This window comes from Notechis scutatus, chromosome 9 (assembly GCF_049901735.1).
Source record: "Notechis scutatus isolate UNSWTSFEM ecotype Mainland chromosome 9, rNotScu1.2, whole genome shotgun sequence".
NCBI classification, from domain to species: Eukaryota; Metazoa; Chordata; class Lepidosauria; order Squamata; family Elapidae; genus Notechis; species Notechis scutatus.
The window spans coordinates 20,849,412-21,137,769 of record NC_142017.1 but is presented as its reverse complement, the minus strand read 5'-3'; the positions used below and the strand labels follow the sequence as shown (position 1 = coordinate 21,137,769).

Here is a 288,358-nt window from a genome sequence, read left to right as displayed (position 1 = left end):
AGGCACGCATCTCCACTTCTGGCTTCTTATGATTGTGGGGATGCTCCAACTGTCATAAGTATGAAAAATGGTCATAAGTCACTTTTTTCAGTGCCATTGTAACTTTGAATGGTCTCTCCACACAAGCAAAGTACCAGCAAAGGAGGGGGGAAAAACTCCAGAAAAGTTCCAGAGAAAGGAAGTCCAGTCCTGCCAAGAATGTAATAAGGGTTTATGGAGAGGCAGTTTCTGTAAGCAACACCAGAATGTTTCCTTCCTGCCTTCCTTACAGGATTAGGCCAGTAATTTCTTCTAACAACCGGTTCTCCAAACTGCTTAGAATGTTAACAACCAGTTCTAACAAATAGGTGCGAACTGGTAGAATCCCACCCCTGCCTCCTGTGTTTCGTAAATGATGGTTTATGGCTTAGCATATAGCTTAATCCAGCCAACTGTGGCTAAGTCAATAAACACAGGAAAAACAACAGCAGCATCCTTTCTAATCCCACAGAGATGTGATAAATAAGTCAAAAGGTGAATAATTATTCTGCTCGTTTTGTTGCTTCCAAAAACTTTTTTTTAAAGGTGACTCAGTGATGAAAGAGATGAATCCCTTCATTCTTAGGCAGACCAGATAGATGAGGAACTGTGGTTTGCAGAATGGATTCTTGCTATTTAAATGCCAAACACAACCATGACCTCTAAAATACTTCAGTAAATTGACTTTACAATGGATACAGAGGGGAAACCATCATAAATTCAGTCAGAAGGTAAAGAGGAAGAGCTGAGGCATCCACCCACTCCCCCACTCTGGGGTGGCACATCAGCTTATTAAAGAGTTCAGAAGTTCATTGGAGGAATGATTCTCGTGGGCTGCATCAGAAGACCAAAAATAAATAAATAGTTCAGCAGAAAAAAGGCAGAATCCATTTGTTGGCATCTATGTGTTCGGCTAATTTGCGTCTTGGTGTTTTATTTTTATCCTCTTGTGGAAGTCAAGTTACTGTCCAATCTTGTAGCCACACGGAGTTCACAGCTTGTTTCAGAATAGCACTCCATCAATAAAGAGGATATGAAACTCAGACAAGGATGCTGTCGGGCATGGTTGACAAATGTACTGTTGTCTAGTATAGTGAAATAAACATTTTAGGAGCCCCCATGCCTAAAGCCATGTGATCCGGATGCTGTATCTCAGGATCTTTGCAGCTCCCTGGGAAGATATCAGACTTGGAGACAATGCAGTGAACACATAATCAATCCATCCATCAGAAGAAAGCTGGAAGGGGACCTTGGAGATCTTCTAGTCCAGCCACCTGCTCAAGCAGGAGAACCTATACTATTTCAGATAAGTGACTGTCCAGTCTCTTCTTTAAAAAGCTTCAGTGATGGAGCACCCACAACTTCTGAAGACAAGCTGTCCCACTGGTTAATTGTCCTCACTGCCAGAAAATTCCTCCTTAATTGCAGGTTGCTTCTCTCCTTGGTTAGTTTCCATCCATTCTTTCTTGTTCTTGCCCTCTTATTTTGGAAAACAAGTTGACTGCCTCTTCTTTGGGGCAGCCCCTCAAATACTGGAATTCTGCTATCATGTGCCCACTATTTTCTCTAGATTAGCCATGGCCAGATCCTGCAGCCTTTCTTCAATATGTTTTCATCTCCAGGGTTGTGATTGGTTTCGTTGTCCCTTGCTTTAACCTGTAGAAGACAAATTCCCCAAGGAAGAGGGATGGAGTTGTTTGCTTTCCACCTCTTGAAATAAGCCTGGAACCACTGGTTTCAGATTTGGGTCATTCCACAATGGAAGAAAGCAATTGCAGTAATTCACTTAACCATTGTGGCAAGAAAAGTCATAAAGTGAGACCAACCTCACTTAACACATTTCTCATTTGGCAACTGAAATTTTGGGCTCAACTGTGGTTGTAAGTTGAGAACTCCCTGTAATACAAAAATCAGTTCTGGTGCATTGGAATCAGGCGAGTTTTAATTTTCTCAAACCGGGCATTTCCAGATGGGTGGAAATTACCATTCTAATTACAAACCAGACCTTTTCTTTCTGAGAATAAGTGGCACATAACTAGAAAAGGTTTAGGGAAGACAGGTTTTGTACATGGTAACTGTATTGAGATTATTACAGGCCCCAAAATGGGAAGACTTACAGTGGAAAAATGATTGGTGAAGATGACAGAATTTGTAGAGACTGCAAAATTTACTTCCTTCATTAGAGAAAAAATAAGTTATATTTGATAGCGGTTGGAAACCATTTATGGAGTTTTTGCTGAAAATGGAAAAAATGAACTCGTGGTTTGTGGGTTTAGGGTAGAATATGAGCGGCAAATATTGAAGTTTCAATTTGAAAAGATATCTTGGCAACAGTCAAGTGGTAGAGGCACTGGGCAAAAGCCTTCTGATTTGAAATGTTCTGTTCTGTGCATGTAGTCCTTGACGTTCAATCAATCATTCATTTAGTGATCATTCGAAGTTAGAATGGCACTGAAAAAAAGTGACTTATGACCATTTTTCACATTTAGGACAGTTGAGGCATCCTGTGGTCACGTGATCAAAAAATTTGGATGCTTCGCAACTGTGACTCGTATTTATGATGGTTGCAGTCTCCTGGGGTCATGGATCACTTGTGCGACCTTTTCACAAGCAAAGTCAATGGGTTTTACAACTGCAGTTATTCATTTAAGAACGGTGGCACAAAAGGTCATAAAGTGGGGCAAATTTCACTTAACACATGTGATGGGCCATCTGCTAAAATAAAGCCAGGTCATGGCACACACTTCAAAGTAAATCACTAAGCCTGTAATTGTGGAGTCTGCCTGGCAAGAACAAAGAATGCTTATCCACAGGAGGATATGCGTGTGTAAATCTCGTAACAATCCTGGCTAATTGGAAAGCTGATAAAAGTAACACAAGTTAGCCAACTTGCAGACCTCAGCTAACTGTTAGGCCTGCAGCAAATCAAATGTGTATTAGATAATTCCTAGGGCATTTGTTAGCCAAGACTTGGGAATAGGGACAGCTAGAGACCAATAGAATAAATTGTAGAATTATTACTAAAATGTTTATTAGATTATATTTCTTATTATCTCACTTTGTCCCACCTTCTCCTTTTGTGAAAATGTATTAAATTTACTCAGTCTGGGCTTTTGGCATTTTGACCAGGAGCCCCTTTTCCTTGGAGTACTCCAATAAAAAGCAGTCAGAAAACCTGCACCTCGTGTCTGGTGTCCATCGTTGGCTTTGGCACCAGGCTCAGACCTGAATTGGGGACAACACGTGTCCCACTTAGCAACAGAAAAGTTGGGCTCAATTGAAGAACGAGAGCTACCTGTAGTAAAGTCGTGGCCAGAGAGATCTAATCTCAACTATGCCAAGTTTTTTTATTGTCCAAAAGGGAATCACAACTTCAAGCATGCAATAGAAACCACAATGATGTGCAAATGATGAAATATGTGTTGTGACATCACATTGCAAGCCTTTGGCCCCTTGTGTTTCTCTTCTAATATTAGGGCAGCTGCATACGTGACAGGGTTTGTATCATGACATCCCAATCTACATAGCCTTTCGCCCTTCCTCATTTCCTCTGCAGGTACCCTGATCCCCCCAAAATAAGACCCTGTTTTATATGTATGTATATGTATATTTATATGTATATGTATATGTATATGTATATGTATATGTATATGTATATGTATATATATATATATATATATATATATATATATATATATATATATATATATATGTTTTCTTAAGTTTTCGCGGGTACTTACATGTATGGTGTTCGGCTTGGTTCGGGTATTTTCCCACGTCATTGTAGTTCTTTTAAAGTTGTAGCAACGTTTCAGCAGAATCTCATCTGCCATCATCAGGCTTCTGTATTGTGTCCATCTGTGGGTCAGACTTTTACAGTGGTTTCAGATTTAAATTTGGGGCAGCCTATTGCTGTGCCAGAATGGTTTTTTCTTCATCCTGATTGGTTGGGAGTCTTGGTCTGTGTTTATTGGTCTCGGAGTTTGCTGTGTTCTGCTTGATGGGTGTCTCTGATATCTTCTGTCTGTTTTTTGGCTCTTTTTGTATCTTGATTGGCTGGCAGCATTGTGTTACTTTAATGGAGGCCTTTAGTGCAGCTTGGCTTCGGGTAAATGAACGGCTATCATTAGTTAGGAAGCTGGGTTTCATCTGGGTGCCTGGTTGGGGTATGTTTGAGCTGGAGGTATCAGGGGGGATCTGTTTGTGCCCAGGTGTTTGCCTGGCTTGTGGTGTGGAGATTTTTTTGTTTGTGAGTGCAGGCTTCCAAATGATTGACAGCCTGGTGGAATCATCTCTTCTATTCATGCTTTCTGGTCTTTTTTCAATCTCTATGGCTTCTCTGATGACTCTGTGGCTAGGGTTTTCCATAGTGGCCAGGGTTTTGGTGCCATTGAAGTTGATGCTATGACCTGTGGCTTCCATGTGTTGGACTAGTGAGGAAGTGTGTTCCAGCTTTTTGACTGCATTTTTGTGTTCATCCAGGCGGGTACTTATTCTTCTATTGGTCTGTCCAATGTATGTGGCCGGGCATGATGCACAGGGGATTTCGTATATGCCTTGGTTTTCCAGGTCAATTTTATCTTTGGCATCCTTAGCAACCCCAAAGATAAAATTGACCTGGAAAACCAAGGCATATACGAAGTCCCCTTCTTTTGGGGGGATGTCATCCGCTGACTAACCTCACTTGCGCATGTTGTCCTGGCCTCCTTTTCGCTGTCAGAGGCCTTCAGGAACTTCTTCTTCTGCAGCTGGCAAGGCTTTCCTGAAGGCCTCTGCAATGGGTAACAGAGCTCCGGATCGATCCAGAGCTTTCTTATCAGCTACAGAGGCCTTCAGGAAAGCTTTGCCAGCCTTGCTGGCTGCAGAAGAAATGGGCTGGCAAGGCAGGTGTTGGGGTATGTGAAGCCTGGCTACACAACTGTCCAAAGGTAAGTAGTAGTGCAGCTCCTCACCCCCTCACCCCACCCTAGCTTCATTTTTACCCATGCACTCTGGAGTGGGAAGGATCTTAATTAGGGGTTATTTTGGGGGTAGGGCTTATTTTTCTGTAAAAATCAAGCTAGGACTTACTTTCAGGGTAGGTCGTATTTTTCAGGAAAACAGGGTATCTATGACCCCAATATGACCCTTCCACCAATTAATTGTTGATGGCAATGTCAAACTAGGGAAGAAATTCAATCCATCAGAATAGAGCTGGAAGGGACCTTGGAGGTCTTCTAGTCCCACCCCTTGTTCAAGTAGGAGAGTCTATACCAGGGGTCTCCAACCTTGGCAAGTTTAAGCCTGGAGGACTTCAACTCCCAGAATTCCCCAGCCAGCAAAGCTGGCTGGGGAATTCTGGGAGTTGAAGTCCTCCAGGCTTAAACTTACCAAGGTTGGAGACCCCTGGTCTATACAATTAGCGACAAATGGCTGTCCAGTCTCTTGTTTAAATCCTCCAGCGATGAAGGACCCACAATTTGTGAAGGCAAGCTGTTCCACCGAGTCATTGTTCTAATTGTTGGGAAGTTTCTCCTTAATTCCAGGTTGCTTCCCTCTTGTATTATTTTCCCTCCACTGCTTCTTCTTGCCTTGGAGAATAAGTTGGCCCCTCTCTTCTTTTGTGGCAGGAAAGTTAATTAGTAAGTTAAGTTGGATAAAATGTTTTTCCAATTGTTTTGACAATTGATGACTGATGAGTATCTTAGGGTTTAAATGTAACATGACTGCATTGCTTTCTGTTTTTGTATTTTGGGTCGTTTGACTGACGTGAGTTCCTACTAATAGACCAAGCAATGAATTTGGGACTCTTGGCTGCTTTCAATATGACGCAATATTTATTTCAGGGCCTGTTAACAAAATAAGATTGTGCTATTACTTCACATTTCTTTGAAGGGACATATGAGATGATCTTTAGGACTGAGTGGCAACTGATATTATATTATTTTGCTAAAATATTGCATTATTCATTGTTCCTGTACAACTGAATTATTGCATGCCACCAGAAGATTTAAAAAAAACACATTTTCAGCATTAATTCTGCTTTTTGTGATCTATTGAAGAGCATATAAGGTCATCTAATATCTCTTTTAAGTTTGCACTATGATTCCTTTTCATGCTGAAATATAATCTATGTATGTGCATGTGTTTGGAAATCAAATATAGACTTTTCCCAGGAAAGATAAGCGAAGTGAAGGTAACGCAAAGAAAGCCCCCTTTATGAAAAAATACTGAAATAGGAGAGTTCTTGTACTCACATCCTAATGGCAATCTCTCTGAACACCAGGATAATTGAATGTTCTTCCAATAAGCCCACATTCAGATAAGCAGGGACAAGCACTAGACAAACAATTAAGCAGAAAATTTTTTTTATCAAGAAACTGCCAAGGAGGAAATCACTTCAAAACTGACAGGGCAGACTACTTACCGTGTATCAACAGGCAGCAAACCCTATCCTCATTCACACGGATGATGTTACCTAGTTGGGTAATAAAAAGTCTGCAAGCAAGCTCAGAAAGCACCAAGGATGCCACAGTTCATTCCTGAGCCACAGATATTTCCTTCTATTGGAATAAGCAGGCTCTGTGATGGGAAGCTCCAGTAACCTTCAGCATTCCCCATGCAACTGGAGGCTGCTTGCTGTCATTCTGCAGGTTCCTTTCCTCCCTGATACAGATTAACAGAGTGGGAAGGGAACTTGTAGGTCATCTAGTCCAACCCCCACCCACCCAAGCAGGAGACCCTACACCACTTCTGACAGATGGCCGTCCAGTCTCTTCTTGAAAGCCTCCAGGGATGAAGCTCCCACAACTTTTGAAGGCAACTTCTGTTTCATGGGTTGATTGTTCTCCCTGTCAGAAAATTTCTCCTTATTTCCAGGTTGAATCTCTCCTTGATCAGTTTCCATCCATTATTTCTTGTCTGGCCTTCGGGGGCTTTGGAGAATAGCTTGACCCCCTCCTCCTCTCTGTGGCAGCCCCTCAAATATTGGAAGACTGTTATCCTGTTTCCCCTGGTCCTTCTCTTTACTAGACTAGCCAGGCCCAGTTCCTGCAACCATTCTTCGTATGTCCCCTAATCATCTTGGTTGCTCTTCTCTGCACTCTTTCTGGAGTCTCAACATCTTTTTTTACATCGTGGTGACCAAAACTGGATGCAGTACTCTAAGTGTGGTCTTACTGAGGCTTTATAGAGTGGTATTATCACTTCGCTTGATCTTGACTGTATCCCTCTGTTAATGCAATTTAGGATTGCATTGGCTTTTTTGGCTGCCACCACACACTGGTGGCTCATATTTAACTGGTTGTCCATTTAAGACTCCAAGATCCCTCTCACAGTTACTGCTGTTTAGTCTGGTTTCTCCCAATCTATATATGTATTTTTGGTTTTTCTTGACTAAGTGAAAGACTTTACTGGCTTCACATCCCTCTGTAATTTATTATAAAATGAAAAAGCATAGGTCTTTCACTCTTTGCGACTTTTCAAGTACTATTTAAAAATAATGGCAGAGAGAGATAAATCAGCAGAGGAACACAATGGCTGCAAGGATGACAGAGTACTTGATTATTGAAAACCAACTACAGCAAATGCATTCCAGTAAAACGGAAGGCAAGTGATTACTCTAAGACCACCATGGGATCTGCCGTCTGGATTTAGAAAAATTTGCTCGCTCTCTGATGTCCCCAGGCAGACTTGGGCAAAAGGAACTGAAAAAGGCTGACTCTGAAAATCAGATGCTAATGGTTCCTCCTTTGTACTTCAATAAAAGCAGTCAGCCAGTTGCTTGCAAACTGTGTGGCCTTACTGACATCAGTTTCTGGGACTAAGCCTCACTTGGCCCAATGAGCTCCTCTGTGGGCAGCAGAAAGGAGGTTGAGTTACATTGGAAGAGGACACTGTTGAATAACATTTTTCTGTATTGTTATCAGAGCAGGAGTGTCAAACTCAATTTCATTGAGGGCCACATCAGGGTGGTTTTTGACTTCAGGGGGCCAGGATGGGCATGGCCAGCTCGATGTCACTCATGTCGGGAGCGCCAGCGGTGGCCCAAGTGCTCTGCCAGCCAAAACAGTCTCCCAAGCTCCGTTTTTCAGCTGTGACAGCCTCCTGCAATTCTCTGTCAGCAAAAACAGAGCTCCAGAGGGCTGCATGTGGACCTCCTGAGCTCCATTTTCATTGGCAGAGGCACTGCAGGCCGGTCCTTTACTGTCTCCAGGGTGGCCCTTCGGACGCAGGCCACAGGCCTCGAGTTTGATACTCCTGTGTTAGAGGGTCGCATCCTTCCTCCAGGTGTTGGGAATGACTACACCCAGACACATACCATTAAACAACATTTCCATAGAATTTAAATTGGAGGAGGAACAAATTAAAGAAATGATGATTGCTTGGGGGAAAAATTTTGGATATGGAATTGATTTAGAAAAATGGCAAAAATTGTGGTTTTAAAATTATAAAATGACAATGTCGACTGCATATAAAGAAAATCTGTATAAGATGTTTTACAGGTGGCATCTACCCCCAGCAAGAATTGCAAGAATGTTTAAGAACAAATCGGATAAACGTTGGAAATGTCATCAGATACCTGGTTCATATTCCCATATGTGGTGGACATGCTTGGATGCAAAGAAATATTGAACTAAAATTCACACATGGTTGGAAAAAAATGATACAACAACATATAGACTTTAAACCAGAGATCTTTTTATTGGGGATAATACTGGAAATATACAACGAAGAGTTGAAATATTTGATTGTAAATGTATTAACAGTGGCTAGGATTGTATTTGCTAAGAATTGGAAAAATGATAAAATACCTATGCTGGAGGAAGTTATTAAGAAAATTATGGATTATGCTGAAATGAGTAAATTGACATTTGAAATTAGAGAACAAGAAGATAAACAATTTTATGTGATATGGGATTTGTTTTATCAATGGTTGGATAAAAAGGTATGGTAATGTAATAGACTAGATAATATTGTGATAGAAATTTAATAGACTGATATAAAACATAATATAGACATATATAACCACTGGTTGAAAGTATAACATAAATTTTAAGATAAAACTTGGAACATCTTGTATAAAATGATGGAATAAATAGTTTAGTCATGGATGATCAATAACTGATAAATATATAAGCATATGTTAGTTCGACAATGTGAAAACTGATATAAATTGTGAGTAAATTCTGTAAAGTCAAAGATTAACTGTAAAGTCAAAGGTTACCTGTAATCAGACCAGTGTTTTATCAATACTTGGCTGTCAGGATTCCGGCAGTTCCCCCCATTTAAATCATGAATCTCGAGCCAAACTTCCAAAACCTAAAAAGGATTTATTGGGAGTTAACATGTCAGCACTGCCTGGGTGTAGCTGACTCTGAGGCACATAATTTTTTTTTTGTAAAAAGTTTTTTTATGTTTTAAAAACATCTCTTTTAGTAAACTCTTTAGTGAGGTTCCAGGTTTTCACATTTCCATACAAACATGACCTTGGTTCCATATTCATCTTTCACATTTGATTTCATATCATATCATTACATTTCATATTTTCTGTAAATGTTCTCAAATATTCTTATATTATTCAAACTTATTATATATATTTTCTAATCATATCTTAACTTATTTCTTTTTACTTTAAATAATTCTCATATCTTCATATTCAGTGTACTTTATATTTTTGTCTGTCACATTTGCAATTTCATTGCATGCTCTTATTTTATTATTCCATAAATTCTATCTTAATTCTAATAGTTCAAAAAAGTTTCCCCTTTAATTACTAATTTAAGTGTACCACCCCTTTGTCTTATACAAATATATTTTTGAAAACGTTTATGGAATGCAGTTTCGGTTTGCAAGCGGCTGCACTGCTCCCCCCTCCCTTTCTGTTGGCAGCTTTAAAAAGACCATAGAAATATTTTATGAGTTGACAGCCATTGTAATTTTGAACAGTTCCTAAGTGAACTGTTGTAAGTTGAGGACTGCCTGTATACTAAAATGGTGATGCATAAAAGCCTGCTTCTGACTCTATGGTTATATGGAAATGAGAGTTCCGTGTGTCAGGAGAAATATGAGAGTAATTGAACGCGGAGGGAATGGAGGACTTATTGTAAAAAGTACACAGTGAAGCAAGAAAATATGAATGTGGATGAGTGTAGACTGAATGCAAAAGTGAAAGGGTGATATTAAGAGAGTTTGGCAACCTAAAGGTAATGAATGAAGATCAAATTGCAAAACAAAGACATGTAGAAAGAAGGAAGAGGTGAAAGTGATGGAAAACCAAAAAAACTGTGGCTGGATGGAATTCACAGGATTTTGAAAAAGAGGGAAGTGACGACTTTAAAGCATAAAAGGGATCAGAGGAGACAGAATGTGGGAGGGGTGGAAGGGTGGACTATTTGCAAAAATAAAAAAAAAGTGCGGAGAGGTGTGAATGTCAGTGTAAATGAGATTACAAAAGATTTCTTATGGAAAAAGTTCAAACAGCAACTAAGATGATTAAAGGCAAAGTGAAATACTAATACCACTCTATAAAGCCTCAGTAGGATCACACCTAGAATACTGCATCCGGTTTTGGTAACCACACCATAAAAAGATGTTGAGACTCTAGAAAAAGTGTACTTGAAAAGTCTCAAAGAGTGAAAGACCTATGCTTTTCATTTCATAATGAATTACAGAGGGATGTGAAGCAGGGACAGTCAATGTAGAGAAAAGTAAAGTCCAACACTTAGGCAAGAAAAACCAAAAATACACATATAGATTGGGAGAAACCAGGCTTAATAGCAGTAACTGTGAGAGGGATCTTGGAGTCTTAGTGGACAACCAGCTAAATATGAGCCAGCAATATGCGGTGGCAGCCAAAAAAAACACCTATGTAATCCTAAGATGCATTAACAGAGGGATACAGTCAAGATCAAGGGAAGTACTGATACCACTCTATAAAGCCTTAGTAAGACCATACCTAGATTAATGCACCCAGTTTTGGTTACCATGATGTAAAAAAAGATGTTGAGACTCTAGAAAGAGAAGAGCAACCAAGATAATTGGGGGACTGGAGGCTAAAACATACGAAGAACAGTTGCAGGAACTGGGCATGGCTGGTCTTGTGAAGAGAAGGACCAGGGGAGACAGGAGAGCAGTCTTCCAGTATTTGAGGGGCTGCCCCAGAGAGGAAGAAGAGGCCAAGCTATTTTCCAAGGCACCTGAAGGACAGACAAGGAATAATGGATGGAAACTAACAAGGAGAGATTCAATCTGGAAAAAAGGAGGGATTTTCTGACAGTGAGAGCAATCAACCCACGGAACAGAAGTTGCCTTCAGAAGTTGTGGGAGCTTCATCACTGTAGGTTTTCAAGAAGAGACTGGGCTGCCACCTGTCAGAAATGGTGTTTCCTGCTTGCGGGGGGAGTTGGATTGGATGACCTACAAGGTGCCTTCCAACTCTGTCAATCTGTTAAATCTGGTGATGATTCAAAGGGAAGAGAGGAGCTTCCAGTCTGTTTCCTTCTCATCTCCTTTGGATAAAAGCATAATCAATTCCTCATCTCATCTCAGTAAAACCTCCTTCAGCTTCCTCTGCTCCTTCTTCTCCCTTCCTTGGGGTTGGGGCCTTGCTTCACTGACAGGATGTTGGACCAAAGAGGACAGTATGAGTCAGGCTTGACCAGCAACGTATCCACTTGCATTCCAGTAATTTGAGGCACATTTGCTCAGCCTGGGAAAGAGATGAGTTAGGACAAGGTACAGTGTGTAACGAAGAAGAAATAGGGAAGTTCTCTTCCTAGAAATGACTAAAAAGGCTATTTCTGCTCACCCTTCACCCCCACCCCCATCCCACTACTTGAACGCATCTCAATGGAAACTAGTCAAGGAGAATCCAGTTATCAAACTAGGTAAGGCCTGTAGATTAAGAGAAGATCCCATCATGTTTTGTTTTCCTGTTGAGGAGGTCAGGACTCCATTTTTTCCCTCTCCCCCTCTTCTCCCCTCATCATAACATCTCCCCAAACCATGGAAAGGACAGTGACCCTTTCTGGGTCAGGAGGTCGCTTGAGTTGCATCCCCAGTTCACAGCAGGAGCAGCTTAATATCATGTATAAGTTTTCAGTTTTCAACTTTTCAGTTTTCAGAAAGCCAATGCAATCCTAAGCTGCATTAAGAGAGCGAAACAGTCAAAATTGTGAGGTACTAATACCACTCTATAAAGCCTTAGTAAGACCACAGCTAGAGTACATCATCCAGTTTTGGTCACCGCACTATAAAAAAGAAGTTGAGACTCTAGAAAGAGTGCAGAGAAGAGCAACCAGGATGATTTTGGACTGGAGGCTAAAACATATGAAGAACGGCTGCAGGAATTGGGTATGTCTAATCTGCTGAAGAGAAGGACCAGGGGAGACATGATAGCAGAGTTCCAATACTTGAGGGGCTGCCACAGAGAGGAGGAAGGGGTCAAGCTGTTTTCCAAAGCACCCGAAGGCCAGACAAGGAATAATGGATGGAAACTGATCAAGGAGAGATTCAACCTGGAAATAAAGAGGAATTTTCTGACAGCGAGAGCAATTAATCAGTGGAACAGAACTTGCCTTCAGAAGTTGTGGGAGCTTCATCCCTGGAGGCTTTCAAGAAGAGACTGGACTGCCCTCTGTCAGAAATGGTGTAGTAGGGTCTCCTGCTTGGGCTGGGGGGTGAGGTTGGACTGGATGACCTAAAGGTCCCTTCCAACTCTGTTACTATGTAAGATGTTTTCTCCTTTCTTCCAACAGATTTTTTTTTTTTTTTTGGCATGAGATGATCTAACGGGGTTTTTCAGTGAGGTTGTTGAAGATGGAGTCCAGGGCGGGATCTACCCAACACTTGCTGCAGCCATGCAGACACGCTTCAGTCGCTGGATGTGGCCTCTTATGGCCATTTTGCCAGGCAGCTTGTGGCTGCTCTTAGGCCAGTGGGCATAAGAGCAGACCAGCACATGGGATCAAGTCTTACACAAGAATATCAGCGATGAGCAGACAACAGCTGGACTCTGCCAACTCTGTGCTGCTGGAAGTGCCCTCAAGAGGCCACATCCCACTGCTGCATTTGGAATTGGGGTCTTCGTGTGATCATTCTTGTTGTCATTTTTATTACTTTCATGGGAGGGGGGGGTTGTGATATTTTGCAATCTTAAACCTACGTCCAGAAATAACTGGCTGCCAATCCCAGCCAAGGACAAAGGCCGTAAGATGAATCAGGAAAACTCCCCCAATGCTACACACACACACACACATACACACCCTTCCCCCATGCTCCTCTGTGCCACAGACTTGTCAGGCAAGCTGTTGGGCAAGGCAAATTAGTGCACGGCACATTATAAAAAAAGCTGGGCATTGATTCCATGCTCCTGGCTGCCTTCTTGACTTTTTTTGACCTTGCCACTGCCACCAATCCAAGCACCTGCCTACACTTCCCACAGCATTCATGTGAAGAAAAGGAGTTGGGCATGTCCTGCCAACTGGTGACTATCAGTGGGAAGGTAAATGGAGCTCAGAATCTATTCCCTGTTTCTCTTGGCTTCTCCTCTTTGCTCAGAGCAGTAATTGTTTTTATGCTGGCATGTTTTTCTGCCAACTGGAGGCATGCTTCTCTTATAAACAGGCATCTTATAAACAAGGGTTACTGTGCTTTTGAAAGAATGCTTGATCTGTTTGTTAAACACATGCGTTTTGCGCTCGTTTGAGACAGCACTAATCCTGCGGTGCCTAGAAGCTTGACTTAAACTCAAAAATAGTTCATCCTCCATCTGGTCGAGTCCCTACGATGTACTTGAGAGAAAGTTTGTCATTTATCAAGTCTGAATTTCAGGATGGAAAATGCCGAAAGACATTGGCTGAGATGTCCATAGAACACACCATGTAGACCTACAAGGACTTCTGAGAAATAGCAATAGCACTTAGACTTATATACCGCTTTACAGTGCTTCACAGCCCTCTCTAAGTGGTTTACAGAGTCAGCCTCTTGCCCCCAACAATTTGGGTCCTCATTTGACCCACCTCGGAAGGGTGGAAGGCTGAGTCCACCTTGCTCCAGTGTCCAGATGATTCAAATATCAGAAAAGTGCTTAAATGTAATATTTTGCTTAAAGGGAATTGTTTTATCAATCCTTTTCCATAATAAATGGAACATCAGCAGAATTACAGACTTCAGTTCTTGGAAGCAATTGTTCCCATTTATTCTACAGAAGCCAACCAAGTTTATTAATTTTTATTTATTTATTTGTATCCTGCCTTTATTATTTCTACAAACAACCCAAGGCAGTGAATATATCCAACATGCCTTCCTCTTCTATTTTCTCCATATCCAGTTCTCAATACCAGTGTTTAAAATGGCATCTGGGGGATTGGGAGTATTTCACAGAAGGCCAACGAGGATGATCAGGGAAAACTGAGTTTCCACAAAGACAGAATGAAGGATCTGGAACTGTTTAGCCTTGTCAAGAGATGACTGAGTAGGCCAGCGTGTCTCAACTTTGTGAATTTTAAGATGTGTGGACTTCAACTCCCAGAATTCTCCCACCAGCATGGTGTCAAGGTTCTGACTGACAAACCCAAGCAAGCAAGCACTGTTGAGACGATCCAATCTCTTAACACAAAACTTTGTGGAGTACATTTTGGCACAGAATGAAAGCAAAATCTGACTAGTTCCCAGGCAATTCAATATAATTAAAGTATAGAATCCTCCCTCCCCTCATTAGTGCACATCACATTGTCCAATTAGGTGCCCAGGTGTTCTGGGAAAACCTCCACGACTCTGGCAGACACCTGCTGGAATATCCTTGGTTCCCATGAGACAGTTTCTTGTTATCGTCTGGAATGAACATTCCAATCTCTCCTTCCCTTTCTCCACCCCATCTGTTGCAAGCTGTGAAACAGTAAAAGTGAAAGCAATCTGAATACACTTAGAAGCTTGATACATGCTGGTGGGAGAATTCTGGGAGTTGAAATCCACATGTCTTGGAAGTCCACAAGGTTGAGTAACACTGGAATCAAGAGAAGATAGGACTCTTCATGATCTCCAAAAAGATATCACCTAAATGAAGATGAAGACCTGTTCTCTCACACTCCGAAGTACAAGACACAGAATATTGGAGCTAGTTTCCAAAAAAAGCAGATTCCAATTGAACATTTAGAAGAGGAACCCTTCAGCCAGTAAATCAATGACCCAGAGTGAAGAAGGGGGCCTCCTTTCAATCAAAGGCTGGACAACCATCTGTTGGAGACACTTTAACTTGGATTCCTCCACTGTGTGAATCTCAATGGTCTCTTCCCACTCTATGAATCTATTATAAGAAAGAGTTAGCATTGATTTGTAGATTACAAGAGCAATGAGTATGACCAACAGATGGCAACCATTCCAACATTCTTACCTACCCTAGATGCCATGGAGAATTTCATTAGTAGAGAATGAGTACAAGAATGTATTCATGCTCCAAGCAAAACCATCCTGGTTCTGATATTCCTGGAAGGTTATGTTCACAGACTGCCACTAAGTCATCATGTGGTGTATTTGGATTGTGACTAGGGCAAGAGATTCCCATCGGAGATCTGAGTTGCCCTCACCCTGGGATGTTCTGGGATGCTTTAACAACCAGAATGTTCTCCAAGGCCTTGGCATGCCCTATAGGTGATGTTTTGTTAGAAGTGGGTTTTTGTGCTCTCTGAGCACAAATTATTTGCTTGAGGATGTCATCTAGTCTGAAAATGAAATGGGATGCAAGCAAACAACCAAGTTCAGAGAACACCAAGAACTTCATAATTCAACCCTGAGCTAAAACTACTCTTCTGTTGGAGTGGGTTGGCCCAGAAGTAAGGAATTTGTTCCTTATTTTAACAGATTAACAGAGTTGGAAGGGACCTTGTAGGTCTTCTAATCCAACCCCTGACCTTTTTGATTGATTTCTTTATTGTTTGATATGTTGTAAGTATCTCAGAGTCATTTTGAAACTCTGTCAAGGATCTTGGAGTACTCATCTCAAATGACCTAAGTGCTAGAGCCCACTGTAACTACATAGCCAAAAAGGCATTAAGAGTTGTTAACCAAATCTTACGTAGCTTTTTCTCTGGTAATATTACACTAATAACTAGAGCATACAAAACATTTGCTAGACCAATACTCAAATACAGCTCATCAGTCTGGAACCCACATTACGTATCTGATATTAACACAGTTGAGAAAGTCCAGAAATATTTCCCAAGAAGGGTTCTCCACTCCTCTACTCATTGCAGAATACCTTATGCCACCAGATTCGAAATTCTAGACCTAGAAAACCTAGAACTACGCCGCCTTCGGTCCGATCTAAGTATGGTATATAAAATTATATATTGCAATGTCCTACCTGTCAATGAATACTTCAGCTTCAACCATAACAACACAAAAGCAAAAAATAGATACAAACTCAAGGTTAACTGCACTAAACTTGATTTCAGGAAATACTACTTCAGCAACAGAGTGGTCAATGTCTGGAATACTCTACTTGACTCTGTGGTTTTTTTCCCCCAAACCCCAAAAACTTTAACCTCAGACTACTATTGACCTCACCCCTTTCCTAAGAGGTCTGTAGGGGGCGTGCAAAAGCACACCAATCGTGCCTATCGTCCCTGTCCTATTGTTTCTTTTATTTTTCTTATAAGTATCTATCTCATGTATTCAAAACTATATTTATTCTTATACCTGTATCTTGTAAGCGATTGACAAATCAAATAAATACCAAATACTAAATACTAATTTATCTTCCTCCTCATGTAGATCCTTCTCTGTCATTAGAGGTGGTGGAGTGTGGAATTTCACCCACTACTGTGTGATACAACATATAGAATAGAATGGAGTGGAGTGGAGTGCAGTGGAGTGCAGTGGAGTGGAGTGGAAAAAAATAGAGTGGAGTAGAGTGGAACAAAACAGAACAGAACAGAACAGAATAAGGAATAGAGTAGAGTAGAGTAGAGTAGAGTAGAGTAGAGTAGAACACAGAGTAAAACACAGAATAATAGAAGAGAAGAGAAGAGAAGAGAAGAGAAGAGAAGAGAAGAGAAGAGAAGAGAAGAGAAGAGAAGAGAAGAGAAGAGAAGAGAGAAGAGAAGAGAAGAGAAGAGAAGAGAAGAGAAGAGAAGAGAAGAGAAGAGAAGAGAAGAGAAGAGAAGAGAAGAGAAGAGAAAAGAAAAGTTTTATTGTCACTTTGAATGTACATTAACCGGCATACATTAAAATGAAATTACATTGCATACAATTCTCAAAGGGTCTCCACCTCTAATATAAACATAATTATAACAAGATAAATAAATAAATACAAAATTATGCATACATTGTCTTATTGTTGCTGTGAAGGACTGAGCTGTGATTGTATGACTTCCATCATTATTATTGCTATTATTACTCTACAAAGTAATTGCTATTATTACCACTACAAAGAACCCTCAAATTCATTTAGTGACCATTCGAAATTACAACAGCACTGAAAAAAATGACTTGTGACTAAACCTTGCATTTATGATTGTTGCAGCATCCCTAATGGTCAAAATTCAGCCACTTGGCAACTGGTTCACATTTATGACGGTTGCAAGAGTCCCGGATTTATGTGGTCATCATTTCTGACCTTCTAAGATAGTGTTACTATCTTAACTGCAGTGATTCACTTAACAACTGTGGCAAGGATGGTCAAAAAATGGGACAAAGCTCACCTAAAACTCACCTAAAACAACAACTGTCTTGCTTAGCAGTTGGGCTCAGTTGTAATCATAAGTCAAGGACTGTCTATATTTTGCCTTTTTTAAATGTATGTTTCCCCCCCACGCAATGTTAGTATTTTGTAAGGATGGGCAAAGGATCCTCCACTGTGAGAAGAATGATCCCAGGAACTCAGGAACACTCTGTGGTTCTCTGGGACCAAGGAGATCCAGCCATTCCAGCAATGCCTCCCTCCATAATTTCCAGAAATAAATCTTCCAGAACAAGAAAGCACCTATAATGTTATGGATGTAGTATGAAGATGTGACCCAAAGGTACTTTTTCAGAAGGCAATTGGACTTTTCTTGTTTTTAGTTTTGAAGACCGTTCACTTCTCATCCTAGAAGCTTCCTCGGCTCTGACTGGATGGTGGGGAATGGAAAGATTTATGCTCCTTGCAGGCAGCTGGTCATTTGCATCCTTTTAGAGGGCCATTGAGGCCACTTGGAGGTTTATCTGTGTCCTCAGGGTCACCTGAGTGGTGTAAATGGTTCCTGCAGTCTGCAATTTTTTTCTCTGGAAATCCTTCCATTCCCCACCATCCTATCAGAGTTGAAGAAGCTTCTTGGATGGGAAGTGAAACGTCTTCAAAGAAAAAAAAATTCCTGAATTTGTCTCCTGAAAAAGCACCTTTGGGACAACCATGACCTGGAGGACTGAGAATCTCTACAGACCTTTGAAGATGTGATGTACAACAGAAATCCGAAGATAAGATGCTGCAACACCCACCTACACACACACACACACACACACACACACAGACCAGAATTATTTTGCCATCATCCTTTTAAAACTGGGGTTCTTTTCCTTTCCCATAACCCCACCCGCCTTTCCAGACAGAAAAAGGTGAGGTCACTTTCTGTTTGTGGACTGGACAAGGACATTTTTACAGGACAAATAATGCATCCCCTTCCTTCTGGTTTTAATTTGGAAGCTTTGAAGAAAAGCCCGGACTGCCATCTGTCAGAAATGATGTAAGGGTCTCCTGTTTGGGCGGGGGAGGGGTTGGACTAGATGACCTACAAGGTCCCTTCCCACTCTGATAGTCTGTTAATCCTTCCTTTCATGCACTTCGGTAGGAGTGCAAAGGAAAAATGCAGCTTGCAGTTCCTGCTGGGCTTCAGGGTGATTGTCAGAAGTCAACATGATAAAAGGAAAGATTTTTTTTCTTTCTTTTTTCTTTTGCTCTGCTTCTCGTTTTAGAAAGGAAAAGGGGAAGGGCCATTTATGGATTTACTGACTGCTGTGTGAATGCCGTGACAGGAAACCCTCATTGGCTTAGCTCTTGGTCAATGGCTCAGCCACAGGTTCCCCTAAGAAGAAATCGGGGTGCTCTGCATGGTAAAAATGAAGACAGACAGAAGAGATTTAAGAAGGCTTCAGCATTACTTGTTAAAGGAACTGAGAGTGGCAGGACAAAGTTCACAGCCTTTTTTATTATTATTAATTATTTGTTCTCATTTTTTATTTATTTTTGTATTCCTTTTTGAATGCAAAAGAATAGAATGGAATATTTTTATTTGGCCACGTGTGATTTGACACATAAGGAATTTGTCTCTGGTACAGAAGCACTCAGTGTTCATGCAAGGCAGATGAAAGAGGAAGAGGAAGAAGAAGAAGAGGAGGAGGAGGGGGGAGGAGGGAGGGGGGAAGAGAGGAGGAGGAGGAGGAGGAGGAGGAGGAGGAGGAGGAGGAGGAGGAGGAGGAGGAGGAGGAGAAGAAAAAGAAAAAGATGATCTTGTGGGACTTTTGAATACAGATGGATCATGATTTGGAACACAACATGCCAGATATTACGGTTGTCAAGGGCTGAAGCATACAATTTATTGATATTGTGGTACCAGGAGATGCCACAGTCGAAGAAGAAGAACTGGAAAAAAATCATAAAATATCGCAACCTGGCCATTGAAACTACATGGTTATGGATGAAACATGTAACAGTGATACCCATTGTCATCGGGGCACTTGGCACCATGTCCAAGAATTTTGCAAAACATATCAATCAATTGCAGCTTCCTGCAATAACACCATCGGAACTGCAAAAAAACACTGCGCTACACAGAACATCGTATATTTTAAGAAGATACTTGGTTGATACCTAGGATGCTGGAAGCAACCCATATGAACCATCAGAGCCAGTCACTGGTATTTGTGATACATTTTTAAATGTTCAGTTGATTGAGTTTCATGTTTAATGAATAAAGTAAACAATAACAATAACAAAATGGGGAATGAAAAAGTCAAGATCTTGTGGGACTTCAGAATTCAGACGGACAGGCATTTGGCCCACAACACACCTGACATAACAATAGTTGAGAAGAAAAGGGTTTGGTTCGTTGACATTGCAATACCTGGTGATGCTTGAATTGTAGACATGCAGCAAGAAAAAAATCACAAAGTATCAGGACTTACAAATTGAAGTTGAGCGACTTTGGGGGGGGGGAAATTGTGTGTTATCCCAATTGTAATTGGAGCCCTTGGAGAAATACCTAAAGGGCTACCTTGCTATTTGGAAATCCTGAATTTATCAGACTTGAATACCCTGATTCTACAAAAAATCACCCTACTTGGAACAGCTTATATCCTCCGACATTGCCTGAACAGTTCCTAGGTCCTTGCTTAGGACTCGAGCTGTTGAGCTACCAACCAGCCCCAAAGGCTGTGAATCTCACTAAATAATAATAATAATAATAATAATAATAATAATAATAATAATAATAATAATAATAGGAGGAGTAAAGAAGATAATAAGAAGGATAAATAATAATACTATAGCCACACTACATGAGCTAATATACATAGACGTTATGCAGCACTGAGACAATTAGGTGCTTTTATTAGCTGCCCAGTGTCATTGAGAGTTAATATTTGTCTATTTATTGCAAAAAAAGATCAGAGATCAAAGAGTCCGATAGCCCCTGTTCCAATTGCAGTAACTTTTTTTAAAGCATAGGCTTTTTTAAGCTGTAGGTTGGAAAATGGGCTACCACACTCTCCCTGAGTTGTAGCCATGGTAGACTAACGCTATTCTCCTCCTACAATTTGAGTTGCAAATGTCTTTCTTGCAACATTTAATCTGCGTCTTTTTTTTTTTTTTTTTTTGGAAGTTAAATTTCAGCCTCATCTCTCAACCATTCAAACTTTCAGACTGGACCACACTGGCAAATAAAGGAACCCACATTTGAGCCTGTCTAAAGGGGGCCAATGATCTCCTCTGAAATGACTCAGACAGAAATTTAAAGGCAGCAATTTAGCAAAGGTGTCACACAACCTGAAACTACAGTAGCTAAAGTTCTGCAGCGGGTATGTGTTTCGTCCTGCCCTGCTTGGTTGCTACGTTTGGCATCCTCGCCTTAAATGCTCAGTAAATCTCAGCAAACCGTAACCAGAACGAAACAAGATCCAGTGATGAACATTTGGAGGCACACAGCTCGGTCTCTGGGGATTTTGAGGGGTTCAGAACAGAAGGCTGGGAAACCCCCCCCCCCCTTGTGAGCTCCACATTCGCCCCACCTCATCCTCTAGGCCTTTGCAGAAGTTTTTGAAATAAAAATTAACTCCACGGGCCCACTGGAGAAGTTTGTGTGGGCTGGCCCTGCCACTCCTAAACTGGTTTTGCATTCTCAAAATGGACAGTGACTCATGTTCATACCGTTTGCTCTCCCAGGAACAAGGACACCACAAGCGAAACCACAATGATGCTGAGAGTTTTACTTTTTTAATTTTCTTTTTTTTTTTCTTTCCCTTGCCCGTCCTGCCCCGTGGTTGCATTTTGTAAACACTGCAGGAATGGAAGCCCCGGGCAGCAACATAGTTACTTCAAGCAACACGCCAAACAAAATCACCATAGCTCTAAACAAGACCGTTCTTGATAGCCCTAATTAAAATAAATAAATAAATAAAGTTTGCTTCCAGTTGCTTGAGATTAAAATGATCATCATTAGAATATGATACGTTGCCACTTTGCAGCCATCTTAAAGAAGTTCAAAATGTTGATACTTGACTCAGGACAGAATAGGCAAAATACTAAGAATATATATCCAGACATCAGGCTGTTTATAGGATATGGTCAAAGAAGTGCAGATTGGGACCGCAATGATGCAGTTTAAATTCCATTCATTGTTTATGTGTGTAGCACATGTGTGGGCTTCAACCTCACCATACTGGCCACTATCTTGACCTTTTTGACCGTATCTCACAGACACCTCACCAGGTATAAGGCTATTTTAAAAAAACAATCAATACTACAGGCATTTAACAGTGGCTAACTTTAAGACCAAATTTACTAATAATGATGGTTATATCATCAGAACCCTGGTGGCACAGTGGTTAGAATGCAGTATTGCAGGCTAATGCTGCCCACTGCCAGCAGTTTGATTCTCACCAGCTCAAGGTTGACCTCAGTCTTCCGTCCTTCCAAGGTCGGTAAAATGAGGAGCCAGATTGTTGGGGGCAAGAGGCTGACTCTACAAACCGCTTAGAGAGGGCAGTAAAGCACTATGAAGCTGTATATGTCTGTGCTATTGCCTTTCCATCCATCCATCCCTGATGCACAGTGATTAGAATACAGTATTGCAGGCAAAGTCTGCCCCCTGCCAGCAATTCGATCCTGACCGGCTTAAGGTTGACTCAGCCTTCCATCCTTCCGAGGTGGGTAAAATGAGGACCTGGATTGTTGAGGGCAACATGCTGACTCTGTAAACTGCTTAGAGAGAGCTGGAAAAGCATTGTATTAACAGCACACTATCTGTTCACAACAGTGTGAAGTCACAGCTGCCATTTCTTTCACTGGTGCTGGCCTCCATACTCAGCAAGCTCCTTCCAAGAACCAAGGATGTCACAGTGTATCAGTGCAGGATGTGTGCAGGTCCAAGCAGTGTGGCCTTTTGCCCTTGACAGATGGAAATTTGGTCAGCACACAGGTTTTTTAAATGCTGTCCAAGATTTTTTGATATGGCACCCGCCATGCCAATAACCACTGGGACCACCATGGCCAGTTTATGCAATAATCTTTCAGCTGTAATTTCCAGACCTTGATATTTGTGATCATCCCCGATTATTTTTCTCCTATTCTACTATCTTCTGGTATTGTCACATCCATTATCCACGCTTTCTTTCTTTTCATCCACAGTGAAATGTGGTGTGTTACGAACCAAGACTTTATCAGTCTGAATTTGGAAATCCCACAATATTTTAACTTGCACATTTCTGAAGTTTTTTCAACGTTATGTTCCCTGCCAATTTTTCATTATTGGCACATGATCCTTTTTACAGATGTTCCAGTGAATCATTTTGGCAACTGAGTTATGTTGTTGTTTATAATCAGCTTCTGAAACTTTTCTTGCGTGAGCTTAGTATACTGTATGATCTACTGTTTTTTCTGCTTCTTTGCACAATCTGTACTCAGTCACTTGATGCTTTCCCCCCCCAATTCTGGTCTTGATTATTCTCATTAAATTTGCATGCTGCCCTACTCTGCTGCTTCACAGGTTTCATGAAGGTAAGAGCAAAAGGGTTTTAAAAAATCAAAAAGCACATGAAGTATTAGTATTGCCTTAGTAAGGCCACACCTGGAATACTGCATCCAGTTTTGGTCACCACATTACAAAAATGATGCTGAGACTTTGGAAAAAGTGCAGAGATGAGCAATTAGGATGATTGAAGGCCCGGAGAATAAAACATACGAAGAACATTTATGGGTATAGCCAATATAGAGAAAAGAAGGACTAGGAGGGACATGATAGCCGTGTTCCAATATTTGAGTGGCTGCCACAAAGAAGAAGGGGTCAAGCTAGTCTCCAAAGCACCACAGGGCAGGACAAGAAACAATGGGTAGAAACTAATCAAGGAGAGAAGCAACCTGGAATTGGGGAGATATTTCCTGACAGTGATGAAAATTAACCAGTGGAACTGATTTGCCTCCAGAAGGTGCTCCGTCACTGGAGGTTTTTAAGAAGAGACTGGACAGCCACTTGCCTCAAATTCTGGTAATACTGATTTGCAAATTAGGGCATTCAAAACCTTTGCTAGACCAATACTTGAATTCAGCTCTGCTGTCTGGAATCCACACTGTATATCAGACATAAATACAATTGAGCGAGTCCAGAAATATTTTACCCAAAGAATACTACATTCCTCTGTTCACAACAGAATACCCTCCACCACTAGACTTGAGATTCTAGTCTTAGACAACCTTGAACTACGCCGGCTAAGATTGGACTTAAGCATAGTATATAAAACCATATGTTACAATGTCTTACCAGGTTTTAACCACAACAACACAAGAGCGCACAACAGATATAAACTGAATGTAAACCACCCCAAACTCGATTGCAGGAAGTACGATATCAGCAACAGAGTGATCAATGTCTGGAACTCACTACCTGATTCTGCTGTCACCTGCTCAAACCCCCCACTCCTTTACCCTCAAACTAACCTCTATCCTAAGAGGTCTGTAAGGGGCGTGCATAATAAGCGCACAATCGTGCCTACTGTCCCTGTCCTATTGCCCCCAATTATTAGTTCCTATTTCTTGTATTTAAACTTATGTTTATTCTTATTTCTATTGTATTGTAAGCTTTTGACAAAATAAATAAATAAATAAATAAAATTGTATATGGTTTTCTTCTTGAGCAGTGGGTTGGACTAGAAGACCTCTAAGGTCCCTTCCAGCTCTATTCTGATTGAAATGTCAGCAGACAAATCATTTTCCATTGGAACCCATTTCTCTCCTAAGACACACAAACAGAGCCTTCCTTAATTTCTTTCTGGCAAATATTCTGCAAATTGGTGAGGAGGTGCCCACTGCTGATGCCAGTCTTACGTATCTATTTGCAAAACCATCACCCAAAGCCTTATCAGCCTCACAGTGCCAGAGGTGTTATCCACGCATCACACTACTAATCCAAAGCCTGTTTAACTGGAGTTTATCGAATAAACCTACTTTTTGGGCTGGGCACCAGCAGCGGTTCATGGACCACAGTGGTTGGCTTTATGCCAGCAGCTTCTATCGAAAGAGGCAGGGGGGGGGGGGTCCGGTGTAAACCCCTTTTGTGTGTACCTTGTTAATGCCATCTTCACCAATTTGCCACTTTCTTTTACATTCACACCCACCCACATAAGGTGATGCTGGTTTATGAAAGACACAGGACAAGCTAACCCCACACAATGTGGCTTAACAAGTTTTGTGAATGAGTCTGAGTCCAGGTTTCTTTCCGTGGGTTTGTTCTGCTGGGGCAGAAAGAGTTAAGCAGGCAAAGTTCCCAGACAAAAGATGCTTTCAACATTTCAGGCTTTTTCCTGTCCCCCACCAGCGTCTGCCAGCTTCGGCTTAGAGAACCATGTTCCGTTTTTCAGTGGCAGCTGGCAAAGGTGTGGCAGATGTCTTGTACGTTTGCCTCCGTAGGGCATGCATTTAGGGTTGTAAATATTATTCGTGATGGATCCTCTCTTCCAGGTTGTTGTTTTTTACAGTGGAATGAGTTGTTTTGAGCTTCCCAAAGTGAAATTCCTGACTGGAAAACAATGCAACTATTCTTTTGGCGCCTTTCAACACTTTCCAATATCTCTCTCTCCCCCCCCCCCCTTGTTTTGAAACTCTTGGGTTTCTGGGAAAACCAAGCTTTTATCTCAGAAAAGAAAAAAAAAATGGTCATAGAATCGTAGGGCTGGAAGGGGCCTTGGAGGTCTTCTAGTCCAACCCCCTGCCTAAGTCAGGAGACTTTTATTCCATCCTGGACAAATGGCCATCCAATCCCTTTAACTTACAAGGTGTAGATGCTAATGTGAAAACTGCTATGGGGAGCACATAGGTGGAGTGCTGAAAAGAACCTGTAAGTTGAGGATAATAAATATAACAGAGCTGGAAGGGACCTTGGAGGTCTTCTAGTCCAGCCCCCTGCTAAAGCAGGAGATCCTATACCATTCCAGACAAGTGGCTGTCCAGTCCCTTCTTAAAAACCTCCAGTGATGAAACACCCACAACTTCTGGAGGTTAATTCTGGAGGTTAATTGTCCTCCCTGTTCGGAAGTTTCTCCTTAATTCCAAGTTGCTTCTCTCCTTGGATTAGTTTCCATCCATTGTTTCTTTTCTTGCCTTCTGGTGCTTTGGAAAATAATTAGACCCCCTCTTCTTTGTGGCAGCTCCTCAAATACTGGAATACTACTATCATGTCATCCCTAGTTGTTCTTTTCTCTAAATTAGCCATACCCAGTTCCTGCAACCGTCCTTCATATGTTTTTATCTCCAGGCCTTTGATCATCTTAGCTGCTCTTTGAGCATTTTCCAAAGTCTCAATATCTTTTTTGTAGTATGGTGACCAAAATTGGTTGCAGTATTCTAAGCGTGGTCTTAGTAGGGTTTTGTAAAGCGGCACTAGTACTTCACATGATCTTGATTCTGTGCCTCTGTTTATACAACCCAGGATTGAATTAGCTTTTTTGGCAGCGGCTGCACACCTGCTTCACTCTCTCCATCACTTCTCCAGGTATGGGTGGCAACCTGGAACAGATGCCTCTGGTCAGACGGATCAGTGCTCAGATACTGAGATACCCAGCATTTAGATTCCCTTCAGGTCACTACAGTGTATAGGTTTAGAAATAGAGGAAATCAAGAAATCCTTTTGCACTTTAAATCAGGGCCCCTAACTTTGGGGAACTATTTGGCACTTCTGGAACTTGGGGAGCATATTATGGGTCCTATCATAAAGTAGTTGTCATAGTCAGCATGGCAGATGTGTAATATTTATTTTCTAGAAGGCAGATTGGTGAGGCTGCAGCTCACCCTTAGCTCTAATTTCTTAAAAAAAAGTCTTCAGATCAGATCTGCAAAAATATAGGTCACCACTAGATGGCAACAGAGATGGAGATTTTTTTCTCTCTCTCTCTTTGCTCCCCTCTACTGGTGGTCTGTACAACACCCTACACAAGAGGCTTTCTGCCGCTTCCGTTTACCTGTTTTACTTAGGCTACCTGGCACTCTTGGGCTTGGCTGCACCTACGTACCTTTTTTATACGTATATTTTTTATGAAAGATTTTTTTAAGAAAAAGAAAATACAAACTAATACAAACTACTATAAATTGAGAAAAAGGAAAGGAAAGGGATGAAATTAAAGAGACAGTACAAGAAAGGAAAACAAGTAAAAGTAAAAGTAAAAGTAAAAAGCAAAAATATACAGAGAAATAACTTTCAATCTGCCATACAGAAATTGCAAGTACAATTATAAATTTACCTATTATTCTATGGTTACAACCCTCTTCTTTCTATAATCTATTCTAATGATCAAAACCATAAATCATAACCCTTTTTTTCTGTTTCACACAAAAAGTCTATAAGGGGTTTCCAATCAGCAATTAACGTCTTTTCTCTGATCAAAGAAGTCTGTCCATTTTGGTGAATTCCATCATCTTCACTAACCATTCTGCTGAATCTTTTCAGCTTTGTTCATAGAATAATAGCCATAGCACTTAGACTTATATCCTGCTTCACGGTGCTTTTACAGCCCCCTCTAAGCAGTTTACAAAGTCAGCCTCTTGCCCCCAACAGTCTGGGTCCTCGTTTTACCCACCTTGGAAGAATGGAAGGCTGAGTCAACCTGGAACCTGGTGGGATTTGAACTGCCAAATTGCAGGCAGCTGGCAGGCAGCAGAAGTTGCTTGCAATACTGCACTCTAACCACTGCGCCACCTCAGCTCTTGCAAATCACCCTGATGGTTTTCTTGCAAGGGTGGCCAACCTTTTGGACCTCAGGGACCACCAAACTCATAATTTTAGATCCCAGGGACTGCTAACCGGTTCTGTGGGCATGGCCTAATTTGTGGGTGTGGCTTGGTGATCATGTGACTGGCTGGGCATGGCTTGTATGTAAATATTATAATTATTTATATAAATATTGAATTTTTTATAAAAAAGAGCAACTTTTACCCAAAAATCAGGCAAAGCAGTCAGGCAGATTGAGTTGCTCACAGAATCACAGATTCATTCAGAGATTTATCTATCTGCCATTGACTAGCTCAGTCTGTCACATAAAATTTGCTAGCAAGCAAACTCACAAAATTAACTCACAACACACCATGCATGTAAATATTGAATTTTTTTAATAAAAAAGAGCAATTTTTACCCCAAATCAGGCAAAGCAGGCAGATTGAGTTGCTCACAGAATCATTCAGTGATCTATCTGCCATCGGCTAGCTCAGTCTCTCAAATTTGCTTGCCGTGAGTCTGCACTGAATTTGCTTGCAAGCAAACCTTCAGTCCTAAGGGGGAGTTCGGCTGTGCAAAGCCGAAGATCTAAAGACTAGCTAGAAAGCAAGAAATCCAACCATTTCCTGCTTCCTAGCTAATCTAAATCTCCCGGCACAGCAGAACAGATGATGGTCGGAAAAAGGAAAAATAGCAATTTAGCAGGCAAGTTTACCAGGTAAGGAGTGAGTGGCGGGGAGGGTTCCCGCAGGCCATGTGGGAGGCACATCCTTGTGTTTCTGGGCAGCCTGGATTAATTGCTTTGGGGGGGGTGCTCTGGGGGTGAGATTTGTCTGCAGCTCACCAAAATTTTCTCATGGTCCATGAGTAAAGTTTGGCAACTGCTGCTTTCTTCGACCCATGTGTTGTTGTTTTGTTTTTAAATTCTTAGCTCATTACCCTACAGGCTGTTTGCTTATTTGTGACATAAAATCAGTTACAAACCATGACAGTGTCACATAGATGTTGACTGATATCTCCCCACCACTTCCAAGAGGCTGAAAGTTGAGTCCATCCCAGTTCAGTGGTGGTACAGCCCCATTGGCCACACTAGTAACTGTAGTAGGCCAAAGAACCAAGTGAGCCTTTTAGTTGCAGAAAAGTTCTTAAATTAAGGCTTAACTAACTTCTTCTCAGTAATAGCAATAGCTCTTAGACTTATATACTGCTTCACAGTGCTTTTACAGCCCTCTCTAAGTGCTTTACAGAGCCAGCCTCTTGCCCCCAACAATCTGGGTCCTCATTTTACCCACCTCAGAAGGATGGAAGGCTGAGTCAACCTTGAGCCGGTCAGGATCAAACTCCTGGCAATCAGCAGAGTCAGCCTGCAATACTGCATTCTTAACCACTGCATCACTTGTGGAAAAACAAAGTCCCCAAATTGTCCAAGAAAAACCTCTTTATGTTAATATTTAAAATCCTCTGAATCAGTGTATGCATTTGAATCCGGAATTTTCTGTGTTTTTTTTACGCATCCCTTCTTATTTGTTCATATTTCCAGCATAAATATGAAATGCCTGCATACATTCTGGAAAATTTCTCTGGTGATACAGTATATACCAATGATACATCATTTTGTTTAAAAATAATAATAAGATTATAACCTAATGTAAATCCTCTCAACCAAGTATTTTCCCATTGTTCCATCTGCATATGTACACTGAGACCATTTGCAGCAAGACAAACTCCTTGTATGTCCAATCACACTTGGCCAATAAAGAATTCTATTCTATTCTGCATATTATAACCCAATATTTTAGCCCAGCTTATCATGCATTCTTTCACAACAGTATCCACTTTCTAATCTTATAAGAATGCCGTCAAGATAGATGTGAATTGCAGATGTCTACTTAGAAAGACAGATGATGTTTGAGGCTGCCACTTTGCTTAATTCAAGTAGGAAAATACTTTGCATGTAAAAATAATAATAATAGATATGGTTATACATGTTTTATATCTGATTCTCTGAAAAATCTTTGGTGAAAATAATAATGAAAGTGATAATAATGGAAATTATTGTTATTGTTATTATTTAAACATGAAACTCAGTCAACTGAACATATAAAAATGTAACACAAATATTATTAACTAGCTCTGACGATTGATACAGGTTGCTGCCAACATCCTAGGTATCAAGCAAGTATTTTCCTAAAATGTATGATGTTCCGAGTAGCACAGTTTTTTGCAGTTCCGCTGGTGTTATTGCAGGAAGCTGCAATTTCTTAATGTATTTTATAAAATTCTTGGACATGGTGTCAAGTGCCCCGATGACACTGTCACATGTTTCATCCATAATCAGGTAGTTTCGATGGCCAGGTCACAATATTTTGTGATTTTCTCCAGTTCTTTTTCTTCAAATCTGGAGTCTCCGGGTACAGCAATATCAATAAATTATATTATTATTATTATTATTATTATTATTGTTGTTGTTGTTGTTGTTGTTATTAAATTTTAAATTTAAATTTACATATATCCTGACTTCCAGCAATTTTTTGTGCCTTATCTTTAGGAAAAAAACCAGTAATTATGTAGAGCATAATGCATGTGTGTAAAATCATGCAGCAGCATGGAAAAGACCAATTCCTTGGGTGTCTAATCACACTTGCCCAATAAAGAATTCATTCAAAAAGTGGTCAGGGAGGCGTTTTTTCCCTCTCTCCGAACACTCCAATCAAGATGGTGAGAAAGAGATTTAAACAGATAAAAGGAAGAATTTCTTCCGACAGCATAGAATTAACTATGCAATTTATTCCTTAAAGTCCTAGCAATGGCTACTGCTTTGGTGGCTTTAAAGGGGGACTGGATTCATGGATGGAGGGCTACCATTCATTGAGGGCTACCAGTCTCAAACACTCAGAGGAACTCCAGATCAGAATGGGACAACTCACCATGGCCAACTTGCCACTGAACAACTTGCTACAGGACAATTCAATTGTTCAATTTAATTATTTAAAATAATTTGAAAAACTATTTTAATTTTTGTCATTCACATTTCATTTTGTCCCTCCTTTGGCACCCTTTCTTTAGTGATTTTATTCCACTATTTCTTCGATATTGGTGTAATTCTTGTCCTGCGGTGAGTTGTCCCATGGCAGGTTGGCCGTGGTGAGTTGGCCATGTGGAATTGGCCATGGCAAGTTGACTGTGACAAGTTGGCCATGGCAGTTGTAGTTGAGCCCCTTCAGGTTGGGGTTGACAAACTCCAGTTGCAAGAGAACAATGGTGGGAAAGAGAGGTCTCCACTGCTAGCATGCCAGAGATGCCTGATTGGCCACCCTGAGAAGCAAAAATGGACCTTGGCCAGATCCAATAAGTCCCTTCTTACTTATTAGCAATATTGCCATGCTGTGGCATGGCAGATGACTCCTGCTACACAACAAACAGTAGGAGCTTCAGCAATATATCAGTTTTAAAATGCATGTGATGCTCAGTTCTATTGATATCTATTACAGAGGGAAGGACCCAGGTGTGGGATTCAATTTTTTTAACAACCGGTTCTGTGGGCGTGGCTTAGTTGGTGGGCATGGCTTTGTGGTCATGTGACTGGCTGGGCTTGGCCAACTCAACATCACTCACATCGAGGCATGCATCTCCTCGCCTGGCCTCTCATGACTGTGGGGATGCTGCAACAGTCATAAGTGTAAAAAATGGTCATAAGTCACCTTTTTCAGTGCCATTGTAACTTTGAATGGTCGCTCCACACAAGCAAAGTACCAGCAAAGGAGGGGAAAAAACTCCAGAGACGTTCCTGAGACAGGAAGTCCAGTCCTGCCAAGAATGGAATAAGGGTTAACGGAGAGGCAGTTTCTGTAAGCAACACCAGAATGTTTCCTTCCTGCCTTCCTTACAGGATTAGCCCAGTAATTTCTTCTAACAACTGGTTCTCCGAACTGCTTAGAATGTTAACAACCGGTTCTAGAGAATAGGTGCGAACTGGTAGAATCCCTGGAAGGACCTGTGAAACAATCCTGTTCCTTCAGTATGGATGCCAACTGCATCTCTGAATGGAGGCTATCTTCTATTGTTTTTCAAGGAGTAAAGGTGGTTTATCTTCATCATCATCATCATGATGTGTGTTCTGATCCAGCTCCCAAACATGACAAACCCTCTGAAGTTCAATAATTCATTCCTTTATTAGAAGTGCCAGCAGCCCCAGCAAAAAGTTTTTCTCTCACCATAGGCTAACAAGTCCATCCGGCCAGAAGATTAATAGTTTTCTGCCACATCTATTCATCTCTGCCCCCTGCCTTTTATCCCCAGAGCTAGGGTGGGGCTTCACTAGCAGCGGTGGCTCTTCTTTCCCAAGGACCAGCCCATAGATTTCCACTGCTCTCCTCTCCTCTGCCTTCTGCGCCTCTGCACATCAGGCACTGGACCCAGCTGTGATTCCTGTTCCTCATCAGCAACCTCCAGACCTGGGGACTGCTGACTCTCCATCTGAGGGCTGACAGATGGGCCAGGCTCCACCTCTCTCTCTCTCTCTCTGCCCACTCCATTCCCTCTTCCCTCTCAGAACTCCCAGGTTGCCTTGATGTTGACCTTGACTCCCACGCCTCCTCCTCTGATTCTGCTGTTGGAGGCTGTTGGAGGCTGATAGACCACAACAATGTCTACTTGGTGTTTCAGGAGATCACTCAAGAAATACGTTGACGCTCTCTGTTCACACCACCAGAATTGGCGTCTCTGTGTGAAGGCCTTTCTCCAGTCTCAAAGCCCTTTCTGCCTGCAGAGATAGAACAACACTCCAACCAAAGTGGTTGACTCTCTGCCAGACCAACAGGCATCTAGAGGCTTGCAATTTCACATCAACTTTTGTGTTCCAAGAAAAAGAGAACTAAGGCTAGGTCAAAGTGTTATTGCAATAACTATTTGCTGGTGGAAAGCCACTTATTTTCTCCCTGGGCACAAACCATATATTATTCTCACCTCCTAGGACCTAGGCCAATCTTTCTCTCTCTCTGGCAGAGCAGAATATTTATAGCATTAGAGACAGATGACATGAAGTTAGGAGAAACAGCAGTGTTTTCCTCAAATTAATTGTTAGGAATTCACACTATGTTCTTGTAGTCCAAAGTCCACATAGTCTAGGATGAGAGAGAGAGAAAGTATTCTGTCGCATTGAGAAGTACTTCATGATCAGAAATAATTAGGTCTTTGCAGGTGTTTTTGGTCTAGAACTACCATCATCTCCTGTCAGTATGTTGCATGATGGGATTACAGTCCAAAACAGTTTGCACACTCTGCCTGACGTGTCCCATTGACTGAAACCTGTATTAAAGAAGGAAGGAAGGAAGGAAGGAAGGAAGGAAGGAAGGAAGGAAGGAAGGAAGGAAGGAAGGAAGGAAGGAAGGAAGGAAGTCAAGGAAGAAGCTTATCTCCTGAAGACAATAGGTGAGATTCACATATACCAATATAGGTTCTAAGGAATGTTCAGAGGGGGTCAAGATGGCAGTCCAAAGTGCATAGGTCAGGAGTGTCCAATTTGCGGTGTCACATTGTCGCACATGATGTAACATGACTTTTTCCCCCTTTCCTAAAATGGGTGTGGGTGTGGCCAGCACGTGATGCATCTGGGCCCGCGGCCGACAGGTTTGACACCCTTGGCATAGGTGCATGCATCCTCTTCACTTTTTTTGACACACACCTGTGGATGTTCCTCTGAGCTTCTTGGAAAGCAGAGTCCCAAAACCCCAAAAGCAACTGGCAATATTATATTTCCTAAACCTCTAATTCCCACCAGAATAATGGCGGCTCAAGATTCATCTACTCAGGTATAATAGCCACAATTGCATAAATCAGGCAGGCCTTGACACATAAGCTTTCTCTCCTTCACTTGATAGTACCAGTAAGGTCTAGTAACCACACCTTCAATTATAAAACACAGATGGCCTTGAAAACTGTTGTTTTTTGGGGGGGGCTTGCTGTCAGTCCCAAGATGTGGACCAGACCAAGAAATCACAAAAAGTCTAACTACTTAAAAAGAAGCAAGGCTTGGATTGTGCGGTTGTGGTTTGCCACTTTGACTTTTTTGACACACCCTGCAAACACCTTTCCAAAATTTTTGGATTTGATGTACTTCCGATGTTAATCAGATTCTCTAAATGTTTTTAGGTATTTACCAACTGTTTAGCTTTGTTATATGCTACTCAGAGTCGTTTGTTGGGTGAAAGGGGCAGCTATATAAACTGAATAAAAAGGAAAATGAAACAGAGAGATTTTATTTTATTTATTAATTGTGTGGAAGAGGAGGAGGAGAAAGTTAGAAGTTAGAATAACAGTTGGAAGGGATCTTGGCAGTGCTAGGATTCAATTTTTTTTACTACTGGTTCTGTGGGCATGGCTCAGTGGGCGTGGCTTGGCTTAGTGGGCGTGGCAGGGGAAGGATACTGTAAAATCCCCATTCCCTCCCCATCCCACTAACCTGCTTTCCAGCTCCGTTCTCCTGGGCAGGGCAACCAAAGAAGACCAAACTCCACCAGAAATGAGTCTTTGGGACCCTGCAAGTCTTCCTGCTCCAAGAGGCTGCACCGGCAAAGACTCATTTCTGGTGAAGTTTGGGGAAGAGAAAGAAAGACTTCTGCTGCTTCTGCTGCTTTCCTTTCATGAAGCCAAAAGTCTCTCTCTGTCTCTCCCCCTGAGAACGGAGCTGGAGACGGTATCCTGTGATCCCAAATAAAGAATGATTGATCGGTAGGAAAATAGGGTGGGGAATTTTCCTGCAGACTTTTTTGGGGGGATTTTCCCAGGGTCTCTGGTCTGCGGGATTTAAAATTATGCCTTTGGTGGTCCCTGAAGTCCTAAAAGTTGGCGACCCCTGCTCTAAACAAACTGAGGAAGACCACCTTCGTGTCTCCATGACAGCTCTTTTCTAAGACCTCAGACTGGCCGCTGATATTGTCCCAGAGCATCCTTTGAGGAGGAAGGTCCATTGGCATCTGTGGCTACGCCATCAAAATCCTTTTTACTTAAAGGCTCACTTGATTCCTTTATTAGAAGTGCCAGCAGCCCCAGCAAAAAGTTTTTCTCTCACCATAGGCTAACTAGTCCGTCTGGCCAGAAATAAATAGTTTTCTGCCACATCTATTCATCTCCGCCCCCTGCCTTTTATCCCCAGAGCTAGGGTGAGGCCTCGCTAGCAGCGGTGGCTCTTCCTTCCCAAGGACCGGCCCATAGATTTCCACTGCTCTCCTCTCCTCTGCCATCTGCGCATCCGCACGTCAGGCACTGGACCCAGCTGTTCTTCCTCTTCCTCATCAGTCACCTCCTGACCTGGGGGCTGCTGACTCTCCATCTGAGGGCTGACGGACGGAGCAGGCCTCTCTCTCCCTCCCTCCCTCTCTCTCTCTCCCAGCTCCATTCCCTCTTCCTCCTTTGAGCACTCAGGTTGCTCTGATACGGATCCTGACTCCCACACCTCCTCCACCTCTGATTCAGCTGCTTGGAGGGGTAGGCAGCCAACAGGCCACAACACAAGTGCGCCTGAGATATCTGGGGACAACACGAAGGAGATTTGAACTCATTTTAGTATTATCCTATTTTAAGCATTCTGCTATGAATGGCTTTCACTTTTACAATAACGGAGACTCTATTAAATCAGCTCTGTTATCCAAGCCAGTTAAATATTGGTGTAGCTTACAGCCAGTAACAACATATGCAGCAACAGTTCAAGAAGAAGAGGAGGGGGCGGGGGGAAGATCCATCATCCACTTCCATCGATTTCTGGAAGCGAAACCTGGTCCCTTCTTGCTATGTCATTTTTAGCAAATGTTTTAAACGGGCATTACTGTCTGGTGTCTTTGGGCTACTCTCTGACAATAACATTACCCTGTGAAGTGAACGAACACTTTCATAAATTGGAAAGGGAAGATGGCAAGCACGATATGCAGGTTGCTCAATTTGCATTTTGCTTTGGCACGTTTTCGATGAAGGAGACAAACTGGGACTTTACTTATTAATTGATTGGTTGTTAGAGTTTTTAGAATGGAAGATATAGATGAGGAGCAGGCAACTATGGCCCCGCTACAATTTGTGGGCTTCGATTCCCAGAATTCCTGAGCCATTTCATGATTTAATTTCTGATCAGGGAGGCCAGTATTCTGACACGCATTAGTGTGGCAGGGGCATTAAAATTTACCCTCTGAGAAAAAGAAAGGCCAAGAACTCCCCTCTTTGTTGATCAAGAGAAAAGGCTTTGTCCCAGAAATTCCTAATTGTTCAAAAGTCTTTCAGGTTTTTTTTTAAAAAAATTTATTGTTCTTTTTCATAATTTTACACATCTCAATCTTAATATTAACAGTACTGTGACATCATTACTACATATACCAATCACATATAAATATATCCATTTATATCCATTCATATATGTTTATCTATAATTTTCTTATCTCCTTTATCCTTATTTCTATTGTTCAACCATTTATACCAATTGTCCCAAATTTTGTAATACTCCGATTTATCCTTTAATTTTAACATAAGTGTATCAGTGGTGGGATTCACATTTTTTTACTACTAGTCCTGTGGGTGTGGCTTGGTGGGCGTGGCAGGGGAAGGTTAATGCAAAATCCCCATTCCCTCCCTACCCCACTAACCTGCTTTCCAGCTCCGTTCTCCTGTGCAGGGCAACCAAAGGAGACCCAGCCGATCAGCTGGGACTCAGTGGGAGATAGAGAATAGAAGGGGGTGGGGACAGTCAGAGGTCGGATTGGCCGGTTCTCCAAACTACTCAAAATTTCCACTACCGATGCTCCAGAACTGGCCAGAACATGCTGAATACTACCTCTGAAGTTTATCCATTTCATTGCAATCTAAAAAAAATCGAATTACTAATTCCTCTGAACGTGTGTTATTTTGTTTCCAACATTGAGCGAATGCTATCCTTGTTGCTGTCAATATATGTAGTAAAATATATTTAATCTTTTTCCTATATTTCCCTTTAATCATTCCCAACAAGAATAATTCCTGTTTAAACTTTATCTGCTCTTCCACTATTTCTTGTATCCAACCCCATATTTTAGTCCAGTATTTTTGGACTTCCGGGCACGACCACCACATATGATAGAAGGTACCTTGATTCTGTTTCCAGCATTTCAGCTTCATGTTAGGGTGCATTTTAGCCCATATCATTGGTGTTAAGTGCAAACAATAAAACGATAAAACATCTTGTACATATATGAGGTTTTTTAATGGCTTCATTAAAAATAATGCAAGTTGTAGATCTGGCCTTTATTTTTTTTAACAACCCCCCTTATCTGGATTGCTGAATTAGTATGGGGAGGGACTTAGCCACCACCTCTCAAGATAGTACAAAAGGGCCATAGTGGAAGGAACAATTGATCAGAATAGAGCTAGAAAGGACCTTGGAGGTCTTCTAGTCCAGCCCCCTGCTCAAGCAGGAGACCCTACACCATTTATTTATTTATTTATTTATTTTTATTTTTCTTATACTGCTCCAGTGATGCCAAACTCATTGCAAAATTTTGATGTTACCTATGTACTTACGCTCACATATTGGGGAAACTTGGGTTCTCTTAAAATATTTCTTTAGGTCAGAGGTCTCCAAACTTGGCAACTTTAAGACGTGTGGACTTCAACTCCCACAATTCCTCAGCCAGCTTTGCTGGTTGAGGAATTCTGGGAGTTGAAGTCCACACGTCTTAAAGTTGGCCAAGTTTGGAGACCCCTGATTTAGTTCAATACCAAATTGAAGCACCCACAACTTCCGAAAGCAAGAGAAAGAGTACAGCCAATTGCAAATTTGGGTTATTCTGGAGTGGGAGTATTCCCCCTTGCAATTTTGCAATACTAGCATGCTGTGTCAGTGCAGATTGACGGACGCCCCTTCCTGTCACTCTGCCCTTTGAAATCTCAGCTATCTACCCAGCCACCTGGAGCTCCCAGCCAGGCTGCACAGGGGGCTGAAGCTGCCTGCTCCAAGTTTGGTGCTCCACGGATGGGAGGATACTGCCCTCTGCTGGGCGAAGAGGAAGGCAGGATGGATTTGGCAGAACAAATCGGTCTGGGGGAATCCACTTCTGTCAGGATTAACACAGGGGGTGAATCCGGTCTCTGATGCATGCATCTTTTGAATCAGTTGGAAAATTAGGTGGGGCGGAGGACAGATGTGTGAGTCAGATGTGGGATTCAGCCGGTTCTGACCAGTTCTGGAGAATCAGGAGCGGACATTTTGAGTAGGTGGGAGAACCAGCCAATCCCACCTCTGACTGGCCCCGCCAACCCCATCTCTTCTCTGCCTCCCATTGAGTCCCAGCTGATCGGCTGGGTCTTCTTTGGTTGCACCTGCCCAGGAGAACGGAGCTGGAAAGCAGGTTAGTGAGGTGGGGAGGGAACGGGGATTTTGCAGTAACCTTCCCCTGCCACGCCCACCAAGCCATGCCACACCCACCAAGCCATGCCCAGGGAACCGGTAGTAAAAAAAATTGAATCCCACCACTGGTGTGAATGGTAAGAATGATTGAGGAGTGAGACTTAATACTGAGACTTAAGCCAGGATGATTAGTGGACTGGAGACTAAAACATGTGAAGAACGGTTGCAGGAACTGGGCATAGCTAGTCTAGTAAAGAGAAGGACCAGGGGAGACAGGAGAGCAGTCTTCCAATATTTGAGGGGCTGCCCCAGAGAGGAGGAAGGGGTCAAGCTATTTTCCAAGGCACCTGAAGGCCAGGTAAGGAATAATGGATGGAAACCGAACAAGGAGAGATTCAACCTGGAAATAAGGAGAAACTTTCTGACAGTGAGAACAATCAACCCATGGAACAGCTTGCCCTCAGAAGTTGTGGGAGCACCATCACTTGAGACTTTCAAGAAGAGATTGGACTGCCATCTATCAGAAATGGTATAGGGTCTCCCGCTTGGGTGGGGGGGTGGACTAGATGACCTACAAGGTCCCTTCCAACTCTTTTTTTATCTGTTATTATTTTCTGATCTGATCCAAACCCATTTGTGTTTGATCCACCCAAACTTATAAACCGGGCCAGATGAAATGGTCAGATCCTGAGACGGTGGCAAGAGGGAGTATCACTGTGGATTACAAAAGCGAGGATTAAGAGTATCACTTTCCTTTCATTCAGCAGCTCTCAGGGCTTCCTCCTCCTGTTTTCTCCCTCGCCCCAACAGCCCTGTGAGGCTGGCCAGGTGGAGGGAGAGTGAGTGAGTGGTACAGACTCACCTCAGAGCTTCTGGGACTGAGGACGGAATTGAATGAGCCTCCCCGCTGACCAGGCTGGAGTTCCAAAGAATTTACCTTTCTCCTTAGGACCCTATGAGGTAAAAAGAGAATCACTGCATTTGCTACATAAAACTGACAAATACAAGAAAGAAGTTGCAGGGGAAATTATGCTATTTTCTACTCCCGTCTAGCATTGAAAATGTTACCTGATTGGGCAACGAAACATCTGCAAGAAACCAACCAAGCTCCGAGAGCACCACGGATTCCACAGTTCCACCCAGAGCTCCAAATATTTTCCTCTGTTTGTGTGTTGTTTGTCCATTGTCTTGCCTGCCATAATCACAGAGTTGATTTTTAGATATGATATGATGTTATGATATGATAATGTATGATATGATATGAATTTCCTGCCTTTATTATTTTTACAAATAATTCAAGGTGGCCAACACATCCAACATGCCTCCCTCCTCCTATTTTCCCCACAACAACCACCCTGTGAGGTGGGTTGGGCTGAGAGAGGACAGGCCCAAAATCAGCCAGCCAGCTTTGATGGCTAATGCAGAACTTGAACTCAAAGTCTCCTTCTGGGGAATCCAGACTACATTCCACCACAGTGGGGGGGAAAAATAAGAATAAATTCTTCCCAGCGATTCCTCAAACTCCAAGCGCAACAGATCAGTCCACCAAAGAGCTGCAGAGTTCTGGTGAAACTGCCCACTCCCACCCTCAACTAAAAATGACCACTTCCTCCCAGCAAGGCTGGCCAGAAGGCTTGGGACAGTGAAGAAACCCCAGAAGTGGGGAGGGGTGCTTCCCCCTTGGGTTTTTTTTCTGTCCTTCTGGAAACTCCCAACCCCAGAAATAACCCCAGGTATGTGCTACATCACCTTTGATTCTACATCTCTAGATTGTCTCTTTCTTCTGTTACTTTCCTCTGCTCCCCGACCCCTGAAAAGAAATGAGGCTAAATTGCTTGCCTTTCCTTCTCTCCAAGAGATTTCATCCCTCCATGGGAACAACAAAATTCAGGAATTTTTAAAAAATCATCTTTTCTGCTCTTATCAATGGCACCATTTCAGATTAGAGCCTCGAGGGTGAGCTTTTCAGGCAAACAGTTCAATCTGGAGCAGGATTATAATAGGTCCGATTATTATTTTTTAAGAAATGGCATCTGCACATGAGGCTACATTGATTCAGAAGGTTGCGTGTACTAATTTCACTGAGGAACGTTACTCATTAATTTTTATTATCATGGCATACAGTTAATTAATGATAATTAACAGATTATTCTTTATTAATTTATTAACAATTGTCTTTGCAAAGTTAACAGTTAAAATTCTTAAGGTTGAGGAGCAGTAATTTAATTCAATTTTTATTATTTTTACTACTATCCCATATAATTATTTAATAATAATTTATTAACTTTTAATTACTCATTAATTCTGTTAATGTTGAGGGGTCTTAATTTACACGTTCTCTCCAGACCATTTTCCTCAATTTAAATCCTCCCCCTTCACAAAATAACTATTTGTCCCACAACCGGAACATATAGACTCTGTCTATATTTGGCTCTGCAACCAAACAAGACAGACATAGACTTCAATAGATAATTAGAACTTCAGAAGAAACAATGGCTACCAACCTGCCTTCCATGAAGGACCTGTATGCTGCACGAGTCAAAAAGAGGGCTGTGAAAATATCTACAGACGCCTCACATCCCAGACATAAACTGTTTCAACTCCTTCCCTCAAAATGACGCTATCAGAGCACTGCACACCAGAAAAACTAGACACACAGTTTTTTCCTGAATGCCATCACTCTGCTAAACAACTATCTCCCACAACAAATTACTAAGATTGTATTACTATTATTATTCTCATCCTTCCTATTACTTATCTCTTCCTACTTATGACTATAACTGTGTTGCTTGAATCTTTACAATTTAAATTGTTTTTATTGTTTCCTAGTATGGTTTGATTGCTTATTAGTATCCTATGACTATCACTAAGTATTGTATCTTATGTTTCTTGACGAATATATTTTATTTTTTCTTTATGAACACTGAGACCTTCTGCACCAAAGACAAATTCCTTTTGTGTCCAATCACACTTGGACAATAAAGAATCCTATTCTATTCTTATTCTATTCTATTCTTATTCTATTCTATTCTATTCTATTCTATTCTATTCTATTCTATTCTATTCTATTCTATTCTATTCTATTCTATTCTATTCTATTCTTATTCTTATTCTATTCTATTCTATTCTATTCTATTCTATTCTATTCTATTCTATTCTTATTCTATTCTTATTCTATTCTATTCTATTCTGTTCTGTTCTATTCTATTCTATTCTATTCTATTCTATTCTATTCTATTCTATTCTATTCTCTATTCTATTCTATTCTATTCTTATTCATGATTCTATGTTCTGTGTTATATCTTGGGCCACCAATCCTTTCAGAGCGTAGGACTTTATAACGTGCCTGTCCTATAACTCAGCCTCTTTGGCTTCTAGTGGAGATATTGGATCTGGGGTGCAGAAATCAAAATTGTTCTGTATTTGCATTCTTGTAAACCTGCGTTTGGATTGGCTGAGACGCACAGCAACCTGATTGGTCGAGTGTGCGGCACTGATTGGCCGTTACGAAGCAACCGCGATTGGCCGAGCCTATCGCGGGAGATTCGAACGGCTGCCATTGGCTGCAGCACCCGGTGCGAGGCCAATATAAGCCGCTGCCGATCCGAGCCAAGCAAGCAGATCTACCTAGCAAATAAAGAGCTTTTAAAAGTCACTCGCCTCACATCTCTTCTTGGGACCGATCTACCAACATAACAAAAATGACCATCAATAAAGCAGTAAAGAGATATCAAAGACACTAACTTGTTGCTACCTCCAGTGGCCATCTGTATTTTTGCAGTCTAGAATAGAATAGAAATAGAAACTGGATGGACTGTATATTCCTGTGGACAAGACTTCTGGCATTTACAGCAGCTGCCTTTAAATAGGCTGGACGTCAATAATTTCTGACTGTGCTGTCTTTGGGGGGAAAAAACAGAAGCATTTATCAAATGCACCAAGTGAGCTTTCATGATGAAGTCAGCTGTAGTCCATAAAAGCTTATGCCTTTGAATAAAATGTGTTTCTTGGAACATATGCGAACTTCTGGTTTGCTTGTTTTTTGCTACCATAAAGTAGCACAGCTCTTCTCCTGCAATGCTGACTTGACCCTTGACCACTGATTCATATTTATGACGGTTTGTTATGGTTCGCCGGCAGCAGGTGCAGATGGTTGAGGTCTCGGAGAGCGAGGACTCGGATGAGGGGTCACACACACAGGGATGGGGCCAGGACCATCAGGGAGTGGAGCGCTGCCTTCGGGGATTGTGGAGGCTGGCAGCAGTGAGGAAGAGTTCCCCGAGGAGCCTGTGCCTAGTGTGCGTGTGCACAGGGCTGCTCGAAGGAAAGAGCAGCTGCAGCAGCATGGATGACTTGGGAGTAAGGCTGCAAGGTAATGCCCCCTTCCTTAAGAGATAAAAGCCAGCTGAGAAACCACAGTTCTTTGCAGGAAGCAAAGAAGTTTTTGCACTCAAGCCTTGTGGACGTTCAGACTATCCTGGTTTGTGTTTGGAGACTTTTTGTTTGAAATATTTCTTGGCAACTTTATCTAGTATTCTTGGCAGCCTTGCACAACCTTGGCAAGGCTCGTCCTTATCAGAGACAATTAGTTTTAATAGGAATTTGCAGAGAAGCATTAAAAGGTTTTGCTTTTATCTCTGTTTGGTGTTTGTTTACTTGGAACAAGGTTTGGGTCAGAACATGGTTGAAGTGTCCTGGGATCATGTGATCCCCTCGTGCAACTTCCTGACAAGCAAAGTCAAGCCAGCTTCACTTAACAACCATGTTACTAATTGAAACAACTACAATGATTCGCTTAACAGCTGCAGAAAGAAAGTTTGTTAAATGGGGCAAACCTCACTCAACAAATAGAAATGTTGAGCTCAATTGTGGTCGTAAGTCAAGGACTACCTATAATGAGTTGAACAGCTTTTCCTCCAGAAGTTGGGGGTGCTCCATCACAGGAGGTTTTTAAGAAGAGATTGGACAGCCATTTGTCCAGAATGGTACAGGGTCTCCCGTTTGAGGGGCTGGACGAGAAGACCACCAAGGCCGCTTCCAACCCTGTTATTCTAGGTTTTATGCCCTGAGTTCATAAATTCTGTATTTTGAGATGCGAAGCTGTTGCATCCAGTTCTGTGAAAGTCTAAAGAGGAAATAAATTACGGACATAAATCAGATAATTACTACATATAAAGTGCCCATAAATTCAGCTAACATGGCTTCCCATCCCATGAACGTGAACAGTCGATGTGATGCGTGAATGGAAACAACAGTGAAAAATTTCTCTGGGAATGAAAGTTGCTCAAAGATAATTACAGATTGGGTGGAAGCTTCTTTGAAATTTCAAAGTATTCTGGGGTTTGGCACAATTCTAGCTTGTTTATGTTTAGGAAGAGTTTATTAATTTTTTTCCACAGTATACAAGGAAAATCTATATAAAATGTTTTATAGATGGCATTTTCCTCCTGCTAGAGTAGCAAAAATGTTCAACTTAAGTCCAAGCTGTTGGAAATGTAAAAAGGAAAAAGGTACATATTTTCATATGTGGTGGACCTGCCCATAGGTCAAGAAATATTGGAATATAATTCGATTGTGGCTAGAAGAAATAACAAAACAGAAAATTGAACCCAAACCAGAACTATTTCTATCAGGCATAATAACAGAAAAATATAATAAAACGATAAATACATTATGCTACATATCTTAACATCTGCTAGGATTTCCTATGCACAATTTTGGAAGCAGGAAAATGTACCATCAGAGGGTATTGTTATTAAAAAAAATTGTGCAGAGATGGACAGACTAACAGTGAAATTAAGAGATAAAGAAGAGTCAATATATTATAATGTCTGGGATGCCTGGTATGAATGGTTTAAGAATAAAAAGAAATCAAAATGAGAATTAGGTAAAAAATAAGAAACTATGTAAATACATATCTATATTCATATCTATCTATCTATATTTATATATTGAAATTGTATAATGAAAGAAATGTGTATATAGAAAGATGACAAGAAATGTAAAAGATGTCTTGACATTGATATAATGATGTATAAAGTTTTATTGTTATGTTTTTAAATTTTGAAAACTAAATAAAGTTTAATTAAAGGCAAAAAGAGACTATTTGAAATTTCAAAGTATTCTGGGGTTTGGCACAATTCTGGCATGTTTATGTTTAGGAAGTTTATTAATTTTTTTTCTGGGCAGCGATGAATCAGCACTAATGGTTTGTTTTGTATGGGAAGTGGTAGAGGACTTCCCTTTTCATGTCTTGTCACTTTAAAAAGCTTTGTCTTGTGATTCCACTCTGGATAAATATTCTTGCAGCATCCCTGGACACAAAAAAGGAGGTTCCAAGCAGTGGCCAGAAGAACATAACACAGCAAGAACATAGTGGAGCAATTATTGTCAGCTTTAGAATGCTGTGAAATTCTCTTTTAGCTATGATGATATTCTGCAAAAGACGACAACATCCTATAAAACTCAGTTCACAATCTCTTCGGTCTGAGGGTGAGACTTCTGGGTGGTTGATAAACCACTTTTCTGGTGGATGAATGATGCCAATGATGGCTTATTTAATGAATGTGGATTCATAGAATCCTAGGGCTAGAAGGGATCTCAAAGGTTACAGATTAACAGAGTTGGAAGGGACCTTGTAGGTCATCTAGTCCAGGGGTCCCCAACCACCGGGCCCTGGACCGGGACCGGTCCGTGGATCATTTTCTACCGGGCCACCGGTTTGCTGGGCGCCGCCATCTTGTTTCGACGAGAAAGTGCTTCCGGGTGAGCTTTTCCAGTTGGAAAGCAGCGTTTGGGTCCTGAAGGAATCCTCTCGCCTTAGTTTCATCGAAGTGGGTGGTGGCTTCGAACGAAGAGCCGTCCCGATGGCGGAGGAGATTAAGAAAGCACAAAAAAGCACAAAAAAGGTACAAAGGAGGAGTTGAAGGTGGCGGGGGACGGTTGGCTGGCTGGTCGCTCGGCTCGCCTTGCCTTGTCATGCGTGCTGATGCCGGTACCGGGCCGCAGATCATTTTGTGATGCCGGTACCGGGCCGTGGCACAAAAAAGGTTGGGGGCCACTGATCTAGTCCAACCCCCTGCTCAAGCAGGAGACCCTACACCATTTCTGACAGAAGGCAGTCCAATCTCTTCTTGAAAGCCTCCAGGGATGAAGCTCCCACAACTTCTGAAGGCAACTTCTGTTCCACTGGTCAATTGCTCTCACTGTCAGAAAATTCCTCCTTATTTTCAGGTTGAATCTCTCCTTGTTCAGTTTCCATCCATTATTATTTCTTGTCTGGCCTTCAGGTGCCTTGAAAAACAGCTTGACCCCTTCCTCCTCTCTGTGACAGCCTCTCAAATATTGGAAGACTATTCTCATGTCTCCCCTGGTCCTTCTCTTCACTAGACTAGACAGGCCCAGTTCCTGCAACCATTATAAGAACCCACCACTCCAGCCATTCTGAATCAGGGCCTGGTGTGTAAATGTCTCCTAAACCTTGTAGAAATCTAATCCTGGCCATAACTGATCTCAGCCCTCCAATGTAATGACCGAGAAGAAAATGATCTTCAGAAGGAGACAGCTGAGCACTTTCTATGAATCCAACTCATGATGTAGGGCAGGGGCGTCCATCCAACCTTGGCAACTAAATATGTCTACATATGAAATATCTTTTATTTGCTACTAAACTGTCTGAAGAAACTCCCCAACTTTTCTGACTGGGTGAAGGAAAATCCATCCATGGTGAGCTAAGACAAACAGGGACTTTTCTGGAAGCCTTGAAATGCGCTTCTGTGCTGCTTTTCCCATTTGCAAAGCCTTCGGAGGTCTTTGGAGATCCTACCTCAGTAGCAACACACTGCAAGCTGGACGTGCAGTTACCTCCACATGTCTAACGCATGGCCAGAACTCTCTTTTGTGGAAGCTGTTCTTTTAGCCCCAATCTCCCCTTTGAAAAATGAGAGCCGTGGCGGGAGGGCTGAGGTTGAAGCCAAAGCCCCTGGTGACCTCTCTGAGGCTGGAGTGGTTACAACCGGCTGGAAGTGGGAAGAGTCCAGAACTACGTCTGCCAACTCCTCCCCTGCTTTCGTGGGAGCATCTCGCAGCACTGCATGGCATGACCCACGCATGGGCGTGCGAGCGAATGTCCAAATTGGAATAGCAATTGTGCAGAAGCTTCAAGATGAATATGCAGATTTCCCAATCTGGATGTTCTTGTTAACATTTGGCTCCAAAAGTAAACACGACGATGTCGAAATTACAACTTACTATTGAGATGGACAGTTCTGATTGGTTGGGTAATATTTACTTTAAATATTCTGTTGGGGTTTTTTTTGTTTGTTTTTTTTGGCATTCTCTTTCGGCCACTCTCAAATATTGACTCCTGTTTGACAGATATGGCTAATGCCAAGTGTTCTGGGAGTTGAATTCTAGGAGTTGAAGTCCACAAGTCTTTAAGTTGCCAAGTGTGGAGACCTCTGGTGTAGGCTATTTCACTCCAAGTTCGTGTTCTTTGAAGATTTGATGGAGGGCTGTCACAGAGGAGAGGAGATTGGCTTACTCTCCAAAGCACCCAAGGGCAGGACAAGGTGTAATAGGTGGAAGCTCATCAGAAAGAGATACAACATGGATCAAAGGAGAAACTTCCTGAGTGAGAGTAATTAAATTCCCTCCCAAAGTTGTGGGTGCTCCATCACTGGGGGTTTTCAAGAAAGGTTGGACTAGAAGACCTCCAGGGTTCCTTCCAACTCTATTATTCTAAGATTCCTTCTTTCTTTCTCTTGACGTGCTGTGTGACTCTGCGTGCTTTTCAATGAACACTTTGAATTGTGAGAAGGTTTAATCTGCTTGATCAATTGCATAAGATGGTACATCTGATAACAGCTTCTTAATCCATGTAAACGCTTCATTATATCTGCCCATTATGCAAGAACATGCAAATCGCCGCCAATTGAGAGTCAGATTGCAGAATATGAGAGAGATTTTATCCTGCCTTGAGTGTGTGGGGGGTGAACATGTTTTCTCAAGTGAATCAGCAGCCAGAAATTTAGAAACAGCATTTCTCATTCGTTTGTATGCCTTGAACATGTGTCCAAACCAAAGCAAATTAGCTGCCTTTAAACTACCTTTAAATCAATACAAATTACTTGTGCAACACGATCAAGCCCCAGCCTAGCTAATCAGGGAACATGTAACAAACAGGAAAACTTGTATTTGGTAGCCAATTAATTTCTGCTTCAGGATTGTGCAATTGAAGGTAAGTGGGGGTGACTGGGAAGCAAGTGGCCTCTTGTTGGAGGATATTAAAGTAATCATTGCAGGATGGAAGCTGTTCAGAATACAGCTGCCATTTGCAATTGACTGGTGGGGATTTTGTCAATGCCAGTGGTGGTTAAGGGCTGCTCTATGTCAGGATACCGGCAGTTACCCCCATTTAAATCATGAGTCTCGAGCCAAACTCCCAAAACTTCAAAAGGATTTATTGGGAGTTAAACTATCCGGCACTGCCTGGGTGTAGCCGACTCTGAGACACATCATTCATTGTCACCCTTGACCCTGGTTTTCCCCCACCCCTCTGGGTGTATCGTAATTCATATTCTCCAATGGGACACTTCCATAGCCCAGAGTCATCAATCAGGCTCTCCAGTTAGAATTTTGCACAGCAGAAACTTCAGTCACCTAGTTACTATCTTTGAAAACTATTTATGGAGTGCAGTTTCAGTTTTGCAAGCTGCCACACTGCTCCCCCTTCCCTTTCTGTTGGCAACTCTAAAAAGACCAGAGAAATATTGTATGAGTTGACACTCTACATGTTTTGGGATTGCATCCCAAGTGACTACAGTTAGTCCTTGGCCATGAGCCATGGTGGCACAGTGGTTAGACTGCAGTACCGCAGGCTACTTCCACTGACCGCTGACTGCCTGCACTTTGGCAGCTCAAATCTCACCAGGATGAAGGTGAATTCAGCCTTCTGTCCTTCCAAGGTCGGTAAAATGAGGACCCAGATTGTTGGGGCCAAGAGGCTGACTCTGTCGCTTAGAGAGGGCTGGAAAGCACTGTAAAGCAGTATATAAGTCTAAGTGCCATTGCTCTTACTTCCTCCCTCCCTCCCTCCTTTTTTCCTTTCCTCCCTCTATTCCTTCTTTCCTCCCTCCTTTCCTTCCCTCTCTCCCTCCCTCAGCCTTCTGTCCTTTCAAGGTTGATAAAATGAGGACCCAGACTGTTGGGGGCAACAGGCTGACTCTGTAAACTGCTTAGAGAGGGCTGGAAAGCACTATAAAGTGGTGCATAAGTCCAAGTGCTGTTGCTATTGACTTACAACAGTTCATCTAATGACCATTTGAAGTTACAACAAGCACTAAAAATGGCTTATGACCATTTTTCACACTTATGACCATTGCAGTCTCCCCACGGTCACGTGATCGAAATTCAGATCCTTGGCAACTGTTTCATATTCATGACGGTTGCAGTGTCCCTGGGATCCTGTAATCCAGGGGTCTCCAACCTTGGCAACTTTAAGACTTGGGGACTTCAACTCCCAGAATTCCTCAGCCAGCTTTGCTGGCTGAGGGATTCTGGGAGTTGAAGTCCCCAAGTCTTAAAGTTGCCAAGGTTGGAGACCTCTGTCTTAGAGGTTTGCTGGCTGAGGGATTCTGGGAGTTGAAGTCCCCAAGTCTTAAAGTTGCCAAGGTTGGAGACCTCTGTCTTAGAGGTTTGCTGGCTGAGGGATTCTGGGAGTTGAAGTCCCCAAGTCTTAAAGTTGCCAAGGTTGGAGACCTCTGTCTTAGAGGTTTGCTGGCTGAGGGATTCTGGGAGTTGAAGTCCCCAAGTCTTAAAGTTGCCAAGGTTGGAGACCTCTGCTGTAATCCCCTTTTGCGACCTTCTAACCAGCAAAGTCCATTTGGGAAATCAGACTCGTTTCACAACCATGTTACTAATTTAACAACTGCAGGGATTCACTTAGCAAATTTGCCCAGAAAAAGTTGTAAAGTGGGACAAAACTCACTTTAGCAAATTCCTTTTAAATTCTGGGCTCCATTGTGGGTGTACCTCCAGGATTGTGCTTTCATACTATCTTGGTTTTATTTTGCCACAATGGTTCCGTTCCTAGGTCTTTGTGATTTTCTCCCTCTTTGTTCTTCTATTTGGTGTTTCCAGGCATCACCACTTCCATTATCCAGACCAGTGGTGGGATTCAATTTTTTTTACTACTGGTTCTGTGGGCATGGCTTGGTGGGCGTGGGGGCTAGGTGGCTAGGTGGGCGTGGTTTGGTGGGCGTGGCAGGGGAAGGCTACTGCAAAATCCCCCTTCCCTCCCCACCCCACTAACCTGCTTTCCAGCTCTGTTCTCCTGTGCAGGACAACCAAAGAAGAGCCAGCCGATCAGCTGGGTCTCAATGGGAGGCAGAGAAGAGATGGGGTTGGCGGGGCCAGTCAGAGGTGGGATTGGGCGGTTTTCCGAATTACTCAAAATTTCCGCTTTCGGTTCTCCAGAACTGGTCAGAAGCGGCTGAATCCCACCTCTGCTTCCTTCCCTTTGTTCCTTCCTTCCTTCCAGTGGTGGGTTTCAATTTTTTTTACTACCAGTTCTGTGGGCGTGGCTTGGTGGGCGTGGCAGGGGAAGGATACTGCAAAATCCCGCTTCCCTCCCCAACCCACTAGCCTGCTTTCCAGCTCTGTTCTCCTGTGCAGGGCAACCAAAGAAGACCCAGCCGATCAGCTGGGACTCAATGAGAGGAAGAGATGGGAGCAGAGCCAGTCAGAGGTGGGATTGGCCGGTTCTCCAAACTACTCAACATTCCCACTACCGGTTCTCCAGAACCAGTCAGAACCGGCTGAATCCCACCTCTGATCCAGACCCTTTTTTTCTGGTGTTTCTTATCAATAATCGTTAGGTTTGGGTGTTATTATTGCCCCTCGAGTATCGGAGAGACTCGCAACCAGTGTTGGGCTGCTGGGAGTTTGCAGGGGTTCAGGAGAGCCTCTAGCTAAGATTCTGTACAATTCAGAGGACCCCCAAATCCTGGCTGGTCCCGCCCACCCCAGGAAGGACAAAAACCCTTGCCATGATGCAGGAGACCAACTAGGCCATGCCCAGCATGGCCACACCCACCCAGCACCCTGGCAGAGAACCGTTTGCTAACATTTTGGAAGCCCACCCCTGTTCGTGACACCTTAAGCGAGCATTCCTTGTAAAGAAACCAATAGTTGTATTCACAAAATTACATAAGATCAATTGCTTATTTATGCCAGCTGGTTTCAATTTTAAAAATTCACAGCGCTGGCAGGAAATGTCATTTTCTTCACGACTTTAGAAGGTTTCTTAATTTTGACTCCACCACAGCAATTCCTTCTCCTCGTCTCTTCCCTCTAAATGCCCCCACACGATCTTTGATCTCAGAGGTGCAACTGAGGTCGGTGCAGAATTGTTGGCGGAAGAAGATGCAGGGTGGGGAAGCTCAGGACACACACACACGTCCACACAACCTTTAGCAGCACACCTTTAAAATCTTGGCAGCTGCTTTGATTTGCCTCGAGCCAGCTTCTCCTACAACCGTAAGGTTCATTCCGGGTCGTGGGCCGTAATCCTCAGCCTCAAAGCCTTCAGCAAAGGCGTGCTTGGGCTTGTAGGCAGTTTGCTTGAGGAAGGGGTAAGGATGGGCCGGGCACAGATAAAGCTGGCAATTAAAACAGCTATTTGTGGTCTGTTGACAGCAGCACCGACACGGAGGCTGGCAGTGAGCCACAACGGAGAGTTGCGGGTTTGCAGCCTGACTGCAAATGTGCGCTCGCCCATCAAACCTCGTTTTGTAGTGCACAACTTCTGCATATGGCCTGATATCTTTTCAGTGCAGGGAGAGGAAACAGAACTGAGGGGGGTGGGGGGTGGGCAGTATTTTTATTGCAAAACTTTAGACTGCAATCTTGGGAGCTACTGCAAGTCTTTTTTTGGTGTTTACTTGAATGAAAAGAAGGACTAGGGGTGACACGATGGTTGAAACAATGGTTGGAAACTAATCAAAAGGAGAGAAGCAACCTGAAATTAAGGAGAACCTTCCCAACAGTCAGGACAATTAATCCGTGGAAAGTTCTGGATGCTCCATCACTGGAAGGTTTTTAACTTATCTGAAATAGTGCAGGATCTCCTGCTGCAGCAGAGGGCTGGACTAGGAGACCTCTAAGGTCCCTTCCAGGTCATTCATTCAATTCTATTTAATGATAGCAAAGAAGAGGGAATCAACCAATTCTCCAAAGCATTCCAGCTCATTCTATTCTATTCTATTCTATTCTATTCTATTCTATTCTATTCTATTCTATTCTATTCTATTCTATTCTTTCCCTTCCCTTCCCTACCCTTCCCTCCCCTTCCCCTATTCTATTCTATTCTATTCTATTCTATTCTATTCTATTCTATTCTATTCTACTCTACTCTACTCTATTCTATTCTATTCTATTCTATTCTATTCTATTCTATTCTATTCTATTCTATTCTTTCCCTTCCCTTCCCTATTCTATTCTATTCTATTCTATTCTATTCTATTCTATTCTATTCTATTTTATTCTATTCTATTCTATTCTATTCTATCCCTTCCCTACCCTTCCCTTCCCTTCCCTTATTCTATTCTATTCTATTCTATTCTATTCTATTCTATTCTATTCTATTCTATTCTATTCTTTCCTTCCCTTCCCTTCCCCTATTCTATTCTATTCTATTCTATTCTATTCTATTCTATTCTATTCTATTCATTCTGTTCTGTTCTGTTCTGTTCTGTTCTGTTGTACTCTATTCCTTATTGCTATTTCTTCTACTCTATTCTATTGTATTCCTCCTCCTCCTCCTCCTCCTCCTCTTGCTTTCATCGGCACTCCATCACTGGAGGTTTTTAAGAAGAAACTGGACAGCCACTTGTCTGAAATGGTATAGGGCAGTGACAGCAAACCTTTTTGTTGTGGTGTGCCGAAAACATGTGCGCACCGGCATTCACAATGCAATGTGGCCCCCCCGCTCATGTTCATGCAACCCCTTACCTGCACTGCGCATGCATGCACCTCCCAGCTGATTTTCGGCCCATTTGAGCCCATTTTCACCCTCCCAGGGGCTCGAGGGAAACCTCTGGAGCCTCGGGAGGCTGAAAATGGGCTCATTTTGGCATTTCCGGTATTTCCGCAAGGCCCGTTTTTTGGCCTCCCGAGGCTGCAGAGGCTTCCCTCGAGCCTCCGGGAGGGCGAAAATGGCCTCAAATGAGTCGAAAATCAGCCGGGAGGTGCACGCATGCGCAGTGCAGGTAAGTTTGGCTGGGCCTCGCATGCCCACACAAATGGCTCTGCGTGCCCCCTGCCATAGGTTTGCCATCACGGGTATAGGGTCTCCTGCTTGAGCAGGGGTTGGACTAGAAGACCTCCAAGGTCCCTTCTAGCTCATTCATTCAATTCTATTTAATGATAGCAAAAAAAGAGGGAGTTGACCTATTCTGCAAAGCACCTGAAGACAGGACAAGAAGCAACGGATAGAAATTAATAAACCGTCCGACTCGCAAACCTGAGGGAAATAGGCCCTCTCGGGCATTTTGAAACAGCAATAGCCCTTAGATACCGCTTCACAGTACTTTTACCGCCCTCTCTAAGCGGTTTACAGAGTCAGCCTGTTGCCCCCAACAATCTGGGTCCTCCTTTTACCCACCTTGGAAGGACGGAAGGCGGAGTCGACCTGGAGCCTGTTGAGATTCGAACTGGCAAATTGCAGTCCGCGGACAGTCAACAGAAGTAGCCTGCAGTACTGCACTCTCACCACTGCGCCACCACGGCTCATTAGTAAAGCTTTGTTGGATACACCATTTCGGCACTGAAGAATTAAAACCAGCCCTGAGGTTTTCCTGCGCAATGCTACATAGTTAAACATTAGTTTTCCCTTCTTCCCATCCATAGTGATCATGCTGCCCAATTACAAACCGTCTTTTCTTTTGAGACCAGTTTGTTTCTCTGTCGGACACCTGCAGTTGTGACCTTGGGGAGTTCTTGGCTCACACAGTCTGTTCTTGGATTGTCTGCGTTCTTTTCTCAACTTTTCCTTTCCCCAATTCGTTGGCAAGTTGAATAGCGATAAATGTTCAAATGTTTCAGAACCATTTCAAACTTGACAGGAGAGAAGCAACCTGGAACTAAGGAGAAATTTCCTGAGTGTTAGAACAATTAATCAGTGGAACAACCTGCCTCCAGGAGTTGTGAATGCTCCATCAGTGGAAATTTAGAAGAGATTAGACAATTGGACAAAAGCAGCAGCCAAAAAAGCCAACGCAATCCTAAATTGCATTAACAGAGGGATGCAATCAAGATCAAGGGAAGTATTAATACCACTCTGTAAAGCCTTAGTAAGGCCACACCTAGAGTACTGCATCCAGTTTTGGTCACCACACTGTAAAAAAAAAGTTGAAGACTCTAGAAAGTGTGCAGAGAAGAGCAACCAGGATGATTAGGGGACTGGAGGCTAAAACATATGAAAAATGGTTGCAGAAACTGGGCCTGGCTAGTCTAGGGAGGAGAAGGACCAGGGGGAACATGCAGTCTTCCAATATTTGAGGGGCTGCCCCAGAGAGGAAGAAGGGGTTTTCCAAGGCACCTGAAGGCCAGAGAAGGAATAATGGATGGAAACTGATCAAGGAGAGATTTAACCTGGAAACAAGGAGACATTTTCTGACAGTGAGAACAATCAACCCATGGAACAGAAGTTGCCTTCAGAAGTTGTGGGAGCTTCATCCCTGGAGGCTTTCAAGAAGAGACTGGACTGCCATCTGTCAGAAATGGTGTAGGGTCTCCCGCTTGGATGGGGGATTGGGCTAGATGACCTACAAGGTCCCTTCCAACTCTGTGAATCTATGAAACCATTTGTTTCACATATTGAAATGGTACAGGGCTTCCTGCCTGTGTATGGAGGTGGACTAGAAGACCTCAAATGTCCCTCCCAACTCTGTTATTCTGTCAATGTGTGTGTTGTTTTTTAATGCATTAATGCATGTATTTATGGCTGCCTTTCAGGTTGGCAACAGAGACTTTAAAATGCATGAACATTTTAAATTTGCCAATTTCTGTAAAGCTCAGCTCAGCCACCTAAGGAAAGCTTTGACTGTGCATATTTTGTAGACCTGAACTTTAATCAAAGTAGGTACAAAACTGAGCCATGAACCAAAATCACAGAACCAGGTTTTGGAGGAACGAATCGTCGAGCTTTTAAATGAACAAGAAAAACCATTAATTTTTTTCATATATTTCTTCTTACATTAATGCAGTCTAGTGCCATCATCAGGAGAAAAGTGTGGCTAAAACTCAAGGTTTAAATTAAGTATTACTAGTCCAGTCTTTCCAGCTAAGAAAAGATCAAGAACAAAAAGCGATTAAAGAATGTCCCTCCTTCATAACTTGCAAGCTAAGAAATTGAATAGTTATGAATATTACTCTGCAGGTGGGCATGCATGATGCAGATCAGCCAGAATGTTTATGAATGGAGGCAAACATACGTGTCCCAGGATAATGTTGCAAGATTCAATCTGGTTCTGCCACTGGGATCAGAAGTTTAGTCTTCTGAGTTTTCAGACTTATTCTAGAGCCCATCCTCAGGGAATTTCTCTCTCACCAGAATGATCACCAGAATGATTTAGATTAACAGAGTTGGAAGGGACCTTCTAGGACATCTAGTCCAACCCCCTGCCCAAGCAGGAGATCCTAACACCATTTCTGACAGGTGACAGTCCATTCTCTTCTTGAGAGCTTCCAGGGATGAAGCTCCCACAACTTCCGAAGGCAACTTCTCTTCCATTGGTTGATTGTTCGTACTGTCAGAAAATTCCTCCTTATTTCCAGGTTGAATCTCTCCTTTTCCATCCATTATTTCTTGTCTGGCCTTCAGGTGCTTTAGAAAATAGCTTGACCCCTTCCTCCTCTCTGGGGCAGCCCCTCAAATATTGGAAGATGCTCTCCTGTCTCCCCTGGTCCTTCTCTTCACTAGACTAGCCAGACCCAGTTCCTGCAACCATTTTTCATATGTTTTAACCTCCAGCCCCCTAATCATCCTGGTTGCTCTTCTCTGCACTCTTTCTAGAGTCTCAACATCTTTTTTACAGTGTGGTGACCAAAACTGTTAATGCAATTTAGGATTGCGTCAACACTTCCTCTCTGTGGCAGCCCCTCAAATATTGGAAGATGCTATGTCACTCCTTGTCCTTCTCTTCAGTAGACTAGCCAAATCCTATTTCTGCAACCGATCTTCATAGGAACAGAACAGAAAAACAGAGTTGGAAGGGACCTTGTAGGTCATCTAGCCCAACTCTCCGCCCAAGCAGGAGACCCTACACCATTTCTGACAAACAGCAGTCCAGTCTCCTCTCAAAAGCGTCCAGTGATGAAGCTCCCAGAACTTCTGAAGGCAACTTCTGTTCCTTTGGTTGATTGTTCTCACTGTCAGGAACTTCCTCCTTGTTTCCAGGTTGAATCTCTTCTCCTTGTTCAATTTCCATCCATTATTTCTTGTCTGGCCTTCGGGTGTAAGAGAGAAGTTCCTGAGAATGGGCTCCAAGCATGAGTCTGAAAGTTCGGAAGACTAAACCTCTGGTTCCGCTGAGCAGCCCAGTTTAGATTCTGCAGAATGTCCGTGCCTGCTGAACCAATCATGTGTGAATCTGTGCGTGGTTCAGTTATGGTCCAGGGGCACCTGAAAAATGACTTGGCTGAGTTTTTCCCCTATTTTATGGCTTTTCTTGCCACATTTGTGAAGTGAATCCCTGCAGTTGTTAAATTAGTAATACAATTGTGAAGAGAGAATCTGGTTTCCTCATAGACTTTGGTTGGCAGAAGTTCTCAAAAGGAGATCACATGACCCCAGGACATTGCAATCGTCATAAATAGGAACCAGTTGCCAAGCAACTGAATGTAAATCATGCAATCATGGGTTTCTTGTCCCAAGCAATACCTGTGATGACCGGGAGTGTAACACAAAAGTAACAAAATCCAGAATGTAAATAAATGTCCTTTAATGCCTCCAACTCGGCCCCACTGTTGAATAATTCTCAGTTGGAGATTAAACTTATTCAAAAATAGTCTTCAAAAGAAAGCAATGCAGTCCGAACTCAATGAGCAGATAAAGGTGAAATAAAAAACCAAAACAAACTACAATGAAGGAATTTCCAAAGCAGACCAGGATAAGTAATTACCAAATTCATGGAGATAACAAGGCACAGTCTGTTGGAAGGACGCCAGCCAAGATAACTTCAGCCCCAAAATAAAACACGCTTTGCTTCTGGCAATGCTGTGTTTTAACCGTCTCCCTTATATACTAGTCTCCCCAGCTGCAACCAATGAGGAGGATCATGGCCGCTTCCTCTCTCATAAGTCAAGTTGTTTCCTTCTCCATTCCTCCCTGCGTGTCCTAGGATGGAGGGGGGATGGGCCTGGTTCTTCCTCTGACTGCCCAGCTGGCCTCTGCCCTTCCCCAGCCTCCACCACAACCTCCAGAGCCACACCTCCACTCCCTGTCACCTGTTCCTCCTCTCCCTCGGAGGCTGACTCTAACAAGGGCATGACAATACCTTTATCTTCCCAAAGTTCCTGGGACAAGCAGTTCAACACTACAAAGGCTTCCATGCAAAGTTAATTTCATTGGATTATATCAGGTATCCTCAAAGTATAACTCACAGTTATGCAGAGATCCATCTAAGGTCCAATCTTTGCCCCAATAATCACCTCCATGGTTGGAAAAGATGGTTATTTTCATCCCATAACGATATACCAAAGGAGGACTCCAGCACGATGCTGGGGTCCAGGTGGTAATGCCCAAGAAACTCCCTCAGACCACCAGAGATCAATTTAGTGACCAATCAGGATTACAGATGTGACCACGTGACATGAACTACATCTCCCAAGAGGCATTAACTACAATTCCCATAAAGCATTCCCTTTAGGGGACAGCTCTCATTCCCAAATTAACTATATATTGTCTAACCAGCACAATGGGAATGCTGCAATGGTCATAACTGTGAAAAATGTTCATAATAACAATAACATTAGCACTTAGACTTATATACCGCTTCACAATGCTTTCCAGCCCTCTCTAAGCAGTTTACAGAGTCAGCCTCTTGCCCCCAGCAACCTGGGTCCTCATTTTACTGACCTCGGAAGGACGGAAGGCTGAACCAACCATGAGCTACTCAGAATTGAACTCCTGGAGTGAGCAGTGAGTTAGCCTACAATACTGCATTCTAACAGGAAGGAAGGAAGGAAGGAAGGAAGGAAGGAAGGAAGGAAGGAAGGAAGGAAGGAAGGAAGGAAGGAAGGAAGGAAGGAAGGAAGGAAGGAAGGAAGGAAGGAAGGAAGGAAGATAGCAATAGCACTTAGACTTATATACCATTTCACAGTGCTTTCCAGCCCTCTCTAAGCGGTTTACAGAGTCAGCCTCTTGCCCCCAATAATCTGGCTCCTCCTTTTACCCACCTTGGAAGGATGGACGGCTGAGTCAACTTTGAGCCTCGTGGGATTCAAACTCCAAATTGCAGGCAGCTGGCAGTCAGCAGAAGTAGCCTGCAATACTGCACTCTAACCACTGCCCCACTGTGACTCATAAGTCCCTTTTTTCAGTCCCACTGTAACTTTAAATGCAAACTGTTATAAATCAAGGATGGCCTGCCAGAGAGTTTCCCACTGTGGGAGCAACCAAGGATAACCTCATCCACAGCACCAACTGATCTCCTGCAGCTCATCTCAAATCTGCTGGTGGGCCTGGCAACCTGGTGCCGAGATGCTCGTTGGGTTCTCATTCAAGTGGCCTCAGCTGCTCCCACACGCTGCTCACCCCATGGCAGGCAGCTTCCCCCTGAGTTGCTCCCGAGTGTAACGTCATATTACACAGCGAGGGTGGAGATGGAAGCGCGGGTTTACTTTTTTGAAGCAAATTGGATTGCAGGCATTTAGGGTGAACATCTGGTCTGCTTTTTCGCTAAATGCTTGTTTATTCGGAATTGGGGAAGATATGAGTTTCTAGAGATTTTTGCATTTCCTCCTGGCAAAATATGGTGCCTCCAAGCAAGCTCTGCTCTTTGGAATTTCATCCGTATGTCCAAGTTATTTTCTTGGTATAAATAAAGGATATGAAAATGGCTGCCATTGTCTGCCTTCTTTAGAGAAGTATTTTGGAATATTGCGGTGCTGCCCAAACTCTGAATATTTGCTGATTTCCCATCTTACCAAATGCAGATTAACAGAATTGGAAGGGAACTTGAAGATTTTCTAATCCAACCTCCTGCTTGAGTAGGCGACCCTGTGCCATTCTGGAGAAACAGCTGTCCAATCTTTTCTTTGAAACCTCCAGTGATGGAGCATCCACAAGGTCTGGAGGCAAGCTGTTCCACTGGTTAATTGTCCTCACTGTTAGTGAGTTTCTCCTTAGTTCTAGGACGGTTCTATCTCTCTTTGATAATCCTCCATCCATTACTTCTTGTCCTGCCCTCAAGTGCTGTTGTGGTTCGCCGGCAGCAGGTGCGGAGGGCTGAGGTCTCGGAGAGTGAGGACTCCGATGAGGGGCCTGCGTGTGACGCAGGGATGGGGCCAGGACCATCAGGGAGTAGAGTGCTGCCTTTGGGGATTGTGGAGGCTGGCAGCAGTGAGGAAGAGGTCCCTGAGGAGCCTGTGCCCAGTGCTCACGCGCGCAGGGCTGCTCGAAGGAAAGGGCAGCTGCAGCAGCACGGGCGACTCGGGAGTAAGACTGCAAGGTAATGGCCCCTCCCTTAAGAGATAAAAGTTAGCTGAGAAATTGCAGTTCTTTGCAGAAGGCAAAGAAGTTTGATACTTGAGCCTGGTGGATGTTAGGAATATCCGAGTTGGTATTTGGAGACTCTTTGATTTATTGTTTAGGAACTTTATCTGTTGTTCTTGGCAGACTTGCAAAAACTTGGCAAGGCTCTTTCTTGTCAGAGCTAATTAGTTGGAAGCAGCCTTTTATCTGTGAAGAAACAGAATTCGTAAATGAAACAGTAAAAGGTTGTGCTGCTACCTTCGTCTTGTGTTTACTCTCATGGAACCAGGTTTGGGTCAGAACAAGTGCTCTGGAGAATAGTAAGACCCTATTTAGCTTTCTGAGATCATCCAAGGTCAGCCAGGTGCTGATACCAACCTCTTTGTTTAAGACTGGACGTTAACATTTGAACCAGAGGTGGTATTCAACGGGTTCTGACTGGTTCTGGAGAACCGGTAGTGGAAATTGTGAGTAGTTCGGAGAACCAGCAAATACCACCTCTCACTGGCCCCGCCCCATCTCTTCTCCACCTCCTGAGTGCCAGCTGATTGGCTGGGTCTCCTTTGGTTGCCCTGCACAGGAGAACAGAGCTGGAAAGCAGGTTAGTGGGGTGGGGAGGGAAGGGAAGGGGGATTTTGCAGTATATCCTTCCCCTGCCACACCCACCAAGCCATGCCCACCAAGCCACACCATGCCCACAGAACCGGTAGTAAAAAAAAATTAATCCCACCACTGATTTGAACCACTATAAGTCCATGTATTTGCCATACACTAAATAAATAAAGCCAAGCTGCAAGTGAATAGAAACCCTCTGAAATATTGCTGGTGCCTGCTGAATATACCACCACTCTCTTCTCTTGGTTGTGTACCCCACACTGAGTTAGTACAGTGCACTGGTGAAGCCACACTGCATCTAATACTGGCCACCACGATACAAACAAGATGCTGAGGCCTTAGAAAGAATGCAGAGAAGAACAACAAAAATGATCAGGAGGCTGGAGACTAAGACCTACGAAGAGCAGCTCAAAGAACTAGGCATGTCTATCCTGTTCAAGAGAAGGGACAGGAGGCACGTGCTAACTAAGGGACGTGATAGCTGTCTTCGATTACTTGATGGACTGTCACAGAAAAGAGGGGGTCAAGCCAGTGGTGGAATTCAAATAATTTAACAACCGCTTCTCTGCCTTAATGATTTCTTCCAACAACCGGTTCACCAAATTGTTCAGAAAGTTAACAACTGGTTCTTCTGAACTGGTGAGAACTGGCTGAATCCCACCACTGGGTCAAGCTATTCTCCAAAGCCACTGAAGGCAGAACAAGAAGCAATGGGTGGAAACTAATCAAGGAAAGAAACAACTTAGAACTAACTAATCAAGGAGAGAAACAACTTAGAACTAAGGAGAAATTTCCTGCCAGTGAGAACAATTAATCAGTGGAACAACTTGCCTCCAGAAATTGTGAGTGTTCCAATACTGGAGATTTTTAAGAAGAGATTAGGCAGCCTTTTGTCCATGATGGTATAAGGTCTCCCCCATACCAGGTAAGACTGTGTCACTTCTGCAGTCTCTTAAACCTTTTTAAAGCATGCTTATTTTAAAACCACACCTAGAGTACTGCATCCAGTTTTGGTCACTACACTATAAAAAAAGATGTCGAAACTCTAGAAAAAGTGCAGAGAAGAGCAACCAGGATGATTAGGGGACTGGAGGCTAAAACATGTGATGAACGGTTGCAGGAACCGGGCCTGGCTAATCTAGTGAAGAGAGGGACCAGGGGAGGCAGGAGAGCATCCTTCCAATATTTGAGGGGCTGCCACAGAGAGGGGGGAGGGTCAAGCTATTTTCCAAAGAACTTTAAGGCCAGACAAGGAATAATGGATGGAAACTGAACAAGGAGAGATTCAATCTGGAAATAAGGAGGAATTTTCTGACAGTGAGATTAATCAACCCATGGAACAGAAGTTGCCTTCAGAAGTTGTGGGAGCGCCATCACTGGAGGCTTTCAAGAAGAGAGTGGACTGCCATTTGTCAGAAATGGTGTAGGGTGTCCTGCTTAGGTGTGGGGGAGGGTTGGACTAGATGACCTACAAGGTCCCTTCCAACTCTGTTAATCTAATCTAATCTAATCTTTTTTAAAAACCTGTTAGATTCTGAGTAATTGTGTTTTGCCAGCAGAGAGAGGTGAATGAACAGACAGCTTGTAACTGTTGTTACAGATAATTGTCTTACTGTACTCTAACCTTGCTCTGGTGGCATGGCTGTTGCTCCAACAGATCTTTCTTGGAGACTTTCTAGTTTAAAGCAGTTAATAAACATCCTAGGTAAATAAATATTTCTCTCAACTGAGCAACGCCAAATATAAGAAGAATGGAGAACACGCACTTCTGAGAGGGACGAATAATCTAGAAACCAAACTTGATTTAGTGATCTGGGCCAGCTGGGGAAAAGCCAGATTTCTCTCCCAAATTTAGACTCAATTCCTCCCCCTGTGATAACATGACCAGATTTCGGTTGATTGGCAACCAGCCAGCATTTATGGTTGTTTGCAGTGTCTTGCGATCACATGATGACATTTTACAATGGTTTTGCTAAAAAAAAACAACCACCAGCATTGACTTCCAGTTTTCAACAGAGCTAATAGCAAACAAATTGGTTCACTTCACAACTGTGGCATTCACTGCAAAAAAAGGTCTTAAAATATATCACGAGTTACAATCATTACGGGCAGGTTCCATCACCACTGTCACTCAAGGACTACCTGTAACCCAGAGAGGGTGGAGATAAAGAATAGAATAGAATAGAATAGAATAGAATAGAATAGAATAGAATAGAATAGAATAGAATAGAATAGAACCGTGATGGCAAACCTATGGCACGCGTGCCACAGGTGGCACGCAAAGCCATTTCTGCTGGCACACAAGCTGCAGGCAAATTTACCTCACTGTGCATGTGTGCGCCTCATAGCTGTTTTTACAGCAGTTTGAGGCCTTATTCGGCCTCCCAGAGGCTTGAGGAAGGCTTCTGCAGGCTTTGCAGGCCGAAAACTAGGCCTGTTTCATCACTTCCTGTTTTTCCGGAAATACCAGAAGTGATGAAATGGGCCTAGTTTTCAAGTCTTCCTCAAGCCTTTGGGAGGCCGAAAGAGGCCTAAAACCAGCCGAAAATCATCTGTGAGGTGCAGTGCAAGTAAGTGGGCAGCGGGGGTGGGTGGGTAGAGATTATGCGTGCATGCGTAGGGGGCGTGCATTGCCTTCTGGGTTCTGGCACAGGAGCCCAAAAAGGTTAGCCACCACTGGAATAGAAGGAGGAGGAGGAAGAGGAAGAGGAGGAGGAGAGAAGAAGGAAAGTAGAATAGAATAGAATCAGTGGTGGTATTCAGCCAGTTCGCACTGGATCGGGCGAACCGGTAGCAAGAATTTGGTGTGGGTCGCCGAACTGGTATTAAGTTCTGGCTGGCCATGCCCCCCACCTGGTCGCCCTCCCGCCCGATGCTCGCTCACCCCGCCCGCCTGCCTGACATTCGCCTAAAGTATTTCTTTCTTTTTTTCCCTCCTGACAATCAGCTGTAGATTCGATCAGCTGTGCCGGGATTCCCCTTGCTGAGGCCCAGGAAGGCAAAAAATGGAGGGAGGAGCTCAGGCCCCCTCCTCCATTTTTTGCCTTCCAAAGTCCCAGAGGAGCCTTAGGGGAGCAAAAACACCCCCCAGAGGCTCTTCTGAGACTAGGAAGCTCCTAAAAACAGGTGGGGGCTGCAAAAAAAAGCCACGCCCACCCAGTCCCATGACCACACCCACCAAGAAAAGAAAAAAAGCCAAGAAAGTCCAGGTGCCTTTTGAAAAGCATCTTTGGGACAACCTGGATGATGGAGAATCACCATCATAGACCTTTGGAAACAAGCTACCACTTAGCTGTGGGATCAACAGTGATCTAGCAGATACTGATTGCCATCTAGTGGTTAGAAAAAGGATTACAGATTATGGATTAACAAAGTTGGAAGGGACTTCGTAGGTCAGGGGTCGCCAACCTTTTGGACCTCAGGGACCACCAAACTCATAATTTTGAATCCCGCGGACCAGAGACCCTGGGAAAATCCCAAAAAAAGTTTGCAGGAAATTTCCCCACCCTGTTTTCCTACCGATCAATTATTCTTTATTTGAGATTGCAGGATACCGTCTTCAGCTCTGTTCTCAGGTGGGGGGGGAGAGAGAGAGAGAGAGACTTTTGGTTTCATGCAAGGAAAGCAGCAGAAGCAGCAAAAGTCTTTCTTTCTCTCCCCCAAACTCCGCCAGAAATGAGTCTTTGTGAGACTTGTCATGCCGGCGCAGCCTCTTGGAGCAGGAGGCATTGCAGGATCCCAAAGACTCATTTCTGGCAGAGTTTGGGGGAGAGAAAGAAAGACTTTTGCTGCTTTCCTTGCGTGCAGCCAAAAGCAGAAGAAGAAAAGAGTGGAAAGCAGCAGCCCGGTGACCAGGTGAGGCATGTGGGGTGAGTGGAGCAAGTTCCTCCCCTCCGCCCTTTCCCCCCACCCCTCACTACCTCTGGTTGTTCGCAATGTAAGCGACGCAAGCCTTGTGTTCCCATGCAGCCTGGATTAATTGCTTTGGGGGTGACATTTCTCTGCGGACCACCAAAATTTTCTCGCGGACCATCAGTGGTCCCTGGCTCACTGGTTGGTGACCACTGTTGTAGGTCATCTAGTCCAACCCCCCACCTACCCACTACACCATTTCTGACAGAGGGCAGTCCATTCTCTTCTTGAAAGGTTCCAAGGGATGAAGCTCCCACAACTTCTGAAGGATTTTCTTGAAACTGGAAGCATGTTGCCATCCTAAGCATATAAGTGATGAATCACAGAATTCTAGAATTGGAAGGGTCCTTGGAGGTCTTCTATCCCAACCTTCTGCTCTCTGCAGGGATCTTCATTTAATTCTGAACAAAGATTGGCTGTCCTATTATTTTGGGAAAGGCTCCGGGGATGGAGCAGTCAAAGACTTCAGGGGACTGCTTAAGAGTTTTCACTGAGAGATGGATAGGAACACGCACAGGTTGGCACCAGGGGTGGCCTTCAAAAATGTTAGCAACGGGTTCTCTGCCAGGTTGCTGGGTGGGTGTTGAGGTATTCCCCGTTAAGAGAATGAGTGCACTCAGGGAAACATGGTGAGAGTGGTGATGAATAACACACAACCAGCACACAAATACACTGAATAGTAAAATGTAAGTTTTACTTCCTGTAAACGGGTAAACAAAGTCCAACAAACATTCCAAATCATACGCGGTTAAAGCAGTTAGTATTCAAAATAATCAGTCCAGGGATAATCCAAAAATGAAATCCTTTTCTTTACCAGTATCATAAACAAAGTTCAGTAAACGGAGTTTGCAAATAGTTGCAAGATTCACAGTAATTCAAGCAGAATGACGATCAGGCAAAAGGCAAAAGAAAAGCAAAGGAAATGCAAAAAAACAACAACAGGTTTCTGGTTCCATTTTATGGCCGTTGGAGGAACCCCAGCCAATCACAATTACAACATTCTCTTAAAGATACAACAGTATTAAATGACTATCCTGGTTTATATATTGCCAACCCAACTGTTAGGTGGCTATCATTCCTAACAGTGGGTGTGGCCAGGGTGGGTGTGGCCTAGTCAGCCTCTGGCATCACGGTGGGGAGGGGTGTTTTTGCCCTCCCCGGGCTCCGGAGGCTTTCCTTGAGCCTCTGGGAGAGTGAAAACAGCCTCCCCAGGCTCTGGAGCAAACTTCCAGGAGGCCTGTTTTTCACCCTCCGTGAGCCCTCCGTGCACACCCTGCACTTACCTGCATCCAAAAGGGGCCACTTGGGGGCTCCTGGGGGAGGCAGGGAGGGGTTGGTGGAGCCAGCCAGGAGTGGGATTCGGGGGTTCTCCAAACTGTGCAGAATCTTAGCTAGGGGCTCTCCTGAACTCCTGTGAACCCCCAGAAGTCCACCGCTGGTTGACAGGGTTAGGGTCCCCAATATCCTTCTAGTCCCCTAAAATTTCTTAAAGGTGGAACAGCATCTATTGTACCTGAGCAGAAATATAGAAAGGTAGGGGTCAGGTCTGCCATTGTAAACGCATCCTGCCATAAAACACAAGGAGTGGGGGATAATGGGAATGCAAGCGGGAAGGATAACAGGATGACAGGAGCCAGAGGTGCCAATGCTGAACAGACCGGCGCATCCAAGGACATGAGTGTGAGAACAGAATGCAAAATTTCACCAACCTCAAAAGTGTTACCAAAACACCAAATTTGAATATTATTGGACATTTGTGGACTGGCCAAGAGGGGAGGGCCTGGAAGAAGGGGAAAAGGCAGGTTTTGGGGCAGGAACCCTCAGATTCAGCTTTGCTTATGTTGAAACCTCCTGGCTTTAGTAAAAGTATATCTTTCACTGCACATGGCATCGAGGGTCTTTCTTTCAAGCCTGAAAGTATATATGAAGTAAAGGCAAGATCAGTTCCTTGGTCAATTGTGCTTTGCAGCTGGTTTTGTCGCAGATGGTGGATGAGAAACCGAGGTGTCAAACCAGAATATACCAGCCGCCAAGGACACCTGGCCTGGGAACCAAAAGCGAAACTGAAGTGAGAGACGCCAAACATCTGAGGCATTCCCAAAATATCCAAAAGGCATCCTATTGGACACTGATGGACTGGTCAAGGGGGAGGGCCAGGGAAAGGGGGGGAAGTCCATGGGAATATTCAGATCCAGCTTTTCCTTTGCTGCAACCACTTAACTTTAATAAAAGAACCTATCACGTCAACCAAATGGAATCGAGGGTCTTTCTTTCCTAAATGCTCAAGATGAGACAAGCCTGACAGTGGGTATGGAGTAAAGGCAAGATCAGTTCCCTGATTGACTGCTGCCTTGTAGCTGGTTTTGTCTCAGACAGCAGGCATTTGGTCAATGAGCAAGCCAACTCCAGCAGCCATTTCCCGATAAAGGTTTTCCTCAAAATCCAAAATACACTCATTGGAACCTCACCTCTCTTCCTCCAAAATTCCAGGAACTGAAAAGTCTCTGAGAAGAAGCCCAGCACAAGATTTTGCATTTGAACAAATATTCAGATCTTTCCTTGTGTTCTATGTGCTGCAAATCACCCAGGAGTCTAGAAGTTGTTTCCGATCTAGTAATATTCTCCCCCTTTGAGAGACAAAACGTCTGTTGTTCAAAAGAGCATTGTTCTTTTTTTCATGTCAGCCTTTAATTCTTAAATTCCAAGAAAAGGCTTAGTTAATTATTCCAGGTGGTGTCCGTTTTGGTGGATTTGAAATTTAACACCTTTTTCCTCCTACAAAAACTCCTGTTCTTCTAAGCTCCTGAAATAAAGGGATTAAAGATACAACAGCAGATATCAGAGCTGTCAGGATAGAGAAAATAAATCTCTCCAAGTATTTCTTTCTTACCTGTTCACACACTGAGATTGATGAAGGAGCCTTTACATTTCCCATTTTATTTTTTCAAGGAAACTTTTCTGAATTATGCAATGATTCTAAGATAGAAAAAAGGTGTGAAAATATCCTGATTTTTTTATTTAGAAAACTAGAAAGTCCGTTGCCTGCCTTATTTGTTGTTGTTTTTCCCAGTGGGAGGACAAGGCCAACCAGGAACTTCAGAAGGATGCAAAGTTGTAGAGCAGAAAGCCTTCTGCCCCCATCTCCCAGAAAATTCAGCTCCAAAATACCACCAAGAGCAGCCCCAAAAGAAAACTGCATGCACCCTGGGGACAATTAGAAAACCAGAAATGTTTTTTCCCCAAAGGAAGGAATCTGTTGTTGGAAGAATTATCCTTCTGGGTTCAGTCCCAAGTGGGGGAAAAGACACTGGAAACATGGAGGCTTGTTTGGAAAGATGGTTTAATGATGGACAGGACCACATGGTTTGGAGCTCCAAAGAAGGAAGGACGATCCCATGCTTCAAGGTCAGAAGGGAACAAGGATCAAGATGCTGAGAGACCCTTATATACCCTCTTTTGGGCCCCACCTTAGTGTTTCCTGTTCCTGTGCAAGAAATGTATCCCATTGGCTGTCAGACTCCCAGGGGGCGGGGTCTTAGCTAACTTTGTAGGGTTTGTCTGGACCACATGGCTTCACCTGAGTCCCAGGCTTGGTTGAGCCTTGCTGGATGATGATGTAATGAAAGGGCTTTAGGCAATTCCTATAGCTCTACCTGGAGATCTTTGTTATGTAAAATATTCTGGCCCAGGCCTTAACCCATTAACAAAGGTGGGGGTGAACTTCTGAGGTGATTTTCTGCTTCTCAGTTTCTACTCTTTTTAGGGGAAATATTCTGCCTTTTTAATATTTCCTAGGATATTTCATTTTTCTAGGACAGGGGTGGGTGCTAACTTCCTACACTGTTATGAGATTCAGCCTTCGCAGAAGCTGGCGGGATGAGGGGGGGGTCTTAAACCAAAAGGCAAAGTTCCCTAGAAAATTACCTGATTTTATACAAAGGCGACTGTGATGTTTACCTGTCTACTCAGCGAGACCAACCTCCTACCCCATTTCCATTCTGCCAGTTACAGGCCACTTTCTGAGCCAAAGGCTCATTTTAGGTTCAGTTGTTCACCTCCCTCCACCCCAGTGCTTCAGAACACCTGTGGGTGAGCCTTTTTTGAAATGTCTTGTACTTTGGAGAAGAAAAGCTAGTGTGATATGATTGCAAAGTTGCCCTGGGAAGAAGGAGGTAGCCTTGGGACCCTGTGGGGTCCTTAGAGTGAAGGACAGCTGGCTTGGCTGCAGGCTGGCAAAAGAGACAACTGAGGGGTGCCTGGAATGATCACAATCCTCTTGAAAAATGGAGAAGAGTTTTCCTATTCCAGAAAATTCATCTAACATCACCATCATTCTCTCTTCCTCCTCCTCTTCTTCCTCTTCCTCCTCCTTATCTTCCTCTTCTTTATCTTCCTCCTCTTTATCTTCCTCCTCCTCCTTATCTTCCTCCTCCTCCGCTTTATCTTCCCCCTCTGTGCTGTCCAGCCAGTGTATGGGAATTGGATAGTTAGTTAGGATTTGTGAGCTGTTCCCTTAAGGGAATGCATCATGGTAAATGTAGTTAAGGTATCCTGGGAAATGTAGTCCATGTCATGTGACCACATCTGTAATCCTGATTGGTCACTAAATTGACCCTTGATGGGTTGGGGGAGGTTTCTTGACTCTTGCCTGAACTCACTGACTCTTTCTACCACTACGAGATGGGAGGAAAGGGATAAGGAGATAACCATCCTTTTATCTACAAAGAAAGATATGCAAAGGATTGGACATTAAGAAGAACCTCATCATAAATGTGAGTTATGAGGATGCCTAATGAACCAATAATAAAGACTTTGTATAAATGCTTTGTTGGGTTTATCTATCTGCATCTGTACAGAAGACAAGACCTACCTCTGTACAGAAGACAGAATACCCTCCTCTTCCTCCTTTTCCTCCTCTTCCATCTCCTCTTCCTCCTCCTCCCCCTCCTCTTCCTCCTTCTTCTCCTCTTCCATCTCCTCTTCCTCCTCCTCTTTTCCTCCTCCTCTTCCTCTTCCTCCTCTTTTTCTCCCCCCACTTCCTCCTCTATTATCTTCCACTACCCTACTGACAAATTTTAAAATGAATCAGGAGAGACCCTCTGAGTAAACATAAGCTCATGCTTGGGGCTGTGGTGCAACAACACTTTTTTAAAATTTTGGGGATCAAGACATGAGCCCAAACTGATTTTAGGGCTGTTTTCTTCTGCTTCAAAAGGCAATCTTCCCTCTTTGCTTTTAAATAGCTCTCTGGCCCCCTTTCTCTGCTAGCTTCATGAACTTTAGAACAGCAAATATAGTACAAATCTGATGGCTTCTTTGTTCAATCAGCCTCCTGATCAGCTGGAGCGGCTAATGCAAAACATTTTTTGAAAGCATCAAAGAGTAACAAGCCCTGGGGACGCTGATGCTATCGAGAAAAGAATCAGACTCTTCCTTTTATAAAATATCCCTGCAAGAGACCTTCACTCTTCCCCCAATCCCACTTTTGCAGACACCCCCAAAGGGACAACCAATCCAGCTGGATGGCTTTCCATGCCACTGAACTGAGTACAGGTGATGCAATCACACCTGACAGTCGCTTCAAACTGGGACATCAAGACATTTCTGCCCATTGGCCATTCTTCTCTGCAATAGACCGAAGAAGGATTGCGTGATCCGGTCCTCTTATGGCTGGAATCCTTCGTGGGAACGGGTGGAAGGAAAGAGACGCTTCCTGGCAAAGGCAGGGGATAAACGTTATCCTCTGGAGGTGTGTGAAAAGAACAGGAACCTGGGAGTAGGTGGCAGAGATAAAGGGAGCGCTTAAGACAGGGGTGTCCAACTCGATTTCACTGAGGGCAGCATCAGGGTTGTGTGAATGTGGCCAGCTCGATGTCACTCGTGTTGGGGCCACCTGTAGTGGCCAAGTGGTAAGGCAGGACTTCCTTCAGATCTTCCCTCCCTCTCATTATAATCTCCTTCCTTCCTTTTCTTCTTCATTCTCCTTTCTTCTTCCTTCCCCTCTTTCCTTCTTTTTCCTTCCTCACTCTCTTCCCATCTTCCATGCTCAAATGCAAAAGAGGAAACATTTCTCCTTTTGTTTTGTTTTTAGTTGTCAAGTATATGCACAGTTGCCATCACAACTGCCTGTTATCTAAAATGCTGCAGGACAACATTTGCTATTCTCCCGTGTCTCTTTTCACATGCTAAAACCAGGGGATGGATTCAGTTAGCACTCACACCCAAAGAATAAAGTTCTGTTTTTCCTCATACTCCCCCCAACCATAACAATAACAATAACAATAACAATAACAATAACAATAATAATAATAATAATAATAATAATAATAATAATAATAATAATATTGTTGTTATTATTTTTATTATTAACATTATCATCATTATCATTATCATTATAATCAGTTAATCTTTCACAGCCTTTGGGGCTGGTTGGTAGCTCAACAGCTCGAGTCCTAACCAAGGACCTAGGAACTGTTCAGGTAGCATCGGAGGATATAATCTGTTCCAAGTCAGGGTGGTTTTTTGTAGAATCAGGGTATTCAAGTCTGATAAATTCAGGATTTCCAAATAGTGAGGCAGCCCTTTAGGTATTGCTCCAAGGGCTCCAATCACAATTGGGATAACACACAATTTCTTTTTCCAAAGTCATTCAACTTCAATTTGTAAGTCCCAGTACTTTGTGATTTTTTTCTGCATGTATTATTATTATTATTATTATTATTATTATTATTATTATTAGTGTTGTTGTTGTTGTTGTTGTTTAATGTTTAGTGAGATTCACAGCCTTTGGGGCTGTTGGTAGCTCAACAGTTCAAGTCCTAACCAAGGACCTAGGAACTGTTACATTATTATTATTATTATTATTATTTCTTCTTCTTTCTTCTTCTTCTCCTTCTTCTTTTTCTTTCTTCTTTCTTCTTTCTTCTACTTTCTTCTTGTTGTTGTTTTCCTCCTCCTCCTTTTTTTCTTTTCTTTTTTCTTTTAATACATTTAATTATTCAATGTTTTAACATTTAAAAACAAATTTCCGCACTTTACAATGTTACTATAACAGTGTTTTCATTATAAATATCTTCTATTAACATGTTATACATCTCTGTATTTGATTCTTTGTCATTCTAGGCATTTTATACATATATACCTTTTTATTTACATTTATTTACACAAAAACCTTATTGTTTTGTAGTTTTGTAGTATTACATAGATCATTTGATGCCTTTGCATCTTATTCTTATCCATTCGTACCAAACATCCCATATTTTATAATATTCTCCATCTTTTTTATCCTTCAATATTTTTGTTAATCTATCCATTTTATTAATAATCGTGGCTTCTGGGGGGGGGGTCCTCCTCCTCCTTCTTCTTTCTTCTACTTTCTTCTTCTCATTCTCCTCCTCCTCCTCCTCCTCCTTTGTCTTCAAAAGCTTTTGCTTTGAAAACAGATGCCGTGTGGTACCCTGTGCCTGAGATCCAGGCTAAAAGGGGAGGTGCCAAGGTCTCAACTTTGGGGGCATCCACACGACCCCCAGATGCCCCTCTGCTTCAGGCTGTCCACAAAGTCACCGCTTTGGAAAGCTCTTCTCAAGGGACATCTCTGCAAAACATCCTCAGCGCCACTGCCCAGAATCTGAGCCTCGTTTCCACAGCCTGCCTTTGATATAGAGGAGTGGGTTCCTTTTCATCCCTCTCTGCCCCTCCGGTGGGCTTCCATGGAGAGCCAATAATGAAATCCGAAGCCCCACTGAGAGACGTGGGGAACCAAATGGAGCTTTCAAAGAAGCGATCGTTTCGGAAAGATTTTAATAACGGAGCAACTACTATGCACAACCTGGCCAATTGACTGTCAGGCAGCCCCCCAAAAATGATATCGGCTGAGCTTAACCAGGGTAGCCCAAATTATTTGAAGACCCAGTAACTCCTTTCACCTAAGATGCAAGATTTGATTAGGGTAAACTTAAAGGTTTTTTTTTTTTTAATAAATAGTGGCTGATGCAATTGTGATGGTTGGGTGTAATGTACAGACCCAGGAAATAATTCAGTTTAGTAACCAAGTGGCACAAATACGGCTGTTTACTTCATTTCTGACACACAGAAATCATCTCTGAATTTATTGCACCAATTAGTTGTTTAACTTGAGTTCACAAGAAGTTACTTAAAGGAGATGGGTGGGACAAACTTTGGAGCAACCCTCTTTTAGCTACCTTTCAAGTGTCACAGAGTGAAAAAGGAAACTCAAAATATGCAGTTTTGGGGGGATTTAATTGGGTCTTAGTTGTCAGGGGCCTGTAAAACACCTCAAGGCTACCAGGACAATTGTACATTACAAACTCGATATCTGTGCTTCACTACAAAACTATGTGATCAGGCTTAGTTTTTGGGGAGGAAAATAAGGGGGGCGGGAATTCTGCCTCTGCCTACCAGCATCCATCGGTATTCATCTGGCTAGCGTCCTGTCAGTGTGTGGGAGAGTTGAGGGCTGTTTGGAAACTGAAACAGTATTTGCTGTGTGAGCAAGGAGACAGCAAGGAGCCTGGGCGTGGCTTAGCTCAGCTGTTCTGTACTAAAGCTACTTGGTGCTGTGAAACTAAAACTGAAACTCCTCTCCTCTGCTTGTGTTTTGCATTTGGAACAGATTTCTTTTCAGGTGGGGAGGGGGAGTAGAAGCCCTTAGCATCAGAGCGTGTTAATAATAATAATAATGTAGGAAATTCTAATGCTCTGATGGTCATTTCAAAAAATCCTTTGTTAGTGAGCACCTAGAAGCCAAGAGGAACACATGTAACAAATTTCAAGTTTCTAGGCTTTATGGTTCTGGAGATTTTGTGACGATGCATGAGTATTGATCTGGCTAGCGTCCTGTCAGTGTATATATAGATTCAAGATAGTGTAAAGTCCTTTCTTCAGCTTGAGAAAGTTTGTTTGCCATCCAGGACAGTAGTCCTGGATCGCCATCTGTTGGCTGAGCACAACTGACTTCCTTTTGCAAGGCCTGTTAAACAAAACCATATTGTCCTGGAAACTTAATTCAGCCTGAACGTGAATTTAAATAGAATAGAGCAAGAAAGGATCTTGGAGGTCTTCTAGTCCAGCCCCCTGCTCAAGCATGAGAATCTATACCATCTCAGACAAGTGACTATTTAGTCTGTTCTGAAAGACCTCCAGTAATGGAGCGGCCACAATTTCTGGAGGCCAGCTGTTCCTCGCTGTTAAAAAGTTTATCCTTAATTCCAGGTTGCTTCTCTCTTTGATTAGTTTCCAACCATTATTTCTTGTCCTGCCTTCTGGTGCTTTGGAGAATAATTTGACCCCATCCTCTTTTTGGCAACTTCTCAAATATTGGAATACTGCTATCATGTCACCTCTAGTCCTTCTTTGCTTTAGAGTAGCCAAACCCAAAACTTCCAGCCGTTCTTCGTACGGTTTAGTCTCCAGGCCTTTGAACATCTTAGTTGCTCTTCTCTGAACTTCTTCCAAGGTCTCAGCATCTTTTTGGCCGTATGGTGACCAAAATTGGTTGCAGTAGTAGAGCTGTAGTCTTACTAGGGTTTTATAAAGCGATACTAATACTTCACGTGATCTTGATTCTCTGCCTCTGTTTACTACAGGTATTTTCCAAACTTGGTAACTTTTAAGATAATGTGGATTTCATCTCCCAGAGTTCCCCTACCCTGGCTGCAGAATTCTGGGAATTAAAGTCCACGCATCTTAAAGTTGCCAATGTTGAAAAATACTGAATTAGAACTTCCAGTTCAGTATGTTGGCTGCTGGATCCCTCCCCAGGGGCTGCAAACTGGTCGGCAAATAATGTAAGATGCTTTTAAGGACAAACGTGTCCTTCCTTTTACTTCCTCCACCGACCAGCAGAAGGCACCACCTACCCACTTTTATTGTTGTAAAACCATCCAGAGACATTTACATGAGGTGAGAGATGCAGAAATTTAATAAATAAATGAATAAATTCAACCTTATCCTATATAGGTAGTCTCAACTTACAGCCATTCATTTAGCATCTATTTGAAGTTACAATGGCACTGAAAAACGTGAGTTACAACTGGTCCTCATCCTGTAGAAAGTCTGCACCCACCCACCCTCCTAGAGAATGAAATATTTTGGGGAATATTAAAAAGGCAGGATAGAATATTTCCCTTAAAGGAGAAATGGGAAAAGAATCTTAAGGGAGGCAGAAACCAGCCCCAGCCTCCCTGCTCCAAGCAGAAACTGAGGGGGGCAGCTTTTAGAAATGCAGATTTGGTAATCCATTCAGAAATCCTGGGTCAAACAGAGACTCCAGATAAGGAACACAATTAGGCAAGCGAAATGTTGACAAGATTAGCTCAGACAAACACCTGGGATTTGCATTTGCCATTTTGCCTATACAGCCAAATATGACCCCTACATGACCCCATGGGAATCTGACAACAGCCAATAGAATATTAAAGGACATGTTCTTGCACAGGAACAGGAAGCTCAAATACAAAACCCAAAGAAGGTATAAAAAGCCCAGCCACTCTCAACTCCATTTTGTCAGCTGTCCCAGAACTGCACACTGTCCAATAAACGGACCTTTCTTTCTTAAAGCAGCCTCCATTTTATTCCTGGCTTGGAACTGGAACTGGATTTTTCTTTCAACAATTCTTACAACCATCTGTGATGACCCGGGGCATGGCACAAAAATAATGAAGTCACAAAAGTAGATAAATTCCCTTTAATACCCCCAACTTGGCGCCCAACGTCCAGTTATCATCGGCTGGAGAAAAAAACTCTCCCAAGAACAGTTTTTAAAGGGAAGAAATTCAGTTCAAAATCAAAGTACATCTAAATTATAAAAAAAAAAACTACACAAACCACGCTGCAGCAATTAATGAGACAGGGCAGGATAAGGGATTGCAGACTTCAAAAGATAACGAAACACACACAGTTGGGAGGACGCCAGAACACAGATAAGACTTGACAAACACAGATAATTCATGCTTTGCTTCCAGCAAGGTGCTGTGAGCAAACGACCTTTTTAAATCCTGTTTTCCCAGCTGCAGCTAATGAAGGGAATCAGGGCCCTTTTCTCCCCTGTAACCCACGTTGCTCCCTTCTCCGTTCCTCCCTGCGTGCCCTAGGATGAAGAGGGGGTGGGCCTGGGTCTTCCTCTGAATGCCCAGCCAGACTTGAGCCCTTCCCCAGTTTCCTCCACAGCCACCAGAGCCACATTCTCACTCCCTGTCAGCTGCTCAACCTCCCCCTCGGAATCAGATTCCAACAGGGGCATGACACCATCATAGTGTCCCGTCCCCCATCCACCCCCGTTGTAAGATCAAAATTCAGGTGCTTAGAAACCTGCATGGATTCACAACTGTGGCAGCACCCCTGAGTTCACCTGATCACCCTTTGCAATCTTCCCAGCTGGCTTCTGAGAAGCAAAGGGAAGGCAGGGGGAAGCCAGGTTTGCTTAGTGACCACATACGTCACTTAACAACTGCAGCGATTGGCTTAACAACCATAAGGTCATAAAAGCAAATGTGACTCACTTAACAACAGCCTTGCTTAGCCACAGAAAGTCTGGTCCCAATTGTGATTGCAAATCGAAGACTGCCTGTACTTCAGACTCAGCAGACAGACATAGCTTAGAGTCGCCTCCAGGTAAGGTGGGCAGCATATGTTTAATAATAAACAAACAAACAAACAGATATTATTTATTTGATAGGAGCGCTGGTGGCGCAATGGTTAGAATGCAGCATTGCAGGCTGACTCTGCCCACTGCCAGCAGTTCAATTCTCACTGGTTCAAGGTTGACTTAGCCTTCCATCCTTCCAAGGCAGGTAAAATGAGGACCTGGATTGTTCGGGGCAAGAGGCTGACTCTGTAAACTGCTTAGAGAGGGCTGGAAAGACCTGGGAAGCGGTATATAAGTCTAAGTGCTATTCCTTCCTTCCTTCCTTCCTTCCTTCCTTCCTTCCTTCCTTCCTTCCTTCCTTCCTTCCTTCCTTCCTTCCTTCCTTCCTTCCTTCCTTCCATCCACCCACCCACCCAACCATCCATCCCTGCTGTGCAGTGGTTAGAATGCAGTATTGCAAACTGACTCTGCCCACTGCCAGGAGTTGGATCCTGACCTGCTCAAAGTTGACTCAGCCTTTCATCCTTCTGTGGGGGATAAAATGAGGACCCAGATTATTGGGGGCAAGAGAGGGCTGTGAAGCACTGTAAAGCGGTATATAAGTCCTATTATTAGTCAATGGGGTTCAAGCCCTCAGCTGAGAATTGGAGTCTTGGACAATTGCACATGAGGTGACCCCATTCAGTGCCATAGCTTAGCAATGCCAAGGCATGATTGTGTGCAGGAAGAGTAATATACAGGACACAAGGCAGCTTCCCACCTCAGAGTACAGAAAGATTAAATTCAAAAGCATTCAAGCAAGAAGAGTTGCAAAGTTGCAAGGAGATTGTAACAAAGGACATGGCTGGGGAGGAAGTTACCATCCATAGACACATATGCTAAAGTGGCCGAGTTCACAGAACACCTTTAACGTGAAGCATAAAAACCTGGCCCAAGCAAGCATTTGCACAACCAAGTGTGGATCTGGGTTGGTCTTACCTGTACCCAGCCCATATTATATGCTTTATGGCATCGGAGGTAGGGAGCTGTGGGCAAAAATGGCAAGAGTAATAAATGGTCACCGTACTACAAAAAAGATGTTGAGACTTTGGAAAAGGTTCAGAGAAGAACAACTAAGATGATCAAAGGCCTGGAGACTAAAACATATGAAGAACAGCTGCAGGATTTGGGTTTGGCTAGTCCAAAGAAAAGAACAATTAGGGGCAACAGTATTCCAGTATTTGAGAGGCTGCCACAAAGAGGAGGGGGTCAAATTATCCTTCAAAGCACCAAAGAAGGCAAGACAAGAAACAATGGATGGAAACTAATCAAAAGGAGAGAAGCAACTTGGAATTAAGGGGAAACTTCTTAACAGGGAGGACAATTAATCAGTAGAACAGAAGTTGCCTTCAGAAATTGTGGGTGCTTCTTCCCTGGAGGTTTTTAAGAAGAGTCTGGACAGTCACTTGTCTGAAATAGTGTAGGGTCTCCTACTTGAGCAGAGGGCTGGACTAGAAGACCTCCAAGGTCCCTTCCAGCTCTATTCTATCCTAAATAAAGGGTGTGAATAAATGTTGTGGAAAGGAGGGGGTGGAAATCCTTTGTTTTCAGAAGGTAGTTTCAAGCTTCCTCCAAGATCTTAAACTATTTGTAATATCTTAATATTATTTAATATTTAATATATGTTAAGAGGATCTCCTGCTTGAGCAGGGGTTGGGCTAGAAGACCTCCAAGGTCTCTTCCAACCTTATTATTCTATGTTCTATGGATACTTTCAGAGCCAGAAAATGCATCTGGGGTGCTTCTCTGCTCTCCCATTCTTACACCTCCTCCCCAGAACCCTTTTCTGAAATTCTGCTTGTACAGATAAAGGTTTGTCGCTCTTCTAGAAAGCTGGCGCTCTGCTGGCATTGAGGAAGCAGCCAAGAATGCAAAGCCTCTTCTGTGAATGGCCCCCTTCTTTCGCCAATGAATGCCATGTGCAGTCTCCACATCGCCCTTGGCAAGGACCTCAAGGGTGGGGCCTCCACTCATCCACGGCCAAAGACATTTGAGAAGGGGCCAAGGAGAAGCAGATGTTTGCTCATCCCAGGCACCCTTCGGGCTGGGCCTGGGAAGGCTTTGCCACCTCCGGAGCCCAAAATGAAGGGATTGTAGGAGGAAGGACACTTTTATCTACAGTGCCAAGAAGTCAGGGGAAGTCTGGTAGCTTCTCCTCTGGCTAAAACCAGAGTCTTTAGAAATGCCTTGTCCTCACAATACGAAAAAGATGCTAAGACCCTGGAAAGAATGCATAGAAGAGCAACAAAGGTGATCAGAAGGTTGGAGGCTAAAAATGATGAAAAGCAGTTGCAGGAATTGAATGTCAACTCGTAAAGCATTCCTATGCCTGTTTTCGAGTTGCCATAAACAAAGGAGGGGGGGGAATCTGAAGGAGCAGGGCAGCAGTTTAAAAGCAGAAGTACACTCCAACACTTATCTTACAAAGGTTGTAGCTAAGCTACCGGATCTTCTGCCCGTGAAAATCCTTAATTGGAGAATCTGATTGATGACACATCCAGGGGGGAGGGGGGAAACAGGGTCATAGGTGACTGTAAATTATGTGTGCCAGAGATGGCTTTATACAGGTTAATGCTGGACATGTTGCTCCTAATAAATCTTTTGGTTTTGTTCGAAGCTTGGCTTAAGGCTCATGATTTAATTAGGGCAATCACCAGAATCCTGACATTGGGTATGTTTAGTCTAACAAAGAGAAAGTTTAGGGGTGACGTGACAGCAACATTTGAGGAGCTGTCACGGAAAAGAAGGGGTCGACCTATTCTGCAAAATACCTGATGGCAGGACAAGAAGTAACAGACTCCAAGGAGAGCTTTGGAGTTTTTAAAGAAGGTAAGAGTCGTTAACCTAATCCTACGTAGCTTCTTCTCTGGTAATATCACACTACTAACTAGAGCATACAAAACTTTTGCTAGACCTATACTTGAATACAGCTCATCAGTCTGGAACCCATATCATGTATCTGATATTAACACAATTGAAAAAGTCCAGAAAGAAGAGTTCTCCGCTCCTCTACTCATTGCAGAATATCTTATGCCACCAGACTTGAAACTCCAGACCTAGAAAACCTAGAACCACGCCGCCTTCGGTCCAATCTAAGTATGGTATATAAAATCATACATTGCAATGTCCTACCTGCAAATGAATACTTCAGCTTCAGTCATAACAACACAAGAGCACACAAGAGATACAAACTCAAAGTTAACCGCACCAAACTTGACTGCAGAAAATACGACTTCAGCAACAGAGTGGTCAATGTCTGGAATACTCTCCCTGACTCTGTGATTTCTTCCCCAAACCCCAAAAATTTTAACCTTAGACTGTCTACTATTGACCTCACCCCCTCCCTAAGAGGTCTGTAGGGGGCGTGCATAAGCGCACCAATGTGCCTACCGTCCCTGTCCTATTGTTTCTTTTTATTTTTCTTATAAGTATCTATCTCATATATTCAAAACTATGTTTATTCTTATACCTGTATCTTGTAAGCGATTGACAAATCAAATAAATACTAAAAAAAATACATTTGTCCGGAATGGTATAGGGTCTTCTGCTTGGGCAAGGGGTTGGACTAGAAGACCTCCAAGGTGTCCTAATATCATGAAGCAGATCCTTTATTGTAAATATCTTTCCACTATTAAAGAGATCCAGGGTCCAGAAGGCTGATGAGAAGGATCGTGGTACTTGTAGTTCCTTTCTGCCTCCATAGTTTTCCTCCATAACTCAAGCAAAGGAAAGAATCCATTTGTGCTGTAGCCTCAACTATCAAGTGAGGTTTTCAACTACTTTGCTTTCAGCAGAAGAGAATTGCCTTAGCAGATAAAATGTACACAGAGAAGTAATCTTGTTTGGTGTCATGCCCCTGGTGGAGACTGACTCGGAGGAAGAGGAGGAACAGCCAACAGGGAGTGGGAGTGTGGCTCGGAGGTGGTGGAGGAGGCTGGGGAAGGGCAGAGGCCGGCTGAGCAGTCAGAGGAGGATCCAGGCCCATCCCCTATCCATCCTAGGTCACGCAGGGAGGAGAGGATCAGGGAAAAGCGAGGTCTACTCAAGAGGAGATTACCATGATCCTCCTCGTGGCTTGCAGGTGGGAACTATGTATATAAGTTTGCAACTGCGTAGTTAGAATTTGCAGGAGTCAATTTAGTGTTCACCTGAAAAGAGGTTTATCTTTGCTAGAGTTCTTCCCATGGACTTTTCTCGGTTATTTTCCCGGAGTTTATGATTAGTGGCTTGCTTCGGAACTCTCATCAATGCGGTTTGTTTTGGTTTTCTGTTTGCCTCATTATTTACTTTTGTGACTTTAAACTGTGCCTAACAAAACAGGGAAGTTAAGTTGAAGGCCTTACCGGACTTTAATAGATGTTTTGGGTTTGGGGTTATTTTGAGAGTCTACGGGTCATCACATTTGGAAAGATCATCCTTGCTCTGAAACCTGAGGCCTCTTGGGACTCTATAGTAGGGTGGCTTTCTTAGTGGAGCCAGTGCCATTCGACAAGATGGTCAACCTTTCCCAGCACCCACTTGGAGATGTGTCAGTAATGGGATTCAAATGTTTTTACTACTGGTTCTGTGGGCATGGCTTGGTAGGCATTGGTTGGTGGGCGTGGCAGGGGAAGAATACTGCAAAATCCCCATTCCCTCCCCACCCCGCTAACCTGCTTTCCAGCTCCATTCTCCTATGCAGGGCAACAAAAGAAGACCCAGCCTATCAGCTGGGACTTGGGAGGCAGAGAATAGATGGGGTTGGTGGGGCCAGTCAGAGGTGGGATTCTGAATTACTCAAAATTTCTGCTACTGGTTCTCCAAAACTAGTGAGAACCTGCTTGAATACCACCTCTGGTGTGAGTCCAGCTCAGTGGTGTGGAAGGAACGTCCATTAGATGCTGAGGTTCAGTGCAGGCCTTCATCTTGGCTGTTCCTGAATCTCCACAGGCAAGCAAACCCTCCTTCCATCCATCCACACAACCATCCATCCTATGGTCATGGAGTCAAAACTAATCTGCCGTTGGTCAATCCTTGCGATGCAGCCAAATGAAGCAAGCTGCTGTTGGAGACTGTCCGTAAAACCAGTTTTGGCCGTTAAAAGAGCTCCCAAGCTCCTTGAATAAGCCCTCCTCAACCCTAGGTGAAAGTCTTGGAAATGCTAAGAAGGACACCCCAGGCTCAATAGCCTTCTGTCTCTCTTTTTAAAAATAGATTCATTAAGGTGGGGCCTCCCTGAGTAATCTGAACGGGCGTCTCAGGAGGTTTCTTGGCGCCTGGGTTGAGTTGCCTTTTGTCTCTGGGCTTGTTTAAGTCTCTGCTCGCTTCCATGCAGCCTGCCAACCTCCCCACATCCCTCATACCAGGGGTGGGGTGGGGGGGCCTGCATCAGCACCGACCTGGCTCTCTGCCTCTGCCTGGGGGCCACTCTCCTCCTGCACCCCCCCCTCCTCCAGGCCAGGCTTCTTGCCCAGGCTGGCAGCTTCCCCCACCCCACTCCCCCATTTTCAGGGGGCGCTGAAGGGCAGCCACAGCCCCCCCCCCCGCCCTTCCTCTTCGCCCATCCCTGGCACCTTTCCAGGGACATGGGGAGGGGAGGGTCTCCAGCTGTGGTTTCTGTTCAACAGGGCCAGCAAAATGGAGGGGGGGGCAGGGGGTCCCCTTCTTTACTAGGAGGGATCCAGCCCCCCACCTGGCTATGGAGGCTTTTCCAAAGTGGTTGCTTGAATTCCCCCCCTCTGAATATTTTCAGAGAAGAGCTCGCCTTCATCTTCGCTTCAGGAAGAGCTACGGGTTTGTTTGTTTTTCTCCTCAGCTCCATGTTGGAGGCCAGGTTTTATTTTCAATAAATATTTTATTTTATTTTATTTTATTTTGGCAGCCCAGTCTCTTTTTGAAAGCCTCCAGGGATGAAGCTCCCACAACTTCTGAAGGCAACTTACTTACTTACTTACTTACTTACTTACTTACTTACTTACTTACTTACTTACTTACTTACTTACTTTATTTATTTATTTATTATTTATTTATTTCAATTGCTTACAAGATAATAGGTATAAGTAAAAAAAACATAGTTATGAATACATGAATACATATAAGTAAAATAAAAAAATAAAAGAAACAATAGGACAGGGACGGTAGGCCCGTGGGTGTGCTCATGCAGACCTCTTAGGAAAGGGGTGAGGTCAAGAGTAGACAGTCTCTGTTCCATCGGTTGATAGTTCTCTCTGTCAGAAAACTTCTCCTTATTTTTTGGTTGAATCAATCAGCATAGAGCTGGAAAGGGACCTTGGAGGTCATCCAGTCCAGCCCGCCCCCCCGCCCAAGCAGGGGACCCTACGCCATTTCTGACAGAGGGCAGCCCGATCTCTTCTTGAAAGCTTCCAGAAGCTTCTGCTCCGTTGGAACGTTCCAAAAATTTCAAAATAGGGCGGCTCGAAGACACCCCCCCCCCACCGCGCCCCCCACCCCGCACCCGTCGGCCGCCCGCTTAAGGAAGGGCTGCTGCCTCGACCGCCCCCGCGGCTCCTTCGACGGCCAAAGCCCAGCAGCCGGACTGGGTGGGTGGCTGGGGGACCGGGAAGCCCAGCTGCTGCGGGACAGGTGACCACCCACCTCCCCCGCCCCGTCCAGGGAGCGGCTGCCCAGCAGAGGCGCCTCCGCCTCCCACGCGGGGCGAGGCCTGGCCGGCCGGGGTGGGGGGGCCTATAAAAGGCAGCCGGGCGAGCGCTTGACGGGCAGGAGGAGAGGAGCCTTGCCGGGGAGACCCTCAGCCAGGTGGGTCCCCTCGCCGCCCCCTTCCTGCCATCCCGGCTCTTTTCCACCCTCCTTTGGAGAAGGGAGGGGCCCGCAGCCACATCGGAGGCTTTTGAGGGGCATCGTCCCGGTTAGCTCCCCCTTCCCTCCCCGCCACCTCAGCCCCCGTCTGGCTTCGCCTGCTGCCCCCCCGCCCCCCCCGCCTTCCTCTCACCGACCCTCCCTTTGCCCCTCTGACCAGGGTGGGCAGCGGCTCCCCTGGCAAGTGGCGGGGGGGCGGCTGGTTAGGAGACCGCTGGTGGTGATGGGGGGGGGCACCCAGAGGTTTCTCCTGCACAGGGGAAGTGGGGGGGGACCGTTTCCAGACACCCCCACCCATCCCCTCAGCTCGCTTGCAGGATCTGGGCCTGGCTACTCGAGAGAAGAGAAGGACCAGCGGGGACATGAGCTCAGTGCTCCAATATTTGAGGGGTTGCCCCAGAGAGGAGGAAGGGGTCAAGCTGTTTTCCAAGGCACCTGAGAACCAGACAAGGAATAATGGATGGAAGCTGAACCAGGAGAGATTCAACCTGGAAATAAGGAGGGATTTTCTGACTGAGAACAATCAACCGATGGAACAGAATTTGCCTTCAGAAGTTTCATCACTGGAGACTTTCAAGAAGAGACTGGACTGCCCTCTGTCAGAAGTGGTGTAGGGCGGGGGGTCTTCAAACTTGACAGCTTTAAGTTTAACTTGACATCTGTCAGAAATGGTGTTGGGTCTGCTTGGGCAGAGGGTTGGACTAGATGACCTACAAGGTCCCTTCCAACTCTGTTTTTCTGTTCTGTTCCTATGAAGATCGGTTGCAGAAATAGGGTTTGGCTAGTCTACTGAAGAGAAGGACAAGGAGTGACACAGCATCTTCCAATATTTGAGGGGCTGCCACAGAGAGGAAGGGGTCAAACTATTTTCTAAAGCAGGGGTCTCCAACTTTGGCAACTTTAAGATTTGTGGACTTCAACTCCCAGAATTGAATTTCTCAGCAAAGCTGGCTGAGGAATTCTGGGAGTTGAAGTCCACAAGTCTTAAAGTTGCCAAGGTTGGAGACCCCTGTTCTAAAGCACCCGAAGACCAGAACAAGGAATAATGGATGGAAACTGAACTAGGAGAGATTCAACCTGGAAATTAGAATTTTTCTGAGTGTGAGAACAATCAACCCCTGGGACAGAACTTGCCTTCAGAAGTTGTGGGAGCTTCATCCCTGGAGGCTTTCAAGAAGAGACTGGACTGCCATCTGTCAGAAATGGTGTCTCCTGTATGGTGGGGGGTTGGACTAGATGACCCACAAGGTCCCTTCCAACTCTGTTAAGACAAGCTGGGGAGCCCAATGTGTTTCCCCAGTTGACAACACCTTGCCCCCACCCCCAGGTGCTGGGGAGGGGGGCTGACCCAGGCACCCTCCAATAGACTCCCAAGAGAAGAACAATCCTTATTCCATCCCAGACCAACAGCTGTCCAATCTTTTCTTGACACCCCAACTCCAGGAGTCAAGCTGTTCCCTTGCTTAATCCTTCTCATTGTCAGGAAACCCCTTCTTATTTCCAGGTTGGATCTTCCTCTGGCTAGCTGGCATCCGTTGCTTCTCGTCCTATCGTCAACAGCTTCGAAGAATAAGTCGATTCGTGTTGGTTTGCAATCTCTTCCCAAAATGTGGGATGGGTCGGGAAGGAAAATGGTGGAGAAGGTCTGCTCTCCTATGCCGGAGAAGGACAAAAAAAATGTTGAGACCTTGGAAAAAGTTCAGAGAAGAGCAACTAAGTTGATTAATGGCCTGAAGACTAAACCATATGGAGAACAATTGTAGGAACTGGGCATGGCTGGCTGGGAAGAGAAGGACCAGCGGGTGACGTAATAGCAGTATTCCAATATTTGAAGGGCTGCCACAAAGAGGAGGGGGGTCAAATTATGCTCCAAAGCACCAGAAGGCCAGAAAAGAAACAATGAATGGAAACTAATCAAGGAGAGAAGCAACCTGGAATTGAGGAGACATTTCCTCACAGGGAGGACAATTAACCAGTGGAACAGCTTGCCTCCAGAAACCGTGGGCGCTCCATCCCTGGAGGTTTTTAAGAAGATTCTCTAGACCAGTGATGTTTAAGCTTTTTGGTGCAGAGTGCCCAAAGCATGTGCATGAATGCACATGCGCAGGCCCCCAACCCCCAAAATGCAATGCACCCCGCCCCGTGCATTCCTTACGCATGTGGGCCCCCTGCGCATGCACCCTGGCCTCCGTCCCCCGTTTTGGCTTCCAAGTTGGTACAGGAGGCTTTTCAGGCCCAAAAAGGGGCGCGGGGGGGGGGCTCGCAATCTCCACAGGTTTTCTCCCCCTCCTGTCCTCAGCACGCCCAGGTGTTCTCCTCCATGCCTGCCACGGAGAGGCACCTGCGGAGGGTGGAGCATGCGGAGATCTGGGAAGGCACGGGTGGCAGGAGTGCAGGAGAAACTGCGGGGAAACTGCGAAGATCATCGAAGGCCCCACCCCCGTGCATGCATGGCAGAGACCCAAACAGCAGCTGGCTGCCAGGAGGCATGTGCATGTGCAGTGGAGCTGGGCTGGGTGATGGCTGGCGTGCCCGCAGAGAGGGCTTTGCATGCCACCTGTGTTGTGGTTAGCCAGCAGCAGGTGCGGACGACTGAGGAGAGCGAGGACTCGGATGAGGGGCCAGGACCATCAGGGAGTGGACTGCTGCCTTCAGAGATTGTGGGGGCTGGCAGCAGCGATGAGGAGGTTCACGAGGAGCCTGTGCCCAGTGCACATGCACACAGGATTGCTCACAGGAAAGAGCAGTTACAACAGCACGGGCGACTCGGGAGTAAGGCTGCAAGGTAATGGCCCCTCCTTTAAGAAGATAAAAGCCAGCTGTGAAACGAACATACTTTGCAGAAGGCAAAGACGTTTTGAAACTCCAGCCTCGTGGACATTCTAGTATCCTGAGTTTGTATTTGAAGATTCTTATTTTGCAAATTATTTCTTGTCTGTTATCTTTTGGCAAGTCTTGCACAGTTTGGAAAGACTTGTGCTTATCACAGCTAATTACTTTGCAAAAGCATTACAAGGTTTCTGTTCCTTTTGGATTGTTTGTTGGAAAAGAGTATGGGTCAGAACTATCTGTGGCACACATGCCATAGGTTCATCCATCACTGCTCTAGACAGTCACTTATCTGAAATAGTATAGGTTCTCCTGCTTGAGCAGGGGGCTGGACTAGAAGACCTCCCAGGTCCCTTCCAGCTCCTTCATTCTAAACTGGGAATAGAATGTTGACTTCTTTGCCAATGACCAGAACTGAATGTCCAGCTTCATTTAACTTTTCTTCTCTCTTCTCCTCCTTAGTTTAAGGAGAGGGGAGGATGGTGCAGGAAGCCATTCCCCTTCTCCCATCTCTTGGACAGCAGAAGATGTTACCCAGATTAGCCACCCTCGTGATGGTCCTTGGGATCCTCCCTCTGCCCCTTAGCAGTACCCAGGTAAGAGGACGTGGAAAGGGCTGAGAAAAGGTGATGCCCAGCAGAGCTGTTGTGGTTAGCTGACAGCAGGTGCAGATGGCTGAGGAGAGCGATGACTTTGATGAGGGGCCAGGACCACCAGGGAGTGGACTGCTGCCTTCAGAGATTGTGGGGGCTGGTAGCAGTGATGAGGAGGTTCCTGAGGAGCCTGTGCCAAGTGCACGTGCACAAAGGATTGCTCGGAGGAAGAAGCAGTTACAGCAGCACAGGCGACTTGGGAGTAAGGCTGCAAGGTAATGGCCCCCTCCCTCAAGAGGATAAAAGCCAGGTTTGGAAAAGCGTTCTTTGCAGACAGCAAAGAAGCTCTGAAGCTCAACTTGTGGACATCTTAGTTCGTGTTTGGAGAATTTTGTAAATTCTTATCTCTGGGTTTTTGGCAGCATTGATGAACATCTTGGCAAGGCTCTTTCTTGTCGGAGCTAATTAGCAGCCTTTTATCTGTAAAGGAACAGCATTCCTTATTAAACCTTAAAAGGTGGGGGCTGCTGCCTTTGTCTGTGTTTGCTCTGTGGGAACCCAGTTGGGTCAGAACAAGAGCCCAGGAGCATGGGGCTGGGGAACCGAGGAGACACAGACCAGCTGTTCCTGGGTTGGGTGGCCAGGAGCCAAAAGCCAAGGATATTCATTTATTCATGCATTCTCAATATTTAGACTTCGCTCTCCAAAAGTTTTCTTTGGCAACTTACAACCGTCTGTGATCATGATCTAAAACGTGCATGTCCAAAGTTGCCTCTCCCAGTACATTGGGAAATAGAGTTCCCATCATTCCTTGTAGCAACAGTGTCCACAGAAGAGTGTGAGGTCAGAAAAGTCAAGATGGCAACTACAGAATCAAGAGTTCAAGTCCCAATGTTTTAACAGCAGCTAGAATTGTATTTGCTAAAAACTGGAAAAGTGAAAAAATTCCAATAGAGGAGGAGGTGATTAAGAAAATAATAGAATGTGCAGAAATGAGTAAACATTAGAAATTAGAGAGCAAGAAGATAAAGAATATTATAAAATATGGGATTTGTGTTTATCAATGGTTAGATAAGAAAATGGGGAAATAAAATATAATAATATAGCATAATAGTACAGATAAGATAATGTAATGATATAATACAACTGATTATAATGAAATGAATGATAGTATGAACTAGGTTTGTAAAAGTTGAGATTTGCTCAAAAAGGATGATGTGAATTTATAATTATAGTCTAATAAGGAGTCAATAATAATAATGTAGTATGCATAGTTGATCTATATAATATGAATTCTAATCTAAATTTAGAAGGAAAAGACTGTTGATATTGTGCACAAGAGATATGTACCAACCAACATACTGTATAATGGGAAGATGGTTTTATTTGATGTTTTATGTTTGTATTTGTCAATGTTTGTTGTCAAAATAGATAAAAAAGATTTTTTTAAAAGAGTTCAAGTCCTGCCTTAGCTGGAGGACTTTGGACCAGTCACCCTCAGCCTAAACTCCCCTCAGAGCTGGTTGTTGTTGTTGTTGTTGTTGTTGTTGTGGGGAAACTAGGAGGTGGAAGGCGTGTTGGAGATGTTCATCACTTTAAGTTATTCGTAAAACACTGGTAGTCCTTGATTTATGACCACAATGGAGTCCAAAATTTCCATTGCTAAGCGAAACATTTGTGAAGTGAATTTTGCCCCATTTTATGACTTTTCTCTGAATCTCTGCGGTTCTTCAGTTAGTAACATGGTTGTTAAATGAATCAGGCTTTGCCCCATTGCTTGTCAGAAGGTCATGTGACGCCCAAGGCACTACAACTGTCATAAATGGGAGTCAGTTGCCAAGCGTCTGAATTTTGATCATGTGATCGCAGGGATGCTGTGACGGTCGTAAGTGTGAAAAACGACCGTTAGTCACTTTTTTCAATGGAGTTGTCCCTTTGGTCACTCAGTGAGCTATTGTAAGTCGAGGACTGCCTATATACAAAGACGAGATTTAAATCCCTGGTGTCCACAAGCACAAGTTGGCTTTTCACTGCCCAGCGATCCTGGCGGATTGGGTGCTGGCCCCGAGGAGGTGCCAGCCGGAAGAAAACCCCTTTAGGCCGGGGGTGTCAAGCTCGATTTCATTGAGGGACCCACCAGGGTTGTGTTCGACCTGGGGGGAGAGCATGGCTGGGATAGGCATGGGCAGGGTGGGTCACTCATGTTGGGGGCACCAGTAGTGGCCAAGTGCTAAGGTAGGACTTCCCTGAGACCCTCCCTCACTCTTGTTATAATCTTCCTTCCTTCTTTCCTTCCCTTCCTTCCTTCCTTTCCTTCCTTCCTTCCTTCCTTCCTTCTTTTCCTTCCTTCCTTCCTTTCCTTCCTTCCAGGGGTGGGATTCAAATTTTTAAACAACTTGGTTCTGTGGGCGTGGCTTAGGTGGTGGGCGTGGGTTGGTAGTCATGTGACTGGGTGGGCATGGCTTGGTGGTCATGTTATTGGCTGGATGTGGCCAACTCAACATCACTCACATCGAGGCATGCATCTCCTCGCCTGGCCTCCCATGACTGTGGGGATACTGTAACAGTCGTAAGTGTGAAAAAGGGTCATAAGTCACTTTTTTCAGTGCCATTGTAACTTTGAATGGTCACTCCACACAAGCAAAGGACCAGCAAAGGAGGGGAAAAAAACTCCAGAGAAGTTCCAGAGACAGGAAGTCCAGTCCTGCCAAGAATGGAATAAGGGTTAATGGAGAGGCAGTTTCTGTAAGCAACACCAGAATGTTTCCTTCCTGCCTTCCTTACAGGATTAGGCCAGTAATTTCTTCTAACAACCGGTTCTCCAAATTGCTTAGATTGTTAACAACCGGTTCTAGTGAATAGGTGCGAACCAGTAGAATCCCACCCCTGCTTCCTTCCTTTCCCTTCCTTTCTTTCCTTCCTTTCCTTCTTTCCTTCTGTTCCTTCTTTTCCTTCCTGCCTTCCTTTTCTTCTTCTTCCTTCTCCTTTCCTTATTTTTCCTTCCTCGCTCTCTTCCCGTCTTTCCTCTTTCCCTTTCTCCTTTCCTGTCCCTTCTTGCATGCTTAAATGCAAAAGGGGAAGCCTTTTGTTTTGTTTTTAGTTTGTTTTGGTAGCCCTCTGCCCGCGAAAATGGGGCCCACGCAAAGCCCTCCCGAGCTTCCTTTACGCTGGCAGAGGCACCACAGGCTAGTCCTTTGCTGTTTCCAGGGCAACTCCATGGTCCAGATCTAAGTTCCCTGCAGGCCGAATGTGGCCCACAGGCCTTGAGTTTAACACCCCTGTTTTAGGCTGATCTGATTTCGGGGGGGCGTGTGGGGGCTCCTTCCCAACTGGCTCCACTCTCCTCCCTCTGCCCAGAACTGCCTGAGCAAGCACCACGTCGCAGCCACCCTCCAACAGATGCAGAAGCTGCTCTCGGCTTACGAGGTGGCCCAGATGCGCAGCCTGCGAAACCTGAAGAAGCAGCTGGCGCTCCTGCCAGCCGGTGCCCAAAAGCCGCCGGCCAAGCAGAATGGTAAGGGCAAACCAAGAGGTGGGCCAAAAAAGTCAAGATGGCGTCTATTGTGTAGGTTACAGGCACCATCTTGCTTCTTTTGACACACACACACCTCACACACCCCTCCACGTGGAATCAGAGACCGCAAAATCCAGGGGAAAAGGGTGTGGAGTTGATTTCATTGGGATGAAAATGAATAAAGTTTAAAGTTTTTTTTCTCAGCCATGCTGACATGTGTCCAACCTTGCTAGGTGGTGTCAGGATTCCGGTAGTTACCCCCATTTAAATCATGAGTCTCGAGCCAAACTTCCAAAACTTAAAAATGATTTATTGGGAGTTAAACTGTTCGGCATTGCCTGGGTGTAGCCGACTCTGAGACACATCATTCATTGTCACCCACCCACCCCCGGGTGTATCATAATTCATATTCTCCAATGGGGCACCTCCATAGCCAAGAGTCATCAATCATGCTCTCTAGTTAGAATTTTGCACAGCAGAAACTTCAGTCACCTAGTTACTATCTTTGAAAACATTTATGGAATGCAATTTTGGTTTGCAAGCTGCTGCATTACTCCCCCTCACTTTCTGTTGGCAACTCTAAACAGACCAGAGAAATATTTTATGAGTTGACAGGTGGGTTGTTTCAAGGCTGGATCTGAATCCAGATCTGCCTTGTAGAAGACCAATAGACTTGTTGTGGATTATCTGCAATCAGGCTCCTTCCAAATCTGACAGGGTATAATAGAAAGGTCTTTGCTGATTATTTAGCCCACGTTATTCCTTGGAATTAGCTAACGGTTAGAGTCTAAAAAAGACATGTCACCAAAGGAAAAGGGGAAACGGGGGAGAAGGAAAAGGAAGGTGGCAAATTTCTTCCAGTGGTCCTGTTAGTTACAAGTGATGGAGGTGGCAGCCTGAAACATCCTAACAGTGAGAACAATTAACCAGTGGAACAGCTTGCCTTCAGAAGTTGTGGAGGTTTTTAAGAATTAATCTATCAGAATAGAACTGAAGGGATCTATTCGGATTCATCATACTGTACATTTAATGCATCATGGTTAAAATAAATCCAAGAGCATTTCAGATACTATTTTATTTAGTTTTATTTTATTTTTTTTAACCACAACCGATTTCACGGGAAGACTGTGTTTGAGTCTGCTGGCATTTTCCCCACTGGAAAATAGCCTTTGAAGTTTGCTCAGGAAGTTTTTAATTCCCACCCCTCAACTCTTTTTCTTTGAAGTTTCTATGAACAGAGATGCCACAAGAAATTAGCAACGGGGTCTGGCCCTTTGCAGTTGGGATTTCTCAGCTCTAAGGTGTTTCTGATTAAACCAGGAATATCCCGAGGAACCAAGAAAACGTTTCCACCTTGTTTCTTCTCCCTTCCTGCTCCCTGCAGAGAGCTGCACCCCTCCTTCTGCACCCTCCAACGGCAGGAGGCTGGGCAGGGGAACGGCCATTGGGAAGGAGGTCCATTTTGTCTGCAATCCTGGCTTTGCGCTGGCCGGGTCTGAGACGCGGGTCTGCTTGAAGAACAGAACCTGGAGTGGACAGCAGGCCTTCTGCAAAAGTAGGTGGCAACAGAGGTCTCCCACTCGTGATCCTGACTTTTAAGAAGTCACACTCTGAGAGTGTTTGCAGTATGACTCCTATTGTGAGACAACCCAGAAGCAAAATAGAGCACACAGAGGCTTTGTCTTTTAGCAATGGTTTATATACCAGACAGCTATGTACTTACATATATGTGGTAGGCAAATCCCTGGCAAGCAATCAATCTTCATTACTCTGCACAGAGAACCACAATGGAGACAGAACAGAAGGAGAGAGAGACACACCCTCTCATAGCTTCATATATATAGACAGCTTCTTAAAGTGGTAAAACCCTGTGGGACCCATCCTCAGTCTTAAAGTGGCAATAACCTTGCTGATTCATCCTCATTGCATCAGCCTTTTGGTCAACTATTAATTCTCAATACCTTGACACTCGCTTCCCAGGTGCACATCCAGGTCGCCTCGACTTAACGATCACAATTGAGCCCTGAATTTATGTTAACAGAGAAACTTAACATCTGCAGTGATCCACTTAACAACGGTGGCAAGAAAAGTCATAAAAAGGGACAAAGCTCACTCAACAGATTTCTGTTACAGAGTTTTGCCCCATTTTACGACTTTTCTTGCCACCGTTGTTAAGTGAATAACTGCAGATGTTAAATGAGTAAATAACTGAACCTGGCTTCCCCATTGACGTTGCTTGTCGAACGGTTGCAAAAGGCAATCATGTCTTTGGGACGCAGCGATAGTCGTAAGGATGAACCAGTTGCCAAGCATCTGAATTTTAATCACATGGCCAGGGGGATGGTGCAACGGTCATAAACATGAAAAACGGTCACAAGTCACTTTTTTCGGCGCCGTTGTAACTTCGAACTGTTGCTGGTTTTCCTCCGCCCCCTGGGTATATCGTAACTTATGGAATGCAGTTTCAGTTTGCAAGTGGCCGCACTGCTCCCCCCTCCCTTTCTGTTGGCGACTCTAAAAAGACCAGAGAAATATGAGTTGACATGGTCTTTTATACAACATTCGCCCCTTGTTCCTGTGTCTGCAGAGCGGGTGGCATTCGGCCACAACCGGAGTCCTGCCAGGGGAGGCGAGGGCTGCATCTCAACCCTTGGCCAAACGAAGCATCTCTGCGTTCTTTTATTCCCCAACCAGGCACCAGCGATTGTGCCAGTCGGCCCTGTGCCAACGGAGGGACCTGTGTGGATGCTGTTCCTCGCTACAGCTGCTTGTGCCCCAGCGGCTGGTCAGGGAGCAACTGCCAGGCTCCCCTTCATGCCCGTAAGTGACAGAACGGCCTGGGCAGCGGGTGGGATTCTACCGGTTCGGGACGGTTCAGGCGAACCGGTTGCTCCAAAGATCAGCTTGTGAGTGAAACGATGATCAGCTGTTGGGCCTGCCCAGCCGGGCTCTAGTCTGTGCTTTATTTCCGGGTTTTCCACCTCAGCTGATTCGCAAGGCACCGCAGATTGCTGCACCTCAGCTCTTTCACACACAGGCTTTGCAGCAGAAGGTGAGTTGCAAACGCCGCTTGCGTGTGCAAAGCGTGCGCTCACCGAACTGCTTGTTACACTGGTTGAATCCCTCCCCTGTCCTTGGGGCTGCATTAGCAAAACAGCAGATAACAGATAATCAGAGTTGGAAGGGACCTTGTAGGTCATCTAGTCCAACCCCCCGCCCAAGCAGGAGACCCTACACTATTTCTGACAGAGGGCAGTCCAGTCTCTACTTGAAAGCCTCCAGGGATGAAGATCCCACAACTTCCGAAGGAAACTTCTGTTCCATGGGTGGATTGTTCTCTAGGAAATTCCTCCTTATTTCCAGGTTGAATCTCTCCTTGTTCAGTTTCCATCCATTATTTCTTGTCTGGCCTTTGGTTGCTTTAGAAAATAGCTTGACCCCTTCCTCCTCTCTTGTGGCAGCCTCTCAAATATTGGATCACTGCTCTCCTGTCTCCCCTGGTCCTTCTCTTCCCTAGACTAGCCAGGCCCAGTTCCTGTAACTGTTCATTGTATATTTTAGGCTCCAGTCCCCTCATCATCCTGGTTGCTCTTCCCTGTACTTTTTCTAAAGTCTCATCTTTTTTATAGTGTGGTGACCAAAACTGGATGCAGTACTCTAGGTGTGGTCTTACTAAGGCTTTGTAGAGTGGTTTTAGTACCTCACTTGATCTTGATTGTATCCCTCTGTTAATGCAACTTAGGATTGCATTGGCTTTTTGGGCGGCGGCTGCTGCACACTGCTGGCTCACATTTAGCTGGCTGTCCACTAAGACTCCAAGATCCCTCTCACAGTTACTGCTATTGAGCCTGGTTTGAATCCTAAAGATCCAAAAAGCAGGACTGGCTGTTTGATCCTTTAATCCAGGGGTCCTCAAACTTGGCAATTTTAAGACTTGTGGACTTCAACTCCCAGAATTCTCCAGCCAGCTAGGCTGGCTGGAGAATTCTGGGAGTTGAAGTCCACAAGTCTTAAAGTTGCCAAGTTTGGAGACCTCTGCTTTAATCCCTTGAGGGGTAGAAAGAGGGAGGAAGGGAGGGCAATGGAGCTGTGGGGACACTTTCCAAGCAGGGACTTGGATGCGGGGGCTCCCAACCCCGGAGCGATATATATTCTGACCCCCTGCATCATCCCTGCTTAGAGAGGGTCGGTGTTTAATTGCCAGAGGCCTCCATTGGACCAGATTGCAAGGTGGGAGGGTGTCTCTCAGCAGGTGGTGGCTGAGATGGGAGACTCTAGGCCAGGCAGGGAGGACAGAAACAACAGGGGTGCCTCTGTGTCCTCACTGGAGGAAAGCTTGGCTCAAGTAGTGAAGAGAAGGACCGGGGTGACTGGACAGCAGTCTTCCAGTATTTGAGGGGCTGCCACAGAGAGAAGGAAAGGGTCAAGCTATTTTCCAAGGTACCTGAGGGCCAGACAATGGATGGAAACTGAACAAGGGAGAGATTCAACCTGGAAATAAGGAGGAATTTTCTGACAGTGAGAACAATCAACTGAAGGAACAGGAGTTGCCTTCAGAAGTTGTGGGAGCTTCATCACTGGAGGCTTTCAAGGGGAGATTAGACTGCCATCTGTCAGAAATGGTGTAGGGTCTCCTGCTTGGGTGGGGGGTTGGACTAGATGACCTACAAAGTCCCTTCCAACTCTGATTATCTGTTATCTGTTAAGTCACATTTTTCAGTGCCATTGTAACTTTGAATGATCACTAAAAGAACTGTTGTAAGTCAAGGTCTACTTATACTTCCAAACCAAGCAGTAATATAATATACAACAGGAGGCTCTCAATGGTCCCTCTATAGAAAGTGGTTAGGACAAGGGAAGGAAGGTGTGCTTCTTTTCTGCATCTTTTCTCATAAGAGGCAGAAAATGCAGTCGCTGTTGTGCCCTCAACCCATGGAACCCAAGGAACAGAAGTTGCCCTTCGGAAGTTGTGGGAGTTTCCTGTTTTGGGCTGGGGGTTGGACTAGATGACCTACAAGGTCCCTTCCAACTCTGTTAATCTGTTAAGATTAGGGGACTCAAGACTAAACATACAACGAACCATGAATGGTTGCAGGAACTGGGCCTGGCTAGTCTAGGGAGAAGAAGGACCAGGGGAGACAGGATAGCAGCCTTCCAATATCTGAGGGGCTGCCACAGAGGGGGGGGGTATTGTCCAAAGCCCCCGAAGGCCAAACAAGAAATAATGGATGGAAACTGAACAAGGAGAAGAGATTCAACCTGGAAATAAGGAGGAACTTTCTTGACAGAACAATTAACCAAATGGAACAGAAGTTGCCCTCAGAAGTTGTGGGAGCTTCATCCCTGGAGGCTTTCAAGAAGAGACTGGACTGCCCTCTGTCAGAAATACTGTAGGGTCTCCTGTCCCCAGGAGTCATAAGTATGAATCAACATCATAAGTACGAATCATCTGAAAAAGCATCCGAATTTTGATCCCGTGACTATGGCCATACTGCAACGAGCGTAACTTCTGAAAAACGGTCATAAGTCACTTTTTTTCAGTGCCGTTGTACCTTTGAACGGTCACTAAAGGAACTGTTGTAAGTGGAGGACTACCTGTAGTCACTAAATAACCGGTCATAAGTAGAGCACTACCTCTAGCGGAGGCTGTAAAAAGCCTGTGCAGCGAGGAGACACCCCCCCCCCCCGAGGGTGCCACCTCTTCCCCAACCTCTGCTCTGCTCGTTTGTCTCACTTAACGTCCACCCTAACGGCCACCTCTTGACCACAGACAGGGCAGCTGTGAGCAACGCAACGTTCAGCCGTCAACCCCGCTGCATCGAGAATCCGGGGGGCTCCCGCCAATGCAGCTGCGATGGCGGCTTCCTGTTGACGAGGGGAGGCATGTGTCAAGGTAAGATTATGGGGTGGGGGCACACGAGTAACCCTATAGAGGTGGGCTGCTGGGGGGTCATGGGGGGTTCGGGAGACCCCCCAACTAAGATTCTGTGCAGTTCAGAGAACCCCCAAATCCCACTCCTGGCTGGCCTCGCCCACCCCTCCCCTCCCCGGAATCCCCACGTGGCCCGTTTTGGATGCAGGTATCTGCAGGGAGCGTGTGGAGGCTCGGGGAGGGTGGAAAATGGGCCTCCCAGAAGTTCAGGAAGGCCAGAAAGAGAAGGACCAGGGGAGACAGGAGAGCATCTTCCAATATTTGAGGGGCTGCCTCAGAGAGGAGGAGGGGGGTCAAGCTATTCTCCAAGGCACCTGAAGGCCAGAAAAGGAATAATGGATGGAAACTGACCAAGGAGAGATTCAACCTGGAAATAAGGAGAAATTTTCTGACAGGGAGAGCAATCAACCCATGGAACAGAAGTTGCCCTCAGAAGTTGTGGGAGCTTCATCCCTGGAAGCTCTCAAGAAGAGAATGGACTATCACCTGTCAGAAATGGTGTTAGGATCTCCTGCTTGGGCAGGGGGTTGGACTAGATGACCTCCAAGGTCCCTTCCAACTCTGTTAATCTGTCAAGGGATTGGGGAGTTCCTTTCTTGCCCCTGGGGACCCACTCAGCAGCTTTCTGCTCTGCTGCAGATGTGGATGAGTGCCAGCTGTACCAATCCAACTATCACACCCGGATCTGCCTCCACGAATGTGTGAACCTACCTGGGTCTTATCAGTGCACCTGTCCGCCCGGCTACCGGTTTCAGGCTGAGCAGAACATCTGCAGCGGTGAGTCCTTCCCATTCTCGTGAATCAATTGTAGAACCATAGAACCCTTTTACCCTCCTCATCAGGCTGGCTGTGTGAGTGGTGCGATGGCCTAGAGACAGAGCTCTCGCCTCACAATCAGGAGGCTATGAGTTCGATCCCAGGTAGAGGCCGATATTTCTCTCTCTGGGCACAATGAGAATATATATCTGCTGGACAAAACTCTGCATTGGTGACAAGAAGGGCATCCGGCCAGTAAACACTCAGCTCCATTCAATTTCCCAGACTCTACCCTGCAAGGGATTATGGGGTCATTAAAAGTTGATGATCAGAGGCAGAGCTCTGTGTGTGTGTGTGTGTGTGTTTTAAAGTACAGGTAGTCCTTGACTTACAACCACAATTGAGCCCAAATTTTTTGTTCTTAAGCAAGACATTGGTTCAGTGAGGATTTTGCCCCATTTTATGACCTTTCTTGCCACAGTTGTTAAGTGAATCACTGCACTTGGTAAGTTAGTAACCCAGTTTTTTAAGTGAATCCGTCTTCCCCCTTGGCTTTGTGTTCAAAATTCTGTTTTATTCTGTAGAAACTTTGTTTGAATTGCATGGAAATTGTAGCAGAGGACTAGACGTAGTCCTCGACTTACGACCATCATTGAGCCCAAAATTTATGTTGTTAAGTAAGCTGTTCAGTGAATTTTGTCCCATTTTATGACCTTCCATTGTTAAGTGAATAACTGCAGTTGACAAGTTATTAACCTAGTTGTTACGTGAATCTGGCTTCTCCATTGACTTTGCTTATTGCACGGTTGCTTGGCGACATAGTGACGGTCATAAGTATGAACCAGTTGCCAAGCATCTGAATTTTGATCACATGACCCTGGCGATGCTGCAACGGTCATAAGTGTGAAAAATGTTCATAACTTTTTTCGGTGCTATTGCAACTTTGAATAGTCACTAAATGAACTGTTATAAGCAGAGGAGGATCTGTATTAAACAGCCATATAGATTGGTAGCAGAGGACGGTTATATAACCATACAACCCAAATAAAGTGTACAGTGTACAGTCACAATAGGCCTTGCTGCTTAACTGTCTCAACTATCATAGATTATAGCCATAGTGTTAGGATTCCAGAAGTTACTCCAATTAAATCATGAGCCTCGAGCCACACTCCCAAAAACTAAAAAAGATTTATTTGAAGGTAACATTCTACATCCGGCATTTACCTGGGCGGAGCCAACTCTGACATACGTAATTCACTGTCACCCTTGATTCTGCTTTCTCCCTCTTTCCTCTGGGTGTTTCATCCAACGAAAAACGCACATAGCCAAGATTTTTGCAGGGCAGAAGCTTCAGTCATCTAGTCGGTCTCTGAAGAAAATATGAATGGAAGGTACTTTCGATTCCACATTGCCGCCTGCTCTTTGAAACTCCACCCCCTTCTTTCTGTTGTCAACTATAAAATGTGTATACAAAATGTTTTATGACTTGACACATAGATTATAACCATAGTTTATAACCATAGAGGCAAACTAAACACTGCCATCTACTGGCTGAATAATTCTGTAGTTGTTGCAATGCAAAAATACATGCTAACATGTATTCCAACACTTTGCTTGTCTGAAGGTCGCAAAAGGGGATCACATGACCTTAGGACACAGCAACGGTCATAAACATGAACCAGTTGCCAAAGCATCTGAATTTTGATCACATGATCCTGAGGATGTTGCAACTGTCATTAAGTGTGAAAAACGTTCATAACTTTTTTTGGTGCTATTGCAACTTTGAACAGTCACTAAAAAAACTGTTGTAAGTCGAGAACTACCTGCATGAAATGCAAAAACATGGGGCTGAAAGTGTCGGCCCCCCTTCATTCCAGAGGTCCCGGGAGGCTGGGCTGCCCTCAGCGCATGGATGCCACAGCCCTGCCCCACATTGATCTCTTCAGAGCAAGCATGCGTTGCAGTGAGGAGTTGCACAGAGCTGGCATCCATATCCCTGCCTATTTGCTGTGGGGGTCCTTGCTGGGATCGAAGTGGCAGAGTGCCAGAAGCCCTGGTCAGCTCTGACCCTCCGCCAAAATCCCAGAGCAGGGTGAGGGTCTGTAATGTTTGCCAAGACACAGCAGGGCTCCAGACCACCAGCGTTGAGACAGGCAGACAGACCAGTGGTGAAATGCTACTGGTTTGGACCGGTATGGCTGACCTGGTAGCAAAAACAGACAGTTAAAAATAAACTCGGACAATCAGCTGACAGGATAAAAGAAGGGAAAAGTGCAAGATCGTCCCTCCCACCGGCCCCCTGCGCTTTTCTCTTCTTTATCCTCTCAGTTGATTGGCGCAGCAGAGCCTCAGCTGGGCTTTGGAGAGTTGCACGCACACGCGAAGTGCGCGATCACCAAACTAGTAGGGAAACTGGCAGAATCCCACCACTGAGACAGACTCTCTCAGTTGTTGTCTTTGCCAGATGTGGATGAATGTGCGACGAGTCAAGACAACTGCAGCCGCGGACAGATTTGCGTCAACATCTTTGGGGGCTTCCGTTGCGTGAAACCCGAATGCCCCAAGACCCACTTCAACACAACTTACGTCAAGACGTCAGCCTCGTAAGTAGAAACTCCAGGAATGAGGATGGAGGGCTGGGTCCTTAGCGGGCTCAAGAGGACAGCAGGAATTGGGAAGGGCGAGTCTAGTGAAAAGGACAAGATAGCAATATTCCAGGATTTGAGGGGCTGCCACAAAGAAGTGGGGGGTCGACCTATTTTCCAAAGCACCAGTCAGGAAATTTTTCCTTACTTCTAGGTTGCTCCTCTCCTTGATTAGTTTCCATCCATTGTGTCTTGTCTTGCATTATTGTGCTTTGGAGATTAGCTTGGCCCCCTCTTCTTTATGGCAGCCCCTCAAATATTGGATCACTGCTATCATGTCACCCCTGGTCCTTCTCTTCACTAGACTAGCCATGCCCAGTTCCTGCACCCGTTCTTCATAGGTTTCATATGATAGCAGTGTCCTAATATTTGAGGGGCTGCCACAAAGAAGAGGGGTCCAACCTATTTTGAGAGCCATGGTGGCCCAGTGGTTAGAATGCAGTATTGCATGCTAATTCTGCCAACTGCCAGCAGTTTGATTCTCACCAGCTCAAGGTTGACTCAGTCCTTCCAAGGTGGGTAAAATGAGGACCCAAATTGTTGGGGGCAAGAGGTTGACTTAGAAGTGCTTTCCAGTGGGAAGCGGTCTATAAATCTAAGTGCTATTGCTATTCTCCAAAGTACCAGAAGGCAAGACAAGAACCAATGGATGGAAACTAATCAAGGAGAGAAGCAACCTGGAATTAAGAAGAAACTTCCTAATGTGTGAGGACAATTAAGCAGTGCAACGATTGTCTTCAGAAGTTGGAGTGCTCCATCACTGAAGGCTTTTAAGAAGAGATTGGACAACCACTTGTCTTAAATCATATAGTCTCCTGCTTGGGCAGGAGGTTGGAGTAGAACAGGGGTCTCCAACCTTGGCAACTTAAGATTTGTGGACTTCGACTCCCAGAATTCTTCAGCCAGCTTTGTCCACGAATCTTAAAGTTGCTAAGATTGGAGACGCCTGGACTAGAAGACCTTCCAAGGTCCTTTCCAACTAAGAGGCCCAAGGAATTCCAGAACGGACTTCCAGCCTTTCTGTGCTCATCAGGGCTAAGATTTTGGAAGAGTTTCCGAACAAGGAACTGACCCTTCTGGTGTCGGGAATCAAAGGATGGTCCCTTGCAGGAACAGGCGATGCCTATCAAAAAAATTGGGCTGAAGTCGACAAGGACTGAAAGGCAGACAGAGTGGTCCTACCTGCCAGAGAACTCAGGCAGCCCACGGAGATTAGTTAAGGAAATGCCCTCTTTTTATTCCCCTTTTTATTCTCTTTTCCTCTCTACCCCCCCCCCCCCGCCCCAGCCAGAAAAGTTGAGTGTTATTCATGACCAGGATAATTGGCCTGGAGGGATCAGAAAATAGCAAGATGGTGGCCAACCCTATGCCATAAAAGCAAGCTGGGCTCGATTGTCCATCTTGGGTCTTTTTGACCTGTGGAATGGAGTGGCAGCTCAACCACCTGTCTTTTGATAAATGGGTGTGTTGGACTGCCCTTGCCCACCCAACAGCCATTATATCAAACCACAACAATACAAGAGCACACAACAGATACAGCCTCAATGTAAACCACTCCAAACTCGATTGCAGGAAGTATGACTTCAGCAACAGAGTGGTCAATGCCTGGAATGCACTACCTGACTCTGTTGCTACATCCTCTAACCCCCCCCTCCACTCCTTTAACCTCAAACTATCCACTATTGACCTCACCCCATTCCTAAGAGGTCTGTAAGGGGCGTGCATAAGCGCACCATCGTGCCTCCCGTCCCTGTCCTATTGTCCCCCTTTATTCGTACCTATTTCCTGTATTCTTACTCATGTTTATACTTATACCTATTATCTTGTAAGCAATTGATAAATTAGATAAATAAAAAAATAAATGTCCAGAGGCAAGCTCCCACCTGACAGCTGTTAGATGCCAGGATGCTTTCCCCCCAGTTCAGACCCGTCTCGGGGCACCTAAGAAGAGGGCGTCAAACTCTTGCTAGCCCTGACTGGGTGTTTCTTTTCCACCTCCTCTTCGCAGGCAGTGTGAACGGAGCCCTTGCCCCATGGGGAGCCAAGCCTGCCAGAAATCCGCCCATGCCATCTCCTTCCACTACCTGCCCCTCCAGTCCAACCACTCCGTGCCCCGGGTCCTTTTCAAGATGTCCACCAGCCGCTCTCTGGGGGACAGCCTGCGCTTCGCCCTCCTAGGGGGCAACAGCCAGGGGAGGCTGGCAGTCCAGCGCTCGGACCAGCACACAGGGGAGCTGGTGCTGACCCGCTCGGTCCTGGGCCCAGCAGTCCTGGAGGCCGAGGTGGAAATGAGCGAGTTTGCCCAGAAGATCCTTCTAGGGAAGCACATCTTCAAGGTCACGTTGTTGGTTTCCCAGTATGAGTTCTGAGCCCCTTGGAACCCCCCGTCGGGCTTTGGAGAAGGCCAGGACCAGATGTGGCAGGGACATCTGGAGGGGGCAGCTCTCTACCCAGAATAAAAGAGGCCAAAGCAAGCCTTGATTCTGCTGAACCAGACCTTCCTCTCCACGTGGCTGGACATTTTCTCCACGATCTTCCCCCTTCGAGAGAGAGGCTTTGGGGAGAAGCAACGGATGGGAAGCCCCTTGAAGGAAGACCAAGCACAGCAACGGGAGTTCTTGCAACCGCTGGCAGAAACAGCTGGAAGGCACATAAATCCTTGCAGGCGACAGCAGAGCAAACTCCCAGGGTGGGTCAGTGGGTTTTACCAGGTGTAGCTGCTCCCCTCGGCCTGAAGGCAAGTTTTTGTGCGGCTTTTAAACACAAGAGAACTTGAAAATTCTGCTCGGGGTGTGGATAAAAAAAAACAGCTGCTCAGGATTGCAACCTTTTTGGCTTGGCTTGATGGTAGAATTTACTCCCCATTTGGGCGAAAAGAGGCAGATACTTTTCTGGACCATCCCAATTACTTCATTCCTTTGAGAGCTGGGTGGCTGCGACTCCTTTGGGCAGAAATTGGTTTGGTGGTTTTTTTTAATAACTTGCCTCCCATCCTAGCTGGGAATCATTTACAGGCACCTGCGTTAAAACAGCCTCGCTCAGACTTGATACAAGTGGTCCCCGTTTATAAGCAAACCAAATTTAATGTATAGATATCACTTATTAAAATACGGTGTTTTGTTGCCATCCTGTGTCAAATGCTTTGGCTGCCATAAAAATATTGTGGCTAGTCACAAAAATAATAATAATGATCCGGATTGGAAACAAGGTCCTGAGCCCCAGGGACAAAAGGTGTTCAAAAAAGCTGGTGGAACCAGCTATGCAATCTAAGACCCGCATCTTTTTGACAAGCATTGGGCAATCATGGTCGTCTTAACTGTGTCAATTCATAAAAATTTTTCTATACACGTTTTATAGTTGTAAACAGAAAGAAGGGGGGGGAGTTTCAAAGAGCAGATGGCAGTGTGGAATTGAAAGTACATTCCATTCATATTTTCTTCAGAGGCTGACTAGATGACTGAAGTTTCTGCCGTGCAAAAATCTAATTGGAGAGCATGATTGACGACTCTTGGCTATGGACGTGTTTGTTAGAGAATATGAATTATGATACACCCAGAGGGGTGGGGGGGAAAAACAAAGTCAAGGGTGACAGTGAATTACTGTCTCAGAATGGACTACACCCAGATCATGCCGACAGGTTCAACTCCTTTGAAGTTTTGGGAGTGGGGCTCGAGACTCATGATTTAATTGAGGTAACTGCCAGAATCCCGATAAGCCATGCATTTGTGCAGATACCCATCTTGTGCAGTCAAGAGGCAGGGACAGCACAGCTGTGTTTGCAAGACACAATTGCCCTTGGTTAAAAATCAGGACCCCGGCAGCACCTCTTCCGACTGTCAAAACTACCTGTAGGTTTCTGAGCTATTAGCTGAAAAGGTGCTACAGGTTCCTGATTTCCCCCACCCCCCTGCACACCAACCTAGTTCTCCTCTTAGGTCCACCTATGCATGGTTTATTTAATCCGGTTTTCTGAGTTAGCCCAAGACAGACCCACAGCTTGGTTGGTTATTGTTCGCCGTCAGTCAATGTAAGGCAACTGCGTGGAATGATTACTGTAAGTCCAAATAAAGAACAACATTGGTTTTTCCTTGGAAGGGTGGGTTCATGGAAAGATTGCTTTAGGGATGAAAAAGGAACTCTCCCAAAACGTGGTCATGTGCGTTGCGGGCACGTGAGGGAAATTGAGGCTGCAATTCTGCAGGTCAACTGTTGGGGTTCCTGCGCAAAGCAGTGCGTCTTGGGAAGCGAATGGCCGTCTCTTTTCTCCAAACACCAAAGCAGTGCAAAGCAGTGGTGGGATTCAAAAATTTGTACTACCGGTTCTGTGGCTTGGTGGGCGTGGCAGGGGAAAGTTACTGCAAAATCCCCGTTCCCTCCCCACCCCACTAACCTGCTTTCCAGCTCCGTTCTCCTGTGCAAGGCAACCAAAGAAGACACAGCCGATCAGCTGGGACTCAATGGGAGGCAGAAAAGAGATGGGGTTGGCGGGGCCAGTCAGAGGAGGGATTGGCTGGTTCTCTGAACTACTCAAAATTTCTGCTGCCGGTTCTCCAGAACCAGCCAGAACCAGCTGAACACCACCTCTAGTGAAGAGTTGCCCCTGGGTTGCCCCCATCTCCATCCACTACACATCTCTAACTTGGCTGCTCAGCTACTTTAGCCCCCAAAGGCAGAGAATCTAAACCAGCCTGTTCTGCTCAGGTGCGGGTGCAGAATTTGGACCAGTAGTGGCAAGGCACCGGGAGGCAGCAGACTTGGCCAACCGGTGTCTGAAAGGCTACTCTGTCCGCGAGAGGCCAGCCGGAAATTTGGCCTCTTGTATAAATGGCTGCATTATATCACACTGGCGAGTTTGCAGGGCTGTGGTTAGAGCAAAGGAATTCCCCCACCGACACCTACACAACCCTAAGATGCAGAGGCCGGCAGCCCAAACTCTGCTCAGTTTATTGGGAAGACTCCGAAGCCAACTTCCAAACTAGCCAGCATTTGTAGCTAATCAAGTCTTTATTGATGTACAAACAGCCTTTAAAAAAAAAAAAAAACTACGGGGGCAGGAGTTCCTTGCAGATAAGTTGCGTGCTGAAGCAGCAGCTTCCCAGTTGATGGGCAGAACTGGTGGAGGGGAAGCTGATGCTCCCATGGGGGGAGGCGGGGGGGCTTCAGGCCAGGAAGATCTCCTGAAGATGATCTGGGTCGGAATCTGACCTTGCCACTGAAGATTGTTGACTTCAACTCCCAGAATTCTCAGCCAGCAAAGCTGGCTGAGGAATTCTAGGAGTTGAAGTCCAACAAGTCTTCGAGTGGCCAAGGTTGGAGACCCCTGACCTGGGGGCTTCAGACAAGCAGATTTCCCCAGTGAAGACTGCCAAAGAGCAAAGCCAGGAAGGTGTTGTGTGTCTCAGCCGCGGTGTCTTGATGAGCCCCAAGATTTTTAGGCACTACACGGGCTGAGACGGGGCAGAGGGCAAGGCCGAGCTAAGCCCCCCTCCGGGGTCACACTGCGAGCGTTAAGGCACCCCAAAGAGGAGCAGCAGTGGTGGCATCCTCAGCTTCAGGCCCCGTGGGAGTCGCTGCCCAGGGAAGCGTTTCGGTTTTCGCAAGTGATCGCGACGGATTAAACAACAATGATCTTTCCCCTCCCGTCGATTTGGGAGGTGAATTCTAGAAAGAAACCAACGATCCAGAGCGGAAGGGCATTCGTAAAGTGCATCGGAGACCGGCCAAGAGGCTGCAAGGGAAGGAGGGCAGCAGAGGACTTGGGCTTCCTGTGGGCAGGAGCCCCCCTCAAGCTTTTCTCCCAAAGGCAGGGGCAGATTGGCCAGAAGGCAAAGAAACTCCAGAATCGCACGGAAGAGGTTCTGGAAAGAGAACCTGAACCCGGACAAACACACCTGGAGAAGCAGCTTGGAAGGTCCTCACTCAAAACTTTTGCAGGAAGGCAGGGAAGGAGCAGATCTCCTTGGCACAAGGACAAGGGGGGAAGAGCTTCGAGAGGCAAAAAACAGGGATAGGTGATGGGAACTATAGCGCAAACCAACCCGAGCGGCACCAACTAGGGGAGGCTGGCTGTCCCCAGAGGCTTCTTTTACCCTTCTGCCTCGTCTTCTCCCAGGTTTTCAACCAGCAGGGGACTGTCCGGCTGTTCGGCCCCCTCTTCCCAAGCAGACCAGGCCACCCTTCAGGGCACTTGCAGCCTAACCAGCCTGAGAGGACGGGGGTCTCGGAGGCAGCCCCTGAGCTATTCCCAGCAGCCCCTGCTGGGCTTCGGTCAGTGCCGCTTCCAAAACGCCCTTGTCTGTGGGAGCCTGAAAAAGCCACCCTGGAGTCTGCAGCCTGAGCAGACTCTCGCGATGAGACAAAGTCGCTGCTCCTCTAAAGGGAATTTTTTTTGTTGCAAACAGATCTGTTTGGGAAACACTCTTCCCTACTGCTCATCCCAGGTTGGGGAAACGGGCAAGTTAGGAGGTGCAGCTGCTACACACACCTTGGCTGGCAGAGGAGAGAGGCCCCAGGTAGACCAAAGGAAGGGCAAGAAGAAGAAGAGCCCATCAAAACGTCTCCGGCAGCCAATCCAGAGGCCTTTGGAACAGAACCGCGGTCTCCTTCCCAGCCTTCATCCAGAGGGAGGCTAAAAGAGGCAGTGTAGAGCGAGCGAGCTGGATGGGAGGGAAGACGACCTACCAAGGGAAGCACGGCGTTAAATTCTCTTGGGGAGGGAAGAGGCAAGGCTAGGGGTCCAAAAGAGCCAGTCTTCTTGGCCAAGAATTCCCTGCCCGAGGGTGGCCAGGATGGGAGAAGAAGAGGCGAAGTGTTAAAACCTGCCAGCAGCAGCACCACAAAAGAGGACTTCGACGCTGCTTATCTTCACTTCCTGCCAAGCAAAATGTAGAACTGCTGTGGCCTTTTTTTGGTTTGTGGCAGAATCTTGCAGCTCTCATCCCTTTGGAGCTCCAAAAAAACGGACAGGGAAGGGAGTCTCCAGGTTGAGGGGGGGGGTTGATTGCCCCACCTCAGGCTGATGAGAGGATCACTATGGTTGGGGCTGCCGTGCTGGGGTCACTGTTGGCCAAATACAGAGTTTAGATGGGGGGGACGAGGGGCACAATGGTTAGATTCCCAAGGCAAGCGGCACGTCGGATCGGCCTTAACAATTACAGAGCGAGCAGCTTACCCCAAAGTCTCGACCCCCTCTGCCACCAATGGCTTCCCCACTCCCACCCCTGTCTATTCCACGAGCCGCAGATAATGCGAGGAAATGGCCTCCTTCAGCCCGGCGGCCTTGCAGGGGCTCATTATCTCCCAGGCCTGTGCCTGAGAATCCTGGGAGCCGAAATCCTGAAGGGCTCCCAAGATGGAGATGACCAAGACAGGACAACGACGTGAGAGGCAGAAGAACCCAAAGCAGCTCCCATGAAATAAGATCCCGAAGAGGGATCTGCTGGGAGGAGATGAGTAACATCGGGCAGCTGCTCTCCGAGGGACTTCCGTGGTCCCACAGATCGATGCAGACGCACGCCAAGAACTACTAAGATCCTCCTGCTAGCAGGACGCACCGTCTCCTACAGTGGCGGTAAGGATGGGATAATCCTCTTGTCGTTTCTATCGACCCCTTGGAAGGTTGGCTGGAAGGGACAGGACCAGGATGTTTCCATGTGAGCAAACCTCACTGTGAGCAGGTGCCCTAAAGCGAGCAGCGGGTCTCAAAATGCAGGCCTCTCCAGATCCCAAGAGGTCCCACCAAGTTCCCAAGACCTTGAACTCTCCATGCGGGCTGAGGGACCAGGGAAGCCTCCTCTGCTTGCTCTGGAGACAGAGGGTCGCACCTCCCCGTCATAAATACCCCTTCAGATTGGGGGCAGCTGCAGGATCATTTTGGGGAAAGGAGGAGGGAAAAGGGTTCAAAATATACAAAATGTAACAGACCAGGAAGTCTTAAGAAGTCCAAAGGGCAACGTGGGAAAAGTCTGGCGCTTTCTGGAGTTATTTGCCCTGGAAGCCGCTGAACTCCATCTCGTCTTTGCGCCGGCGGGAGGTGAAGAGGGAGCTGAAGGGGTACAGCTTGGCCTTGGCTTGGAAGCGCTGCCCGGCAATGTCGATCTCATATTCTCCCCGGTTGACAAAGTCTGGGGTGACCAGCTGCTCCTCGCCGGTCTCGGGATCCAGGTTCTGGACAAAGCCCAGGCAGACGTGACGCTCCAGTGTGTAACTGTAAGCGCTGCTGGTGGTCTTGCCCACGTAGCAGCCATTGCGATAGATGGGCTCCCCCCACCAGGGCCACAAATCCAGGTCGGTGTTATGGTCTTCCAGGATGAACATGGTGAAGCGCTTGTAGACCCCTTCCTGCTTCTGAGCCATCAGCGCGTCCCTCCCGATGAAATCCATGCCCTGCAGAGAGAGAGAGACACACACACACAGTCAGGAGACGGGATTTGACCCCCTTCAGCTCTTCTACTTACTGCCGGGAAAGAGCCAATGGCAAGCAACCCACTGGCAAGCGTTCTATCAAACTGCATCCCTGCTTGGTTTGGTGACTGCAGTGCCTCAGATAGAAAGTCCCAACAGAGAGTGGTGAGGACAGCGGAGAAGATTATAGGACACTCGCTTCCCATTATTCAGGATACTGCTTGTAAGCTCTAGGTGCTTAGAGCTCAAAACATTGTTAGAGACCCCACATACCCACTTCACAGTCTATTTTTGTTGCTCCCCTCCGGGAGAAGGTTTTCTGGGGAATTCTGGGAGTTAAAAGTCCACAAGTCTTAAAGTTGCCATGTTTGGAGACCCCTGGCTGAAAGGAATAAACGTCCTTAAAGTTTCTTCCAATTTTGGGGGACATAAATGGTATGTTGAGGACTTCCTTGTGCGTGGCCCACTCCCAACCCACAAGTCTAACTTGGAACCTTCTGCGTTGTCCCCTTGTTGCAATCTCCAAAGGAGGCAGCAACTGGAGGCAGCGGAAAGCAGGCAGCCCCCGTGCTAGAAACTGGCACCCTGTTTCTCGAGGTTACTCGCTCCCACCAAGCCTGCCATTCAGAAACCACCCCTCCTCCTCACCTTCTCCAGCTTCACCCGGAATTCTCGCCCGCATTCCATCGGGGTGGTGAAAGCATCCAGGTCTTGTCCCCAGAAGGCAAAAAACTTCTCAATGCGCAAGCTGCGGAGGGCGTAATAGCCAGAGTTCCGGATCCCATACTTCTGCCCCACGTTCATCACCTCGTTGTACACGTGGAGGGCATACTGCGGGGGGGAGGGGGGGGAGAGGAGAGGCGCATTTAAATAACCAGCCTGGAAACTGAAGGCTGATAGCATTCCTCGGTCACTTATCTCTTCAAGGCTCAAGTCTTTTCCCTTTCAAGCCCCACACTTCTGAGATAGCATGAGATAAGCAGTCCAACACCACCAAGGCTTCCATGCAACGTTTCTTTTATTGGATTATATTAGGCATCCTCATCAACGTAACTCAAGAGTTATGTTGAGATCCATCTAATGTCCAATCTTTGCCTCAGTAGTTGCCTCCATAGTGTGTAAAGATGGTTATCTTCATCCCGTAGAGTTATAGCAAAGGAAGACTCCGGCACGATGCTGGGGTCCAGGTACAAATGCCCAAAAACTCCCTCAGCCCAACCAGAGATCCATTCAGTGGCCAATCAGGATTACAGATGTGACCACGTGACATGAACTACATCTCCCAAGAGGCATTAACTACATTTCCCACGAAGCATTCCCTTAAGGGGGCAGCTCTCATTCCTAAACTAACTATATACTGTCTAACCAGCACAATGACCCTTCGATGACATGGCAAGCGAGCTGGGCATAGACCAGCCTTGCCCAACGTGGCCTCCAAGTGCCACTTCCCTAAACAGACTTCACTTAGGAACCTGAAAAGATGATACAGGCGCTGTCTAGCTAAAGGCAGTCCTCAACTTGCAGCAGAGTTCCATTCGGTGATCAAAGTTATGACGGCACTGACCATTTTTCACGTTTATGATTGGGGCAGCATCCCCATGGTCACCTGATTTACATTTGCATGTTTGGCCACTGGCTCATATTTATGACGGTTGCAGAGTCCTGGGCTCACGTGATCCCCTTTTGTGACCTTCCGACAAGCAAAGTCAATGGGGAAGCCGGATTCATTTAACAGCCGGGTTGCTAACTTATCAACTGCAGTGATTCACTTAACAAGGGTGGCAAGAAAGGTCAAAAAATGGGGCAAACTCACTTAATCAATTTTTACGCTTAGCAACATAACCTTCACTGTGGTTGTAACTCCAGGACTAGCTGTACTTTTTAGCAAAAGTCCTTAAACAGAAATTGTGGATGACGTCATGCCATTTGGGGATTAGTCCCTCCCCCCGTAGGTACAAGCCCCCCCCCCCAACCGAGTGAAGATGGACCTTCCAACCACAAGCCCCACTCACCTCAATGGGGATGTAAAGCATGAAGCCAGGCTCTCCCGTGTGTGTCATACTCATGACCCGGATGCCATTGGCATAGCCAACACTCATTTCCTGCAGAAAGAGGGACCACACCGTTTATACATCCAGAACAAAAACCCAAAGACAAAGGAATATTGTCGCTCACCTGACCATAGGTAAGACGGAAGTTTCTGCCTTGCAAACATCTAACTGGAGAGCCTGATTGATGACTCTGGGCTATGGAAGTGTCCCATTGGAGAATATGAATTACGATACACCCAGGGGGTGGGGGGAAACCAGGCTCAAGGGTGACAGTCAATGATGTGCCTCAGAGTTGGCTACACCCAGGCAATGCCGGACAGTTTAACTCCCAATAAATCCTTTTGAAGTTTTGGAAGTTTGGCTCGAGACTCATGATTTAATTGGGGGGAACTGCCGGAATCCTGACACTGACATTCTCCACCAGAAGAAACTTGGCCCAGTGCTTAAGATCAAACAGTGGGTGACATGCGGGATGGGGGAGGGGCACGCCAGCTCTCTGGTCTGAGAACATAGACCATATTCCAGGCCAGCATTTCTCATCTCTGGCAACTAAGACAAGTGGACCAACTCCCAGAATCCCCCAGCCAGCTGTGCTATCACCCTCCTCCACATCCCCTGCACTCCTTACCTAAGCCTCCCGCCCCTTCCCACTTAACCTACATGGTCCCGGGGTTACAGCCGCAACAGGGACTGCCAGGATTGCTGCCGCTAAGTGATACAATCATGCGGTGTCACATTTTGCGACCACATCATTTAGCAAGGGTAATCCCAATCTGAACTGCCATCGTACTCAAGGATCATCCCTGTTGAGGTGACCCGTGATGGCGCAGTGGTTAGAATGCAGTACTGCAGGCTGAGTCTGCCCATTGCCAGCAGTTCAATCCTGACCGGCTGAAGGATGACTCAGCCTTCCGTCCTCCCAAGGTGGGTAAAATGAGGAGCCAGATTGTTGGGGACAATAGGCTGGCTCTGTAAACCGCTTAGAGAGGACTGTAAAGCACTAGGAAGCAGTATATAAGTCTAAGTACTATTGCTATTGATCGCCTGCCTGCCTGCCTGCCTTCCTTCCATCCACTCACCCACCCACCCAACCATCCACCCATCCATTGATCCATCCATCCATGAGGCACAATGGTTAGAATGCAGCATTGCAGGCTAACTCTGCCCACTGCCATGAGTTCAGTCCTGGCTGGCTCAAGGTTGGTTCAGCCTTCCGTCCTTCCAAGATGGATAAAATGAGGAGCAAGATTGTTGGGGGCAAGAGGCTGACTCTGTCAACTGCATAGAGGGCTGTAAAGCACTGTGAAGCAGTATATAAGTCGAAGTGCTGTTGCCATGGCTACTGATTCCTTTGCACAAAGGAAAAGATGGAAGAGCAGATACAAAAAGCCCATTTGTTCAATGAAGCATCCCATAATTGACACGAGCTGGCCTCCGACAAGCAAAGCCAACGGAGAAGCCTGCAAGCAAAGTTGCAAATAGCAACCATGTGATTCCTCACTTAAGGACTGCACTGCTTCATGATGAATTTTCTGAGCCCAGCTGAAGTCCTAAACGGAGGACTCCCTGTAAGCATCCACGCAAGAAGGAAGAAGGTTGCTAAATGAAATGGAAAAGCCCCCTACCTTACAAAAGAGGGAAGGGAAGTGTTCCGGGGTCATTGGCGCATATGAGAGCTCTGACAGGACATCCATGGCACGTGGGCCAATCAGATTCAAGGCTGAAGGAAATAAAAGGAAAAGAGTTCAAGCATCAGAAGCAAGGGAGGGATTTCTACCGGTTTGGACCGGTTTGGGCGAACCGGTTGTTAAATTTGCATCTGGTTCGCTGAACCGGTAGTTGAACCAACCAACTGGCCCCACCCTCCCCTCCCCTCCCCAGAGTCTCCACATGGCTCATGTTTGATGGAGGTAAATGCAGGGTCCGTGCAGAGGTTTTAAGGGGGGGGGGGAAACGGGCCTTCTGGAAGTACCAGAAGTCCAGAAACGGACCTGTTTCTGGCTTCCGGAGGGTCTCCAGAGCCCGAGGGAAGCCTCCAAACCCTTGGGAAGGGGAAAAGCGGCCCCCCCCGGAAGTTCCGGTAAGCCAGGCCCACCCAGCAACTGGGCAGCAAGCCGACTGTTGGGACTTTTGAATCCCGCCCCTCACCAGAGGCAACTGCAGAATCGGCAGCCTTGCCCCCATTACTTCCCTCACTCTTCTCTTTGCAGCTTGTCCGCTCGACACAAATCAACAAAGGCTCGGAATCTTAAATCGGATTTCATCTGGGGGAGAGGAGACCCTTTACTTGGGACAAGATACCTGGAGATCCTAAGGCAAGTTCTTGGAATTTTTCCAGTTGAAGGCTTTCTCGTATCAGCCTTCCAAAGCAAGCACCCAGCTCTGCCAAACTCCGAAGCCCACCTTGAGCCACCGTTCTCAGCCAACTTTTGGGTTGGGCCTCCGGGATACGAGAACATCAACTGTCCACCCCATATCATGGCTGCCACGGATGGGAGAGCCAGTTTGGTCTAGTGGTTAAGGCACCACCATATCATGGGAGAGCCAGTTTGGTCTAGTGGTTAAGTGGTTAAGGCACCAGACTAAAAACTAGGAGATTGTGAATTATAGAGCTGCGATGGCACAGAGGTTAGAGTGCAGTACTGTGGGCTACTTCTGCTGACTGCCGTCTGCCTGCAATTTGGCAGTTCAAATCTCACCAGGCTCAAGGTGGACTCGTCCTTCCGATGTCGGTAATATGAGGACTCAGATTGTTGAGGTCAATAGGCAGACTCTGTGTACCGAGTGCTATTACTAAGGGCTCTAGTCCTGTCTGAGGCATAAAAGCCAGCAGGTGACTTTGGACCAGTCACTCTCTCTCAGCCCAACTCATGACATGGGGCTGTTGTGGAGCAAATAGGAGGAGGGTGGCGTGTTGGATATGTTCGCTACCCTGAGTGATTTGTAAAAATAACCAAGGAAAGAGACAAATAAATAAAGGCACCAACTTGGATCTACCACTGACACACTAACCAAGAGACACAACAAGCCTTGTGTATCTGGCACAGATTAAAACCAATTTGCTATATTTATGGTTTTTGCTCTGAATAATGTTAAATGTGAAAAGTCCCAGGGGGAAGCAAGTCATTCCTGCATCCCTGACTTGCTCAGTTTCAGGAACCCAGAGAGCTGAGGCTCCTCTGGGTGGATGGTCAATAGCTCTGAGATTCCAAACAGGTGGGCAGCTAGATTGATTCACCTGAACGGAGGGAGACCTGTTAACCCCGAACAAGGTTAACTAGGAGTGAGGTGTCTGAACCCTGCAAACAAAACCGCAGGCCAGCCTGCAGAATCTGGGGTTCCCTTGGAGAAGGACCCTGCCCTGGTCCAGAGGAGTTCCAGACCAGTCCAGCAGCTGGCAGCTCCCCTCACCTGTGTATTTCCAGGTAACATCTTCCAAGAAGAGGTTGCTGTCTTCAGGCATGTGCTTCTTCAACCAGGCCCAGCAGTGAACCTGCTGGTCTGTGGGGGAAATCATGAAGAAGCTGCAGTATGGAACACAGAAAGTGCATTTAAGCCCAGAGGGGACAATTTTTATACAAAGCTTTCGAAAATATGCCGTCAGATAACACTTCATTACTTATTCCACCAGGCAGCGCGTCATGCTCAGGACTTTGAATCTGATGCTGAAGATGCTGCTCCCGCAGAAATCTCTGGAATGTCAGCCTCAGGGGAGAGAAAGACAGGAAGCACCTGTAGCTGGTCAAACACACCTGAGCACCTGCAATCGCCGGATGATGTAAGGCTTCCCAGTCTCCACCCCCAGAGAGTAGAGCAGAGGTGTTCAATGAGGCTTCTTATTTATTTATATTTTCTATTTCTTAACTCTTGCCAAGCAAGGAAGTAAATAGCACTTAGACTTATATACCGCTTCACAGTGCTTTACATCCCTCTCCAAGCGGTTTACATAGTCAGCACCTTGCCCCCAGCAATCTGGGTCCTCATTTTACCCACCTCAGAAGGATGGAAGGCTGAGTCAACCTTGAGCCTGCTGAGATCTGAACTGCCAAATTGCAGGCAGCAGAATTAGCCTGCAGTACTGCATTCTAACCACTGTGCCACCACGGCTTAATCTCTTGCTTAATAACAGCTCACTACAGCCCGATTTAAGAGGCAATTCTGACCCATGTTTCCTTTGCCGGAATCAACCATCTGACCTCTGGCTCTTGTGTGGCATTTGTGCGGCTTCTGGCTTGTGAAATTCTGGACTGGCTGACAACGCTGATCTAACTCTTGGATCCTTGGACTGATTTGGGACTATTCCTCTGCACTCTCCTTTTAAAAAGCTAACCATTCAGGCAAGCATTCGTTAGAGACTCTGTTTAGATTTGCAGGCTTTGGCTGTTGTTATCTCTTTGACCTTGAATAAAGTATGAATTACCATAGCAACAGTATGGGACTATTTGAAACCAGGAGTAGGACACAAAGTGTGGCAGCATCTTTTCCAAATAACTCCATTTTATTCAAAGCATAACTGTCTTAACAGCCAGCCAACAAAAATGGCCACTCAGGTGTTCATTATCCAATTTTGATCACAACAAGAGTTCTGTTTCATTTAGCAACTTTCTTGCTTGTCTCGTTTCTCAATACAATGAGCACCTTATATATACTACAACATTTCGTTCTCTAGGCTTGCACAAGGCCCCAGTTGTTTATATCACACCATCAACAGACTACTTAACATAATTTATCAGATGAACCACAGGTGATTGGCCTGACACTACAGGTTACATCACTGATCATGGTTTAAGGAAAAATATCCAGGAACACACAACACATTTTGGCTAAGCAGAGACAGAAATTCCTGGACTGTCTTCTGAATCTGTTTATATGAAATTAAAGTATGGAATGGGGAAAGATGCCTCCCCTTTCTAGTTACACTCAGGTGATTCAATTTCTCTGTACCTGCGTCCAAGCAGACAAGTGTTACATAGAAACCAAAGCCTCTCTTAAAACCACAGGGATGGTCCAGTAATATTATGAGCTGTGATCATGCAAGTGATGCCACACTGAGTTTATCATTCTGACATCATCACGGCTTCGACGAAATTCTGGGTATGGGTGGCAAGTCACCCAGAGGCCCCTCAGGCTGAATCCAGTGAGTCTCCTGAGACCTTACCTGCGTTTGTTCAGACGGGCTATGCTGCAGTCATTCTCATACCCTCCGTTGTGATTGAGCATCCCTGTATGCACAATATGCCCAACTGGCACATCCAGGTCGTTGGAGAAGAGGTACTGCAGAACTTCCAAAGCTTGTCCTCCCGTGGACTGCGGCAGGTGGGAGAAGGAACACAAAACGTCAGCACAGCTGGACAGGTGAGGCCAAGACACATCAGACGCCAGCATTTTAGTCCTCGCTGTGGCTCATCTGATGCCTATCAGCTGCAAGAAGCAACATGGTGTCCCCTGGCATGATTCTCCTGTAGAGGCATTTGGAGCCAAACTGCCTCTGACCCAGAGATAATTTGGTACCTGGATATTACCGTGTCTCCCCGAAAATACAACCTACCCGGAAAGGAAGTCCTAGCTTGATTTTTACAGGCACAACCAATATAAGCCCTATCCCCAAAATAAGCCCTAATTTAAAAAACCCCACCCACTCCAGGTGCACGGGTAAAAATTAAGCTAGGGTGGGGGCGGGGCGAACTGCCCTACTACTTCCTGAAGGCCTCTGTAGCCAATAAGAGAGCTCTGGATCGATCTGGAGCTCTCTTATTGGCTGCAGAGGCCTTCAGGAAAGCCTTGCTGGCCAAAGAAGTTCCTGAAGGCCTCTGACGGCAAAAAGGAGGCCAAGGGGTGATGCATGCAAGTGAGGTGAGTCAGTGGACGACGTTTCCCTCCCCCCACCCTGGTGCCTTGTTTGGTGGCAAATATATATATATATAACCACTAACACACCTGTCCAATGCATCTATGAACGATTTAAATAAAAATTCCACATCCAGAAGAAATTGATTTGTGAACCACTGGTTCCCAGAAACAGAAATAAAAAGAAACAAAAAAGAAGGAGCTAAAATTATGAAAAGTCCTTAGCCTTAAACCAAATTTGGCAGATCACAATGAGCTGGTATTTTGCCTTGTCTAATAATAATAATGTCTGCCTTCTTAAGGTATAGAATGGTTTCACATGTTACACAAAGTTAAGACTTGCAATTAAAAGTTTTACGCTACCTTAAATTGGTTGCATTTGCAAATGACACTAAGCAATAAAGACTTACATGCCCCGCTGTTTACTTTCACAATATGTTACTAAGCCAAAGACAAAGCCTAAAAATTTATGTCTTGGGTTTCGAAGTAAAAATGATCCTTAACTCCATTTGTTGAGAAAGTATAGTTTACTAGAAGTCAAGTGAATTACGGTAGCGTCAAACCGGAACAAAGAGTTTGCACCAGGCTTTTGCCAGTTAACTTTCCTCCCTTGGTCCCTTCCCATTTTGTGTCTCTCATGGTCCAATCAGGTTTAAGAGAGATGTTTTGGAAATGGTCACTCTACGGGTTGGCATTCTTCTCCCAGGGAACCGACCTTGGTTCTCACAGAGGAAGGTTCTCACAGTTCAGTTTCCCTTTCCCCCAGGCCCTCACCAGCCCTTCCAGCTTCCCCTCAGGTGTCATGGCCCTGGTGGAGACTGACTCTGAGGGAGAGCCGACAGGGAGTGGAGGTGTGGCTCCGGAGGTTGTGGAGGAGGCTGGGGAAGGGCAGAGGCCGGCTGAGCAGTCAGAGGAGGACCCAGGCCCATCCCCTCTCCATCCTAGGGCACGCAGGGAGGAGAGGATAAGGGAGAGACAGGTCTACGGGGGAGGAGAGGGCCTTGATCCTCTTCATGGGCTGCAGCTGTGACAACAGGATAAGAGGACGGACATGCGTATGGGCGAGTGCTGGAAACAAAGCATGGAAATATCTCTAGTTTATGGTTCCTCTCTGAGTTTGGTGTTCTTCCCAGTGTGTGTTATCTGTGGACGTCCTCCAGCCCTCATCTTGCCTGGTTTGTGTTGCGTTTTTCCTCCTCCTTGTAATTGCTTGTGTGGGAGTTTTTTTTTTTTGTCTTCTGTCAAGGATATTCGGAGCTTGGAAGCAAAGTGAAGGAATAAAAGGGGCTTCGCCGAGTTTTTGTGACTGTGTTTGTTTTGTATCCCACCCTGGGTCATCACCCCAGGCTTCATGGCAGACTGGCAGGGAAGTGGCAGTTCTGACACCCTGCAAACTAACATGGAAAGCTTGCAAATGAAAAGGAAAGCTTTGAAGGAGGACGCACTTACACTTATCTCGAACTTGGTGAACGAGGACATGTCAATGACACACACAGCCTCTTTGCAGCATTTGACCTCTGCCCCCACAATGTCAAACCAATCCGGCTTGTAAAACGTCTTGCTCTGATCCAGAGCCAGCAAATCTGAAGGAGAGGAAGCACAAGGCTCAGGACGGGCCCCCCAAACGTGGCTCCCGGGGGGTCCATCCAGGGGGAAAAACTGCTCTCACCTTTCCCTGGAGGGACAAAGAATTTTGCCCTCTCAAAGCCATGCTTCTCCATCCATCTCGCTCCTTGGGCGTCCAGCCGGTCGTAAAGGGGAGACGTGCGGAGTTGCCGGCCGGTCTGGAAATCCCAGCGGGGAACTTTTAAATCGTAGATCAGGGCTGGAGAGGGGGCCACAGAACCACAGAATCAATGTGCTGGAAGGGACACAGCGCATTATCTTCCCAGTCCAGACAGAATATCCTTTTACAATTGTCCAAATACCCAGATGAAACTTTTGACAGAAAAACAAAAGGCCTCCAGGATATCAATCTAAATTCAAGAAGCTCCTTGAACTACTTTTGGATTTGGAAAAAAAATGTTCCTTCTGCTTTCTCTAACATTGATCTAATGTGTGGAGTCCAAGGTTTTCTCTGAACTTGGTTGCTTTCCTGTAGACCAGGGTGTCAACCTTGGCACTTTAAGACTTGTGGACTTCAACTCCCAGAATTCCTCAGCCAGCAAAGCTGGCTGAGGAATTCTGGGAGTTGAAGTCCACAAGTCTTAAAGTTGGCAAGCTTGGACACCCCTGCTGTAGACGTTTCAAGGCCTAATTAGGTAACATCTCCCCAGCACAATGCTCAGAGCTTCAGAGAGCGCACCAAGGACTCCGCGATTCAATCTTGAGCTACATTTTTTTCTTCTATAGGTACTTTTCTAATCTCTTAAGCCAATTTAGGTAGTCAGAAAGAAAAGCGCATCATTTCTTACTTCCTCTCATTATGACCTATGGCCGTGAGGGTGAACCTATGGCACGGGTGCCACAGGTGGCACGCAGAGCCATTTGTGCGGGCACACGAGCCACAGCCAAACTTACCTGCACTGCTCATACGCGCGCCTCCCGGCTGACTTTCGGCCCATTTGAGGCCATTTTTGCCCTCGCGGAAGCTTGAGGGAAGCCTCTGCAGCCTTCGGTGGCAGAAAAACAGGCCCATTTCGTCACTTCCTGTATTTCCAGAAATACCGGAAGTGACAAAACGGGCCCATTTTTCAGCCTCCAAAGGCTGCAGAGGCTTCCCTCAAGCATCTGGGAGTCTGAAAAAGGCCTCAAACAGGCCAAAAATCAGCCGGGAGACGCACAGTGCAGGTAAGGAGAGGCGGGGTTGGGGATCGCATGAGCATGTATTGGAGGGGGGGGCTGCACGCATTGCCTTCTGGGTGCTGGCATGCGAGTGCGCACACACAAGTGCGCGCACAATTTTCGGCACAGCAGCCCAAAAAGATTAGCCACCACTGACCTATGGTGTAGCTTTACTTTTATAATAAGGTTTCCACTGATCATGTCTGGCTTTAAATTGAAGCCAGGATGTTCAGCCGGTCTGAACAACTGAAAGCCAACCATGTTTAATATGAACCTTCCTAAAAACAGGAGGAGAAGGTGATTTTCCCCAAGAGGTTCCAAACCACTTAATTCTACGCAAAAGGCCAAGAGTTTTGCTTGCTCTTTCTTGGCAATACAGTAATAATAATAAGCTAACACCAATAGTGGGCACCTTGGGTGCAATCCCAAAACATCCAGAATCTCAGCTAACATAATTTGAATATCGGCATTGACAAAATCATCACCAGTCAATTGCAAAAGGCAGCCGACCAGCTTACATCCTGAGGCGATATCATCAAGCAACAACGTTTTCCTATCCCAGATCCTTTGGAAGGACTCGATGGGTGGACAAAAATGCCACATCCAGTCTCAGCATTTGGTGGACTGTGCAACCAGTGAAAATAATAATGAAACATTTCCACCCATTGAGAAACACCTTCCATAGTCTTGAGCTTCCTGGCACGGCTGTTCTAAGAGCCTCTTTAGCCAGGCATGATATTCCCCTCTGAAAAAAAAATCGGGGTCGGCCAAAAGAGACCCCGCGCCACGTGCCAAGAAATCGCACACACAACACCAACGCTACACACCCTTCCTTTCCAGCCGGTCAGGTGTGGATCAGCTCCGGAGCTGGGCAACCGCTTCCCTGGTGGCGGGGCCGAGACCACCGCCCGGGGAGCGCCCGCTGCTTTCCCTCGCCAGGGCCGGGTGGTGGCGTGTTGCCCTGTGCCGCGTGGCCCCTGCCTGGCAGCGTGCTTCTCAGCACGAAGCAGCCAGGTTGCCCAAGGAGCCCGGCCGGCCAGGCGAGGGGAAGGCAGCGAGGACCAAGAGCGCTGGGAGGCAGAGATTCGGCCGAGGCCGTCAGACGGAGAGATGGCTGGTCTGCTCCGGTGCCGCTGCTGCCGTTGCAAAGCCCCGCCGCGGCTCCTTTTTGCCTTTCCCTTCCCGAGGCAACGCGGGACTGGAGCCGCGCGGAGCCGTGCCGGTGGTAGCAACTCCTGACTCAGGGCCTCCAAGGGGAGGGGAAGGAGGAGAAGAAGTGGGGGGAAAGGGTGGGGGGGGGGGCAATTCCCAAAAAAATCAGAATTCTGATTTTAATTGGAAGAATATCATGTCTGTTTAACAAATGAACCACCAGCTACCAAGCAGGAAACTGGCGCAGCCCCTTGCCCACCTCCATGAGCCCCATGGCGAGTCCATGGAAGACGAGAGGCAGGCAAACTTCGGGGCTACTTACGCATCACTTCCATGACCCGATGACGGAGGAAAGTACGGCTGCTCTGCAGAGCTCCAAAGCGCTTCAGGTCCAAGGGCCAGACGTTGTCGGAAGGGTAGCCATTCACCATCCATTCGGCCAGGTACCTGTTATCAAAAATACACAGAGCTGGAAAGAGGCTGTGGGAGGCTATCAAGTCCGTCCATTTGCAGCACAAATTCGCATCAGAGCACCCTCCTGACAGGTGGCTTTTGAATCTCCTGAAGATATCCAGAAAACCCATCACCCCAAGTCACAGATTCCAAACCGCACAAATGAGAAATGCGAGGACAACCGTAAAAGGAACTCAGAAAGGTCAACCAGAGGTCCCAACCCTAAATAGCCACTTTGGGGCAGCATCTCAGAATGGTCAGCAATGCCACTTTTTGCAAAGAAGGAAGAAACTACGGAAGAAAAAAGAAAAAGGGACGTATCCACGATCTGATTTTATACTTATCCATGTCACGTATCTAGAAAAAAAATGTGATTCAACCACTTTGAAAACTGAATAAAGAAAAACAGTATGCATATCTCTATATATAAAAACAAAATACCCCTCACACGTCTTCACAAAATCTCCAGGATTGTAAAGCCTACAAACTTGAAATTTGGCACTCATGTTCCTCTTGGCTTCTAGGTGCTCACTAAGAAAGGATTTTTCCAAATGACCATCAGAGCATCAGTATTTCCTATATTATTATTAACACGCTCTGATGCTAAGGAGTTCTACTCCCCCTCCCCAACTGAAAAGAAATCTTGTTCCAAATACAAAACACAAGCAGAGGAGTTTCAGTTTCACAGCAGCAGCAAGCACCTTTAGTACAGAACAGTTGAGCTAAGCCACGCCCAGGCTCCTTGCTGTCTCCTTGCTCACACAGCAAATACTCTTTCAGTTTCCAAACAGCCCTCAACTCCCTCACACACTGACAGGATGCTAGCCAGATGAATACCGATGGATGCTGGTAGGCAGAGGCAGAATTTCCCCACCCCCCTTATTTTCCTCCCCAAAAACTAAGCCTGACCACATAGTTTCGTAGCAAAGCATGGGTATCGAGCTAGTGTTAAAATAGGAATGTCAGTTGTAAATATCTTTACATCTCATAAACAAGTCAGAATAATAGTCCAGTGATGAAGCTCCCAACTTCTGAAGGCAACTTCTCCATTGGCTGATTAGTCCATGAAGTCTTACTAGCCTTCTATTTTAAAAAGGGTTGTGAAAGTATAGTGATGTAGGACAGAGGCCCCCGCAACCTTTTGGGCACCAGAGACCAGTTCCGTGGAGAGGTTTTTCTTTGGACTGGAGGGTTTTGTGGGCTGCCTGCATCTTTGCTTGTTTGCGTGGCCCAGTTTCTGGCATGTCGCAGCCCGATGCCAGTCCACGGACCAGGAGTTGGGGACCCCTGATATAGGATATTAGCCTTTCAGGAAGTTAAGAAAAAAAAAGGAAAGGAGTCCTTGAGGATTTTACTCCACTCAAATATAAGGGGCAGCGCTCATATAAATATAAGGGGCTTGGCTAGTCTAGTGAAGAGAAGGACCAGGGGAGACAGGAGAGCATCTTCCAATATTTGAGGGGTTGCCACAGAGAGGAGGAGGGGGGTCAAGCTATTCTCCAAGGCCCCCGAAGGCCAGACAAGGAATAATGGATGGAAACTGAACAAGGAGAGACTCAACCTGGAAATAAGGATAAATTTTCTGAGAACAATCAACCCATGGAACAGAAGTTGCCTTCAGAAGTTGTGGGAGCTTCATCCCTGGAGGCTTTCAAGAAGAGGCTGGACTACCAGAAATGGTGTAGGGTCTCCTGCATGGGTGGGAGGTTGGACTAGGTGACCTACAAGGTCCCTTCCAACTCTGATTGTCGTAAAGGCTGCTCATCTCCATTTCAGTAAGTTAAGAACTGGGGGGGGGAAATATCATTTTCCTAGGTAGAAACCACCCCCAAGTTTTCCCTCCCCTCCCCGATAGGAAATGAGTCCACTTACTTGCCTGCTCCACCTCCAAAAGAAGTACCAGCCGCATTCATTCCTGCTAGGACGAAGTAGCCCTGCCTGGTGGGGGATTCTCCCATGATGCACCGCATGTCTGGAGTAAAGGATTCTGGGCAGTTCACCAGCTGCATGATCTCCAGGGCCTCCATATCCGGCATCCTCCTCAGCAAGGCACTCAGCAGTGGCTCTGATCCCCCCCCAAGGCAGAGCAGACAATTATCTCCGCCCATGGCAGAGAAAAGAGGGGATATGTCCCTTCTCCCACCCCCCCAAGAGTGGGCCAGGCCTCCAACAAGGACCCTTTAGCACAAAGCATGTTTCTACTCCAGCCTGCCTTCTACAGGTAGTCGACTTACAACAGTACAAGTACTTACAGACCGTTCAAAGTTACAACGGCACTGAAAAAACAGAGTTATGACCGTTTTTCACACTTAACGACCGCTGCAGCATCCCCATGGTCATGGGATCAATATTTGGATGCTTAGCAACTGACTCATATTTGTGACGGTTGCTTGGTGTTTTGCCATTTTTTTGTCTCTTGATTGCGTCTGTTAATTCCATCATTGTTATTCTTTCTTCTAATGCTGCTTTAACTGTTTCCAGTACTGTAGATAACTGCTTTTTCTAAAAATTGTTTTATTTTTTTCTTCTGGAATTGCCTCTTGGTCATGTAGTTTTTCATAATAGTTTTGAATTATTTTCTTTTTTATCATCATTTCAATGGGAAAGTGTCCCTTTATCGTCTATTAGTTGATAAATCGGTTTCTTTTCTTTCTCCTTTTTCAATCTATGTGCCAACCATCTTCCTGGCTTGTTTGCATTCTTTTAAAAAAATTGTTTAGATCTTTTAATGTTTTGTGCTAGTTCTTCTTTATCCATTAAATTCAATTCATGTTTTTTTAAGTCCATTTGGTTTTTTTATATTCTTTTTTGTGGATCTTTTTGTAATTCCCTGTCTAGCTTTCTATATTCCTCTTCTAATTTCTTTTGAACTTGCCTCTTCTTTTTATTTCTCTTTCCCACATATGTTATAGTTAGTCCTCTAATACAGTGGTCCCCAACCTTTTTTGTACCAGGGACCAGTTTCAAGCACAAACACTTTTTCAAGGACCGGGGGGGGGGGGGGAATCCGAGTTTGGTGGTTTGCTTGCAGACGTTTCATTACCTGACTAGGTAACATCTGATGTTGTTACCTAGTCGGGTAATAAAACGTCTGCCAGCAAACCACCAAGTTCAGGGAGCGCCTCGGCCCTGCCTCCCTCAGCCCCATCCCTCAGGTGTCTGCCTCCCTCCCTCCCTCAGGTGTCTGCCTCGTTCCTCTCTCAGTCACTCTATCGCTCCTACAGCAGCCCAGGAAGAAACTGCTTCAAAGAAGCCGGGGGTGGGGGGTGGTGGCTTTTCCTGTCGCCGCAGCTCCTCCGAAGCGCCCGTTTACCCCCACCCCGCCCGCCCGCCCGCGCGCGGTTCAACCCAGTGCTCCGTTCTGCCTGCCTGCCTGCCTTCTTCATTTCAGAGCAGCTTCGGCTGATAAAAAGAGGCGAATAGTTATTATTCTCAGCCGAAGCTGCTCCGAAACGAAGAAGGCAGGCAGGCAGAACGGAGCACTGAATTGAAGCGCGGGCGGGCGGGCGGGGGTAAACGGGCGCTTCGGAGGAGCTGCGGTGACAGGAAAAGCCCCCGGCTTCTTTGAAGCAGTTTCTTCCTGGGCTGGTGGAGCAGCGAGAGAGCGACTAAGAGAGGAACGAGGCGGGAGGAAACCGAAGCTGCTGAGCCAGAGAGCAGGACAGGCTTCGGTTGCTTCCTCCCTCCCCTTCTTTCATTTGTGTCCTTGATCCCCGATCCCAGCAGCATTCACCGAAGGCGAAGAAAGCCGCCATTTTTTTTTCTTTGTGGCCCGGTACAGAGTGCTCCACGGACCGGGACCGGTCCGCGGCCCGGTGGTTGAGGACCCCTGCTCTAATATATACCTTTGCTGTGTCCCATACATTCTGTAATGAGGTTTTCTTCTTTTCTATTCTTCTTAAAGAAAAAGTCCAGTTCTCTTTCCATAGATTGAATCAATTCTTTCTTTCAACATTGATTCATTGTCCACCTCGTCTTCTTTTTCTGTCCCATCCATGTAATTTTTATCAGATTGTGATCTGCCCAAGTGCTTGTTTCAATCTTTATTTCTTATACAGTATATTAGATGTTATCTCTGCTGACATCCACATCATTATCTATTCTAGAGCAAGACATATGTCTATTGGAATAGAATGTCTATTGATTTTTCTCAGGATGTATTTCTCACCAAGCCTAATTCTTCGACCATTTTGAAACAAGTTTTTGGGAGTGTTTTCCTAGCTTTCTTATTTATTTTTCTAGTTTTATAGTCCAATTTCACATCCATGATAACACTGAAGTCTCCTACTATACATATCCAATTGTGCATAAGTGTACCATCATGCCTACCGTCCCTGTCCTATTGTCCCCATTTATTCATACCTATTTCTTGTATTCATACTCATGTCTATTCTTATACCTATTATCTTGAAAGTGGTTGACAAATCAGATCAAGTCAAGTCAATAAATAAATAAATAAATAAATTCCCGAGCCAGCTAGAATGCTGGCTCGAGAATTCTGGGAGTTGAAGTCCGTAAGTCATAAGGGGTCCATCGTTTCCCCCACCCCTCTGCTTTACACCAATGGTCTGGCCGCCTTACCAAAGTGATCCCAGTCCTCCTGCAAGTTTTGTATCTCCAGCTGATTCTTGCCCTCAGTGAAAATAGGCTTGGGGTTCTTCTCAAAGCCACCCGAGAGGATGCCCCCCTGCCAGCTGCGGATGTAGATCCTCCCATCGAGGTCCACAATAGCTGCGGAGGAGAGAAGCAAAGGCTTGAACCCGGGGAGAACAACAGGATGCAGAGGGGGGAGGAGGGGGGAAACCAACCGAAAACAGAGAGGAGGGGGCTAAGGGCGCCACTGCACCCAGGATTCCTGCACCCAGGGCCTGGCTGCCTCCTCACACAGCCCAGGTGAAGAGAAGAAGGGCTGCTGGTGCCAGATCTTCTCTGGCAAAGGGAATCCCAGCAGGAACCCATCTAGGTGTGATACCCCTGGGAAGCTCTGGTGCTGCTCTCTGCTCAAACAAGGCCGCTTCAAAGTGTCAGCACAAGCACAGGGAGCCCCCAAAACTTTATATTCACTCTTCTCCAGAGCAGCTGGGTGTTCTGGCCTCAGCTTCCCCAAAAAGCACTGAGCCGACTCTTTGTCTCGGCAAAACCCCTTTTACTAAATGAAGGTGAATTTCTTGCATTCACTTTTAGCCAAAGGCCTGGCCAACAGTCTTTCAAGGGTGTAATTAGGAGCACAGACCTTATCTAGCCAAGTAAATATTTCCAAACGCAGTGCTGACAAGGAAGGACTCAGCACAGAGTCTCTGAGATGTACAGACAGATCTTCACACTGCTGCAATGAACGAATTGTTCCTGCAAAAGCCCCTTCCCCTTTTGCTCCCCTTTCAATCCCTATGGGAGGGGTCATTCAACGTCCACCAGTGGCTTTACTCCCACGTCAACTCTTAGTTCGTAATTGTTCTTCTTTTGGCAGCTCTGCGCATGCGCAGGCCGGGAACCGGCTCCAGCTGCTCCTCCACCTCACTGCTGTCTGAGCCCTCAGGCAGCTGACAGCTGCCAGCCTGCCCTGGCCCCATCTCTGCCTCTGACTCAAAGCCCTCATCTGAGCCTTCCCCAGACTCCAGGACTGGCCCAGGTTCCTCCCCAACCTCCTCACTGTCCGATTCTGCTGCCAGCTTCGTCAGCCACTGGCAGGCCACAACACTGGGGGCTTCTTCAGAACCACAGCTATTGGGCTGAGGTTCTCCTCAACAATAGAATAGCACTTAGACTTATGTATCACTTCACAGTGCTTTACAGCCAAGCGGTTTACAATGTCAGCCTCTTGCCCCCAACAGTCTGGCTCCTCATTTTACCCTCCTTGGAAGGATAGAAGGCTGAGTCAACCTTGAGCCTGGTGAGATTCGAAATGCTGGCAGTTGGCAGAATGAGCCTGCAATATTACATTCTAACCACTGTGCATCATGGACGGATGGATGGGCAATAACAATAGCACTTAGACTTATATACCACTTTATAGTGCTTTCCAGCCCTCTCTAAGCAGTTTACAGAGTCAGCCTCTTGCCCCCAACCATCTGGGTCCTCGGAAGAACGGAAGGCTGAGTCAACCTTGAGCCTGGTGAGAATCGAACTGCCAAACTGCTGGCAGCCAGTTTCAACAAGCTTCAGGGAAGCGAAGAATCTTCTCTAAATAGAATCAGGCCTTGCCCAATACTGTCCTGTATTTAGGTCTCAGGTCAAGGCCTTTTACGCCTGTTCGTGCCCTTTAACTCAGGGATGTTGTTGTGGCCTGTTGGTTGCCGGCCCCTCCAGCAGCCAAATCAGAGGAGGAAGCATGGGAATAAGGGTCAGCATCAAGGCAACTGAGAGCTCCGAGGGGGAAAGGGGAATGGAGCTGGCAGAGAGAGAGAGGCAGAGCCTGGGCCACCCGTCAGCCCTCAGATGGAGAGTCAGCAGCCCCCAGGCCTGGAGTGGCTGATGAGGAAGAGGAGGAACAGCAGGGTCCAGTGCCTGACGCATGGATGCACAGAAGGCAGAGGAGAGGAGAGCAGTGGAAATCTATGGGCCAGTCCTTGGGACGGAAGAGCCACCGCTGCTAGCGAGGCCCCATCTTAGCTCTGGGGATAAAAGGCAGGGGGCAGAGATGAACAGATGTGGCAGACAATTATTCATCTCCCCTGCCGGACAGACTTGTTAGCCTGCGTTGAGAGAGAAACTTTTTGCCGGGGATAAAGGAATCATTGCTTCAACTACAGAGGGTTTGGGGAAGCTGGGTTAGAACAGATGTCCAACCTTGGCAACTTTAAGATTTGTGGACTTCCAAGTCCCAGAAGTCCACAAGTCTTAAAAGTTGCCAAGGTTGGATACCCCTACTTTTAACTCAAAAGACAAGAAATCGGTGGTGCTCCAAGTGTCCAACTGGCAGACCGTCAGCCTGTGTCCAAGCCCCCTGTCCCTGGAGCTGATGGGCCCTGAACATCTGGAGCACCTGGAGCTTCCAACCTTTGCTTTGCATATGGGACACCAAGCACCCCTGGCCTGCCATTGTGCCAAAGGCCAAGCACCTGTAAGACAGCGCAAGAGAAGGTTCCTCACTTGGAGTGCTACTCTCCAGGGGGGTCTTCAGGGGGTGCGTCAGAAGGTAGAAGTGCTCGCAGGCATGCAGCGGGATGCTGACTGGCGCCTCGCTGGAAAGGCCGAGCTCGTAAGCCCACTGAAAGCAAAGAAGAAGGAATTTTAAAAAAAACCAAAAAACAAAGGGCAGATTTTACATCTACAAGGCTCATTCTTCAACTTGTGTTGCCCTATCTCAAAGAATCATTTCAACCCAGTTTAAATGCAGGAATAAAAGGTACCATAATAAGAAACCCAAAGCCCCACATTGTATAGGAACAAATAAAAACCCAGAAAATTTAGAAGTATATGTAAGTTGGTTTGTAACCTCGAGGACTGGAAACAACTGTTAATTTTCAATATTTTGTTCCAAAGGGACACTTGCATTTATAATCCATTAGGAATTTCTTTTATTAAACTGAAACTATGGAAACTAAATGCGAGTAAAATAATCCTTAACCAAAGTGCTTCAGAACACTTTTTATGTTGTGTTAAATTTTCAGGCAGTGCTATTTCCCATATTTTTAGATATCATTGATGTAAAGAAAGGGTGTTTTGCTATAGTGAACTTGGCAGCTAATAACAAACACAATTTATTTTTTTTAGGCTTCATCGTAAGGACTTGGGAAAAATTAACAGTAAGATTGGGTTAGAATGGCTTATCCATTTTAATTGCTTCTTTATTTTTTTTAAATTCAAGTAGAACAAGTAGATATCAACTTCAGAAATAGTAATATGGAATATGATGGTTACAGTCTTTCCAGATCAATCTAGAATTACTGTCATTTTAAGAAGAAGCTTTCATACCATCTATAAACTCTTTTTGATCAATTCTGGGATTTGCTCTATTACAGGGGAAATTTAGTTACCGTATTTGCCGGCGTATAAGACGACTTTTTTGCCCTGAAAAAGATGCCTCCAATTGGGGGTCGTCTTATATGCCGGGTCGTCTTATACGCCGGCAAATAGTAATTGGGAAGCACTGCGGCTGCCCGCGGCTGAGGCACTTTGCGCACCGTGGAAGCGAATCCCGTGAAGCCGAAAGGAGCAGCCAGCCTTCTCCCAGCTCCCAAGGAAGCGAGGCTCGCACCGCCCGAGCTCCGCTGAGGTATCCGGCTGGGGCTGTCAGGAGTTGTTACCGCTGGCGCGGCTCCGCGCGGCTCCAGTCCGCGTTGCCTCGGGAAGGGAAAGGCAAAACCAGGAGCCGCTGCTGCCATTGCAAAGCGCCGCCGCGGCTCTTCCTTTTGCCTTTCCTTCCCGAGGCAACGCGGGACTGGAGCCGCGCCAGCGGTAACAACTCCTGACAGCCCCAGCCGGATACCTCAGCGGAGCCCGGGCGGTGCGAGCCTCGTTTCCTTGGGAGCTGGGAGAAGGCTGGCTGCTCCTTTCGGCTTCACGGGATTCGTTTCCACGGTAGACAAAAGTGCCTCAAAAAAAAAAAGTGCAAAAGTGGAAGGCGTGCGGAAGAGGGGGCGAGTATATAACAAACTATATTTTGAGTGGGAATGTTGGGGGGTCGTCTTATACGCCGGGTCGTCTTATACGCCGGCATATAAGGTAATGAGATTCTTATTGTTGCCAAAGAAACAGCAGTGATAATATATCTGATATGTAGTACAAGGAAGAAAGATTGCAGGATGGATATAAACAATTGCCTGGGAAGAAGTACAAGGATCTGTTCTTTACACCTCTTGTCACCAGAGACAAAATACATAAGGAACAAGTTATTTGCTATTTTGTTTTACAGCCTGCTTTTCAACCGGTGTTGCATACAGTTAGTAAATATTGGGTAATATGGTTTAACACTCGCTGAGCACAATTCTGCATAATTAGTGCTGATCACAGAACCCAAACAGAAGAGAGAAAAACAGACAGATAACCTTCCCATGAGCCCCTTCCGGTCTTCTGGCAACTATATGCCTGCAACAAGGAGCCATTCACACACCATCCACTCGCCCCCTGCCCTCGATCTCACCAGCCACACCATTTAGCACAACTGCAACTGAGTCTAAACCAGGAGAGAAGCAACCTGGAATTAAGGAGAAACTTCCTAACAGAGAGGAAAATTAACCAGTGGAACAGCTGGCCACCAGAAATCTTGGGCGCTCCATTATTTATATTTTTAAGAAGAATCTAGACCAGGGGTCTGCAACCTGCAGCTCTGGAGCCACAGGCGGCTCTTTTGGCCCTCTGCTGCGGCTCCCTATCAGCTGACCCCACCATTGGCTGGGTGGGAGTGAGTGATCTCCAGTTGGCCACATGCCCATCCGGTCACACCGGTTGTTATAAATTATTGGCTCCCGGGGTTTTCTTTTCTATGGGAAACGGGTCCAAGTGGCTCCTTGAGTGTTTAAGATTAAAGACCCCTGATCTAGACAGTCACTTATCTGAAATGCTACCAGTTCTCCTGCATGAGCAGGGGGCTGGACTAGAAGACCTCCAAGGTCCCTTCCAGCTCATTCTATTCTATTCCCCATCTAATGACATGAGCAACTTGCCAACTTGAACAAGTGCCTCTCGTTCATTGCATAAAAGGCCCAGCCACGTAATATCTGCTCGATAAGTCTCCTTTGGCAGGCAGTCTCAGAACCCCCCAAAGCCGTGATGGCGAACCTATGGCACACGTGCCACAGGTAGCACGCAGAGCCATTTGTGCCGGCACGCGAGCTGCAGGCAAATTTACCTCACTGGGCATGCGCATGCCTCACAGCTGATTTTCAGCTGGTTTGAGGCCTTTGTCGGCCTCCCAGAGACTCGAGGAAGGCTTCCGCAGGCCGAAAACTAGCCCTGTTTCGTCACTTCCTGTTTTTCCGAAAATACTGGAAGTGACGAAACGGGGCTAGTTTTCGGCCTGCAAAGCCTGCAGAAGTCTGCAGAAGCTTTCCTCAAGCCTTTGGGAGGCCAAAAAGGCCTCAAACTGGCCGAAAATCAGCTGTGAGATGCAGTGCAGGTAAAGGGGCGGCAGGGGGTGGGTGGGTGGGTGGAGAGGCACCCAGAAGGCAATGCATAGGGGTGTGGGGAGGGCGTGCATTGCCTTCTGGGTGCTGGCATGTGAGCGTGAGTGTGCAAGTGCGCACACAATTTTTGGCACAGGAGCCCAACATCTGCCCCAAAGAGAATACCCAGACACAGTCAGGCTGACAAGCCCTTCAGCCCCACGGTCCAATCAGGGCCTCACCTGCCCAGCACAGTTGACGAAGTAGGAGCACTCAATCATCCCTCTGTCCGTCTCCACTCCAGTTACGCAGCCCTTCTGGCCCAGGACGTGGATGACACTGGTTCGTTCGTGGATTTGAACCCCTGGGGAGACAACAGCGGAGAGGAAGTTGGGTGATCTCTGGTGATCCACTGCAAGGGAAAGCTGCAAAGAACCTGGTCTTTCACTATCATTCTTGGCCCTGCTCACCCCAAAGTGCCACACGGCAAGGAACACAACTCAACAGAAACACAACTCAACGGAGCCTCACCGCCATTCATGCTCCTTGACAAGCACAGTTTGACAAACGGAATGCTGCCTTCAAAAGGATATCACCTCACAGCAAGGTACCTTGACACAGAAATAGGCAGAAGCCACGCTCCAGTCCTGCCCAGAAATCTTGAGCAAACTCTGCCAGAATCAGTAAAGACTAATTTTGATCTGACCCAAAAGGACAGTTCTGGGGCTCTTAAACAAAGGTGGGGAGTTTGTGGACAGGATCACTGCTCCAGAACTTCATCTGCAGGCAAGAAGTCCCCTTTGCGGCATTCAAAACGAAGGCAACGTAAGGAATTCAGCTACAGCAATGAAGCAAAATGCAGGATAATTACACAGCCCGGGTGGCGCAGTGGTTAGAAGGCAGCATTGCAGGCTGATTCTGTCGACTGATGCTGACCGGTTGAAGGTTGACTCAGCCTTCCTTCCTTCTGAGGTGGGTAAAATGAGGACCCAGATTGTTGAGGGACAATAGGCTGACTCTGTCAACCACTTAAGAGAGGGCTGAAAAGCACTGTGAAGCGGTATATAAGTCTATGTGCTATTGCTATTACTGAGGTTAGTTTAGCAATAGCACTTAGTTTAGCAATAGCACTTATACCGCTTTACAGTGCTTCACATCCCTCTCTAAGCTGTTTACAGAGTCAGCCTCTTGCCCCCAACAATCTGGGTCCTCGTTTTACCCACCTCAGAAGGACGGAAGGCTGAGTCAACCTGGAGCCTGGTGAGATTCGAACTGCCAAACTGCTGGCAACCAGCAGTCAGTAGAAGGAGCCTGCAGTACTGCACTCTAACCATTGCGCCACGGTGGCTTAAGTTAAGCCTTAACTTAAGAGTTTTTCTGCACCTAAAAGGCCCACTTAGCACAGAGCTCTTTGGCCTACCAGAGTTACTAGTGTGGCCAATGGGGCTGTACCACCACTGAACAGGGATGGACTCAACATTCAGCCTCTTGGAAGTGGTGGGGAGATATGGGACACTGTCATGGTTTGTAACTGATTTTATGTCACAAATAAGCAAACAGCATTTAGGGTAATGAGCTAAGATTTCTTAAAAAAACAACAACACATGGGTCCAAGAAAGCCACCAGGGTTGTTTTGCAAGAGCCACGGTGGCGCAGTGGTTAGGGTGCAGTACTGCAAGGCTACTTCTGCTGCCTGCCAGCTGCCTGCAATTTGGCAGTTCAATTCTCACCAGGCTCCAGGTTGACTCAGCCTTCCGTCCTTCCCAGGTGGGTAAAATGAGGACTCAGATTGTTGGGGGCAACAGGCTGAGTCTGTAAACCACACAGAGAGGGCTGGAAAGCACTGTGAAGCTAAGTGCCACTGCTATTGCCCTTCCATCCATCCATCCATCCAATCATCTATCCATGGTGTGCAGTGGTTAGAGTGCAGTACTGCAGGCTATTTCTGCTGACTGTCAACTGCCAACAGTTCAGCAGTTCAAATCTCACCAGGCTCAAGGTTGACTCAGCCTTCCGTCCTTCCCAGGTGGGTAAAATGAGGAGCCAGATTGTTGGGGGGCAAGAGGCTGACTCTGTAAACCACTTAGAGAGGGCTGGAAAGCAGTACACAAGTCTAAGTGCCACTGCTATCTTCAGATTCTGTGGGACTTCTTGATCCAAGCAAGGCCATCTGATATGGCCTCCTCTTGCTCACTACGAACAGCACAATGCTTCTTTGAAAAACAGCAGCCCTCTGCAATGCCAACTTCAATTCACACCATGTTGTGATGTCAATGTCCTTTGTTGTCACTAAAGGGTGAAGGAGGGCTCCTAAAAGCCTACAGGAGGCCACCTTCTCCAGTGAGGTTCCTCCAGAGACAACAGTATTCAACTCTCACAATCTCTTGCCCAGGGGGTGTCCAACCTTGGCACTTTGTTGGCTGAGGAATTCTGGGAGTCGAAGTCCACAAGTCTTAAGGTGGCCGGGTTTGGAGCCCCAATACCATCAAAGACAAGACACTTTCAAGCCAGAGAAAGGTCTTCTCCACCACAATGCTCTGACCCTTTTACTTGCAAAGTCCCAGAATTAACCTGCAACCCAACCCCTTGAAGCCATACATGCAGGGCTGGGCTTTTTCGTGCCACTCCAGTCAACAGTGACGAGAGATCCTGCCCTCTGCCCAAGAAGGACCATCTACCTGGTCTTGCTTAGGGTAAAAACACAGGACACAATGATAATTATATTACTCCCCATCAGCTGAAGCTTCCTTGTTTTCAGGATAGGGTCTAAAACAGTTCTCTCCAGATCCATCAAACAGAAGCTGCTTCTCACAAAATGCCCACAAAACAACATACACCCAATGTGTTCTGACCCAGCTCCCCAAACACGACAAACCCTCTGAAGTGAACTCAAAAGATTCCTTTATTAGGAGCGCCAACAGCCCCAGCAAAAAGTTCCTCTCTCGACGCAGGCTAACAAGTCCGCCCAGCAGGGAGGTGACTAGTTGTCTGCCACATCTCTTCATCTCCGCCCCCTGCCTTTTATCCCCAGAGCTAGGGTGGGGCCTTGCTAGCAGCGGTGGCTCTTCCGTTCCAAGGACCAGCCCATAGATTTCCACTGCTCTCCTCTCCTTTGCCTCCTGCGCATCCACAAGTCTGGCACTGGACGCAGCCGTTCCTCCTCTTCCTCATCAGCCACCTCCTGACCTGGGGGCTGCTGACTCTCCATCTGAGGGCTGACGGGTGGCCCAGGCTCTGCCTCTGCCTCTCTGCCAGCTCCATTCCCTCTTCCTCCTTGGAACTTCTCAGGTTGCCTTGATGCTTACCCTAACTCCCACGCCTCTTCCTCCTCCACCTCTGATTCGGCTGCTGGAGGGGCCGGCAGCTGACAGGCCACAACTCAATGCCTTAAAGAAAAGCTGGAGGGGAGTCTATCCCTGTGGTTTTGCAGCATCGTTCCAGGCCCCCCTCCCAAGCAGTGCTCCACCCCCTGAGAAAGGGAGCCCCAGCGGGACCCTGAGCAGGCTGGGTCATACCGTTCGCTGCAGCAGCACTGGCCAAAGCGAGGGTCACGTCAGCAGATGATATGACGGCGTCCTCGGGCACATGCAGGGCCCCCACCAGGTCGTGGATGTTGATAAAGGGGTGGAGCTGGGCCACCCTCTTTGGCGGGATAAGCTCGCAGGGAATGCCCATGATTCTGCCGGAGACACACAGGCATTGTTACACCCTTGTTCCAACCAGGCTGGCGAAGGAGGTGCCACCCCACCAGACGTGCATATATGCGCCAGCTTACTTGAGTCGCGAGGCTATGCGCTTCAGCGAGATCAGCCGGTCTTGAGTCTGAGCTAGTGAGATGGAGCCCGTCTTCACGTAACCTGGTACAAAAAAAATAACCCCCTCTCAGCCTCCGTTGCAGTCCCACCAAACAGCCATTTTCTTGGATGGGAAAAAAAGCGGAAGGAAGCCGATGTTAAGAAGCAGATATTTCCCAACCTTGGTGGACATCAACTCCCAGAATTCTCTGCAATGACTATGCTGGTTGTGGAATTCTGGGAGTGGAAGTCAATATACCTGGGAATTGCCACGGTTGGGACACCCTGTGTTAGAAGGAAGAGCTTGGACAAGAGAATCCAAGCTTCTGATCTCTGCACAGCCATGAAGAGAAGCGAGTTTAAACCACACCATTGTTATACAGGCAGTCCTCGACTAACGACCACAATTGAGCCTAATATGTCTGTCGCTGAGACATTTATTGAGTTTTGTCCCATTTTCTTGCCTCAGTTGTTAAGTGAATCACTGCAGTTGACAAGTTAGTAACCTGGTTGTCAAGTGGATCTGGCGTCCCCACTGGCTTTGGTTGTCAGAAGGTCCCAAAGGGGGACCCACAAGATCCCAGAACAATGCAACGATCATAAAGATGAGTCAAGCGTCTGAATTTTGATCACATGACCATGGGAAGGCTCTAATGGTCGTTAACGGTTTGGCTAGTCCAGCGAAAAGAAGGACCAGGGGGGACATGATAGCGGTCTTCCAATATCTCAGGGGCTGCCCCAAAGAAGAGGGAGTCCAGCTATTCTCCAAAGCACCTGAGGGCAGGACAAGAAACAATGGATGGAAACTAATCAAGCAGAGAAGCAACTTAGAACTAAGGAGAAACTTCCTGACTGTGAGGACAATTAACCAGTGGAACAAAAGTTGCCTTCAGAAGTTGTGGATGATCCATCACTGGAGGTTTTTAAGAAGAGACTGGACAGCTACTTGCCTGGAGTGGTATAGGGTCTCCTGATTGAGCAGGGGGCTGGACTAGAAGACCTCAAAAATCTTTTCTATCCTATTCTGTTCTGTTCTACTCTACTCTACTCCACTCTACAGTACCAGTATTTACAGACCCCTCACACTCCGGACATAAACTTTGTCGCTTGTATCCTTACGATTTATATGGACTGTTTCCTAGTATGATTTGATGGCTTATTGTACCCTATGACTGTCATTAAGTATTGGACCTGATGATTCTTGCCTCTTGATGAATATATCTTTTCTTTTATGTGCACTGAGAGCATTTGCACCAAGACAAATTCCTTGTGTGTCCAACCACACTTGGCCAATAAAGAATTCTATTTTCAGTTCAGTTCAGTTCAGTTCAGTTCAGTTCAGTTCAGTTCAGTTCACTTCAGTTCAGTTCAGTCCAGTCCAGTCCAGTCCTGTCCTGTCCTGTCCTGTCCTGTCCTGTCCTGTCCTATCCTACCTCTACTCCTGACGCAGTTAGAGGGTGCCAGCAAGGTAGATAGAGGATGCCTTGTTTCCCCAAACTGACCCCTCCAGTGCTTACCAGTTTCCACACCAGTCTCTTGCTTAAGCTGCTGGTAGAGCTTCCTGGAGTAATGGGCCATCTTTAGCTCGATGGACAAATGGTGCACTGTGCTTACGATGCCTGCGCAGAACCGAGTGGAACCGGCCGCCAGCCTAAAAGGGAAAAGCCAGAGGTGAAGAGAAGCTCCAGACCCCAAGAGGGAGGAGGAGGAGGAACAAGAAGTCCCGGAGCTCAATTGCAAGTTATACATACAGGCAGTCCTTGACTTACAACCATAATGGACTCTGCTCATCACGATCATAAGTTGTGATGATTGCAAAACGGGTGGATCATATGGGTGCCTCGACTTACTGCCATTGTAACATAGGACAGAAATTCTGGGCTCTATTACAGCCATAAGTTAAGGACCACCTTTATGGTAAAAGAAGCAGAGATGCGGTCCAGAATGAATAAGGCAGGGGTGTCAAACTGAATGCCTCCAAGGGTTGGATCAGCACTGTAGTTGCTGAATTTGCTGAGGGCTGGGAGGGGGGAGAAGAGATGGGGCGGACGCCTCCTGCAGCATTTTGCCAGCCAAAACTGGGCATGGGCGGCATACTAGCCCCCTCCCTGTGCCCTGTTTCCTGCCTGGATGGACGCATGCCCCCACCCCATGCCGTTTTGGCCAGCAAAATGCTGGAGGAGGCCACCCCGGCAGAAAACGGGGGTGCAGGGGGCTGTGTGAGCCTCCCTCCCATGCCCCATTTTGGCTGCAAGAGGCACCGCGGGCCGGTCCTTTGCTATTTCCAGGCCAGCCCCGCAGGCCAAAATTAAGCACCCCTGTGGGCCTTGAGTTTGACACCCGTGGAATAGGGGATCAATTCATTCATTCATTCCAGCCCTTGTTCTATCTAGTGCAGGGCGAAGGCCTCTTCTGCATGTTTCCAACCCAGACGGTCCCGAACTTTCTTTTGGTCAATTGGGCCCGCCATACTTGCTGATGTTGTCTTTCCATCTAGTTTTAGGTCTCTTTCGTGGACGCTTTTCATCAACTGGGATCCATTCTATGACCGCCTTGGTCCACCTGCCATCAGTTCTTCTTGCTCTGCGACCAGCCCATTTCCATTTCTTTTACTCTCAAAAAAGGGGGGGGGGGTCATTGAAGGCATAATATATATAAAAAAAGAAGCACCCAGTGCAGAAAAAAAAAGGCACAGTGAGGAAATCCGATTGTTTATAGAGAATAAATAAAGATGCATTTCAGAACAAATGGTGGGTGGTTTGAGAGGAGGAAGACCAAGGAAGTTATGACTGGTGACACTCTCAACAAACGTAACCCTTTACCTGCCCTGCTCCAGTAAGACAATGTCCTTCCACCCTAGCTTGGAGAGATGATAGGCCACTGAGGTGCCCATAATTCCACCACCACAGATAACCACTTGTGCTTGTGTTGGCAGGGGCATCAAGTGAGGCCCAGCTCCATTGCTGCTACTGTGCCGGGAGCCACACAGCCTCCACCAGGTCAAAGTCATTCTTTGCCACTGAAGGGCTAATTGCCGTTGGACGAACATCATGCTGACGGTTATTCGGTCCTCCAAAGACGCACGGAGAAATCTTCACAGCTGCTGCTAGCTCTGCAAAAGAGGAACATGCTTTTCATTACGTATGCTTGGAAAACGACTTCAATGAGATTGGTCAGCAGCAACATCTGAGATGCGAAGACAGCAGGGCTCCTAAGGTTTTTTGGATGGGTGGGAACATGTGAAAGTTTAAGTGCAGGATCTGGCCCCTCTTTGGAAAATGATTGCAGTGATAGTTCATCACAAGCCCTTTTTATTACTTTAGTATTTGGAAGCCACAAATTGAAATAAAAACATTGCACACTCTGCTTTTTTTTTAAAAAAAAACCAATTAAGAAGAAATGTTGGAACAAAGTATATGAGCACAACAAAAAATGCATTCGGCAAGCACAATAATCGCCACTCGCTACTTCCACTGGGGATATTGGAGGAGTGTTGGAAGCCCCTCATATACAGGAGCCACTATATTGTGAGTTTGCTCAGTTCAATGGCTGAACCTCTTCTCTTTCAGCCTCATATACCGTTTCCCTGAAAATACAACCTACCCTGAAAGTAAATCCTAGCTTGATTTTTACACATGCACCCAATATAAGCCCTATCCCCCAAAATAAGCCCTAATTAAGATCCCACCCACTCCAGAATGCATGGGTAAAAATTAAGCTACGGGAAGGGATGAGGGGGTGGAACTGCCCTACTACTTACCATTGGACAGTTGTAGCCAGGCCTCGCACACCCCGACACCTGCCTTGCCGGCCCATTTCTTCTGCAGCCGGCCAGGCTAGCAAGGCTTTCCTGAAGGCCTCTGGAGCTGATATAACAAAGCTCCGGATCGATCTGGAGTTATTGGCTGTTATCAGCTGCAGAGGCCTTCAGGAAAGGCATGCCAGCTGCAGAAGAAGTTCCCGAAGGCCTCTGACAGCAAAAAGGAGGCTGGAGGCAACGCACGCAAGTGAGGTTGGTCTGTGGATGACATCCCCCCAAAATAAGACCTGGTGCCTTTTTTGATGGCAAAAAATTATAAGACGGTCTTATTTTCGGGGAAACACGGCAGATACATTTATAGAATATATTTGATCCCAAGTCCACTTAACAAATCATAAAACATGCCATGCCCAAGTATGTATTATACCTTATAATGTGATGCAAAGAGACCCAGGTGAATTTAACCCACAACCCATCAAACCTCATTTTCAGTTTGCTCTAGTGTGAATCCAGCCAATATGCCAGAGGAGAAACATCCACTATCTGCTTCACTAGGCTTTGGCACAATTCCACGGGTACAATAATTTACCCACTGGATGCCAAAAGTACATTTACTGCCACAGGGCAGCACTGACTCAGTCACACCTTGCCCTTAAGTACAAAAGTGATCACCTAGAAAAGACTCACAACATGGCAATAAATGGAAGAGAAGGCAAAACTCTATAAAAAGCCAAGTTTTTTATATTTTTTAAGAATGGGAGCTCAACCATTCTTTCCTTCTGATTTCTTAAGTCTTAATAAAAAAAACCCTGGGTGCAACCTGAAATCATCTAATTTGAATGCCTGCAACGTCCTCCTATTTCCTACCATGAGACTGACTTAGCAGGTCTCCCATAACCATTAATATTAACTGTCCCATAAGAAAAATCCTCCAATATTTTATTTATTGCATGGTAATTTATAACTGGAGAGAAAATTCGGCATGGTGGTTAAGGCATCAGGCTACAAACTGGGAGACTATGAGTCCTAGTCTCGTCTTGGCTACCTTGGGCCAGTCACTTTACCTCAGCCCTAGGAAGGAGGCAATGACAAACCACTTCTGCAAAACTTTGCCAAAGAAAACTGCAGGGATTTACCCAGGCAGTCTCCAATAACCGGATACAACTGGACAAAAGAAGTACAATTATTTCTACTGCTTGAAATACCCAGGATATAAATTAACTGCTATCGTTTAAGCCCCTGGATATCTTATTATGAGAATTATTAGTTTTTTTTATCCTGCTTTTTAAAATATATGGAAAACATTGCCAATAAGCTTGCCTATTTTCCCCACAAGGACACTATGAAGTGGGTTGAACTGAGAGCGACTGTCCCAAGGTCACCCAGCCAGTTTTCATACCTGAAATTTTCTTCTTCCAATTTTTTTCAAACTGAGAACATATTTTTCTTCTCTCACAGAACCATTACAATTCTCTTCAGCATAAGGTCGCCTTTTCCCCTTCTTTTTGTGCTTGGTCAAAGAGATCTGGATCCCCTGAGGAGTCACCTCAGCCCAAGCTTGTCCCACTCACTCCAGTGAAGAGATCTACTGAGATCCTTTCTGCCAAAGAAGTTCAGCTGGTGGAGTCCAGGAGAAGAGGCCTTCTTTTGCTGTGCCCCTTTGGACTCTTCTCCTATGGGAGGTGAGGTGGGGTCTCCAAGCTCCTGGCCTGCTGGAAGAGCCTTAAAACCTGGCTCTGCCAGCTGCCTCCTGGCCCCAGTGGGATGCTCTCTGCTGGGACTGGCTGATAGGGTGAAGATACGACCCCAGTCACCACCCTGTGTCGTCCGTCTTCTTACTTTTTAGTCTTTATTTAATCTTTCTTAATTTTAATTGCTCTGTACAGGTTTGCATGGCGGATTTGAATCCAAGAAACCAGATGCAAATCCACTTATTCAGCCATGAATCTCTCTGTGAGATTTTCCACCGATTTGACACTTGGTCCATTTTTTTTCAGGTAGTCCTTGCTTTACGACCACAACCGAGACCCAAAATTTCTGCTGCTGAGACATTTGCTAAATGGATGTTGCCCCATTTTACGCCCTTCCTTGCCACTGTTGTTAAGTGAATCACTGCACTTGTTAAGTTAGTAACTCGGTTGTTCGGTGAACCTGGTTCCCGCCATTGCCACAGCCATCGTCATAAATCTGAGTCCCTTGTCTAACGTCTTTTTTTTTTTATATATACAAAAAAATCTATTCCATTTCAATGATGCACTGATTAGGCACATATTTCAATTACTTAACCAATATTAATAATATTCTTATCATACTTAACAATAACAATAATCACATTTCCATACATATGAGATCCAATATATCTATTACATTAGTTTCTCTTATTGCTCTATGAATACATCTAATCCCTTTTAATTTGTTCTATTTTCTATCCATTGATAAAACAAATCCCATACCGTGTAATATTCAGATTCTTTTCTTTAATTCCTATTCATTTCTGCACATTCAAATATTTCTTTCAATTATCTTTCCCTCTATCGGTATCTTATCACTCTTCCAGCTTTTGGAAAGTCCCTTGTCTAACGTCTGATCCCCTGACTTTGCGGATGCTGTGATGGTCGTAAGGGCGAAAAACGGTCCCAAGTCACTTCTTTCAGTGCCGTTGTGATTTCAAATGGTCACTAAATGAACGGTTGCAAGAGGAGGACTACTTGTCTTACCTTATCATTTGATAAGCCACCTAGAGCTGCTGCAAAAATGTGGCACGTCCTTGACTTACAACGGCCAGGGAGAAGGACCTGCAGTTTCAAGCTCAGGTGCCATCTGTTGAAATCCATAGTTAGAATTATTACAACTTTTGAGGCCACTTGGTTCCAGATCTCTTAATCCACTTTCCTGGGTGCCTGAATTGGATTGTTTTTCTGGATGGGATCCTACCCAGCTAAAATGTTGTGCAAATGCTGCTTGCTGGGTTTATTTTTCTCGTAGCCTGCATAAAGGGGTTTTGTGAACCTATGTTAAACACATGACCGTATGTTTAACACAGGAGTCCCCAAACTTGGCCACTTTAAGACTTTGCTGGCTGAGGAATTTTGGGAGTTGAAGTCCACAAGTCTTAAAGGGCCCAAGTTTGGAGGCCCCTGGTTTCAATGGATTGATTGCCACCTGTCAGAAATGGTGCAGGGCAGGGGTCTCCAACCTTGGCCTTTAAGCCTGGAGGACTTCCACTCCCAGAATTCCCAGCCAGTTGGGAGTGGAAGTCCTCCAGGCTTAAAGGGGCCAAGGTTGGAGACCCCGGTGTAGGGTCCCCCTACTTGGGCAGGGTAGGGTGGGGGCTCGACTAAATGACCTACCAGGTCCCTTCCAACTCTTCTGTTAAATAACATATGAAATAATAAAAAGACAAACAAACCCAGTAAAGGTTGGGGGGGGGGGTTATCTACCTGTGGAAGAAGGTCCTTTAAGGCCAAGGAGCCCACAAGGCTGCCACCCTATGTGGGGAGGTATGTGGGGAGGGAGGGGTCTCAAATTGCTCTCTAAGCCCCACCCCTCATAGGGGGGGGGTTAGCAATTGCAAAAGTGGGCTGGGTGTTTATTAAATTTAATGAATAGATACCTAAGCCCAGTAAAGGTGTGTGGGTTTTTTTGGGTGGGGGAGGTTCTATCTACCTGTCGGGACAGGTCCTTAAGGGCAAATAACCCCAAGGGTGCCGCCTTATTGGGGAAGGTGGGGAGGGTCTTAAATTGCTCTCTCAGCCCCACCCCTCATAAGGTAGAGGGTCGCTGGGGAGCAAAGGTAAGGGGAGGTAAAGCTGTGGGGTCTCGAACCCCACAGGTGAGGAAAGGCATGATGGGAGAGGAAAAGAGGGAGCAAATGTCCTCCCCAACCCAATCACCCCCCCCCAAAGGTGGGAAGCTTAAACCACGAGGGGGGGAAATTTCCTCGACCCCCCTCCCCCCAACGTCGAGAAGCTTTTCCCAGCACCCAGGAAAGGAGGGGAGAAAGAAAGAGGAGGGGACGCTGGACTATAAAGGCTCCAAAGTGGGGGCGCCGGTCCTACCTTTCGGGGTGCAAGTTCGGACAGGGTGAGGTGGTCAACCCCCTCTCGGGCCCGCCTGGCCGTCCCCCGAGCCCAGCCCGGCCGCCAAGGACCCACCTGCGTGGCCTCCACCCAGGCGCTCACCTGGACGCGCTGCCTGGAGGCTTTAATTAGCATCGTCGGCCCCGCCCCGCGGCGGGATATCTGCATACTCAGCCCCGCCCCCACAGGTATCGTCGCGGGGGGGGGAAAGGAGGGAGACCTGAGACGGGCGCGGAAGCGGCGCGCGACCTTCCGCCTCTGTTGTTGTTTCGCCCGCGCTTTACGGCCGGCCCGGCGCGCGACAAGGTCGCGCGCCTGCCCGTGGCGTAACACCGTCGGGCGGCAGCCAATTGGCGTTGGGGGCGGGAGGAGAGGGCGGGGATAAGAGCGTGAAAGAACAAGCGCATGCGCACATTGATCGAAAGCACGTGGCCGAAGCGTTGGTTAGTGCGGTTGCTGCTGCTTGGTAGTTATGCGAGTTTTTAATCGGCTTCTTTAGCGCCAGTCGTGTCAAATGCAACGCGCGCTCTGTGTGGAGCCCGATCAGCTGCCGAGACTGCTTGCAAGAACCGGAGCCAAATTAAGAAGAGACTGGACAGTCGCTTGTCTGAAAGGGTATAGGTTTTCCTGCTTGAGCAGAGGGCTAGACTAGAAGACCTCCAGGGTCCCTTCCAGCTCCTATTCCTATTCCGCATTCTATTCTATATATTTTATTATACTCTATATTACGTTCTATTCTATATATTCTATTAATTCTATTGTAGTTATTCTATAATCTATATTCTATTATACTCTATTCTATCCTATACTATTCCATATATTCAATTCTATATTCGATATATTCTATTCTATATTCTATATATTCTATATTCTATTAATTCTATTCTAGTTATTCTATTCTATATTCTATTATACTGTATATTCTATTGCCCTATTCAATTCTACAGTCTATCTATTCTATTCTACTTATAGTATTCTATATTATATTCTACATTCTATATTCTATTCTATTCTATTCTATTCTATATATTCTATTAAATTCTATTTTCTATTCTATAATACTCTATATTCTATTATGTCCTATTATATATTCTATATATTGATGATTGAGTCTTCACTGGCAATTGCAGTGCATTTTGGGGTCAGTTGGTGTGGCAGGAGATGATGGTTCGTTCCAATGATTCTCACTCTCCGCCTAACCATTTTTTTTTCTTTTTTATTGACTGAATGAAGCTTCCTGGATGGGAAGTGAAACATTTTGGATTGTTGTACTTCTGTCCAGTTGTTCTGATTTAAGTTTTTTAAAATGCTTTTGGCCTGGATGATTGAGTCTTCATTGGCATATGCTATATAAATTTTCCAAAGTAAATCAAACATCTCACCCAGCACCCTCCAACCGAGATTGCTTTCAAGCCTTTGCTGTGTGGCCCATTGTTGTAGGTCAAGGTTTGGCCCATAGTAGCCTTGCCTTCTCTCCGCCTTCCAGAGCAAAGCAGACCAGACCATAGCATCAAGGGATGAGAGCACAGGTTCAAGGAAGAGCATGGATGCCTCTTCTCCCAAAAGCTCTGTCCTTTGCTGATAAGTGTCAGTCAAGAAACAATCGTCTGGGGCAGGGGTCTCCAACCTTGGCCACTTTAAGACTTGTGGACTTCAACTCCCAGAATTCCTCAGCCCTGGAGACCCCTGGTCTGGGGGTACCTGTTTGAGAATTGGTTTCTCAGTCTGAAGATCAGGGAGTCCTTTAGTAATTCAAAAACATTAAAGGGCAAAAGTCTGTAGACAACCAGTAACCATCATTAAGTAACCTTGAAAACTTAGCAGAACTCAAGATGGGTGGTTATGAAAGACGGCAGAGAAAAACACAGCAAAAAGCAAAAACCCGCAGACTCTTTTATTAAATTCTCCCATTTCATCTGTACAGAAAAATGCACATTATGTTCAGTATTTCAGTTAACAATTCAAAATTACACAGCATGGAACATGTAAAAACAAAGAATGGCCAAGAATTTGTACATAGATAAGAAGGAAAAAAAAACAATTTACAAAAAAAATCTTAATATTACATTTTTAAAAAGAATCAAGCTCAGCCAAACATTTGCTGTTTTGTGATTTTGTTTTTGTTTTTGTTTAAATCCTTTACCATGTCTCCAATGGCTGCTTTTCAAAGCTGCAAGAAGAAGGGCACCGAACATATACCTAGCTATGCCATTCGAAGTTGTTTGGGGTGTGTGTGTGGGTGTTCGTTTCAAATCCAATATTTGGATCTGCAATGAAAACAAAAAAATCAAAATCGTGAGCATCAAACATGAATTGGTTCTGGAAATGCCTCTTGATGCCCATTCAGGAAACTCGGGATACCTTTTCATCAGGTATGGGGCCACAGGACAGACAGGAAGCAATGCAAGTCCTACAAAGAAGAGGGGCCGTTTCCTCACAAATCACTTATCACGCTTGGTCCAAAACACCGTGAGGTCCAGCACACGGCCCCCTCCCCACCTGCTTTGCAGAAGGTAGGGCCTTTGGTCCTCTCTCAGCCTCCTAGCACGGGGGCCACCTGAAGCTCTGCCTTCATTTTCTCTCCCTGAGGCAAGGGCAGCACCCTGTCTTGATGCTGCTGCTGCTTCTAGTTCCATCTCTCTTTCTGAAGTGCAGCAGAGAAAAGAGAGGCCTCTTGTGATATGTGATGTTTGGCCCCTCTTTTCTCTGCTGCACTGCCAGGATAATGTTGCAGGATCCAACCTGGGTCGGTTGCCAGGACCAGAAGGGTTGTCTTCTGAGCTTTCAGAGTCATGCTTGGAAGCCCGTCCTTGGGGAACTTCTTCACACAGAGAAGTTGGGCTCCAGCGTTATGTCCAAAAGCTCGGAAGACAAAAACTTCTGGTCCCGGTGACCGATCCAGGTTGGATCCTGGAAAAGAAGGCCCTGCACCCTCACCAAGCTTAGGCAGGGCAGCCCTCAGCGACCAACCTGGCAAACGGTTGCAAAGCAAACAGCACAACTGTATACGGAAGTAGCAGGTGGATGGAGTCTTCTGGCTCCCAGCTACAATGGATTATAAAAACAATCATCTGCAGCCTGGCAAAACTCAGCATTGCTTTCTCCGCCTTCCTTGAATTAATTAATCCGATCAGTGAATCTGATTAAGCAGAATTAATATGAAGTGGCACAGCCTGAGTGGAAAGGAAGTGTGATCTCCACTCCTCTATACTGACCGGTTCCGGAGGTTGAAAAAAATGAAACGGAAGAGGCAGCCGGGGACGGGAGCAACATTGGAGGCCATCCGCCCTCTCTTAGAGCAGCAACCTCTTCACTCCTTGGGGCAGACCGGGCAAGTTATCTCGGTACCGCTGGCTCACGAGCCCCCTTTTCGGTGCCCTCTCTCCTCCCTCTGTGGAAGCATCATTCGTGATCCTCAACACAAGCTAAGCAGTGGAAATGCAGGGCCAGGCGACTACAGCTAAGCTGAGGGAAAGCAAAAATAAAAATTGTGCGTGTTGTGTCATTTTCTAGGACACACTAGCTAAAAATGACCCGTGTGTGTGTGTGTGTGTGTGTGTGTGTAGAGAGAGAGTGCAGGGACTTTCACCTTCATCAGCAAATGGAGCAAGACAACCAAGACTAACCCATCTCGCCCAATTGTACAATTCTGAACAAGACTCTTCCTTGCTTCCTATCAACGGTTTAATCCAGGGTCCTCAAACTTGGCAACTTTAAGACTTGTGGACTTCAACTCCCAGAATTCTCCAGCCAGCAGAGCTGGCTGGAGAATTCTGGGAGTTGAAGTCCACAAGTCTTAAAGTTGCCAAGTTTGGAGACCTCTGGTTTAGCCTCTTTAAGCGCTCTGTAGTCCATAACCCACAGCCAGCCTCTTCACAGAGCTTCAATGTCCTATTGCTTTTTCCCCTTCTGCAGTTCTTAATTCTGGCCCAATTTTGTGCCAGAATCACACATCTCAAGGTCAGGGCTAATGCCTCTAGGAGGAAAAATCCCGATTTCTGCTTCAGGTAAACCACTGTCTGACAAAATACTGGAGTCGCTTTTAGCACCTGCAGAGGAGAAAAGACCACAGTCTCTGCAGCGTCCACTGCGTTCTTATCATCAGCTGTCTTTTCCCAGCCCCACCTTCTAGAACAGGTAGGGGAGTGTGGCCCTTTAATGACTTGTGGACTTCAACTCCCAGAATTCTTGAGCCCAGCATGGTGCATGGCTGGCTCAGGAATTCTTGGGAGTTGAAGCCCACGAGTCATAAAAGGGCCACACTCCCCCGCCCCTGTTCTACAAGACCCAGGTTGGAACACAAAAAGAACCATGATCTCTAGAACCTTTCAGGATACCAAGAAGGAAAAAGAGAATCAGTAGTCTTAAAAAAAATAAAGCACACCAAACCGCCATCTCTAGGGAAGCAAAACCAGATACCACATTGCTCATTTTTCCAGTATGAAGTCTCCTAAAGTTAACTTTGTAGAAACACCATTTCACCAACACTTCAGAGCAGCAGCAAATATTCACAGTACTGTTACGAGTGACGGCTTGTCCAGACACTGATAGCCTGGTCCCGTGACAGAAACACCCTCCACTTTCGGGAAGTTAAATGCAAAAAAATAAAAGAAACCAAGACAGGTAGACTCTGTCTAGCAAGTGCAATACTTGTAAGAGCTGGAACATGCCAGGGAAATGGAGAGGGGTGAGCAGAACACCCAAATGCATGATTCAGCGCCAGCATATGAAGGCAGACCTATGGCTAGCAGGTGAAAAGACTGTCGTCCCGTGTGCCAACAAAAGAGCATGTGCAGCTTCTTCTACTCCCCAATCAAGTCAAGGGCAGCATCCAGGTTCAGACCAGGAGGGCTACTCGTAGTGCTGTTTCATAAAAATCACCACTTCCTTTCAAATAACAGACAGACAGTCCCCACCAACTCGTTCTTGCTCAGGAACAGAGTCCAAAAAATGCTCCTTTCCTACTTCCCAAGCCTGACAATCTCTTCAGCTTGATTCCGGAGAGCATGAAGCCCTCTCTCCCGTTCCGATCAATGCCGGATCTGCATACCGGGGAGAGGGTCACCTAATCATCACCCCAGCAACGGCCCTCCTGGTTCGGGGGCCCAAATCTTCAGGGCAACTTTCCGAGATGTCTACTTGCTACGCAGCTTCACACCCCGACTTGTGTCATGTAAAACAGCTTCCACTGGGGCAGGAAGTAGCTTTGCGAGGGGAACCTATAAAACCACCGGACTTTGTTTCTTGTGGTCGATATTTTATTAATCCCAAAGACAACGGAGAAAAGGAACGGCTTTCGCCTTGTTGGTGGAAACTGAGGAACAAACCAGTAAGGAAAGGAAAGGAAAAATACACACAAACAGATCCTTGTGACAGAAAGAGGAGAACTGGTGGAGATGATATTCCTCTGAGACCGTTTTGCTGACAGATTATGAGCGGAAGATGCTGGTTCATTGGCAAACTAGATATCCAAACCAGGGCCGGTGGTGGTGAGCGGTGGGTAAATGTCCCATCCTTCAAGTCCTGCCTAAGCCCAGGGCGCAAGTGTTTCCTCACCAAGACACACACTGCCCCACAAATTATGCCAAGAACGGATCTTTAAAAGGTTGACTTTAAAAAAACCTCCTGGGCTGCAGTTTGTCAGTCTGGTTTGGAGTGCGTGAAGAAGGTAGTTCAACAGTACGAGGAGGGGAAAAAAGAAGAAGAAAAAGAAAGAGCTTTTGTCTACAGGCAGGCAAACAACCGTGGCTAACGATGGGGTAACAAAGCTGCTGGACAGGATGGGAGACCCAGCCGATATGAGCTGCTGCTGCTGCTGCTGCTGCCGCCACCGCTGCTGCCGCTGCTGTTCTAATTGGCTTGTACTGTCTGAAGGAGAGCGAGGTGGGGAGGGAGACTATACAGAGAAGACTGTACAAATTGGGCAGGCCTTCCTCCTCCTTCCCTCTGATGACCAAGGTCGTCTCTACCTGTCCTTCAGTTCTCGTGTCACTCGCTTGGTGATACGCCCGCACATCAGACCAATCAGGAACAGGACACAGATGCCTGCACTGATCACCGACAGGATGTAGTTCTTGGAGGGAGACGTCACCACTTGCATGGCCAGATCCGAAAAGCCTTCCGCTGGGGCCACCTGGCAAGAGGAAAAGGAGCCATCAGCTACCAAGCCCAAGGAAAGGCACACCAACCCAACCAAGACAGGTGGACTTGGGCTGGCAAAGCAGGAGACAAACAATAGTCTACTTTGTTCTAACGAAATTATAGTAAAAAGCTAATTTCACCTGGGCAAAATTCTGTAGAAATCTTGTAAGTATCAGTCTGGCTAGAGTAGAAGGTAGAACAATGGATCTTAAAAAGCTTAACAAGTTTAAAACCAGAGTGTTAGAACATGCCCAAATAAATTTTGGAGGTCCCCCGTTTGCTCTGGGTAATGATTACTGCACTTTTCTTTAAAACTTTCCAGATGTCTAGGGAGGGGAACCACATTTTTAAGGTAAAAAATTCTGTTAATCTTTGATGCCTTTTAAATCAGTGTTTGTCAACTTAAGATGTGTAGACTTCAACTCCCAGAATTCCCCAGCCAGCATGTTGTCAAGGTTAAGATATACTTCTTTAAATGCATCCAAGCTAAAGTTCCACATAAGCTGTAAGTAGAACTTTCTTCGAAGTTCATGCTGGACAAAACATTCTACAATTGTTTACGGATCAATCCCTAACTTTATTACCACCACTCCTCATAGTAACATGCCTTCACATCAATTTGCTGTGAAAGTATTTCCTCTTTAATAAACAAAGCCAGTGACGTTCTTTTCCACACAAAGTGCAAGAGAGGTCCAGATCATGAATAGAATAGAAATGGAACAGGAGGTTGATAATTAAAGGGGGTAAAGTTTTTCATGAATTATTAGAACTATGATGAAATTAATTGAATAGTGAATGAAGTAAAAGTATGTGATAATATTGCAAACGTGACAGATAAAAGTATATAAGTATAATAAATATAGAAATGAAATAAGAATTTTAGATACCATTTTAAAATAAGATAGGAGAATATTTAAAGAAAAATGAAATAAGCTATGATATGAATTGGAAATGAATATAATTGTGATGAATATAAATGATATGAAATTGATTATAATAAAAGAACATGTAATCAAGGCCATGTTTGTATTGAAATGTAAAAACCTGGAACCACACTGTCACCAAGAGATGTTTTTAAAATAAAAAAAATAAAAAAACCTTATTTATAAAAAAAAGAAAAAGAAATGGGACAGGAGTAGGGGTAGAGGTAGGGGTAGAATAGGAATAGAACAGAAAATGGAACAGAATAGTTGTATTGACACTTTAAATGTACACTAATCAGCATACATTAAAATAAAATTTCGTTGCATTCCGCTCATCATTTAGTGTCATCTGCTTCAAATTCCTCATTTGCCATTCCCCCTACTTCTATTCACATATGGAGAGGCAAATATTCAGTTAGGTATGCATACACAGTGATCTCAGGTGAATAATCTCTCAACTGACATGCATTTTTGACACCCCAGGGTCATGTAAAATCGTCATTTGCAACCTTCCCAGCCAGCTTCCAAACAGGCAGTCAATGGGGGGAGCAGGATTCACTTAACAACCACATGATTCACTTAAGAACCATAGTGGATTTGCTTAACAAATGTGGCCAAAAATGGTTGTAAAATCACACACAACTCATTTTATAATCGCTTTTGCTTAATAATGGAAATTCCGGTCCCAACTGTGTTCGTAAGTGAAAGACCACCCTGTATGGGGGATGAGACCCAGCCTCCCTGCCAGGACACCAAACCCTTCCCAGGATCTCTTTTACCTCCCCTTAGTTCCCTCCTCATTTCCAAGCACGCCGATGACTCTTCTATTCCCGTTTAAGAAAGACGTTGTGCCACCTTGCTCACCTTCGCAGCAAAGCTCCACATTTCGATCCGGTCGTTAAGGCGTTTTTTGCATTCTGGCTGTAACCGTACCCGCTTGTCCTCCAGAGCCTCCATGAGGCAGGACATCTCTGCAGAACGAAGGAAACACTGTCACAAAAGGGTCAGGAAAGTCCCTGCCACACCGCAAACCACCAATAGGACAGTATCCCCAGGAAGGAGGCTCCCCTTAGTGCAGGAATCCCCAAACTTGGCAACTTGAAGACTTGTGGACTTCAACTCCCAGAATTCTCCAGCTGGGAGTTGAAGTCCAGAAGTCTTAAAAGTTGCCAAGTTTGGGGACCCCTGCCTTAGTGCATGTTGCAGGTATCTTCCCAGCCAACTTCTTTCTCCTTCATTCCCATCTCCAAAATAAAATTAAAAATTAAAAAAACCATTTTAGAGATAGTCTGAAAACAAGATACTTCCAATTTGAAACATTTCCACCCCAAAAAAGTTTGAAAAGCAGGTTAAAAAATGCCCCTGTCCTCCCCAAATCTCTCTTTAGAGCAAGTGGCCGGTTTTAAGTTTCTGGGTTTTAAGTTTCTAAAAGAGGACCTGACCTGGGGTGCTCACATTGCAGCCCTGGTCGAAAGGGCCCAGCAGAGATTATACAACCTGAGACTTCTCAGGAAACAACTGAATGAAAAACTGCTGGTGACCTTCTACCGCTGCACCACAGAGAGTATCCTAACTTACTGCACCTCTGTATGGTTTGCCAATTGCACAGGGGCAGATAGGAAAACACTCCAGAGGGTTAACATCATTGCCCAGAGGATCATGAGTTGCCCTCTCCCTTCCTTGGAAGAGCTTTATAGCTCCCGCTGCCTTAAGAAAGTTCAAAACATCCTCAAAGATCCATCTCATCCTGGGCACCCTTTTTTTTGAACTCGTACCATCTGGCAGACGGTACAGGACAATAAAAACAAGGACAAATAGGCTGAAAAACAGCTTCTATCCCAGAGCAGTAACTCTATTGAATTCTACTGTATATAGTGCAATATTGATGCAATATCAGGGGTTTTCAATTTAATGTATAGAATGTGACGGATGTGTATTTGTGTTTATTTTCATAGTCATAATGTACACTGAAGATGGTGTTTGATTTCGTTGTGCAAGGTGCAATGACAATACATTAAACTAAACTAAACTAAACTTTATCTCTAGAGTGGTATTCATAGTGGAAAGCATCCAGGTTTGTAAGCAGCTGGAATGAACGGACTTTGTGGTCAGAACGGCCTTACTGTCTTAGCACTCCACTGACCGATCGGTTAACGCAAAACTTACGCCGGCCTCTTCCTGGAGTGATGGCGGCACAGTGGTGCTTGATGTCCAGCGCGCAGGCTGTGTGAAGGACAGGATCCACAAAAATGTCAGCCTTGCTTTCCTTCAGCATGTTCAGCACCTCCTGGAGAGCAGAAAGCCACAAGGGTCACCATCAGATAGGAAGTCAAGTTGTTCTCGAGCCAATGAAAACCGAAGGGCTTGGGGTTTTGGCATGAAGAAGAAGTAGAAGGCAAAGTGCAGAACAAGTATGGGCAGTGCTCATCCAGGGCAGCGGATTCTGGATATACTCCTAGCTGGTAGTTAAAATTAATGTGAAAACAAAACCCTTGCAAGGCTACTGTTGGGGTGGACGATTGTGGCTGCATCTCAACCATGCTTTAAAGAGGGAAGAGGGGAGTCAGTGGGCCATTCCAGCTGGAATAAAGATAGGGAGAGGTGCAAGTTAAAATAAAACTAACAGTTGGAATCCTTAAAGATGCCATTTAAAGCAGGGGATCCCAGCCCCCAACTGCAGCCCACCTCTGGGCCTTGAGCCACTGTGCTGCCACACTCGCACGTCAGTGTGCTTTATGGAGGGTTTGAGTTGTCTTCCCCCAGTAGTTCTCTTCACCTGGATTTAGAACCGAAGCCAGCCAAAAGCAAGCCCAGATTAATCCGCCCAGGCAATGGCCAATTAGCCCATAACACAAATAGCAAACTGCTCAAACAGCAAGTCCAGTAAACGAACATAAGGCCTCCAGGCAAAACTTAAAATTACATCCACGTTAGCTCACGGGTTATAGTAATTCAGAATGCCAGGAAACACAAACGAGCACACAGCCATGACCAACACATGTGGCTTTCAGAAACACTTCCCTCTGTCTGCCGTGCTAAATGGCTTCCAGTTCAGCCCATCAAGAGGGGTGGGCCCTTTTCCCGAGCAATCTGGCAGACCTCAGTTTCTCTGCCCTGCATGCTCTTGAGATGTACCATGGCAGGTAGCTCCTCCCTCTCCTGTTCACTGGCCTGCAAGCTCTCCCCAGCTGAGGCCTGTTCTGCCGGCAGGTCAGGGTCAATAATTCCTGATGTGCCAGGAATGATCTCATTCTAAGAGCCTCAGTGGCACAGTGGTTACAGTGCAGTACTGCAGGTTACTTCTGCTGAATGCCGGCTGCCTGCAGTTTGGCAGTTCAAATCTCATCAGGCTCCAGGTTGGCTCAGCCTTCCATCCTTCTGAGGTGGGTAAAATGAGGACCCAAATTGTGGGGGCAATAGACTGACTCTGTAAACCGCTTAGAGAGGGCTGGGAAGCACTGTGAAGTGGTATATAAGTGCTATTGCTATTTCCCTTCCCTTGTAGTTAGAATGCAGCATTGCAGGCTAATTCTGCCCACTGCCAGGAGTTCAATTCTCACCAGGCTCAAGGTCGACTCAGCCTTCCATCCTTCCAAGGTGGGTAAAATGAGGAGCCAGATTGTTGGTGGGGGCAAGAGGCTGACTCTGTAAACTGCTTAGAGAGGGTTGCAAAGCACTGGGAAGCAGTATATAAGTCTAAGGGCTTATGGCTATTCTTTGAGTCGACCTCTGAGGAAGCATCTAAGGAGTTGTCCAAAAGAGACATCACAGCCATTCGGAACCAGGCCCCACAAGTGGTGGGTGAGTATGCAAGCATCCCCGCACTTGTGCAAACAGTGGGCGAGGGCATGCACATGCTCTCCATTTGCACAAGCGGCGGGCCTGTGTCTGCCTCTCATGCAATTGGAGCTGCACATGCGCACACTTGCTCGCTGCTCACGTGGAACTAATCCCCTCTCCACACCCCCGGTCCACAAAGGTTGTGGAACTCTGATTTAAAGACCACAGTTCTGATTCCAGATTATCTCCCAAAGGCAGATAAATGCTACTGACTCCAAGGTGCCTCCCTCCCCTTGGAAGACGAGAACCAGGGCTTTTATCTGTGTGTCCATTATCTGTGTGTGCAGCAGGACCACTCACCTTTTTACACATCTCTGCTTTAATTTTGAGCAAATTCACTTTCAGGCACTCTTCTACCTGCCCTGTCTGCTCCTGGGCTGCAGCCTCTTCTGCGCACAAGTTAAAAATCTGTAAGGACACAAAGCAGGTTAGAATGGAGCCATCCCAGGACAACAACCTAGCAAAGTTCAAGTATTTATAAACAGAGAACAGAAACATGGAACATGCGAACAAGGATGGCAGCAAACAAAGGGGAAGGAATGCTGTCCCTTTGCCCATGGCAAGTGGATTTGTGCTCAAAATAGTTTATCCTTGTATTCTGGAGCCAAGGGACAGAGAGCACCGCTATATTTAAGGGTGGAAACTTTAGCTGAGGAATGTGGCCTAGGATCAAATTTAGAAGCTAGTCATTTAAGATGATACCAGCTTGGTAATAATAGGTTTAAAAACATCATGGAATGGGAAGTGCTCAGAGGCTGAAGGCGGCTTTGGCAGTGTGCTATGGCCATTACAGAGGCAAATGTGAGTTTAGAATTACATCAATACAAGCAGAGTTTCCAAATATGGAAAGTACATCCTTTCCAGATATTCTGCGTCAGTCCAACCTCAAGTACTGGACCCAATTTTGGGCGCCACATTTTTAGTAGGATTCAGGGAAGCTGGAACAGGTTCACAGTGAGGCAATGTGGATCTGCAAGGGAGCAGAAAAATTGTCTAGGAAGGAAGAGAGCCTGGTTAGACCGAAGGAGGGGGAGGTTAGTGGAAGGAGAGCCCTTCTCGAAAACCGGAAAATGTGGCCTAAAGAACCTTTACTTTATTATCATTGCACCTTGTACAACGAAATCAAACACCTTTTTCAGTGTACATCATGACCATGAAAATAAACACACATCCTTCACAATCTATACAATTGAATTGAAAACCCAATATTGCATTAATATTGCACTATACAGTAGAATTCAAAAGAGTTAGTGCCCTGGGATAGAAGCTGTTTTTCAGCCTCTTTGTCCTTGTTTTTATTGTCCTGTACCGTCTGCCAGATAGTAATAGTTCAAAAAAAGGGTGTCCAAGATGAGATGGATCTTTAAGGATGTTTTGAACTTTTTTAAGCCAGCGAGAGCTGTAAAGCTCTTCCAAAGAGGGGAGAGCACAACCAATGATCCTCTGGGCAATGAGATTAACCCTCTGGAGTGCTTTCCTATCTGCCCCTGTGCAATTGGCAAACCATACAGAGGTGCAGTAAGTTAAAATGCTCTCTATGGTGCAGCAGTAGAAGGTCACCAGCAGTTTTCCATTCAGTGGTAGTATAATCTCTGCTGGGCCCTTTTGACCAGGGCTGCAATGTGGGCACCCCAGGTCAGGTCCTCTTTTAGGGTAACACCCAGAAACTTAAAACCGGCCACTTGCTCCACTAGGTCTCCATTGATAACCTCTGCCTTATTCCAGGAAAACAGGGCACGGAATGAGAGCCAGTCCTTCTTCCAAAACGTCTTGCCATCACCGGACATGCTCCAAACAGCTTTAAATTGGAGGGTCATAACTGAGCCCAGAATTAGTTGTAAATCATGATGATCTTAAGATGGGACACCGATTTTATGTCCGCTTTTGCAGCGGTGAATGCAAAAGGCCATAAATATGGGCACTTTGGCCAAGTGCCCAAAATTTGATCACATGACTGTGACTGTGCATGTGACACAACTTCAAAACCGGGTTGTAAGAAGCTCTGGGGAAGTCCACTGTAATTTCAAACAGTCGCTAAGCAACAGGAGTCAAACTTGATCACTGTAATGGCCCCTTTCAATTCAGTGGCTCTAAGTCAGAGGTCTCCAAACTTGGCAACTTTAAAACTTGTGGACTTCAACTCCCAGAATTCAAGTCCACAAGTCTTAAAGTTGCCAAGTTTGGGGACCCCTGTTCTAAGTATTTGCAAGTTCAGATTTTTCTCACAAGTATCAGATATTCTTGCAGGGACTGCCAGTTTCTGGCAATTTGGCAGTTCAAATCCCACCAGGTTCCAGGTTGACTCAGCCTTCCATCCTTCCCAGGTGGGTAAAACGAGGACCCATATTGTTGGGGGCAACAGGCTGACTCTGTACACCACTTAGAGAGGGCTGTCAAAACACTGTGAAGCGGTATGTAAGTCTAAGTGCTATTGCTATTATTAGATTTATCGGCTGTCATGGTGTTGTTGCATTTAATTCCTTCTTCACCTGAATGGTAATGTCATTTTGGTCTAGAGTTGTTTCTCTCAACCTTGGTAACTTTAATATAGGTGGACTTTAACTCCCAGATTTAGCTGGCTGGGAAATTCTGGGAGTTGAAGTCCACCTACCGGTATCTTAATGTTGACAAAATTGAGAAATTCAGCCCTACAGTTTAGTGCTCATGTATTTTTCCAATGGCTTCACCCGCTTATTTTTTAGAAACTTCCCCCCTCCCCAGCATTCCCATTCCACGGGACGTTCAGCGTACGGAGAGCTGAAGTCCAAGTTCCTGACCATATAGGCAGGGTATGGTAGGGATCTTGGACTTATACAAGCCGTGTAAGTCTAAGTGCTATTGCTATTGCTGTACTACAGAGAGGATTGCTCCAGAATTCACCCAAGAACTCAAATCCTCATTGGCAGCTGCATTTTGTCTGTAGTAGAAAAGTTCAAATAACAGGAATTCCAGCTTTTAGCTTTTCTGTTTCTTCCAAAAGACATAGAGGAGAGTTATTTTCACAGAGATCTTAAACTGCAGAAAGACTCCGTTAACCTCAGGAAAAAAAGCCCTCACCAATAAAGGAATGTTATCATTCCAAAGGTGCTTTTTTCAAGAGGCAACTGGATTTTCTGATTTTTCTTTGAAGCCGTTTCGCTTCTCATCCAAGAAGCTTCTTCTGCTCCTCCCCACCATCCAGTCAGAGCTGAAGAAGCTTCTTGGATGAGGAGCGAAACATCTTCAAAGAAAAAAAAAACCAGAAAGTCCAGCTGCTTCTTGAAAAAAAGCACCTTTGGAACAACCATGCCCTGGAGGACTTAGAATCTCCAGAGACAAAGGAATTGAATGAATGAGCTGAGTTCCGGACAGGTCAATACCAGAGGAGAGTTCTGATATATGATACTAAACTGGTTTTCCACAATGTTTCACTCCATTCACAAATGTAAATTCAATATAAATGATGGCAATTGTGATAAAGGGATTCACAGAGCTGTACACCCCGGTTCATGATTCCTGTTATTTAAATGATGTGGTTAAAGGTGATAAGAACTTGTTGACATATTTAGGGGTAAAGGAGGACTGAATGTGGAAGCTCCCACCTCTTCTGAGCAGTGCATTTGCAACTGAGGATCTAACCGGTAATCCAGAGCAGATTCCTCAATGATCACTCGAATCTGATCTTCACAGTCTGAAGAAAGACGCTGTTCAGAAACAAGAACAAGAATCATGGTCACGCTGGAGAAGAACCAAGCCTGATGTCATTCTCAACATCTGACTTGCCACGCAGCTGAAAGGAGATTAAAAACTGGCCAATTTAGTAATATCTAGCCTTGCAATATACAAAATCCTCTACAAACTGTTTACAAGCTACATTACAGATCAGTTGTAAAACAAAACACAATATTTATTTTGTTCAAAAGCAAACTATTTTTCATGGTGGTTGATGAGATGGCTTGACCTGCCTTTTCACTTCTGCTTTTTTTCCCCTTTTGTTTTGTTTTGTTTCTATAAAGCCACAATTGCAGCTTTGTTTTGTCTTTTCAGCACAATGAACAGGAGGATGGGTGTCCAATCCTATCTCCAAACCAACAAGTAGCAATTTGCGTCATCAAGCTCATATTTTTTCAGGGTTGCAGAAAAACAAAGACTCTTTATCCAGCTAAACTCTTAGGTAAAAGCCCTTGAAACCCACAGCCATTGTTGGTTCCCAGACTAGACAGCTGGATTGCACAAATTAATGCAGTTTGGAAGCCTGATTTGATGACCCAGACCAGTAATCCCTGTCAATGTTTTTGGTCAAACTGCTTCCAAATAAAAGTCTCTAGCTCAGAGGCCAAGCTAGCAGGTCAGTGAAAGTGCCCGGCACATCAGCCTTCTTGTTTCTAGGGGTTCCGTGGGTTTCCATTCTCCAAAATTCTTAACCATGACCGAACTGGTAAGGAATTGCAGAAGTCAGCTCACACCTCTGCTGCAGGCAGGCAGAAGCCCGTGACCTGCAAAACCCAATCAGGGATGCAAGATTGACACAGGCTTTCTTTAAGCTATTGTAATGCCAGGAGTTAGAAGATTGGAACCCAGCAGCTTAATAAGCGCATTAAGGCGGGTCTCCTCGATTTCCTTTTTTCTGTCACACAAATGCCACGGTTGTGTGACAGCCTAAGAGTTTGTTTAGTTCAAGGATTCTCAAACTTGGCAACTTTAAGACTGGGTTAGGGTTAGGAGAGTTGAAGTTCTGGGAGTTGAAGTCCACAAGTCTTTAAAGTTGCCAAGTTTGGAGACCTCTGGTTTAGTCGATAAGCTTGTAATGGGATCTCCCTTTGGATTGAGACAGACTTCTCTTCCTTTCTCAACCTCTGCACAGTTTCTATAGAAGTGGCAAGGAAGCTCTGTGGACTGTTCTGGCCAACGCATGTGTGATATGTAAAATTATACCTGTGAAAATATAAAGCAATGGTAACGCCATCTTTAACCTCTGTGTTAACCTAAGATAATTTACTGGAATGTTACGTAAGAATTCTCTATCATTTTATATAAAGATTACATATTTGGCAGGTTACGTTGACCGGTGTCATGTTAATGATGAAGATTACTGGAAATGGGAATAGTAAACAGGAAACAGATGCTATGCTACAATAACAGCCTTGGAAGCCATATTGTGCTGTCCCAGCCAGTCTATGGGAATTGGATAGTACTTAGGAATTATGAGCTGTCCCCTTAAGGGAATGCATCTTGGTAAATGTAGTTAAAGGTATCCTGGGAAATGTAGTCCATGTCACGTGACCACATCTGTAATCCTGATTGGTCATTGAATTGACCCTTGGTGGGTTGGGGGAGGTTTTCCTCATTCTTTGTCTGAACTCTCTAACTCATGGCAGCTTCTTTCTATCGCTACGAGATGGGTTAGGAGATAACCATCTTTTACTACAAAACAGATATACAAAGGATTGGTCACTAAAGAAGAACTTTGTCACAAATGTGAGTTATGAGGATACCTGATGAACCAATAAATGTTCTTTGTTATGGACGTCTTGTTATCTATCTGCATCTGTACAGTTTATAAATCCACCTCTGTGCAGAAGGCAGAAAACATATTGTTCTTGGAAACTTCGAGGCTGCCACATTTAGTGCCTGGGGATTTGGGAGGGGGGATTTCTTAGTGAGTAGAAGATTAGACACAACAACATTCTTTCTTAAAAGTCAAGGACAAGTTACCCTGTACCTGGAGAGGAGTGTCTGGACTCTGGAGGATTGGCTCCAGTTGGGACGACGTTTGATTGGGCCATCTGATGGACTGATGGGTGCAGGGGTTGGATCTTTGAATTTCTCTTGGGGAAGGAAAAACCCAAAACTCTCATATTCAGGTTTTCCCCAGATGTGCCAATATGACTTCTCTAATAAATTCTTACTTGGATGGACTTTGTTTCTGAGTGCTGAATGATTCTTATTGGAATCTCATTGGAACACTGACAATGCACAGGGCAGCATTACCTGGTCTGCATATTTCAGTTTCAGGCAAGATATGACCTGCCCTTCCAGCTCTGACTCCTCCTTGGCTTTACTCAGAATGCTCTGGCAGAATTTGGGAATGTCTGCTTTGCATGCCTTCCTGAGCACTGGATTCAGACGATAATCTGCCAGAGAGAAAAAGGTTAAATCGGGCTTGAAGATTCACAGGGGAGGCATCTCTGCAGAGCTGTGCTGGGTTGACAAAGCAACCTACAAGTAGAATTGCATCTGAATGCTCTCTAATGGAGCAAATTATAAAGGGGTTACCGGAAAGAAAGGTCTGGAATACAGTTCCCAAACACTTAAAGAGACTTCATTTTTAAGCAGCAAATGTGCACAGATTATGAGTACAAAAAAATGGCTTCACTGAACAGCAGACAATGCTTGCTGGAATCTCAAAAGGCAGAGGTAATGGTTGAATGTGATACTCTTTGTCTGGTTAAATGAGAATTCAAAATTACCATGATTTTATATTGAGCAAAATAGCCTAGGCCCCAAGTCTTTTCCAGTTCAGTGGCTTTTTCCATTGTGGGTTTTTTTAATGGAAAGTAGAAGATTTCCTATTCAGTATGATCCAAGGCAAAAATGAAATAAAATGATTCATTTTAAGCAAAGAAGAGCTCTCAGAATTTCATCTAATTCCAATTGGGTAATGCAATGGACATTTTGCTAGAGAAAAGTTGCTTTGGCTACCTAATGCAGAATTCAACATGTTCCCTTTTTCCCTCCCTCCTTTTTTGCGGTTGTGTGTTCGGTCTTTATTGAATTCATCTCTTTGTCTATGCCAAAGTCCCTCCCAGCCATGCTAGCTGAGATTCTTTCAACCAGCCAAAGTCCAAATTTGGGACTTTCCATAAGCCAGGTAAATTCTTCTCTGAGATACATTTCCTCTCTAATTCAAATATATTTAGTAAGTTGCAACCAAGTGCATTTGTAGATTTGATCATTACATTTCAGTTAACTTTGAAATAATAAAATGCTCTGTATGAAGATGACAGGTCTGTGACCATCATGGGAAATTTCACTTGGAAGGCACCTGCCGAGGGTAGATTTGAGCAGACATAAAATGCACAGCCTACAGGAAAGCAAGCATGACATTCTGCTCAAACAAGCTCTGTGTGTGGGTATGGTGATTTCAAATGCAGAGAGGTGGCTAGAAATCAGAGCTTTCAGTACTACACAATAAAAGCAAACAACAAACACAAATAATACACCCCAGAACGAGAAAGCAGAGGAGCATGTGTAAGGAACACAATCAAAGAAAATTGTGAACTCCTTTTGCAGGTTTTCAATTCACTTCAAAGCCCCGAATGCAACTTGTCCTGCCTAGCGAATAGAATCCTCCCACAAACGAAGGCAGGCCATTCTGTTCTGGTTCCACGCAGCCCCAGACCATTACCTGTGTTCTGGGTAATCTGGCGCTTTGTGATCATCTGCTTGCATTTGGGATCCATCACCTCGCTGTTTTTGTTCTGTTTCAAGCACTGCAGCATGTTCTTTGCATCTGCTTCTGGGCAGAACCTCTGCCAACCAAGAGAGACAGAGAAACAACAACTCAGCAAGGAGAAACCTCTCCCGTACTTGGACATCTCCTCCAAGTAGGAAACAGTGCAGGGTGGAGAGCCTCCTGCTTGGACTGGCTCAGAGATCCACCCTTCCTCCAAGACCCAGACCGAGGACATGGAGCACTGGATCTCTCTGAAATGCCTGCCCCAATTGTGTGGGGCATGGTCTGAGAGCCATCTCTATTGGAGCAAAGCTCTCTAAAAAAGAAGGACCTTCTTAGAAGAGACACTCCACTGCATGATTGATCCTACCAAACACTACAAACCCTAAATCAGGGGTGTCCAACCTTGGGAACTTTAAGACTTGTGGACTTCAACTCCCAGAATTTCCTCAGCCAGCTTTGAATTCTGGGAGTTGAAGTCCACAAGTCTTAAAGTTCCCAAGGTTGGACACCCCTGCCCTAGATGGAGGATTAGCAGGGGAGGGGTTGGGTTCAGGTGGACCTGTTTAATAATGTTATTTGGCTAACTGCCAAATCCCACCCCTGGCTGGCTCTGCTCACCCCACCCCGCCACTCCCAGGAGTTTCCACGCAACCTGTTTTGGATTTATTTTATTTATTTGTCAAGCAATTATAAGATAACAGGTATAAGTAAAAACATAGTTATGAATACATGGATACATATAAGAAAAATAAAAGAAACAATAGGACAGGAACGGTAGGCACGATTGGTGAGCTTATGCACGCCCCCTACAGGCCTCTTAGGAAGGGGGTGAGATCCATAGTAGACAGTCTGAGGTTAAAGTTTTTGGGGTTTGGGGAAGAAACCACAGAGTCAGGTAGGGTATTCCAGACATTGACCACTCTGTTGCTGAAGTCGTATTTCCTGCAATCAAGTTTGGTGCGGTTAACCTTGAGTTTGTATCTATTGTGTGCTCTTGTATTGTTATGATTGAAGCTGAAGTATTCATTGACAGGTAGGACATTGCAATGTATGATCTTATATACTATACTTAGATCGGACCGAAGGCGGCGTAGTTCTAGGTTTTCTAGGTCTAGAATTTCGAGTCTGGTGGCATAAGGCATTCTGAAACGAGTAGAGGAGTGGAGAACTCTTCCTGTGAAATATTTCTGGACTTTCTCAACTGTGTTAATATCAGATACGTAATGCGGGATGTGAGGTAAGTGCAGAGCACACCCAGGGGCTCTGGGAGGGGGGAAAATGGGCCTCCTGGAAGTTCTGGAAGTCCGGAAACGAGCCCATTTCCAGGCTCCAGAGGACCTCCGCAGCCAGGGGGAGGCCATTTTCACCATCCCAGAGGCCAAGGGAAGCCTCCAGAGCCCAGGGAAAGCAAAAAACAGGCCTCCTGGACGTTCCAGAAGTCCGAAAACAGGCCCATTTCCAACCTCCAGAGGACCTCCGGAGCCCAGGGAGGCTGCTTTCGCTGTCCCAGGAAAGCCTCCAGAGCCTGGGGAAGGTGGAAAACAGGTCTCCCACCATGGTGGTGCACAATCCTTGCACAGAGCAAGTGAGGGATGAGGGCATTGAACATGCTGAGCCTTGCATACCCATCCCTTAACTCCCCCCACTGCGGAAGCCGTGGTGGTGCCCTGGTTAGAATGCAATATTTCAGGCTAATTCTGCCCACGAGTTCAATCCTGACCATTTTAAGGTTGACTTAGACTTCCATCCTTCTGAGTTGGTAAAATGAGGACCCAGATTGTTGGGGGGCAAGAGGCTGGCTCTGGAAACCACTTAGAGAGGCCTGTAAAGCACTGTAAAGTGGTATTTAAGTCTAAGGGCTATTGCTATTTTCCTTCTTTCCTTCCTGTTAAATTCAGTATTGCAGGCTAACTCTGCCCACTGCCATGAGTTCGATTCTCACTGGCTCAAGGTTGACTCACTTTCATCCTTCCGAGATAGGTAAAATGAGGACCCTGTGTCATTCCCCTGTTGGAATATGATTCCGAGGGGGAGGTTGAGCAGCTGACAGGGAGTGGGAATGTGGCTCTGGTGGCTGTGGAAGAAACTGGGGAAGGGCACAGTCTGGCTGGGCATTCAGAGGAAGACCCAGGCCCACCCCCTCTTCATCCTAGGGCATGCAGGGAGGAACGGAGAAGGGAGCAACGTGGGTTACGGGGGAGAAAAGGGTCCTGATTCCCTTCATTAGCTGCAGCTGGGAAAACAGGATTTAAAAAGGTCGTTTGCACACAGCACCTTGCTGGAAGCAAAATGTGAATTATTTTGGTTTGTCAAGTCTTATCTGGGTTCTGGCATCCTCCCAACTGTGTTTCATTATCTTTTGAAGTCTGCAATTCCTTATCCTGCCCTGTGTCGTTAATTGCTGCAGCGGGGGTTGTGTAGGTTTTTATTTATAATCTATATGTACTTTGGGTTTGGACTGAATTTCTTCCCTTTAAGAACTGTTCTTGGGAGAGTTTTTTCTCCAGCCGATGATAACTGGACATTGGGGACCAAGTTGGAGGTATTAAAGGGACTTTGTTGCTTTTGTGCCACACTCCTTTGGGTCATCACACCCAGATTGTTGAGGCCAAGAGGCTGACTTTGTAAACTGCTTAGATAGGACTGTAAAGCATTGTGAAGCGTGTATAAGTTTAAGGGCTATTTCTATTGTTTCCCACATGAAGCGGTGTATAAGTCTAAGGGCTATTGCTATTGCTCCTGCTATTCACTCTCCGAGCCTGAACAGCCAGCCTTGAAGATGATTTTATATAAATTATGATGAACAAGTAGTTACACTCATTTGTCTAGTGACCATTTACACTGAAAACAGTGACTTATGACCACTACGTGCACTTATAACCATCACAGCATCCCGATGGTCACAGGATCACAATTTGGGCAACCAGCATGTATTTAAGATTGTTGCAGAGTCTTGGGGTCCTGTGATCTCGTTCTTGGGACAAGAACTGGTCATCTTTACCTTGATCATCTGTTTGCAGACCCGCATGAGGGTGTAATCCAATTCTGGATCCATCATCTCTGTCTCTTGGAGTTTGAAGACTTTTTGGTGGCAGCGGTTGCTCAGCTGTTTCTTGTTTTCTTTCAAACACTCAATGATCTGCAGGGAGAGGAGGTGAGCACTGAGTGTAAGAGGGCGGCACTGATGAAACAGGACTGAGATTGGGTAAAAGACCATATACTCTTTGGCCAAAATGCATTTTGGTGAGAAGACCATTATGACAGGTAGCATCAAATCCCAGCCCAGCCCAAGACCAGCCTTTGCAAGGCCTGGACTGAAGGGACCTGTTGCACAGATTACACACCATTGTTTCTTAAACCTGGCACTTGAAGATGTACGGACTTCAACTCCCAGAATTCCACAGTCAGCCATGGCTTATATCTGAAATTAGCCAAGGTTGAGAAACACTAGGTGATACTCTTAAAGTTTTAGTAGCAAAATGTTTAACGTGAGAATAAGCAAAACTGTAATTTAAGAGGCAAGAAAGAATTTGAAATGGAGCCATTTCTACCACTAGCATGGTAATTTCAAAATTAATGTTTTCAGCAGCTGGTTGTTATAGAAACACTGATTATGAAGTATTCCAGAATACTGCAGAAAAGTGAGGGGCCACATCCACATCTCAACCCATGTCCCTTATTCCAAGCAGAAGCAACCAAAGAGAAAAGCAAGGTTAAGGCATCTTCAGCTTTGGATGCCACTCCAGAAATTAACAGAAAGGCAAAAACTAAGTCTGTTTATATTTTAAGTTAATTCAAATGAAATAGAATTACCATAAATGCACTGTGGCCATTTTAAAAGTATGCTATTTTATCACAGGTACAATCCAATAGCAATTTATGAGTTGCAATTTGTAAATCACATCCAAAACTTAAAAGATTAGAGGCTTTATATTATATTTGTTTATTATACATTTATCATTGTACCATTCATAAGCCACCTTGTCAGTGACATGAGCAGCATATAAATTTAATAACTATAAATATACTGCCAATGCATACTCTCAATTATCAAGTCTCACAAGGACTGGGAAAGGCAAGCACCAATGCAGCTCAGGCACCACTGCTTAGGTTGCGGCAATAAAATGTATGAGGAGGGGAGGCCAGAAACGTTAAACCTTGGAGAAAATTTGATGAACGCGCACACAAACACCGGTGAAAACATCTATATAAGCCTATCATCACCTGGGCATTGCCGAAGGGAACGTTCTGGCAGTAGTTCCTAATGTCAGTTTTACATGCTTCGTGAAGATCTGGTTCCAGACGGATATCTTCAGTCTGCAAGACAAATTCAGATCCAAAGAGCATGAAACAGGAGCAGCCACTGAAGAAAACTGGCAGCTTTTTAATTTAGACCAAAACGAAGTCACCAAGCACTCTGCGCTCTTCAGGACCTCACAAAAACCCTTTAACTGATTCCCGGTTCTGCAGGAGGGTGGAGGGAAGGATGACATGCATTCAAGGCGCTCAGGCTTAGCCTTAAGAAGCGGCGTAAAAGGCCTATTTAGGACTGAGCTCTCCTTAGCGGTCTCCCTACAGTAGGGCCCTCCTGAGTTGGGGCCCAAGCCTTGCCTCAAAAACCTGCCAAGAAAAGATCCTGCGATTGGAGGAATCCGACTGGGCAGATCAGAACGGCGCCCTCCAGAAGGAGTTCAGGACTGGGGAGAAAGTATACCTGTCCACTAAATACCTGAAGCTGAATCAACCTTGTAAGAAACTGGGTCCCGAGTGCAGAGGCCTGTTCCCCATCGTTCGAATTATAAACCCAGGTGTAGTGGACTTGAGGTTACAGAAGGTGCTCAAGGTGAGTTCACCTCGTGTTCTACTGTTGCTTATCGAAACCCTTTTGAGGTTGTAAGTCAGGGGTGTCAAACTCCATTTCACTGAGGGTCGCATCAGGGTTGTTTGACCGGAGGGGTGGGGGGGGTTGCCAGGGGGCGTGGCCAGCCCGATGTCACTCGTGTCGGGGGCGCCTGGTGGTGGCCTGAGTGCTCTGCCAGCAAAAACGGGCTCCCAAGTTCCATTTTCGGCTGTGACGGCCTCCTGCAACCCTCTGCCAGCAAAAACGGAGCCTGGGAAGGCCGCAAGCACCCCCAGCCCAGCCCACCCAAGCTCTGGTTCGCTGGCAGAAGCACCACGTGTTGTGGTCTGCCGGCAGCCTGTGGAGACGGCAGCAGAATCCGACAGTGGGGAAGAACATGGGCCAGAACAGGAGTCTGCAGAGGACTCAGATGAGGGTCCTGCGTCCGATGCAGGGATGGGGCCAGGACCATTTGGGAGTTATGTGCTGACTCTGGAGCCTCCAGAGTCTGGCAGCAGCGAGGCAGAGGAACAAGGGGAACCTGTTCCCAGGGCGCGTGTGCGCAGAGCTGCCAGAAAGCAAGAGCAGCTGAGACAAAAGAGGCAACTCGGGAGTAAGGCTTGGAGGTGAATGCCCCTCCCCTAAGACATAAAGGAAGTGCAAAGGTGATGAAACCTTTGCAGGAAGCAAAGTCGTTCGCTCTGTTTGGATTTAACCTTGAAGCTCTGTGTGGACTTTGTACTTTGGTTGTCTTTTTTTACAGTTAATTTGGCACTTTAGTTGCTGGCAGCCATTCAAAGGAGAGAAAGGCGGGTGCTTATCTCGAGGGACTATATGGGACTCATTACGGGCTGGGAATGAATATAATTCCCAGAGAGTTGTTTGGATTAAGCGTGTGCTTAATTACGGTCTCAGGAAGCCTTGGTCAGAACACCACGGGCCAGTCCTTCACAGTTTCCAGGGTGGCCTCGCAGGGCAGATCTAAGCACCCCACAGGCTGGATCTGGCCCACGGACCTTGAGTTTGACACCCCTGCTCTAAGTTAAGGCCAGTCGAAGGGAAGCCTCTGCCACGCATGGGGTTTTGTGTGTGTGTGTGTAGCAAGAAACACTATGAGATAAAAGAGATGCTGGATTCAAGGGGCAACACACTGGCATCCTGGACGTTGGCCTCACTCAAGGAGGCTACCTTCTTGTGGCAAAGGGTCAGCATGGAACACAAACTGCAGCAGAGGGTAACTAGGGGAAAACACATCAGCAATGAATGGCAGCCTGTGTTTTTAACACAGATTCCCCGAGAAACCTGTGCCAGACAAACACAGACAGGCAGACAGAGAGACAGCAGCCAGGCCTGTTTACCATTTCCAGCTCCTCCACCCGCAGCTGCTTGCGGCATTTCACAGAGACCCGGTGCTCTTTGGCATCCTGCAGAGTATCATTGCGCACCGTGGTGCTCAGGCAGATCACCACGTCCACCCTGAAGAAGAAAGAAGCATGATGTCTCTCCCAGACCAGATGAAAAGGCCGACTAGGCTGCCCCAAGCTACGGAGGAAAACCACAGACGTACTTTTTCTTGATGTTGGGACACAACTTCAGCACATCTTCCTTGCAGGCCATTTTAAATTTGTAGGAGAACCTGAAATCCTTCATTTGGATCTGAACAACAAAAAAAGCGAGCAGAGAGTATCAGTCCTCAACTCCCCCGAATGTCTCCCTTCAGTCTAGCAAAATAGAACTGCAACTCCTATGCGGACTATGAAAAGTGATGTATAGCTACAGATGAACAAGCGTTAGAAGGGAGGTCATCTAGTCCAACACCCTGCCCAAGCAGACCCTATACCATTTCTGACAGATGGCAGTCCAGTCTCTTCTTGAAAGCCTCCAGTCATGAAGCTCCCACAACTTCTGAAGGCAACTTTCTCCTTATTTCCAGGTTGAATCCCTCCTTGTTAAGTTTCCATCCATTATTCCTTGTCTGGCCTTCGGATGCTTTAGAAAATAGGTTGACCCTCTCCTCCTGTGGCAGCCCCTCAAACATTGGAAGACTGTTATCCTGTCTCTCCTGGTCCTCCTCTTCACTAGACTAGCCATGCCCAGTTCCTGCAACCATTCATCATAGTTTAGCCTCCCCTAATTATCTTGGTTGCTCTTCTTTGCACCAATGTAGTTAGCCAACCTCCAGTTAACAGCCATGGGAATATGGAATGACCATCTGGAAGGAGATGCTGGAAGTGGTATGGAGAGAGTAATCACCACAAGGAAGCCAGGAACTCTTAAAGAAAGGGACCACAAGGAGCTCACTTTCTATTTACTGGGGTGATCCTGTCAATTGGAAGAAGCGGGCCTGTCTGGTTCTTAACCCTGGCAAAACTCAACATCTTTTTGGCTTAGCCTTGGTTAGATCTCCTTCTTTAGGGAAAACCTGCCCACCCTACACAGTTTAGCAAGGACAGGATGCTCCAGGTACCCATCCTGCAAAAGACTCAGGAGTTGGGACCCAGGGTTGACCTTCCCAGTGGCAGCTCCCTCTCTCCAGAACAGCTGGCTTTCCAGTAGAATGTACTCCTAGATTTTCTGTCCTCTTTTAAGACAGCAGTTGGGCAGGAAGGCCTTCCAAATGATAGCAGTAGATTTTTTTTTAATTGATTTTCTATTAAATACATTTCTTAGTGTTTCATAAACATCGTGTTGTCTGGGTATTTAATTTGCTTAGCAATACAGATGCCATTCTTACTCCCCACCCCTTTTTTCCAACCATTGGTAAAATAAATTCCATGTTTGATCATATTCTACATCCTCTTTCTGCTTAATTTTCAATGTCAATCTATCCCATTTCAGCACAATCTAATACAGGGGTGTCCAACCTTGGCCACCCCTGATCTAATATATTCTTAACTTCATTTCTGTGATGGCAGTAGTTGAAGAATATTATTTTTATTAGTATTCTGTGGGTGCTTTTACACTGATATACACACCAGTCATCTGGAGTTGTTAGAATCGGCATCATAGAACGGCTGGGAATAGGCGAATAAAACAGCTGTACTCACCAGCTGGAAATGCGTAACGCCAACTGCACACTTCTCATTCATCTCCTTCTGATGCTTATTCTGAACCAGACACTCCATGAGGTCTCCTGAGTCAATTTGGTTGTCTGCCATTTCCTGAAGGGGAGATGGAACAATTAGGGACATGTAATGACTGTCTGGCAGAAACGCGCTCCCTTTCTTGGCAGCTTCCACTGTCAAATTAAGGAAGGCATAAATCATAACTTGGAAAAGTCTCAAGGGGTCTGCTTGAACGCAACTATCACCTTAGAAAGTGAGGGAGAAATAGCCCGCCTTGGGCCCAGAACAATCCAGTTGCCCTCAGTCGTATTTCCTCAACTCAGCACATCAACCGCTAATTCCATTCCCACTTGGTACTGCCAACTGCCTGCTGCCAAGGGAATTTAAAGTTGCAATCCAATGCACGTCCCAAGGAGGGCAAACTGGGGAAAGGTATAGAACAAGCTGCAGGGTTAAATTTTATATAGAATAACAAGAGTTGGAAGGGACCTTGTACGTCATCTAATCCAACCCCCCATCTAAGCAGGAGACCCTACGTCATTCCTGACAAATGATAGTCCAGTCTCTTCTTGAAAGCCTCCAGTGATGAACCTCCCACAACTTCCGAAGGCAACTTCTGTTCCACTGGTGGATTTTCTGACTGCCAGAAAATTCCTCATTTCCAGGTTGAATTTCTCCTTAATCAGCTTTCCATCCATTATTCTTCTGGCCTTTGGGTACCTTAGAAAATAACTTGACCCCTTCCTCTCTGTGGCATATGTTTCCATAAAGCCAAATTCTATCATTAAATGCTATTCAACCCCCACAGGGACAGGGGTACGAAAATTAAAATTCAGTTCCGATATATGGCAGAAATTTGATGCAAAGTAAAATTTGAAACTTTCCGGCAAACAGGTAGTCCTTGACTTATGACCACGACCGAGCCCAAAATTTCTAACTTGCTAAGTGAAACAGTTCAGTGAATTTTGCTTTATTGCCACAGTTGTTAAGTGAATCACACTGCAGTTGTTAAACCAGTAACAAAGTTGTTAAGTGAATCTGGCTTCCCAAACTGACTTTGCTCATCAGAAGGTCCCAAAAGGGGATCACGTGTCCCCAGGAACAGTGCAACCATCATAAATACAAGTCACTTGCCAAGCATCTGAATCTTGATCATAGCAACAGCAATAACACTTAGACTTATATGCCACTTCACAGTGCTTTCCAGCCCTCTCCAAGCGGTTTACAGAGTCAGCCTCTGGCCCCCAACAATCTGGGTCCTCATTTTACCCCCCTCAGAAGGATGGAAGGCTGAGTCAACCTTGAGCCTGGTGGGATTCAATCTGCCAAATTGCAGGCAGCTGGCAGTCAGCAGAAGTAGCCTGCAGTACTGCACTCTAACCACCATGGCTCTTGTCATGTGACCATGGGGATGCTGCAACGATCATGGCCATAGGTCACTTTTTTCAGTGCCGTTGTAACTTTGGTCACTAAGCAAACTGTTGTAAGTCAAGGACCACCTGTATTTACCTTATTCTGTTCCCTTGGCTCCATTATGCAGAGCACTAAAGCAGCGCTGCAGGGATATTGTCTCCTTCTGACAAACATCCCCCATCTAGAGAGATTTCAGCCAGTGCTGAGCCAACCATTTCCATTACATTTTCATCACAAGAAAGTCCTTTCTCAAAAGGGAAGAGGGGAAGGAAGGTTGAAAGGAAACGGATCTAACAAGGATGGCTCCAGGCATCAGACTCTCCACCATCTGCTTGCGCTTCTAACTCCATCTCTTTGGCACCCAAAAGATCCACTATAATACAAGACTGCACATTACATCCCCCCACCCCATCACGTAGGTAAGTAGGAACGATGCATTTTACTATACTGTAGCTCCTTCCTCACATCCCCTCAGATGTTACAATACATATATGTCGGAGTATATTCAGTAACTGGCAGAGACATGGTTAACAAAGTAAGCATGGCAACAGACCAGCCAGTGGGAGCTGACAGCCTGGGTGTCAGCTGTACTGTAGTGGAATACTTGCTTGCTTTCTGAAACTTGTATCTGCTCTGAGCTGCTGCTGCTGCTGCTTGTGGTTTTGCTTATGTTACATTGAAAGAATCTATAAATGGTATTGTGCACTCTACTTCCAATGTTATGTTTATAAAGAAGTTAATGATCCTGCTGAATGAGTCATCTGTGTGTTTTATGGACTTGAATTTCTGCTCCAAAATCTAACAATATACTCTGAGGGAGATGGGCAGTTTAGAAGTAGGAAATAAAAGTACAGGAGGACTCTTCCGCCAGCAATTCCTTTGCAATCATTCCAATTAGTCTTCTTTCAGAGAGACTATCAGGCAGCTAACAAAGCCCAGGAATCTGAAAAAAGCAGCTATCCTGATCCAAACTTCTCCAGTCTGACTCCTTGCGGATAGGAAGCGACTGCAATTTCAGGAATCCCCATCTCCAGTATATTGGAGGCCATTTGTCTGTGCAAACTGCTGACAATCTGCAGGAGCAGAACACTTGCAAATGACAGAGGTTCCAAGAAGCAACACTTAGCGGAAAGGGCATCAGGAGAAATGCATCTTGATGGGAAAGGGCTTTTATGTTAATGTGGCCAAAACTATGATAGAAAAGAAGCACTCACATGGCAGAAGTTCTGGATGATGGGTTCACATGCTCGCATCAACAAGGCTTCTATCTGGATATCCTGTCAGAGGAATCCAAAAAAACAGTCAGTTCATTCTAGGTCATGCCCAATTTTTAACACAAACGATGCTCTTAAGATAATTAATACTTCTGGTTCCAAAACTGGCAATTTAAATGAGAATTAAATAGTTACCAGCCCATAAATATTGCAGGGGGGTGCCAGACATGACAGGAATGCTATATCCTATAGTTCATTTGTCCTCCTAAGAATTTAACACCATCTTATTTCCCATTCACATAACATCTCTCTGTTTTCCTACATGACTATATAAGGATGTTTCCCTCATCCATTAAGTTTACTTTTCAATTCTCTTTTTATAGAAAGATGCTTTCTCCACCAGGCCCTCTTATAGCATCTCCTCTGTTTAATCTAATAATTCTTCTACTTTATGAGTGGATATCTGGACATGTGTGCCAATCCCTCTACTTTTCCTTAAGCATCTCAGCAAGCATTGCAGCCTGTGCAAATATTACATTTCCACTGGCTGCAAATAAATGCCCTTTCTTTTCAGGTCAGCTCATACATACATATCACAAAGCCTTGCACATCACAATTTGTCCTGTCCTTGCATTTTCACTTAAGTTGTTTAAGGCATCACCGATAGAAAATACTTATTTCTTCTTGGGCACTCAGATTAAGCCAAGTATGTATGTCAAGCTTGAGGGGAAAAATGGAGACTCCTCCACTTAATTTTGTTGCCACACTTCTGTTCAATCTCTCTGCTTACTCAATCGATGAAGTCCCTCCCTGGAAACTGGCCAACTGATATTTTTGCTAAGTTTCTGCCGCGGCCTTTCTGCTTTCTCAGCAAGAAGGAATCACCCAACAAACATCTGTTTAATATATAGATATAAAAATTATCGTAAACAAGGCAGAGAAAAGGTGCCAAGCATGATTTCTGGAATTCTATTTTGTTTCCACAGCCAGGAACTGGATTCATTCCACTTTGGTATTCAAATTTTCTTTTTCTGACTTCGTCCATCATGCCAAGTTTCGTTCTCATTCCTTTCTGGTTTTTTTATTTTAAAGAGGTATGGCACTGATGGACAGATACCGGACCAAGTCTCTTCACAACATCATTTCTTATTTTGGATTGGAAAGAGGCAAAGGCAAAGGCTAGCCACGCATTGCTTATTTGTTCATAGTTCTGCCTAACTGCCATAATTCTCAGGGGTAGCAGCCTTTGATTATTTCTCAAGGTCTACCCATTCTAGACACTGGAAGATAAAGCACAGCACGGACAACGACACAGTCTTGAGCGCCACAGAATAGAGGAACTCCTTCTTTTGAAGAAAGTCACCTCACCTCAGATTCCAGCTCTGTCAGGTTTCCAACGACCTCTCTGCAGTCAGTAACCAGATCATCCAGATGGTCCTGTAGACATTCAAGTTCCTGCACGTAAAAACAACAACACACACAATTCCTTAGGCCCATTTGATTATTCCTTTGAGAATCCTCCAAATGCACAATGAAATGGCTCTGGGTTACTTCGATTTTCCACAAAAATATCCCCAGGATTCTGCTATCGATTTTAGCAATGGTGTTATAGATCATTTTTCTGAAAACATAAATCCTGGCCCAATAAGTCATAATTCTTGCTCCAGGTTGTATTGAAGTAAGAAAGTCTAGATTCACACCCCTCTGAAATACTACTGGTCTCTCAGCTGGTCATTCTTTTAGCAAAAAATATTTGGCTTAAGACAAAGTAAGAAAGGTTTTACACCTAGGCAAGAAAAACCAAATGCACAGGTACAGAATTAATAGCAGTAATTGAGATGGATCTAGGAGTCTTGGTGGACAACCATTTAAATATGAGCCAGCACAGGGCTGCCGCCAACAAAAAAAACCCAACACAATTCTAAGCTGCATTAACAGAGGGACAAAATCAAGATCTCGTGAAGTGTTGGTACTGCTTTCTAGTGCCTTGAATACTGCGTCCAGTTTTGGCCAACACAATATTTAAAAAATGTTGAGGCTCGGTAAAAGAGTGCAGAGAAGAGCAACGAAGATGATTAGGGGACTGGGGGCTGAAACATGAAGAACAATGGCAGGAACTGGGTATGTCTAAGACTAATGAAGGAATAGTGATGACATGATAGCAATGTTCCAATATCCGATGGGTTGTTCAAAGAAGAGGGAATCAATCTATTCTCCAAAGCATCTGAAGTTAAGACAAGAAGCAATGGATGGAAACTAATCAAGGAGGGAACCAACCTAGAACTAAGAAGAAATTTCTTAATAGTTAGAACAATTAATCAGTGGAATGGCTTGCCTTCAGAAATTGTGGGTGCTTCAACAGTGGAGATTTAAGAAGAATTTGGACAGCCACATGTCTGAAACGGTATAGGGTCTCCTGCTTGAGCAGGGGGTTGACTAGAAGACCTCCAAGGCCCCTTCCAACTCAGTTATTCTATTAATGCACAATGCTAAAACCAAAATGACTTCCAATTTTTGCATAGCATATGGAATGTGCTTGGATTCTTAAATTTAACTGGCACATATTTCCCAACTAGATTACAATATGTCTGGTTCTGAATCCTTTACTTCATTTCCTATTTCTCTGGCTGAATAAGCAATTGGCCTTGCCGGGGTTAACAGCTTTTGGGCAGCTCAATCTTCACTCAAATATGCAAGTTGCCTTTTAACTGTCTACCTGTAAGAGCAAGTGCCAAAACCAATCTCCCCTTCATCAAACTCCTTGGAAGAAAGGCAAGATAAGGTCGCATGAAAAAGCTACTGAAGAAAACGTTCCCCGCTTTGTTCAAATATTCATTATGCCAAATAATAAAATCAATTTAGGGAAACCTCTTATGAAAAAGAGCCCCAAACTTCTCCTGCTTTGGGGTTCTTCCTGCTCCATTAGAATTTCTACATTAACATGCTGAAGGGATGTCAAAAGACACAAAACAATCAGGCTGAAGTTGCTTCTCCAGGTTTTCCACCAAGTTACAAAGGTTCTTCTTTGGGGTCTCTTTCTTCAATTTTTAGTTCCATACCAGCTCAGGAAGTCTGGGAGTTGGAGTCCACGGGTCCTACATTTTGCCAGAGTTCCCACCCCTGCACCACACATTTCCCCTTTAACACCCATAATTTCAAACATCCTTAACTATTTAATAATGTAGCCACCCCATTTCTTGACCAGCAATCTCACAACTCCCTTTTCCTTATTACTTCCTGCTGGATTCCCGATTGATTTTGCTTGTGGCAGAGAAAGTCACAAATCACGATCACGCAACTGCAAGATGTCACAACTGTCGTAAGCGCAAACTGGCTGCCAAGCATGCAGATTGCAATTGTGCGATGGCGATGACCAGAATTTTGAGGACAGGTCATAGCCACGACTCATTCAGCACCATTCCAATTTTACGTGGTTGCAGAATGAGCGGCCGCTAACCAAGCACCACCTGGAGTCTTCACTGCAGAAAGCAGCAAGGACAGTATTCAAAATACAAAAGAGTAATCTGTGGGATCAGATCTCTACCCTGGTTGCTGGAGTCAGTTCTCTCGTCAACTATGCTGTTTTTCTACTATATTCAGTGAAGGGAAAGGTTTATCCCTGTCCAGTCATGTCCAACTCCAGGGCACGATGTTCATCTCCGTTGCTTGGCCAACATTGTCTGAAGACAATCTCCGCGGTTATGTGGCATTTAGCATGGCTATATGCCAAAGGTGTACAGAATGCAGTTGCCTTCCCACCAAAATGGTACCTATTAATCTGCTTGCGTTTGCACGCTTTCAAACTTGTACAAATTCTCTTCGACCAACACATGGCCCCACAAGCAAGCAACTTTCTATTAAAAGCGGTTGTTACAAGCATAGATATGCTCCTATTCTAAACCTGAAGAAATGTTATGCTGTCACATTATTTAAAAGTGGAGATATTTTCAGGTAATTACCATTTCTTAGCCCACCCACCCCCAAATGTAACAATTCCAGTCTAGTCTAATTCTGAAAAGAATGAATGCCATAGTTACCTGTCCTGTTTCGGTTTTCTCACTGCACCACTTCCCCAAATCTATCATGCACTTGTCTTGGAGGGATGGATCCAGTTTCACATCCAAAGCTCGCTGATGCAGAATTCGCTGTACTTCCGCTCTGCATTCTCGGGATAACTACCAAAGACAAATATGGACATTTGTGATGAACAAACCCATTCAACCAAACATTTTGAAGAGTTTTTTCTTCCAGATGCAGATACCAATTCTCTTGCTATTCTGGGCCAAACCCAGCGTCAGGGCAACACATTGTCTTCTCTGAGTCTTACTTTCTTTGCAGTCCCCTTCCAATTCTGATTTTCATTGTCATTTGAATGGCTAAAAAGTTTAAGAAAGTACTTAAAATTTAAGAAAGTACTTAAATAAATCAAAAGAAGGCAGCAACTGAACCAATTGGGTCAAACTGCAATTCTTGTTATAGGCAACTAAAAATACCTCCAATCTCTACTTTGTGTTTGAGTCAAAGTGCTCACAACTCCAGACATTCTACCCTACATTTAGGAGGCTGCTTACACCAGAAGCCTCACAAGCATTGCATGGCTAGATAAACTGTTTAATTATAGAAAAGCAAGTCATATATCAGCAGAAGACCCAACTATTGGACAATACAGAAATCAGATTAAAACTGATGTTCTAAAAGATTAAGACTATGTTAAATATAGCCAAATATATTGGGGAAGGAAGCAGGGAAGGAAAGTAAGAGATGCTCCATTGATCCTCTGGTCTTCTATAAGTTTCTTCTATAAAGCTGACTGTATGAACTTTATTTTAATCTACAAAATGCCACAATCTCATTTCAAAAATCCATTCTTTCTTGGAGGCAGTTTATGGTTCAATTTCCCCAGATCTCAAACACATGGCAAGAAAATGATAAAACCAAGGTGTTATTTGCACAAGAAAAACTTGATCAATCCCACATCCACAGCTGAGCAATAACTTGCAAAATCTCCCCCCCATCACCACCACACACACAATTTCAGTTACTCCTCTGTAACATTGGGAAAGAGATCTTCTGGTAAAATGGGTAAAATATAATTTTCCAACTTTTTCTTGTTGTTGTTTTGTCCCCAAACCCAGTCTTTAATTGCAGAAGATCTATAGACTCTACTGTAGAGTCATCTGGATTTGTTAAAGCAGGGGTGTCAAACTCAAGGCTCGGGGGCTGGATCCAGCTCATGGGGTGCTTAGATCTGGCCCATGGGACCCACCCCAGAAACAGCAAAGGACTGGCCCGCAGTACCTTTGCCAGCGAAAATGGAGCTCAGGACAGCTGTGTGTGGCCTTCCTGAGCTCTGTTTTCACTGGCAGACGGTTGCAGAAGTCTGTTCTGACCCGGGCTTTGTCAAACCTAAATAAACACAAATTTATTTTAAAAGCAAAACCTATTTTATTGCAACACTGGGAATTGCTTTCATTCCCAGCCAAATTAATATTAAACAATTCCCTAAGATAAGCACACGCTTTTCAGTACTGTGGAATGTTGTCAAAAACAGAAATATCCAATTAATTATAATAGAAACCAATCGAAGTACCAGAAAAAAATCAACCAGAGCTTCAAGGAGGAATCAGAATCTAATGATTTTCTTTGCTTCCTGCAAAGAGCACATCAACGAGGGCTGACTTTTATCCCTTATGGGAGGGGCAATAACCTCCCAGCCTTACTCCCAAGTTGCCCCTTCTGCTTCAGCTGCTCTTGCCTTCTAGCAGCTCTGCACACACGCACACTGGGAACAGGCTCCCCTTGTTCCTCTGCCTCGCTGCTGCCAGACTGCGGAGGCTCCGGAGGCAGCACCCCACTCCCACATGGTCCTGGCCCCATCCCTGCATCGGATGCAGGACCCTCATCCAAGTCCTCTCCAGACTCCCTGACTGGTCCCCTTTCTTCCTCACTGTCCGATTTCGCTGCCAGCTGCACTGGCTGCTGGCAAACCACAATAAAGGTCATCACAGCTGAAAATGGAGTCGAGAGCCCGTTTTTTCTGGCAGAGCGCTCAAGCCACCGCAAGCTCTCCCAACATGAGTGACATCGAGCTGGTCATGCCCACCCTGGTCACGGCCACCCCAGCCCCCCAAGGTCAAAGACCTTGAATCCCTCAAGGTCAAAGACAACCATGAATCGGCCCTCAATGAGATCGAGTTTGACACCCCTACTCTACAGTATTGCATGAATCCTGGACCAAAGACCATTACAGCTAAAATCCAAAATACCCAGAAAGTATCCAATTCAATCCAATATGGATCTCAGTCTTTCACCTCTCATGCTACTGAATATATATATTTACCTGGAGTCCTCTGATATGAAAGTTTATTGCATTATGAAGTTTCACCCAGTGACTAAGAACTCTTTTGCCTCATTACAGACGCAAGAGAAATAACGATCTACAGATTTTCACATGAAACTCCGTAATATGTGAACATCCTAACATGTACATGGAGCTTCACAGCCAAGAAGGCTGGAGTGTAAAGATCCAAGCAACTTGTCCAGAAAAAAACACTGCATTGCCTTCCCAGATGTTCCCAGACCTTCTGATCAGTTTCTCTGTCCCCTTAAAAATATTCAAAGACAACTTCAGGAACTAAACCCACCGCATGCTCCAAAAACCTATTGATTCTCTGAAAAGCACTAAGATGTGCCAAGATGATGAGAGGATAATGCCTACCCTTCTTCCCTGTTCTTCTGTGCGATAAGCATGTCTGTATAGGCAGGAGAAGACCGCTCCAGGAGGAATCATCTCGCTTGTTTCATTCCAACCATGGGCGTGACAAAGTCGAGAGGCATCTCCTTGGCACTTACGGTAGAGGACAAAATCCAACCTAAAGGGAGCCGAAAGAGCATCAAGGTGAGATTCCTGGGTGACCATGATCCCCACAGTGGCAATGGACAAGGTAGGAGGTCCCATAGTCACAAGCAAAGCCCCTCAAAGCCCCAACCCTGTGCACTCACTTCCAATCCCGTGAAATAAAGTACTGAAGCTCTAAGAGCCGGCGTTCACAATCCTCCACCATCTTCTCTGTGTACAAGTGCTCCATGAGGCAAGAAAGAATCCTACAGGGGAAGCAGGAGAGTTAAGACTGCAAATGTAGCATCTCTGAAGCTCTCGTGTGAGGTGCTACAACCGCTAGCAGGCAGGCAAACCAAACTGCCTACAAACTGGCTGCCTGTGGCAACCACACAGCCTTCTCTGCATCAAGAAAAGGTCTATGTCTGGTCCATACTGTCCCTATATTGCTTATCTGTAAGGCCAACTTGCAGCAGTCACACGATCAAAATTCAGAACCTTGGCAACTCATTTATGTTGCAGTGTCCTGGGGTTGCGTGATCCACTTTTGCAACCTCCTGACAAGCAAAGTCAACGGGGAAGCCAGATTCATTTAACAACCACGTTACTAACTTAATACCGTGTTTCTCATATAATAAGGCCGGGTCTTTTTTTTTTTTTTTTTTTTTTGAGCCCCGAAAAAATGGCTAGGTCGTCTTTTCGGGGGTGACTTAATTCCCCCCCCTCTTGCATCTTCGGGCGGGCGGGCGGCGACAGCTTGGATGTTGACCTCGGCGTTGGTGGGGCACTTCGTATCGGGGTCAACGCAGGCAGCACCATATCCGGGTGTGCAACAAAAGTACTTCCTAACGGCAAGCCCCCCCACCCACCATTCCCCCCCATTTCGCATGTTTTAATATAGGCCTTAATTTGTGGGGAGGAGCTTAATTTCATTTCATGCCTATAAAACATGCTGGGACTTCCTATTGGGGGAGGCCGTATTGTTGGAGAAACAGGGTAAATGCAGTGGTTTGCTTAACAATAGTGGCAAGAAAAGTCGTAAAACAGGGCAAACTCACTTAACACATTTCACCTAGCAACATAAATTTGGGGCTCAATTGTGGTTGTAACCCGAGGACTATCTGTACAATAAAGTTATATAAATGTCAGTAGCTTTAGAGCCCAATTTATCCCACAGAGACTTTCTTCAAATTTTGCCACTAGCCGCTCTGAATTGGCAGGAGGTGGTTTATTTCCCTGGTAACTGAGGGATGCAGAAATGGCCAGGAAGATGCATGGCTCTTAACGTATCATCACAACACCAACCTCTTCTAATCTTTCTTAGTCCAACTCTTCCCTCTGCAAGAGACCCCCGGAATCCATCCCTCTCTGTGGGTCCCCTCCCATCTCAACGAAACACGTCACAACTGTGGGCAAAAAAGGCAGGGCTCGGTCACCTACATGGGATCTCCGGAACGGATGTGCTTGCAGGCCGTTTGGATCACTGACTCGCAGGCTTCATTCAAAGCTCGATCGATGCGATAATCCGCCACAGGGTCCACCTCCTGGATCAGACTCTGAAGCTGAAGGAGGGAGAAAACCCAAAACTTAAGGCCCAGAATCCTCGTTGGGACAAGCAGCTGTCTCGCCGCCACTTAAATTCTGTAAGGAGACCGTGATTCTGAAGCATGGATGTCACCCCTTCCTTGCAACTACAACATGGCCAATAGCCCACCAAAGAAAGGTGGCTTTGGGCAAAGGGTTTTTCGAGCCGAACCCAATCAAGAGCAAATGGCTGAACTTTTGACAAGGTCAGATCCCGACTTTTTGTAGTTCTGCTCTTTCACTTGGAGCAGGTAACTTGAAGTCAAGACAGGCAAAGTGTCAGGCTACCCCCCACAACATCTCAAGGATACAGACATTTGCAACCCAAAGTATTTTCCTGTTTGTCAGGCCCTAAGAACCAAGACAAAGGGTGTCTGTTCTTTGTGCCATATAATATATGTGGGTATATACATAATTTTGTATTTATTTATTTATTTATCTTGTCGTGTTTATGCAGTGTAAAATTGGAGGTGGTGGCCCTTTAAGTGCTGTATGTAACGAAATTTCATTTTTAACGTATGCGAATTAGTATACATTCAAAGTAAATAAAGCTATTCTATTCTATTCTAATGTGGAGTTACTTCTGAGCAGTTATTATTCCTTACCTATAGACAGAAAACTTGCCAAACTAAAGCAACTATTTGTATAACTACAGACATATTCTAAGAATCACTAAGGAGGAACCTTAACTCTCTTCGTCCCAAACAAACTTTCCATGCTTTGCTGCCTCTTTGATTTCTGGAAAGCAGCCGCTCCCTCCTGGAATCCAGACTACATTCCACCACACTCATTAAGCAACTAAGATTAATCTCAGTGAGAACAACTAGAACCAACTTATTCTACATGGTCTTTTCTCTTCCTAGAACTGACAGACAGGAGGGCAAGGGGAAGCCGTGCTGGGCGGTGGTCTTCCCAATTCCAGCCATGATTACGAGTTGCAGCCAACCAAATCTGAAACAGCCTTCAAGTAAAGGGTGTTTGATGTGAATGACAGCCTAGAATTAGTGCTCTTAGCTATTTCATTTCGGATGGGAAGAAGGCAAAATATAAGCGATTGGACCCAGATAAAGCAATTATGGTAAACATATTCCAGTTTAATACAGGAAAACATTAACAGAGAGATGGCCAGTTTCCAAAGAAAACAGATCTGAGTGCAGTACTGAAGTGATCTCAAAGCTTATTGCATCCTATTATCCATTCCTGGAAAGAAAAGAATGTGGTAAAAGGTTCTTGTAAGGAAGAAGATTTATATGAAAGCCTTTATCACTTGATGGTTTTCTAAGGAAAACAATGGTCAGCTTTTAACATTCTACTTCTCGATTCAGTGGAGAGGAAATTGGCCACAGCCACCTGTTCGTTGTGGACTTGGGACTGCAATTAAACCACAATCTTTCCAAATCCTCGCACCATCTTTGCAAGCTAAGTGAGTTCCCTATTTCTTTGGAAACAAAATTCTTCCTGAAACCCCAAGTGCCAACTGCCAGGAAATGTGGCAAAGGGGGATCAGCTGAGCTGCATCCCGGCCACTCCTTTCCCAACTGACACGTTGCAAGTCCCTTAATGAAAACCTATCAAGAAAATCTGGACTCTCGGAAGGCATCAAACCACCAACTTCCTTGCACTAATGCACCATGCAATGGAGGTGTATACCCAACAAGCCTGCAGAGGATACCAGCATAATCTGTGCCTGTCTGGGAAATAAATATGTTGTTCTCTCCACCCAAAGTACAACACCAAGAGGTTCCTGCTCGTCACATCAAAGCACGAGGAAGTTTTTGTTTCAGTCTCAGACACACAATTCCTCGGCTTTCTTTCTTTAATCTCGATTCTACTTATCCTCCATCAGCTCGAAAAAAAATGATCAGAGCCCTTCTTTTATATGCAACCAGTAAGTTCTTGGCAGAATAAGAGTCTGTTATTGAAGAAGAGGGAGAAAGCAGTGATAAAAGATTAATGTTGCTCCCTTTTATCGTGTTAATTCCGGCAACTATGATGTATTTGGAAATGCCGAACGGAAACACTGTGCTGGAAAGATATGTATGCACAGGAACAGGGGAGGTGGAGGCTATATGGAGTAGAACCAAGTGAACATACCTGAACCTAAGCTACTAGATTCCCACAGCCATGTGGGGGAGAGGGAGGGAGGGAGGGAATGAGAATGAAGGCTAGCTGCTCCTGGTTTTTATGCTTGCTATAGAAAAAAAATGAAATTTAGAATGTTAGTTTGAAGATTTAATGATTGTGTAGGTTACAGAACTTGCTTTTAATAAGTATAAGTAATGACAAAAGTTGAGGTTTTAACTGTATGGGTAGTCTTCAACTTACAACAGTTCATTTAGTGACCATTTGAAGTTACCATAGCACTGAAAAAAGTATCTTATGACCATTTTTCACACTTGTGACATTGCAGCCCCATGGTCAGATGTTCAAAATTCAGATGCTTCACAGCTGACTCGTATTGACGACGGTTGCAGTGTTCCAGGGTCACATGATCCCCTTTTGCGCCCTTCTGACCGGCAAAGTCAACAGGGAAGCCAGATTCACTTTACAACCATGTTACTAATTTATCAACTGCAGTGATTCACTTAACAACCGATGCAGGAAAGGTTGTAAAATCGGGTAAAACTCGTTTAACAAATGTCTCACTCATCAATGGAAATTTTGGGCTCAATTGTGATTGCATGGATTCGCCTTACGGTTGCCCTGTTTTGGTTAAATATTCACAAATCGTTTAATAGATTTTAAAGAAAAATATACTTCAAAGGAAAGATTTTTGTTTCTGAATTACATACCCAAAATCTGGAATCTATCATTACATTAAAAGAACTGTGGATTGAGTCCCACCCTGAATTGATGACGTGTTTGCTTTCTGTTTATAAACCGGCCCTCTGGTGACACAATGGAAAGACCGGTCAATATCACTCTGGGTGGAGATGGATGGATGGATGGATGGAGATAAGAGATAGAGAGATCATCAGGTTGTAGTCACCTTTCTTTGTGGGTTTTTTTTGTATCGTTTTTCTTTTATATTAATGCAAATAAAAATGTCATATTTGCTCTACTAAAGCAAATAACTATATTTTAAAAACAACCAGCTGCTGCCCACTAGTATTCCTTGTAGGTTTTCCTCATCATGCTTCAGAAATTAAGTAGCTTATCTAAAGGGATTGGGATCACCTGGTTTGAACACGCAGGTGGCAGCTAGAAAAGAATTAGGGAAATTCAACAGGCTTGGCTCCTTTAAGGCAGGGGTCCCCAACACCTGGATTGCGGCCCATTACTGGGCCATGGCCTGTTCAGAACCAAGTTGCGGAAGCAGAAGGAGAGCATGGATGTGCGTGCAACTTCACTTGTAGGAGTGACAGGCATGCACGTCCACCGCTCGCTCAAGTGGAGCTGCGGGCACTCACCGGCTGCTCATGCAGAACCACACCCCCCTATTCCTACCCACCCCCAGCCAGTCTGCAAAGTCGGAAAAGTTGGGGAGATCGGTTGCCTTAAGGGGCAGAGTTCCTGCCAAACAGCCCACTGCTTTATGCACAGAAGTCAGAAGAGATATAGCGATTGCACTTAGACTTATATACTGCTTCCCAGTGCTTTGCAGTCCTCTCTAAACGGTTTACAGAGTCAGCCTCTTGCCCCCAACAATCTGGGTCCTCATTCCCCCCACGCGGAAGGATGGAAAGTTGAGGGAGGGACAGACGGAAGGAAAGAAGGAATAGAGGGAGGAAAGGAAGGAAGGAGGAAGGAAGAGCAATGGCACTTAGACTTATATACCGCTTCACAGTGCTTTACAGCCCTCTCTAAGTGGTTTACAGAGTCAGCCTCTTGCCCCCAACAATCTGGCTCCTCGTTTTGCCCACCTCGGAAGGACGGAAGACTGAGTCAGCCTTGAGCCTGGTGGGATTTGAGCTGCCAAATTGCAGGCAGTTCAATATGCCCAAGATATGCTAAACTTCAGCAAGCAACAAATGGACTGGGGGGAAATGTGTAGGTGTAGACTCCCCCGCCACACCCAGCTTACTGAATGTTGGCAGCTGTCCCCCAAGTTGCCTTTCTCTCCCCGAACCACTTTCATCAGGCAGTGCAGAGTGCGGCCCTTTCGATGCAGCCCCGAGCAATGGTGCTCGATCTCGGTGCGGCAGCCGAGGATGATTTCTGGGCTCAGGGAGAAGTCCTCCATCAGCATCCGCCTGTAGTCCAGCATTTCTCCCTGGCATTCGCTGCTTACCTGCCGGCCTAGGGGAGAAATCAGAGGAGATTCAGGTATGGTGGAAGAGAATCCCAGCAGCACACCAAGTGATCGTGCGCCTTGGATTGTTGGAATGGCACGTCGGAAGAATTGCTCCGGCTGTGACTCATGTATTACACAGACATTCTTGTTGCAATAACAAAAATTAGGAAAGGATTTTCCACTTGGAAATTTTATGTTTATTTCAGCATCAGAAAGCTGATTTTAAAAAAAAGAATGACTCCACTGAGTAAGAGATGGAGCAGAGGAAGGAACCAACCCAGCTATCGGCAATTTTAGTGTTTTCTGGCTTAAGCCTTTTTCCAATAGAACGTTGCTTTAAATTACTCACATACATATCTGAACATGTTTTGTTTTGAGTCTGCCACCTCTTTTATTGAACGCTCTAAGCCAATTTCTACTGTCTTTGTTGGGGAAAGTGCATGGAATTTTAGATTTACTTACTGGACAGACTTCCTGCCATTGGCAACGACTCCATCCTGCATTTTAGCATAGATGTATTATGGTCAATTCCTCTTTACAGAAATCCTTGCATTCATTGATATCTGGAGCTTGTCTTGCATGGCTGCTCATGTCAGGCGACACTACAAGATCTCAGGTGGGTTAAAGGTCAGGGCTTTAACTTGCCCTTCCAAAATGCAAAATTTTCTTTTGGCCCAGCCAACTGTCATGGATTCATTTGTGCACCCGGAATTGTTGTCATGCTGCATCACTTACATCTGTGTATAAGCTTCATCTCACAGAAATACAGCCTGACATTCTCCTGTAGAATTTGCTGGTATTATCCAGAATCAATTGCTCACTCAGCCATTGAGAGCTGCACAGCAGCCCCAAGCCATGATACTCCCACTAGCATGCTTCACAGTTGAGTGAGGCTCTTTTATAGAAATGCAATCTTTCATTGTCTCCAAACACAATGTTTCTCATTAATGCTCGAACGCCCTGCTTTGTCAGTCTCAGCTACCGACACAATATTGTTCCAATAGCCTGCTGGGTCACATTCAGGGGGTCCTTGGCAAACCTGAGACAGACAAACATGCAGTTTCTGAAAAATAGTTATTTTATCCTTAATATCTTCCGATGCAGATTGTTCTTCAGTGTTGTCCTGATGGTAGACTCATGAACACTGAGATCAGGTAAGCCAAGGGTCAGTGGATCCTTTTATCATTACCTTGGGGTTCTTTGGAGCCCTTGATCTTGGATGATCAATTCTCAGAAGAATAACAAGGTGTACACCATTTGTACACCATCTGCCTGACTGGAATCCAACATCTCTGGAAATCGCTTTGTAGCCCTCTCCAACCTCCTGAACATCACTAAGCCGTGTTCCAAAGACCACTGAGCTCTCTTTTAACTGCAATATGATTTATTGCTACTATTTTCTCCTAGGAAGAGAAGCTCCAAGAGGGGGAAAAAATTAATGTCTTTTTTTGAAGAGACAGAGCTGCTCAAACATGCCCTGAAACTCACAATCATTTTCTTTGCATACACTTCCATACACTTTGCATACACTTCCCCAAAAAAGACAGTGGATATTGGCTCAAAGTCTTCAATAAAGCTACCTCTTTAGTTTCTCTTTATCTATTAATAGCCTTTAGATCAAGCTCTGATTGTTTTGAAGGTCACAATTCTGCAGGATTATGGATGGATCTAAAGAAGCGTTTCAAGCTTTGTGTGGACTTCAATTCCCACAATTCTGGGAACTGAAGTCCACGCATCCAAAACTTGCCAAGTTTGAAAATGCTGTTCTAAGATTCCCAACTTTGGTGTCACCACTACACATATTAATTCGGGGATAATCAGGTTGGCTCCAAATTAAATTAAAAATATAACATTGGTTTTAATATTGTTAAATAGCCCAGGGCTCAACCTTCCTGCAAAGGCTGATAAAAATATTTTCTTTTTTTATATTAGTATTATTATTTATGCTATTTTCTTTGTTATATATAAAATTTCCATATCTACAATGGCAGTGTACTGTCTGGGTACAATCTCTTTTAAATACAAGTAATAAATCTTACAGTAACTAACTATTATTCTCACAATCTATTCACCATGATCTTCACTTATCCTTATTAAACATTTCCCATTATTTAATTAAACACTCTATTCAGCTTTATCTATAATTGGTTAATAATATCAAACATTATAAACATCATATTAACATCACATTTGTAACCATTACCCACTAATTCTGTTAATCATCATGTTTACTTATCCTAATTATTCAATATTTAATTAGTTGCACATTTATTTCACCTTTGTTTACATATCCTCCTCCATTTTAAGTTTCTAACTTCTGCTTCTATCTTCTAACCATTGATAAAATAGTTCCCAAGTTAAAAAGTATTCTGTTTCTTCCTTATCCTTAATTTTCAGTGTTAGCCTATCCATTTCAGCACATTCTAATATTCTCTTTATTACATTTTCCTCTTATAGGTCATATTTTCATTTTTCCAATTTAGTATCTATACAATTCTCGCTGCTGTGACCACATGTAAGATTATATGTTTTCTTGACCAATGTGAATGTCTTGACTCATCAGGTGTAAGGAACCAGAATGATACTGACAGCAGATCAGAATAGTTGCAGGAGTTTTTTTACTGACCTGTTTACAAGAATCTTGCTAAACTAAATGCACTTTCTAGAGAACAGCCAGATAACCACTCCAGGGATGCGGGGGGTTGGGGGGGAGACTGTTATTCTCTGTGGCTTCCTCTCCTTCAGAGATTCTAGAGACTGACATAATTTTCAAGAACTCACGCAAAACAACACTGAAGTCTTATTTACATTTCAGATGCTACACTTGTTTAAAAATATATATGATTATTTAACGTGTACAACATCTTTCCCTCTGGGCTATCTAGGGATTTTGCATGCATTCCATTGACAAGTGCTGCACCCCCCGATTTCTTTCTGTTCTGTTCACAAACAAGGGTTTGAGGGAACAGCAAAAAGAACGAACCCCGCCTACCTCTGTGCACAGCGGATTCGAGACACATGAGCAAGTAAGAGAGGCGGGCTTCCCGGGTACGAGGCAGATTCTCCACATTGCAACGGTACTTCTTCAGGTCGCTTTTGCAGGATTTTGCCAAGGAGTAGCTGACTTTGTAGTCCTGGGCAATCAACTTTTGCCGGGTTGTCAAGGCATCCCGACACTGAAAAGGGCAAGCGAGAATTCAAGTCAATTCACAATTCATCTTTGATTGATATTGATTTATGGCATAATTAAAATTCTGTACCAATTAAAAATGAAAATGCATCTGAATTAGAAGATTACAAAATGTTCCATAGTTACAAAGTGTTCCATTTTTCTATATCACATCAATCCAATTCTTTTTGGGAATGGTCCAATGTTTTTTCTGGTTATAAATCTTTTGGAGCAGGAAGTGGCTCTGAGAAACTATGAACTCCTGTTCCAAAAGATTTATATATAGACCAACCCTGGAAGGGCTGAATCAGTATGTATCTAAAAGGAAAGTAGAACATTTTCTTACTCCCCAGAACAGACAGTTTTGCACAAGCTTAATATCAATACATTGCCGCTTTTGTCATTCAGAAATTATCTTGACTTTCACTAGACCAGGCGACAGAAGTATTCCAATGGACTAGCACAAGGTGTTCTTTCAACTTCCTCTGCCCAACAAGTTGACTTTATGAGTATTTTTGACCAAAACTGGTATTTATTTCCAGTTTCAGGCAAAACCTGGTCCATAGTGAACAATGGGTTCATTTAGCAACTGCCGCGTTCACTTAATAACCTCCACATTTGCTTAATGAATGCCACAAAAAGGTTGTAAAAATGGTTTTGGTCTTGTGGTAGATCCACTTCATGGCCATCACAACGTACCACGGTAACTTCCAAGCGTAATTATGATTGTAAGTTGAGGATTACTTGTGCTACATTCTGCAATTCAGGGCAACTTTCCCCTGGGCCATAGAACACGGACAGAGATGCCTTAATACTGACCCCATCCCTCCACCTAAATCCTTTCCACTGTCTTTCTACCCAGCTAATATGATTTCCATAGACCTGCCTGAGTGGGCTTAAACGAATTGGGAAGTTTATGATTCAGCCTCTTTTAGGAACCCAGACATCATCTCAAAGGTAGCATGACCTAGCTTATCTCTTTAAGCCAGAAGGTGGTTTATTTGAGCATAGCCTGTTTATGTGAATAACCAACTGCAGCATGTGAACTCATGACTCTAGTTAGTCAGCCGGCTTGTCCTCTCTTGGGTGCATAGATTAGAGAAACCCAAGAGGTGACTGAGAAGCCAAACCTTGGGTGGAAGAGGGGCCAGCAACTAAAAGGGCTGCATTCAGCACTTTCTCTTGGAGGACACTCACCTTTTCACTCATAGCATCTTCGAACTTGTGGTTAAATAGACACTTGTATACCCTGCCTTCGCCTGCTTGAGTCTGTGAATAAAGCAACAGTTCTTTAAGTAGGTTTGGCCAGGATATATAATTTAAAAAAAATATTTGTATTATAGTCACTTCCAAAGATCTGATACATATGGTTATTCACCATATGCTGTTCCAATAAACTCACGAAGACAGACTGAAACACAATTATTATCAAAGCCAAATCAAATGAAGCTTATACAGCTTCAGCTAACACTCCATTTTACTTAATGTATTTTTATTCACTGCACCTCCTCAACTGCTTTTTAATCATAATCCTGTACTTTTCTAGTTTACAAGTCTGTTGTTATTTACAAGGTTGCCTCCTCAGTTAAATGAAATCATGTTGAATCAACTTTTGTTATTTTGTAGTAAAAAGTAATCTCCTTAAATCAAGCTTGACTTTTTGTTGCCTTCATGGCTCTGCCCAAGAGTTTCCTTGGCAACAATACAGGCCATATTATGGGTGTTTCCTTCTTTTTCTTTCTTTTCTATTAATTGCCAAGCTGGCCTACAGTTTGGAAATCTCATCCCAAAACAGACCATGCCAAAGGTTTCTGAGTCCAGTGTGCTGTGCCTCTCACTCACACACACATGTAACCATAGTTTAGTGGGCTTATTAATATTCCCCAGCAATTCCCTTCACCAAAACCCCAGAACTGTCCCAATTAAGTCCAGCCACGAGCAGACCAATGTTAGTCCGTAGAGCAATGGCCAGTGAGTCCCCAAGGCACTTGAAAGTTTCCCTATAAAAAGTAAACCCACCGGGCAAAATTAAATCCACAACACAAGAGGATTCATGAGGCAAAAAAGATCCAGAGTTCACAAGGCATGATCCAAAGTCAAGGCATGGTATGAATCCAATGCAAGGCAGGAATCACAATGGCCAGAAAATACATAGCTAGGAAATGAACAGGTCGTTCCCAGCATGGTTTCCGTCTGTCCACTGTGCTAAAATAGCCAGCTTCTGGTGCAGCCCATTAAGAAGGATGAGGCTGCCTCCTCATGAGTAATTAGGCTGAATGTCGCTGCTTCTGCTTTTTCTCTGCCCTTTGTGTTCTTGGGTCAGGTGCAGAAGGCAGTCCCCTCTTTCTCAAAACTGGCAGCCCTAGGCCGGATGCATCACGCGCAAGCCATGCCAAGGCCAAAAAATGCCACGATACGTCGTGTGATATCCCGTGACGCGACCGAGTTTGTCACCCGTGCTCTTCCTCCTCCCTGATCAGCTGCAGCTCTATGCAGCTTCCCCCACCTGAAGCCTTTGAAGGCTGTCCTGCTGCAGTGCAGTGCTTCAGCCAAATCCCCCCCAGGCAGCTGCTTGGAGCCACTGACCAACTCCCCGCCAGATATGCCTGGAACTGGTTGACCTTCCCGCAAGGTGACATATGAAAAGGTACCTGGGGATACCAGTCTGGGGGAAAAGACCTCACAGCCAGCCAGATTTGCTGAAGGGGGACATGTTGGCTAAAGGGGGGGGGGAGGAGGAAGCCGAGAAGAAACTTACCGTTTCACAAAAGTGCTCCCGATCATCTCGGCAAGCAAAATAGAGGTGCCGGTCCAGGTGGAAGTCATCCGAGGACAGCTCCGCCACTCGGAGAATCGCCTTCATGCAGGACTCCGAGACTTTGATGCGATGCTCGTTGTCCTCGGCCACTTTGACCAGCCCTTTCTCCAGGCAGGCCACCACTTCCCCTTGAGAATGGGCGTCCTGCGTGCAGAGAAGGAAGGCCATTCAACAGCCAAATGAATACCTGGCTCCATTTCCTTGACTTACGGCCATTCATTTAACCACTGTTCAAAGTTACGACAGCACTGGGGGAAAAAGTGAATTACAACTATCGCAGCATCCCCGTGGTCATATCATCAACATTCGGTTGCCTGGCAACTGGCGTGAGTTTATGACCGCTGCAGCATCCCGGAATCCTCTGGTCGCCATTTGTAACCTTCCCTGAGGGCTTCTGACAAGCGAAATCAACGGGGGAGCTAGATTCACTTGATGACTATATGATTCATTTAACGACTACAGCAATTTGTTTAACAGCCGTGGTGGCAAAAATAAAATGCATAAAATTGGGGGCGACTCACTCAATGACCATATCATTAGCAAAGGAAATTCTTGTCCCTATTGTTGTCATACGTCGAAGGCTGCCTGTTTTCAAAATGCAAAACCGAACACCTCCAATCCCAAAGGTGACTTCAATCTAAGGGCATTCTCAGCCGATCAAAAGCTAACGGACTCTTGTCAAAAATATGTCCAGATAATAACACGAACTCCATATAGAAATGAGAAATCTAGCCATGATCTTCTAGAGGTGCTTTTTTCAAAAGGCAAGTGGGCTTCCTTGTTTTTCTTTTGAAGTCGTTTCGCTTCTCATCTCATCCAAGAAGCTTCTTCAGCTCTGACTGGATGGTGGGGAATGGAAGGATTTATATTCCTTGCAGACAGCTGGCTATTTGCATCCTTTTAGCTAGTCATTGAGGCCTCCTGGAGGTTTTTCTGTGCCCTCAAGGGTCACCTAATGGTTCCCGTAGTCTGAATTTTTTCTCTCCTGAAATCTGTTCATACTCCCATACCATTCGAAGGGTGTTCATCCCAAATTGGATAGCTAAATCCTTCCATTCCCCACCATCCAGTTAGAGCTGAGGAAGCTTCTTGAATGATAAGCAAAACATCTTCAAAGAAATAACAAGGAAGTCCAGTTGCCTCCTGAAAAAGCATCTTTGGGACAACCTAGATGGACTGAGAATCTCCATAGACTTTTAGCCATGATCTTCCAATTGGTTTCTTCAAAGCAGGTTAGATAACTTTGTTCTTTAGAGAAATGACGCTCCTCCCCAAAATTAATAGATATAGAATCAAAATAGATTACCTTTTCTCCCGGTCGAATACTGCCACACTTCAGGAGGTTAATATCAGACCTGCAGTGATCCATAAATCCACAAATCAGGCGGTAATCGCTGAAAATTATGGCTGTCATTTTGGTGATGTACTGGTGACACTGATATTCGGTGATGTTTCCTCTGTGCTCCACCAAGCAGGATACCAAATAACCTTTCCCGACTGGTTCATCAGCACATTCTTTGATCTGTTCAGAAAGATCCACGATGAAATGAATAGATACCTTGCCCACATCCCGTGGAAGAATTTAGTTTACCAAGTTCCCATCCTTTAGTTTTCAGTTCAGAGTTAAAAACCCAGATCCCAATTTTCAGAGAAAAGGGCTAGAACAGATATGAAGGCATCAGGAGTTATGGACTCCCTAACAAATATTCAGAGAATGAAATGTTGACATATCAGTCTGGTTGCTCACTCTGAGAAGCCAAGATGAAACTCCAGAGTTAGGGTATCCAACTTTGGCAACTTCAAGACTTGTGGACCTCAACTCCCAGAATTCTCCAGTCAGAGATGCTGGCTGGGGAATTCTGGGAGATCCACAAGTCTCAAAGTTCCCAGCTTGGACATCCCTGCTCTAGGTGGCCAACCTCTGCAGAGAAGGTCTTGGAGTGATTGGTGGCTTTTATCATTACTGTCCATGAACTAAATCCAGGGGGAAATATCACAGCTCTCCTCCAAGGTAAGAAAACAAGCACCACAGCAGACCAGGAACCTTGAAGCCATTCAAACACAGCCAGAGACTCAAAACAAATGGCCTTGATGTGTAAAATCTTTGCAAAAGAATCTTTGGAGGCACAGAGCACAGTGCAAAAGCTACTTCCTGCTACACAAATACTAGTAAAGCTGGCTTTTTATGAGAGCTTGAAAACATCTTCAAATTCTACTCAAAGAAATTCAAGATAAGGCTGCCTTATATATTATATTATAGGTAGTCCTCAACTTACGATCACAATTGGGGCTGGCATTTCTGTCGTAAGTCAGTGTGGCCATAAAGCAAGTCATCACATGACCGGACCCCGTTTTACAACCATTTACCACAGTCATGATTAAGCAAATCGCCACGCAAGTCCAGCTTCCCCAATTGATGCTTTTTGTGGGCGGGGGGGTGTCAGAAACTTTCTGGGAAAGTCACAAATTGCAACCAAATGCCCAAGGTCTCGGTCACCAGTTGTAATTGGGAGCCGCCCCCCAAGCATCCTAATGGGGATGTGACTGGTATGATGGTCGTAAGTGCAAGGCCAAGTCATAAAATCACTTTTTCTAAGGATGTTGTAAATTTGAACTGACATTAAATGAATGGTCGTAAATCGAGGACTACCTGTATACTGTTCAAGCAGGTTGTAGGCCCTATATTCTGAGGCTTGGGGACTTAACGATACAGAATGCAGATCACGCTAGCTAGGAGTTTTCTAGCAACAAAGATTTGAAAAAGAAAGTTTCAGGTCCCAGGTAAAGCTTTGCTGGCTGGGGAATTCTGGGAGTTGAAGTCCGCCAGGCTTAAAGTTGCCAAGATTGGAGGCCCCTGAAGTAAAGTCCATGCTATACATGTTGAATATATTGAAGGAATCTCGTGGCATTTACCCATCAAAACATATCTCTCTGGAAGTAAAAAAAAAAAGGTTTAAAACTGAGCTAACTGACCAAGTCAGGGGCCAACAGTACATAGGCCAAGAGTAAATGGGAGTTACTAGGAGAACCACAATCACAGAAGAATTATCTTAAACCACTTAACCACAAATGGATTCCCTAGTGAATATCTAGGAATCGGTGTTAATTGTGGAATCACACCCTTAAAAAAACTGTAATGACGCATCACAAATGTCTGCAGTTGGAACACTTGTTTAAATAATGATAATTTTAATTCTCATCAAGTAGACCTTGGTCTAACGAAATCGTTATATTAAATCGTTCTTTTTAATGCTACATTTCTAAAAGAAATCTTTCTAATTACCCAGAACTGGGTTTATACAAAGGCAAGAAACCTGATCTGCAATCGCATCCTCACTTGTCGATAAAAGAAACCCATTGTATCAGAGGTCCCCAATCCCGGTCTGTGGCCCGCCAGGAACCAAGCCACGCAAGCGAACGAAGCCCCATCTGTACATGGGCAGGACCTAGGCAGTGTGCAAAGCCACACCCCTCCCCAGGCGACAGAAAAAGCGTCCGTCATAGAATCGGCACCTGGCACTCAAAATGTTGGGGTCACTACATTATATAGTGAAGAGGCAGTGGCCCTTCTTAAACGATCCTGCTTAGTTGCAAAGGTACCCAACACAAGTGCGCGTACACTTGGAAAAGAACAGATTTTTTTTTTCCAAAAATGAGTACTTCCAAGAGAAATGCAGGGGCCAACTCAGATGGACTGCTATGATTGCAGGAACTTAAATTAGGTGGTGTCATGTATTGCATGTCTGGAGTATTTTATAGCTGCAACAAACACAAAAAGAACAAGCTATCTTCCTACTATACAGAATAGGTTCCCTGAAGGAAGAAATGTTAATGGGTAGGGGGGAAAAACCCCACCTATTGCACTGAAAGCTGAACACCAAGTTCTCTTACAATTCCTCTCTAATAAAAACTGTGTGTTTGACAATTCTTGCAGCTGGGAAATTAATCAAATAAAACTATTGTGTGCAGTTGGTGTTGCTAATCCAAGTGCATTTTTAAAGAATCATTCATGGGTGGTTCTGCTATCAATCCCTGTCTCACCACTAGATACAAACTGCATAAAGCATTACCCAACTAAAATCCACAATTGTCTTTTTTTGTATTGAGAAGCTTTTTGCTTAGAGTCAGTGAACAATATTTGCGTAAAATATCTCCTGTGGTATTTTATCTGATGACAAATAGCCTAAAAACAACTCAAGGGTGAAGGCATGAAATGGCAGAGCACTAAACAATCAGTACAACCTTTGGTCAACTTAGTGGTCAGCTATTGGCACAGTTTAGAGACTGAGTATTTAATTTATTGGATCAAACAAAAGAGAATTAGCTAACGATAATATACAAATGATTACCAGAAGACTGGTAATTGGATGGGGCCATGTTAGCCTTCAAAACTAAGCCTTGGCTCCATGCAAGATTCAAATTAAAGATGTCTTCCTTCAGCAGCTACTGGAGAATCTGGGGCACACTTAGAAACTTCATTTGTACTGTTGAGAGGATCGCAGCTTTGTGGGTAAGCTTCAGTTAAATCCTGTTTTCCAGTTCTTCATACATTTAATTGCAGGCATGTGCAAAAGATGATATATCCTTGAGCTGGTGAGAATCGAACCGCTGGCAGTTGGCAGAGTTTGCCTGCAATACTGCATTCTAACCACCGGGGCTCTGGAAGAAGCCAGAGTCATTGACTTAGGTATATGGCTCGCTGGGCTAATTTATTTTCTCAATTGCTTTGGCTAATAGCCAGAAGAAACAAGCAGAAGACAAACAAAAGGTTTCTGCCAAGGTGGTTAAGATGTCTGGCCACGTTATGTGGAATTCCTTCTGGTCTGTAGGCTATGATGAAGTAGAAAGGCTGTTCCTGTGGTTGTCTGCAGCCATTTGCGGACGTGATTGTGGCTCTTTGGTGGATTTGACGGCGCGTTAACAGAGTGGTCTGAGAGAGACAGTGCCCTCATTTGAGAAGGGGCCAAAGCCAACAGCCTTGAAATTTGGCAAACCTGCTTGCCTTGCAGCTGGACAAGCTCAAGGATAGGAAAGCTACCCGGATTTGAGTAAGGTGTCGTTTAATGCTAGTCTGGAATAAATACAAAATCTTGAAAGCTGTAAGAAGTTCATTAAGGTGACGATTCTAGAATGGACTCAAATGCTCCTTCCCTGCTTTCTTGCCACCTGGGCTAAACTAATGAGATAAGGTGTGGACCGACCCAGTCTCTGCCTCTTGATTACGATCATTCTCTTCCAATCCTTTCACAACCATGGAGGAAGGCGACTGAGACTGGGGCTGCAGGAACACCTTGGAAGAAGTAGATTATCAGAAGCCTTTTCACTCCGGGTTCAGAGCTGGGCGTGGGTCGAAATCAGTAACTCTTGTGGAGGTCTGCTGCAGGGACTTGGATGGGAAGAGCCTTCCCTCTTGATGGGCCTTTGATACCCCATTTTGTGATCTGGTTCAGGAGAGGAGAGAAACGTGTGGCAGGCGGGGACAGGGGCAGGGGGTGCTTCTGGGTGCAAGGCTTCCAGAAGACCAGGAATCCAGGGCACCCAAGGGAGGGTGCTCAGGTCAGAAGCTAGCTCCACATGCAGATGAACAGGAGGGCACAAAGGAGGACTTTGTGCCCTGGAGGAAAGGGGAAAAGCCCTAGGAAAAAGGAATGGAGCTTCAGGTAGTTCTCAACTTGTGACCACAATTCAGCCCAAAATTTATGTTGCTAAGTGAGAAATCTGTTAAGTCAGCTTTGCCCCATTTTACGACACATTTGTTAAGTGAATCACTGCAGTTGTTAAATTAGTAACACGGTTGCTAAGTGAATCTGGCTTCCCCATTGACTTTGCTTGTCAGAATGTTGCAAAAGATGGTCACCATGATACTCCAAGGGTCATAAATGTGAGTCAGTTGTCAAGCCATCCGAATGCAAATGACATGACTGTGGTGATGCTGCAATGGTCATAAGTCTGAAGTTGCAAGTCAATTTTTTTCAGTGCCATTGTAACTAAGTCAAGGACTACCTGTACTGTGAAGGAGAGATTGTGAGGTATGTGTTTGCACACCACGTTGGCTGAAAGCTGAAGGTTGAGCAGTTAAGAGAACTCAGTGAAATCTTGGAATGCAGGGAAGAGAGCGGAAGTCAAGGCTGGGAACCAGCCAAGGTCAGGAGCATCATGGGAATCAGAGTCACAGAGGGTCCCCTCCTTGCTGGATATAGCTAGCGCTAGTGAGGAGGTAGGCAGGCAGGCAGCCGGCCAGGTCCTGGTGTGCTTACCACTTATTCACAAGACCTTTGCTTCTGCAGGTTGCATGGATTTCATTGGGTGTCCTGGCACACCATCTGTCATCCATATTCCAGCAGAGGAGGAATCTGGCAGGACTCCCCAATATCCCCATGTCCCAATCTGCCAGCATCTCCAAGCCCATTCCCTGAACCAAAGTTTCTCAACCATGTTGACTTTAAGACATGTGCAGTTCAACTCCCAAAATTCATGTAAATCAGTGTAAATCGATTCTGGGAGTTGAAGTCCACACAGCCTAAAGTTAACACGGTGGAGAAACACTGCCTTGGGCCATAAAACTATCAGCTGTGGTATCCTTCTGAATGGGTGCAAAGGCTGAGGATTGGGGGCAATGTTTAACAGTGATTACCCCCCCCCCTTCCTTGGTGGGTGGTGCTAGCTAGAAGGGAGATCAACCAAGCAGTTACTCCCTAGTAGAGCATTGCAAGGCTCAGTGCTTATTCCCTTAAAATTTATGCTGGCTGGGGAATTCTAGGAATTGAAGTGCACACATTTTAAAGTTGCAAATCTGATAAACTGATTGACATGATGTTAATGTGTAACTTAATCCACCAATTCAGCTGTTGGTATTTTACAAGTATCCACTAGACACTGCTGAAATGGTGGAGTTGATTTTCTAGACTCACAACTCCTCCTTGAGAAACAGCTGGAAGCCATGGTCAGGGGAGCCTTTGGCCAGTTTCACTAAATATAGTAGTTTTACTTTTTCTTGTACCAGTGACAATAGTCAGAGAAAGAACCAGGGAGGATTTGTCCAAATGGATCAGCAGTTAAACGTGGCAGTGCAAAAGTTTGTACTTTCTGACTTGCAAGATTCTATTAAAGTAGTCTTACAATAAACTAGAGTTAACTCATCTGGTCATGTTTCCTGTCCAGTTTACCTCTCTACTTCATTATGTTTTTCTTTTTTACTTCTTTTTTCTCTTTACGCCCTTCCTCCTTATGCGATTGGTTATCTAGTGGGTTTTGCTTGGAATCAGGTTCTATAGGTTGTGAAGATTGCCCTCCCCCTTCTGCCTCAATTGTAGTTTAAAGCCCTTTTGATAAGATGAGCCAGTTGTTTTCTGAATAGATTCCTTTCAGTTCTTGTGAGATTCACTCCATCCCATCCCTTCATGGAGTTAGTTCTGCAGACAGTGGTCTAGGAAGCTGAAGTTCTGTTGATGACACCAGTTTTTGAGCCAGTGGTTTGTTTCTAAAATCCTTTGCTTCCTCATTGGTTGTTGGCCAATTGGAGGTATAGATGGAAACATCACTTGTGTTCCTAATTCTTTAACTTTCTTCCCTAGCTCTTCGTAATCTCTTGTTATTGTTCTCAGAGTCACTGTTGTGTCATTGGTCCCCACTTGTAGAAGAAAGGGGTAGTAATCTGTGGGGTTGATTATTTTAGTAAAGTACTCAGTTACATCTTTGATTTTTGCTCCAGGGAGACTATTTAACTCCCTAGGTTGACTGCCTGGTCTGCAGACTACAATTTCTGTTCCCCTAAGAATTGAATCTCCTATCACCAATATTCACCTTTTTTTTTTTTCTCTAGGGAAGTCTGGAATACTTTTCTTCCTGTCGTAGGAATGCTGGGTTGTATCCTCTTTTTTTAGAAACTATTGATGAATGCTCTTTTGTGAGTGTCTGAATATTTTCTTCTAGGGGGAGAATATGAAAGCAATTGTTCAGTTCCAGAGGGGCTTCATTGCAGTAGCTTCATTCACTACTATGTTAGTGTCAATTAAACAGTAGAAACAGGTATACTGATCATCTTAAGAGACCCTCCCAGCAATTTCACAGATGCTAAAAGATGGAGCCCTGTAGCATACAAGGATAAATGACACATTTTTATCACTCTTTTGAAACCAGGGCTTGAGAGAGGAAGAAAAGCACTGGGGCAGCTTTCTTCAACTTCCCTGCAATTGTAACATCTATACTGGATGCCAAAGTCAGAAAGACTCCTCACACCTCCCAGATACCATCAAACTATGATCAGTGGCACCACATACTTCTGAATAATCCAAGGAATTAGAAGCTTTGCACCGATTCCGCTTCTCCTTTCAGATAAGGTGTTCCCTACTTTCCCCAGCGGCCTACTCAAGGCGGTTGCAATTCCAAAATTAAAAACAAACCAAACTCAGCACAGAATTCCTGTGTCGTCAGTGGCACACACTGGCACAGCAGCAGATGTACCCAGTTATCCACTCAAGCACCATGCCAAAAGAGGGCAGTTTGTAAACAGTACCAGCTGATCTCACAACTGCCTCCTCTGAAGTAGCCAGCACATTTTCTTAGCAAGCCCTCATTATCACCAACGCTTAAATAGACATTATCAATTGAAATAAGGACAAATAGAGACAGGTGCAGCCTGCAGGTGGAATACTAATGTTCCAGGAAGAGATTGAGATTTCAGCTCTTTCCCTCTTCCTTGCAGCTTGTATTTAATTCATTTATCATTTTAGGAGGAGTCAAGGTTGAGAAGCCCTGCTCTATAGTTTTCCTGGGATTAGTTCCAGTTGCAGCCTGAAGATGCTCATGTGTGGAATCCAGTGTCCAGTTTAATTGGCACAACATTTTCCAACAGCAGGACCGGTATGGGAGGCCCTGGAGCTTCAAAATCTGACAGAATAGGATAAAGTCTGTTAAGGAGAATCTTTGTAATTCTTCGGCTTTTGGGTCTACAACAACCTGCCATGGCCACTCACCACAAGACAACTCGCCATGGGACAAGGGTTACACTAATATCAAAGAAATGGTGGAATAAAATCATTAAAGAAAAGATGCCAAAAGAGGGACGAAATGAAATGAGAATGACCCAAAATGCAATAATTTTTAAATTACTTCAAATAATTAAACTGAACTGTTGAACTGTTCTGGCAAGTTGGTCATGGCGAGTTGTCCCCCAGCGAATCAGCCGTGGCAAGTCATCCTATTCTGTCCGTTTTTGAAGCTCCAGGACTACCCATAGTGGTCCTGCTGTTGGAAAACGTTGTGCTAGTTTAGCTGGCCACTGGATTCCACCCATGAGCATCTTCAGGCTGCAACTGTAACCAATCCCAGGAAAACTATAGTACATCTTAAAAGCAGAGCTTCTCAATCTTGACTCCTCCTAAAACGAGAAATGAATTGTGCAACTCCTACTCCCTCCATCCCCAATGCATAAAATCAATTGCATTCACTGGGGATATGGTCGGACAAGAAATAAATGCACCATATTTAATGATAAGGATCCTGAATCGCAGATTGAGAAAGGAGCTTAAAGCTCCCATTACTTTTCAATGCATTGCTCTCACATTTAGCAAAAAAGCATAGACTAAATCTGGAATGGAGGTTAGTGGGTTTTTCTAAGCATGTTTCAAATTCTATAAACAAGAAACAAAATCAATTCTGAAGGTATTTATACTTTTTGGAAGAATAACTCAATGCTCTTATCTTTTACTCTGTGTTTTTCAGAAAAAGGTAGTCAGGTTCCAGCCTCTGCCAACTTCACTCCAAAATCAAATTACCTCTGATATAGTGGATTTGCAAACTTCTCTAGCCACTGATTCAAATTTTGGATCTGTAGTCAGGTTCAATTTGTAGTTCCACAACAGCTAAAGGGAAAACAAGAAACAAAAGACAAAACTTAGCTTTTAAAAACGCTGCTTTGGGATCTTTGTTAAAGCAATGGCTCAATCTGATCTAACATAAATCTGACATTTTTTCCTGTGCTTTCAGGACTTTAATTTAGATTAATTTATTGAAAACATTTAGGTAGCTGCCAACTCTGGACAACTCCAAAAATATATTTAAAAAACTCTGGGCGATTCTCACAATGCATAAAACAACATTTTCTGCACATTAAACTTTGCATTCTGATCTTTCTGAAGGTAAATGAAATTTATACTTTATCTCTACATGACAGAAAGAATCCAAAAGCAAAAAGGGTAAATGGAATCCAGACTTAAGCTTTTGTACTATTCCATCTTGCTACCATGTCCAAGCAGCAAGCCACTCACCAGTATGTGAGTGTTTTTCAAACCTGGCCGCTTTAAGAAGTATAGATTCCAACTCCCAGAATTCCCCAGCCAGCCATGTTAGTTGGGACCTCTGGGAGTTGAGGTCCACGCCTCTTAAAGTAGCCACGGTTGACAAACAATGGTGTATATGTATTTGCATTTCTTATTTGTTGATATGCTTTCTTTAATACGTTTTTACTATTATAAGCCACTGAGTAATTGTTGTGGGCAAATCAATGACAATTAGCATAGAGAACTTTTAGGGGCACAATTTGTGCTTCTAAATACAGGTGATAGAATAGAGGCGAGGAGTGGGTACTGGACACGTGAATCTATTAATTAAAACTCACACCAATGCAGCTAGAGAAAGAATGGTTCTCTTTTCCTGTGCTCCAAAAAGCTCAGAACTATGTGATGAGAACTGTTACTCTATCCTCCTGAGACGTTATTTTCGGCACAATACAGCCTTCTTTTGCCCTTGAAAGGGGTGTGTTTGTGTGTGTGTGCGTGCACCTGTTTTGCTTTAGTTCTCTATGCAAGGAAGATGGGTGCAGTGTAAATGCAGTGCCAGTCACCCACCCACCTTTTTGTCTTTGAAGTTCATTGAAATCACCAGTGGAGTAATCAAGGTGGCCACTGGAACAATGCCGGAATTGCACTTTATATATGCACTCTGTGAAGGAGCTGTTATTTATTTTTTGCATGAACCTCTTCCAAAAGGCATCCAGCACAGAGCAGCAGAGACCAGAGGTGAACTGGTTGCAAAGAGGAGCAAAGAGATCAGGGCAGCAAAAGGAGAAATGACTAAACAATGAGCTGACTGAACAGAAATTGTTTTAGAGCATGAACTTAGTAAGTGCTAAATTCAGGGAAATGTATTTGACTGCATTCCTCTCAGAAGCTTAAAGGAAAATGATTGATTGATTGTACACATAGAAAAGTTTTGCCTTTCAAGCACAATGCCTTTCAAACAAGCATTTCCCAACAAACAGAATTCTGATTTGACTACACAGGCAGCCATAGAAAAGTAAAGAAAGCTGAGCCTTTTCCATTTGGATGAGTTAGTCAGGATCCCACGAACTTCCCTTTTGTTAAAACAAATGTGCTCAGTGCTCTTGAAACAATATGTGCCAAACCTTTTTTTCAAAAAGCACACTTACGTGGTTGCAGTCAGAAGAGATTTCATTATCCGGCTAGAAAGAGAAAAGAAAAGAAAATGGTATTAATTCAGAGGTCAGGATACCCTGCTTTCCTTCCCCACAAATCAGCCAATGTCTCAAAGTAATGTGCATGATCCGACTAACCTAGCAAACCGCTCTGCCAAAGTGAGCAGCCCACAGATTAAATACCAGCTTATTTTGTCTAATAAATGGCTACCATCAAGGAACTAGCTTGAACTCAAAGGCATCAACTAAGTTTCTTTTCCGAATGTTCCACTTAGGTTGCTTTTCCACAAGTCTTATTTCATAAAGCAATATACTTTAGACAAGCTGGACCTCTACGCAATAAAGGCCAGCAGGATTTCGCTAATAAAGCTTCAATCATTCTTAAGATGGTGGAACACGTCACTTTTTTTTCTACTGGCTATCAGTCACAACTGCAATTATGAATTAACATTTTATGGGAAGGAGAAAGGCTCACAATGATGAGAGCATCACACCATTTGTTTCTGACCTGATCTAAGCAAAAACCAAGAAGTCATCTCAATTCAACAAGTATCTTAAGATGAATGGGATCTTTTCCCTCCAGATGTTGACTGAAACAAAGGACCAAACTCAAGGAGATTCCACTGTACAAATACTCACCCGACGTAACGCAGAACAAGTTTTCCTCACATGCCTTTGGCTTATATCCTATGTCTATTTAGGGTGCCACTTCACTACCCTGAAATATTTTCAACCATGTTTAAAAATGTATAACTATGTTTGTTTACATTTGCCCCCTGATATCCTTCATTTTTCTTATATCCACTACACTTTTTCCTTTTGTCAACTAGGCACAATCCTGGACACAGGACACTCCAAAATGCTCATAAATTTAATGCTGGATTACAGCCTCCATCAATTCCCTATCAATATGGGTCACGGGTTGAAGGAGACTTCCACACACAGCCAAATTGTCAACTCAGGAATCCATTCAAGTTCGCCCTGACTCTCTGGCTTCCTCCCATATTGCTTATTTATAAAATTTATTGGCTGCCCATCTTACAATAAGGGTAACTCTTGGCGGCTTACAGTTACATATACAGTTAAAACATAAAAAATTAAAATCAGACATTAAAACCAAGGACAAATGGGGAGGATGGGGGCTGAGGGGACAGGGGAGATCTGGTTTTACTCAATCAACCATCTCCATTGTGCTATTCACTGGTGCCACAAGCCAACTGGCACAGCCACGTCTTCAGGCCCTTACGAAAAGGTAGGAGGGTTGGGGCCAACACCACATAAAAAGAGGGGGGGGAGATGTTCCAGAGGGCAGGAGTCATAGCATAGAAGGCCCTCCTTCTGGACCCCTTGGGCTGATGGGACCCCCAGCATGCCTCCTCTGCCAGCACGAGTGGGACGGGCCAATCCCAGTGGGGTGAGACGGTCTGAGTCCAAGCCATGAAGGGCTTTGGTCACCAACACTTTGAATTGCACCCAGAAGCAGACTGGTAACCAATGCAGAGCAATGGTGTTACAGGAGCCATTCCTGGGATGCGGGAGGGGGTGCAAAATTACCCTTCCGAATGCTCTTCAAGGGTAGCCCCATGTACAGTGCATTACAGTAGCCCAGCCGTGAGATGACCAGGGCCTGAACGACTTCAGCGCAGGGAATCCTATGGCCCGGGCTGGGACATGTCCTGGTTCACCTGCGACTACCCAACAGCCTCCCACTCCAACAAGACCACGGGGCGCAACCAGCCAGGCTTCTCTCCTCGGTTACTTTGGAGTCTGCACTGGTCGAGCTGGGATTTCTCTGCACAGGAGGCTTCCTACCGAACAGGCCACCGTCCAATCAGCAGGGTCAACAATTTGGAATTGTGGGAGCTCAATCCAAAATGTCTCGAGGAAATCCCCTTGAAGGGTACGATCACAATTGAACCCAAAACTTATGTGGCTAAGCGAGGCAGTCGTTAAAAGTCGTGAATTTTCTCCCATTTTATGATTTTTCTTGCCACCGTTAAGTGGATCACTGCAGTTAAGTGAATCACGTGGTTGTTAAGTGAATCTGGCTTCCCCATTGACTTTGCTTGTCAAAAGGGGATCATGTGACCGCGGGACACGGCAACCGTCATAAATATGAACCAATTGCCAAGCATCCGAACCATGAGCCACTTTTTTCAGTGATGCTGTAACTTCAAACAGTCCCTCAATGAACTGTTGTAAGTCGAAGACTACCTGTACAGGTTTTACAGCTACAATTCAGAATGTCTTATGCTTCCTACATTTTATCCAAACAGCTTCTTGGAAGGAAGGAAGTAGGAAATGAAGACACCATCCTATGTCAGAGGAAGTTTGAAGTTTCACACGGGAGCCACTTTGGTCTAATGGTTAGAGCACCAGGCTAGAAAATGCGAGATGGTAAGTTCCAGTCCCATCCTGGGCACGAAAGTTAGGTGGATGACTTTGAGCCAGTCACTCTCTCAGCCCACCTCACCTCACAGGATTGTGGTGGTGGGGGAAATAGGAAGAGAAAGGAGTATTAGGTATGTTTGCTGCATTTAAGTTTTTATAAAAATAATAAAGGTGAGATTAAAAATAAATGTTCATAACATATTGTAAACACAACACAAGGTGATAATTTTAGTTTAATGTGTCAATGCACACTATGGGATCATTATCTTCCTTATTTTAACCAGGGGACCAGCTCCATTTGCAAACTACATCAACAGAAAGTATTCAAAACAAAAGCATACAACTTTTTCTGTCCAAAGAACCACACTCCAAAAAATAAGACTAGGACAAGAACTACTTAAATGAGAGTCCTATCCGGGCTTGTATTTAATCATTTCACCTTTCATTTAAACATTTCATTTTGTTAACCATTTGTATATCTTAGAATCCATATAGTTGCTCTAAGACCTCTGCTCTGGGACAATGGCCACAATTCTAGAGAAAAGAGAAATGCAAGGCTATATTTCATTTGGCTTTTCTAAGACCAGATAATGGAGTGAAGTAAGACAGACTTGATATAGTCTTTCAATATAATCCACATCCCAGCAAACAGGATGTGATATTTATAAAAGCAAAGTAGTTCACTTCTCCAAAACCATTTTTGCCACTGCTTATTAAATATAGTTTGTGAGCAAAAGAAAGTTGCCATTCTAAATTTTGACAGGCCTACTGAAGGATCTCTCCCTTCTGGCACAAGGCTCCCTCCTTCCCACTCTTTGTGAATAAGTGTTCAACCCTATCCTTTCTTCAAAGACTAACAAGTTATGATTTTATATCAGCATAATGCTATTTATACAACGATTTTAAAGCTCATCTAGCAAAAGCTTACAATTAAGGTAACAGTAAATCAATTACCCATAACTTAGCTCTTGGTTCTTGCTTCAAAGACTAAGTACAGGTTATGGAGGAATATATTCAGAATTTTGACTCATTCACAGTAGAAATTCGAAGCTTCAGCCACCAAGCACCTAAAAATTAACTAGCCTTACTAACTTGTCCAAAAAAAAAAAAAAAGACTCTTCCTGGGTTCTTGTGGTGCCTTACTAAATTTATACTTCAAAAAGAACATGACAACCAAGTTTTTAAAGCCATAGGAATGCCGTTCAATCTGGATTCCACAGAAGATTATGAACTCTTCCTTTAGGACGTCACCTTAATATTAACTTAGGTTAACAAGCAGGTTAGCTTGGTCGCTCAACAGTGAGACACTGGTGAGGCGGGCACAGCAGCACCTGCATTTTCTGCATCGAATTAGAAGAGCACATCGTCCTTCTGCTGTCCTTACCACTTTCTATAGAGGGAGGATCGAGAGCATCCTGTCGTATTGTATTACTTGTGGTTTGGAAGCGCCAGTGCTTTGGACAGGAAGGCTGTGCACAGAGTGGTGAGGACGGCAGAAAAGATTATTGGGAGTTCCCTTCCTTCTATCCAGGACGTGGCATATAAGCGCTGCCTGAGCAGGGTCCAAAGGATGCTACACATCCTCGTCATGACCGGCTTTCCTTGGTTACCTTCTGGGAGGAGGGGGCTTCGTGGTATCTGAAGCAGAACAACTAGATTCAGTCACAGTTTTGTTCCATATAGTATCAACCTTCTGAATTCTCAACGTTTTCTCTCTCCGCTTATGTATTCAAAACGGACAGTGATTCCGACTCTGTGTGTGTGTGTGTGTTGTGTAGCCTGTGTATATGTGTGTGCATGTACGGGTATGGGGAGGTGTGCGTGTGTGTGTGTATTTTTTTTCTGAGAGCAGCCAACAGAATTTCATTTTTAATGTGTGCCAGTGTGCCCACGGTAAAAAAAAAATATGACAATAAAGGTTATCTTATCCTACCTGACTGACAGGCTGCTTTAATCCTAAATTAGCCCATATCACTGATACCCCTTTTGAACTGTGGACCAAACTGGCTTCCCACAGCAATCCAGGAAAAGGATGTCCTAGGTAACAAGAATGAAAAGCCCTGAACTATAAATCCGGCTGTGCTGCTGCAGCAGCCTTGAACTGCAATAAAATTTGGCTTCTATTCATAAGAAGGACCTATGAAGGATGTCTCTAGAACAGCCAAGCTGCTTCCTGAAATTGCCACCACTTCCAGAGTATTCAAGGCTAGTAATTTAGGTCGCTTTTCAGTAGGCTGTAATAATAGGCTTCAGGGCTTTCTAAAACGGTTAAAGATGGAGGTATTTCCTTCCAGAGACTCAGAAAAGCAAGGCTGGCTGAAACCAGGCAAGCCAAGCAGCATTTCATGTCTTAACAGAGAAAGAAGTTGCCACGGCTGAGCTGATGCCCTGCAGAGAATAAAATATTTCATTTCATTTATTTTACTATATTTAGAGCCCACTCAAATCATAGCCAATCTGGGCAGGGTAAAACACTCTCCAAAAATGGGGAAGCTTCACCCTCCCCCCCCCCCACTTTCATTCTACTCCCTCCCTCCCCATCTTTTATTTATAGTTGATAAGTTGCATTTTATAGCATTTTATTCTTAATATATACTTATTCTTTTTAACACTGTAAGCCACGCAGAGTCACCTCATGGTGAGATGGACAGCAAACAAATGTAATAAATAAATATTAGCAACTAATATAATAATAATTGCCTAGCAACTAATATCATAATAAAAATCCTCTACTACATTCAAAAGTGCCACTCCCCTAATCAATAGCTTCCTTTGCCCTATTTTTGAAATATCTCTCAGCAATTTAACATGTATGGCTTTCAACTCCCATGATTCCACAACATGCTAGCTGGGGAACTGTGGAAGGCCACATACCTTAAAACTGCTGAGCTGAAAAATAAGGCTTTAGAATGTGGGCCACCTTTACCACTAGAGAAAGAGGATGCCATAAAAAGGGAGCCACCCTTGTTGGGGACTGCTGGCCTAATCCATGCTTCATGTGCCTCACAAGAGGGGTGCAAAACAGCCCCTCCTTAAATGAGTGGGCCAGACTGGCAGATTCAATCTTGGCAAAGCACTACCCGATATACCCCAGTGCGTGCCATAAAGGGCTGGGGAGAAGCATTCCCTCTTTTTAATTGAAGGGCACCAGAGGAGATAGGTAAATATACAGAAAGGTTGTAGTTAAGAGGGATTCTAAATCTTGAGAAGGTATTTCAACAGCTATCTACGAACATCTTCCAAAGAGTACCAGTATTTTTTTGTTTCACTATCAAACTAGAATAGCTGAAAATGTGGATGTTACCCAAAGTTGCATGTCTCTGTTCACTTAAATCAGATGTACTGCTGAAAAACTATCCATAATAGCCAAGCACTATCCACGTCAGTTGCTTGTAATTAGATGTTATTCTCTATCCTACCCAACCCTAAAAGAGAGAGAGAAGGGAGGGAGGGAGGGAGGGAGGGAGGGAGAGAGGGAGGGAGGGAGGGAAGGAAGGAAGGAAGGAAGGAAGGAAGGAAGGAAGGAAGGAAGGAAGGAAGGAAGATATATGACTGGAAAACTGAACATTCTTGATTTGAAAACAGAACATCCTGGACAAAGGCAATAAATAGTCAGTGCCTTCTTTATTGCCGCATAAGTCAAATTCAGCTTTGAAAGGACAACTTTACCTTCCAATATTAAGGAAAAGCTGTTGCTTCCTTTTAGGATCCTCCAGAAAGTGAAGGATCAATGAAATTTGCAAACTATCAAGTTTAGGGTTGTTTTAAAAAAAAATAGGTATGATAAAATTTTCTGAAAAAAGCATGACCATCTGATGCAACAAAAAACAAATGCCTTTTCTGTCAATGAGCCCTTAGGAATATGAGTTTACCTTCATGGAGGATTATTCCAAATAGTTCTCAAATATTTATGTCACAGTAAACCCATTAGTTTTTAGGATTCACTGGAAAATATTAATTGAAAAATCAGTTAAAAGGGCAACCTAAATAAAATACACTCCTTCTCCCCCCCTCCTTCTCTCATGGTACGCAGCCTTAGTAAAGAGGCAATAGTCATTCGGGTATTATATGAGTAACTTCAATCTGCTTTTTACCCAGAGGAATAACTGAAAATTACCTTAAAATTCAATTCCGAGGACATAAGAAAAGATGGATAAGAGCTGATTTTTTTAAAATGTATCAATAACTCCAATTTCAACCATTTGAATTGGGTTTTACCATTTTCTTAAAGCATGATGGGGATAATGAACCCAGCACCAGAATGTAATAAATCGTAATCATAACGTCTACACGCGGTCTATGAATATGCTCATTAACTGAGCTGATTTATCCTCTTGCAGGTGGATGAACAAGCACAGCATTTGTTTTTCGAGACAAAACACCAGTTCTCGGTGAGTACGGGTTTTGAGGATAGAGTAGATCCAAGTGACACTTATATAAATGGAAAGGCTTGGGGAAAAGAGCGACTTCTTCCGGCAGCCCTGGAGAAACTAAGACCGAATGTCCATCGTTAATTATTGAAAGGAACACTTGCACCACAACAGACTGCAAAGGGTCCCCCTTCTGGGATTGTTTTAATGAAGTTCCTGTCAGTTAAGCACTCGAATTTGCAACCTACTGAAATGATAATCCGGCTCCCAACTGCAGTTGCCTCTTCTGAAGATGCAAAGAGAAATGTTTCCTTTTCCCATGGACTCATACATCCTCAACTGGGAAATAACTTGGGAACTGAAAAGTAAAAGATCTCTATTTTGCAGTGTAAGAACAGTAAAAATGCACCTCTACAATAGACCCCAAATACTTCATGTATGTTTTTCACATGAGGGTTATCCTGGAATGTACTCTTCATTTTTTCCCCCAATTCATGTAGAGCCACGGTTAAGAAGAGAAATGCTTCTGTGTTGTTTAAATAATGTTTTGGTGATTTGTTGAGGAAAGGCTCGCCAAAATAGATAAGCTTATTGCCTCTTTAGTGATTAAAGTGACAGTTTCCCTATCACTACAAGGAGCCAGTTTGCTACCTAATGATATGCCAAGCATTTATAGTATCACCTCAAAACATCTGAGCTAACACTTGCTGCATAATGTGCGTGCCTACCTTCTGAAGTTGAAATCTGCATCAATCACAGAAAAATAATTAATATGCATTAAGGTTATATCAGGCAAGAAAAACGTTCTTTTACTGAATCGATGATTAACTAGAACCCCTCCGACAATGACTTCAATCATTAACATCGAGTTTTCCTGAGCAGGGCCTTAAACCATGATCTAAATCAAATTTGCTAAAATTAAGTCTCTTCCTCCCACAAAGTAGTGCCAAAATGCAAAACACCAGCACAGCCACGTTTTTCTGAAAAGCTGGAATTGGGTGGGATGGTTCTCACAAGACACCAGATAAGGGTCAGCACGGACCCCTGAGGGGGGCTACAACTCACTCCCACAGACAGGCTTTCCAAATGCTTATGTTGGCCTTGGAGCCAGAGGGTCTCACCCAGGGGTGGGCTTCAAAAATAGGAGCAAAGGGTTCTCTGCCCAGTTGCTGGGTGGGTATGGCCATGGTGGGCGTAGCCTAGTTGGCCTCCTGCACCATGGGAGAGGGGCCATTTTGCCTTCCTCAGGCTCCGGAGGCTTTCCTTGAGCCACCGGGAGGGCAAACATGGCCTCCCCGGGCTCCGGAGGCTCTCTGGAAGCCAGAAACAGGCCCGTTTCTGGTCTTCCTGAACTTCTGGGAGGTCCGTTTTTCGCCCTCAAGCCTCCACACGCGCCCTGCAGTTATCTGCATCCAAAAGGGGCCAAGTGAGGGCCCCTGGGAGGGGAGGGGTGAGCAGGGCCAGCCAGGAGTGGGATTTGAGGGTTCTCCAAACTGCACAGAATCTTAGCTGGGGGCTCTCCTGAACCCCTGTGAACCCCCAGCAGCCCACCCCTGGTCCCACCACCCCTATTCCAAGGAGCCATGCTTGTCCATGACTACACCCACTTTAAAGAAATATCCTGGCATGGAGCAGATCTGAGGGCCACAGATGGTTGCAGCTCGCTTTGCTAAATGAAGAACTCGGATCCTGCTGCCTATTTCTCTGGATCTGCAGTGAAGGGTGCCCCCTCCCTTCTGGCTTCATCCCCCTCCAGCCCTCTCAACCAGAAAGTGAAAGAAAAGGGCAGCCCAGCCTGGATGTAGAGATAGTCCTCAACTTACAACAGCTTGCTTAGTGACCATTCATTGAAACAAGTGACTCATGACCGTTTTTCACACTGTTGCAGCATCCCCATGGTCACATGATTTCTATTGGGATGCTTGACCACTGACTCATATTTATGATGGTTGCATGCAGGGGTGGGATTCAAATATTTTACTACCGGTTCTGTGGGCGTGGCTAAGTGGGAGTGGCCATGGCTTTTTTTTTTTTTGCAAACCCCCCCCCTCCATTTTTTTTTTTTTTTTGCCTCCCGGGGCTCAGGAAGCCTCCTGGGCGAAGCAGTAAGACAGCAAGGGGGATCTCGGAACAGCTGATCGTTGGGAGGAAAATAAAAAGAAATATCGTAAGGAATGACTGGGCAGGGCTGGCAGGACAAAATGCAGTCAGCAGTGTCACGCATGTGCGCAATGGTGCATGCGCGATAAGGACTGACTGGGTGGGGAGGGCAGAGAGGGGCGGGGCCAGCCAGGGGCATGATTTGCCCATTCTCCAAACTGTGCAGAATCATAACAACCAGTTCTACCGAACCAGTCCGAACCAGTAGAATCCCACTCCTGGTTGCATGTGATCCCCTTCTGCAACCTTCTGACAAGAGAAGACAACAGGGAAGCCAGATTCACAGAATAGAATAAAATAGAATAGAATAGAATAGAATAGAATAGAATAGAATAGAAAAAAAATCAGGATAGAAATCAGGATAGGATAGGATAGGATAGGGTAGGGTAGGGTAGGGTAGGATAGGATAGAATTCTTTATTGGCCAAGTGTGATTGGACACACAAGGAATTTGTCTTTGGTGCTGAAGTTCTCAGTGTACATAAAGGGAAAAATACATTCATCAAGAATCATAAGATACAACACTTAGTGATAGTCACAGGATACTAATAAGCAATCAAATTAACATTACTAACTTAACAACTTCTGTAATTCACTTAACTGGGGCAAGAAAGATCGTAAAATGGGACAAAACCCACTTAACCAATTTCTCACTTAACAACATAGACTTAGACTAACTTTGTTGTCACTCTGAATGTACATTAATCGGCATACATTAAAATGAAATTTTGTTGCGTACAGCTCTCAAAGGGTGACCACCTCCAATATACACTACATAAACATGACAAAATAAATAAATAAACAAACAAACAATTGTGCATATATTATATGACATGGAGACACAACACAGTCAACATAAATTTTGGGCTCAATTATGGCTGTAAGCTGAGGACTACCTGTGTATAAATACCAGCATTTCATTTGCCCTCTTCTTCTGGATTTGGGGGAGGAAAGTTTTTTCTTTGTTTTTCCCTCCACTTCCCTTTTCTCTCATCCCTTGCCTTTGAGACCAGGAGCTCTCTTGTTTTAATCAACTTGAGCTGCTCTGGGAGAAAATAGTTGCCTGACTATCAAGATGAAACACCCTGGGGGGCTTCCAGTTTGGGCTTCCTCGGCAACAGACCGAAATCTGCGATTGTGCGCAGTTTCGATCCGTGCTCTCCGCCAGAGCACCCCGATCTTTTGGATTCAGGGCTGAAGCCACCCTGTAGAGGTGGCGAAGAGGGGGGAGACCGCCAGCTGAGTTGAGGGGAGCCGCATCTCTCCTCCTCGGCTGGCCATTACTCCCTTTCCCAAAGGCGGTTGCAGTGGTGGTCAGAAATGGCCACCTCAAAGAGGAACCCGACCGGACAAGATTGAGCAGGAGGGAAGACAAAGGGGAGAGCTTGACAGACTGGGCTAAGCAGAGACAACAGCTATGCAAGGTACTCTGGAACTAAAAGTATTAAGAATGTTATTCCTGAAAGAAGATTTCTAAAGCAGCGGAGAAGAGAGGGGGAAAGGGAATTTTTTTTTTCTCATATTGACAGTTACAATCAGCTTTGAATGTTAAAAAGAAGAAATTTAAGTAAGAGATTTGTGTTAATTTACTTTGACACTAACAGGCAATTTTAAGCTGAAATTAAAAAAGGGAAAATAAAGATTTACTGGATACTCTAAAGCCCTTAAAAGGAGGAAAGTGGAGGGAAAAAAGAAAGGGTGGAACTTGGAAAAAACAGAGTGCACCACCTGGAAATAAAAGGAATTAACAGTGAACTTTAAAAAGACTTCCAAAGGATATATTGTAACTGAAACTTTGTTAAAGATAACAGAGCCCCCGGAAAGGAAAAGTGGAAGAAAAAAGCAAGAAGAAACGGTTTTGGATTACTTGATGATTTTTGGAATTTGGGGTGTTGGATTTTTAGTGGTTTAAATTAAAATCAATTGGGTGGTTGTTTAAAAGTGTTTAAAATGGCAGTACTCCTTAGGGAATTAAAAATGAAACTTTAAAAAATGAAAGAAAAGTTGCAAGAAGGTGGAAGATCCTTTGGCTTTGCACTTCAATTCTTAGAAGTTGAGATTTTGAACTATGAAAAACAACAAGAAACGCTTGAAGAACAAGAAGGGTTGGACAAAGAAGAAACCATCTTTAATGATCAAACAATGCAATATGGGGTAAAATGAAAAAAGGAGGTAAAAGGAGTTAAAAATTCAAGATTTGAGGAAACAACTAAAAAAAGAATAGTTTGAAAAGTAAACACATTAGGAAGAAGCAGAAGAGAGGATTACAGAAGAGAGAATCAGAGAGAGGGAGGGACAAAAAGGGTGGTGAGAAAAAGAGGGGAAAGATACAAAGGAAAAGAAGTTATAAGGGACAGAACCAGGAAATAAAGAAACAGGGAAACATACAAGGATTAAAGGTATTAGCCTACTTAAAAGACATAGAGATAATGGTTAAAAATATAAATTAAAAGAGAGGATTCTGCAAGGGTACAAGAGATAGTGTTGTTATATTAGAAATAGTAATGAGCTAGAAAATATGAAACATAAGTGATTAAAGTGAAAGACAAAATTGGTATTGTTATGTAATGGAATGCTTACTAATAATTAAATGTAATAAAGAGAGAAAGGGAATAAAAGTAAAAGAAGTGGAAATAAGAGGAAGGAATGAAAATACTTTAATTGTTCTTAATGATTTATAAAATACAATTGAAAAGAAATGCAAAAGATTTATAATGAAATCAATATCAGTTGCCAGGATGAATTTGAATAGAATAACCATTTTATCCATTATTTTTATATATTTTTTCTTTTCTTAGAATTTAGTGTGTATTCTTAAGGGAAAGTACCAAGCGGAATTCGGTTGATAAGAGTTATATGATATAAAATAGATATTAGAAACTGAATGTTATAATTGTATAATGTATAAATTGTTTAATGAGATTTGAAAGGATAATAATTATAAGATTTAAAGATGACACACTCTGTTTGGTAATCATAGGGGAAACCTTGCTTTTTAATGGCTGGAAGGGGAGGGAATTATCTTTTTTCCTTTCCCTTTTGGGATGATGATGGAAAAAGAATATATGAAATTGTAAACAGGACAGACAAAAGTACAAGTATAATGACTAGAAAGATATGGAAATTTAGAAAAAGATACATAATTGAATTAGAAAGGAATGAGACAATCATAAAATAAGGTTGAGGAAAGTAAGGGAAGGAAAAAATATTCAGAAATTGATAAAATAGTGACAAGATATGAAATTGGATAAATAAGATAAATATGTAACTGAGATTATGTCTGTATGGAGATGTGATAACCTGGAATCATGCTGTTCTCAAAAAAAGATGTTTTAATTTCAGTATGTTTTGTGAAAACCCAAATAAAACTTTTACAAAAAAAAAAAAAGATGAAAAACCCTGAATGAATAATTCTTGCAGCACCTTGCTCTGCAAACTCTGGTGCATATTTAACATATAACTTCAGTATATCTTCCCCAGGTATTGATTGGTATTTCCTTTAATACTTTCGTATTTAATACCTCAGGAAGATAAACTGAAGTAACAGTTTACTGTCACATGAAGGTTAATTTCTCACTTGAATTACCTTTTGTATTTCTGTTTCTTTGAAGCCATTTTTCTGGAAATTCTGAAGGAAATGAAAAATCACATGGGGAGCAGGAGTGGTGGAGAAATTAAATGAATGTGCTTCAGGTTTTTTTAAAAAAAACCTTTATTTATAAAATAAGACTTGCTTAAAATTAAAAGGGTTAGTTTAATTCACAAAATTTATAAACTTGCTGATAGAATTTATAAGATGATGAATTGTAAGGAAAAGAACACTTTCTTCTTTTTGCCTTTCCTAAGAAACAGGTAGTCAAAAAGGAAAAAAGAACGGGTGAGCACTGTAAGTTATATACTTTTAGTTTTGTTCCCCATTGTGTCAAACAGACAGGAAGTGAGCTGACAAATGAAGGGGGAAAAAGCTCAGAATACGAATGTTGAGACATGAGGCATTAACTGAATCTGAAACACTATCACTTTCAGCAGTTTTCATTTCTCATTTTTTTAAAAAAAGATAGTTATCATTTTCATAGGCTTCTAAAAACTGATTTCCTATGCCGAGGCAAGAATAAAAATACTTATATCTAAACCAATGTCTTAACAATTTCTTGTAAAAGGAAATATTACAAGCTGTTTCTTTTCTTTTTTTTCCCACCCTAGAACTTCTCTCCCACCCCAAAAAAAAGCCACAGGAGAAAAACAAATAACAGAATCCCAATGTTAGAAGGCATCACTGAGGCCATGAAGTCCAATCCTTTATTCAGGCAGGAACCACATCAAAGCATCCCCCATGGATGGCTGTCCGGCCTCTGTCTAAATATGGCCAGCAAAAGTTGGTCAACCACTTCTCTGGCTAAGTGGCATCTTGCGTCTCTCTCTAGAGCAGGGGTGTCCAACCTTGGCAACTTTAAGACTTGTGGAATTCTGAGAGTTGAAGTCCACAAGTCTTAAAGTTGCCAAGGTTGGACACCCCTGCTCTAGAGCTTTTTCATCCCAGCCCATTTTCGGCATCTTGCACTCTGGCAGCGGGCACTGGGCAACTAGTTAATGCCCAAATAATGGAACACAACCCTCTCTCCTGGAAAATTATTTCAGTTCTATCCCACTATCATTTGCAATGTTTTTCTCTTAATAGTGTTTGTTTATCATATTTAAGAATCACCCTGTATGTTATATTATTTGGATACAGTGGTTTTTCTAAAGGGTTTACTGGAGATTATGAACATTCTGATAGTTAGGTAACTTAGATCCTTTAAAGATAAAGGAAAAAAGTACATGCCAATATTAACTATAATTTCACATCTAAAGTTAAGCCATCCATTGCAATTTAACTCAGCTGCATAACTAGGCCTATTATTGATCACCTCTCTGTTAATCATTTATCTGCAGAAAGTAAGAACAGCCAACGTTCTTCTCATTTATTACAAAAATGTATTTCTGCATGATTGCCCTGGGACGATTACTGTTTCTTCTTGGGGTTCTAAATATCTCTTTGCAAGCACAACTTCCAGCCTCATTTTTTTTCTGAAGGATTTTCATTTGGTTCTTGCACACAAATGAAGTGAGCCCATAGCAAGACTCCTTTTGGAAAATATCCAGGAATTCAAGTTACCTAAAATGCTACAGAGAACCAGATCGCCAAAAGACTCTCATCCTGTTGCAGCAAGTATTAGTTGCTTCAGGATTGTTCTCTTCCATTTAAGACTGAGAATCCAAAAAAGTCACCCTGTCTATTCCAAGCTGTTTAGTTACAAGAAAGGAACAATATTTTTCAGTGGTTGTTCCCAGGTTTTGGAGGTACCTTTGCAAGAGTATCATATTTGCATAAATCACAGAAACTTTAAATAGGCATTTGTTTTGTTTTGTTTTGTTTTAAGAAAATACCTTATTTTTAAAAATGTAATCATACTGGTTTTAATAAATATACAGATAAAGTGAGGTTTGGAGATTAATTTTTCCCTCTTTGTTTTACTTGTGTCCTTTTGTGATCCAGTAACTTTGTAACTGAATGGTATGCAAATTGCATAAACAAACAGGAAAATCAAACTTCAAAATGCAATTCAATTACATCAAACCAAACTATACATTAAGGAGAAAGAAAATCTTAATATAGAGAAACATTTGACATATAGTCTGTTTAAAAAATGAAAAAATGGATAGTCAAAAAAAATTCTCCTGTATCTGTATACTAGCTCGATACCCGTGCTTCACTACAAAACTATGTGGTCGGTCTTAGTTTTTGGGGAGGAAAATAAGGGGAAAAAATGTGCCTCTGTCTATCAGCATCTATTGGTATTCATCTGGCTAGCATCCTGTCAGTGTGTGAGAGAGTGGAGGGTTGTGTGGAAAGTGAAACAGTACAGCAAGGAGCCTCGGTGTGGGTTAGCTCTGTACTAAAGCTGCTTGCTGCTCTAAAACTGAAAGTGAAACTCCTCTCCTCTGCTTGTATTTTGCATTTGGAACAGATTTCTTTTCAGGTGGGGAGGGGGAATAGAACTCCTTAGCATCAGAGCGTGTTAATAATAATAATAGAGGAAATACTAATGCTGTGGTGGTCATTTCGAAATATCCTTTCTTAGTGAGCACCTAGAAGCCAAGAGGAACATAAGTGCCAAATTTCAAGTTTGTAGGCTTTACGGTTCTGGAGATTTTGTGATGATGCGTGAGGGGTACTTGGCTTTTATATATATAGATTAGCTGGAAGGCAAAATTTGGTTATAACTTCAGTGGCTTTGGTTTTCCCTGTTGTCAGCTGAAGCAGCTTATTCTTTATTTTTGCAAGCCATATGAATGTGATATGGCTTGCAAAAATTTCATAGCCATGATGGCTTTTTAATCTTTCAGAAGTCCTAAGAAACGCAACTTGCTTCACAAAACAAACCAAAATGTTGTGACCCTGGTCAATGTGAAGAAAGATTCATTTAAATTGTAATTGTTCAGTCTGTTTAGTTAGTTGCTGCAGTACAGTGACACCAGAGGTCTCTGTGAATAATTAAACCATAAGGAAGCCTTGCAAAGCAACCGACGCTAAGCCCAGAAGCACAAACTGCTGAGATTTGGGGAGGGGGATCCAACCTGACATCCCCCAAGTCCTTTCAGACAGCCTGGCCTATATTGTCAATCCTTGGGGACTAGTTTACAGCTTGTAAAAAAGGCAACAAAAAGGCTTAATTAATACGGGTTACAGTGTTGGAATCTTTTCAGACAAAAACATCCAATTTAAGCAGACTGATACATTTAAAAATAAAAATTGAACCACATTTTAGTTCAAATGCATGAAAAATATCACAAGCTGACTCGAAATGTAAAGTAATTCTGCCTAAAACAGACACATCCTTAGTTATGCTCAATCTAACAATTTGTGCGGCCCAAACTGACTTTTATCAAAGTATGTTTTTAATGTAAAACTGACCAAAACCAGAAGATATGGAATTAGAATTTCCCAATCTTTAGCCAATACTGGAGATCAAAGCCCCATCCATGGGGATGCCCCTTCTGGTTCGTCCCTGCAGCCCAAAGGTTGCGGGGGGGCCTTGATCTACAGGATAAAGCAGTTTTCTCTACTTATTTTCAGCATTCTTTTTTTGATTGAATAAGTACATGTGTAGTTCTTCATATACAATTCAACCTCAAGTCCCTCTACAAACAACACAGTTGCTGTTAATATACTAAATATTGTCCATTTCATTTTCAATCAAACTTTAACCATTTGTTGAAATGTACCTTTTCTTTATGTATACTGAGAGTATTTACACCAAGACAAATTCCTGTGTGTCCAACACTTGGCCAATAAAGTATTCTATTCTATTCTAAAAGTAATACGATGGGCCAGTATTCAATGGATTTGTAAGAAGCATGCGCAGAACAGAGGGGGGGGAAACCACTTATTGAAAGAGAATTCATCTTGAGCCCTAACTTTTAATTATATTTAAAATCTTCCTTCTTGTGAGTGGACAAACCAAGCAACAGTCTCTCTCCTCAGAACCTCAGCAATCCAAACTGGCATTGGCATCATCTTGTGCTTACAGTCAATGTGGCAAGTTTTCTCTCTTTGTCTAGCAGACGAATGCTCACTCCATCCCGGTGGCTCCTAGCACACATTCATCTGTCCCAAAATACTCAGGCTTAGCTTCTGATTCACCAGGACAATGTTATATAGATCACTGATTTGGTTCAGGTGCAAAAATAGTCCCAGAGCAGCTTAGAAACGTGGAGAGAATCCAGACTGGTGTCCAGCTGTCACTGCTCTCACACTTCCTTCCTACTAAATATTCATTGTTTTAATGAGAAATTTAATCATCACAATGTGGATTAACCAAAGATGAATCAATCAATGATAAATTTGTAGCTATGAGGGAGAAAAGGGTGAAAACAGATTCACTCTGTTTTATTCTTCCAATGCTTAATTAGTATAAATGAGACCAATACAGGTAGTCCTCTACTTACGACAACAATTGAGCCCAATATTTATCTTGGTAGGTGAAAAATTTGTTAATTGGGTTTTGCCCTATTTTACGACTTTTCTTGCCATGTTTGTTAAGTGAGTCGCCGCGTTTGTTAAATTAGTAACAACTTTGTTAAGTGAATCTGGCTTTCCGATTGAGTTTGCTTGTCAGAAGGTCACAAAAGGTGAATAAATAACATGACCCCAGAATACTGCAGCCGTCGTAAATATGAACTAGATGTCACACATCTGAATGTAAATCACACAACCATGGAGATGCTGCAATGGTCATAAGTGTGAAAAGTAGTCATGAGTCATTTTTTTCCAGTGCCGTTGTAACTTCAAACAGTCACTATGTGAACTGCTGTAAGTCGATGATTACCTGTACATTGTTTTGATCCTTGACCAAAACCACACTTGCTAGGTGCTCTCAAGAACAGCTCTTTAAGATCAAACACAAAGACAGGCAAATATCCACATAGCACACTGTGTGTTCAAAACCATTTGTGGGTGGTTCTAGGACAAAGAAACAATATATTTTGTTCTGGTTCAAACATCAAGATTTTGGAAAGAATTTAATCGGAGGATGAGATGAAAACTCTGGGTCAAACAGCGAGTGCAGAAGCCCAAAAGACTCCCACCAGGGAAGATCTAGGCCTTCGGAATGGGACAACTCGCCACGGCCAACTCACTGTGGGACAACTTGCCACAGGACAAAATGTGATGGGGCAGGGAGGAGACCCAAGGCCTGAAGGGGCCCAGAAGCAAGCCCAAAGCTTATGGGACCCAACAGAGTGGGAAGCTATGCAAGGGAGGCCTCAGTGGGCAGGAAGCCCAGCATTTGAGAGTAGGGGGAGGGGGTCCTGGGCCTGCACTGGGCCTTCCCACCCTCTAGGCACCCACACTCAATTAATGACCCGTGCATTTGCTTACAGGCATCACAAAGAGAGCTGGGACTACAATGGTTGAATGGCCAGTCACATGTACATTTTGTTTAACGAGCACAATAACTTACAATCATAATTCTGGGCTCAATTTTGGTCATAGGTTCAAGGATTGCCTGTATTTAACAAATTGTTTTGTGCCTTACAATTTTCCCAAAATTGTAGTTCTTCCATTATTATTTTTTTTTGGGGGGGGACACCCTCCCTCTACTTTCAGCAAACCCAAAGTAAATACCAGATGAATGACAGGAAATGGATATAGCTACAGGCAGAGACTTGAACCATATTGCAAAACTTTTCTACACACCTCATCTCTTTCAGAAGAATACTTAGCCAACAGTAACTCCAAAATCTTTAGAAAGTTTGTTACATTAGCCCCTCCTCCCAAAAAGCCTCTCAATTATGCAGAACGTAGGTAAAAGCTGTAACTTAGCTTCTCAAAATTTTAAGATATTGTTTAGGGGGAATATGAGAAACCGGCTGATAAATGCAGGTGGAAATATTCAGTACACAGAAGTACAAAGAATTTGCTAGCTCTGAAATTGCTCTTTGAAGGAAAAATTAAGCCTATTTCATAGCTGAACACCACGCTGCAGCCCAAGAGATACATTATTGACGATTCTGTGCCTTTTGATACAGATGTAGCTGTTATTCAAAGAGAAGCAGAAAGGAAATTAAGCAATTGTGCATCCAGCAAAAAAGTCTTTTCTCAACCACAAGATCACAACCTCACATTCTCTGCATCCTCATTTTAATTTGAAAGTTTTGCTTAGATCAGAAATACTTTATGCTGCCAGGCCAGAATCCCATGCAAATGGTAGTGACTAATTTTGGGGGGACAAAACAGGCAGTGCGTGCAGGGACTTCTTCTAGTTAAAACTCTGTTTAACAAGAATGAAGTCTGAGACTTCCAAAGACTTACACACGTTTAATAATGCAGAAAGAAAGGAAAAAAACCAACCAAGTCCGATTGCTTCCTGGGGAGCGTCTTCTATATATACAGATGTATAATGACAAGTGTGACTTCTCTTTTTTAAAAAGTGCTAGATGGGCACGGTGGAAGCAAGGATGGTAGAAAAGTATGTACAGTTAATAACGTTGATGTAAACTAGATTTAGCAGCCTTGAGGTTAGTGTGTTTATTATTTCAGACAGTCTTTCCGTACTTCGCATAATATTGCCTACCCCAAAAAGGGAATAGCATGTTACAGAACATAGAACGTGTACATGTATCTCTGTATGTATGATGCCAGTACAGCTTTCTGTAGCTAACTATAATCTCAGCCTTTACTTTCAGTCTATTTCCTCCAACTGTCAGGCTCCCTGATCTTAACTGCTTTGCCTCCCCTGCCAGTCCTGCACTGCAGGACTGATTCCATGAATGGCGTTTCTAAGACAGGTATTCAAAAACTGAATATGGAAATATAATTGACGCGCTGAAAGCTAGCTTGGAATAAAACTGCTCGAGCGCTCAAGGCTCAGCAGTTAAAACATAAGCATGACTCATCACCGCAGCTATTTATTACACTCTGGTTACAAAAATGCAGAGGTAGGAATGATCTGCTTAACTAAGTTTCTCTTTTTTAAAAAAAAAAGAGAGAGAGAGATAGGGTAGGCATTCTGTTTGAGGCCACCTTCCGGTCTGATCAGCGTCTTATCTGTAAAAGGCAGACCTGGGAAGCCACAGCCATTTTGGTTTGAGATCTGACAGCTCCAGCAGGATTGCCTACATCCTGTTCGGGCTCTGTTGGAAATAGGTAACTACCTGTTTACTACATTTTTATTGGGATGTACTCATTAATGAGCCTTAACTAATGAGCTAAACAGCTGTACTAACTGCTTAATGACTGAAACTATTCTAGGGATATTGCTGAAGAACTCCAGGTGCCATCTGCTCACTGCAATTTCCAGGCAGACAGTAAATGATAATGTCTGTCATGATAATGTCTGTCTGATCACAAAGTGCGCAAAAAGCCGAAGTATTTTTTTAAAAAAGCAAATAAACACACAAACCATTTTGAACCAGTGCTCTTTGTGCAACAAATCAACAAAATGTCAGCTCTAACTAACAATGGGGACTCACGCAAGGATTTTCCAACCTCTCTACTCAGCTGAAAGTATATGTACAGTATGTAGAGATTTGTTTAAGGCACATATACAGAGCTTTTGTAGACAGACAAAACTGTTGTGCGCCAACTCTGTGAACATCTCACATTTGGGAACGCTGCTATTGATCTCAATTTTGCTTTCCCTCCTAGAACTTTTTCCCCGCATTGATGATTTCCAGAATGAGACGTTCCTGTCTGATACGGAGAAGTCTTTTACATTATCCCTAATGCTCCCTCCATGCATAGGAAGATCACAGCTAATGGTTAATCTTCAAATCTTAGGGTGGAATGAGGGTTGCTGAAAGACAAACTGTAAAGCAGAAAGAGATCGCTGGATAAGAAGATAGCACAAATGCAATAAATACTTTTCTAAGTTCCTCTCATTGTTTCACATCGGGTTATCATCTGTATTATTTTCATTAGGTTAATGTTTATGCATCTGTGATCAATATTTAACTCCTTCATTAGGTCAGTAATGCTTTGAAATAAGGACGCTTCTATGAGAAGAGCTCATCCAGAAATCTGTCTCTGCAGCACAAAGCAGAACACCAAATGTGGCAGAGAAAGAAAGCTCTTTTTAATTCTACAGCGAAGCTTCTGATCTTCCCAATGGAAGGAGGACAGTGGAACCTCTTGAGGAGTTATATTTCATTATGCTGGTTCCCTCTGAGGAAAAGAAGCATCCTTAACAGTCCTGCATTGTATTCACACCTGCACAGCTATAAATTACACAAACAGCCTTCAGGCTCAGCATGTTTATTGATCTAAGATCAAATGAAGACTTACAGACTCAATTCTCATCAACAGCCCATCTCCTAAAAATTTATCAGTGATACACAGTGCTTTCTTCTCAGCCAGACTTAAACACTGGGGTGTCCTCCAGATGTTTTTCAAGTAAAACCATCCTTTGCCACCAGCTACACTGGCTGGGATTGACATCTGGATTTGCCTATAAGTGCAAAGTCAAACCTAAATGTGAACTAGTGTTAAATATTTTTGTCTAGACATTTCATATACTTTCCCTTTTAATGTCCAGCTATTTAATTCCTATCTGGTAACACAAACAAATCCTATATCCGTCTCCTAGGAAATAAGACCCACTAAGTTTATTATAGATGATCATAACAAATATCCAAATGGTTGCAGCAAATCAGTAGGAAAGGCTTCAACAAATACCCTAAATCGTAAAATTTAGAGGAATTATACCGCCAAGGAAGATTTCTAATGAGACACGTTGGCTATTATGTTTTTATTGTATCTGTACTAATTGTTGGATTAGGGTTAGAGGGACTCAAGTTGAAATCGATCTTCATGTCACTCCCTTCAGCCCAAGAACCAGCATGATGGTGTGGTTCAAATACTGGACTAGAAACTAGGAGGCTGCGAGTTCTACTTCCCTGCTGCACCGTGCGCACTCGATAAGGGATCAGAGCTGCTATTGTGTAGATAAAAGAGAAAGCCATACTACACTTGCCTTGAGCACTTAAAAAAAAAGGGCAGGGATACAAAATCAACAAATACAGGTAGTTCACAACTTACAACCACAATGGAGTCTGCCCATTATGATCACAAGTTCTTAACAGTCATAAAAATGAGTTGCCCATGTGACCAACTCGATTTTATGACCTTTTTTTGCATCGGTTGTAAAATGAATGTCACAGTTGTAAAGCAAACCCATTGTTTGCTGTGGGCCATTTTGACCAAACGTAGGAAATAAATGCCGGTTTTCAGTTAAAAAAAATGGTAAAACCCAGTCATGTGACCACAGGATGCTGCAAATGGCCATATATCCAGGCTTGTTGTTGAGCACCCAACACGTACTCACACTGGATACTCACAGGGTGGGGAGGGAAGAGAGACCACAGGGGGAGGAAGCTGTTGGAACTTTGTAAACCAGGCTGTAAATATTCCCAGAAAGTCTATCGTAACTTCAAATGGTCACAAAATGATCAGTGATAAATTGAGAACTACTTGTATTCCATTATGTCGAAGTACATTTTTCATTTTTATCTTCACAAAAACTGGATCTATTAACCTGAAAACTTGATATTTTTATTTATTAAACAAAGGGCCTGAGAGCCTTTCTATTCTGATCTCTCAGCTTTGTGATTTTTCTTAAGCTAAAGCTCTGTATGCTTCACTGTTATTTTAGTTTCCCTGCATTTCCTTATTACTTGCCATTTCAGTCTTTCAGTTAGCTATTTATCCTGGCAAGTACAACTTGAACTTTGAAGCATGCCAGAACCACACAAGCTTTTACTTTACTTTATTGTCATTGCACCTCGTACAACGAAATCAAACACCATCTTCAGTGCACATCATGACCATGACCATGAAAATAAACACAAACACACATCCTTCACCCTTCACACATTGAATCAGAAACCCCCGACACCACACCAACACTGCACTATACAGCAGAATTCAAAAGAGCTACTGCCCTGGGATAGAAGCTGTTTTCCAGCCACAATCAAGAACTATATGATAGCCACACAATAGATTGAAGAGGTAATAGACCTTTACATATTTTAAAAGAACATATTACTTATTTACAGAAAAGTTTTTTTTAAATGAGCATTTTTACGAACAGTACTTTAATAGGGGACACAGGGATCTAATTCCGTGTTTGCATTATTGATTCAAGCCGTCTTGAGATTTACTGAATTGGAAAGGAATTAAGAACTGGGGAATTCCTCCCCACCCCTCCTCTTGGCACAGAAGACATAGTCTAGGTGTTCCTAATTGTGGGCTAGGAAACAGGCTTAAGAAACCAGCTGGCCTCTTCTATGGCTGGATGCAGGGAAAGAGGCTGTCTTTAAATATTGCTGCTTTTCCTCATTCATAACCTGAACTGCAGATAAAAGAAAGATCTGCAAACTCTGTTATTATTCAAATGGTGACTCCAGCCTCTTTGCCTGTTTTGCCCGCAAGACTAAAGCTTAATTTAGTCTACAGCTGTTTCTCAAATACCACAAACAAAACTGATCACAGCATGAAGGACAAAAGGGGAAGCCATAAAAAATGAACTATTTAGGCACTGCCTTCCTTATTCATCAGAATTTGAGAATGCCAATGCATCTCCTAACTTGGAAGAGAAAAAAACAGAAGATGATGAACTATGGCCTGAAATTAAAAGCAGCAGCATCTGGGTATAATGTGTGTTACGTGTATGACACTGAATCCTATCTGTACAAAAACAAGTACTGTATCCAGGCAAGTAAGGTATCAAATCTCATGTTTTATGCTTTTATCCAAACTATCCCACTAACAAGACCATCTAAATAGATCATTCCTTCCTGCATGGTGAGAAAGAGTTGGCTCTCTCTTTGCTGTTGATCAGATGAGCTGTGAAGAACTTCACCGGGTCCCGTGGCGAAGGAGAGAGACCACTTGCTTCCCCATGCTTGCTGTCTTTTATCTTTTATTGATTTCATTGGTAATTTCTAATGTCTGATTGTTGTGAGTCATATAGTTTTTCAGTTCATGTAGCATACAAGTTTAATAAAGTATTATTGTTAAACAAATCAACTATAATTCAATTATTAACCTAGTGCCAATTATTTCAGAGAATTTACTTTAGGCAGGGCTCAATCTGGATCCAACCTCATATGTAGCGATGAAACAAATCTATTTTACTTTAATATCTGAGGTTTATATAATATAATGAAATAATAGCATTTAAACTTTTTCAGGTTTTTCATAATTCTTTACTGAGTACCTTGTAAGAAGCCAAATGACATGGAACTGACACGAAGCAGGGGGTTGGACTAGAAGACCTCCAAAGTCCCTTCCAACTCTGTATTCTGTATCCCCTTCCCATGCAAAGACTGCTACTGATCCCCATATAACAGCAAGAGATTTTAGGAGTTGTTGTCCGACACATCTGGCAGTTGCAATTTACGGACAGCCAGATTAAATGTTACAAAATGCTGAAAAGACATATAAGAACAAACACTCTTCCATTCTCTGGGGCTTCAGCTGTAGCATGACAAGTCGCTCTCTTCAGCTCACAAAACTGTCATTGGATTTCCTACAGGAAGCACATTTCATATTAAATCCTAATCAGAAGCATTTTGAAGGACTCAACCCATTTCAACTTAAAAGATAACATCTACTCTGAGGTCTTGGAAACAAGGGAGAGAAGTGGTGTCTCGTCTCCAGGCTTCTTTCTGAATGTTGAACTTCCCCGTCTACCTGGATGAACTGGCCTTTCTCCAAGTATTAAGAAGGTCCACTAATTCTGCTTCATCAAAATGATCAAAATACACTTGATGCTGCCACCTTGTTTCTGATAATGCAGCCATCACAAATATCCATAGAATACAGTATGGTTAAAAAAAAAAAAGTCAAGGTGACACACAACCTGCAGACACGTTTCTCTACATGCTATAGAGAGAGAAGGGTGGAAGCATTTTCAAAAGATCTCCAAGAATCAATCACAAAAAACTATGACAACCAATGGCACATGCCAATTTTGTTATTGGTTTTTAACTCTAGAACAAACTTGCCAGCTACTACAATATTCTAGAATACACAGTACAGCAGATGGGGCATTTCATAAAGAATTCCAGGCCACAAAAAGAGTTACACAATTGTATCCTTTAAGTTCTGGGGTATTCCCTGAAATTCAGTTCCCTAACCATTCAAGTTCCTTCCAAACTTTCTTTCTGACAATAAGAAAGCAAAAGAACAAATTTCAAAACTTAGAAATATCTTCAACTGACATGCCTGTGCAGTTCATACTTTACACGGAAGTATCATATCTACAAAACTAACTGTAAAACCAGAATTCCTCAATTCACTGGTGTCATAAAAGATTTAGGCAGCCAGAGCACCTGTCTCTCTTACCTAGGTACCTTGGAGGTCTTATAATTCACTACAAGTTCACTAAGACCTACTGTTTGAACAAACAATCTAGAACTCAGGATGCAATTCATCCCAATGCAGGTGAACTGACATCAGAACAGGTGCTGCACTTAACGTTAAGTTACACTTCTCTGGGGTACACGGGGTGAAAAAGTAGTTTTCCTGGCCCCTCCTGCAAGCACCAAGACAAGGGCAACGTTAACACTAATTGAGCCTTACTTTGCAACTTTTAGGGGGGAGGGGATCATTTGGAAGTCTAAGATAAAACTGAGTGTTCAAATAGTGACTGCCATTACATTTCTGACAATTCATCAAAGAACTTGCACGGTGTGTGTGACCAATCACAAAACCACCATTTACCAAGCAGCGAACTGGTAAGGTTGCCTTCCCTCATCCTTCTAGCCTTCTGAGATGCTGTCTACCAACCCCACTTTCCCACTGCCCATTCTCGAGGGAGAGGCCACTGTTCCAAACAATACACTAAAGCACAACTTAGTTTTATTTCCTAAGGACATTTTGAGGCCCACTAGAGGCATTTTCCAAATAGAGATATGAGAGCTGGTGTTTTATGGAAAATTGCTTTAAATGCCTCTCTGCTTTAATTGGAAAACCCAACAACTATATTGAAGTCTGGGAAGGCAGGCAATATGGTGGACACCAAGGGAGCTAGCCGTCTGCAAGCACACAGCTATTCACACTGATTTCCTCAGTAACTAGCGATTCCTTCCACATCACTTTTGCTTCCTTTACCTTAGTTCAGCCAGAAAGTGAAACATTTCCCAATTCCAGAAACCCCCCCCCCCCACTGTGGTTTTTGTATTCATGGTTTTAGAATGGAAAAAAAAAATCAGGAGGAATCTGGTGAACACCTTTTCTGACTAACAAATTTGACTAAAAGGCGCTAAGCTTTTGTAATAAGCCTTTTAATAAAATGTGTTAGAAAAAAGGCTTCCAGACTCCTCCTGGTTTTTGGTCACTGCAAGACTATAGCACATGTTTCCTACAATGGCAATGAAAGGAAACCCAAAGTAGTCTGCAGATAAAAGTTGTCAGCACACTAATGTAACTGTTAGTACTGGACACTTTTCTAACACAATAAACAGATACCAAACAAATGATTCCACATCAGAATCTAGCATTTAGAAATAACTGGCCTGCTTCGCACCAAGTTAAAAACCTGTTTGTAAGCCTTATTTTTCTTTCTAGTTTGATTATCCATGATATAATTCAAAAGCAAACTAAATTAAGTTGTGCTATGTGCTGATCAGGTTCTTGCCAATACTTACAAGCAGCACAATCTCACCTGAACATACAATAAAAACGCTGCCCATTTTGTGACTGCGATCCCTGAAAGTAAACCCAATGAAACAAAAGACATTATTCTCCTGCTTAACCAAACTCAGGATTCCATAGGTAGCAAGTGTCCTTTTTAAGCAAAACATGGTATCTTGCCCCACAGAATGTCTTTACTTCTTTCAAAAAATTGAGGACAGATCGGGAAGGAAGAGAAAACCTCCACCTCATGAGTTAAGCATGTCTTCCCATTCTTACACTCAGTCAAAAATTACAATCTTTTTATGGAGACTTTTTCAAATGTTGGTATTATTATTAAAAGTACCATCTTACTGACTTCACCTCACCCAACTGTTTTGAAGTTATTCAAATATTTGGGGGAAAAAACCCAACAAAGAAAGACAACACAAAGATCAATTTCAGCTTTCTCAGGTAAAACCTATCAAGCTTGGCTGGTTTGTGCTCTTAATCTAGAGCTCATTCTTTGTTTGCCTATTTCACAAATTGCCATACTTTGCATCCTTACAGATGGAACACTATAAGAATAAAAATGTTAAGTAATTTCTATTCAGAAGAACTGGGAAAGGCTGAAACTTAGCCACAAACATTTTTTAGAGCATCACAAAACATCCAAATAATAAACCTCTCAATTTAATCTGTCTAGCATAGTTCATGTTCCTTTAGAAATTACTTCTATTAAAATCAGTGGTTTAAAATGCCTAAATTCAATTGTCTATTCGGCTAATCAAAGTTAAAAATCAACCTAGTCAGTAAGAATAAACGAGTGGATGATACAACACTAAAAACTGGAAAAGCTGATACCCCCATATAAGCTTTATAAAATCCAATTTCTTTTTCTTCTTCTTTAGCAGTGGGATAATGGGCCCCTTTTTAAAAAAAAAATTCATCAGGGAGATGGGAACCAATCTTCTATCCTTACTGCTGCTTGAATGAACTTCCCAAAAGTTCTGATGAAAATCCACAAGTGTTTCTGGGCCAAGCTGCAGCCACCTGACTTTGTCAGCACCTGTTCTTTGGGGGACAAACGACCACAACCAAAGAGGAAATAACTCCGGCGTTTAGGGAAGCGTCTTTCCCTGGACCCCTGAAGACAACCTCACTCAGCCTAGGCCAAAACCTCATGGGTGGGATGCTGGGTCTACCTTTGCAGGGCTAGATCCGTCCAAGGGAGGCTCTGGGCAGCACAGGAAGTGGGGGGAGATCCCCTACACCAGGGTTGTCCAAGCTTGGCACTTTAAGCCTGGAGGACTTCAACTCCCAGAATTCCCCAGCCAGCAAAGCTGGCTGGGAATTCTGGGAGTTGAAGTCCTCCAGGCTTAAAGTTGCCAAGCTTGAGACCCTTCCCTATACAGAAATGCCCCAAGGGGCTGCACCCTAAAATCCACAGCAGGACCGAAAAAGGCCGTTCTCAGGACCTCTTTTGTGCCCCCCCGGGCCGTTTCTACCCACCCTCTGGATCCCGACGTGTCCCATGACGCTCGGCCAGTAAGCATGCCCAAGGAAGGCCAAGGCAAGGGACCCTAATGCCCGCCCGAGGTCCCGTCAAGCCTGCCTAAGCCAGCCTAGCGAGGTCCCTTGCTAATCCACGGCCGCCTCAGGAAGGCCTGGCAGCCGGGTGGTCGCTGCTGCTCCTCCTCCTCCTCCTCCACCTCCTTCCGCTCAGCCCGCCCCGGGGTCGCTCTCGCCGCCCGCTGACCTCGCGCACGTCCTGCAGGCACTCCAGGACGGCCAGGTTGTTGGCCCAGCTGTGCTTGGGGCAGACGCGCATCACGTCTTCGCGGCACACCGGCTCTTCCGCCAGCTTCCAGCCGCCGCCAGAGGAGCCAACGCGGGACGACCGCCCGCCGCCGCCACCACCGCCGCCGCCCACGGCCGGCCCGAGCTGAGGCGCCTGCTGCTGCTGCTGCTGCTGCTGCTGCTGGCCCTGCGGCTGGGCCCCCATTCCCGCCTGCCCCTGCGGCGGGAAGACAGCGGCCCCGGCCGGCTGAGCCCGCGCCGACCCGAAGGCCACGAGGAAGAGGAGGAGCAGAGGGCCCGGCCCGCGGCGGCCCCGGGCCCCGACACGTCCGCACGGCGCCATCTTGGATGCGACTCCTTCGGCTAGGGCCGCCCCGCCCCCGCGACGACGACGACGACGACGCGGAGACACGCCCCGCGTCCTTGGCGCGCGCGGCGCCACGGGGGCGGAGACGGGCGTTTCGAGGGGGCGGGGCTGCGCCTTCCTCCGTCGCCGTGGCAACCGCTGGGCCTGCCGAGAGGTTTATACTCCCCGACTCTTGTGCGCACGCGCGCTCTCTCGAACTGTCAGGGCCAAAACTCAACGGACGAAATGTTGACCGTCGCCCGTTTGACATTAACGAAACGCCCGCGGCAAGAACCGGTTGCATTCGCTGGCTCTCTGGACGTGCGGGTTGCATCAAGCCTGCCTTTCAACCGTGGTTTATTGTTGAACTGTTGCTTTGCAGATCACAACGGCTGGATTCGCCTTCAGCCGAAAAGGAGGGGGGGACAAAACACGTGGGGGCTGTTTCAGAACGAAGTGCGTTGCCCGTTGATCGCTCTGTATCTTGAGTAATTGGGCTTCTAGGCTGCCAAATCGGAAAGCCCCTCCCAGGTAGCTTTGTCCTGATTTGCAAACTCGGCCAAGGTTGGCTCATGAAGATTGGCAATATTGAATGTGGAATAGGAATAGGAAAAAGAACAAAATAAGAATAGAATAGGAATAGGAATAGGAATAAGAACAGAAGTCTCCAACCGTGGCAACTTTAAAACTCGTGGACTTCAACTCCCAGAGTTCTCAGCCAGCTTTGCTGAGTTAATAAGAAGAATGGAATAGGAATAGGGTAGAATAGAATAGAAACAGAACAGAAATGCGGATAGAATAGGAAAAATAATAGAAGAATAGTTCACTTTATTGTCATTGCATCTCTACAACAAAATTAAATGCCATCTTCAGTGTACATTATGACTGAAAACACAAACACACATCCTTCGCATTCTATACATTGAATTGAAAACCCCCGATATTGCATTAATATTGCAGTAGAATTCAATAGAGTTAATGCTCTGGGATGGAAGCTGTTTTTCAGCCTATTTGTCCTTGTTTTTATTATTCTGTACTGTCTGCCAGATGGTAACAGTTCCAAAAAAGGGGTGCCCAGAATGAGATAGATCTTTGAGAATGTTTTGAACTCGGAATAAGAATAGAATAGAATAAGAATAGAATAGGAATAAAATAGAATAGAATAATAGAATAAGAATACAATAAGGAATAGAATAGAATAATAGAATAAGAATGCAATAAGGAATAGGATAGAATAACTTTATGGTCACTTTGAATGCATACTGACAGTCCTACATTAAAATGAAATTTCGTTGCATACAGCTCTCAAAGGGTCACCACCTCCAATATACACTACATAACCACGACAGAACAAATACGTAAACACAAAGTTATGCATATACCCACATATATTATGGTATTATATGGAGCAGAGAAACAACCCAGTCTAGTCTGGATGTATACGTGTACACGGCGAGAAGTCAGAATCTTGTGAGTTTAGTAGACGGATGGCACAAGGGAGAAAGTTGTCGGAGAATCGGGTATTGAGATTGGAGGGGAGCGGGGTTCTTCCAAGGCCACTAAGCCTCATAAGGAAGAGATGCACAGAGAAGCTGCAAAGTAAATGCTGGTTGCTGGCAGGTGAAGACTGAGGACAGGAACCTGTCAGAACCTTTTCCGGCCTGCACGTTTTACTTCGAGGCATCAGTTTTCGTGAGCAAACAAACCCCAGCTCTCTTCCTGGTTTCTAACTTTGTTGTTCTTGCCGAAAAGGATCTGAATTGCAACACTGTGCAAGCCCAGAGCCCAGGTTGAAGAATGCAGACTATACACGTTGTAGCCCCTTTGGGAAAACTCCCCATTTGTGCAAGGATCTGACCAACCTATTAAAAGGGGAGGGGAGGATCGGCTGAACAGGGCTGGTTGCAGGGAAAGGAGGGAATCCTCAAGCCGCAGCACCTTCTCAATAGCCACTTAAGACTCACACAACACTTGGAAGCACCAAATTATCTAGGGGGCAGGGAGGAGACAAGGAAAGTCAGCAGGCACTCCCACACTTAGCAACTTAGAGAGGGGTGTGCATATGTGTGTACACAAAAAATGAACAGACTTGCATAGGCAAGATGGGAACCATTGCAAATTTGTCCTTGGCTTTACCTGGAGAAGCCAGGCATGGAGGGAAGGCCCAACTACCAAGTCCAGCAGCTATGCATGCATGCATGCATGCATGTATGTATGTATGTATGTATGTATGCTTTAGTTTGATTCATAGGGAGGTTGCCCAAATTAATTATATGCCTTGGCGCTGGAGATTGCAACACTGCAAACTTTGACCACCTCCTGCGTATTTTTAAATTTTGTTATTGCTTTTATAATAACGACAGAGAAATAGAAACAAAACAAAATACATAACATATTGTTAAAGAAAAATAACTACATAGAAAGTAGGCTTTTTAAATGGAAAAAGTAACGAAAGAAAAAAGGTGTATCATTCTAGCTATAAATGGTTAATATTCCATATATAGTTAGCTACTGCAATTATTATTCAAGTACATCTTCATTTCTAACACCTTTATATAACTGATTTTTAACCAGGCATGTTTTATACAAATGAATCCCATATTTCAATTAATTGGTCTACACAAAGACAACACCTATAGGCAATCTGCTCATAGGTGGCAAGGGCAATTGCATGACTTCCTTGATTTTCATAACACAGGATCTTTGGCAGGGTGTCCCTAGAACTCAATATAAAAAGTTCACAGTAAAATGATACAATATAGGAATTAGTATGGCAAGACCGCACTATCCCCAAATCTAAGCCAAATTCTTCCAAAAGAGCTCAATTTTACTAGGTATTTGGAAGGCTATCAGTGTTGATAGCCTTTGGGCAATGTTTTCCAAGTACACAATTTTTGATGTGTTTGCTACCTTCCACAATTCCCCTGCCTGAAGAATCTTGGGAGCTGAAGTCCACTTAATTTAAAGGTGTCAAAGTTGGGAAATATTGTCTTTTGGAAGGCTTCTTTACAAAACACATGGTCACGACAGGGCAATAGCTTGAGGTGTTCTCAGCATCCTCACTTCATGAAAGAGATGACCAACAACCATAAGTGTATGTCAATTATGGTGGAGAAAGCTGAAGCTTCTTTTTTCCTGTTTCTGCAGGGAGATTAGGCCGAGTTTCCTCCGACTTAACCCTAAGTAAAGATTTATAGTTTTCTGCTTCTTCTTAAAACATGCTTCCTTCAGTGTTGACTACTATGATTCAGCGCAATAGAATTTCTGAAACCCCAAGGCTGCAAAATTGGAATCCAGTGGCATTTATGTTCTCCCTTCTGTATGAATTCACTGAAAGAATACCGCACTGGAATTGGGCACCTAATAAATTTAAACAAATAAATAATAATCATTTTTTCACATATCTCAAGCAACATTTCATGCACTTACACGGTTTCTCCTCTATATAAATTCTTCAATGTTTGGTAAGATTTGCATTCTAAGTACAGTTCTTTCGTCATTCCAGGTCTATTATTTTTTTACTATGTAAATATTTGAGAAATGGTCTTTGTAGCAACACTAAAGCTCTTCTGTGTTTGTATTATTTATAGAGCTGTTTTTCTTCCTACAGAGCAACCTTGTTGGATGCCTTTCCTATTTACATATCTTGCTTTTCTTTCTTCCGTGTACATTTTGGTCTGGATTTTAAACAATTTCCATTTCGGCAACCCAATACTCAAAATTAATTTTTGCCTCTTGATACGTGGCTCTTTCAAATACACTTGACTTGTCTCACCTGCTTGGATGCTGCAATGAAAAGGAATCTGGCCTTAAGACAGCAAAGAAAAGGCAGATCTGGAAACAACCCAACTGCATTATTTCAAAAATGAGAGAGAACACCTAAGTGGCTTTTCCCTTTTAATATATCCAGTAGACACAACCAACAGAATCTGCTCTGAGAAACATGTGATTATGGTTGTTTCCAGTCAACTAGATGTTTACATTGGATTTGGCATTTTATCTCTCTTTCGAGTTCTTCCCAAGGACCTGTTGTTTGATAGGACCGTCACAGGATGTAAGCTGTTCTGAGAAAAGCTGCTTTTTGCAACTGACTGATAGAGGTTTTGTCAATGCTAATGGTGTTCAAACGGTGCTCCGGGGGTTTTGAAATTGCACCTGTTACCTTTTAGTATTGGTACTGTGTCTGTTTTCTTTTGCCACTATCATCCCACTTCTATTTGCAGATTTATTATTAATTGGAGGATGGGACAAAGTATTCATTCCAGTTAAACCTCATCTGGAGCTCAAAAGTCCCTTCATCTTCCCTCACAACAAACCTACAAAGTAGGGTGGACAAAGATGGTCAGTTAAAGGTGAGACATGTTAATCAGCATTGTTTGACCAAGATAACAAGGAATCCATTTATATTTTTATTACATAATTTTATTGCATAACTGTATAAACGAAGGTGTAGAATCCAAATCACATGGAGTATTATAAAGCCTTAGTAAGATCACACTTGGAATAGTTTTGGTCACATTACAAAAACAATGTTGAGACTTTGGAGAAGAGTAACTAAGATGATTAAAGGCCTGGAGACGAAAACATGGAGAACAGTTGCAGGAACTGGGTTTGGCTAGTCTAGAAAAAAGAAGAACCAGAGGGGACATGATAGCAGTGTTCCAGTATTTGAGGCATTGCCACAAAGAAGGGGGGGGGGTCAATTTATTTTCCAAAGCCCCAGAGGGCAGGACAAGAAACAACAGGTGGAAACTAATCAAGGGGAGAAGCAACCCGGAAGTAAGGAGGAAATTCCTAACAATGAGAACAATTAACCAGTGGAACAGCTTGCTTCCAAAAGTTGTGGGTGCTTCCATCACTTGAGCTTTTTAAGGAGACTGGACAGGCACTTGGTCTGAAATGGTATAGGATCTCCTGTTTGAGCAGGGGGCTGGACTAGAAGACCTCCAAGGTCCTTCCAGCTCTATTCTGATTAATCCTTATGCGAAGACACGTTCTTGTAATACTCTAACTGGTATGACTTGACATGAGACTATGATTCAACCATTTTTTTAAAAAAAAAATTGGATTATATTCTAATTTATTTCTGGTGTTTAAGGAGATCAGTTTGGCTGAGAAAGTGGTTTAAAATCAGCCAGGAAGCTTCTATGCACAAGAATGAACTTGAATCCACATTAGTCCAGCACCTTTTAGCACTATATTACAATCACATCTTGGAAAGTCAGCCTGCCCAGAACGGAAAGGGAAAATAGGCTCTCTTCACAAATAACCCCAAGGCAGGATTTGGAAATGTTCCCAGTTCCTGCGTAATTGTAAAGAAATGGTGATGGAAAAACAAATACACACAAGGCACTCTTGACATTTCTAGAAGCAAAGGGGGAAAAAACAGAACTGATCTGAACCTTATTCCTGCTTTCCTTCGCTATCATTGCTAGCTTAAGATAGAACCTATCTCAGAGAGGAAATTTCATGGCCTGGAAGCAGAAAGACAATAGCTTTCCAAAGGTTGCTACATTTTTTCATGCATATGTAATGTTTGCTTTATGCAAATCCTACCCTATCAATGTATTCCCAAACACTGAACTAGTTAGTCCTCGACTTATGACCACAAAATTTGTTGTTAAGCAAGACAGTTGCTAAGTGAGTTTAGCCCTATTTTATGACCATTCTTGCCACAGTTAAGTGAATCACTGCAGTTGATAAGTTAGTAACATGGTTGTTAAATGAAGCTGGATTCCCCCATTGACTTTGCTTGTCAGAAGGTCACAAAATTCACAGTGCTTTCCAGCCCTCTCTAAGCGGTTTACAGAGTCAGCCTCTTGCCCTCAACAATCTGGGTCCTCATTTTACCCGCCTTGGAAGAATGGAAGGCTGAGTCAACCTTGAGCCAGTGGGAATCGAACTGCTTGCAGTGGGCAGAGTTAGCCTGCAATACTGCATTCTAACCACTGCACACCATGGAAGGAAGGGAGGGAAGGAGGGAGGGAGGAAGGAAAATAGCAATAGAACTTAAGACTTATATACCGCTTTATGGGGCTTTCCAGATCTCTCTAAGCGGTTTACAGAGTCAGCCTCTTGCCCCCAACAGTCTGGGTCCTCATTTTACCCACCTCGGAAGGATGGAAGGCTAAGTCAACCTTGAGTCTGGTGGGATTTGAACTGCCAAATTGTAGGCAGCTGGCCACTGTGCCACAGAGGCTCAAAAAAGAGGATCGTATGATCTTGGGAAAACGCTATTTTCACAAATACATGCCAGTTGCCAAATGTCTGAACTTTGTTTTTTTTTTAAACCAAATTTTATTAATTTTTAAAGACATACAAAAAATAGATACACGAAAACACAAAACATAAAAGCATAAAAAATCTCTTTTCTGAAAGTTGCTTAGTCCCGGGTTATAATTCTTGGTACAGACACAAATTCAAATTCATATTCATTTTACATACCATTTCATATCTTATTAACATTTTCAATTTTCTATATAACTTTTCCTCACTTTTAAATTTTCTCAATTTTATTTTATTGATCTCCTCTCAATTCGAATCATAATATTTATTATTCTTTGTCTGTTCTATTTCCAACCATCCATTTATTTTTCTTCTTTAAAAAAGAAGAAAAACTTCTCCTGTACACTAAATGGAGTATGATGCCTTTATCTCCTTCCCCTATATTTATAATACTTAATATAAAACACATAACTTACATTGGGATTCTGTCTGGTACATTCTAAAATTATACTATATTATCAAAAATAATACAAATCTATTCATTAATATTGATATTAATTTATATCTTAAACATCTAACACATTACTTTTCAGTTAAATCACATACTTTTATGGGAGCACCTATTTTCCATAATTATTCCTCCCCCACCTCACATATTATAGCTCATTATTTCATTACGATGTTCCTCCTTCAAATCTCTCATTTCACAAAAAATTTCGCTAATATACCATAATCTAATCATTAATATTAACAATCATTTATATCTTAAACATTTTATCCATTTCAATTAAATATCATGCCTTTGTGGGAACACTTATGCTTTCCAAAAATTATTACCCCCCCCCATCACATGTCTTAAATCATATTTCATTACAGTTCTCCCTTTTTCTTAACAAAAATTTCACTAGTTTATATTAAATATTTTATCACATTTTAAATTACATATTATTTCCAATTTTCTATAGTTATTTCTAAATACAAATATAAAAATGCAATCTTATGTACCTTTCTAGAATCCCAATTTCAATAAGATTTATCCATTATCTCGAAAAAACTTTTGCTTCTTCACATCTTGCTCCCCACCATTAAGGCTTCTCATCCCTTCCTTTCTCCCTTGCTTCTTCTTCTCTTTGTCCTCTTTAACCCCTTGTCTCTCCACCTCCCTTTTCTTCTGCTTTCCCTCTTTCTGTTGTTTCCTAACATAATGTCCCTTTTTCACCTTATTCTTCTCTTTTGGGGTTGTTTTTCCAGATCTTAAAGTCTTCTTTTCTTTTTTCTCTTTCTTTTTCCCTTCTCCAACCAAAGTTATTTGTTCATCAAAGATGGCTTCTTCTTTGTCCCCATCATCCTGTTGCTCATTCTGTTTCACATAAGTATAAACCGCCATTTCTAAAAATTGAAAAAGAGTGCCAAAAACATCTTTCCCTTCTTGCTTTTCTTTTTCATATTTTTGATATACAAGTTTCAGTCCATCCACAAATGATGCCATTGTGTAGAGAAAAAGTTTTTCCAAACAACCACCCAAATGTTTTTAATCAGAAATAATTCTCAAAAGTTCCAAAATCACCAAACAATCCAAACAAGCTGTTTCTTTTAAATACCTTCTTCTTCACTTTCTCTTTCTGGAGTTAAAGTTTAATCACAAAGTTCCCTTTCAAATATATTTTTAGAAGTCTTATTGATGTTTAGTAACTCTTTAAAATTCTAGGCAATCTTCTCCTTATTTTCAAATTTTGCTCCAATTTTTTTTCCCCTCTCCCTTCCCACTCACAGCCAGAAGAGTTTTTCCCATCCGCTATCACGTTAGGAAGGAGAGTGGAACAAAAAAAAACAAAAAACTTTCCCTTTTAGAATATTCGCAGCTTGTTACTCTCACTAGAAACAATATATACTTAGCAGGTTCCAGGTCACTTTCTTTTGCCTTGTCCCGGTTGAAAGCAACTTTCACAATTCTTCAAACTTTCTCCCTCCTGCACCTGCTTGTCCGGCTGCAGATTTCTTCGTGGCGGCCATTGCTGACCGCCGTTCCTCCGCCTCGGGAAAAGGGTTTTTTGCCGGCTGGGGAGGGGTCTGCGACACCCCAAACCCCTTTCCGGCTCCCCGTCTTCAGCTGCCTCTACGGGCAGCTATATCCCCCAGATCCAAACGGATCGGGGGAACCTTGGTGGCGAACGCAGCAGGGATCGCGCGGTGTCGCGAATCCCTGCCGCCGCCGAAACCTTGCAAACCGGAAGTCCCCTCAAATGTCTGAACTTTGTTTACATGACCATGGGGATGCTGCAACGGTCATAAGTGTGAAAAATAGTCATACGTGCCGTTGAAACTTCGAGCGGTCACTAAAAGAACTCTTGTAAGTTGAGGACTATATACCTGTACCGTACAAAGGTAAAGCATTTATCCATCAACTCTCCACCCAAAGCTGCAGTTTATGTGTGAAAACCAAACTGCCCACAAATTATCACGAATACATCTAGTCCTTGACTTACAACGATTGAACCCATTTCTGTTGTTAAGCGAGCCATTTAATAAATGAGTTGCCAGAGTCATTAAGTGAATCAGTGCAGTTCTTAAATTAGTATTGAATCTGGATTTCTCATTGACTTTGCTTGCCAGAAGGTCGCAAAAGGCAGTGACATGATCCCTGGAACATTTTCATTGTCATAAATATGTCAGTTGCCAAGGGCCTGAATTTGATCACATGACCACAGGGATGCTGAAATGGTTGTAACTGTGAAAAATGGCCGTCACTTTTTTTCTGTGATGTTATAACTTTGAATAGTCACTAAGTGAACCATTGTTAAGAGCAATCACTACCTGTATAAGACACTACAGTCACACAACCTCCCCGAATCCCATCCCAACTCCAGCCTACCCTGCAAACAAGCCTCAAATAAATAAACAATAAGCAGATTTCAGTGCAAAGAGAAATGGCTCATTAATACCAAAGGCTACGGCAGCACACACCCAAACTGTTCAAATTCTAAAGCAAACACTCCAATTTAAAAGCCACCCGTATACAAATATTTAAAATATAAAAGCGCACACTCTCTCAACACTGCACTGCCAAAAACAACTGGCTACAATGCAAACACTCTCAAACAATTATTCTCAAATTATGATGCAATGCAAGCACATTGTTCTTCAAGAGGTGTATTAATCAAAAACAGTAGTAATGTAAACATAGTTCTTCCTCCAAAGTTAGTAATGTGTAATTTCCTGTGTAATTTCCGTAGGCACCATTACCATGGGAGGAGTAAGACTTTTTAAAAAGACACAGAAATCTCAAAGAAGGTGACTCCAAGGGGTGTGCATTTTGTTCCCTGCAGTGCCTCAGTGGCAAGGATGCCAATTTACACTGACTAGGGAGAGAATTGTAAAATCTTCTTGTCAGCTATGACGCATGAGACATAAGCACATAATATAAGAATTGGGCAAGTGTTCAAAGGCAGAATATTGTATCCTCCAACAATTTTGAGCTGGTATTAATGCCTTCTTAACTCTATTATGTAAATAGGCTATATACGCTGCAATAATCCAAGCACCGAATGAGGTTTACAATCCTGCAATTGTCAAATGATTTTTAACAGCTTCTTTTCTCAATTGTCAAAACATATCATCTAAGAGAAGTAGGGGAAGTCCTTACATTTGTTAAAGTGAATTTTGTCCCATTTTATGACTTCTCTTGCCACAGTGGTTTAAGTGAATCACTGCAGTTGTTAAGATAGGAACACAGTTGCTTAAAACCATCATAAGTATGAGTCAGTTGTCAGGCATCTGAATTTTAATCATGTGACCATGGGGATGCTGCAACTGTCATAAGTGTGAAAAACAGTCATAAGTCACTTTTTTCAATGCTGTTGTAACTTCAGTCACTAAATGAACTGTTGTAAGTCAAGGATTACCTGTCTATTGAAAGACTAACACATCAATGCCATCAGTTACATTTACCTCCGCACTGTTATCAGATAGGCAGTATCTCTAATAGAACCTTAGCCTAAATTTCACCACATATAACCCTTTTACAAATAACAGGTCTTTCAAATGTTGAAATTGAAGATGTGCGCTAGATGTTATCTATTGCATAGACAGGATACTCAAAATTCCTTATAAATGCTTGATAAAGAAGTATCTTTATTATACAGAAAGTTGCATTTTTAAAGCAATTGCAATTCTGGTGTTATGTCACAAATTTACCTGTGTTTACATTATAGTGATTATGTACTTTAATATAAAGTGACTTGCTCATGGTTAAAAGCAGAACTGCTGTTTCTATATTCCAGAGATTCCCACAAGGTAAGTTTATTCCAACACTTTTCATTAAAAAAATTAACTATATTTTTCACCTTAGATAAAGTATAAACATTCACAGGTGCAAAGACTTACCATACAAATTGCACCTTGCTATTGTAGTTGTCAACAAAAAGTTAAGGAAATATTCCCAAAACCCATATATATTAATTTACCACATGGAAGCATTCCTGTCTGACATCAGGTACAAAAGGTGTCATTTCCTTAAGATCTTTTACGATGCACACTCTCCTTCACTTTCTTGGCACTTATTCTTAACTTTAAAACTTTCGAATAGCCTAACAGCAAAGTGTTTTGCCCACTGGAGAAAACCACTGATTTTAAAGTTTGTTTCACAATTGCGAGTTTTAAAAAAAATTACATAACAGGAAAATAAGATATACTTACAAGTCACAGTATTTCAGTTTAAGAAAGTTGTTCTGAGGTTTGTACTGCCATGCACAGTACAGGCAGCGCAAAAAGCTTCAATTTCTACAGCTTTCAGATAAAAAAAAGGTTTTCAGATGAGTCTTGCAGTATATACACTCTGTGAAAGCCAGCAATCAAAATACGAGGTTACTTTAATTCAGACCAGAAAACAGATCACAGTTGTACTTAAGAAAAGCCAAGCAAAACCTTTTCCCCTGCAAACAGACTTAATCAAGTTCTGAAGTGGCTTCACGTTTCAATTTTGCAACTGTCTGGCTTTGGGACATCGGCTGGAAGTCTCCTAAATCACAATTTCAGTCCAAACAGTTAGGCTTGTACATTAAGTCATTACATCTCCCCAAACTGCATTCTAAATGCATGTCAGCAGCCAATTTCAGGCAAAACTTGCAATAACGCTTTTCCCCATCTTCCCTCATGATCAGAAAACATTTTGCTCATTACAGAAAAGTGAATTTAAGTAGATCGAGAGAGACACAGAGAGAGACAAACTGCTTTTTGCTTTGTACATGGTAGGCTAGTGATCTACTAGTACCCACATTATGAAGTTTTAGGTCAGTGTGGAGCAGGGCTAATTAAGATAGTCTTAGCAAGCACCAATGATTAATTTCTGGAAACTTTGTCCAGAAAATGGCAGGCAAGTTTCTTCTTCACTTCCTCCCAGAATAATGCAACCAGAAGACAAGACCCATAACAAGATTTGTTGCATGACTGAAATAACAGTCTTCATTGAAAAAATAATAATTTGGGGGAAATAGGGATGTAGGGTGAGCCGAGATGGAGCCAATAAATTACTCTGAGGTACACATCTAAGATGGTTCAGGAATAATCCTATCTTCAAGACAGCCAACATCCAATTATCAGCAAAGCATCTGCTCAGGGATCAGGCATGGAAGGCAAGGGAGACAAGTCACTGCCACTTGTAGATTTTTACCATCTTCTCGGTCAAAGTAGCAAGAAAGTTGTTGCGATTCACCTCAAAAGGACAGACATCCAATACAGGGAGGTCAGCTGGCAGTTTCTGAAGCAGAGTTCCACTTCCTGCGTCCCAGAGCTTCAGGATGAAGAGAAAAAGGCCATAATTCACCACATATCTCACTGGGCAAGGTATGGTTCTGCAAACTACAATGTTTTACAGGAATTGACACTTCCTAATAAAGCTACCCTCCTTTCCTGACCTCCTGATAAATGGTTTTTAGAAGATTTCCGACTAGAGCTATAAAGAAAATAAAATAAAAAAAAATAGGGACTAGCTTCCCTCCCTTCTCACCTCTAATAAAAGAGTAGTGCATGGCTCTGTGTGCCTCATAGCTGAGTTCATCATTTTCCTCCCAGTCTCCTATCCCTGGGGAAATAAATACGGAGGACAGCCCTCTGAATGTGGCATGAATGTATACTGTGGCAATTGTGACACACCTGCACCCTCACTCTATCACTCCATTTTTGTGACTTAATAGTTCTGGAAGAAGAAAAACCATCAATACCTAATGCTACCAACAAAAGGCAAAGTTGTTATAAGGCAATACCATGGCAGAGTTGGATGCTTCGTCCCCTGCACACACAAGGATGCTGCCGTCATCTTCGGGACTTTGAAAAATGGCATTTTTGGTTAAGAGTTTGCACGTTGGACCTGCAGTAAGAGTTTGAATAGGGTTGCACGAACACACAATTTCATCATCTCGGTCTGTCAGCTGAGTAGATGTCAGCTCCATCACCACACATTGCAAACAGTTGTTGTTTCTGTCTGTGAAAGGGAGAAATTGAAAAAAAAAAGTTACGAAGTCACAAAGTATTAACATGCAACACTGCAGAAGCATTTCAATGAGGTTCCTGTTCGATAGATTTCCTTAAGATACTGCTTGTCATGCACATTGAGAACATTGTTTTACTCTACTCTGAATGCCAAGGTAAGGTTTAATACCTACCACACGAGTGGAGTTAGTAACAATCTCTGTAAGTTTGCTTGTAAGGCAGTATTCCAAACTGGGGCAAAAGAGAAGTCAGATTTCGCACAAAGCTCCACGTGCTTAACATTTCCAGGCAGTGAGAAAGACATGTTGACAGGGGATTCTGGGACTGTGAAAGATGCTATGTTGGAAAAGGTGGGGATTGTGACTGTCTGAGGTGGAAGCAATGGCCACGGAGAGAAAAGGAAAATATTAGATGACCATTTACTGGGTCCATGGATGCCAACTTACTGGGCCTGAATGTGGCAAGGCAGTGCCGTGTGCTGGCCTCTGTCTGAAGGTCGATGCAACCTCCGGGTTCAAGGGGAAGATCGTGAGGTCGATAGGAATTGCTAGACTTCTGCTCCCAAAAACAGGCTCCTTCCAGCGTTCCAGACACCAGTCCACCATATGGCAGTGAGGCCGAAGCCATTCGAGGAAGGTAAGATAAAGACACCACAGGACACCTGATGGGGTCAAAGAGAGCAGCAAAATCAGGATCACTAGGCCATGATCTCTGGTTCTCGTCCTAAAATGAAAATATTCATAAGAATGTTTAAAGACGGGTTTCAAAGAGGGTTGAAAATTAGAAACCACCCGACTTTATTGCAAGCGTTGCTAAGACTGAAATCCCCTGCTTACTTCAGATTAAGCATCACTAAACATCGTAGAGATAAGAAGGGTAACTTGATTCACATCACTCACAACTGCTCAGAACCGCCACAAGACTCATTAATGCAGAACTACTACAAGCAAGATAAATGTCCTCCCCAACTTTATCCCCACTGTATTCTTTCCAATTCCCCACCAGGAGACTGCTAATATCTGCAGCGACTTAAGGAGTGGAAATGCCTCTACGGCAAGATTACTTCCGACATTAGCTAGTCTGACCCCCGCTCCCTCCTTTGCTCTCACCAGTTTGGAGATTTTTCTCGATCACAGTAAGGCATTTATATTCTGTATCCAAGTCTTTTAAGCAATTCTTTGTCAAGAAACTTATGTTCCTAGCCTGCAGCATGAAGGATTTTTCAAATAATACCCAGCCTTAGAAATGAACTTAGTATGGAGATATCTTACAATCTTCCATGGTCTCAGTTAGTGTTTGGAAAGCAATGTTATCTTATGAAAGCCATACCTGGACTTCTGTGAAACCAGTTCCTGGACGTAGGAGTTTGTGTCCCGCAGATCATAGACCAAGATAGATCCATTAGCCAGCCCAGCATAGACGTAGTTGGTGTCATCGAGACACCAGCAGCAGCACCAGATGGGGCGGCTAGCATTATAGGTCTGTACAACAGTGTTTGTGGCTAAGCTGAGAGAAAAGGAGAGAAGAGCCTCTCAGGATCTGTACCCCGTTCCTACTCTGTGCCTCTTCCCTTGGCCCATTACTACTCAACAGCAATAACAGCTACCATCCAGGCAGGAAACCATTTCCCAGAAAAGACCATAGGCCAGTTCCCTGAGCCATCCAGGGAAAGGCCTCTTCATTATGGGGCTGGAAGGGATTCTGAAGGTCTTATATCTAATCCTCTGCCCAAGGTAGGAGTCTTTATACTATCCCGGAAAAATGGCTGCCCATTTTTTTTTTGCAAACCTCCATCGAAGGAGCACCACAGCTCCAGGAGGCCAGCTGTTCCACTGATTCATTGTCCTCACTGCCAGCAAACTCCTCCTTATTTCCAGGCTGCATCTCTCTCTGATGAGCTTCTACCCCCTCTGCTTCTTTTCCTGCCCTCAGATGCCATGGAGAATAAATTGACCCCCTCTTCCCACGCGATAGCCTTCAACTATTAAGGCAACAGTCAGGCCTCCCCTTATTGAAGCCTTCTCTTCATTAAGCTAAGCATACCTAGTTCATCAGACAATCTGGCCTCCGCAACCTTATCACCTTTGTTGCTCTTCTCTGCACTTCCTACAGTATCAACATCTTTTCTTGTATCATGGTAAACAAAACTGGCCACAGTATCCCAAGAGTGGCCCCACTGGTGCAGTATAAAGCAGTTCTATCACTTCACCCAATCTTAAAACTATCCCTCCTTTGATGCCACCTAGGACTGCATTGGCTCTTTTGGCAGCTGCAGCACACGGCCGGCTCATACCTGAGCTGTGATCCACCTGGACACCTAGATACGGGCCTATCCTCTACCTGGGCATTTGGTTTTTCTTCCCTGAATGCAGGGCCTTACTTTGTAGTGTAAGGCGCTCACCTTGTCAGCCTGAGCGTGTGGTCCAAAGAAGCAGATAAGAGCAAGCCATCCGCCCGGTTGCTGAAGGACAGGCCCCGGATCTGCTTGCTGTGGATGGGCACATACTGACTGCTCTTCAGGTTGACAGCGCTCATCATCTTAATTCCATACCCTCAAGAGACACAGAAAGGGACACTTAGCAGAATCCTCCCTTTCTCCAGCACGTCGATTGGAGAATCCACAGATGGGTTGACACATGCCTTTCTGACCAGAGACTGAGTCCTTAAATCTTTTGCCACGCCCCTTGCCAACTGTCACTTTCCCCAGTTCACAATCTCAGTCTTGCCCTAAGAGGTTGTGGCAAAAGATTGGCTCGTAGTTCTCTGGATAGAAACGCTACTTGTTCAAAACTGACTTCTTGTACTGTCAGGTTTGCTTCGTAACGCTTCAAAGTGCTACGGAGGCTTTTTTCTATGTGTTTTTTTTTCCTTCGTTCGCCGTCTTCCCTGTAGCCACAGCTTGCTGCCAGCCTCATTTCAGCCAAAGGGAATTTTTTCCTGCATGAGGGCAGCCGTCGCGACCCTGAGGTGTCGCGGGCCCAGGCACTGTTTCTTCAAGCGCCGCAAGCCACTTCTCATCCTGTTTTGCGGCACATTTACTTTTTGATCAGGCGGCCTAGCGGTTCCTCGTGAAGATCCTTCATTTGATCGAGGCAGCCCCCAAGCATCCCCACCTCTCTTTCTAGCCCCCAGACCTGGGTTTGGTTACTGACTCACCAGGAAGGAGAGTGCTTTGCGGAGAGGGCTGCGAGACCACGAGGCAGCTCAGGGGGTCACAGTAGGCCATCACCCGGCAGCTGCCCACCTGGGAGACCAGAAAGGCTCTCTCAAAATGGTACTTGTGCTGACCCTGGCTGGAGGAGAGGCAGCCGGGAAAGCAAGAGCGAGCGCTGCTGGACTGCTGAGAGGAGGAGCTGGCATTGTACCGGGCCAGCAAAGCCTTCAGTTCCTGCAGAAGGAAAGGCAGAAAGGGAGTGTTCAGTCAAGCCCAGAGAGCTGGCTGTGTTTCTCAACCTTGCAGAATTCTCCTGAATTCTCCAGGCAGCATTCTGGGAGTTGAAGTCCACACATTTCAGCTGGCAAAGTTGAGAAACACTGTTCTACATAAAGGGCATCATCAGGCATGGGAGGGCTATATCAGCCTCTCCAGGATTTTCAAGAGCATTTCTCAGATATCCCATCCATTTGATGTACAGACTAGGATTGTAGAAATCGCAGTCCAACCGAGTTTAACCAGGGCTTCAAAGTACTCAGTTTAACAAATCCTCCAAGTTCAGGAAAGACAGATGTGTAGCCCAAGAAAACAGTAGGAGATTAAGATTAGAGTGAATGGACTGAAACAGATCATGTTGAAAGGAATCAATTCCAATCAATTCCCCTCCAGCCCAAATCCAACAAATCCATTACAGTGACCATCCCTCCCTCAACCAAACAAGTTTGCCTAAATTCAAATTCTGAAAGAACAAGGAAACACTTCCTTGCATTCTTCTGCCTTCTCTCCACAACCCCAGCTAAGATCAAGGATCCCTGCATTTTCTTTTCTTTAATAAGTTTTTATTCAAGAAAAAAATATTTTAAAAAGAGAATCACGTTCTCACACTTTACAGTGTCCTCATAACAGTGTACATCTCTATTAGTGTTAACTGAAATCATTTACTACAAATCTTAAATCTAATTCCTAATTTCTTACTTATCTATGTTATTAGTACGTCGTGATACATTGTTTGTTACTACACTACTACACCTATATAGCTATGCTATACATATATTCATAGCTATACATTTATCCTTATTTCTGTTGTTCCATAATATTTCTTCAATCATTTTCACATCTTTATTTCCTTTTTGTTTAACCATTTGTACCATGTATTCCATTTTGTAAAAAATTCTCCCTCTTCCTTATTTTTTAATATCATAGTTAATCTAATCATTTCTGCGCATTGGTAAATTTTTTTGATTACTGCTAGATCTGTGGGTACCATTGTTAATTTCCAATTTTGGGCAAAGGCTATTCTTGCTGCTGTGATGATGTGTAGTATTAGATGCTGTTGTTTTTTACTCCATGACATTTCTGATATTCCCAATAAGAAGGTCTCTGGATTGAGTTTGATCTTTAATTTTGTCATCTCTTCCAACCATCCCTGTATCTTAGACCAGTATTTTCGAGCTTTAGGGCATGTCCACATGTGAAAATTCGTTCCCTGGCTATGATTGCACTTCCAGCATTTGGGTGACATATTGGGAAACATTTTTGCCAATCTTGCCGGTGGAAGGTGCCAGCGGTAGAACATTTTATAGATATTCTCTTTATATGATACTGATAACATTAATTTATACTGGGTTTGCCATATTTGTTCCCATTGTTCTAAGTGGATGTTATGACCGCAATTTTTAGCCCAAAGGATCCCTGCATTTTCTGCATAGCTGCACATATGTGAATTTCTAGATGGATCACTTAGTCCTACTTCTTCAACTTCTGGGCCATTAAAAATATGGTAGTTACAAATTACCAATTTAAAACATAGGGCTTCTTTTTTTCTCCCAGAAGTAAATTCCAGATAAGTAAAGGGCCATATATTTTATAGATCTCTTATTTTTTAATGACCAGCTTAAAGGAGATTCCACCCACCCGCTTAGTCAGGAACACTCTAAACAAAAGAAAATAATTTTGTTAAGGTATAGATAAGCTTTCTTTTTTAGTTAGACTAGGAGATTGTGAGTTCTAGTCTCGCCTTAGGCATGAAAGCTGGCGGGACAACTTTGGGCCAGTCAATCTCTCTCAGTCCAATCTTTCTAATGGAGGGGATTAGTGGGGAAAATAGCAGGAGGAACAGTATTAGACATGATAGGAAGTAGGAGGGAGGGAGGGAAGGGAAGGGAAGGGAAGGGAAGGGAAGGGAAGGGGAAGGGAAGGGAAGGGAAGGGAAGGAAGGAAGGAAGGAAGGAAGGAAGGAAGGAAGGAAGGAAGGAAGGAAGAAGAAGAAAGAAAGAAAGAAAGAAAGAAAGAAAGAAAGAAAGAAAGAAAGAAAGAAAGAAGAAAGAAAGAAAGAAAGAAAGAAAGAAAGAAAGAAAGAAAGAAAGAAAGAAAGAAAGAAAGAAAGAAAGAAAGAAAGAAAGAAAGAAATGCCCCAAGGAATGTCTCTGTGCTCCTTGGCAACTATGCTGGTGACTCAATAAAAATCTCTCCCACAAATGCTTTTGTTTTTCCAAAAAGCATGTGAGAAAGACATGGACTACAGATGGTCCTTGACTTACAACAGTTCATTTAGAGACCATTCAAAATTACAATGGCACTGAAAAAAAGTGACTTATGAATGTTTTTCAGTTACAACTGGTACAGCATCCCAAAGGCCATGTGATTTGTAGTCCTGGGGCCACATGATCCCCTTTTGCCACTTTCTGACAATCAAAGTCAACGGGGAAGCCAGATTCACTTAATAAGCAGGTTACTAATTTACCAACTGCAGTGATTCACTTAACAACTGAGGCACGAAAGGTCCTAAAATGGGGCAAAACTAACTTAACAAATGTCTCACTTAACAACAGAAATGTTGGGCTCAATTGTGGTCATAAGTCGAGGACTACCTGTACAGATGTCCTGCCTCAATGACTGCAGCTAATCTTACCTGTACTTGCTGCTTCAGTTTGCTACACTCCTCCGTCACGACCTGCAGCTGAAGTCGACTCTGGGCTGATTCCAGTTCTGCTTTCCTCCGCAGTTGTTGTTCCTTTTCTAAAGAGCTGTGACCAAAAAAGGGACCAATCTGGTTAGAATTTTGGATGGGAGATCACCAAGAATTCCCAGACTGTAGACTGGACTGAAGAACTGAGAAAATATTACAAACAGAGACAGATTATTTTCCTATGGATTCCGAGGGATTGATCTAATGATAAAGGTGTCAGACAAGAGAGCTGGCTGGGTGACTTTTAGCAAGTCACTTTCTTTCACCCCACTCCACCTCCCAAGGTGGTTGTTGTGGGGAAAATAAGAGGAATATTAGGTATACAGGCCATCTTGAGTTATTTTTTAAAATAAGAAATAAATAAAAGCTACAAGGAATATTCATGAAGTCACCCAAACTATCACTGTATGTTATAATATTTACAGTACGAGTCTGGCAGCAGAGCTAATTTCAGAAGCACTGGAAGTCCTTTTGGCCTTAAAAACAGGGTAAAAGTGCTTCAAATAAACTTTAGTAACAAAAGGTTACAGAACATTTCTGCAGACAGACATCTAAATCTTATATGTGTAACAGCTGATCAAACAAGACTGGGAAAGATTAATCTGAGCTATGTTAGAATACAGAAGTGTCTACAATTTCAAGGTGATCTAGTTTTTCTGGAAGAAGTTAAAGGTAATCAAGTTACAAGTTAAAGTCTATAAAACTGTCAAGAACAAAAGCTCCCTTGACTTTTATAGTCTTCGTGTCATCTGAACCCAACTATTCGCTAACTTATGTTTAAGCAACCACTGGCTTTCCAGAATAAAGCAGGGTTGCAGAAGCAGGATAGTTCCCACATAAGTAACGTTGCTGTTTCAGAGGGAAAAAATTATACACCCAAGCATATCCGACCTGGGGTAACTTCAACACTTATCAAACCACCACCATTCTTTACACCCCAGTTAATACAGTAATAACTTCATCAATGCAGCTGCCGTAGAAAATGTTTGGCCTCAATCTGTTGTTTTTGAGTGCAGCATACACAGTGAAAGATTTAATGCTAATCACAGTCTTTACATACTGCAGATGCAACTCCTTAACCATCAGTAAACTTTGTTTGAAATTCTGAGTTTAGATACCAGGCTATTTCCATACTTTGCTGCCTGATCTAGACTCACAGATTAATCAGGCACACTCAAAAAATCATCATGGGTTTGCTTGATCTCCTAGACATAACTTGTAATTGTGTAATTTCATTTGTTACATTTATACAGGTAGTCCTCAACTTACGATCACAGTTGAGCCCTAAATTTCTGTTCCTAAATGAGACATTTGTTAAGAGAGTTTTGCCCCATTTTATAACCTTTTTTGCCACAGTTAAGTGAATCACCGCAGGTGTTAAATTAGTTGTTAAGTGAATCTGGATTCCCTATTGACTTTGCTTGTCAGAAGGTCACAAAAGGAGATCATATGACCTGGGATATGGCAACCATCATAAATATGAGTCAGTTGCCAAGTGTCTCAATTTTGATTGCGTGATCGCAGGGATGCTGCAATGGTCATAAGTGTGAAAAACAGTGATAAATCACATTTTTCAGTGCCACTGTAACTTTCAACAATCACTAAACAAACTTTTGTAAGGCGAGAGCTACCTGTGACACAAGATTCTTCCAGCTCCAATCTGCATACCTTACATTTATTTAGTTGTAAACTGTATAATAAGCCACCCACTGTACTTCAAGATAACACTGGGTGGCTTACAATCATAAAAAATAAAAACTCTATAAACTAAAAACATCAATAAGTTAATATAAAATCCAGAACATGCCCAATTAAAAGATGGGAGGGTAGAAGCAGGAGGGAGGGATCCATTGTTAATCAATCAACCACCTCCATTATGAAGTTCCCCATTGGGGCCCCAAGTGCCTTTAGGCTCTTTATAGGCCAGGAGGGTCGCGACTGACATCACATGGGCTGGGGGGGGGAGTTGTTCCCTAGGGTAGGTGCAACAGAAGAGAAGGCCCTTCATCTGGATCCCACCAGTCGCAATAATCAGGCTGATAGGACCTGCAGCATCCCTCCTCTGCTGGCACAGGTGGGACGAGCCAATCCCAGTGGGATGAGACAGTCCCTCAAGTAGCCTGGACCACGAAGGGCTTTAAAGATGATTACTAACACCTTGAATTGAACCCAGAAGCAAATTGGCAGTCAACTCAACTCACGGGCCAGTGGCGTTACACGGGCCATTCTTTGGGCCTCAAGAACTGTCCACACCCGCCCACTCTGCACCAGTTGTAACTTCTGAATGCTCTTCTGGGGTAGTCCTATGTTGAGCGCATTTGAATAGTCCAGCCGTGAGATGACTGGGGCCTGAATGACGGGACTCCTGATCCAGGAAAGGCCACAACTGGTGCAGAACCCAAAGTTGCACTCCTAGCTGCACCTGCCACCTGCTCTTTGAGCAGGAATTGCTAGTGCTGGAGAACCCTAAGTTGTAGACCGGATCTGTCTGAGGAAGTGCAAGCCCACCCAGAATTAAAGACGGCAAAGTCCCAGATCTCAGGCATCCAAAGCCATTCGGTCTTACCAGGGTTCAGTCAAAGCCTGATGATCCCCATAAAGCCCCTAAAGCCTCACAGGAACAAAAAAAAACAGTCTGAGGGAAGCTGGGTTGATCTATTCTGTGCACAACACATTTCAATGAATAATTATTTTGGCCTGATCCTTGGACCATAAATGTACATGCAATTTCATCTAGGAAAATGAAAGTGATCCTGCATCAACACCTTTTCATGTTTTCCTGTTCAGCGGTGTCCAGTGCTTTCAGAGTACGGGCATAAAGGACGACAATATCTGTGTGTTTAGCTTTCTTATTGCACTAAAACAAAACACAAAATGAAAGTGAGTCACTTTCTGGCAAATAATCTATTGCTCAGCTGTGGTGGTTTGGCTAAGAACATCTATGTGTTTACTTATCATCAGGTTATCACTCCTGTATTTTTCTTTACATTCCTGCATGTCCTCCTCTCTATTGCTCATATGACATTCTTCAGAATGGAGGTTTTGTTATTGTGCCAACTCTGCCTATTAGTGACTAACTGGTCACAGAATTCAGGCTTTGAAAGGACAGGACTTGGGGATAAAGCTGCCACCTCCCACCCACCCCAATATCATTTCCTATCCTTTACGACAGGAGTAAGGGCCAGCTTCTCAGAATAAGCCTCGGTGGCGCAATGGTTAGAGTGCAGTACTGCAAACTACTTCTGCTGACAGCCAGCCTGCAATTTGGCAGATCGAATCCCACCAGGCTCCAGGTTGACTCAGCCTTCCATCCTTCCAAGGTGGGTAAAATGAGGACCCAGATTGTTGGGGGCAACAGGCTGACTCTGTAAACCGCTTAGAGAGGGCCGTAAAGCACTGTAAAGCGGTATATAAGTCTAAGTGCTATTGCTATAAGAAATAACAATTACAATCTTGGCTCAACAAACACATGAAATATGGTGCATTTTTAGGAAAATTGTCTGAACTGTTTTCACATCATGAGGGATACCCTGTGCTTGTGGTTACTTTCTTTCCTTATCAAATGTAAAGCATTTCTTTTTATTTGGGCTCTTCTGTTAGTGTCTGTGCACTTTTAAACTATTTTGGTAAATTTACCATGCAAGAATCTTGTCTGAATGCAAGAGACCAGTAATCTGGTTTAAATCTTCTTTGGTTACTGATTTTTATCGCAACAAGCCTCCACAGCCAACAGTCCAAGTGTAGTGTGCACTGTCCGCTGCAATTTGCAAACAATAAGTAGTTCTCCTGAATGTTAATGGCACCTTTTTCCCTTAGAATCCTAAGCTCTGCAAAGTTCTGTTAAATAACTGAAGAAAGAGAACTAGTTCCTCCCTTGAAGTTCTGGCATCCCCCAGTGGATACAGGTAGTCCTTGACTTACAATCACAATTGAGCCCAACATTTCTGTTAAGTGAGACATTTGTTAAGTGAGTCTTGCCCCATTTTATGACCTTTCTTGCCACAGTTAAATGAATCACTGCAATTGATGTTTGTCCACAGGCTGCAAAAGGGATCACGTGATCTTGGGACACAGCTATGGTCATAAGTATAAACCAATTGCCAAGCATCTGAACTTTGATCACATGGTCATGGGCATACTACAAAGATCGTGAAAAAACTGTGATAAGTCATTTTTTTAGTGCCGTTGTAACTTTGAACAGTCACTAAATGAACTGTTACAAGTCAAGGACTACCTATATTTAAATGTATCATGGAAAAATAGCTGAAAAATAGCTGCATCCAAAATATTCTAATACAAATGTATTAGTAGCTGAGCTAAGACTAAAATTGTTGTTTCACTTCACAAAAGTCACTTAAACTCCCTGCAACCACTCCTAACCAATTCCTTTTTATCACAAATGAGTCTTTCTTGCTAAAAGACTTTTACCTGGGGGCATTTGCCTACTTGACCCTTCAGCCACCTCTTAATGCAGCTGTAGCCGAAGAGATGCCCGCAGCGCAATGCAGCAAGACGATGATCCCCAGCGTTCGTCCACTCTTCAAAACAGATGGCACAGGTATCACCATTGTCCTCTTCCAAAGGAACCAGAGATGCTGCCAGATTGCTTTTCTTTAATGGAGTTGTCTGGAAAAAAGAAAATATGGAAGGTAGCTCAGGTAAATGAAGGCCCAGGTTTTCACCTTCATCTTTTCTCACCATCTTTGGTTGGGAAGCGGTGACTCTAGATTCAGGATGCTCTATCTCATTAGAAGTATCCCCAGGAGGCGCCATTTGATTTGAGACAATTTCTAAGAGGAAAAACAAAGGAATACTTCACGTAAGGAAAACAAAACCAGTCTATATATAAGTGCAGTTGTCCCAATAATCCATTTCAATTTTAAAAGAAAGACAAAAAGGAATAAGCAAGTTATTTTCATATAATTCCAAACCACAAAAATCTCACAGGCATAAGCATACAGAGTTCAAGACAGACTTAATCAGACTACTTTAGAAAGTTACATACAAATATACAAATAAATTAGTAACTGATCATTACTGCACAGTAAAGGCAATGCCTGTTGGCTTGGAAGGTTTGCAAAATTTGCCCAACATTTTTCGTCTTAGCTCAGTCAATTTCCTAGAATTCTTAGGATACAAAACATGATCCATCCTATGCAACAGGAGATCCAAAGCAACAGGGATATCTATTGGGTTTGGTCAAAACAGTCGAGATGACAACTATAACAGGCCAAAGTTCTACCTGTTTTCAAGGTGTAATGTGAGCAGAGCTTCGTGTCATTGCAGCTGCCACTGATTGTTTTGAGCACATCCTGCTGACACCTTCAATAGACTGAAGCTCATGAAAATGTCACACAAACAAACAGATTGCTCTGATCAACGATGGGCATCATGTCCCGAGTCATTTACATACATTTAGATTTTCAAAAATGGGGAAAAAATGCAAACCTTCCAAGCCAATTAGAGGTATTTCCTCTAAGCTTCTTGCTGGTTCCTCTTCATCCTCCGTGGGGCTGCTGCTGTTGCCACTGCTCTCGGAATCACTTAGGACCACCGTTTCATCTGAGCTGCTGTTGTTGTGGATTACTAGAAGTGAAGGTTCTGTTGGTTGGGTCCTACTGACCTGGAAATAACTGACCAGGGATGCTGTGGATCTAATCAACACAAGGCAAATGTGTATTAGTGTGACATCTGATTCTAGTCCCCTCGAAACATGCCCTTCCTTCATGGGGAAAGTGGCTGAGCCATGCGGACTCCAACACCCAGAATTCCCCCATCAGCCCAGCAGTAGTGTTCACATGCCTAGACTCCAAGGTCCAGAATTCCCAGCCCAGCAGCAGCTCTGACAGGCCTGGGACTCCCAACACCCATAATTCCCCCTTCAGTCCAGCAGTGGCTCTGGCATGCCCGGACTCCAAGGCCCAGAATTCCCAGCCAGCCCAGCAGCAGCTCTGACCGGCCTGGGACTCCAAGGTCCAGAATTCCCAGCCAGCCCAGCAGCAGCTCTGACCGGCCTGGGACTCCAAGGTCCAGAATTCCCAGCCAGCCCAGCAGCAGCTCTGACAGGCCTGGGACTCCAACACCCAGAATTCCCCCATCAGCCCAGCAATAGTGTTCACATGCCTGGACTCCAAGGCCCAGAATTCCCAGCCAGCCCAGCAGCAGCTCTGACAAGCCTGGGACTCCAACACCCAGAATTCCCCCATCAGCCCAGCAATAGTGTTCACATGCCTGGACTCCAAGGCCCAGAATTCCCAGCCAGCCCAGCAGCAGCTCTGACAGGCCTGGGACTCCAAGGCCCAGAATTCCCCCATCAGCCCAGCAGTAGTGTTCACATGCCTGGACTCCAAGGCCCAGAATTCCCAGCCAGCCCAGCAGCAGCTCTGACAGGCCTGGGACTCCGAGGCCCAGAATTCCACGCATCTGAAAGTTGCCGAGATGGAGAGACAAGGCGATGAGGTACCAAGTACCACCCCCAAACCCAACTTCAGAATTAACCGCTAAGCACTCCCTCACGGGCCCGAAGCCACCCTCCTCAGGGAGCCTCCGCGGGGCTCGGCCTGCCGCTTCCTCCGGGGAGCGTCTCCGTAGCCCCGGCTAGCCCGCCGAGGATCTGAGGGGCGGGGAAAGGAGGGGAGGCGGTAGCTCACCTGGCCCGGGCTGCCCGTTGGGAGGACGACGACGAGGCGGAGGAAGACGCCGCCCGAGGGGTCCCAGCCAGGTTCCTCCGGGAGCGGCGCGGCCCCCGCGACTCCGCCACCAGAGAGTCCCGTGAGGAGCGCGCACCCGTCGGACGACGCCCCGAGGCTTCCTCGCGATCGGGCGCTGCGGGCGGCTCCCGCTCGTCGGCCTCGGCCACGGGCGGGAGATCCACCTCCATCGCCTCCTGCGCCGCCATCGCGCTCCCTCTCAGCGGCCAGGCGGCGCGCGCGCCGGCCAGCCGCTCAATCTCCCCGCCTCCTGCCCAGGGGGGCCCCCTTCATTGGCCGCCCGGGAGGCGCGCGAAGGCAGGATTTGATTTCTATTGGACGGTATCCTGAACACCGAGGCGCTCCATTGGGCCTCCTTGACTGTCACTCTTTTGCGTAAACCGAGTGGGAAGGGAAAGGAAAGGAGGCTTGGAAGATGCGCCTGCGCGTTTATAAGCCGGCTGTCAGGGTTTAAAAAAAAAAAGCGGGTTTTTTTTTTCGGCCTGATGCGAGAGTTGCGTTTGCGGGTGGGGCGCGTGCAATTCCGTTGGGCATGAAACACACGACTAGAATTTAAAAAACAAATAACCAGTGGAAATAGAAATCCACAGGAAAGAAAATTGCCAGTTTCAAACAGCAACGTTGAATCATTAGATCGATAAATAACGTTTATTGTCATTTTTAAGGCATTATAAGACAAGACATTAGAGAGCAATGGGTAACAATAAAGGAACTGTTATTTTATAGCAGGTGGATTGTGCCATGGTGCATATACCAGGGCAATAGAATGAATTTCCCTCTTTATTTTTAAGACATGAACTTGTTCCTTTTATATGTCCTGTGAAACATCTTTTTCCTTATCTTTCTTGTAAGCTGTCATTTTAAAATCAACTTTCAGATCCGTCTCAGTCTTGTCCAGTAAAAGATATTCCTTTCCGTAATGTCTTTTAAACAAAGTCAGTCTATAGAGGCAGAGAGATTAAAATTAATCAATTAAAAACTAATCAAAATTAAGTTCTGGGTCCATTGTTCAAAAATGATTCTCAGAGTTCATGGCAATGAGACTATCCCTGAAGAATAACAATATTGAAACGTGGAGAAAAAAGAGAGAAGGTTCAGGTGACTACATATCTTCCACAATCACTGATTTTCACTCAAGAAGTCAAGTTGCTACCGTTGTCATCCTGGTCAATGAGGAGCTGGTTCACAATCACTGTGAAGAAGGAAAAAAAAATCAGTTTTCAGAAACCTTCCCACCTCAGTTTTGTAGCTCAGCCTTCGATACACAGGAGCATTTGTCTGATTAATAAATGAGTATCAATTCCACCTTTGCTGGTACTAAGCTACGCATCTCAAGCTGACAGCTTGACATCAGTAACGGGGGAACAGTGTGGGAAGGGACAGTAATAGCAATAGCATTTAGATTTATATACCGCTTCACAGTGCTTTTACTGCCCTCTCTAAGCGGTTTACAAAGTCAGCCTCTTGCCCCCAACAATCTGGGTCCTCGTTTTACCCACCTCAGAAGGACGGAAGGCTGAGTCAACCTGGAGCCTGGTGGGATTTGAACTGCCAAATTGCAGGCAGCCGGCAGGCAGCAGAAGTAGCCTGCAATATTGCACTCTAACCACTGCGCCACCGAGGCTCATATGAAGGGATTCAGAACCCAGATGAATCGAAACTAAGCCTTCCCGTCCCGTGGGGACCACCTGCCATCTCAAGATCACACTAAAGGAATGCGGAGCCATGAATGTGGGAAGACAAGGAATATTTCCCAAACAATCTATTAACACCTGATTGGACATTGACTGATAACCAGGAGTTGGCCAGGAATAAGGGAAAGTTAACTGTGTCATTTGCGCCTGAAAAATCTCAGGTCCAGTTTTGCCTCTTCTGTAACTACTTTGGCTTTGGTAAAGTATATTTTTAGCTAATCATGGGCCAGAGTCTTTCTTTCCTAAACTGACCAGGTTGGAATGGTTGACAGCTGGTGAGATAAGGAAGTGTGAGCACACTTATATCTAGATTCATTGCTCCCTGAATGCACCAATATTGGTGCACCGTTTAGTGTTGCGTTATATACAAAAGTAGCTATAGGTTATGCATCAAACCATAGCTAAAAGCAAATTATGGCTTAGTGAAAGTTGTGGCCCTAACGATGCATCCAAATGCCTGCTGCTTTCTCATACCTTCAGTAGTTGGGCGCTTGGAAGGGTTATAACTCCGACACTGGTTGATGATTGTCCGTAAATAGGATGGACAGTCTTCTCCTAAAGGCTCCTGCACTTTTTGCTCATAAACCTTCTTATAGATTTCTTGAGAGTTGCAACCTAAAATCACAATCAGATAGGTGCCAAGATTTCACATAGACATACGTACATATAGCTTCCCTCTAGAAACTATCACTGGAGTTTTCAAGAAGAGATTATACAACCATTTGTCTGAAGTGGTATACGGCATGAATTTCTCAACTTGGGGTCCTCAGCCCACTATTGGGCTGGGGCCTATTCGCAACCGGACTGCATGAGCCACCAGAGCCCACGCACAGCCCAATTCACGTGAGTGACAGGTGCCAGCGCTTGCAGCCCCAGTTGTGTGAGTGGCGGGTGTATGAACTCATGAACTCCTGCCCCTCGCACAAAACCATCCTGTTCCCCTCCTCCTCTCCCCATTAGGCTGCTAGCTTGGAAAGGTTGGGAAATGCTGGTATAGGGTGTTGTGCAGTGGTGGGATTAAAATAATTTAACAACCAGTTCGCCCAGAGTCAGGTTGGCCGTCGTGGGAGATGTGGCCCGTCCAAATTCTCCAGCTCCACCACACATGCAGGTACAAGCCTCCCGCGATGGCCAATCTGACCCTGGGCAAACCAGTTGTTAAATTACACCCACCCACCCACTATCAAAGTGGATCCTGGATGCTGCAATGGAGAAACGGGGAACGGAGCAGCCGGCACAAGGGGAGGAGGAGGAGCAGGGAGAAGAAGGAGGGAAAGCAGCCTTCTTCCCTCGCGCCGGCTGCTCCGTTGCCTGTTTCTCTATTGCAATGCAGTGCCCAGGATCCACTTTGATAGCAGAGGGGGAAAGAGTAATTTAACAACCGATTTGCATGAACTGGTGTGAATCCGCTGAATCCCACCACTGGTCTTGTGCTTGAGAAGACTTCTAAGATCCCTTCCAATTCTGTAACGCTCCTGAAGTAGCGGTTTGCGATGTATTTCAAATCCAAAATGTTATGAACTCAAAAGTGGCTCCTCATACCTTATCAGCAGTGTTCTGACGCTGTTTGGAGAGACTCTACCAACTGCCTGTCCTGCCAGCTTGAAATGGCCCTGTCTTGACACAATTTACGTTCAGAATAATGGCTTCAGGCTTGAAATGTTCTACCTTCAACTTTTTCCCCCACATAATCTTAAGACAGAAAAATGATCATCAGATCTTTTTTTTCCCCTCTGCTGTACTGCCTAATTTTTTAGCTCCTAGGTCAACTATAGAGCAAGACTTGTCTGTCATTTCAACTCTTGTCTGTCATTTCAACTCAAAAACATGATCGGAGGAGAAAATATAAGAGGGAATGAGGGCCACAAGGAAATTCAGAGAGACGTCTTTGTCAATTTCCTAGAAGTTCCTGAAACAATCCCGTCCAGGTCTTCTGCAGCTTTTACCACCCCAGTTCCTTTCCCTGCAATCCTTCATAACTTGCAGACAGAGGAGTCCAGCACAAACTGAGGCCTCTTTTGGCTACCCTGCCTACCTGTTGTAGGGCAGGACTTGTGCAGTGACACGACTGCGAGTGCTAATTCCACAGAAGTTTGCCTGCTGACAAAAACAGGCCAGCTTGCTTTCTGCCAATAATTGTCAATTCCTGTCTCTCCTGGCATTTTTAGTTGTTGCTGACAAAGAATGATTATAGCACCCTTTTTACAGACTGTCCTCCACTTATGGCCACATTTTGAACCCAAATTTTTTTTATTGCTAAGCAAGGTAGTTGTTAAGTGAGTTTTGCCTCATTTTATGACCTTGCTTGCCACAGTAAGTTAAGTGAATCGCGCAGTGGTGGGATTCAACCGGTGTTACTACCGGTTCAGTGACTACATGCGTGACTATGGAAAAGCTACAACGGTCGTAAGTGTAAAAAGCCATCATAGGTTTTTCAGTGCTGTTGTAACTTTGATCGGTCACTAAACGAATGGTTGTAAGTTGAGGAGTAGCTTTTTCTGAAAGGCAACTGGATTTTCTTTTAACTTTGAAAATGTTTTGCTTCTCTTCCAAGAAGCTTTTTCAGTTCTTCATGAATGGAAGAAGCTTCTTGGATGAGAACGAAAAGTTGTTGTTTTTTTAATTAAAAAAAAAAAAACCAAACAGACAAACAAGAAAATTCAGTTGCCTTTTGGTAAAAGCACTTTTGGGACAACTCTGACCCAGATTATGGAGAATCTCCAGAGACACTGAGGACTTCCTGAATTTTATTTTTTAGTGCTGCCTTCTGCCCCTTCTGCCTGGGTTTTTCATATCCATTTCCAAGACTCCAGTAACAATTTTATTGGCCGCGCTGCAGAGATCTGTACTTGCAAAGGTGAAATAATCAGGGAGAGTCCTTAAGCAAAGCCCAACTGATCATCTTCTGAGATCATCCCTCCTAGGGTGTGTTGAAAGAGGGATCTTTCCTGACTGCTGCAAAAAAGGGGGCTTGACCTGCCCAAGAGAAGAGGGGGGAAGCAGCAAATGTGAAAGAGAAACAAGCGGGAAAACAATGAATCACCCCAAACTATAGCCAGCTGGTTTCTGTCTCCTCAGATAAAAAGGAAGTTCTGGGAACCTTTTGTGCAGATTCAGAAAATCCAACTTCCTCAACCCAAGATCTGGGAAGGTCCTCGACCCAGGTTTCACTTCTGCAGGCTCTTGATTCAAAAACTCCTCCATTTCAGGAGGCTTCAACACAGCCATTCCGGGCTGCTCTGGAATCAATGCCTCCCTCCCGGGCTCCATCTCCAATGGCTGAGCTATGACCACTGCAAGAGGAAGGGCCAGAGGGGTCTTTATCAGCATTGACCACAGCTGAGGGCAGCTTTCCTTCTTCCCTGCCGATGGGGAAGTAGGACGTGGCACTGATCAGCAGGAAGACAAATCTTGAGTCCTGCTCAGCGATAAGGCAGCTTAAGCTGGGCAACTTTAAGATGTGTGGACTTCAACTCCCACGTTTCAACTTTAAGCTGGATGGACTTCATGGCTGGCTGGAGAATTCTGGGAACTGAAGTCCACCCATCTTAGAGTTGTCAAGGTTAAGAAACGCTGCCCGGGGGGGCGCCACGAGAAACAGCCCCGACTTTAGAGAAGGATTAGGGGAGACACGATAGCTGTCTTCCAATATTTGAGGGACTGTCAAAGAGGAGATGGACTTATTCTCCAAAGCATCTGAAGGCAGGACAAGAAGGAACAGGTGGAAGATCATTAAACAGAGATCCAATCTAGAATTAACGAGGAAACTTGTTAGGAATAACCATAGTTACCTAACGTTGTTTGGGTAAATAATATATAAACCATGATAGCAAAGTTTAAATGTGTTTTTCACTTTAAACTCTAAATCAAGGGTCCCCAACCGCCGGTCCACGGACCGATACCGGTCCGCGGAACAAGTCTTACCGGGCCGCTGGTTGCTGGGCGCCGCCATCTTTTTTTGGTAAAAAAGTGCTTCCGGTGACCTTTTCTGGGTAGAAAGCTCACCGGAAGCACTTTTTCATCAAAAAGATGGCAGCGCCAACGCTCGTGAGCTTTTCCGGTAGAAAGCCATTTCTACCCGAAAAGCTCACCAGAAGCTCTGGCGCCGCCATCTTTTTGACAAAAAGTGCTTCCGTGAGGTCACTGGAAGCACTTTTTCGTCAAAAAGATGGCGGCGCCCAGTTGATGCCGGTACCGGGCCGTGGCGCCCAGCTGATGCCGGTACCGGGCCGCGGCGTCAAAAAGGTTGGGGATCACTGCTCTAAATGATATAATTTGGGTGCGGTTGAGAAACTGCCATAAGAGGGAGCTAGAGAACCTGGATTGCTACTGGATTGATGGTTGATTGTTCTGCGTGTTCCCTGTTGCTGACCTCGAAGGAAGAAAGAGTTTTGAATGCTGCATATCTAATCTACTGTGAGAAGATATTTACTGATTTATGGATTGACATTGTAAGTTAACTGACTTTTTTGACACTGGATTTTTGCACTTGAACAATCTCCGGACTGAACTGAATGAACACCAGTGAATGATATTTGGACTGTTTGACCCTGCTAAACTCTTCATGGAATAAACTATTCAACTAAGACAGTGTATCCGTTTTTACTGAGTGTGAAAACTAAAGCACGCTTTCTCTCATATTCGCCTGACTGCCTGACTGCTGTGCACATTCTGCTAGGGTATATCCCTAACAAAACTTCTTGACAAAGAAAGCAATTAAACAATGGAACAGCTTGCCTCTCAAAGTTGGGTGCTCCATTACTGGAGGCTTTTAAGAAAATATTGGACTACCCCCTTTTGGCAGGGGGCTGGACTAGAAGACCTCCCAAGTCCCTTCTATCATACCCTTGTTGGAATCTGATTTGGAGGGAGAGGTGGAACAGCTGACAGGGAGTGGGAGTGTGGCTCGGGTGGCCGTGGAGGAAACGGGGGAAGGGCACAGTCCAGCTGGGCATTCAGACAAAGACCCAGGCCCACCCCCTCTTCACCCTAGGGCACGCAGGGAGGAGTGGAGAAGGGAGCAACATGGCTTACGGGAGAGAAAAAGGCCCTGATCCCTTTCATTAGTTACAGCTGGGAGAACAGGATATAAGTGGGGTGTTTGCACATAGCTTCTTGCTGGAAGCAAAGCCTGCATTATCTTTGTCGAGGCTTATCTGGGTTTTGGCATCCTCCCAACTGTGGGTGCTGTGTTATCCTTTGGAAGTCTGCAATTTATCATCCTGGCCTGTCATGTTAATTACTTCAGCGTGGTTTGTGTTGTTGTTTTTATTTCTAATTATCTTTACTTTGGGTTCGGACTGCAAGTTTCTTTCCTTCGTAGACTGTTTTTTGAAGAGTTTGATCTCCAGCCAAGGATAATTGGACATTGGGGGCCAAGTTGGAGGCATCAAAGGGAATTTATTCTACTTTTATGACTTTGTGTCACACCCTGGGTCATCACACCTTCCATCCCCACGATTCTATGTTTTACACAATGGTTGTGCCACAGGATGAAACAGGAAGACCCCTGTGCCCTTCTGTTTTCCCTGCAGCATCCTCCCCCGTAGAAGAGAACCCAGACCTTCCCCCAAAGAAGACCCCAGCCCTCACCTGTAAAGGGAAGCTTCCCAGTTGCGATCTCCCACAGCACAATTCCAAAGCTGAAAGAAAGGAAGGCAGCAGCTATCACACAAGGGGGCCGAGAGCTGGCAGCTCCTTCCCTGCCATGATCAAGCCTGGCAGTGGTCCATCTGAATGGGCCTTGACACATTGGCCAGATTCGCACAATACTATATTCAGCTCCAACCAACCAAACCACATCCTGGCTTAGTTGATTCTATTGATGCCAGGCTGTCAAACTCCCAGCCTGTGGGCTGGATGCATCACGCACTGGCCACGCTCACCCCCAGTTTAGCAAAGGGGGGGGAAAGTCGCAATACGTCACCTGATGATGTGACATCGCGAGTTTGACACCCATGTACTGAAGGCTAGCTAACAGTGGCCTATTCAATAAACCATGGTTAAGAAACTGCTGATGGGTGGTGTGGATGGAGCCGCTGTGGGATTCATGGTCCGCGGCTCCACCTTGAAGGACACCAAGGGTGTGTCATGGCATTTTGCCCTTTTTTAAACCCCTCTCCCTCCAGATGGCAGCCTGCAACCAGGGCAGAGTCAGTGCTAACTAGGGGTTTGGAGGTCTTCAGCAGAATGCCTCCTGGGGTGCCCCCTCTCAAGGAAAGCCTGCCTCCAGGGGTGAGATTCTACCAGTTCGGACTGGTTCAGGCCAACCAAATGTTAAATTTGTATCTGGTTCACCAAACCGGTATTTGAACCGACCGGCTGGCCCCGCCCACCCCTCCCCTCCCAGGAGTCTCCACGTGGTCTGTTTTGGAGGCAGGTAAGTTCAGGGTCCAGGCGGAGGTTCTGTGAGGGGGGGAAATGGCACTCCCATAAGTACCAGAAGTTGTGAAACAGGCCTATGTCAGCTTTAAAATTCAGCTGTCACATTTCATGGAAGGGGGATGGAGGAGTTGAAAAGTTCAAGGTTATTCTGTATGTCGTATTAAGAAATTCCAGTGCAGTTAATTGGTTCTCGTGATTTATGAAGTGTAGAAGTGGGAGGAGAGAAGGTGGATTCTGTGTAATGCATGAAAATACTTTCACTTTGGGAAATTGCCTTTGACATGCCAGATCTGTTTCTAAATAAATCAATTGGAGAGAAAATGTCTCAGAGTGATTGATATCATGGATACTTTCTGGATGCTTTACAGCCTGTTTCCAGCTTCCGGAGGGCCTCCCGAGCCTGCGGGAAGCTGTTTTCGCCCTCCGGGAAGCCTCCGGACCCTTTGGAAGGTGAAAAACGGTCCTCTCGGAAGTACCAGAAATCCGGAAACAGGCCTGGTTCCAGCTTCTGGAGGGCCTCCAGAACCCAGGGGAGGCGGTTTTTGCCTTCCCAGAAGTTTGAGGGAAGCCTCCGGACCCTTGGGAAGATGAAAAATGGCCCTCTCGGAAGTTCCAGTAGGCCATGCCTACCATGGCCACACCCACCCAGCAACTGGGTAGCAAACCGGTTGCTGGGATTTTTGAATCCCATCCTTGCCTTCCTCCCCTTCTCTCCAGGATCCGGTCTCCACAGTGGGCCACCAGCCATGACAGGGCCACTCCTGCAGATTCCTTTCTCAAGGAAAGCTGAGTCCACTCATTCTGCTAAGCCTCAAAGTGGCCTATTGTGTGAATCCAGGCACTGTGGCCGCTAGTCCAAGGTTTATAACTTAGTATGTCGTGCATACCCAGCTATTGGAATTTAGTCAAGTCATGGTTAAAGAAAAGGAATATGACATCTGAACTCTGTCACTTCCTCCTTTCATTGCTGCTCACATCAGGGAATCTCCAGAAAGGAAACTGAGGGAGATTTGATGCAACAGAAATCACAGACATTCGGCGTCTCTTTTCAAGGGCCTCTGGAGAGATGAGGGAGGGACATGTGGCCATAGATTGCTGGCTCTCTGCACAACACCCTTAACCTTGATCCTGAATTAACCCATTTTCTGTGCTCACACAACCCCATGAATTCTAAAACAAATTGGAAAAGGCTAAACTGCATACAGACTGGTATACAGTGGCCATCCTAATCCAATTTAAAATTAATCAAGTTTAACATGACACAGTAATGCAGAATTCGGTCTGAAACTGACCCCGTTAAACCAAGGCCATACTGAGCTTCAGAAAATGATGTGTTGACCCCACCTAACTCTTCATAGCTGCAAAGAGGCAGGTGTCAACTCATACAATATTTCTATGGTCTTTTTAGAGTTGCCAACAGAAAGGGAGGGGGGAGCAGTGCGGCAGCTTGGAAATCAAAAGTGCATTCCATAAATAGTTTTCAAAGATAGTAACTAGGTGACTGAAATTTCTGCCATGCAAAATTCTAACTGGAGAGCATGATTGATGACTCTTGGCTATGGATGTGTCCCATTGGAGAATATGAATTATGATACACCCAGGGGGTGGGGGGGGGAACCAAGAGTGACAATGAATGATGTGTCTCAGAGTCAGCTACATCCAGGCAGTGCTGGCATGTTAACTCCCAATAAATCCTTTGGAAGTTTTGGAAGTTTGGTTCGAGACTCATTATTTAATTGGGGTAACTGCCAGAATCCTGACAGCTGGATACATACCTGTATATTTCACTAGCCAAGTTGTACGGATGGTATAAAGAGGCCAGGCCCTCTGGACAGATATAGGCTAAAGAAGAGACCTCCCTGGGGACTTTATTTTTGCTTTTTCCACTGATGGAGGACTCTGTCTGGTCCAGTTTAAATCCTGACAGCTGAATGGAATGGAGAGAAAGTGAGTTCTCTGAAACCTGTTTGGAAATTCATCGAAATTCATCAACAGTCAACAGAGTTACTAAGACTAAGACATGAAGTAAGTGCCACTTTATAAAGCCTTAGTAAGGCCACATCTGGAATACTGCATCTAGTTTAGGTCACTACATTACAAAAAAAGATGTTGAGACTTTGGGAAAAAAAGTGCAAAGAAGAGAAACTAAGATGATTAAAGGGCTGGAGATGAAAATATACGAAGAACCATTTCAGCAATTGGATATGTCTAATCTAGAGGGGAAAAAGGACCAGAGGGAACATGATAGCAGTATTCCAGTATTTGAGAGGCTGCCACAAAGAGGAGGGGGTCAATTTATTTTCCAAAGCACCAGAAGGCAGGACAAGAAGCAATGGATGGAAACTAATCAAGGAGAGAAGCAACCTGGAATTAAGGAGAAACCTCCTGAGGACAAGTAACCAATGGAACAGCTTCCCTTCAGAAGTTGTGGGTGCTTCATCCCAGGAATTACAACCTTTCTTGCCGTGGCTGTTAAGCGAATTGCTGCAGTTTGTTAAGTTAGCAACACTGTTGTTCAGTGAAACTGGCTTCCCCATTGGCCCTGCTTGCCGGAAGGTCGCAAAAGGGGATCGTGTGACCCCAGGGACACTGCGACCGTCATAAATATGAACCAGTTGCCAAGCACCCAAATTTTGATCACGTGACCCTGGGGATGCTGCAATGCTCATAAGTGTGAAAAACGGTCATACGTCCCTTTTTTCAATGCCATTGTAACTTTGAACGGTCAGTGAATGAACTGTCGTAACTTGATAGCATAGGAACACTACATGCAGACTAACCTTTACACAGTAGCCCTTGGCAACCAAGAATTTGGAACTGTTGATGCAACGATGCAGCTGGCACTTGTCTCCCGTCTGGTGCAACCTGCAGCCAACAAAAGGGAAGAGCTTCACCCAGTTCTTACATACAGTTTATAGCCATAGTACTTAGACTTATATACAGCCTCACAGTGCTTTGCATCCCTCTCTGAGCAGTTTGCAGAGTCAGCCTCTTGCCCCCAACAATCTGGGTCCTCATCTTGGAAGGATGGAAGGCTGAGTCCACCTTCAGCCGGTCAGGATCAAACTCCTTGCAGTGGGCAGAATCACCCTGCAATACTGCATTTTAAGCACTGTGCACCAAGGAAGGAAGAAAGGAGGGAGGGAGGGAGGGAGGGAGGGAGGGAGGGAGGGAGGGAGGAAGGAAGAAAGAAAGGAAGAAAGGAGGGAGGGAGGGAGGAAGGAAGGAAGAAAGAAAGGAAGAAAGGAGGGAGGGAGGGAGGGAGGGAGGGAGGAAGGAAGGAAGGAAGGAAGGAAGGAAGGGGAAAAATAAGAACAAGAGCAATAGCACTTATATACTGCTTCACAGGGCTTTGCAGCCTTGTCTGAGTGGTTTACAATGTCAGCTTCTTGCCCCCAACAATCTGGGTCCTCCTTTTGCTGACCTCGGAAGAATGGTCATCCTTCAGCTGGTCAGGATTGAACTGCTAGCAGTGGGCAGAATCAGCCTGCAGTACTGCATTCTAACCACTGTGCACTGAGGGAGGGAGGAGGGAGGAGGAAGGAAGGAAGGAAGGAGAAAAAGAACAATAGCAATAGCACTTATATGCTGCTTCACAGTGCTTTACAGCCCCCTCTAAGCAGTTGACAGAGTCAGCCTGTTGCCCCCAACAATCTGGGTCCTCATTTTACTGACCTCAGAAGGATGGAAGGTTGAGTCAACCTTCAGCCTGGTGAGAATTGAACTGCCAAATTGCAGGCAGGAAGCACTCAACAGAAGTAGCCTGCAGGACTGCACTCTAGCCACCGTGCCACGGTGGCTTTTTCCCAAATCTAGGACAGATCTGATCCCTCAGGGCACACCAGGCAGCCAAGGTTCAGTCAATGAGTCCTTTGCTAGGACCTAAAAACTCATCGTTCATGGATCAGGATGTCTTGAAGACCATATGGGAAGGCTGGGACTGAGATCTCTGGAAATGTGAAGCTTGTAGGAGCTGTGGTGGTGCAGTGGTTAGGATACTGCAGGCTAATTCTGCCAGGAGTTTGATCCTGATTGGCTCAAGGTTGACTCAGCCTTCCATCCTTCCAAGGTTGGTAAAATAAGGACCCAGATTGTTTAGGGTAATAGGCTGACTCTGCAAATCACTTAGAAAGGGCCGCAAAGCACTGTGAAGTGGTATATAAGTCTAAGTGCTATTGTTATTCTTTCCCACGTTTCCCACATGAAGCGGTATATAAGTCTAAGTGCTACTGCTATTCATTCCACATTCATTCCCACATAAAGCAGTATATAACTCCGTGATGGCGAACCTATGGCACGCAGAGTCATTTGTGCCGGCACGCAAGCCCCAGGCAAACTTACCTCACTGCACATGCATGCGCCTCACAGCTGATTTTCGGCTGGTTTGAGGCCTTTCTCGGCCTCCCAGAGGCTTCAGGAAGGTGTCTGCAGGCTTCTGCAGCCTTTGCAGGCCCAAAACTAGGCCCATTTTAATCACTTCCTGTTTTTCCGAAAATACTGGAAGTGATGAAACTGGCCTAGTTTTTGGCCTGCAAAGCCTGCAGAAGACTTCCTCAAGCCTCTGGGAGGCCGAAAAAGGCCTCAAACTGGCCGAAAATCAGCTGTGAGGTGCAGTGCAGGTAAAGGGGCGGCGAGGGTGGGTGGGGATTGTGTGCACATGCATAGGGGGCGTGGGGGTGTGCGCATTGCCTTCTGGATGCTGGCATACGAGCGCAAGCATGCAAGCTAGTGCACAATTTTTGGCACAGGAGCCCAAAACAGTTAGCCATCACTGGTCTAAGTGCTATTGATATTCTTTCCCTCATGAAGTGGTATAGAAGTCTAAGTGCTATGCTATTGCTATTGTCAGGACAGGATGAGACAATAACTGGTGTTGAGGACCAACCTTCAGGAGCACCTGCTCCTTCTCCCCTCCAGCCACACACACCTGTACAGCCCAGCGGCTGCATCCGAAGCCATGTCACAGCGAATCTTCCAGGGCAGGTCCTGTTCCTTTCTCAACACTTCCCTCAGGGTGCCTTTTTCACAATATTCGGTGATGATGGAGAACTGGGGGACCATCCCTAAAGGAACAAAGGTCCTCCATGAGTGGATGCTACTCCTGGGAGTCTGCCTATGATTAACCATGGTGGGATACAAAATAAGCACAGTCACAAAAAACAGGTGAAGCCCCTTTTATTTATTTATTTATTTATTTATTTATTTGATTTGCCAATTGTTTACAAGATAATAAGTATAAGTGTATACATAGTTGTGAATACATGAAATGGGTACATATAAGAAAAATAAAAGAATAAGAGAAACAATAGGACAGGGACGGTAGGCACGTTGGTGCGCTTATGCACGCCCCTACAGACCTCTTAGGAAAGGGGTGAGGTCAATAGTAGACAGTCTAAGGTTAAAGTTTTTGGGGTTTGGGGAAGAAACTACAGAGTCGGGTAGAGTATTCCAGACATTGACCACTCTATTGCTGAAGTCGTATTTCCTGCAATCAAGTTTGGTGCGGTTTACTTTGAGTTTGTATCTATTGTGTGCTCTTGTGTTGTTATGGTTGAAGCTGAAGTATTCATTGACAGGTAGGACATTGCAATGTATGATTTTATATACCATGCTTAAGTCAGACCGAAGACGGCGTAATTCAAGGTTTTCAAGTTCTAGAATTTCAAGTCTGGTGGCATAAGGTATTCTACAACGAGTAGAGGAGTGGAGAACTCTTCTTGTGAAATATTTCTGGACTTTCTCAATTGTGCTAATATCAGATACGTAGTGTGGGTTCCAGACTGATGAACTGTATTCGAGTATTGGTCTAGCAAATGTTTTGTATGCTCTGGTTAGTAGTGTGATATTACCAGAGAAAAAGCTACGTGGGATTAGGTTAACAACTCTTAATGCCTTTTTGGCTATGTAGTTGCAGTGGGCTCTAGCACTTAGATCATTAGAGGTGAGTATTCCAAGGTCCTTTACAGAGCTTGAGTCATCAACAAGATCTTGACTATTCAGCTTGTATTTTATTTTCTGATTTTTTTTGCCAATATGTAAGACAGAGCATTTATTTGTTGAGATTTGAAGTTGCCATTTGTTTGACCACTCCGATACATAGTCAAGATCTTTTTGTAGGGTAGCAGTATTGTCTGTGGTATTGAACAGCTTTACATCATCAGCGAAGAGAACGCAATTGCTCTTAATATGATCACAGAGGTCGTTTATGTAGAGTATGAAGAGAGTTGGTCCTAGAACACTGCCTTGGGGAACACCACTATTGACAGGTACTGGATTTGATAGTACGCTCCCGATTTTGACCATTTGTTGTCTGTTTGACAGGAATGCTTCTATCCAGTTATTCAGTTGTCCAGAGATACCATAGGATTTTATTTTTAGGAGTAGTTTGTCGTGTACCACTGAATCAAAGGCTTTACAGAAGTCTATGTAGATTGCATCTATTGCTTTGCCCTGGTCGAGTTGTGTCGTCCATATGTTTTTGCAGTGTAAGAGTTGCAGATTACAGGATAGTTTTTTTCTGAAACCAAATTGTTTATTGGAGAGTAGGTTATTTGTCTCTAAGTGAAGGATGATGGATTGGTTAATAATTGATTCCATGACTTTACAGGTGACGCAGCATAAGGAGATTGGCCTGTAATTTTCAACTAGGCTTGGGTCTCCCTTTTTGAAGATGGGGATGACTGTGGCTTGTGACCATAGGTTAGGCAAGGAGCTGGTTCTGAAAGATTATTCGTTCACTTTGCTTTCAAGCTTCAAATATCTTGACTGTAGACAAAAAAAACTCCCACACAAGAGTTACTAGAAGGAGGAAATGCCGTTTAAATTATAAATCAAGGTCAAGGTTAACTGCACCAAACTTGATTGCACGAAATACGACTTCAGCAACAGAGGGGTCAATGCCTAGAATACTCTACCTGACTTTGTGGTTTCTTCTCCAAACCCCAAAAACTTTAACCTTAGACTGTCTACTATTGACCTCACCCCTTTCCTAAGAGGTCTGTAGGGGGCGTGCATAAGAGCACCAACGTGCCTACCGTCCCTGTCCTATTGTTTCTTTTATTTTTCTTATATGTATCCATGTATTCATAACTATGTTTTTACTTATACCTATTACCTTGTAAGCAATTGACAAAATAAATAAACAAACAAATAAATAAACAAACAAACAAACAAACAAACAAATAAATAAATAAATAAATAAATAAACAAATAAATAAACAAATAAATAGTAAAAAACAACACAAACCAGGCAAGATAAGGGCTGGAAGACAGCCACAGATATCAGTACACACACCAAAGGACGCCAAACTCAGAGACGAACAATAAAGTAGAGATATTTCCACGCTTTGTTTCCAGCACTCGCCCATAAAAGCTGTTACTTTTTCCAAATCTTTGCTTAAGTCTCTTTTTGGCACTTTGATGACTTGAGTACATTTTGGGCCTTACACAACCTTCCTGGTTGGCTTCAAACATGCAAAACCAATGGGGGAAGCCAGATCCACTGATTCACTGAACGACTGGAGGGATTCGCTTAACCCACCCAACCCCGTGGCAAAAAAGGTCATAACATCCAGAGCAACTCACTTAAAAACCGCCTTGCTTAGCAATGGAAATTCTGCTCATAGATTGTGGTTATTATATTCCTCCAAGGAAGCCTCTTCTCCAAATCCCAAGCCAGTCCAAAGAGCTTACCGCTTTCATCAATGCAGATGCCGTACAAGCGCACAATGTAGGAGGACTCCAACCTTTTCAGAGTCCTGATCTCCTCCTCAAAGATCTCCCTCACCTTCCTGTAGGAAATTGAACAGGGTCAATCTTCAGCAGGAGCTGATGGCCTCGCCCACAAATCCCACCCAAGGAGAGAGAAGGATTTGCATCAAGGAGGTAGAGACATACTTTTAATTCAGAGCTAAAACAGAATCCCGCCTCATATTTTTGGATAGTTCAACCCCCACCTCTTACTGGGAATCGACTTCAGGTGGCAACCCTGAACTGACCTTGTCTTATCTCAGAAGCCTGAGCAGGTCAGTCCTTGGATGGGGGACCACCAGAAGTGGCTTCCCATTGCCTCCTTCCTACTTTTACTTTTACTTTTACTTTTACTTTTACTTTTACTTTTACTTTTACTTTTACTTTTACTTTTACTTTTACTTTTACTTTTACTTTTACTTTTACTTTATTGTCATTGCAACTCGTACAGTGAAATTAAACACTATCTTCAGTGCACATCATGACCATGACCATGAAAATAAACACAAACACACATCCTTCACATTCTATATATTGAATTGAAAACCCCTGATATTGCATTCATATTGCACTATACAGTAGAATTCAACAGAGCTACTGCCCTGGGATAGAAGCTGTTTTTCAGCCTATTTGTCCTTGTTTTTATTATTATCGTGTACCGTCCGCCAGATGGTAATAGTTAAAAAAAAAAGGGGTGCCCAGGATGAGATGGATCTTTGAGGATGTTTTGAACTTTCTTAAGGCAGTGGGAGCTACAAAGCTCTTCCAAAGAGGGGAGAGAGCAACCCATGATCCTCTGGGCAATGACATTAACCCTCTAGAGTGCTGTCCTATCTGCCCCAGTGGAATTGGCAAACCAGACAGAGGTGCAGTAAGTTAAGATACTCTCTATGGTGCAGCAGCAGAAGGTTACCAGCAGTTTTTCATTCAGTTGTTGTTTTCTGAGAAGTCTCAGGTAGTATAATCTCTGCTGGGCCCTTTTGACCAGGGCTGCAACGTGAGCACAGCTAGGGTGGAGAGAAAGTGACTGGCCTAAGCAGTGGTGCAATTCAACCGGTGTAACAACCGGTTTGGTGAGCGTGCATGGCCAGCATTTAGAAAAGACCATTTTTAGCTATAATACTTACCTTCTGCTGCAGTCCCGATGAGTAAAACAATGGATGCATGGCCAACCGCTCTGCCGCATGAATCGGCTGTGCTCCAAAACAAAGAACTAAAGCACAGAAAAGAGCAGGGGCCAGTGGGCGGGGCCAAATGATCACTGGAACTACCGGTTCACTTGAACCAGTCCAAACCAGTAGAATCCCACCTCTGGGCCTAAGGTCACCTTGCCCACTTTGTGTCTAAGGTAGGACTAGAACTCAGTTTCATAGCCTTAACCACCTCAAATTGGCAGTTCACCAAGACATCTTTCCCCAACTTCAATGGACAAAGGACGAAAGGGAGACGTGGGAACAGCAGTGATAAACAATGCGAAAAGCAGAAAGTGGATGTAACAGCTGGAGGAAAAAGCCGGCTTAACTTTTTGACTCGACTAGCAGGTTCTACCATCCCCACAACCGCCCTTCTTCACTCACTTTGTGTTGGTGGTCAAAGGATTTTTGAAGACTTTGACGACCACTGGACTTTTGTAATATTCTCCTTTGTACAGGATGTGGTCTTTCATCTCCAACAGAAAAGTCATCTTGGTTAGAAAGTCCTTGTTTATCTCTGTGATTTCTGTACGAGCTTCTCCCTGCTGCCCTGGAAACAAGGATTGAATAGAACAAAAACAGTGAGACTAGGATCTTGCCCTTTTCAGTCACAAAAATAAAAACAACCCAAAGGACAGAGGGGCTTTCCAACAACATTTGAAGAGTGAGGCAGAAAAGGTGAAAATGCTGGCTGAGACAGGATGGCCGAATCTCTGTGTGTTTTTATGTGCATCGCATTATGTGTATTGCATTATCCTACTGTAAGCCACCCAGAGTCACCTTGAACTGCAACATGGGTGGCAAAAAAAGTCTGGATAGTGGGCGTGGCAGTACCTGGAGACAGCGGAAAGAACTAGAGAAGATCACAAAATACAAAGACCTGCAAATAGAAATAGAACGACTGTGGCAAAAGAAAGCAAAAGTAGCACTGATAGTAATAGGAGCTTTGGGTGCAATCCCAAAACAATTGGAGCATCACTTGAACATCATCGGCATTGACAAAATCCCCATCAGTCAATTGCCAAAGGGTTTTGCTTAGAACAACTGACTTCCCGTGATGATACCGCTAACATCATCAAACATCCATCTCAGGTTATCCCAGGTCCCTGGAAAGGACTCGGCAGGTGGACAAAAATGCCAAATCCAGTCTGTACACCTGGCTGTCTGGGCAACAAACCATAATATTAACACAAATGCACATACATCTGGATACCGCTGTAAAAACTGGAAGGAAAAAGGTGCTTTCTTTCAAAAGGCTTTCTTGTTTTGCTTAAAAATGTTTTCGCTTCTCATCCAAGAAGCTTCTTCAGTTCTGACTGAATGGTGGAGAATGGAGGAATTTATATTCCTTGCAGTCATCTGGTTATTAGTGCTCTTTCTGAGAATCATTGAGGCCACTTAAAGGTTTAACTGTGTACTCAGGGTCTGCTAACGACCAGGTGATTGCAAGGAATATAAATCCTACCATTCCCCACCATTCAATCAGAACTGAAGAGGCTTCTTGGATAAGAAGCAAAACGTCTTCAAGCAAAACCAAGAAAATCCATTTGCCTTTTTGAAAAAGCATCTTTGGGACAACCATGACCTGGATAACTGAGAATCTCTCTAGAAAAGAAAAAGGCAAGACAGAATTTTTCTACCGGGCACTGTTTGTAAGATCTTTGGGAAATGATGCTAAATACTTTCCACCTATCATTCTTCTTTTAGATTTCCTCTTGTAGGTTTTGGTGTGCTGGGTTGTCTCCATAGACAGGTTCCATCCATCCACAGTGCTAGATTTTTTTTTAAAATGTCTTTCCTTTTCCCTTCCAGTTTTCATAGCAGCGTCTATACGTCTGTTTGTGTGCTTGGAAGACATTTGCCTAACGGTGGCAATATTCATGTTCTGATGTTGACTGTCAAATGCAGTCACAGCTTTCAGGCGTGGCTCATCCTCTTTAAGAAATCAGGATGGCCTCTTTTGAAGACAAAAGAGAGAAGCTGCCTGACCTCAAAATATTAGGAAATGAGAGTGCTGACTGTGGTAGTCAAGATGCAACAGTCCAAATACAATGGTTGGAAGGTCACCAAAAAAAGGGGACCTTCTCCAACTTAATTCTGGCCAAAAAGCCTATTTAGAGGTGGAAGACACTTCCAGAAGAAGTGAGACCACAGGGCAGCTTTCCCAGGTGAGAATCCCGCAGAGGAGAAACTTTCTGACAGTGAGGACAATCCACCCATGGAACAGAAGTTGCCCTCGGAAGTTGTGGGAGCTTCATCACTGGAGGCTTTCAAGAAGAGATTGGGCTGCCATCTGTCAGAAATGGGGTAGGGTCTCCCACTTGGGCGGGGGTTGGACTAGATGACCTACAAGGTCCCGTCCAACTCTGATTATCTATATTATCTGAGGAACCAAATTCCAGAATTCCCATCCTGAGTTAGCATTTTATCTCCCATTGAACATGCCTGTTCTGACCCAGACTTCATCAAACGTAATTAATATCAAACTTGTTTTAAAAGCAAAACCTATTTTATTGCAACGCTGGGAATTGCTTTATTTCCCAGCCAGAACAGGGGTGGGATTCAAATTACTTAACAACTGGTTCTGTGGGCGTGGCCTAATTTGTGGGTGTGGCTTGGTGACTGGGTGGGTACAGCTTGCTGACTGGTCATGTGACTGGGCGTGGCTAGTGGGTCATGTGACTGGCTGGGCAGGCTAGTGGGTAATGTGACTGGGGTGGGCATGGCTAGGTGGCCAAGTGACTGGCAAACCGAATATAAGTGGTCCTCGCTTAATGGCCAGTTGCTTAGCAAGTGTTCTAATTTATGACTGACCTCCCCAGAGCTACTTGACCTGTTTTGGTGTTTTGACAGCCATGCGCGTGTGTGCGCGCGCACACACACACACACACACACTTATGACCAGTTACAACATCTCATACAGTTTTGTGACTGAGGTTTTCTATGTTTTTTGCCAGTTTCCAACAATTCCTTCTGGTTTCCGGTTAAAAATGCCCATTGGGAAAAATGGACTTGTTTAACAACCACAGTGTTTGCTTAATGACCACAAGGTTCACTTAATGACCATGGTGTTTGCCTACCCCTGGGTCTGCAACCTTAAAACTCAAAGAGCCACGGCTATCTCTCTCTGTCTCTTTCTCCCTCTCTCTTTCTCATCTCTTTTTCTTTCTCCCTTTTTCTTTCTTTCTCTCTCTCTCTTTCCCTCCCTCCCTCTCTCTGTCCCTCTCTGTCCATCCCTGGGGTGGGGGAGAAGGAATATAAGTCACTTTTTTCAGTGCTGTTGTAACTTTAAATGGAGGCTAAACAAACAGTTGTAAGTCAAAGACTATCTGTATCTGCAGCTTTAACCTTCCAATTAGCATCTAACTAGATTTCTGCTGCACCTCTGCACCAGGCACAATGGGATAATTTCCTTATTCCCAAAAGGCAGGAAAATAACCCAGGCTCATAAGAAGTTGTACTTCTGAATGTTTTCCAAGCTTAGCAACTTTAAGACATGTGGAGTTCAATTCCCAGAGTTCCCCAGGCAGCATGAGACCTGATCATTTGATTACTCCCAAGTCAGTAACATGAAAGAATTACCAACTTTAAAGATACTGAGTGTTGGAAGAAAAATCCTTCTGGGTTCAGTTCCGGGGAGACACTGGAAAGATGGTTTAATGGTGGACAGGATCACATGCCTTGGGTGAAGAAAGAAGGGAAAGGGCTGAGATGCTGAGAGTCCCTTAATTATATAACCTCTGTGGGGCCCCACCTTAGCGTTTCCTGTCCCTGTGCAAGAAATGCATCCCATTGGCTGTCAGACTCCCAGGGGGCGGGGTCTTAGCTAATTTTGTAGGCTTTGTCTGGACCACATGGCTTCACCTGTGTACTAGCTGATGCAATCTTTCCAGGCCAGGTGGGGAGATGGGCAGAGGCCTTTGTCATGTAGAATACTCTGGTCCGGGCCTTAATGGCCCACCCGTTAACAAAGGTGGGGGGGTGAGTTTCTGCTTCTGAGTTTCTACTTCTCTTTTTATGGGAAATATTCTTCCTTTATAATATTTCCTAGGATATTTCATTTTCCCAGGAGAGGGGTGGGTGCTAACTTCCTACATGAGCATTGTATCTCTGTATGAATTGATTTAATAAGATCCCATACTTACCACGCTCCTGTCTCTGCTTGGACAGAACCAACAAGGCACTTCTACTGGATTGCCCCTTGTACCAAGGCTCTGATTTAATATTGCTGCCTCCTCCTCACTAAATGCATGGATTGACCTCAAGTGGAAGTTACTTATTTTCTACTGGTGGATTAATCTATAAAATGTAATATAAACTGCTCCTTCATCACAAGGACACAGCTTTAAAGAGTAAAGTCCCCCAAAAAATATCTCTATTAAAATGTTCCATTAAAATGTTCTAGGGTTAGTGCTGTCTTAAATTTAGAGATAGGTATTTGGTTTAATTATACTAGTAGTGTAAAGCAGCAGGGACTAACTACTGAAAATCATACCTAGGAAGGCCAACAAATCTAATTGCCTTTCTGCCTACATAACATAATTTTAAGGCTGAGTATTACCTGATATAGCCCATCATAAGCACTACATCCCATGAAAAGCATAACACAGCAATTTCCAATGAATTAGTCAATTAAATAATGTTAAATTGCTTTCTCTTCCAGCAATCTGGGCTGAAGCAGAATTAAACCATATCTGCTCCTTTATTTTCTGAATGGATTTTATAGGAAGGAAGCTTAATTTCACAACCACACACACCAGCCACTTCCCACTCGATCTACGTCATTTAGGAAGCATGGAGGAGGTAGTCAGCAACAGCAAAACTAACCCAATATCTTCCAAATGGGATAGGCGCAGGGAGAAGGGAGAGAGAAAGGGATTCTTGCTCCAGGCTTAAAGCCCAACAGCTCCAGCAACATATCTTCAGCCTCATCAGAGGCGAGTGGCCGGGAAGGGGTGGGGCCATCCACGGGCATGATTTGCCGGTCCTCCAGACTGGGCAGAATCTTAACATCTGGTTCTATAGAACTGATGGGAACTGGTAGAATCCCACCCCTGAGCCAGAACTAATTATAAACAGTTCCCCAAGATAAGCACACACCTTTCAGTGCCGTGGAATGTTGCCAAAAACAGAAGTATCCAATTAATTATAATAGAAACCAAGAGAGATACCGGAAAAAATCAACCAAAGTACACAGAGCTTCAAGGAGGACTCAGAATCTATCGAACTACTTTGCTTCCTGCAAAGATTTCGTCATTTAGGTCTGACTTTTATCCCTTATGGGGGGGGGGGCAATCACCTCCCAGTCTTACTCCTGAGTTGCCCCTTCTGCTTCAGCTGCTCTTGCCTCCTAGAACAGGCTCCCTTGTTCCTCTGCCTCACTGGTGCCAGACTCCGGAGGTCCGAAGGCAGCCCCCCACTCCCAGATGGTCCTGGCCTCATCCCTGCATCGGACGGAGGACCCTCATCTGAGTCCTCCCCATACTCCCAGCTTGGTCCCCGTTCTTCCCCACTGTCCGATTCCACTGCCGTCTGTACACGGCTGCCGGCGAACCACAGCAATACCTCCCCAAACCCAATATGTAGTTTTACCTGCCTCTAATTGCTTAGAAACATCTGGAACTTATTAAAGAGAGATCGAGATCCCCTGTTCCATTTTTCAAAGGAAGGACATTTCAACAAAACACAGCCCTACCTTTGATCATCTCCTTCCAGCAAACTTTGTCTTCTGCCAGATCTTGGCAGCATTCCTTGCTCACCACGCACTTCTGAAAGCTCACTAGCACCTTCTGCTCCACCTGGAGCTGCAGCAAAAGTCCCTGGCCCATGTCTCCAAAGCGCTCGTTCAGGTATGCAAACTCTTCCAGCATCTCACCAGCTTTCATGAACCTCTCTAGCCTGTTATGGTTTTTGTACTTCTCAAAGAGTTCCTGGGCTTCCAGCAGAAGGCCCAACATGTTCTGCAGCATAAATTTCAGATTGGAGGACAGTTTGCTAAGGGGCTGAGCCTGGAGGAGCTCAATAGGTCTCAGGAGGACCTCCATGCGCTTGATAAGGCGCTCTTTCTGCTTCTTGCAGTATTTCATGTGCTGATATTGACCGTAGATGACGTTTGCAACAGCTAGAATGCGCTCCACAATGTCCATGGCTGCAAGGAAGGAATAATCCCATGAACAAAACATGACTCCACTGGAATGGCTCCATCATCTAACCCAGAAGATTTCAATTACAGTAGACAACTTGTAATGGCCCACAAGTTGGTTTTTGAAGCCTGTCCCATTTCATTATTGGGAACCCTAATCAACAAACCATCAGGTCCTCCATGGAATTACAATTAGGAAGCTTCTTTGGCAAGAGTAAGACATCCTCACCCTCACCAACATCTAGAGAAGCCAACCTGTGTTTGTAGTGCCCTGGCTGCACAGCCAGCTAGCTACAGGCATTCTGGATGAGGTCATGTTATTTCAGGTATGAATTACCCTCGTTGCAATGCTACCGCCCCAAAGCACCACGTTGCCTACTAATACAAAATGATGTACATGCGAACAGAGGCATACAATTGTGTTATGGGGTCTTTAGGCTGCCCTTATCTTAGGTGATAGAGTATCTGTCAAATTGGTTAATCCTTAGATGGTAAACTATCTAAGACTGAAAAATCTAGGAGACATTACAGATTAACAGAATTGAAAGGGATCTTGTAGGTCCACCCACCCACCCAAGCAGAAGACCCTACGCCATCTCCAACAAATGGCAGTCTAATCTCCCCTTGAAAGCTTCCAGTGATGAAGCTCCCACAACTTCTGAAGGCAACTTCTGTTCCATTGGTTGAGTGCTCTCACTGTCATAAAATTTCTCCTTATTTCCAAGTTGAATCTCTCCTGAATCAGTTTCCATCCATCATTCCCAAAAGACATTCTGAAAGAAGCCCAAATCTCTTCCACGTTAATGCCAGGAAAGCTTTAGACGTGAAGAAGATACCAAGAACTGAAGTCAGTTTGAAGTAGAGCTTATTTGGACATAGCATGAGAAGCAAGGACAGCATTATTTATAGGTCTGTCTTGAGGAGAGTGGCCTCCATTAAAAGTCTAATACAGGATGTGAGCAGGTCCTCTCCAGCTCTTCCCTACTTTCATTCTCCTCACAGTCAGTTCCTCCCCAGCTGACATTTCCTGCAAGTTCAACGTGGCCTCAACAAGTGAAAACTGTGCGCTGCCTCCCTCGTGGGTCCCTTCAGCCCCATGAAACAGCAGCATCTTTCTCTCTCCCTCAACCTCCTCCAGCTTACCTCGTGTCTCTAAGATGTCTTCTTCTCGACTCTCTAAGATGTCTTCTCCTCGACTCTCTGGGTTCAAAAGGTGCTTTCAGATTTTCAGCAAAGCTCCTGCAGTTCCGCTTTTCCAGATGTTGCCCCTACTTCCTGCCAAAGAGTGACAAAAGGGATTATGCAAGCTGGGAAACTCTGCGTGCCACTCAAGCTCAAGTAAATATAGTTTCAGTTTCTGAAAATACCCCAAGCTCAGAGGAAGACTTCTTAAAAATCTGGAGTGAATGAATGACTGTTTTAATTTTTTATCCTGCAGGAGGAAAGAGTATTAGGTATGTTTGCAATCCTGAACTATTTATAAAGTAATACACTTTATAAATAATTCAGGGTTGCAAACATACCTAATACTTCTTTCTCCTGCTATTTTCCCTACAATAACAACCCTGTGGGATAGGTTGGGCTGAGAGAGAGTGACTGGTTTAAAGTCCCCGAGCTGGTTTTCATACCTAAGGCAGGATTGAGAATTCACCATCTCCTGATTTTCTACGCCAGTACCTTCACCACTACACCAAAATGGCTCCAATTTATGGTTTGTCACGCAGTCAGCCAGATGTTTAAATTGGGTTTAACGTTTTTTTTAATCCATCTATCAAATCCTTCCTAAGGATCCAGAATATGCAGGTGTTGTTTGATGGTATTAAAGGTATCGCAGGATGTAAACTGTTTCCAATAAAGCTGCATTTTTCAATTGATAGGTGACTTTGTCAATGATGGTGATATTCAAGTGGTGCTCCAGATGTTTTAGAATGGCTGTCAATGTACCCATCACTATCTTTGCTTTCTTTTACCAAAGTCATTCTACTCCTATTGTCTCTGTATTTTGTTACCTTCTCTAGTAGTGCCATGTCCACTACCCAGATTTTTTTGTGTTTTTCACATCGATAATTGTTAAGTCTGGAGTGTTTGTTATTATTGCCTTAAAATGCCAGAATCTGCTATTGCTGGTTAGTGTGACAGTGAGGCTATACAAAGACTTTGGATCCTATCCAATCTTCCAATACACACTACTTCTATACCCTCATAACTATATACATTATTTACATTTCTATTCTTATGTCTATTGTCAATCCAGACACACCATTGTTGAAAGGTGTCAAAATGCCTTTCTTTCGAGGATTCGATTTTCCCGCTGGGAGAGCTCCAGCACAAGGATAGGGACAACTGCTTGAAAGCTGGATCTTTTTATTTTTCAGGAAGGCAGTGGACAGCGAGAAGTCCGCATTCCTGGGCTAGCTGGCTTCTTATGGTAAGTCCCTGGTTTTTATACCCTTTTCTCCCTTTGTGAGTTGATTTCGTGTGAATGTTTGTATTTGTGCTTAATGTTTTAAATCCTGTTTGAGTTTGTCTTTATTCCCGCCGGAGGGCAAACTCCGCGGGGTGGTTAGATTGTATTATCGGTTTTTCCTAATCTCTTTTAGCTTTATAATGGTTTTTTTTTTCATATTTGTTTTGTGGCAATCTCCTGTCTGTCTCTTTTGTAATTTATATTTTTTGTGTCTTTTGTCTGTTTGTTTTGCTTATTTGGTCTGTCCTGTGTTTGTAAGGGTTTCCTTTTCTTATTTGTCTAGTTTACTTAATTACTTAGGCTTTTGTCTATAGGGATCCTTTAATACCTTTTATTTGATTCCTTTTCATATGTAAGTTTGTTTTATGGCTGGCCTGATGTTCCCCTTGGGCTTTTCCTGTTTGAGTGACACTACTGTCTTCGTGAAGTTCCCTTTCCACACCATGTTTCCCATATTGCATTGTATTCCATGTCAGCTTTCCCTTTTAGTTCCATAGTTAATTTGTCCATTTCCATGCACTCGAAGATTTTTTTAATTATTAAACCTTCGGGAGGTATGGTGTTTTTCTTCCAGTACTGTGCGTAAGAAATTCTAGCTGCTGATACTACATGTAATATACGATATTTTATCTTTCTGTTATAGTTTCTTTTAATTATTCCTAAGAGGAATAGTTCCGGGATGAAATCAATTTTATTTTCAATTAACTCCTCTAACCACATATGAATCACTTTCCAATATTTCTTCGCTTTGGGGATTGACCACCAAGAATGAAAGAAGGTACCTTGTTGATGTCCACATTCCAGCTATTTGGTTTTAGATTTGGGTAGATCTTAGCCAATCGTGAAGGCGCCATATATAAGATAGGGTAGGATGTATAAATGTATATATATATTGTCACAGTATTGTTCAATTAGTAATGGTATTATGTATAAACGGAAAAACCCAATGAAGTGTTGGGGGGGGGGGAACCAAAGACTTTGGAAGTTGTCTAATAAATATTTCAGAATGTGCAAACTGATCTGGGTTGGTCAAGAACAGATCATACCAAACAAATCTTAGTTCATTCTTTGAAATTGGTGGACCAGCAAAATGCTCTGGAAATAATATACTTGTCATCTTTGGAAGCCATATTGAAACCAGACACTCCCACACTGCCACATTTTGAGCTTGGGAAAATGGGAGGGGGGAATTTCTTGGAGTGTATGTAGTTAGACATAATAACTTTCTTTTTCTAATTCAAGGTCATGTTAGTTTGCGCATAAGTGAGGGGAAGTCTCAAATTGGGGCAGATAATGATTGGGGCATGTGATGTGATGGTGGATGCAGGGGGTGGATTTGTAATTTTTACTTATTGCAAGGAAGCCCAGAACTTTCAGATTCAGGTTTCCCCAGATGTGCCAGTTTACTATTCAATTAAAACAGAACTTTTGAGAGGATGTCTGTCTCGGAGTTATTTGTTGGAGTGGATGTTTTCTGGAACGCTGACAATACTTGGATTTCAGTAAGGCATTTGACAAAATAGACCACAACCTACTTCTTAGTAAATTAGAAAAAAATGTGGGAAAGAGGTCACCACCAGATGGATTTGTAACTACAGCATATGGAGGGAAGTAAGCAGTGGGGTACCCCAAGGTTCTGTTTTAGGTCCAGTACTCTTCAACATCTTCATAAATGACTTAGATGAGGGAATAGAAGGGGAATTCATCAAATTTGCAGACAACACCAAGCTGGCAGAATGATCAACACTCCAGAAGATACGCTCACGATCCAGAAGGATCTTGACAGATGCAAACACTGAGCCCTATCTAATGAAATTAAATTCAATGGTAAGAAACGTAAGATTTTACACTTAGGCAAGAAAACCCAAATGTACAGGACAGACTAAGTGAAACCTGTCTCGAGAACAGTAACTCTGAGAAGGATCTTGGAGCCCTAATGAACAATCACTTAATATGAGCCATCAGTGTGCGGCAGCAGCCAAAAAAGCCAATGCATTCCCAGGCTGTATTAACAGAGGTTATTATATTTAGGTGGGAATTACTGAGATAGACCAGCAGATTCAGGGTAACTCTTTTATTCAAACGCTAACAAGGGTAAATTGCAAACTGTGCACTAACACAGTGGCTAACAGGCAACAGCTGGTCGCGTCTGACAGCAGTCTTTATATAGTGCACTCTCGGATGCGGTAGACAATCAGCTGTCGCGCTGCTTCCCGCTTGTTCCTCGGACCAGACAGGAGACTTTAAAACACAACACTCTTCCTCCCTTGGAGTGCGCATGTGTAGTCTTGCAGATACACAGGCTGTCACTTGCTCCTGGAAGATCTTCGCAGCAGAGACCTTGGATTTTGTTTACTGGGGGTGTTTGTCCCTGGAGTTTCTCCTTTCGGCCCTTTTGGATTTAGTCCAGGTGAGGCAGTCACCCTTTCAGGAGGGCAGCAGGGTTGAGGAGAGGAGGTATCATCATCACATTGCTTTTGAAGGCCTGGCATCTGTTTCCCAGGTAAGTCTTGCATGTTTCCTTGTGGTCGGGATTTGTTGCTTTCAGCCTTGGCATGGCGGCTGATTCTGCATGGGGCTCTTGGGTCTTGTTTGAGGTGGCTGTTGATTCTGCATTGGCCGTCTGAGTGTTGATTAGAGTGGTGGTTTTGGAATTGACAGGGTCAGCTGGGCGCCTTCTTCGCTGATCTATGTGCCTACACCACAGCCTCCCATCCTCCAACAATACTTTGTACAAACGGGGCCCAGTTACCTCCACCACTATTCCAGGTACCTATAATGGGAATCCCCATAATTTCTTGGAAAGACCCCACCACCCTCTGCAAATGCCCTGAGTTCAGGAGCATAACTAGGGTGTAGCCTATCTAGGTGGGTATGAAGGCACCTGCTCATTAGTAACTCTGCAGAACTGTATCCTGTGGTAAGGCTTGGGGTAATATGCTGCACTAATAAGTATTTGGCCACCTTAGACTCCCAATCTCCAGGGCCCATTCGGGTTAGAGACTCCTTGGCAGATCTTATCATGCGTTCTGCCATGCCATTTGAAGCAGGATGAAAAGGGGCAGAGAGGGCGTGTCATATGCCCAGTCCTAACAAGAACAGTTCCATGTTGGCAGCTGTAAATTATGGTCCATTATCACAGACCAGAAGGTGTCATGCCCCTAGTGGAGACTGACTCTGAGGGACAGGAGGAACAGCCGACAGGGAGTGGAAGTGTGGCTCCGTAGGTTGTGGAGGAGGCTGGGGAAGGGTAGAGGCCAGCTGGGCAGTCAGAGGAGGACCCAGGCCCATCCCCTCTCCATCCTAGGGCATGCAAGGAGGAGAGGATAAGGGAGAGATGTGGTCTCCTTGGGAGGAGAGGGCCTGATCCTCTTCATGGGATGCAGGTGTGACAACTGGATAAGAGGATGGACATGCGAAACAAAGTGTGGAAATATCTCTAGTTTATTGTTCCTGAGTTTGGCATCCTTCCCAGTGTGCATTTGTATATGTGTGGATGTCTTCCAGCCCTTATCTTGCCTGGTTTGTGTTGTTTTTTACTCTTTATAATTTAAACGGCATTTCCTCCTTCTTGTAAATGCTTGTGTGGGAGTTTTTTGTCTCCAGTCGAGGATATTTGGAACTTGGAAGCAAAGTGAAGGAATAAAAGGGGCTTCACTTGCTTTTTGTGACTGTGTTTATTTTGTATCCCACCCTGGGTCATCACAGAAGGTCTGGAAGACAATTCATTGCAAACAGTCTTTTTAGTGTTCTGGCGTGGCATCTGAAGTGGTGGACAACATGGACACTACTTCCAGCCACTTAGAATACATGTCCACAGCAACTAGGAAAGTTTTACCTTGGAGTGGGCCAGCTAAGTCTATGTGTACTCTTGACCATGGCTTTTTTGGATTTTCCCATTCCATTGGTGTTGCTTTTGGGGGTGCAAAGCATGAGACTTGGCATGGCTGGCATCCAATAACCGAGTTATGTCTTTATCCAGTTGTGGCTATCATACGTAACTTCATGCTAAACTTTTCATTTTGGCAATTCCTGGGTGCCCCTCATGAAAGTGTGTGCCTTTATCCAGCAACCTGTGTAATGGCTCTGCTAAGGTAGCCTTGTGAGGTAAGAAGATTGCATAGAAGTTTAAAAGGCCCAGAAATGCTTGTAGTTCTGTTTTGTTTCTGGGTGTTGGTGCCTTTTGAATTACAGTAATTTTGGATTCCGTGGGATGGATACCAGTGGCATCAATGGAATAGCCTAAAAATTCTACCTTGGAGACCCCCACCTTGCATTTATCTTTATTGACTTTTAGTCCCACATCTTGTAATCTTTTGAGAACTATGCATAAACGCTCAAACAGTTGTTGTCTGGAGGTAGCAGCTATATCATTGAAATATGGTACTACTCGTTGTATACCCTGTAATATGTGCTCCATTAAATTTTGAAATAAACCTGGTGCTACTGGAGCCGCCTGCACCTAAAAGCTCCTCTGTGTGCAACGATGGTTTGTGCCTCTGCAGTTGAATCGTCCACAGGCAATTGTTGATAGGCCTGGGAGAAATCTAATTTTGCGAAAATGGTGCTGTGGCCTATAGAGTAGATAAAATTTTGTACTACAGGTACTGGGTAAGAGTGAACCTGTAAAGCTCTATTCAGAGTGCACTTAAAATCTCCACAGATTCTTACTGAGCCATCACCTTTGACAGGCATCACTATAGATGTCTCCCATTTTGAATGGCCCACAGGTTCCAATATCCCTTATGCTATCAACTTATCCAATTGCGCATCAATTTTTGGTTTAAGGGCAAATGGAACCCTCCTGGGTTTGAGTCTAATAGGAGCAACCTGAGGATCCAGGTTGAATGCAGTTGGGATGCCTTTGTATTTGCCTAGGGTCCCATCAAAAACATCCTTAAGTTTAATTAATATCTTTTCTAAATCAGTTTCATGTATGGAATTGATGCCACTGATGCCCAATCCCAATGACTTGAACCAATCTAATCCCAATAAACTTGGGAGGGAACCCTCCATAATAAGCAACGGTAGCTTCCCCACAAAATTTTGGAAATTTACCCTAAAATTATGTATTCCGATGACTGGTACCAGGTTTGATTGGCTGCAGGGCTGTATCCATATCTAAGGAACCAGGCGTTTAATAGTACTCCAGGACACAATAGATAGGAAGGATCCTGTATCAATTTCCATTTTACATGGACTATTTTCAATTTTAACATCAACAATAATATTCTGTCCTTTGATTCACTTGCTGAATATAAAGACAGATAGATAACTCTTCAAATTATTGCATACAAAGTTTCTTTTATTGGATTAATAAAAGAATGCTGCAATGGGAGGATGCTCTGGAAGGATGGTGAGACCCAGCAGCAGAGAATTGTCGCGAGACACTGGAAACTGCTCGCGATCTAGCTGGTTTGGGATGGAGGGAGGAGGCTTTCTTAAAATAGTGGGAAGAAGCTGCTTGTGACTGAAGACCTATGTCGGATGTGTCCCTCTCCCTTGATACTTGTTCCTTCTGTAGCGCATCGTAGATCACGGCCTGGAGGGAGTTTTTTTTCTTCCCGAATGCAGTCTTCACATTCTTTGTTCGCCTCCTCGAAGCAATGAATGTGTTCTTGGAGCTCTGGGTCTTCCAGGTTCGACTGTATGTTTTTAAGCTTACTTTAACTGTCTCTCCACCGTGCGAGATGCTCCTCTATCTCCTTCTGCGTTAGGAGGAGGCTCTCGAGGGGCAACTTGCTTTTGGGGGTATCGCAGATCCTTACCAGCTCCGTCCATGAGTCTGCATGGTGGCGATACTGTCTGTCCCAATCCTCTCTGAAGCGTGCGACCGCGGGTGGGGTAAGCTTCCTATGCCGTCTGACGTCGTAAGCTTTCTGAGGTATCGCCATTTCTTCGGAGGTTTGGATATCTGAATGAGGGTTTTGGGAATCAGGCTCCACGTTTACTTCAAGGGTGGGTGGAGGGTTCAAGTCCTCTTGTGCATCAGAGACATCTGTCATGGCTGAGGAAGTTGCCCTGCTTCAAATTGGCAAAAGGTGAATTTTGGAAAATTTAGTGGTTTTCCGTGCAATTCCCTTTTTCCACTAGGGTGCACTGCAAACATGTAGCTGAACGTAGGAACTTCTGCTAAATTCAGTACTTGACCACTAGGTGGTGTTGCAGGTTTGTGGCCAAGTTTGAGGAAATTCAGAAAATTTCAGTGATTGACCACTAGAGATGTGCGTTGCAAGACTGGGCGACGCTAGCACAATACACAATTTAGCCGCTATAGGGTGCATTGCGAAGTCTGGGAGACGTTAGCACAGAGCACAAAAATGGCCTGTTAGTAGTACTTGCTAGGTCTGGAAGACACTGGTGTTGCACACAGGTTGGCCTCTTCAGTGATGAATAATTTAGAATTTCCTATGAAATTTTCTATTCAACCACCAGATGGTGGTAGACCGTTGAATTGGGTAGCAAGGGTTGATGTAAGGTTAAAGAGAGAAAAAAAATTATTATTTTTTACTTGCCACCAGATGGTGCTATAGGCTAGCAGTTGAATGGCAGGCGATTATGCTGGAGGAAAGTCAGTAAAGAAATATAGTTGTCAGGTGGTGCTCCATTCAAAATTCATGAAAGAAATACTTAGACCAGGGGTGTCCAACCTTTCACCTTCCCTGGGCCACATTAGAACATGAAAATTTGGTTTGGGCCGCACATAAATAAAATAAAATTAAAATAAAATAAAATAAAATAAAATAAAATAAAATAAAATAAAATAAAATAAAATAAAATAAAATAAAATAAAATAAAATAAAATAAAATAAAATAAAATAAAATAAAATAATAAAATAAAATTATTTTTATTATTTATTATTAATTATTTATTAAAAATTATTTATTTTTTTATTTTATAATTTTCCAGCCAAATTTTGGGGGGGGGGGGAGAAAGCTCGCCGCCTCGCGCCTACCTCTCCTCCTGCAATTTTTTTTTTTTTTTTTTATTAATTTTCCGCCAAATTTTGCGGGGTGGGGGGAGGGGGGAGAAATCTCACCCGCCTCGCGCCTACCTCTCCTCCTGCAAATGCAGCAGCGGCGGCAGCGGTGGCGGGGGCAGAAGCAGCAGCAGCGGCAGCGGCGGTGGGGGCAGAAGCAGCAGCGGCGGCGGCGGCAGCGGCGGCAGAAGCAGCAGCGGTGGCGGCGGCAGCAGCGGCGGCGGGGGCAGAAGCAGCGGCGGCGGCGGCAGCAGCGGCGGCAGAAGCAGCAGCGGCGGCGGCGGCAACAGCAGGAGGTGGCGGGGTGGGACTTTTGGGCTGCAGCTGCCCGCCTTTTCTGTTGCTCGCCTCGCCCCGCCTCGCGCCTGCCTCTCCTCCTCCTCCTCGCTGGATCTTTCACGAAGATTGGGGTGGGCGTTGGGCCGCATTACGAGGCGACCTGGGCCGCATGCAGCCCGCGGACCGCGGGTTGGACAAGCCTGACTTAGACTCTTTAGATTAGAGAAAAGATATCTTTTACTGAAAATGAAGTGGTAGCATCAGTAGAATTCTGAATCTGAGAAATTAGGCGCACAGATCACATATACAAAGTGATGGAAACGTTCCCACCCCTCATAGTTCAAATGAGTCTTCCAATTAAAAGTTGTGAATATAATCATGTGAGCATCTTCAGGTGGTGATGAGGCCTCTGTCCATTGACCTTGGCATATTTTGATAAAGATTTGCAGCTGCGCAGAGAAAAGAAAGCTAAGCGAAAAATAGAAACCTAAGCAGGAATTTATACTCCCCCTCTCCTCATTTACACAACACAAGAATGTAACACCTCCAGCTCGCTTCCCAGACTTTACCCCCGTTACTTATGGCAGCCAAAAGATGCAAAGCAATAGTAGAAGATCTTGAAGGCTGACATTAGTACTTCAGTATGTTGCATGCACTGTGGCCAAATAATTTCTTTTAGCTAAGTGATCTGGACTGATATCTTTTAATTTTATGGATAGCGTTTTAAATCCAGAAGAAAGAATGAATCCTTTCCCCCCTAGTCTATTTGCCTGCCTTAAATTAATTGTAAAGTTCCTTTCTAGCTTCTTCAGTGTGAAGCAGTCTTCGTAATAGGCTTTCTCCCTGGTATTTTGAAAATTGGGATTCTGAAATGTGGTGGTAGGAGAGCCCTGCAAACCTTAGCTAAGTACCCTTTCTTTTGACATCTAAGACAAACTGTATTTTTAAATTTACAAACCTGTCTAAGGTGGTTTCCCCCACAGCCTAAACAAAAGGGTTTCGCCTGGCAAGGTTTGGCTTCTCCAGACCGTTTTTGTGCCATAGTTGCTCTAAGGCGATTAATATCTTGATCATAATCTATGTTATCTTCAATTTCCGTCTGATCCCAATGCACAGACTGGTTCCCTTTAGCTGCAATAGTCTCACCAGAGTCCTGTATTTCAGTAGCTGATTGATTTGACAGCTCATATGCCTGAGCCTCATCAATTGCTTCCCGTAGTGTTAAATCTGGTTCAGCTAACAAATGCTGCTGAAGTCGTAGATCTTTAACCTCACTAACTAATTTGTCCAAAATGATAATCATCTAAATCCCCACAATGCTGAGTGGCTTTCCTCAGAGCAGCCAGGTACCCGCTTATATTTTCGCTTTCAGCCTGGTAACACCTATGAAAAGCGTGCCTTGTAGCTATTCTGGACGGCTTGGGAGCATAATGGCTTCCCAGAACTGTCAAAATGGTTTCCCGGGTTACCTCATGAACTGTCTGAGGAGACAGCAGTGTGGCCGCCGTGTCAAAGACTTCAGCGCCACAGAAACTTGTCCAAAGCACCTGAGGGCAGGACAAGAAGCTATGGATGGAAACTAATCAAGGAGAGAAGCAACCTAGAATTAGGAGAAAGTTCCTGACAGTGGGAACAATTAATCAGTGGAATTGCTTGCCTTCAGAAGTTGTGGGTGCTCCATCCCTGGAGGCTTTTAAGAAGAGGCTAGGGGGAGACATGATAGCAGTGTTCCAGTACGGGGTGTGGGGGTACCACAAGGAAGAGGGGAGTCAACCTATTTACCAAAACACCAGGACAAGAAACAATGGATGGAAACTAATCAAGTAGAGAAGCAACCTGGAGTTAATTTCTTGACAGTGAGGACAATTAATCAGTGGAACAACTTCCCTCCAGAAGTTATAGGTACTCCATCACTGGACAGTTGCTTCTCTGACATGGTATAGGATCTCCTGCTTGAGCAGGGGGGTGGACTAGAAGACCTCCGAGGTCCCTTCCAGCCAGTGGTGGGATTCCAATTTTTTTTTTTTACTACCGGTTCTGTGGGCGTGGCTTGGTGGGCGTGGCAGGGGAAGGATACTGTAAAATCTCCAGTCAGAGGTGGGATTTGCTGGTTCTCCGAATTACTCAAAATTTCTGCTACCGGTTCTCCAGAACTGGTCAGAACCGGCTGAAGGCCACCTCTGCTTCCAGCTCTGTTATTCCGTTACTATTCTGTTTCTTTCCAATACACATCTATATACCCAAGGGCTATCAGCATCCTGCTTATAATTTTTTTTTAAAAATGCGTGCCTCTAAGGTTCCCTTGGATGTGATGATAATGGACTTTGGGAAGGTTTTCTTCACCCTCTTGGAGAGAAGCCCTGATTAAATGTTATTAAAGTCTTAGACCAGGGGTGTCCAACCTTGGCAACTTTAAGCCTGGAGGACTTCAACTCCCAGAATTCCCCAGCCAGCTTTGCTGGCTGGGGAATTCTGGGAGTTGAAGTCCTCCAGGCTTAAAGTTGCCAAGGTTGGACACCCCTGTCTTAGACAAAGAGCAGGCAGAGGGAGTGACCAGTAAGTGATAGTC

At 44.4% G+C, this 288,358-nt stretch overlaps 5 protein-coding genes across 11 annotated transcripts; 1 reads left to right on the top strand and 4 right to left on the bottom strand.

The window, feature by feature from the left end:
* Positions 1 to 81,455: 81,455 nt before the first annotated feature.
* LOC113420324 (fibulin-7-like) lies at positions 81,456 to 100,944 on the top strand. The gene is made up of 9 exons (XM_087971785.1): positions 81,456 to 81,495; positions 84,843 to 84,976; positions 88,331 to 88,487; positions 89,872 to 90,042; positions 91,182 to 91,307; positions 94,258 to 94,380; positions 95,059 to 95,196; positions 97,640 to 97,778; positions 99,829 to 100,944. Exons 2-9 carry the CDS (start codon positions 84,860 to 84,862, stop codon positions 100,187 to 100,189), a joined length of 1,332 nt encoding a protein of 443 aa, XP_087827911.1. The 5' UTR covers positions 81,456 to 81,495; positions 84,843 to 84,859; the 3' UTR covers positions 100,190 to 100,944.
* A 1,864-nt stretch (positions 100,945 to 102,808) lies between these two features.
* PDPR (pyruvate dehydrogenase phosphatase regulatory subunit) lies at positions 102,809 to 140,514 on the bottom strand. Of its 3 annotated transcripts, none has more exons than XM_087971781.1 (18): positions 140,262 to 140,471; positions 135,170 to 135,459; positions 133,865 to 133,998; positions 132,329 to 132,410; positions 132,069 to 132,232; positions 128,796 to 128,917; positions 125,600 to 125,717; positions 123,092 to 123,241; positions 120,383 to 120,575; positions 118,380 to 118,504; positions 115,791 to 115,946; positions 115,571 to 115,704; positions 113,433 to 113,581; positions 111,686 to 111,798; positions 109,900 to 109,994; positions 108,236 to 108,325; positions 106,872 to 107,054; positions 102,809 to 106,205 (listed from the first exon to the last, which is right to left on the bottom strand). In XM_087971781.1, exons 2-18 carry the CDS (start codon positions 135,397 to 135,399, stop codon positions 105,801 to 105,803), a joined length of 2,643 nt encoding a protein of 880 aa, XP_087827907.1. In that variant the 5' UTR covers positions 135,400 to 135,459; positions 140,262 to 140,471; the 3' UTR covers positions 102,809 to 105,800. The 3 variants fall into 3 exon arrangements, with proteins under 3 accessions (XP_087827907.1, XP_087827908.1, XP_087827909.1); XM_087971782.1 differs by having other exon boundaries at positions 103,111 to 106,205; positions 140,289 to 140,514; XM_087971783.1 differs by lacking the exon at positions 140,262 to 140,471 and adding an exon at positions 138,825 to 138,913 and having other exon boundaries at positions 103,111 to 106,205.
* Positions 140,515 to 142,065: 1,551 nt separating this feature from the next.
* GLG1 (golgi glycoprotein 1) lies at positions 142,066 to 227,377 on the bottom strand. Of its 2 annotated transcripts, XM_026680145.2 has the most exons (27): positions 226,972 to 227,377; positions 199,132 to 199,164; positions 197,480 to 197,566; positions 189,010 to 189,225; positions 187,644 to 187,847; positions 186,083 to 186,154; positions 184,709 to 184,892; positions 181,507 to 181,721; positions 177,339 to 177,460; positions 176,063 to 176,164; positions 175,779 to 175,932; positions 173,098 to 173,235; positions 170,429 to 170,515; positions 169,061 to 169,123; positions 166,416 to 166,529; positions 164,936 to 165,024; positions 164,727 to 164,844; positions 162,753 to 162,845; positions 161,530 to 161,667; positions 158,478 to 158,601; positions 157,061 to 157,203; positions 154,672 to 154,773; positions 151,391 to 151,498; positions 149,417 to 149,537; positions 148,115 to 148,221; positions 146,156 to 146,319; positions 142,066 to 142,453 (listed from the first exon to the last, which is right to left on the bottom strand). In XM_026680145.2, the coding sequence occupies exons 1-27, from the start codon at positions 227,353 to 227,355 to the stop codon at positions 142,435 to 142,437; spliced, it is 3,501 nt and encodes a 1,166-aa protein (XP_026535930.1). In that variant the 5' UTR covers positions 227,356 to 227,377; the 3' UTR covers positions 142,066 to 142,434. The 2 variants fall into 2 exon arrangements, with proteins under 2 accessions (XP_026535930.1, XP_087827903.1); XM_087971777.1 differs by lacking the exon at positions 142,066 to 142,453 and having other exon boundaries at positions 145,423 to 146,319.
* Positions 227,378 to 237,694: 10,317 nt separating this feature from the next.
* On the bottom strand, positions 237,695 to 253,152 carry RFWD3 (ring finger and WD repeat domain 3). Of its 3 annotated transcripts, XM_026680142.2 has the most exons (12): positions 252,842 to 253,152; positions 251,640 to 251,845; positions 250,890 to 250,981; positions 250,620 to 250,817; positions 248,957 to 249,048; positions 246,135 to 246,249; positions 243,226 to 243,457; positions 242,471 to 242,621; positions 241,399 to 241,575; positions 240,516 to 240,730; positions 239,844 to 240,061; positions 237,695 to 239,371 (listed from the first exon to the last, which is right to left on the bottom strand). In XM_026680142.2, exons 1-12 carry the CDS (start codon positions 253,087 to 253,089, stop codon positions 239,228 to 239,230), a joined length of 2,088 nt encoding a protein of 695 aa, XP_026535927.1. In that variant the 5' UTR covers positions 253,090 to 253,152; the 3' UTR covers positions 237,695 to 239,227. The 3 variants fall into 3 exon arrangements, with proteins under 3 accessions (XP_026535927.1, XP_026535926.1, XP_087827902.1); XM_026680141.2 differs by having other exon boundaries at positions 250,620 to 250,981; positions 252,842 to 253,120; XM_087971776.1 differs by having other exon boundaries at positions 250,620 to 250,981; positions 251,815 to 251,845; positions 252,842 to 252,925.
* A 406-nt stretch (positions 253,153 to 253,558) lies between these two features.
* On the bottom strand, positions 253,559 to 277,350 carry MLKL (mixed lineage kinase domain like pseudokinase). Of its 2 annotated transcripts, XM_087971775.1 has the most exons (10): positions 277,207 to 277,350; positions 275,617 to 276,069; positions 270,306 to 270,471; positions 268,672 to 268,769; positions 265,907 to 266,042; positions 263,760 to 263,844; positions 262,755 to 262,906; positions 260,188 to 260,237; positions 255,070 to 255,210; positions 253,559 to 254,093 (listed from the first exon to the last, which is right to left on the bottom strand). In XM_087971775.1, exons 2-10 carry the CDS (start codon positions 276,065 to 276,067, stop codon positions 254,035 to 254,037), a joined length of 1,338 nt encoding a protein of 445 aa, XP_087827901.1. In that variant the 5' UTR covers positions 276,068 to 276,069; positions 277,207 to 277,350; the 3' UTR covers positions 253,559 to 254,034. The 2 variants fall into 2 exon arrangements, with proteins under 2 accessions (XP_087827901.1, XP_026535903.2); XM_026680118.2 differs by lacking the exon at positions 277,207 to 277,350 and having other exon boundaries at positions 275,617 to 276,103.
* Between the last annotated feature and the right edge of the window lie 11,008 nt (positions 277,351 to 288,358).

Coding starts and splice junctions, on each gene's coding strand:
- LOC113420324 (XM_087971785.1), top strand. CDS start 84,860: ATGGTGCAGGAAGCCATTCCCCTTCTCCCATCTCTTGGACAGCAGAAG. Junction 91,308..94,257: donor CCAGGCTCCCCTTCATGCCC/GTAAGTGACAGA, acceptor TCTTGACCACAG/ACAGGGCAGCTGTGAGCAAC. Junction 94,381..95,058: donor GAGGGGAGGCATGTGTCAAG/GTAAGATTATGG, acceptor GCTCTGCTGCAG/ATGTGGATGAGTGCCAGCTG.
- PDPR (XM_087971782.1), bottom strand. CDS start 135,399: ATGATGTTCGTCCAACGGCAATTAGCCCTTCAGTGGCAAAGAATGACT. Junction 118,505..120,382: donor TTTGGAGGTGGAGCAGGCAA/GTAAGTGGACTC, acceptor TTTTGATAACAG/GTACCTGGCCGAATGGATGG. Junction 111,799..113,432: donor GCCCGTCTGAACAAACGCAG/GTAAGGTCTCAG, acceptor TCCATACTGCAG/CTTCTTCATGATTTCCCCCA.
- GLG1 (XM_026680145.2), bottom strand. CDS start 227,355: ATGGCGCCGTGCGGACGTGTCGGGGCCCGGGGCCGCCGCGGGCCGGGC. Junction 189,226..197,479: donor GCAAATCCACTATATCAGAG/GTAATTTGATTT, acceptor CTTTCTGAACAG/ATCAAAGAATGTGCTGATGA. Junction 166,530..169,060: donor TCATCCAGAACTTCTGCCAT/GTGAGTGCTTCT, acceptor TCTCCCCTTCAG/GAAATGGCAGACAACCAAAT.
- RFWD3 (XM_026680141.2), bottom strand. CDS start 253,089: ATGGCGGCGCAGGAGGCGATGGAGGTGGATCTCCCGCCCGTGGCCGAG. Junction 246,250..248,956: donor GAACAGGAAAACATGAAAAG/GTGTTGATGCAG, acceptor TTTTGGTCACAG/CTCTTTAGAAAAGGAACAAC. Junction 243,458..246,134: donor AACTGAAGCAGCAAGTACAG/GTAAGATTAGCT, acceptor TTCCTTCTGCAG/GAACTGAAGGCTTTGCTGGC.
- MLKL (XM_026680118.2), bottom strand. CDS start 276,103: ATGTTTTGTTCATGGGATTATTCCTTCCTTGCAGCCATGGACATTGTG. Junction 263,845..265,906: donor GCAGCCGCTGGGCTGTACAG/GTGTGTGTGGCT, acceptor TGTTGGCTGCAG/GTTGCACCAGACGGGAGACA. Junction 260,238..262,754: donor TTGGCTAGTGAAATATACAG/GTATGTATCCAG, acceptor CCTTTCTTTCAG/CTTTGGAATTGTGCTGTGGG.